We start from the raw sequence: 258,031 nt of genomic DNA on the forward strand, positions 1-258,031 counted from the left end.
CTAAATTTTTGTATTTGTAGATCTGCCCTTTTGGGTTTCTTTATTTTTAAAATCTTCAAGTAAAAACTTAGTGTTTTTTTCATGCATCCGGTTATTTCTTCTATTCTACACGTCCAAGCACCAAAGATCCATAAATAAAAGTTATGTTAGAATGAAGTGAGGATGGAGCGGACTATAAAAGGAGTGAATGAAGTACAAATGGTCCACTTTTGTTTGGAGAGTAAGAAGTTTAGTTTTCACTTTTATTCTCAGACAGAAGGCAAATTTTATTTCTGAAGATTTTCAATGTCGTTTTACAAATAAAGGCTGATCCTTTCAAAATATAGATGGTGGCTTGGCTACCAACAAGCTGTTTATCATAACTAAACCGTGGATGACCCGATTGATTGATATGATTATGGGGTATGATGTAGATGCAATCCAAGTATTTTCATTTTTCTATATAATTTCCTTTTTCAAAATTTCTCTTCCAAGGTGTATCTAGTTTTTTTTTTTCAATTAGATTATACCCAATGCAAAGACCTGATCCACAATACAAAGAAAAACAAATCAACATCATTATCCAAGAAGTAATTGAAAAGAAAATGGTATAATCTAATTGAAAAGGTGATAAATTATAATCAACCTCAAGTAACTGTGTAGATCTTTGAAAAAGCCATGTCTATCATCTTTTGGTGCACATTCGGTATGCAAAATTGCTTGTACATAACAGAACTGAAACTGGTGCTAATTAAAGATGACCTGTTGTTGTTGTTTGTAGATGTACGTACTCCAACATGAATGAGATTGATGTGTTTTAATATTTTGTTTTGGATAAATAGTTTAATTATTTAGATTATGCTGTCTCATAGGTTTATAGTTTTTCAAAAATAGTCCCAAAATCATCATATATTAAAGGAAAATAGGTATTCAAATTTGAAGTAGGCATTTTAACAAACTAGGAGCTTCAATTTATAACATCCTAATTTGCTTTCTCCCAAAAACTTTAGGGTAGATTGATGATCACCTAGTCTTACGTCTAAAATAAGAAAAAGGAAATCATAAATCTTTTATTTGAGCTTAGCTCTTTGAACTTTAGATTGGGATTCTTACAACCAAAAGAAAAAAGCCACGTGTACAATTATATGTAATAAGAGAAAAACTTGGTATAAAAGCTCGCAATCGAATAATATTGATACACTTACCAGTTTCTTTGAATACATTAGTAAAGAAAACATGAATACAACTTGAGGGGATTAGATATCCCCTCAATCACCCTAAAAAATTGATAAAACAAGAAAATAAACATGACTCGAAAATTGGTATCAGATAATTAGTATGGTCCCATAGTTGAAGAAAAACAATGAGGAGATAAAAGTTAAAAGAATTGTAGGTATAGATCAGGTAGGGCCGTGAAGGGGGGAGAGTATGCTATGGTGGTGTGGCAGTGCATGAGGACCATACATGTACAGAAAACGGCACGTATGGCTCATGCACGCATTGATCAAAATAGTAGAAGAGTGAGTTGCAAACTGAATGAGGAGACATTTGGGTGGTGCATGCATGGCTGCAATTGGAGCCTAGATTTGAAGATCAAATTTTTTGAAATAAAAGACAAAAAATCAAGAAAATAAGGAAAAAAATGCTAGTAAGCCAACCAACGGCCAACTATAAGAGAGTGGCTTTAAAAAAGGGCCAAAATCAATACCATACGGGCAGCATGCATGTGGTAATTGTTACATGTGCTGCAAATGGCTTTTGACAAACATGCACAAGCGGAAGACTTCTTTTGGATGGTGGAAGAGGTCGATGAAGAACTGACACTTCATTCGTGGTGTGCAAGTGAGATTGTGGATGAAATACACTGTATCTAAAGAGACAAGCGTCAGTGGAAGAGGGAAGGGCTCTTGGTGGGGGTTTCTTTCCAGGGGGAGGGAGGGATGTTGAACAATCTCATATACCCTCATATTTTGTTCTTGGCATTAAAATTATAACTCCTTGCCCAAACCCACGAAGGAAAAAGGAAACAGTACCTACTTTCAGGTAGGTCAATCTATTGGTGGGATAGACTTCGAAAAACCTTGGCAATTGCTGTTGATTAGTGGTATATAACATACCTTATTTGACCCTATCCAACCTCGACCTTTTGTGGAGTTGGTACATATACTCAAGTAGTAGACGCTTGGGCTTCAGGGAGAGGGTGTGGCTTGATATCTCTACACCGCATGTACGTCAAAAACTATCTTGGTAGCTCTTCCAAAAGGGCTTGGACCACATAAATATGTCCACCTGCACATGGCACACAACGACTATGTTATAGTTTAAGTTAAATGATGGGGTTGAAGCAAAAACAACACGGCTGCAACAAGATAAAAGTAAAAGGAAACTATTCATGCCATTCGATACAAAAGTCAATAAGCCCAAACAGATAATACAAACGTCAACGAAAAAATGAAGTTGAACTGACTTTTGGGTTGTAAATGAAGAAGCCAATTTGTTTGGTGTTGGTCAACCTTGGTCAGTCAATGTTTAATCCATAAAGAGTTAAAAAAAACACGCAAAATTAAGGACCAAGACAGTGGTGCATGGCAACAGCAGTTCATGCGTCAAACACAATTTCAGTGTTCAAACCCACCCTTTAATCCTTTCTTCACTCCATCAATGAATAATTATCTAACTAGGCATTGCAATCAACAATGTGGTTTTGTTGCTTTCTCTCTCCCCATAAAAAAGCTCTTAATTGTCTCTAAAAAAGTCTCCCTCCCAACCTCACGCTACGAGGAATGAAGTACGTCCCAACTTCTCCCTCTTCTTTCCCTCCTTCCTTCCTTTCTCAATGAGATGTTGTGCTTGATCCACATAGTAAGTTAGGGCTTCTTACTTTCCCTCAATGGGGGGAAACTATATGCACATGAGATGTTGTGCTCATATTCTGAACCTTGTCATGAATGAGGGTCTTAAGGAGTGTAATGACGCCATTACAATGGTTAGAAATGCGGTTATATATGTGCACTCCTCCCCTGCAAGGTTAGAGAAGTTTAAGAGATGTGCAGAAAAAGAGAAAATTGATTGTAAAAAAATGTTGTCCCTTGATATGCAAACCCGATGGAATTCAACTTACATAATGTTGGAGGCGGCTGAAAAATTTGAGAAGGCTTTTAGGCGGATGGAGAGTGAGGACCACAATTTTCTCTCTTATTTTAAGGATAGAAACATTGGGCCTCCTAGAGCTAAGAAGTGGGAGACAATGCTGGTATTTGTAAAATTTTTGAAGATGTTTTATGATGTCACTTGTAGATTTTCTGGGTCTTTGTATGTCACGACAAATACCAGTTTTTTGGAGATTTATATGCTTCAAAAAGAGTTGGTTAGGCTGAGTGAGAGTGACAATAATTTTTTGATGAATATGCCAGTAAGCATGAGAATTAAATATGATAAGTATTGGGGTTCATTGGATAGGATGAAGTTGATGTTGATTGCAGTTGTGCTTGATCCATGTAGTAAGTTAAAGCTTCTTACTTTCCACCTAAAAAAAATTCATGATGAGTGTCGGGCTGAAGAGTTGGTGTCAAATGTGAGACAATTATTATCAGATTTGTATGCGGAGTATAATGATGCGTTCGGTTCTAGCTCGACTAACTCGACTGAACATGTTCCCCCTCTACCATCTACATCCATAAAAGTTGGTGAAGACAATCGTGAGTCACAATTTTTTTATGAGTGGTTGCTAGCATTGAGTGCCTCTGGATCTACATCTACCAAAACAGAGATTGACCGGTATTTTTCAGATGGTTGTGAGGCATTCAACCAATCTTTTGACTTGTTGAACTGTGGAAAGTTAATGAGCCTAACTATCCTATACTTGCGAGGATTGCACAAGACTTATTGCCCATGCCTGTTTCCACGGTTGCATTAGAATCAGTATTTAGTACGAGAAGTCGTTTACTTGATCCTTTTTGGAGTTCATTGGCTCCGAGAACTGTTGAGGCACTTATTTGTACTCAGAATTAGTTGCAACGTCCATCAACCCCAATTGATATTCAAGAGGTCAAGGATAATGTTGAAAGTTTTGTGGTAGAATCTGGTAATGTTTTTCTCATTCAATTTCCATATTCATTTACTTTTATAATTTAATTTAAATTCTTTTTCATTATCCTAATTTATTAATATTGATTATTTGATGTTTTTCTATATAGAGTTAGGAGCATCGTGCATCACAACTATTGATGACTGAAGAGTCGATATTGCATTGGACATCTATTTGGAATCTTGGAGACTTGAAGAATGAAGATTTGTGAAATTTTAAGACAATTTGGTTTTATTTGGAATCTATATTTGGAACAATCGTTGCTTATTTGCTTAAGACAATTTGGTTTTGTTTGTAATGTGTATTAAACATTTAGTGGAGTTTTTTATTTATTTGTTTTTATTTAAGTAGTAATTAGTATATAAGACTATAAGTAGTATTAGTAATTATTAGTTACTAGTAGTATAAATGACATTAAAATTAAAATGAAATTGAATATTTAAATTTAATTTTAAAATTTCAGCAAATAAAAGCCAACAAATATTGATGATCTTAACTAATGAATTGAGCCCAAAAAGAGGATGAATTGGGCTTTAAAAAGGCCCAAACTGTATAGAACCGACCAACCGACCGTGAACTGGCCGGCAAGTGGTCCGGCCAATTTTACCCCCCTTGCACGGTCGGTTTCGGCCAGGTTCCATGGCTAGCAAAGGTCGGCCGGTCGGTTTCAAGTTTCCAACAAAACCGAACCGTAATGTCGGTTTTTCACCCCTACCTCAATCTTCTCTCCAATCTAGATCTTCTCATTCCATTTCTCCAATTTTTAAAAAAATTTCCCCTCATCTTCTTCCTTCTTTTGTCTCTATTTTGTTAGGTCTTGGAGGTTAGTTCTACTGCTGTCCGACCATTTCCAACCACCACAAGCAATGTTTTGAATACCGTACCGGATGTCGTACCGGTCAAGGCACTGGAACTAAATATTTCGGTACCAGTACCGTTTCTGGATAGTCGATATATAAATAAATTATATATATAAATATATATAAATTATATTTCAAAATAATAATCTATATATGAATAAATTATACATGAATACATATATATATAAATTGTAAATAGTCTGATATGAATTGGGGGTCAAAAAATGAGATTATAACTTAAAAAAATGAAAAAAAAAAACATAAAGGCCGAAATACCGGCCGGTACAGGCCGAAATACAGGCCGGTACCGGCCGGTACGAAACAGGTACCTTACCTGTACCGGCCTGGTGACCGGTACGGTACGGTACGGTACCAAAAACACTGACCACAAGCCCACCATATATAGAATCCCCACCATTTGATCACCCATAGCCACTGCACTCAAGTACCAAACAACCACACATATTGCCACTCGCCACCAATGACAAGCATCGGTGGCACTCGCCACCCCTCGCCTGCTCTCTTTTCGACAGTTAACTCTTCTTTACTTGCACCTCAAGTTCCTAAAGTGTTTTTCAGTCATTTAATTTCGTTTTCACCTCGATTTTTGGCACCCTGGCACCATTTTGCTGGAAATGTAAACTCTCAATTTGTTTTGGTCAATCCACTTATGACCTCCACATGCCTTATCTTTGATTTGGTTGCTGGCCGATCTACCATCCACCACCACAAGATCAATATTCTGATTGGTGCATGAGGCCCATGTGTCACCTTCCTCAATAGTTTCCTTCCTTTTTTGAGAAACAAACTCTCTTCTTATTTGCTAGAAGCAAACATTTGTTCTTGCTTATTATTCTGAGAATAGGGAAGATGTGAGCATGGGGACTCTCCCAACACTCCAAAGCAGTTAATTATGGTGCAACATTACCACCGTGGCTCTCAGTCACAAGACCACAAGCTCCTAGTTGCATCGCACCAAGAATAACCTTTTATGACAGTTCCCTCAATTTGGCAAAGAAACATGCATCTAGACCCAATTTTTAGCTCCATATGTGCACGTGCCATTATGTACTTACCATGAACATCTCGCATTGGAAGAAACTGTACAATGTCACGTGTAGCAACACAATCTGTAGAGCTCTCTAATCGTTGTCCTTTATCAGCATCAAGGACCTGTTACAAAAACTTAAGTTAGATGACAGATTAACATGAGGGTAAGTTCAAGTTCTAGGAAAACAATGCCATACCTCCATTTGTCCAAAATCTGCACCTCCCACTCCGACTATAAGAATTGATAGTGGAAGATCAGGTGCCTTCACCAAAGAGTCTTTCATTTCTTGAAGGTCTGTAAGGACTCCATCCTAGAAAAGGTGACAATTTATTTGATTACCAAATGATGGATTGAAGGTGGAAAGAGACAACAAATGAAGTTAATTATTCTATTTACTGTAATAATGAGCAAGACAAAGTACTTTTTGTTGTTGTATGAAACAGATTGGCTTGCAATTTGAGCAGTAGTTTTAATCACTTGGCCAAACACGTTAATCCTGCCAAAGTAACATTATGTAGAGCACTTGCATAAGCAGACATGATGCCTTCAACTCCTTCGAACTATTGAAAATTAGAAGCTAAATGCGTTACTTGAGGAGTAGGAACATGTAGTTTTCATTAGGATGATACTAATGCTATGCAACAATCACAAATCACTTGATTTCAATGTCAGTCTTATAATGGTACAGATCATTTTCATTATGTTAACAATTGTACAAGGCAGAAAAAAAGCATTGTACGTAGAGTATAACATATAGCATTATGAAGAGTATTGGGTGATAACTTGATCAATCCATTTGATTTTTGTCGTTTTCATTTACTTAAAAAAAATTTTGAAGGACCATAAAGACTTTCTAAAGCCTATAATTAATTGCCTATCTAAAATGATTGTATATAACAGTTTTGCATGTGTTGTGGTTATCTATACTCGATGTTTTTTCAACTAATGCGTTTACCAACTTCTTACTTAATTGGTTGACGCTGACTATGACACCCAAACAAAGCAAAAAATATAAATATTAAACAAGATAGATAGTCCTGTGGAAATGCTAGTAGATGCAAACCAAAATGTTGCAATGTTGCATCAGAGATGAAGAAACAATAATTATAAAATGGGCTCTTCTCACCTCAAAGCTACCTGCGCTTCCATTCAGGTTGAAGCAATGTGAGATGGTTCCATCAAATGTTTTCCCACCGAAGCCCCAAGCAGGAAAGCGCCTATTAGAATCATAAAATTGAATGACTTCCCCAACCTCCATTATAGCCTGAAACAAATTCAGTTATCAAGCAGATAATAACTTCACCCATCAACAATATTAATTTCTTTAAATACAGGCTAACAGAAGGCCCCCTTAACAAACCAGAACAAATAAACTTGTTTTTTCTCAAAAACTCAAGAAAGCAAATTGGATATTGAAAATAAGCCATTTGATCAAACTGAGTTAAAACAGAAATAAAAGAAAGCAATTTAGAAACATGTTTAGGGACCAAACTTCATAATATATATATATATATGAACCAAATCAAGATAACAACTAATTTCCCAGGTCAGTGTTATATGTGGGGAGGTAAATTTGGGGGTCAATATCATAATGAAAATACAACTCATGAGCTCATATAGGAGAACTAGATATGGAGGAGAGGAAGGACATGCCAATCGATCCAAAGAATTTGCCTATACTAGTTTTGGAGTCAAAATAATACGCTGTTGAAAGCACCAGATCAGGATGCACAGACTCACCTTTTGATAAGAATTTAACTGGCCGGAAGGATCAACGTAGTGTAAAGAATCTGGGTTACGAGGATTTCCATTAGAGGCTAGACCAATTAAAATTGAATATTCAAATTATTAATAAGATATTGGAGTGAAACATCTACAACCAGAAAAGAGAGAACAAAAAATAAAAAAATCAATTATCACGTGTATAAATAGTCTTCTAGAAATTACTTACCTGTAAAGTCAATTGCAACCATAAGTTAAGCTCAAATCCACAAGAAACGTAATCAAGAAAGCTGTATTGTTCCTTCTAATAAAATTGATCCACACAGAGCTCTCCCTTCAAAACCTATATTGATGAATCATTGAACAAATGCAAATTCAAATAAAATGAATAAACCAAAATATTTTAAAAAATTCTACTGCAATTATGAATAAGTACCTTCTTGTGACCATGATGAGATTTTATGGTAAGATTTGCACCACTTCTACCTTCATGAAGTTTTTCCAGGTCAGCCATTGACTTCTGAAGTTTACTGATATGGTAAATTTAAGAACAGTATCTTCTTTAGAACCAGAGACTAAACTCAGATAACAAAGGAAACCAAGCAAAAATGAATCCGCAGATTATCGAAATTCCACTTACCCAATAAGCGAATGTTTGCCATTGCTATTGAAATCAAAGCACTCGATAATCAATGGGTTATCCGGCAACAAGCCAAATGTCATGCACCACATGCATCTTCTTAATCATCCAAATAGCAGAATATCCTGTAATATAGTGTGATCAAATCATCAAGTGACAAGTTTACCTTACTTCCAAACTGCTGCATACTCAGTTAGGCATAGGGATTTCCATTTTGGATTTAAATTGTTGTTCACTACTTCAGTCTTGCATATTGGAATGGAGCCTCCACTCTCAACAATTCTAGATATTCTTAGAAAAGGGTCCTAGAATAAAGTGATGAATTTTAAGGATGAAACAAACAACGAATATACATGCATACATAACATAAAGCTTTGCAAATACATGCACTTTTACAAAAATATGTCCTTGTTATCCACGTAAGAACAATGGAGCATCATCTCAACAACCCTCCTTGAAGCAACTGTTTCCTCTGCATGGATGGTGAGTACCCCTAAGTTCCGCAAACCCACATGCCCAATTTTACTACGAAGATTAACGGTTAAACTTCGATTTTGTTTGGTAAGTACCTGCCATGGAAGAGGGGGGAAGGATTTGATGTTCAGTAAGGTTAAAAATGGCAGCAATTGCAACATGCTCTTCAACTGCATCGATGGTAACCTGATATCTTAATATATCACTTAATTGGAGAAAAAGCTCTCATGATAGTCTTTCTGCTATTGAAGCTTTTAATACAAAAATTCTGAAAATTGATATAATTTTATACTCAATTTGCACCAGCTTAGTGAATATGCATATGCATTCTCAATGAGCTTGATTGATCCCAAGGCAGCATACCTCTGATAGAACACACGTGGCCTCTCCAAGAAAATATTGATCCTTCAATTTCAGTGTCTGAAACACAACAGAAATAGATATATTTATAAGTGCAACAGAAAAATGGTTCATACAAATTTTCTAAAAATTATAGATCATATGGTAATAGTTTAACATTATGTTTTCCTCTGGTGTTTTGTCTCTCATCCAACTCAGATTTTATCTGCACTTCTCCCATAAGTTGGTTTCTTTTCTTACATGACTAAGATTAAAAACAATGACAATCTTAGGTTGACATAAATATGCAGTTGGCATCCAATAGTCATTTATTATTGTTCTCGAATTTTTTTTTTTTTTTTTTTTTTTTTGCCAATTCAATGTGTTTAACCATGTATCAACAAAAATACAACTGAACAGGCTAGTGAAAGTATAATGTCATCTAACCAACACATATTTTCTCAGAAAAACTAGTAAAAGAGTTCTAACCTGCAATTTGCAGTATTTAGCACTTAAAAAGTGTTGGAAGAGATACTACAGACACACTTAGCATGTACACTTTTTCTTGTATAATGTTGGTACAAATTATATTTGGAAAAACACAACGTACAAAGATGTAAAATATTAGATACTCGAGAGCAAAAACTATGATGTACCTTCACAGGTATATTGTGATATTTGGTATCAACATCATATACATGAAATCTAGAGCGAAAATAAAGAAGGGAAGTGCGAGTGAGTCAAAAGCAATCAAATCAAAATAGGAGTTTCTGTAATAAATAAAATAACTATATCTACAAAAAAGATAGGCATTTAAAATGAATTTGTAAAGCTTACACCAATGGCTGTACAATTTCGAACTGGAATGCAACTGTAACTTTTTCTATCCAAATGGGATTTAATCTATTCAGTATAACCTCAGTGCGGCCTAACTCCTCTAGTTTTCCAATATATTCTTCGTATATACCACTGCCATGGGATCACTTTGAACAGAACAATATCTATTTTAGCTCAAACAACAGTAAGACAATCCATACCAAAATATGTACATAAAAAAACTACTGTGTATTGAAAAACTCGAACCTTGAAAGCTAAATAATCACCTTTTTCAAGAAACGGTCAACATGAAGTATTAGTTCAGCTCGCTACCCGTGTAAATACTACTTATGATAAATGTAAACTGAACACTACCAGGATGGGAATCCCATGAAAACTACTTGTAAACTTGAGAAGAAAGAAAAACACCAGAAACTTGGGCTGTTAGCTCAGTTTTTAGCAATTTTGATCAAACAAAGATGGTGTCCAGGATTTAGTCATCCAAAGGTTAAGCTGAAGAGATACAGAAGAAGCAAGAAACTCTTCGACTTTGAAATCATTTCTTGTTTGAGAAACTCCTAATGGAAGACATATATCCTCCTGATCAGTAAACGCAGGACACAAGTACAAACTAATATATTATTAAGAACACCAAAAACAGAACAAACTAAATTATATCACTAATTATATCACTAAGCACTGTAGTTTTTCTACCCAAGTTTTTCATCAGTGTATAGTAACTACCCATACTAACCAAGACAGTTATCGATCTACATAGATAGTAATCCAACTCATTACAAGAGTATGGCTACCAATATCTTATGTAAACAAAATACTGTCAAAATAGTAACTTAACTTTTTTTTATATTGGTAAATAGACATAGTCCAAGTACACAGAACATATAAAAATAGTAGCTTAACATAAAGTAATGATCAGCTTACATGCCCATTTCCCCTCTGTTTTGGTTGTATCTCTTGAAGTGAAAATCACATAGTAAAATGTACTTCAACATAATGAACCAAAATTGTGATAGTTATCTCAAAATTTAGAGCTGATTAATTCATAGAATTATGTTAACTCGAGAAATATTATACCAGAGTTTTGAATTCATACAAATTCAAAGTGTGGTTTGGATCATAATTTCCAGTCCGTGCTAAGCATAGAAAATATATAGGTGATGAAGGTGGACATTAGAGTAGCTAAACAAATGATTCGGCAAAGGAAAGATGCTAGTATAAACCCTCAGTAAACATCACTATCAAACATATGGTTATGTTTAGAGGTATACCTTTGAAATGATGTCACGATCTCGCAAGTGAATTGCTGATAGGGATAACTGCAGCACAGATTAAAATGCATGAATACATTTTGAAAAAGCAAAACAAATGAGTTAACATTACATACATAAATAAAAAGAAACTAAAAACAAAAGAGCCACGCATGCAGATAAAATAACAATTCCAGATTTCAAAATCTCCTATAATACTGATAACCGATCCCATCCCCTGTAAAATCTTTGTTAGGCAATATAATGCTTTGGAGCTTGCCGTTATTCCACCCATTTCTTTCTAGTAAGGGGCAACAGAACCGCACAATTTCCCTCTGTTGGAGATGAAAGAAATGGCAGGTAACCCTTTTCAAGAATATAGGTGGCACTTCAACCTTAGGCACTTAAAAATGAGAAATATTCAACTCCTGCACAATACTAAAAGGCAACATGTCGCTTCATACAACCTCGTTAGTCTCCAATTTACTAATATTCCGTTAAAATATCTAGCTTGACTAAAACATTTACTGCAGTCTTAAATTTAAGAAGTTGGTTACTATGTGGGTTATCAATTTAGTCAATCAAAACATCATCGTTTATCTATACACCAAAACACATGGCACCCCGACCATGCTATCCATTCCTGATTCTGAGAAACTAGTAATAGGCCAAACATTTAAATGATAGAATATCAGAGGCAACATTGCATGCCCCGCATGCTTCATTTATCAAGCAAAACTCATAGCTTTAAGAACGTTAAGTGTTAGAACAAAGCATGCATCCCATACATGCTACGTACAACAACATGCAACCCATGCGCAACCTGCAGCTGTTGCAAATAACTCCAAGCAACACGCATAGCAGCATGCAACGGCAATACAGCAAACACAGCAACATCAGGAGCAGCAGCACTCAACGACAGATAGTACAAGTCACATGCAACGTACACAGCAGCAGCACGAGCCTCTCAGATTACTTTGTACAAATCATCCTTTGTAACAACCAAACATTTCTTAGTTGTAAAGCTGTCCTAGCACTAGAGAATATTCGGTTTTACCTTTGTGTATATATTGAGAGGCTTTGCCTCAGAGTAATGTAAGTAGAGTACGTGAAAGAATTAAATACAGAGGAGTTCTTCTTTCAACATGGTATCAGAGCATACCTAAGGACTCATCGTCCAACTCTTCTTCATACTACATTATGACTGATTCTTCTGCCGCCCACTCCTCTTCCTCCACTCCCACTTCTCTTCCTTCCTTACCTTCACCTACCCTCTCTCACATTCTTTCAGTGAAGCTTACGCCTAAAAATTTCCTACTATGGAAAGTTCAACTTGTACCTTATCTACGAGGCCAACGCCCTTTTAAATATGTTGATGGCTCTTGTCCAGGCCCACCTCATCAACTACCCGATGCCTCATCAAACCCAGAATATGAAACATGGTTTCAACAAGACCAGCTGGTCATGTCGGCTTTGATATCCTCTCTTTCCGAATCCATCATTCCTCAGGTTGTTGGTTGTGTTTCTGCTCGTGAGGTTTGGCTATCCTTAGAATCTGCTTATGCTTCTTCCTCCCAAGCCCGTCTCATTCAAACTCAACTTCAGCTTGCTTCCCTTAAGAAAGGTTCTGATTCAATATCAACCTATTTTCAAAAAGCCAAATCTCTCGCTGACACTATGGCAGCTGCTGGACGCCCTTTACCTTCCCCTGATTTTATACCTTACCTTTTAGCTGGGCTTGGACCAGAATACGATGCCTTAGTCTCATCTGTATCAGCTCGAGTTGACCTTATTTCTACAGAGTCACTCTTGAGTCTTCTTCTAGCTCACAAAGCTAGACTACAACATCACACTGCCAATATTTCACTCTTCTCATCTGAAATATCAGCTAATTTTACCACTCGCTCCCCTGCCTTCAGTCGAGGTCGTGGCCGTAGCCGTCAAAACTATGGTTGAAATCGTGGAGCTCGTTCAGGCAACCGTGGCCGAGGTCCTTCTAGTTTCACAGGTACACACTCTACTGGTTCCTCTACAACTGATTCTAAACCAGTTTGCCAAGTGTGTAACAGGATTGGCCACACGGCTCTTACGTGTGTCTATCGATTCAACCAAGCCTACACATCCGTAGCTCCAGCCTCAGCTCACTACAGCTCATCTAACTGCACTTCAAACGATGCTTGGTACCCCGATATAGCGGCAACAAATCACATTACGAGCGACGTTGCTAACTTGAACCTTCAGTCTGCAGAATACCATGGTTTTGACCAACTTCATGTCGGTGATGGCTCCTCTCAACCAATCTCGCACTTTGGTTTAGCTCTCTTTCCTTCCTCTTCATCTCATTTCCTTTTAAACAAGATGCTTTGTGTTCCTTCTTTTACCAAAAATCTTATCTCTGTCCGACAGTTTTGTTCAGACAATAACGTATTTTTTCAATTTTTCTCTGACCATTTTTGTGTAAAGGACTGCAAAACGGGAACCCTATTGCTCTAAGGGACAACAACACCTAACAGCCTTTATACCTTCGCATCACAGCTTCCTCAAGCTAACTCCAGCTCTCTCTCTTCCATTCCACTTTGGCACTCACGTCTTGGCCGTCACTCCCTCAAGATTGTTTGTTCCATACTCTGCAACAATGACCTTCCTTTTGCTGAAATGTCTTCAACAAATTTTTGTAATGCTTGTGTTATGGCAAAACATCACCACCTATCAGCTACTACCAGAACCACTAAGTCTGTTGAACCATTTAAGCTTGTTTTTAGTGACTTATAGGGACCTTTCCCCCATGTTTCAGTTGAGGGTTTTCGTTTTTACATATCATTTGTAGATGATTATTCTAGACATACATGGTTGTTTCCAATGCAACACAAGTCTCAAGCGCTATCCATTTTTACAAAATTTAAGGCTTATGTTGAATTACAATTCAATACCAAGATTAAACAACTTCAAACAGACTAGGGAGAAGAATTTCGATCTTTTTCTGAAATACTCTCTAAATCTGGAATAATTCACCGTGTTTCGTGTCCTCATGCCCATACCCAAAATGGTATAGTGGAACGAAAGCATAGGCACATTGTAGACTCAAGACTAGCTTTACTGGCTCATGCCTCTGTTCCATTAACTTTTTGGCCCTATGCTTTCCAACATGCCATACGCTTAATAAACATGCTTCCATCCCCTTCTCTTAACAACTTATCTCCTTTTTTTCTTCTCTACAAAACTGACCCTGACTTTACATCCCTACGAGTATTTGGATCGGCTTGTTGGCCTCTAACTCGCCCATTTAATCCTCATAAATTTGACTATAGGGCTTTACAATGTGTTTATTTTGGCTTAAGCCCGGCTCATCGAGGGTCCATTTGCTATCACATTCCATCAAAGAGTGTTTACATATCAAAGGATATAAAACATGATGAAGACAATTTTCCCTTTGCATACATCTCCAAGCTCAACTTACGGTCTGAACCCAAATACGTATCTCTTCCTCTATTTCACTCTGCTCCAGATCAATCTCAGCAAGTCCAATCCATTCTAGGACCAGCCCCTACTTCATCTTCTCCACCAAATCTTCCTCCATCACAGACCATGTAACCTGGTATTCTGCAGCAAACTCGTTCGGTAGTCACTCGCTCGCAAAGTGGTTCATCACGTCCCAGACAGTTTACCAATGGTACCATTCGTTGGCCACCTCCACGTGCTCACATATCTCTTGCTTCCAACATTCCCGAAACTCCCACTTGTTTCTCTGTTGCCCAGAAATATTCAGAATGGAGAGAAGCCATGTCAAATGAATTTAACACACTCTTAGAAAATGATTCATGGACTCTTGTGCCTACTTCTAAAGCTGTTAATATTATCTCATGCAAATGGTTTTACAGAACTAAGCGTCTTGCGGACGGCAACATCGAATGATGGAAAGCAAGGTTGGTCGCTAAGGGATTTCTTCAACAACTAGGTCTTGACTATGATGAGACCTTCAGCCCTGTCATAAAAGCAACAACAATTTGATTTGTTCTAGCCCTTGCTGTGAACAAAGGGTGGTCTGTTCAACAGTATGACGTGCAAAATGTGTTTCTTCAGGGCCACCTGTCCTAAACAGTTTTCATGTCACAACCTCAAGGCTTCATCCACCCTCAGTACCCCACTCATGTGTGCAAGCTACACAAGGCTATTTACGGGCTTAAGCAGTCACCAAGGGCCTGGTACTCTCGATTGAGTGAGAAACTGGTTGATCTCGATTTTACAATATCCACTGCCGACTCCTCTTTATTTGTTTACATAGATAGAACTGCTATCATTTATATTCTAGTCTATGTAGATGATTTAATAATCACAGGTTCAAGCACGGCACTTATCACTACTTTTCTTCAAGCATTACGTTTGGAATTTCCCATCAAAGACCTCGGCAAAATACATTTTTTTCTGGGCATTGAAGCAAACTACACAAGTGATGGACTCCTTCTCACGCAAAGCAAATACATTGCAGACCTGCTAGCTCGAACCAACATGGCCTCTGCTAAGCCTGTTAAAACACCAATGTCAACATCTGAGAAGCTTAGTCTTCATGCTGGAAATTTGTTTGAAGATCCCACATTATACCGCAGCACCGTTGGTTCTCTCCAGTACCTATCATTCACAAGACCGGATTTAGCTTTTGCAGTAGGCAAGGTATGCCAGTACATGCACGCTCCAAGGGTTCCTCACTGGTAGGCAGTAAAAAGGATACTTAGATATTTAAAGCATACCTCTCAACTTGGCCTACTTTTAAGCAAATCCGCCTCCACGAACATAGCTGCATTCTCAGATGCAGATTGGGCAGGGTGCCCTGATGACAGGAAATCAACCAGTGCATATTGCATTTTCTCTGGTGCTAATCTCATCTCATGGTCCTCTAAAAAGCAGCCCACAATAGCCCAATCCTCCACAGAAGCAGAGTTTAAAGCCGTAGCCAACACCACTGCAGAAATAATATGGGTGCAACACTTATGCCATGATCTTGGAGTAAACCTTCCTATTGCTCCAACCTTATTCTGTGATAACTTGGGAACAACGTATCTGTCTTCTAACCCTGTCTTCCATGCTCGAACAAAGCATGTGGAAATAGACTTCCACTTCGTGCGAAACAAAGTTCTTAATAAGTCACTTTCTGTGGCTTTTATTTCAGGAAAAGAGCAACTTGAAGATGCCTTAACCAAACCGCTGTCTGCTACAAGGTTTCAGTCGTTGTGTTCAAGTCTTCGCTTACGTTTACTGCCGCTCAACTTGAAGGGGGCTGTTAGAACAAAGCATGCATCCTATACATGCTTCGTACAACAACATGCAACCCATGCGCAACCTGCAGCTGTTGCAAATAACTCCAAGCAACACGCACAGCAGCATGCAACGGCAATACAGCAAACATAGCAGCATCAGGAGCAGCAGCACTCAACGACAGATAGTACAAGTCACATGCAACGTACACAGCAGCAGCACGAGCCTCTCAGATTCCTTTGTACAAATCATCCTTTGTAACAACCAAACATTTCTTAGCAGTAAAGCTGTCCTAGCACTAGAGAATATTCGGTTTTACCTTTGTGTATATATTGAGAGGCTTTGCCTCAGAGTAATGTAAGCAGAGTACGTGAAAGAATTAAATACAGATGAGTTCTTCTTTCAACATTAAGTATGTAACATTTCAGAACCTTTGAAATACACACAAACCGATCCTCTACCATGCAACGAAAACTACTTCTTTGATAATTTTAAACATATATGTATTGAAAACAAAACAACAACACTAAACATGAATACAAAATGTTACAACTTAGAAAGATGTGAAGTAAAGTTATCGACTGAGAAGAAGAAATTCTGAATTGTATATTATTGTGTATTATCTGAAGTTACAGGTCTGCTTTTATACATGTAAAATACTGAAGGCTATAAAGGTAAACATATCATAACCAACGTAACTAACTAACAGAACTAGTTATCTAATAGTCTCCCTCAAGATGAATTGTATATATTATGCACATTCATCTTGGACAAAAGAGAAAAGAAAGAATTAAAACCCAATGGTTTAGTTAGGATGTCTGCAACTTGATGAGCTGAAGATACATGTAAAGTTCGAATGATGCCAGCTTGTATTTTCTCCCTTATGATGTGACAATCTAACTCAATATGCTTTGTTCTTTCATGAAACACTGGGTTGGCAGCAATATGTAAAGCAGCTTGGTTATCACAGAACAATAGTGAAGACTTGGAAAGTGTTTGATGCAAGTCTGAAAGTAAAGAAGTAATCCAAGTGATTTCACATACTGCACATGCCATGGACCTATATTCGGCTTTAGCAAATGACTTGGACACAGTTTTCTACATCTTTGATTTCCAAGACACAAGTGAATCTCCAATGAACACACAGAAACCAAAAATTGATCTTCTTGTGTTAGGGCAGCTAGCCCAATCTGAGTCAGCAAAGGCTTTTAATTGAATGGAAGAGGATGCTGGAAAAAAAAAAGTCTTTGTCCTAGAGCCTTTTTAATGTATTTCAAAATTCTCATAGCAGCTTGCATGTGTGGCACTTGAGGTTGATCAAGGAACTGGCTGGGATGATGCACAGAAAAGGTAATGCCTGGTCGTGTATTGGTAAGATACAATAATCTTCCAATAAGTTTTCTATAACTTGTGCTATCTTCTATTAATTCCCCATCTTCCTTGTTGAGTTTATAGTGAGTATCCATAGGGAAATTTACTGGTTTGGAACCAAGTAAACCAGCACTATCTATCAACTCTAAAGCATACTTTCTTTGACATATGAAAATGCCTCGTTTACTTTTAGCAATTTCCATACCTAAAAAATACTTAACAGGTCCAAGATCCTTCAATTTAAACTGATCATTAAGAGCAGTTTTAATTGATTCTACAGCTGTCATGTTGCTGCTAGCTAAAAGTATATCATCTACATATATTAATAAAGCAACAAATTCAGTGCCTTTTTGCCTTGTGAATAAGGAGTAGTTTGACTTGGACTGCTGAAAACCAAGTTGAAGTAAGGCTGCTGTGAATTTGGAATTCCACTGTCTAGATGCCTGTTTCAGGCCATAGAGTGACTTCTGCAATTTTTACACACTCTAGTGTCCCCCTTTCGAAGATATCCAGGTGGTAACTTCATGTAAACATCTTCATCTAAATCTCCATATAGAAATGCATTGTTGACATCAAGATGAATAAGATGCCAACCATGTATTGCAGCCAATGATAAGAAACACCTTACTATCACCATTTTTTAAACAGGAGAAAAAGTTTCAAAAAAATCAAGACCCTCTCTTTGAGTATATTCTTTTGCTACTAATCTTAACTTATATCTCTCAATTGAACCATCAGCCTTATATTTAATTTTATAAACCCACTTACAACCAATTGGAATTTTATTTGGTGGGAGTTCAGTGAGTGTCCAGGTGTGATTTGATTCTAGAGCAGCTAGTTCAAGGGACATAGCTTCTCTCCAATGAGGGTGATGGACAACTTGATGATAAAATTCTGGTTCTATTTGAGATGAAATGGATATACTGAAGGCACGATGTGAGGATGACAATTTTGAGTAAGATATAAAATCAGAAATGTTGTAAGGAGTACTTACTTGCTTACGGAGCATACCTTCAGGAGATGTGTTGGAGGTAGAGGTTGCAAGATGACAATGATAATTCTGCAAATATTTAGGAGCTTTATGTTGTCGAGTAGATTTTCTCAAGTGAGGAAATTGAGTTTCATCTTGAATATTGAATTGGTTTGGTATGTTTGAAGAAATAGTATTTGGTAAATCAATGATGGTAGGCTCAAATTGAGATACTGTTTCAAAATGAGGTGTGGGCTGTCTGTTTGTAGTAGATATTGTTTCTGGAATGTACTTGGGTATTACAACTTGAGATGAATCAGAAGAGGATTTAAGATCAGAAAAAAAAATGGAAAAACTGTTTCATGAAACACAACATCTCTAGAAATGAGGAATGTATTTGTCTCAAGATCAAATAATTTGTATCCTTTTGTGCCGAAAGGATATCCTATGAATATACATTTTCTGGCTCTAGAATCAAACTTGAAGCTGTTTTGAGTAAGAGTTGAAGCATAACATAATGAACCAAAAACTTTCAAGTTTGTATATGAAGGAATGTTTCCATATAAAACTTCATGAGGTGACTGATTATTTAGAAGAGGAGAAGGAATCCTATTTATTATATATGTGGCTGTGAGTATACATTCACCCCAGAAATTCAAAGGCACATTTGATTGAAACCTCAAAGCTCTAGCTACATTGAGAAGATGTTGGTGTTTGCGTTCTACTCTGGAATTTTGTTGTGGTGTTTCCACACAAGATTTTTGATGGATAATTCCTTTTGAAGAGAAGAAATCTAACATGCTAAACTCTGAACCATTATCAGTTCTTACACACTGAATTTTTGCTTTAAACTGTGTAAAAACCAAACTATAAAAAGAATTGAAAATATTCCTCACATCTAATTTAGACTTCATGAGATATACCCATGTTGATCTTGAATCATCATCAACTATTGTTAGAAAGTATCTAAATCCATCATGGGTACGAACTGAGAAAGGCCCCCATATATCACAATGCAGTAATTGAAAAGGAGAGCTAGCATTGTAATTATGAGTATGAAATGACAATCTTTTATGTTTTACTAAGGGACATACAGAACAATGATTTGTATGTACCTCTTTATTTGGAAAAGAAACATCTGGAATTGATTTAGAAAGAACTTGCAATCTAGCTAATGATGGGTGGCCAAGCCTACAATGCCAGAGATGGAATTTTGAGTTTATTACTGAGTTGGTATTTGAGAAGGTAGAAAAACTATCAACAACATTAGCTTGTGGTTGTTGCAATAGATATAGACCAGCAACTCTGCTACCCTTCCCAATCATCCTCCATGGGGTAAGGCCCTGAATATAGCAATCATTAGATGTAAAGATAAAACAACATTTCTGATTGGAGGTTAGTTTGCTCACCGAAATCAGATTATATGAGAAAGATGGCACACATAGCACATCTTTTAGAATTAACTGATCAGATATTTGTACACTTCCAATATGTGTAACTGGAACATTTTCACCAATTGGAAGTTGCACAGAAGAATTGAGTTTCTGAGTTATGTTTGTAAATTAATCAATAGAATGAATTATGTGGTCTGTAGCACCTATATCGATGATCCAGGTGTTTGAATATGTATTGCTTGGCATCCTTACATTAAAGACCAAGCTGGAAATAGATTTATGGGATGAATTTATACCTGCTAAAGAGGATAATAGGTTTGGAATGAAGAAGACAATTGCTGCTTGGTGATTATCTTGAGATGGTTGTTTGTTGTGGATTAAAGCAAGTAATTGCTGACATTCTTCTTGAGAGAAAGGCAGTGAATTTTTGTATTCAAAAGAATTACTCGCAGATTAAGCCATGACTTGATTGGCTATGGAAAATTTCCCTTTCTGCTGTCTATAGTTGGGAGGATACCCATGGATCTTGTAGCATTTATCAACCGTATGGTTGGTCATCCCACAGTGAGTACATAGCAATTTTTCTTTTCTTCCTTGCTGCCTCCCAAAATTCTGTCTAGGATTTTCTGTCTTCTTACTAAAGAATGCTACTGTTTCAACATTAGATGAACGTGTTGATCCAACTTCTTGTTGTTTCTCCTCTTGGATAATTAGAGAAAATAATTTGGTAATCGGTGGCAATGGATCTATAAGCAAAATTTGTCCTCTAATGTGAAAGAAATTTTCATTCAATCCCATATAGAATTGAATAACATGCTGTCTATGTTGATATTCTAAAAACAATTTGACAGCACCACAACTGCAAGATTTTAATGCTCCACACGTACAATTGGGAATCTGATTCTAGTTAAGTAGTTCATCCCATAAGCACTTAAATTTTCGATAGTAAGCACTTACAAATAACTGATCTTGTGATAGTGATGCAAGACCCTTCTATAGTTTAAAAATTCTTGGCCCGTTTCCATGAGAAAATTGATTCTTTAATTCTTCCCAAATTTCTTTTGCAGTTGTTGCGTATATAATTGTTCCTGCAATGTCCTTTGAAACAGAGTTCAAAATCCAAGACAGTATCATCTTGTTGCATCGCTCCTACGATTCATACAAAGGATTAGAATCAGCTGGCTATTGTATGACTCCACGGATGAACCCCATCTTGTTCTTTGCCTTCAAGGCAATTTGCATTGATCTACACCATGTGTGGTAATTATCCCCATGAGGACTTGAGAAACCAACACAAAACTAGTCGAATCTCCATTCTGCAGATGATAGGGATCCACTAGTTGATCACGCATGTGAATAGAATTAGAGTTTGCTACAGAACTAGGGACAGAATTAGAGTTTGGCACTACATCAGCCATTGCAGCGAGAAAAAAAATGGAACCCTAGAGTTTCATCACTGATACCAGGTTACAACTTAGAAAGATGTGACGTAAAGTTATCGACCGAGAAGAAGGAATTCTGAATTGTATATTATTGTGTATTATCTGAAGTTACAGCTATGCTTTTATACATGTAAAATACTGAAGGCTATAAAGGTAAACACATCATAACCAACGTAACTAACTAACAGAACTAGTTATCTAATACAAAATATTTATTATTTTATTATTTACTCTTTCTGGATAACCTTTTTTTAATAAAGATTTGTACCTTGCATTTGTATAAGAATAGTATTACAGGGAATGAACCATCAAAATGAGGGGATAAACTCAGTGGCGTATTAGCATTTTCCGTAATATATATATAGGCATTAGAATGACAGTCACTACCTCGACTCGGGTGAAGCGTTGCCGGAGCCCCCGAGACCTATAGAAGAACTCAACGGCATCATTGTGGCCGTCATTGTTGTTGTTGGTAGCTGTGGAGCTATGTTGGACCCCACCCAAGGCTTGCTTTCCTCCTTCCACGTCTGAAAAGCAGTTCCCCATCTATCTCTGTCTCTCTCTCTCAAGCCCAAATGAGATTCCTTTTTTGTTTTTGTTTTCTCTTCTCTATTTAAAACCCTGGATAAATTATTTACTTATCCTCAAAAAAATTTTCAGAGCTCTTCAAACTCAACCTGTCCTTTGTATCAAAACATACAAGAAGGACCATTTTTTTATGTGTTTGGATCGCAACCCACTTTAGAGAAATCATGTGTGTCAAGGATTGTTTTTTTTTTTTTTTTTTTTGAGAAGAGCCGGAAGCCACACACATAGTAGCCCCGTCCCAAATTTATTAAAAAACCCTCACTTGTGGCGGAGGAAAACCGTGGTTACAACCCAAGACCTGGGGGCTACAAAAAGCACCAAAACCCAGACCTAAAAACCAAAAAAATACTCAAATACAAAACATAGGCTCTAGGAAAACAAAACAAAAACCTCAAAACTGAACCTGCAAAAAAAAACAAACCTGCACAAACAAAGATTAAGAAAGAAAATAACGGAGTGCAAAGAGGGACATACCTGGAGATAAAGACAAAGCCAGTAACATCTAGCAACATCTTCGAATTTTCCGAAGATAAGGGAAACCTCCTTTATCCAGCCGGATATTACCTCTAATGTGAGCAGGCAGCTCTAATAAGGAAGACCAAAACACAGTTTAACCATTGGCACCCAGTTTGGCAAAGCCATCCGCGACCGAATTACATTCTCTAAAGCAGTGACCAAGAGAGACATGAAGCCCAGCTAGACGACTTTGAATTTCATCCCAATAATCTTCCATGTACCAAAGGCCACAACGTTTGTTCCTCAACCAGTTAAGGACTAACATGGAATCAAGTTCAATTTCCACTGATACAAAACCCATTAAACCAATGTGACAAAGTCCATGAAGTAAACCCATCAACTCTGCATGATTATTAGAGTTATGCCCTATATCAACTGCAAACCCATAAAGCATGTTACCTTTATCATCCCGAATAATGCCACCTGCACCTGAAGGACCTGGATTACCAAGAGAACACCCATCCACATTCAATTTAACCCAACCCTGCTTAGGAGATTTCCATTTAACCGGAATAACTATCTCATGTCTCATCATATTAATAGACATATTGAAACAATGTAGAACTCCTTCATCTTGCTTTGTGAGAAAATTAACATCCTTAATCTTTAATGAAATCCAGGATACCCAATATTTAATAGAACACCACACTTGTTGAACCGATTCCATCAAACCTTCCATCCTGGCCTTACAACGCCGACCCCATAAACGCCAAGTTATGATGGCTGGAAGAAGACCCAACAATTGACCAGATCGAGTAGAATTTTTTGCCCGCCTATACCAACACTCCACCCGCTGTCTCCAACTCCAATCTTCCCTCCAAGGAATACCAAGAACCACTGAACAAATACGCCAAATTTTTTCAGCAAAATCACCTCTCGCAAGACTATGATTAAGATCTTCATACTCAGATTCTGAACAACAATCGCAACGGGAGGCAATAGGAATACCTATTCTGCGGATTCTGTCATCCACCGGGAGACAGTCATGAATGGCTTTCCACATAGTAATAGACATCTTTTTGGGAAGGGCAGGATGCCAGACCCATTTTGCCTAAGGGAAATCTGGGCCCCTCGTTCGAATACAATTCCAAGCACTTTTGGTAGTGAAAAGCCCATCAGCATTAGGGAGCCAAATCAGAACATCCTTCCCATTATTAACCCGACCCAATTGCAAAATAAGATCCTCAGCTTTTTTATGACCAACCAACCGAGTAAACAGTTCCATATTCCAGCCCAACCCAGATTTGCAATCTTTCAATTTTAGGTTCGGCATATCTGAAATCCGAGTATTAGTACAAAGAGGGCCATCATCAGCCCACTTATCAAGCCAAAAGTGGATTTTACCCTCCCGCACTTTCCATTTAGAGTTAGCTTGCACTAAAGGAATATTCCGTGAAATCATCTTCCAGAAAAATCTTCTATTTATTTCTCTTCGCAGGTTGCTGCTTCCAGACGTCGGGCTCTTCTTCGGTTCAGTGGTTTTATGGAAGGAATTTTTCCTTTTAAATATTTGGGAGTTCCTATTATTTCTGGAAGATTGAAGATTGCTCACTTTGATGATTTAATTGCCAAAGTTCAGACCAGATTGGAGGGTTGGCAAACCAGATTGTTATCTAGCGGGGCGCGGTTGATTCTTATTAAACATGTTCTCCAAAGCATACCTGTACACAGTCTTTCTATCTTAAGGACTCCTAAAGCCGTGATTGAGAAACTGCAAAGAATCATTAGCACCTTTTTCTGGGGTGTCAGAGATGGAAAAGCTAAGAAAAAATGGCGTTCTTGGATGGACATTTGTAAGCCTGTCTCGGAAGGAGGGTTGGGCATTCGTAGTCTCCAAGATGTGCAATCTTCGCTCCACATGAAGTTAGCTTGGAACTTCTTGCAAGGTACTTCTCTTTGGTCCAATTTTTTTCATGCTAAATATGTTGGTGATAAACATATCTCTATGGTGGTGTCAAGGATTGTGATTGTGGATGATTGTCTCTATCTGCTCTGCTCTATTTATTAATGGAGAACAAGTAGTTTCCTCCAAATATGATGGAATGTTTCCTTCCTCCCTTCCTTGCAAGAACCTACGAAATTGTAGCATCTTTTACGAAGTAGGAGGTGTTTTCTTCACAAACATAACAGTTGTTTCTTTCTTAGGACTCAACGAAACGTAGTTTCATTGACAACTTTTTTCCCCTCTTCTAGCAATTTCGCGTTAAAACCAAAATAGAGGAAAACAAAAAGAGGGATGAACCTAGAAGAAATTAAATTGTTTATTTATAAAATCATTATTCATTTGCGTCTTTTCTGCAAACTTGGAAGCAACATTCAGAGTTTTCAAATCGATGAACACTGGACATAGTTTAATGGCAAGAAATAAATAAATAATGATAGAACTTTTAAAAGAACCTTGACTGACTATGGTAGGTTGAATTCAACGTTCCATTGAACTTTTCTGAATTCCAAGAGGTTTGTGGATCAAAGTTTTGAAAACCCGAAGAGGGCATGCTACCTATTTATCATTTGCTGGGCAAGTTGGCACAAAGACATTACGCAACAAGAAGTAATACTACCATTTGTTTAGGGAAGGATAAAATTAACTTATTAAATGCCTATTCATAGGTTTTCTTGCTTATATGTCATTAATCAAAAGTCAAAATAAAATAAAATAAAAAAGTCAAATTAATAATTATTACATTGCTGCGTCACTATTCATACCAAGTTTGTTGAGTCTCTTTCAAAATCGTATAACACTTTCACTTTAGAATATGGGTACGATGTAATTGAATCAGATTGCGTGTTGAATGATTGTGTGCAACTTTTTCTTTGAGAATCAACCAACGGATGCACGTGTTTCTTTCCATCCTGCAAACTCATACGTTAACAAAAAGTAATAAAAATCAACAAGACTCTGATCCTCTCTAATATCTATGTACCTTCCAAGTCATTAATGTAATGGTCCTTTTAATTTTAATTCAATGTGACAAATGAATAGAATATATATTTGAAGCGTTGAATCTTCTTATTTTGAATTTGAGTTATTTCTTTGTTCCCTCCTTTCATAGAATATCGAATTGGTTGCCCAAGAGGGCTTTATTTCCGAGCAAATGTATAGAACGAAGGTAAGACTAAAGAGCACTTGCAAACCAATTTGCACATAAATTCAGCCTCGTTTGTTTTCACTAAACTCTCATTTTATCTCATCTCATCTCATCTTAATCATTACAACTTTTTCAAATTCTCATACAAAATAAAATAAACAATTCAAATTTTTCAAATCTCAATACAACTGTTTCAAATCCCAATACAAAAATAATATATTCTAATAATATTTTATTCAACTTATCTCATCTTATCTCTGAAAACAAATGAGGTCAAGGTCTCTACCTTGTAATTCAGGAGTAGATGTCATACAATGTGCAGTTGGTAGCCTAAGAACATTGACCAATTAATCGACCAAGTTTGAGAGTCCCACATTTTTTATCTGTTTAAAAAGTAAACGCAATTGAAAAATAGACTTCAAGATGAAAAAAAAGGAGTATCACTGCAATCATAAAAAAGAAAGCAAAGAAAATAATAATAAATCAATAAAGAATACTTCCGAGTCCCTGACAAGATAGAAGGTACCCAAAGAATTTTGATGGATACATATGCTCAAGATGCAAATTCAGTCAGCGGTGTAGGAATGATAGACAAGTAAACGAGTATCGAGATGAAACTGGCACAGGCACCGCTTTAGGTTGGGTAGCTTGATAATGATGTGTCTTGTCTCTATGCAGTAAAACATCAGCAGCATATGTGGAGTATAAACTACCCACTTGATCAATTTCTGTTCTGCGTAAATTGGCACTCTCAATTGGGTGAATTCCACCAATAGGATAAGAACCTAATGAAGCACTATAATTTTAACAATGGTATAGATCCTTTGTATAGGGGCTTGAAGTAGTAGCATATGTTGCAGTTGCAAAAGGTACAGTGGATGGCGTTACACGTCTAGTACTGTAAGAAAAGGAGAGGGAAAACAATGGAAGAGAAAAGTCCTATGTGTTCTATTCAATTCAGAATGAATGAATGAAAATGTTTTGTACAAAAGACAACCATATATACAACTACATGACCAGCTGCCTACAGACAGCAACAAAACGTATCACCTATTCCACTACTAACTATAAAATGGCAAAACAAATAGTATTTGTACAGCTCAACAAATAAGACCAAAAAAAAAAACAAAAAAACAAAAAGTGGAAGAGAAAGGAAGGATCAATCTGGTGCGTCTCCATGCACATCATCTAGAGTAGACAAAAGACATGTAGAAACAGAGATATCTTCTAGATCTTCATGATGTTCATGACAGGTAGTTGGAGATAGACAACATGTAGCTTTTGTTCTAGCTTCATGACTTGTAGCAGCAGTATGAGTAGAGTGCTGCAATACCCCCCACAAGATGGAGAATACAAATTTGCTATTCTCATCTTGAGTAAATGAGAGTTGAGAAGAGTAGAATGAAGAGCCTTGGTGAGAAGGTCTGCAAGTTGGAGGTGAGTAGGAATATTAGAAGTAGTAATGGTTCCATCAATAATCTTATCTTGAATTAGATTTTCATCCAATTCGATATGCTTGGTTCACTTGTGAAAAACTGGATTTGCAGTAATGTGTATGGCTACTTGATTATCACAGAAAAGGTGTGCAGCTTGTGGATGGGGAACTTGGAGGTCAGCAAGGAGGAATTTGAGCCAGGTAGTCTCGGCACAGGTTGCAGCCATAGACTTGTACTTGGCCTCTGCTGAGGACCTTGAAACCACTCTTTGCTTTTTAGATTTCCATGAAATTAGTGAGTTGCCAAGCAGAACACGGTAGCTAGTGACTGACCTGCGTGTGTCAGGGCATGAAGCCCAATCCGAATCACAATATGCTACTAACTGGAGTAAGGAATGTGTAGCTAGAAAAAGGCCTTGAGTGTGTGACCAGCAAAACTAAGGTCAAGGCAAGTAATTGTCAAGTATAGAAGCCTTCCAACTAATCTACAATAGATAGAGGGATCCTGTAACTCAATACCCGAGTCCTTGCTAAGCTTGAGGTTTTGATCCATTGGAATTTTGACTGGTTTGGATCCCAAAGTACCAGAATCTGCAAGGATTTCCAATGCATATTTACGTTGAGAAATATGAATTCCATTTGAAGATCTTGCCACCTCAATTCCAAGAAAAAATTTGAGAGGACCAAGGTCCTTAATCTTGAAATTGTCATTGAGGAAAACTTTGAGAGCAAATATGGAATTGAGTGAATGAGTGGCCACCAAAATATCATCAACGTATACTAAAAGAGCTGTAAAGGTGTAGTCAGTAGCTTTAATTAACAAACTATAATCAGCTCTTGATTGGGAAAAACCAAAATTCAACAAGCGGGCAGTGAGTTTTGCATACCAATGCCTTGAAGCTTGTTTTAGGCCATAAATGCTTTTATGAAGTTTGCAAACCTTGTTAGGACCTCCTTTAGTATAGCCTGGTGGTTGGTTCATGAAGATTTCCCTATGGAGGAAGGCATTGTTTACATCAAATTGATGTAAATGCAGCTATGGAGAGAAGACAACGAATAGTTACCATTTTGGAAACTAGTGTGAATGTTTCAATGTAGTCAATTTCCTCTTGTTGAATGTAGCTTTTTGCTACCAATCGTGCCTTTAATCTTTCAACACTACCATCTGAGTTAAGTTTAACTTTGTACACATATCTGCAGTCTATGGGCTGTTTACCGGGAGGAAGGTCTGAAAGAACCCAAGTATTGTTTTGCTCCAAAGCATCTAATTCAGCATCCATTGCTTTGAACCAATCTGGATCCCTAACTGCTTGGGAATAGGAGGTTGGCTCACACATAACATAAAGGGATGAAGAAAAAGGCTTGGAAGGAAGGGGTGAAATGTTCATAAGTGAGATAGTTATGTAAGGGAAATAAACAATCAGAAGAAGAAGAGTTTACCTGAGCCATTGATTGTGATCTTGAAGACAAGGTAGCTTGTTAATAGTGGAAGTCCCTCAGATAAGTAGGTGCAGTCCTAATTCTTACTGACCTTCGAAGACAAGGTGATATAGTGGGAGAAGTTGGGCCTAAAACAGGTGCAGGAGGAATGTAGGTAGGATTGGATGGAGGTGAGGGAGAAGTGTTGGTGATGGATGACTCAACAGGTATGTTGGTTGAAGGTGAGGGAGAAGTGTTGGTGATGGGTGACTCAACAGGTATGTTGATTGAAGGTGAGGGAGAATCAATGGATGTGGAATGTGTATTAGGGAAAGAGAAAGAACTATGGATAGGTTCTGAAGTGGGTTCTGAAAGAGAAAGAGGAAGAACAGATGAAGGTAGAGAAATAGAAGGAGGTTCATCAGGGTGAGAAGCATAAAGACAAGGAAAGGATTCCTCATAAAAAATAACATTTCTAGAAGCAAAGGTGGTGTGTGACTCAAGGTCAAGCAACTTATACCCCTTAACGCCGAAAGGGTAGCCTAGGAAAATGCATTTTCTGCCCTTTGGATCAAACTTCTTACAACCATGGGATAAGGTAGTTTCAAAACATAAGTATCCAATAACTTCTAGATGATGGTATGTAGGTTTAGTTGAAAATAAGAGCTCATATGGAGATTTATTGCCAAGGAGAGGGGTAGGTGTTCTATATATAAGATAGACAGCTGTTAAAATGCAATCATTCTAGAAATGTAAAGAGAGACCTGATTGAAAATGCAGTGCTTTTGCAATATTAAGAATGTGTTGATGTTTTTTCTCAACAATGCCATTTTGTTGAGGTGTTTCAACACAAGAACGTTGGTGTATAATTCCTCTTTGATTAAAAAATTCAATCATTTGAAACTCAACCCCATTATCACTTCTAATGACTTTGATCTTAGTGTTAAACTGAGTTGCTCCCATGTTATAAAAGGATTCAATGCAAGCTCTAGTTTCTGATTTTGCATGCAATAAATAAACCCAAGTAGTTCGTGACAAGTCATCTACAATGGTCAAAAAATACCTAGTTCCATCATAAGTAGGTATGGAACATGGCCCCCAAATGTCTACATGCACCAAATCAAAAATGGAATTTGACTTGTGATGGCTAATAGGAAAGGGAGTTATGTGTTGTTTAGCAATAGGACAAACTGAACAAGGGGAAATTTTACTAACATTGAATTTGTCTCTTACATTTGGATCATCAATTAAAACCATTCTAGCATTTGAAATATGACCAAGGCGACATTGCCAAAGGTTAGAGATATTGCTACTAGTCATGACAAAAGCACTAAGAAACTTAGATTTAAGAGATGAGGCAGATAGGGCCTTGGTGAAAGCATCTAGGGAAACAACCACTGGCAAGAGGTGATACAAGCTACCTTTGACTTTAGCAATCCCATCGTGGTCTAGGTGGAAAGGTCCTGAATGAAGCACTAATTAGATAGAAAAAGCAAACAACAAGTAAGTGCCTAGGTCAACTTCCTAACTGAAATTAAATTAAAACAGAATGGGGGGACACATAAAACATCCTTCAACAGGATGTTATTAGTGACTTGGACACTTCCTAAATGACTAACAGGCATGGAAGTTCCATTTGGAAGTTTGGCTCAATATGCAACTTTGGAAGTAATAAAATAAAAGAATGTGGCGTTGCAGATCATGTGATCTGTTGCAACCGAGTCTATAATCCAAGGTATAGCAGTATCATGAATAGAATGTGTAAAAGAAGAGAGAGCAGAATGAATACTAGAAATTTTGAAGGGTTTTGGCTCAGTCGTGATAGGTTGGTAGACAACCTGAGCATGGTTCACATAGTGTCAAGCAGTCGAGGTATCCTTATTTTGAAGTAAAGCCATAAGCTACTAATACTATGCTTTGGTAAAACTCACTAGGTTTTCATTAGTTTCCTCTTGGTTAGATTCCAAAGACATACTGACCTGATTTACAGAGGACCTAAAATTCTTCCTTTTATGAAATTTATGTCCAGGGGGATATCCATGTAGCTTATAACATCTCTCAGCTACATGACCAGTTTGTTTGCAATGGCTACAGCTAGGGACCTATGCATTTCTTATTTTAAAACAAGTCTCAAAAGTATGACCCTGTATGCGGCAGTGAGTACAATATGGTCTTTATGACCCTGTATGCGGCAGTGAGTACAATATGGTCTTTCTTTCTTTGTGAAAACATGTGATTTGGCATTATTTTTTAAATATGTGTTGGTGACTAAGGCCATGGACTCAAGGTTTGGGAAGGCAGATATAATTTGATGTTGCTGTTTTTGCTGCTGTTTAAGGGAGAAAGCTTTGCTAACAGTGGGAATAGGTTCAAGCAACATAATTTGGTCCCTAACATTGGAGTATTTATCATTTAGTCCCATGAGAAATTGAATAACACTATCTCTTTGATATCTGTCACTCAGAACAGTCAATTGTCCACAAGTGCATGCAGGCATTGGGTCATAAACAGCTAGTTCATCCCACAGGGTTTTGAGCTTACTATAGTATATGCTCACAGGATCTTGCTCTTGTTGAAGGCTCACCAAGCTCCTCTTTAACTGAAAAATTCTAAGGCCATTTTGCTGGGTGAAACGGTCCTTAAGTTAATCCCAAATGTCACGAGCATTTTCCACAAAGGCCACACTTGATTTCACCGTAGCACTGATAGATTTCTGGATCCAAGTGACTACCATATCATTACATCACTCCCATGTATTGAATAGAGGATCTTGTGATGAAGTAGGTCTGCTAAGGGTCTCATTAATGAACCCCAGATTGTTCCTTGCTCTAAGAGCCCGTCATATAGCTCGAGACCATATCACATAATTTTCTAATATGAGAAGATCAGTGACCAGTGTGATAGTGGTATTATCTCCACTATCAACTCAGTATAGGTTGTTTGGATTATTGAAGTTGAGAAAAGGAGAAGCGATTTGGCCAGAGTTGTGGGCTTCCATTGTAGAAAGAGAAGGAAGGAAGAATCAAGAGCAAGAAATGAACCTGTCTTTGATACCATGTAAGAAAAGGAGAGGGATAACAATGGAAGAGAAAAGTCCTTTGTGTTTTATTCAATTCAAAATGAATGAATGAAAATGCTTTTGTACAAAAGACAACCATATATACAGCTACATGACCAGCTGCCTACAGACAGCAACAAAATGTATCACCTGTTCCACTACTAACAATAAAATGGCAGAACAAATAGTATTTGTACAGCTCAACAAATAAGACAAAAAAAAGAAGAAGAAGAAAGAAAGTGGAAGAGAAAGGAAGGATCAATCTGGTGCGTCTCCATGCACATCATCCAGAGTAGACAATAGACATGTAGGAACATAGGTATCTTCTAGATCTTCATAATGTTTACGACAAGTAGTTGGAGGTAGACGACCTGTAGCTTCTGTTTTAGCTTCATGACTTGTAGCTGCAGTACGAGCATAGTGCTGCAATACCAAGACCATAAGCATGGTACTCTCTCTCATTCAAGTATAAAGAATCAGCATGAACACTCTCTCACTATGTGGAGACAAAATTTATATGTAAATGGTCAGCCTGTCTTAGAAGGTGCTCTCCCAGGGGACCATAAGCTCGATAGTCCTTTCCAGTCGGGTAAAAATCCCGAGTCTCCTCTCTTGGTAGAGTTGCCATGTCTCTATATACAAGACGCTGATGATCCCTTTCATAAAATGGCAACTGAAATCTACTAGAATCACCATTCGTATAAGGATCCCTAGCAAGTGTTTCCTTATGATAACGGGTCCACACTTCTCTTACTGTTTCATGAACTTTTTTGTCACCAACTCTAGCAACTTGAGGAGAGCAGATAGGCAAAATAGCTGAATTAACTTCAGCTGGTCGAAAAAACTTTTCAAGATTCCTAGCTGAAAGGGAAAAATTACAAAAATTCTAAATGCTAATATTTCAAAAGAAACAATGACCCCAAACTACCAGAGAAAAAAAAAAGTGAATCTTACTTGCATAACAGTAAGTTATGTTTTCAATTTTTGCTTTTCATTATAATTTTCCTTGATTACATTCTTAAACACATGACCCTCAGGTAGTGGAAGACAATCTTTCTCAATATTGAACCGCATCTAAAAATTGATAATTCAGCAGTATCTAGATCTGCCAAGATAGATGAATAAAATTACAATAATTAGATACAAAACTCAAGCTCCAAGCAAATCTGACCTGAATAGGGAATGCCCCACCGAAAGCTCTTGGCTCAAGTTTCCTGCCACCAAAAGAGGCCGCCCTATAAATCACATAAAGAAGCTTCAAATCAAAATCATAGTGAAATATTTTAATCCCAGGTTTGATACCCATCACAATATCATTTTTACTTGTTGTCACACCCATTACATGATAGCGAAAACAATCTAGCTTGGTTTTTGCATTGCACATGAATATCAAACCGCCAAGTTTTTCTTTACTCTTCTCATTAGGTTGGCTCTTCTTAGCACCATCATGTTTTTCTTTATTCATTCGACTCTCAGTACTACCATCTAACATACAATGCCTTCCTTCGTTGCTCTCTTTTTGTTTGTGCTTTTCCAACTCAATGATCTTCTCCTTGTTATTTTTAGGCTGATGGCTCTTCTCCTTATGCTCTTCATCATTGATGTTCTTCTCATTGCTTTTTGCTCTAGAATTCAGCCTTTTAACCTCTCATCCACCATTGCTGCTTTCTATGTTACCCTTCAATACACGCTTACTATTCTTTCTTTGTTTCCACTGAGCTTGTGGACCACTTTTATCTTCTTTGGAGTTCAAGGATTTACTTCCAAGAGGCTTCTTTGCAATTTTTTATTCAGCCTTTAATGATTTTAGGGTTTTCTTTTTTGATGACTCTAGTCCAGTAGATGCCTCTGTTTCCTTCGTTTTATAATCTGGTTTCATAGGTGCCTCAACAGGAGAGTCTGATTTGTTTTTGTTATCTTCTTTTTCCTTCATGTTAGACTCTGGTTTAGTAGGTGCATCTGCAGGAGTCTTTGCTTCCTCATTTTTTTCCTGTTCCATATTCCATGAACCAAGAGGCTGCCTAATCAAGATGTTTCCCAGCAAGCACATTGCCAATAAAAAGCTTCATCTTTGTTTTCAGTTAACTTTAAGCAAACCAGATTAAACAATTAGGATAGGATGAAACAAAATCGAGAAGAAAATGAGAATAAGAAATTCATAAGTGTTTAAATTAAATTGGTAAAAGTAAAAGTTTAAAAACTTGAAAAAACAAGAATGCATTATGTTTTAGTGTACGGCAAAATTGTTAGTGAAAAGAAATCAGAGAGAGAGAGAGAGAGATCCCCAGAAGCGCCAATTTATGTGCAAGCTTGATAAATTATTAGCCACATCAATCAAAATAAGGTCAACACAATAAAAAAAAGTAAGTTACCATCTTTACAAACTAGCTTCCTCTCATCTATGAAGGCTTGGGTTCTGCAAATTATTATATCAAGAAAAGGGTAAATCAAACTATGTTCATCCACATCAATTGTTATCTAAAACATAATTGTTAGTTGTCATCTTCGTTTTCTCCTCCCACAATCGGGAATGTCCACATAGTGAAAGAGGTGAAGCAAGGGAATTCTAATTTTGAAGGGATCAAACTTCATGGACCAGAGTTCTATAGGAGTCAGAAAGCAGTTGCAAAGTCTAGTCAGAAACACATGATGATGATTTGGTGGTCATGATGCGGTTGATGTAACCCTAAGGCATCCATCCTGCCGCCACCCCTCACCCACCCTCGACCGGCAAGTGACACCTCCCCACCATCACAGATGAGGCCAATGGGCCCCGGCATCCTCATTGAGGGACATCTAGCGTCGGTCCTACTTTCGAAAAACTAGTTTTTTTGCTATTTTTCTTTCTTGGAGGCGTCATCAACTGTCTCCTATGCATGTGCCTCCTTCACGGCCATAGGATTGACCAACATACTCTGGTGACTCCATCGAGGGGCCTTCGACGTCGGTTCTCCTTCAGAGACTGGGAGTTTATTCTTTTTTTCTTTTTCTTTTTTTTTTTGTAAGTGCAGTTTAGGGTACTGCGACTGTCAAACCTGTCTCTCTGCCTCCGCCACTCGATTGAGGGGCTTCAACATCAATCCTCCTCCAGCGATCGATTTTTTTGTTATGTTTTTTCTTAGGCATAGATCTGGTGATTTGGGTGGGATAGAGTCATAAGAAACAAGTTTAAGATAGGCCTAAATCCTTTAAACTCAGATAAAGGAAAATGGAAAATCGAATTCAGCCTTGTCACTGTAACTAAATCCAGGAGAGTGTGGCGGGTCAAAAGGAAATCCTGGTTATTTAAAGTGGGTTCTACATTAGGTATCGGCGTTGAGACATCCGTAATGGAATGCCCTTCACCATAGGTAACACATGAAAGAACGAATAGTCAGTGTTACACCCATGGTTAGTGTTCTCCGGTGTCCATGACCCTACCAATCGAGAGAACCAATAGAGTTGCTAAGGAGGTATGGGATTTGATATGGGTTTTTCGTTGGTGCCTTGTGTGGAGGAATGTCTAGAGTCGGGAGTGCAGTTGGGTATTGTGTCTGGGGACAATGTTGTTTCCTGGTTTCTCTTCTGCCGATAAACAATATAGCGGGTTTACCATTGGATTGAGTTATGCCTAAAGTTAAAGAGATTCAGCATATCCTGGGGATTTCACATTGAGGATGTGAAGACTAATTTAAAGCACTAATCACTGCGATTGAGGCTAGCCATGCGCTTGAAACCAAATCAAGTTTCAAGAAAAGTAGGGAGTTAAAGCGTTTTTCTTGGACAATCAACTACGACGCTATGGGTGGTAGCTCAAGTCGAGGGAAGACTAATAGGAGGGCATTGTGAAGACGCTCTCGTAGAGGGAGTTCCGGGTAGAGTATTAGTTTTTACGGGAAACAAGGGGTTGGGGAGGTGTGTTCCATTTCAATTCTGGAACGGTATATTTTGGATAGTTTTTCACTGGCTTTTTGGGTCATTAGGGGCTCTCTAGTATTTTTACTTTTAAAAAAAAAAGGTTTAGTTGGAATATGGGCTTCTTTCCAGTTTCAATAACAAATGGAATATTTGAAAAGATGGAAAATTTGCTTGAAACCTACTTCATTGGTAAATTTATTTTTGATGCAGGAAGAATGCAACTACAAATTGTTCATTGATAATTTGGAAGAATTGACAAGGGTGCCTTTTGCTGCACGATCATCTCATCTTAAAAATCTATTCAATATATTTAAAGAAAGTACTAGAAGTGGAAACAAAAATCTATTCAACATATTTAAAGAAAGTACTAGAAGTGGAAACATAGAGTGGGAGGCTTTTTTAGTGAAAAGCAATCCAAGAATTCAAGAACTAGAAAGACGTGAAGTACAAGAGAAAGACACCCAACAAGACAAGTGAGAATCTAAGTAATGCATAGGAAACTCTATCATCGACTATAACTCTAAAACCAAAAGGCTTTATGTTTGCTCAGTCAATTTCGATTTGAAAGCAAGCAGCATTTGTACATCTTGACCCATCTATCTATTAAGCCAACTAGGATGATAAATATACCTCATATTAGATCATGGCATGCCCTCCTCCACCTCCATAGTCTGCTTTTCACACAGTGTTTATATTTACTTAGTTCAACTTCTTCCAAAATGGAGAAAATAAATTAACTTTGATCTAACCGTCACCCACAATAAAATAATCTTTGGCAATATCACAGCAGCCCTTTTTTTTCACTTCATTCCTTTTGCTTTTCTTTCCTCATACTTAGGTACTTCATATAAAAAGAAAGCACCAAGAAAGTTATCTTCACAGCTCTAGTATTGGAAACTATGATATTTCTCACCATGAGTAGTCTGGGTGAGCAATACAACAGTTTGAATACTGCCTAACTTAGCCATTACTTTTTAATGAATTTAATAGCATCTAATGTAGTTCAATATTCCTGTAAAAAAATGCAGTTAAAAAACACCAGCACAACTCCTAATATAGTGGGAAAAAAATTCGAGAAAGGAACAATTTCCATAACCTCCGTTGTTTTCCTTTCTTATTCTTATAAGTCTTTCAGTACACCAAAAAAGTACACTCTAACTATAAAAAAAATGACTTTTTCCAACGATCTTATATTTTCTGTAAAAAAATAGTTGCTAATAGTACTTTATTGGAGTCAAGCAAAGTCGCCATAGAAAATTTGACTTTTATTTCATTGTGAACAGTTTTCAAACATTTTGCAGTGATATTTTGATCTTTTGTGACGTTTGTAGTGTATTTTTGGCTAAATTCATTTTCAACGATGGAAATTTCATCACAAAAAGTGAATTTTACTGTAGATAGGCTTTCTTTGTAGCAATAATGAGAAAATGGCGTAATTATGTTTTTTTACGGCGGCAAAAAGTTGCCGCAACAGGACCTCCTTATGGTCGGAAAGTAATAAATAAAACCGCCGCAAAAAAATATATATTATTTTCTGTTTATTATTGTTTTACGGCGATAAACAACCGCTGCAATTAATTTGGACAAGATTTTTTGCAACGAGGATGTAACTATTTGCAGCAACACTAAATCGCGGCAAAACCATCACAATCAGCAACGGCAAGTAGCGAAAAGCGTAATCCCTAGAGTTCAACTTTTTTCATTTCTTCAAAGCCCCCTCTGACCCACCCCCGGGCGTCTCTCTCTCTCTCTCTCCCTGAATCACTGCAGTCCCTCGCCGTCGCCGGTGGCAGCCTTCGTCACACAGGTAAGTCTCCGTCCATCCTTCTGTTTGATTGTGTATTTTGCGAATATTCACTTTTCAGTTTGTAGTGATTTTTCCACCGGCTGTGGCGCACGCGATAGGGAACCTCTTGACCAACATAAGTCTTGGAAAAGTTGTTGTTTCATTCACAGTTGTACTCTCAGCCCATCAAAACACGAGAGTCTAAAGGCATCTGTCAAATTTTTTGTCTTTTTCCATATTAATTTTGACAATTGGAAATCGGAATCACGAGTTTCTTTATTTCACTATTATTTGGTAATCGTATGAAAATCTGTAAATAAAACTAAAGATCCTCTAAATAAAACCAAATATCACTGATATCCTCATTGAATTCAACCAATTTGGTTGTGTAAGTTGATTCAGTCAGTTCTCTCCACAGCTATAGCTACTATTCTTTTCTTCTTGAACATTCTTTTTTAGGAAACATTTGTCATTGTATTGAACTAGTGTTGATCTTTCATGTTTTTTTTTTCAGGAATGATATTGGTCTACCCAGCAAAAGCACTGCAGTTGTTTCTGCTTCAGGGTCATCTGAAAGGTTTTAGCTTCTTTATTTTATTTATGATGGGGATAAACAAAGAATGATTAATTTGACAACCAATCGCTTCAAAGGGATTTATGATTATGATTTAAGAAAAAACAAACAACGGTTTTGGAATATTTTGTTGGGGATAAGCAAAGAGCCATAATTGGGAAAGAGGTATTTCTGTATCTTGGCACACATGCAGTCTATTGTTGAAATGCACATGCATTATGCTTAGATGCACTTTAATACTTGTCATGATATATTTTTCTTCAAATATGCAGTTAGGGAGCATTGGAAATGGAATTGAATTTTAACATTCTGAAGAAACTTTAAATTGCTGCATCTTTTCTTTTACATTTTAACATTCTGCATTTTCATTTCTGTAGGTCTTCAGTGGCCACTTGGGATGGGTGAGATCTATTGCATTTGATCCAAGTAATGTCTAGCATCACGTTAGAATTTCTTGTCTAGTCAGAAATGTCTTGTTTATCCCAATTATCCTGATTAGATGGTTCAGCATTACTTGATGTAAACTTGGAAATGGTTAGGTAACTATTATCTTTACTCTTTAGAAACTGCTCTGGGGAACTTGAGCAGAAAACCTGGCAAAATTGAGCCAATTAAATTAAAAAACTGCTATATTCCAAAGCTCAGTCATTGCGAGGTGGATAAGGAGATAGAGTGTCTCTTATTTCCAAACTGACTCTGGTCATGCAATCTCTTATGTGATTTGAAAACCAAAGATTATGATTTTGCAACTACCCTAATGCCATTCACTTGTGACATTTCTTTGTAAGGAACAACAACTGAGTGTTTTCGTTGTTCTTTTTGCCCAACCAGATATGGGATGTGGAAAGTGGAAGGCTAAAACTCACACTAACAGGACACATTGAACAAATACGAGGTCAGCTTCTAACAAATTATTGATCTTATAGAAATTTTAGTGCCCAATTATGGTATGGTTAATGTTTATATTATTGGGCACAAGATGGGTAAAAAAGCGTGTTTTCTTTTGCAGGCCTTGTTGTCGGCAGCAAACATACTAACATGTTTTCTGCTGGTGCTGACAAACTAGTTAAATGTGGGGACCTTGAGCAGAACAAGTTAGAACCTCCATGAAATAAAAAACTTCAATGCTCTGTTGTATTAGGTAAATTTGGTAAACACTCTGAGTTAATATCCAGTGACACGATTTTCTACTGTAATGGGATCCTTATGGCTACTCGGTCTTATATACCTATCTAATCCAAACAATATTTCCACAATTTTCTTTATTTATCAGAATGGTTGTGCGTCCATAGTTATTCATATTATATCTTATTTATATATCATTAATGTTTTTAATTGCTTTAATATATCAATGGAATTCTTTTCTTATAGTAAAAAGCAGATCATGAGTGTGTTCCAAAATGGTATTGAGGCATTCTGGCTTTTGTTTATAGGTAACAATTAGTGGAGCCATACTATATGTTTCTGCTCACTTAGCATGTAATTTGTCACATAGAGGTAGTGTGAAGCAGCCCGGGTTTGTCACATAGAGGTAGTGTGAACTGACGTGGTATTCATCTCCTCTCTCTTTGCTCTCTTTTTCTTTTTTAATGTTTATATTTTCCAGTCATCTCCTGTAAAACAATAAATTGTTTGAAAATATATTCAACTAAATGTTATATAGCTCATACTTCAGCTAAATTTGCTAGAGGTTCCTACATGTATTCAATCTTTGTTATAGAGCTTCCATCAATACAATTTATACCCTTTGATGAAAAAAAAAAAAAAGACTGTGTCGAAGTTACCGAACAAGAATTTCTCGAAGCAGAATAAAATATAATTGAAATCATTGCTTGAACACTCTTCTCTTTAACTTCTAGAAGAGAAGAGTTTCCATGACTTGAACACTTATACTTTAGATGTCTCAATGATATAAGTGTCTCAATGTCTCCAGCATGACTTGAACACTTATATTTTGGTAAATTTGCTAGAGACATTTAGCTGATACTTCAGCTATCCATGACTTGAACACTTATATCATCGAGACATTGCTTGAACACTCTTCTCTTCAAAAAACCAAAACTACTTCCTTCCTCTATTAAGCCTCTGCAGGTGGTAATTATTTCTTCCCCAGGACTTCCTTTTATTGCTTGTCTGCAACTAAAGTATGGAATAAAATGGTAATTGTCGTTCATTTCCATTGTGTCATTGTCATTTGCTTCTCTTTTCTTTCTTCTCAGTAAATTTAAGTGTTTATGATGCAGCTGTATTTGGTTAACGTGGTTTTTACTTGTTTGTTATGAGTTGATAACTCAATTTACTTGAATTTTAAGTTTTACATAACTCATTTCCATCCTAAAAGAAAAATTGTAAGTATATTATTATCAGTATTCTATTCACAAAATTATAAATATTTTAACATGGAGAAAGGGAAAATTAATCAATTATAAATATTATAAAAAAATTGAAATTCACCATTAAAAGTTGATTTTTTTTTTTTTAATGTAGATTCTAAATTTCTCCAATTTTTTTAAAGAAGTGCGTAGGATCTATATATAAATTAGAACATGCCTTCTTACTTAGCTTTCAAATATTGTCTATTAATCTAACCGAAAACCAACTAACAGTATTTTCAAATCAAAATTTTTTAAAATTATAAGTTCAATTAGGACAATGAATTTGAAGATGGTTAAAGGTTCAAAAAAGTGTATAATATGCATTGATGGGGATAATAATAATAATAATAATAATAATAATAATAATTATAATAATAATCTTGATACATTGTACCATTTAATATTCTATCATTGTTTGATGAAATAGTTCATATAACACAATATCGGTATCCATATCCCAAAGGAAAATACAAACCTTCTAAACAAGTTTATATATTGAACATGCAACATGAGAACGACCAAAAGTCATACTTCAAATTTATATGTTTAGGTAGTGAGATGAGATGAAAATTTTGTAAATAGTTAATAAATAGTTGTAAAATAGTTTGAGTTAAGATATTTTATTAAATTTTGAAAAATGAGAGAAAAAGTTGAATAAAAATATTATAATGTTAAAAAATTGTTTTGATATTATTTTTGTTTTGAAATTTGAACCAATTGTATTGTTTTTTGTGTTTGTTTGGAAGTTTAAGAAAAATATAATTATTAGATAATAATTAAATAAAAATATTGAAAATTTTAAATTAAAAAATATTTTGTATTTCAGTAATGTTTGGAAAGTAAATTATAGGAAGTTTCGAGATACAATTTATCTCATTTTCCAAACATGACCTTAAGTAGTTTGTAAAAAAAATAGACTTACCAACAAACTATATAAATCCTATACAAACCAAAATGGTGAAAAACACATTACTGTTATAAAAAGTGATAATCAAAAGGTAGAGATCAAATGGTCAAATTATAATCAAAAGATTATAATTCAAGTTTATTTGTTGGCAACATCAGAGTTGTTAACTACAGTACTTCATGAGGAGTTATATCAAATCAATACATTGTCAAACTTTTTTTATTTGGCATTCTCTCGTACATATAAGAGAGATTTAAAAATAAAGAAGACATAATAAAACAAGCAAAACATAATTAAACATTAATGGGAATGAAGGGTCCTCTGCCCTGACTGACTTCATCAAAAGAAAGAAATATCACCATTGGATCCACAAAGAATGAAGGGTCCTCTGCCTTTACTAAGTTCAACATTGACTGCTGCATGCACATTATGGATGATCTTCATCTTTTTCAAAATTCTCAACCTTCCCATTGACAGAAAACAACATATTTATAAAGATAAAAGTTTCAAATATCAAATTATCATAAACGAAGCTTTTCATAAAAATAAAGAAAAAAAATCAAAGAAATATCAAAGCCATCACTTGGCTTTCCCCACCTTTTTTTTTTAAATAAATAAATAAATAAAACAAAAACTTTATTTTCTCTATGTTTAATAGTACCTATAACGAATGAGAAATTATTGTGATTTATGAATGTTAAACCACCAATTTTACTTGTTTCAAAAATTTAACCTAATGGAAAAATATATATACTTAATTATCTATTTCAATAAGCATTAAGTGTGCTAAAAACACCAAAGTTTAGATCGAATACTAATATATTTAAAACTCCGTAGAGTGTTAAGTTGGAGAATATATAATCGGTTGCTTCTACTTAACGGATCATTATTGCATTCAAAGATTAAAAAGAAAAAAAATTCATGATTTTGTAAGTTGGGAATATACTTACCCTTTCTCTGAATAACAATCGAGTATCATATTGATTTGACTCCTCCCAAAGACAACGTGTAGTGGTATTAAGGTCATCCTTCCAATGCAAATTCAGCTTAGAACTCCAACGGTTGTCATCATATATTGCTGTTAGCTTTGGTGTACTTAAGACTCCGTGACTGAAAGTCTTCATCTCAAGACAACATCTCACAATTACTTCATCCAAAGATGGGAACCCAAAGGAATAAGGTCCAGAGCAAAAGTGTGTGAGGTTTGGTAAGCCATCAAGTGTTAACCTTGTTAACTTGTTGAAAGTAATCGCCACATTTGCTTCACCATCCTCCATTGCTACAATTTCTGTAATCCTTTTGCAATCAATCACAGTCATTCTTTGGAGTTGCACCAAAGTTTTGGCTGTTGAGGATGTTAATAAATTGATCAATCCGTGACAATGTGATATTTCCAATCCTGTCAAATTGCGAAGAGATACCGATGATGGCACTAAGTTTTTCAATTTGCCGCATCGTGACACATCAAGGTATTGCAGATTATGAAAAAGTTGGCATGGCTGGGTACTGTCTTCTTTCCACAAATGTGTAAGCATACGTAGACGACAGAGCGTTAGTCGTCTTAATCGTATTTCTCGATCAACAAGTTCATAAGGGAATATTTCCTCCCAGACACTATCGTATACGTTAAGTTTCAACAGATTTGGCAGTCTTGTTAGAAGAAAAGATGGATCAGGAAAATCTGAAAATCTGCTGGGACGTATGGTTATTCGACGGAAGACCAATAACAAATGCTCCAAGTTGGGGAACGTACCCTGTAAAGGAATCAAAACGTACATTAAACAAATTAAAGAGATCATAAAGATGAGTTGGTATTGTTCTTCAATTCCTTCATGGTCATGTATAGGTTAACTAATTGCTAGAGTTTATATTGTAAGGGCTACGAAAAATTCTAATTGCTAGGTTAACAAGATTGTGTGAACTTATTGCAAGGGAAAAATTCTATGTATATGAAAATTAAACATTTAGTACTTTGGAGAGAGAGAGAGAGAGAGAGTAGCTGATAGGATAGGATTGTTAACCTTCTCAACGACGAACATGGGTTGTTGAATGCAAGTCTGGAGTTGGTTCTCTTGACTACTACTGCTGCTTGCAAATTTGGAAGCCCAAATCATTTTGTTCACTTGTTCACCACATTTCCCTAGGGATAATTCTTTCAATGAAGGCCATGATTCCAAATTAGTATGCACTCCTTCAAAAATCCACTTGAGTTTTGGCAATGCAATGAGTGACAATCGAGTTAGTATGGGGAACTCAATATGTCTAGCTGTTCCGTCTTCTCTCGCTACACTTTCTTCCGTACCTGAACTTGGAGCCATTAAAACTTGTGGTTCTTTACCATTTTGCCCCTCCATATTTCCAAATATAGTTTCTAATGAACTGCAGTAGCTTATATCTAGATTAGTCAGACTGTGTATCAATGTTGTTGTTGTTGTATGCAAATTAGAATGAAAGACGTGCAACAGCTTTTTACAACAAAAAATCTTCAATTCTTGAATATTGGGAAAAGAAGTCGCGGCAACTTGATCCTGCCATATAATTTCCAACTTATCCATCTTCCAAATATCCAACATCTTCAAGCTCGGAAACGAGAGCTATAAAATATATTAGAACAACAACAGTGGTTAACACATACCCCATCCAACATAACAGAAACTATAAGAAATATATTTCAGCTCGAGTGGAATTAAATATATTTGATGTATTTGTAAAAGTGAGCATCGATACGTCTGCATGCAGTTTGATCATACTAATAATACATCATCTAATTTAATGAAAGAAATATCATATTGTAAAAAACAAATATAATAAGATAAAAACAATTTCCAGTCTTAAATATGAGGTTTCATATGTTTTGTTTGTTGGTAATACTTCAACACCTTTATTTCGTGGGTTTAAAACTTTTAAAATTGAGACCTAAACAGAAACTTTTTCTTATAAAAATATGAATTTAAGCTATTTCAAATTTTAATTAATGCATTAAAAAATAATATAAGTAATTTATTCTGTAGAGATTATAATTTTGTTAATAAATCAGTTGTAATACTTAAAATTCTTTCTGTTTTCATTATTTAATTATTTCTTTATCAACCTGATATACAGAATGATGAGAGATTTGAGTATTTTTTTTAATAATGATTAATACTCTAATTAAATCTATATTTTCGAAAGACTAATTAATTAATTTTATCAACTTTATAAGGAGAGAGATCAAAATGATTTCACAATACAACCTCAGTAGAGGGATGCAATTATAATTTGGGGGCATGCAGGGGAGGCCGTTGGTAGTGTTTATGATTGATACTATATATATTTCGACTATGTATATAGAGTGTATACGTACGGTTGACGCAAAGTGTGTGGTTGCTCCACTTTCTTCTGTCCCTGATGCTGGGGATATTAAAACTTGTGGTTCTTTACCATTTTGCCCCTCCAGCTTTCCAAATATAATTTCTAACGAACAGCAGTCTGTTATTCGTAGATAAGTTAGACTTCGCATTAATATTGCCGTTGGAAAGACGTGAAACAACCCTTCACAATGAGAAATGAGCAGTGTCTTTAAGCTGGGGAATGAGTGCTGCAAAATTCATGAGATAAAAAGTAGTTAGTTAAGACATGATATCCCGTATTAACCCAATGTCATAACAAAACCAGCTATAACCAATTAAAAAAAAATAAAGAAAAAAAAAAAGAGGCTATAACCAATTAAGGAATAACGTACTGACCTTTTGGTTTATATATATATATATATATATGTATGGCTTAACATTAATTGAAGTTATATAATGTGGAACAACTAAGCATTAATATATAAAATCTATTAATTAAAGTTGGCAAGTCATGGAATTCAAGCTATATCTGAATGCATGCAGTTTTCATCTTAGTAACAAACATGTATTAGTTGCATGCGAAAATTCATAATGGAGAGAAATCATATTAAAACACTTTGAAAAAGTCCAAACAAACATGCATTTTTGTAATACATGTATATACGAGTTTATGTTTTTGTCATTTAATTTATACAGAATAATCAAATTTAAGTATTCTTTAATAATGATTAATATTGTAATCAAATATTTCTATATATGCTTAGACTTTGAAAATATGAAAAATTAAAATAGAAGAGTTAAAAGAGTGTAAAATAGCACAAATTTGAGAACAATGGTCCCTTCTGAAATGAGTTTTCTTATTTTTTTATTTTTAATTTCAAAATCCTTTTAGAAAAGGCTCATCTTATTTTTTTCAAATATAACTTACCATTCGCCCCTCCAGCTTTCCAAATATAATTTCTAACGAACAACAGTGTTGTATTTCCAGTGTCTCCAAGCTGGGGAATGAGAGCTGTAAAATTCATGGGATAAAGAGTAGTTAGTTAAGACATGATATCCGGTATTGATCCAACGTCATGACAGAACCAGCTATAACCAAATAAGGAATAACGTACTGATCTTTTGGTTTATATATGTGGCTTTACATTTGAAGTTATATATTGTGGAACAACTAACTAAACATTATTCTTTAGTAATCAAATTTGAGTATTCTTTAATAATGATTAATATTGTAATTAAATTTAAAGTTCGCAAACATCAATTAATTAAATTTATCAACTTAAGGAGGGATCAAAATGATTTTATAATATTGGGATGTAAATGTGAAAATCTTAAGAGAGCCAATTAATTTAGTTTCTTTAATCACCTCATCCACCAAGAAAAGGGGCTGCTTAATGGACATCTCTGACTGCCTCTCTTTAATGGTTTCTTCAAAGCTCACAACTCCTGAAGCAAAAATCTCAACTTCCTCGCATCTTTCAATTTTCAGCTTTTTCACCATCGGCCATTTTGAAACATGCACTGCTTTGTAAAACCACTTGAGTCTTTTTAAATTTCTAAGCTCCAAAGTACTTACTCGAGGGAACTCGAAAGTCCTTATTGCTACTACTTCTCCTCCTTCAACTGCAACAATTTCCTCCACCCCACAATTGGTAATCTCAAGTATTTTCAATTGCTCGAGACCTGTGAAAACTGTTTTGGGTTCTTGTCCACAGCTCCATACGTGCTTTATTTTGGGTAGACCCTCCATACACAGTGTTTGCAAGCTAGGAAGGGAAACCTGTCGGATTATGTTCTTTGTATCAATTAAAGATGCCAAATATATATTTTTTTTGCTTCCATTTTGAAAATATGAAAATTAAATTGGAGAAAGAAAATAAAATAGCACAAATTTGGAAACAATAGTCCCTTAAAAAATCAATGTAGTCCATCTATAAAATTCTCAACAGAGCTCCCAAACAGAGTCATTATGTCATACCATTAATTGTAAATACTCATTTGTGATGCTATAATAGTTTAAAAAAAATATGACAAATCCCATATTTACGCAATGAGCATTTTTATTTGAAAATTGTTTTAAAAAAGTCCCATCTTATTTTCTCATATTTTGCATAATAGAAGTATGACGCTTGATATGAACTGTCTTTGTGTAATGGTTGAACACTTAATTTAAAACGCACAGGCCGCTTGATATATATATATATATATTAATGTATTCTTGTTTCTTATTTAAGATGATTTGTAAAAGCCTTCAAATAGAGTTATTATTAAAGTTTTCATATTCTTATTTTTATTCTTTTAGTTTATTTGCATTTATATTTTCTTAAAGTGTTTTTACTATATATATTTTTTAATCATTTAGAATGCTGAATGTATATATAACATGTATTATTCTATTATATATTCATTATGGTGTGGCTAATTATAGCTACATCGTCGACACATACTGTTTCTAATTTAACAGAATTTTGGTGGACAGGGGGGCAATTTTGGCACTGTAATTTTGGTGAACTTGCGACGACTGATTTTGACAGAAAGAGATTAGAATCTTTTTAAAATCTTTTTAAAACACCAGTACTACTTTGAAAAAGTCCAAACAAACATGCATTAAAAACCATGTAAGTAATTTATTGTAATTTATTCTGTAAAGATTATAATTTTGTTAATCAATCAGTTGTAGTATTTATCGCTTTCTATTTTTGTTGGGGTACGTTTGAGGAGTGAAATGAAATAAAAATTTTATGAATATTAGTAAGATAGTTTGTGAATTACTGTGAGATCATTTGAGTTGGATATTTTTTAGATTTTGAAAAGGAGAGAAAAAGAGTTATATAAAAAAAAATATTCTAAAATTTATTGTTAAAATATAAATTTATAATATTATTATTATAAATTTGTATACTTATGATTGATAATGCGGTGTGCTTGACACATGATTTATATGGACTTGTGCAATGTGTGGATCTGAATAATTTTCCGGTAATTAAGTAGTACTCGTGTAATGTACCTGATCATGATGTAGAAGTGGCAACTGAAGATCATGGTTGCCCTCTGAATTGGTTTCTCTACAATCAGCCATGAATGAATCTTTTGTGCTTAGGAAGCCCACGAGCTTTGGAAGATATTTCAGCACTAAGGTTTGAAGTCGACCGAACAACATCGTATCTCCCTGATCTTCTATTCCGTCTTCTTCTTCTTTCACGAATATTGCACCCATGTTGTTGCATCTTGTTATATTCAATTCTTCAAGTAATGAAAGGCCTCTGGCTATAGATGACGAGAAGATAAATCTTAATTTCTCACAGTTCTCCACCACTAAAACTTTCAAGTTTTTGAAGGATAACAATGGAAGTTTGCCCTGACAAATTTCTTCCAAGCTGAACATATTTTTCAAAAAAAATACCTCCAGGATAGGAAAGGCTACATCCGGTGTCCTCAACTCAGGGATATGCTTAATATTACCATTGTTTTGGATATGGAGATGCTTCAATTGTTGAAAATCTTCTCTATGTAATTCATATAAGACACTCTTACTACTGTTCGACTCGTCTAAATAAAGATATTCTGTCCTTTTCAGTAGCATTTTGATCCCAAAGTCCAATTGAAAGCTCATATTCAATTTGAGTTTTAACATTATTGAGAATGCCTCTTCCTTAAATAATGTTTCCCATGGCCAGGTATCTCCAATGCATATCTTGTATCTCTCAAGCTTTTCAGAAAACAAATTTGCCGGTAGGTTGTTGGCATTCAGAATATCTATCTCTAAGGTGGTCAAGTGTGACAATTTCTTTAGCTCTGCAAGGCTAGCATTTTTTCCTTCATTGCTGGGTCCTTCAACCTCCCATTCGACTTTGATTTTTCGCATATACAACTCTTCTAAGTCGACCAAGCTTGACAAGACATTAGGAGGAATCACTCTAAGTCTGAAACAATAGCTCAAATCCAATAACTGCAAACGAGTCAACGACTCTATTTCTCTTGGGAGATTTGAAATGTCAGAACGAGCAAGACTAAGAATTACTAAAGTCTTGAGTTTTCCTATCCAATGAATATCTCCCAACGTACATCTATCTAGACACAATGTTTGTAGGTTTGTAAGTGGCAAAAGAGATGAAAGTTGTATATTTTTCAAACTCAGAACTTCGAGCTTGTCCATCCCTTGGAAGAAAATGTCTTCGAGCTTGTCCATCCCTTGGAAGGAAGTACTGCTTGGGGGTTTCAAATATGGAGACTGGACATGAAAGTATCTTAATTTAGGACATTCTATTTTATTGGGATATTTATGGATATGATGTGCACCACGAATAGAGAGCGCCTCGCATTTTTTTAGTGCATCCACATATGGCCATGCTGTTTGCCCACCATTGCCTCTCATGACAAACATATTATGATCATTTGACGCAATCATTGTAGCGACATGACGAACAACATCATGCATGTAAAATTCATTGGAGCTATGTGGACTTTGTATTAGCAAACAAGAATCTTGGAGATTACTAACTAATTTTTCTAGTCTGTTGCTTGCTTCTTCCAACGTATCAATGCCATGGAATAAACGCAGACCAAAACTATATCTCAACAAGTCCCGATAGGAGATGACATAACCTTGTTGAGCACAAAGCAAAAAGAGGGATTTTACCTCTTTACCAACAAGATGTTTATAACTCAACTCTATACAAGAATATACGGGTGACCATATTTCTGTGTCATGTTCTGAAGGGGGCCTTCTTAGTTGCACCAGGGCATCCTTCCAGATTCTCAAACTCTTATGATCCTTTAATGCCCTAGAAACTGTTACAAGTGCAATCGGAAGACCTGCACACTCTTTAGCTACCTTAATTGCTTCGTTCTGCAAATCAGGATCATCTTTGAAAGAAACACCCGCCATCTTTTCAAATAAGGTCCATGCTTCTTCTTCCCCTAAAATGTCGAGTTCGATGTTCTTTTCGGTGCCCATATGAGAAGCTAGTACCCGTTGATCTCTGGATGTCAGTAGTAGTTTGCATCCTCTGGAAGGAATTCCTATTGCATTCAAATCAAGTTGCTTCCATATATCATCCAAGATTACAAGTATCTCATTGTCTTTTTTTAACCTCGTCCGTAGACGGTTTGCTCTTCCGATTTCAGTTTCATTTGAATTGAACTGTAGATTTAGCATCTCTGCAATTTCTTCTCGAATTCGACTTAGGTTTGGGCTGTCCGTCACTTTTGCTAGAGCCACCTCATCGAATAACCTTTTTTCCTTGACTTGCCTGCAAATTTCTTCCATCAGTGTACTCTTTCCAACTCCAGCCAACCCCGAGACGCCGATCTTCTTGATATTAGCATCTCCCAATGCCTCCATAATTCTCTTCATAACTGACATCCTAGAACCCAAGGTTATGTAATCCTCGTTTTGCTCAGGTGCCATGTTTTGCGAAGGAGGATGATGGGCAACTCTATCGAATTTTCCATTTTTAAGAAGTTCAGCAATATCACCCGCCATCTTCTTTGCCTCCCGACTTATCTGATGTCGTTGTTGCAAGTTTAGGCAAGCCGCATTAGAGCTCCTCGTACTTGCTTCTTCTTCGCTTTCACAAAGTGTCTTGGTGGCCAATTCTGTAATACGATCTACATCTGTCAACCACTTGCTAACATCAGAATAAATTTCCTCACCATTTCTTAAAGCAGCATCAACCGAATGTCGCACCCTTTCTCGTGCATGTTGCAACTTCTCTAACTGCTTCTTCAGATTCTCTATGTTGTTGTAGTCCATTCCTTCTGAAGGAAGAGTAGGATGCGAAACTTTTTCAAAGTTTCTATTGTTATGAAGTTCAGCAAAAAGTTGGGCAATATTTTCCACGATCTTCTTTGCTTCCTGACTTAATTGATGCCGTTGTTTTATGTTTAGGCATGCCGCATTAGAGCTCCCCGTACCTGCTTCTTCTTCGCTTTCACAAAGTCTCCTGGTGGCCAATTCTATAATACGATCTACATCTATTAACCACTTGCTAATAGCAGGATAAATTTCCTCTTCATTTCTTAAAGCAACATCAACCGAGTGTTGCACCCTGTCTTTAGCATCCCGCAAATTCTTTTCCTGATTCTTCAGATTCTCTATGTTGCTATTGAAGTGAAATGAATAGCATAGCCACCGACCAACAGGTGCAACAGTGTATTCTGCTATTTTTGCAACAACTGAAATAACGATATTCTCCGCCATTTTTGTTCTAGTGTTTTTTTTTTTTGGGGGGGGGTGGGGGGGGGGGGATTTTTTGGATTTTTGTGCAAGTAGAAAAGCAACCAAATAACTATTGTATCAATGAGAGATAAGAAAAAGCAAAGATGGAGGTAAGAGAGAATAGGAAAATGAAGATAGATTGGACTTTGGGAGTGAGAGTACTTCAGAGGCAAAAAGAGTCCAACAAACAGCCTAAGGAGGGGGCGAGGCTTTCATTCCACAAGATGATGAGTGAATATTAGTAGCAAGCAATACACCTTCCGGAAGAACATAGAAATTATGTGGTCACCCAAAGTCGGTGATAGATCCTCCAAGCAGTACATTGTGTGCTGAGCATTCAAATTTGTGTACACATTAGGAGCTAGTAAGATTATAAAAGCCATCACTACAATAAATTTTGAAAACCAAATTGGAAATATGACTGACAGAAAATGGTGGAAAAAGCAAACCTTTACGACCCACCAAATTAAGGTCTTTTTGACAGCAAAACTATTTCAATCTCATTTAATTGTTATAGTTTTTATATATTTGTAAATAAAATATAATACACAATTTCATTTTTTAAAATTTTAAAATAAAAATAATATTAACAAATAAAATTTTATTTAAATTTCATCTCATCTCACAATTAAAATTAAACTAAATTTTTTTTTTTTTTGTCGATCGTTGTAAATTTGAAGAGATTTGTTTGGTTGGCGTCAGATCGTGTAAATGGGTACAATTTGGTTTCTCATTCTATTTATTTGTGATCTGAAACTAAAGAACTTCCTTTGTGTTTTCATCTCTTCATTTATTTTTATATTATTTTTTAAAAATTTGTTGGAGTGTAGAGGAAGTTGTGAACGTGATTGTTGAAGGATTAGTGGATTTTCAGGGAGGATTTCAACATTTCGTACAAGGGCTCCAAGATCCCTCGCCCTATGCGGGCTTGGGCTGAGAGTAAACTAAGATTGGAGTTGTTGAAGGCGCTAGAGAAAGTAGGATACAAGAAACCTTCTTCGATTGGATTTGGTTACCTTTCGTGCATATGGATATGATTGTTCTTGGAGGCGTTTTGTTTGGATCTGTGTTGGTCTCTCTCTCTCTCTCTCTCTCTCTCTCTCTCTCTCTCTCTCTCTCTCTCTCTCTCTCTCTCTATTTATTTCTTACAAATTTTCTTTGTTAATCGTCTTCGTTGCTGTCATATGTATGTCATTACAAATTTGAGCAGATTTTGTTTCTTTTTGTACAAATCCGATTGTAAATTTCTCCAATGGTCTAGGAAATTTTGTTGTTTTCTTTACAGATTGCTTTTAGATTTAATTTCTTTTAGTGTAAATGCGTATAATTTATTTAGTGAGTTTATAGAAATTTGAAGGGGTTTTGTTTTGATCTAATTTGAGGGGAAAGAAAATGCTCCCGAAAGAAGTAGAAGAAAAGAAAATGCAAATATGTCATAAAGGCAGGGGTAGAGAATGAAATATGCTATAAAAGTAGGGGTAAAAAAAGAAAAAAAAAATTGCTCCGAGAAAGAAGTAAAAGAAAATAAAATAAGATGTTATAAACCTAGGGGCAAAAAAGGAAAAATAATTGTTCCAAAAAAGAAGTCGAAAAAGATAAAAATAGACAAAAATTACTATTTATATGCCATTCATGCTTATTTAATAGATACAGAGTAACTGATATATTCTTCTACTCATTTTTGAGATATCAGCCATAAATTCTGCATATATGGGTTGGAAGAATGGATTTAAAAGGATTCGGCTAATTAATTGTGATGGTACTACATAATATATAACATATATAAATCTTGGGATAGATCAAGAAGCAAGCACGTACGTACCTCACTTTTTGTCCTCCTCCATCCCGCATCAAGACTGCAAATTACTCAAAGATGGCCACTGCAATTATCAATTAATTATATGAAAACCAAGATCGATCGGCATTTAGAAGTGAAACATCATTAAGGGTGTCTGGCGAAGTTGGGCATATGACTGACTCTTTATGGTGGTAAGAGTATTGAAACGCTTCGTTTTATAGATCAATCGCGTTCCTCAAATTTGTATTTCATTTGTATCCGCAGACAAAGCGAAAACCTTTTTTCCTCTTTTGTTTTATCTTGGCCATGGCCGTTTCTTTCAAGTCCCTAGCGTCTTTCAATTGAAGAAGAGCCCTGACAACCAGTCTTTTATCCGCTCTCCCTCTCATAGATTTTACTACCTCATCTATTATTATTACTCTTGATAGTTCAATGACATTCCCTTCTATGTTATAGGTATGATTAATTTATTGAATGAAATTGTAGAACTTTTAAGGGTTTTATTTGGAAGCCCGCCCACCGATTGTGCGGAAAAGTGAGGAGGAAAATATGAAGAGACGAAGATGGAAAATTAAACAAACGAGTACAAAACAGAAAGAGCTATAGAATTGTAGAAAGATACTTATAAAAATTAAAAAATTAAAAAAAAAAAAAAAAAGAAAGAAAGAAAAGAAAAGAAAAGAAAAAGTTATTCGGTGGAGAGATAACGGAAAAAAAAAAGGGAATTTCATAGTAAAATCAGGGGCAAAACAGGGAAAAAAATGGACGAAATTTACTGTTCACTTCTCATTCGCGCTTAATAGATTTTAATTTAATAAACTTCTCGCTGACAAATTGTCGACTATTTCACAAAAATTAGGGATTTTTTTTTTTTAAATTAGTGATATTTAAATGCGTTTATGTTATACATAAAACTTTTTTTAAGGTTTACTTTTGTTATTACAATTTTATGAACAGTCAGTAATAAGACTATCAAAATATATGTTATTAAATAATATTTTCATCAACGCACAACCTTAAAAGACAGTTTCATTTTTGGTTTCAGAAGAAAAAATTGTATAAATTTAATTGGTGTCGAAATTTCTGAGAAAAGCTTTTTTTGAAACATTAATAAAAAAAAATGAGCATTTTTTTATTCTAAATTTTTAGCTAATCATATGAAAAATAGTCATAAGTAAAAATAATATAATGTGAAATACTAAAATGTAACAAATAAATTCAGTAATCACAGAATATAAAACTGAAGGGAAAAAAATGCCGCTGAAGATTAATGTTTATTTCTTTAAGACATCACTATTTTTTTTAACAATTTTACAAAGAATTTGTATTTTTTGTAATATTATTTTAAATGAACCAATTTTTAAAGTAGCATTTTTTTTCCCTGATAGCAAGCCCGAAATTAATATTGAAGCCCAAAACCCATCCACATATACGAAGCCTATCCGTGCCTTGTATAGGGAAAACCTGAATGCTTTGTTTGGTTGGCGTCAGACTGTGTAAATGGGTACGATTTGGTTTCTCATTCTATTTGTTTTTGTACAAATCTGGAACTAATTAAAGAACTTCGTTTGTGTTTTCATCTCTTCATTTTATTTTTATTTTCTTTTTTTAAATTTGTTAAGAGTGTAGAGGAAGTTGTGAACGTGATTGTCGAAGGATTGGAGGATTTTTAAGGAGGACTTCAACATTTTGTACGAGGGCTCCAAGATCCCTCGGGCTTGGGCTGAGCGTAAACTGAGTCTAGAGCTATTGAAGGCAGTAGAGAAATTTAGATCTATACTGTATTAGATTTGGTTTTCTTTCGGGTATATGGGCATGATTTATTTATTGAATTTCTACAAATTTTAAAGAATTGTTCTTGGATTTGGTTACCTTTCGTGCATATGGGTATGATTGTCTTGGAGGCATTTTGTTTGGATCTATGTTGGTTTCCTCTCTCTCTCTCTGTCTATTTGTTTCTTACAACTTTTCTTTGTGAATCGTTTTCATTGCTGTCATATGGGTATGAAATCATTCCTGAATCGTTACAAATTTGAACAGATTTTGTTTCTTTTTTATAAATCTGATTGTAAATTTCTCCAATGGTATGAGGAAATTTTGTTATTTTCTTTAGATGTATACGTTTTAGATATTGTTTTTAGATTTAATTTCCTTTAGTGTGCGTATAATTTATTTGGTGAGTTTATAGTAATTTGAAGGGGTTTTGTTTTGATCTAATTTGAAGGGAAAGAAAATGCTCCCAAAAGAAGTAGAAGAGAAGAAAATGCAAATATGTCATAAAGGCAGGGATAGAGAAGGAAATATGCCATAAAAGCAGGGGTAAAAATGAAAAAAACTGCTCCAAGAAAGAAGTACAAGAAAATAAAAATGGGAAGACGCTATAAACCATAAATTCAATGCTACTCTTACCAATATTTAAATTCAACCATAAATTCAATGGATTTAAAAGGATTCGGCTAATTAATTGTGATGGTACTATATATATATATAACATATATAAATCTTGAGATGGATCAAGAAGCAAGCACGTACGTACCTCACTTTTTGTCCTCTTCCATCCCGCATCAAGACTGCAAATTACTCAAAGAAGGTCACTGCAATCAATATCGATCGGCATTTAGAAGTGAAACATGATTAAAAGAGTATGTGGCGAAGTTGGGCATATGACTGACTCTTTATGGTGGGAAGAGTACTGAAACGCTTCGTTTTATAGATCAATCGCGTTCCTCAAATTTGTATTTCATTTGTATCCGCAGACAAAGCGAAAAACTTTTTTTTTCTTTTTAAGTAATATTTTTTTTTTTTTTTTGACAAGAACAATTCTCATTTCATTACTTAAGCAAACTGATTACATAGAGTCACTAAGGACAACACTCTTAATACAATCAGGAATAGACTCAAGATCAAAAATGTCATCTACCACGTTGAGGGCATCCTTGGCTAGCAAATGAGCAGCCATATTAGCATCCCTCTTTGTGTGTTCAATCTTCCAACTTGTAAAAGAATTCAGGATAGATTTAGCCTCTTCGAGAATTAGACTTGCTTGGCTCCAGTCCCTGACTGAGTTTTTCATTTTGAGGACCACCTGCATTGAGTCTCCTTCAAGGACTAGCTCAGAGAAGCCACTATCTTTGCAAAACTGACTAGCCACCAGTAAGGCATAGGCCTCAGCATCAAGGGGTGATAATTTTAGCTTTCTGTTTGCCCTTACTGACCCCAAAACTCTGCCTTGACAATCCCTTACTAAGCCTCCCATACCTATCACTCCCACTGAGGCATTAATAGCAGCATCCCAGTTAAGTTTTAGTTTACCTGCTGGGGGTTTTTTCCACTTCTGCACTAGATTGGGACACACAACAGCACCATTGGACCTCTCCTTGGATTGGACTAGATGAAATAACCTCAGGTCCTCTTTAGCCTTGACTAGAATAGAGTTAGGGTGTCTCGGGTCTTTTCCATGCACACTCTCATTTCTTCTGTTCCATATTAGTCTTGCAATCATACCAGCCATCTGAAGTTCATCTTTTGGAAGCTTTAGAGTTAATTGCTCCCAAATGTCTCTAAATAGGTCACATTGGATAGACATCTTCATTGTTTTAGTACTGGTTTGCCCCCACACATCCTTAGCTGCAGTGCATCCCCAAAGTGCATGGCCTGATGTCTCTCTTTCAACTCCACAGATTGGGCATAGGCTATGTTCTCTCAGTTTTCTCCTCTGCAGATTGTCAAAAGTGGGGAGAACCTCATTACATGCTCTCCAAAGGAAGCTTCTGACCGTGTGAGGGACCTGTAATTTCCACATAGACTTCCAGAACTCACTCTGATCATGTTCACTAGAAGTCCCTTCTTCTTCGAGGGAGAGAATTTGCCTATGTAAGTGGTATGCACTTTTTACTGAGAAGAGACCATTGTTTGTACCACACCAGATCAGCTTGTCCTCTCTGTTTCCCAAACTGATAGGGATGGATTTTATGAGATCCACCTGCTGTGTAGGGAACCATTGGTTGAGTAAGGTCTCATTCCATGTCTTCATCACAGGTTCTATAAGTTCTGATACCCATTCCAATCTGCTATCCCCATTGCTCCTGTTTCCTGTAGATAAAGAGATAGACCTGGGTAACCATCTGTCCTCCCAGATCCTAACACTGTGACCATTTCCAATTCTCCATTGTAGGCCCTCTTTTAAAAACTTTACTCCTGCCAGCATACTTCTCCAGGCCAAAGATGGTCTATAGCTCAGTTTAGCATGCAGTAGGTTTCCCGAGGGGAAGTACTTCTGCTTAAGCACTTGGGCAGAAAGGGAGCTAGGATTGGTGAGGATGTTCCAACCTTGCTTGGCCAGGAGGGCCAGGTTAAAGCTACTGAAGTTTCGAAATCCCAGCCCACCAAGGTCTTTTCTCTTGTTCAGTTTGTTCCACTTTACCCATTGAATCTTGGCATGATCTTCATTTGAGCCCCACCAGAATTTTCTCAACAATTGGTCCAATCTTCTTGTGATGGATTGAGGAAGTAAGAAGATCCCCATTGTGTAAGTAGGTATGGCCTGCAACACTGATTTAATAAGAACCTCTTTGCCAGCTGTTGAGAGGCATTTTGTCTTCCAGTTTGTTATTTTAGCCCAAGTCCTATCAATAAGGCTATGGAATGCAGCAGTTTTGGATCTTCCCACCATTGCAGGAAGCCCCAAGTACTTGTCAAATGAACCAGTTGACTTGACTCCAGCAATACTCAGTATGATGTGCTGATTGTCTAGAAGAGTGTTGCTGCTGAAGAAAATGGAGGATTTCTCCTTGTTAAGTACCTGACCCGAGGCCCTCTCATAGATACTCAGAATTCTCATCAGCCTACTCCACTCAAGAGAATTTGACTTGCAAAAAATCATGCTGTCATCAGCAAAGAACAGGTGGCTTACTCTTTGGGGACCTTTCCCAATGGGAACACTAGATAGACTTCCCACTGCCTCAGCCCTTTGTAACATGCAAGATAGAGCCTCAGCACATATGATAAACAGGTAAGGGGACAAGGGATCCCCTTGCCTTAGCCCTCTAGTTGGTTTGAAAGGGGCTTGAGGTTCACCATTCAGGAGAATGGAGTATGAGACAGTGGAAACACAGTTTAGGATGATAGAGATCCAGACTTGATCAAACCCCATCTTTTTCATCACTGCAGCCAAGAAATCCCACTCCACACGGTCATATGCCTTGCTCATGTCTAGCTTTGTAGCCATGAATCCTGTCCTCCCTTTCATTCTAGTTGTCATTGAGTGGAGTGTTTCGTATGCCACCAATATGTTATCAGTGATAGCTCTGCCTGGTACAAAAGCACTTTGGTTTGAAGATATAAGCAGTGGTAGGACAAGCTTTAGTCTGTTAGAGAGCATTTTAGCAACAATTTTATAAATAACATTGCATAAACTGATTGGTCTAAAGTCTTGGACTCTAGAGGGCTCTTTGATCTTAGGGATGAGAGTAATGTAGGTCTCATTAACTCCCTCCAAAGATTTTCCACAGTTTAGTATGTTAAGTGCAAACCTGCTCACTTCCTTGCCAAGAATATCCCAATGGGATTGATAAAACAATGCTGGGAATCCATCAGGGCCTGGGGACCCCATTCCTTTCATCTGAAACACAGCAGCCCTTACCTCATCTTCAGAGAATTTTTCTAGCAGCTTTTCATTCATAGATGGGGTAAGTTTGTGGGGAAAATCTTCAAGACACAAATCAATATCAGATGGGATTGATGTGGTGAACAAATCAGAGAAGAAAGTTGTAAAAATATCACCAATTTGCTGCTGCTGAGTGATTAGTGAGTTGTTGTGGTCCAGCACCTGAGAAATTTTATTAATCTTTCTTCTTTGAGTGGCATGTAGGTGGTAGAATTTTGTATTTCTGTCCCCATTTTGTAGCCAGTGTTGTTTTGCTCTTTGTTTCCATTTTAATTCCTCTTCACCTAGAGCTTGTTCAATTTCTTTCTGAATTTGGAACACTGCATCTGTGTTGTCCCCTTGATTTGAGTCTTGCAACTCCCCCAGCAGTTTCATCTTCTGTTTTAGATTAATGGGAGCCTGTTTATTGGTTGACAGATTCCACTTCTTTAGAGCTAGGCCACAGTTATGTAGCCTCTTGCTCATAGTAGAGGCAACATCACCCCCCATTGTTACTTTACCCCATCCTTCTCTAATGGGATTCAGAACACTCTCTTTCAGGTTCCAAGCAGCTTCAAATCTGAATATAAAAGGTTTGCTGGGTGGTGTACCATCTTTGCCATTCACTTGGACCAGAAGGGGGGAATGGTCAGACTTCATGGCAGGGAGCACATGACAGCAAGACTCACTAAAGGTTTGTAACCAATTAAGGTTTGCCACGGCTCTATCAAGTTTCTCTTTAGTGAAATTCCCATCCCTTCTGTTGTTGGCCCAAGTAAACTTAGGGCCTTGAGTCTTGATAGGATTCAAAGAGCAATCCATGATTGCCTCTCGAAAACTTTCCAGTTGTCTATAAGGTCTGAGACAACCCCCTGCCTTTTCACTTTGATCAAGAATTTCATTAAAATCTCCACAACACAGCCAGGCCATTGAGGACCCGGGGTTGAGAGTCTTTAACAAATCCCAGCTCCTATTTCTTTTGGCTGTCTCAGGGTGTCCATAGAACCCTGTGAAGAGCCATCTGGGTTTATCTGGACCAGGTTTGACATGAGCACTTATATGCCATCTAGAGTAATTAAAAATGTCCACATCAACTTTGTTGTTCCACATCAAGGCTAGTCCTCCACTGCTTCCTATACTGTCAATTACTAAGCAGGATTCAAACTTCAGTATCTTACTAACTTCTTCAATTTTGTTTTTTGAACATTTTGTTTCCATCAGAAACACCATGTTGGGGGACTTGTCCTTAATCAAAAGATTAAGAATGTTAACTGTCCGAGGGTTCCCAAGCCCTCGGCAGTTCCAGCTTAGGCACCTCATTGGTTTTGGTGGTGCTGCCTAGCAGCCACCACCAACTCTTCAGTTTTCAGTTCCCCACATGGTCCACTAATTCTAAGTTGTTTACTAGCATTTCCCTTAGAGACAGGCAGGAAACCAGGTTCTACTTTCCTCTTATTTCCCCCATTTTTAGAATTTTCTATAAAGAGATGAGAGTCAAGGGGAACAGACCTATCTCGAGCTCGCCTCTTCCACCTTTTGTTTTGTCTGTTCTCAGCCAGTGCCTTTATCTGCTGGTCCATGAAGTTGTCGAGATATCTGATTTGGCTAGCTAGGGAGCAGTCTGCTTGCTTGGGACCACCTTCCTTTTTTGTGTTAAACAGGATTTCCTGTTTCATTCCTGTATCAAGCAGAACTTCCTTTTTTAGCTTTCCCCCCACCTGCTTTTCCACAGGTTCCTTGCAGTTCTCTTGTCCCCTATCATAAACCTGTGCTGAGAAGGTCTCCTCCTGCACCACTGTCCCTCGTTGGTTTTTCACATCACGTGATAGGTTTATTTCCTTACTCAGCTCGACCACCTTTTCTATGCCTGGTTTCTGAGTTTCCTCATTTGTCTTTGTCCCTGAGCTGCCTTCCTGGTGGTTGTGGTGAGCTTTCTGGGTCGTCTCTCCGCCGTAACGTTTAGCAACAAAGACATTTGGCTTTACAGGGATAGCCCTGAGCCAAGGGCCATACTGGCTACTTTCATCCTGTTTGTTGTATCTACTTGTACCAGAGCAAAGGTTGACATGTTTGATTGAGCCGCAGGCGAAGCAGAAAGCAGGGAGGCGTTCGTATTTGAAAGGAATCCATCGCTTAACATTGTCAACGGTTAAGAAACGACCTCGGATCAGTGGTTTGGTAATGTCAACTTCGACTTTTGCTCTCAGGGAACAGCCCCAGCCACAGCCCCCTTCATCTGTTTCCACTTCAAGTATCGCTTCCATACCTGAAAACAGCTCCATTCCCACTTCCTTTGTCATGCATGCCATTGGCATATCATGAGCTTGAACCCAGAAGGGTTCCTTGGTGAAGGCTACTTCATTTAGTGGGACCTGCCCATCAATCTCCTGAAGGCACACTAAGCTTCTATCGAAAGACCATGGCCTCCCTTGCAGGACCTTTGTTTTATCACTTTCATGTTGGAATTCCACCAGCATCCTATTATTTCCTACTTCTTTGAACTGGATCCATCCTTCAGGTCTCCATACCTTTGACATAGTGGTTCTGAGGGCCTCTTTGTTTACCACTCTATCCGCATTGATCATCATAAGGAGGCATCGCTTGCCTTTAGCTACAAGGACCTTTGTCACGTCCTTTTCCACCCTCACTAAGCCCGACTCCTGCTCTGTTAACGTGAATCCCTTCCATAGCTTGTGCAGCTCTTCCTCCATAGTTATTGCTCTCTTCGGACCTAGTCCAAGAGACGTCTCTTTGCAGTGCAAAGACTTCACCTCACCTCAGCGGAGAGAGGACCAGGGAAGAGTCTGACTCTTTGACCACTTTTTAAGTAATATTAAACTTTATTAATGTAAAGAAGGCATAAACCAGGTATACTGGGAGTATATATATGTGAATACACCATTTTAAGAAATAGAAAAAGTTACAAGGAAATCATGGAAGCGAAAAACTTTTTTCCTCTTTTGTTTTATCTTGGCCATGGCCGTTTCTTTCAAGTCCCCAGCTTCTTTCAATTGAAGAAGAGCCCTGACACCCAGTCTTTTATCCGCTCTCCCTCTCATAGATTAGCAGTCTCAAGTACAAGATTCACTCCAATGGCTGCTGTTAGCACTAACCAAACCGTTGGGCTCTCTGAGACTTTCACAAGATTGAGAAAACAAGGCAAGGTAAGCAAGCATTTCACTTTCTGATTCGCTTATTTATATTTCAATTTTCATTCTCATTTTTTTCCACGGGTTATTATCTATTTCAATTGGGTTTCTGGTAGTTTTTTTTATATCTGTTTTTTCTGAGTTAGTGTTTTGGGTGTTTTGACAGTGGACTACTGGTATATTGCCTTGTTTTCTTGTCATTTTAGTACATGCCATTGTTGATCTTGGTCGGTGTGGTAATGGAGCACGATTTAATGATTTTCTAATACAATATGATTTTACTCTCTTCCACTGAAGGACTTCACCAACAGCACACAGAGCATCAAAAGCTAGCCAAGTAAGTAGAAAAGATCGATGATTGGTTTTGTTTGTTAACATGCTGACTACTCCTTCCACTGAAGCAAAATGATTAATGCGCACTATAAAAGCATGTGCGTGGGTACTGAGCGAGAACAACACAGTATGGGTAGCGGCCGACGAGTGATATTGAAAAGCTGTTAACTTGCAAAGTAGTGTTACCTGGTTCGACGCCGAAAAATGGGTAGCGGCCGAGTTCAGTGACTCCGTCCAAAACGCCGATCTGAGAGAGAGGAAGAGAACTGGCAGACGTTGATTCTCAAACCTGAGAGAGAGGAAGAGATCTAAGAACAAAGGGTTCGGCCGTCGAAGATTTTGGACGAAGGGTTCTGCCGTCTGAGAGAAAGGAAGAGAAGAGAGAGGAAAAGGACGTGCTCGGTTCTGGGAAATGCCGTATGCGTTTTCTTCTTCTTCTTCCGTGTTTTATAGTCTTTTAAATATAAGCCACGTCAGCGCCGTGTACCGGGCCTCCACAATCCACGTGCTACGTCTATACGTAGTAGAATTGATAAAATAATAACTTTATTTAAAAAATTTTACATGGAAACCTACGAAAAATTCTATAAAAGAATCACCAAATTACCAGCGCCATTCACATTGGGACTTACGAAATTTAGCTAAAATTTGCTAAAATAATCTTCTTTCTTAATTTTAATTATCCAATTTTGAGAAATACCTTGCTTCCTAGTTTTTATTCTCTCCCTACTCTATTTAAATATTCCGAGCAAATTAGGAAATTCTTCATAAATTATATGAATAATAGTTGGACATCCTACGAGTACGATTCAAGATGAAAATTTGACCTGAAAAATTGGAGAACCGAATCCAATCGATTGGTCCAGTTTTGAATCGGTTAAGTTCAGACCAGTTCTTACATTTTAAAAACCAGATAAACTCGATCCAATTTGGTTCTTGGCTTTCCAAAACCGGACCGGACAGGTTTATAAAATATATTAAAAAATTAATTAATTTTTAATATTATATAAAATATTATATATATATCTTTTATATAAAATATATATAATTATATATGAAATAATATTATATTTTAATTTTTAACGTAAAATTTAATCTTAAATATATATAATTTTTTTATATAATATATATATATATAATTACATTGACACTTATTAAACCGAAAAATCGGACCAAACAAGATTGGAATATGTAAAATCAGAAATACCGATTTAGGAGTGTAACCAGTCTGTGATTAGTTCTTGAAAATGTCAAACTAATGTATACCAGTTCGATTCTAAAATTTATACAAAACCAGACTTTTTAATTGTTGGTTGATTTGATCGGGCTACCCTTTTGTTGCCACAACACTTTTCATGATCTGCGACAACTACACCACCTACCTAAAAATATGAATAATAATTTTATTTATTATTTCCATAGATATTATATATCACATTTCTTTTTATTTTATTTTATTTTTGTTTAAGGATTTGAAAATTTTTAATTTTTAATTTTATTTTATATAAAGATTTTAAAAAATTGTAATAATAAGATAAGTTGAGTTGAAATAGTTTACCAGCCTTAATTTGTTAAGTGGGTAGTATGATTTCAAGCATTTTTCCACTTTACTTTTGGTTTTCGTCTAAAGAACCATTACAAAAGCTGTTAGAAAGAAACTCATAAACGTAATCATTATTTCTAGCTTGCTCGAATAACAATAATCTTGTTAATATATAGTCGCATACTTTAACATATAATGTATTTAGTACGGCTCTGCTTTCTTACGGAAGACTGAAGTATAAAATTTTTGTAGTTCCTTAAGAGTTCTTTTTCTTCCATACTTTACAATAAATTCTGAAGAGATATATAGTGTGCAGATCTAAGTCCTATTTACAAGATTTTATGTGCAAAACTTATCACTTCTTTGGTAGGTCTCATGACACACTTATTGTTGCCATTTGGTAACAAGGTAGAGATACTACATAACTATTTTTGTTTCTTTACTCTTTAAATTTAGATTAGGTATCGTTATAAAATGAGATGAAATATTTTATTAAAATTTGAATAAAATATTATTATTATATAATTTTTTAATATTAATTTTGTTTTAAAATTTAAAAAAGTTGAATTATTTATTATATTTTATGTGAGAATTTGTGAATGTTGTAAAAATGAGATAAGATATTTTAGATAACTAAACATAACTTTCTTGCATAACGTAAAAATCAATGAACGTAATTATATAATTTAATTAAAAATAAATTTAATTTATAAAATTGAGCATTTTTTTATTTTGAATTTTAAAAATACTGTCATTAAAAAAAAAAGTAAGTGTGATATAGATATTGTAAATTATAAAGAGAATATTAAATTTATAATATTTTTTATAATTTTATATTTAAATAGAAGACGACTGACTGATCATGCAGGAAAAATCAAACACTTTACAATGACCAATAAAAAAAGGACGTTGCTACGTCCACAGACAATTTTTACAGAAAAGTTTTACCGATCACTTCAAAATCTTTTTTTTTTTAGTTTTTTTTTCTTTCACCATTTTTTAAAATTATTTAGATATTTTTAAAAATAAAAAAAAAATTATATATTCATTTAAAAATGTTTACTTAATCATTAAGTAAAAATTAAAAATTAAAAAAAAATAAAAACAATTTTCGGTAGAATCTGTGTACATAGTGTTTTCCATAAAAAAAAAAGAAAACACTATGTACACAGATGATTTCTACCGAAATCATCTACCGAAAATTGTTTTTATTTTTTTTTTAATTTTTAATTTTTACTTAATGATTAAGTAAACATTTTTAAATGAATATATAATTTTTTTTTATTTTTAAAAATATCTAAATAATTTTAAAAAATGGTGAAAGAAAAAAAAAACTAAAAAAAAAAAGATTTTGAAGTGATCGGTAAAACTTTTCTGTAAAAATTGTCTGTGGACGTAGCAACGTCCAAAAAAAAAAGTAAGACACGGTTTAAAAGAAAAAGCAAAAGCAAAACTGAAAAAGAAGTATCATGAGTCATGACAGACAGACAGACAGATGATAAATGATTGTACTATCTATTATATTTCTATGACCTATATGAAATCTTTTAGACAGGACCTACATATCTACAGATATACATCGCTGCATAAGTCATTATAGGGTTGAGTGGCTCTACAGCCACCGATTCTTAATTTCGTACCAATTTGATTGATTCCGATAAAATAATTTATTATTTATTATGTATTTTTAAATTATTCTTAAATATATTTTAAAAAAAATTTATAATATCAATAAAAAAATATTTATTTAATCATTAAATACAAAAAAATGCGTCGGATAAATATTGCTCGGAATCTATTACCGAGATTTCAAACATTTCTTTTAAAAGATATACGAAAAATTTATAAATAATAATAAAATAGTTTATAAATAATAATAAAATAATTCTATTAATATATTTTATGAAATTTTTAAAAATAATAAAAAATTAAATATAAATATTATAAAATTAAAATATTATTTTTAATATTATTTTATTTAAAAATTTTAAAAAATTATAATAATTAAATAAAAAAGATGATGATTTAAAATTTAAATATATATATTTAAGTGATGTTAGAATGATAATAGGAGTTGAAATATCTCCACATCGGGACTTAAAGAATTCCAACCGTTTTCCGACTAAAATTAGACAAATGATACCGTATTGTAAATCTTTAAAAAATATATTATTTTACGAGAAATAATAATGTGAATGAATATAAAGTTTTTATTTATAAGAAAGTGTCGATAACACCCAAATTGCTTATTTAGTATAATTTAATTTTTTTTTTAACAGAGCATCAGTATCCTAGTCTGCACAGCGTCACCAGTCGAATCAGGAAAATGATATAATTCTAACTATATTACAGTTGGTTTACAACTGTGTATTAAATAATTATTTATTTATTGTACTTTAAACTGTTGATAGGATAATCATTTTGACTCAAAGTGAAAAATATAATTTTTAAATATAAAATTATAGATAAATAATAAAATAGTTGGTGGTATATCATTGTCCGTCGAATTAATAATAGAGCGGCAAAGTCGAAAATATGATTGACTCATCGTAACGGAGGAAAAAAAAAATAAAGCTAAAACAAAGCACGACAGATCAGAAATGATATTTATAAGGACCTACCGAGAGAATATTACTCATTTAGACTTGTTAGAAGTCTTTATTTTAAATAGAAAAAGGTTTTCCTCTAAATCCGCAGGTTGGAAAAATCTTCTTAAATTAATATGGACAAATTGTCAAGTGTTTTGTGAGCATATAAGATATACATGTCTTTTTTTGTTTTAATTAAGGGGCATGCATATGTCAATTTTAACTTTGATTATTAAAAAAATATATACTAATAAAATGGGTCGAAGAAAATCTGGCCTCCAACATATCTTAATTAAAAAGAAATTATGTTTTTTCAAAAATGCTTGAGTTAGGTTGAGTTAAGCTAAAAATGTTTGCATGTGTCAAAAGTTGGGGATATTAAAAATGACTAAAAAAACATACATATTTGCAAAACAACACCCCTACTATTTCTATATGAGAACATGCAGTTAGTATGAATATGCCAGATCAACTCTATAAATAAATTAATTATTAAGTAAGTATGCAACCCATTTTAGCAAGTTGAATAGAAATATTAATTATTTGTCTACAACTCTTGACTATCCAAATTAAGTAGGCGGTCAATTCGTTGCAGATGAAAAGCATACGAACCTAATAGTGTAATTCATTTTGCAAAATTTGACTCTAAGTGCTCCAAATAAAATTATTAGATCTACATGCTTAAGCACTAAGCTAATTCTGCATGCATGGCGTTACACTTGCCGCTTGGATGGTATCGATCGGTAGAATATATTGTTGCTCTGTTAACAAATTCTAAGAAATAATCAAGAAACTTCTTATTCACATTGGCAATTTTGAATTTAGTCAAAATTTTAAAATTCTTTTTTATATTCAAGTCAACAATAACGGGAAAACATGAATACATGCATTTTAGCTCAACGGGAAAGTTACTTTTTAATTTAATGAAATGATATTCATAAGAAAAATCAGTTTTGAAAATTTCTTGAAAGAAATATAGGATAAAAAGTTATGATAGTGATTTAAAAAATAAATTAAAAAATAATAATTTCAAACATGTGATTCCGGCCCTGATGGCAAAGTAAATCAAAGATGACGATAATGCTGTCAGTGAAAATGGAATCGATAATATCAAAAGAAAAAACAGGTACGTATAGCCAGTTAGAAGAAAATAGTTTACTCTCTTGATTAAAGATGTTATATCTGTATATATATTTATCATTTATATATAGAAGTGTAAAATTCTTTATTGCAGCTTCAATAGAAGTTTCATCATCATTTTGATTCGGCAAAATCTCAATCTTTTTGTTTAAGGATTTTGTTACTCATCATCTTGTCTTAAGTCATATATTACATTTTGTTTTTTAGTTTTGGTCTTTTTAAAATTTGTTGTGTTTTATTTCTATTAAATTAAATAAAATTTTCTATTTATCATTCTTATACTATATAAATAACAAATAAAAAATAAAAAATAATATATAATATGTAATATAAAGATGATAAATAAGAATTAGGCTCAATTTAGAATTTAGACTAAAATGAAATCAACTCAATTTAATTTAATTTTAAGTTGAGTCTAACATTTAAATACTTAACTCTCAAATCACTAAATTCATTTCAACTCAAAATTTATCTACATATGAGACTCACAATTTTTTTCAACTCAATATATCTTTACATGTGGGGCCCATAACCTTTTTTAACTTTTCATAAATATATCTAAACTCATTTTAAGTAAACTTTATAAAATACACTCCATCATTTCAATTCATTACTATGTATAAGAGTACTAGCATTGGTTTCTATATATGCATTTTTAAAATCACATATTTTCAAGATTGATTTTGCATATTAAGAAAAACTCTCATATTAGATTATGTATCTTTGAACTAAATAATAAAACAAATATTATTATTTTTTATCTTTTTGTTTTTTCTTAAATTTATTATTTTTATTTATTTTACAATTAGCACAATGTTCTAAAAAATACCAATTCCATATATCTAAATATTAACAATTTCATACATTAAAATGGCCAATTTTATCAATAAATATTAATATGTATTAAAAAACAATTTGTATCATCAACTTAATACAAATTTCATATATCAAAATCATTTTAATACAAATTCTACAAATTTGACTTTAATGGGTAGGAAAGAGAAAAAATAATAAAATAATATTATTCATAATTATGTAAAATTTTAAATATGTATAATCTAATATAGACAAATTTAAAAAAATATTATATAAATATAAAGATGTATAAATCAATGCCAATACTCTAAATAATTCAATTCATTTTACTTCAGTTCAGCGTTCTAACAAAGTCTTATTAAAAGAAAATATTGCTCAAGCACAGGTTCTATTTGGCACTTCAAAATTTTTATTTTAAATTTAAAATTTTCATCTCATCATTACAATTTTTTTTTAATTTTTATATAAAATATAATAAATAATTCAACTTTATCAAATTTTAAAATAATAATAATATTATAATATAATATTTTAATATTTTATTTTAAAACTCATAATTTTTATCTTACTACCAAATCTAACCTAAATGTATTCTCAATTCTGCATGATGTCCCTGACTCTGTCGGTCGAATGAATAATAAAGTATGGCAGAAGTCGAAAAAATGACTAAAAAATTTTGTAGGTAGGACCTAACCCTGCACATATAGAGTTAGGTTGGGTTAAGCCAAAAAAATTTTGCATGTGCCAAAAGTTGGAAATATTAAAAATGACTAAAAAAACATACATATTTGCAAAACAATACCCCTACTATTTCTATACGAGAATTTGCAATTATTATGAATGTACTAGATCAATTCTATAAATAAATAAATTAATAAGTAAGTATGCAATCCATTTTGACAAGTTGAATAGAAATATTAGCTTATTTGTCTACCACTCTTGGCTATCCAAATTAGGTAAGTGGTCGATTTGTTGCAGAAGACAAGTATTGTGACAACAAAAAAATGTAGTCCGATCAAATCAAACGAAGAATAAAAAACCAATGGAGATTAAATGATTTGGTTAAATTGTGGTATTAAAAATCGTCGGTAGAACAAATTAATTTGATCAAACAAGATAGACATAACATCAGTAAATTAAAGATGACAATAATGCTGTAAAAGGGGTGCATTGAGAAACTCTGAAGAAAAAACATGTACTTATAGCCAATCAATAAAAATGGGCAGAAAAATCAGAAACTAAATGATAAAAATAAATGCATATATTTTTAGTCATAAAGGGAGATTAAAGGATGTGGTTAAATTGTGATATTACAAATTGTCGATGAACAAATTATGAAATCGATCAAACAAGATAGACACTAGAATAGTAAATCAAAGATGACAATAATGTTGTCTGGAAGGGGGTGGATCGAGAATCTCTGAAGAAAAATTAGCACATACTTACAGACAATCAATAAAGATGGACGGAAAAATGAGTAACCAAATGACAACAATAAATACATCATGAGACCCACCAAAAGTATTGCCGTAATTTTAAATTGCACAAGGATCGGGACCAAAGTGTAATCTTGTAAGACTTAGATCTATACATATATCTCTTCACATTTATTGTAGAGTTTGAATAGTGAGTTGAAATTAGATGAGTTGAAATGTAAGTTAAAAAGTTTAATAAAATATTATTTTTAATATTATTTTTATTTTAAAATTTAAAAAATTAAAAAATTAAATTTTTTATTATATTTTATATAAAAAATTATAAAAATTATAATAAGGAGATAACATAAATTAACTGTATATGTTTTATTTCACTAACAACAGGAATGAAAGCTCCCTACCCAAATGACTTCAAAAGAAAGAAAGATACGTGATTATCGGTTCCACAAACTCTACGTTGGAAAGCTATATTCTAGCTGTTGTATATATATTATGGGTGATTTTCTTTCTTCATCAGAATTCTCAACCTTGCTTGAGAGAAAACAACATATATATATATATATATATATTAAAGAAGATTATAAAAGCAATATCAGACATTAATAATGAATCACCACCCAAGTACGCTAGCTAGCCAGCCGGCTTTTCATAAAAGAATTAAAGAAATAAAGTGTATTTCCATATCTAATTTCTAGACCACGAACTAACAATGAGAAGGATTGAAAATGGTTTTCTCGATCTCTTCATTAAGATCAAGACTATATACATATTTATAGTAGCTAGCTACAATTGTTTATTGTAGATATAAAAATAGTTTCACCATCATCGATCATTAATTTTGATTTGGTAATGTCTCTTTTTCTTGCAGCTTGGCCATATGTTTAACTATTTTTTTTTTTTATTGTAGTGAATGAATGATGAGTAAAATAATTTAATTAATTTAATTAAAAAATTAAAAATATAATATATTTAAAATAATAATAATAGGAAAAAGCTCCCTCCCATAATTAACGGAGCTTTATGTAATAGTGTTGGCTTTAGCGCTTAAAAAGCAAAAGGCACTTAATAATTTGTTTGGTGCGTGACAGGTTGATCCTATCGTCAATCGTATAATTTCAATTCAGCTTTATATATTCCGCTTTACTTTTTTTTTATAATCTACGGATTCGATTGATCGATTAGCTGTAAAGCTCTGAGAAAGTGAGAAACGTTAAAACTTAAAAGTACTTTAAAAAGATCAAGAACATGTGGTTCAAATGGTATGAAACCAGTTTTCATAAAAGAGATTCTCGTTTCGATCCTCTTCCTCAAATCTTCCAATAATAATAAAAATAAATAAATAAATAAAAGGGTACTTTAGAAAGAAAAGATAAAAAGGGATTGGAGAAACGTAAAACATAACACTTTATATATTCTGCTTTACTTTTTTATAAGAGTAGTGCTCCTAGCTAGTCTGGTGTAAATTTTGTTTTCACACCCACCAATCATGAATAGCCACGTAAGCATTCCAACAAATTTCAACTAATCTCTCACATTATTCTTTTCACAGAGGGACATCAACTCAGAGAAGGAACCATGGTCTCAGCATTTTCTCTAATCTCTACTCCAAAACTTGATCAATCAAACAGGGGTGGCCCAATATGATGTTGGGCCTAAGGTGAAATTTTTGAGTGAGGTTTTTTTATTTTAAAATAAATAATTTTAAATTTAATTTTTACATTACTTTTTTTATTTAAAAATAATTCCTATCCTTTTGAAAAGTAAATTACTTATTATAATTTTATATCACATTTTCAATTAATAATCGACTTAATTTTTGTTAGAAAATGATAGGTTTAGAGAAAATTTGATCTAATTTAATTTTACAAGACATGCTTTAGACTCTGGTTTGGATTTAGAAATGAGATGAGATGATTTTAGATGAAAAATAAAAGTTGAATAAAATATTGTTAGAATATTATTTTTTAATATTATTATTGTTTTGAAATTTGAAAAAGTTGAATTGAGTTTTGAAAAAAATTGAATTGTTTAATATATTTTGTGCAAAAATTTAAAAAAATTATAATGATGAGATAAGGTGAGATGAAATACTTTTCAAATCTAAACGGGGCCTTACAAGCATTTATAATAATTATTTTCAATAAAGTTTTATAAACAATCTACGCATTTGAAAATTTTTTGGCTCTTACCTCTTTAAAAGATAATATAAAAACATTTTATAAACAGTGCTCAGAAATTGAATTTTCCTATTTATAATTTTTATATTATATATCAAACTAATAATGACAAAATAGAGTGTTTTTTTACAAGGAGAATATGATAGATAATTATTACGTGAATATATTTTTAAAACTAGTAATGACATAATATTTATTTGATATTTTTAATATTTTCTCATTGAGTTAATTTTTTTTTAATTACATCATTTTTTCTTTTTAATTAATTTTACTTAAAATTTATTTTTAGACCTTCTTCGGCTTAGGCAATCACCTAAGTTGCCTAATGGAGCCGGCCCTGCAATCAAACAATGAAATATTATGAGCACTCGACCGACTGTAAGCTTTTCTCTGGTGGGTGTGAAAATAAAACTTACACCGACCGGCTGTAAGGTTCTCTCTTTTTAGAATCTCCAGATCCGATCCATTCGCTGGCAAGCTCTAAGAAACAAACTACTTTGGACAGAAAAGATAATAATCATTTGTTTGTTCATGACTTTTTTAGCTAGGCTCCGTTTGTATAAAACATTATTATTTTTACATATTCTCAAAAATCGATCAAACATAAAATATTTTTTAATTTTTAATTTTTTTATCTAATAATTATTTAATCATTACAATCTTTTTAAATTATCAAATAAAACATAAAACAACAATACAACTTTTTCAAATTTTAAAATAAGAATATTATTAAAAATTATATTCAAACAATATTTTAACTTTAAAATATTTTTATTCAACTTTTTATCTCTCATTTTTCAAAACCCAATAAAATATTTTAATTCAAATTATTTCATTACTATTTATAAACTATTACACTATTATTTACAATATTTTAAAATATTCTTAATATTCAAACAACCCTTAATTCTGAAGTGAGTAATAATATATTATTAATATATAATGAAAAGTGTATTAATTAATTACTAATGCAATAATCTATATCTATCTATTATAATAAGTGTCTATCCCATATGAACAATAATGAATATTAATTTTCTTGTTTTTATTGTGTAGTTACATTTTTACCCTTAAGTTGCTTTTACTTTTAAACCAATAAAAAACTATGCTTTTACTTTTACATTTTTGTCCGTAATCTTCTAATACAACAAGTATTAATTGCTAATTAAAAATTTTTACCCCTTGATCTTCTAATACATAGAATTCCATTTTTTTTTGTGTTTAATCTTAGTTAAATAATTATTATAATTATTTTTAATGTTTCTGAGCTTGAAATTGATTGAACAGTATCCCAAAGTATAGGGATGAGAAATATCTCATAATAGTTAGGTGGGGGTCTAAGTGACACTGATTCCCTCCGACCCCATTGCTTTGAAATTTGGTAGTTTGATTGCATTACTCATTCTTTCTCCCCACCACTTCCAACTCCCAATATTAAACTTCCTCTCCCCCAAAAAAAGTACAGAAATAGGCAGGTTGAGTGACAAAATTCCTACCATTTTTTTTAACTTTTAAAAATATTTCTCAAAGTTTGATTATTTATTTTACAGTAATATTTTTGTACGTGGGTTCTAAATATTTTTTTAAAAAAATATGCAAAATTTACACAATTCAATACTGCAAATATCATTTTTGTTTATTTTATTGTAAGATTTGAGTGTCACAATTCAATACTCAATGTGTTCGACCTGAAAGGAAAAAGAAAATTAATAATACATACATAATATTTTCTATAACTATTTTACAATTTAGTATATGTTAAAAGGTACAGTAAAATTCAAAATTTTAACTAAATAAAAAAATCAAAATTAAATTAAAAAAACTTAATAACTTTTTATGAAATAAAACTATCATGCATATTGATGGATTTCAATTGTGAAATGGGTTGTTGAATAATAGTATACTTTTGTGTAGATCTTTTCTGATAAGTTTGATGTTGTGATTAATTGATTAAGCATATATATAAATATATATATATATATTTATTCTATTATAATAAGTGTCTATACCATATGAACAATAATGAATAGTAATTTTCTTATTTTTATTGTATAGTTACTTTTTTGCCCTGAGTTGCTTTTACTTTTAAACCAATAAAAAACTCTACTTTCACTTTTACGTTTTTGCCCCTTGATCTTCTAATACCAGAAGTATTAATTGCTAATTAAAAGACATGCATGCAAAGCATAAGAATTAATTTATAAGCACAAAAATCGTATGATCAAGATGTGCTAGCTAATATTTTTATTTTTCTATATATATATATTTGTAAAAGGAAAGAAAAAAAAAAAAAGACCAGAGAAAGAAGAAGAGAGGAAAAAAAATAATCCGAATGTATGTTGTACCTACATGTATATATATAATGTTGTATATTTGATTTTAAACTAAAATATAATTTAACTACAAGCGTATATTAACCATTATGACATCTGGCCAGAATATACCTATTGAAATATATTATACTTTACTAACTTATTTTTATCTAAAGATATTTCCTAAAATTTACTTTTTTTTTTTGCATTAAATTATGCATTAATTAATTTTTTTTGTAAAATATTATATATATTTTTTATTAAAAAACTTATCTCACCTAATTTTTTTTTGAAAGGAACAAGTAAGAGCCAAAAAAGCCCCTACATATTTCATTAACAATCAATCAATCATTACAATATTTTTCCTTCAACACAGAATTTTTTATCTGTGGAGGACCCTCCTCAATCCATACAATTTCATCACTACAATCAAGAGCCAATTTGGCTAGCATATGAGCTACATTATTAGCTTCCCTATGAGTAAACTTTACAGACCACCTCCCATTGTTGTTAAGCATTTTCCTAGTATCTTCAATTATAACACTATAATCTGTACTCATTTCATCTTCACCATTGGCAGCCTTAACCACCATCAGGGAATCACCTTCAAAAACAGCATCTGTACAGCCCAACTCTAAGCAAAAAAACATAGCCCTTCTCAAAGCATATGTCTCGGCACAAGCAGGTTTCAACAAGTAATTCACACTTAAACACAGGCAAGCAAGAATTTCCCCATCCGAGTCTCTCACTATAATCCCAACTCCCACCCTCTTCTTAGTAGCATCAATGGCAGCATCCCAATTAAATTTACAGACCAACACATCGGGCTTCTTCCATCTAGCATGACTTCTATTAACCTGAGCAGACTTGGGACCAGAATTTGCTTCACTGAATTCAGCAAAATTCTGTTGAGCAATAGTTAATACTTTCGGACATCCAAACTTCTTTTCAAATATAACAGCATTTCTTCTCAGCCATATTCTCCTCAAAGTGCAGGCCACCAAACCAACCTTCTCTTCCTCCAAACAATGATTCAGCTTCTTCCAGAGTTCCATGAAGTTCACTACTGAACATGCCCATTTCTTGACAGGACTGTCATTATCTGCCCACACATCTGATGCAGATGGGCAACTCCACAAAGCATGTACAGTTGACTCCTCTTCCCTCTCACATATTGGGCACAAGCTACTATCAATTATTTTTCTCTTGACCAAATTCATTCCGGTTGGTAGCAGGTCATGACAGGCCTTCCACAGAAAATGTTTTACCACTCCCTGCACTTTTAACTTCCATATTGATTTCCAACCAAATTCATTTTCAACCACATTTGAACTTTCCCCCTTTTCAGCTATTACCCTCGCATGCTCAAGATGATAAGCACTCCTTACAGAAAACAGACCATTACTTGAGAAGCCCCATTTCATTCTGTCTTCAGATCCCATCCTACTAAGAGGAATGCAGCAGATAGCTTCAGCATCTTCTGCACTGAAAACTTCAGAAATCAACTCTGTCTTCCAATGGCCTGTATTCACATCAATGAGTTGGTTAACACAAGCATCTTCATCTAATAAATTCACTGGAGAGGACACCATATGAGAAGAGGATGATGGAATCCATTTATCCTTCCAAACCTTAATTTTATTGCCCCTCCCAACTTGCCAAATCAGACCAGACTTAATCAAGCCCATAGAGGACCACAAACTCCTCCATATCAATGAAGGACCACGACCCAGTCTAGCTTCCAACAAGTTCTCTCTTTTAAAATATTTCTCCTTCATAACCCTTGCAACCAAAGAAGAGGGATTATTCAACATCCTCCACATTTGTTTAGCCAACATAGCTTTATTAAAGCTCTCAAGTTCCCTAAAACCCAACCCTCCTCTTTTCTTTGAATCTCTCATCCTTGACCAAACCCTCCAATGGATTCTTTTATCATTTTGCATATGTCCCCACCAGAATTTGGCCATAACTACAGCAATTTCTTTACACAATCTCTTTGGAAGCATGAAAACACTCATTGAATACGTTGGGATTGCTTGGACAACAGCTTTCAAGAGTATTTCCTTCCCTGCCTGTGAAAGGAATGTATTCTTCCAGTTATTCACCTTATTCCAAACTCTGTCTTTTAAAATCCTAAAGGTATTATACCTTGATCTGCCTACAATAGAAGGAAGACCAAGGTATTTTTCAAAATTGCCACAGGTAGCAACTCCTGCAACTTGTTGAATCTGTCTCCTCACTGACATTGGTGTGTTGGAGCTAAAGAAAATTGTAGTTTTCTGCCTGTTTAGACTCTGTCCTGAAGCCCTCTCATATATACTGAGTAGATCTTGAATCTTAAACCACTCAGACAACTTAGCCCTCCCAAAAATGACAGAGTCATCAACAAAGAGTAAATGATTTACTCTTATACCTCCTCTGGTTACAGCAACACCACTTATATCACCCCTCCTTTCAACCATGTCAACAAGTGAGCTAAAGCCCTCAGCACAAAGGATGAACAAGTATGGGGAAATAGGGTCTCCTTGGCGTATTCCCCTAGAAGGCTTGATAGTGCAACCTGGCTGCCCATTAACCAACACAGAATATGTTACAGAAGTAACACATACCATCACCAATCTAATCCACCTTTCACCAAAGCCAAGCTTCCTCATTATGGCCTCCAAGAAACCCCACTCAATTCTATCATATGCCTTTGAGATATCCAGCTTCAATGCCATGCTACCAATCCTTCCTTTTTGCCTTGTTTTCATGGTATGCAAAGTCTCATATGCAACCATTACATTGTCTGTAATTAATCTTCCAGGGAGGAATGCATTTTGGTTCTTTGAGATAATCACTGGCAGCACTTTCTTTAACCTATTAGCTAAGACTTTTGACACTAATTTATACAAAACATTACATAGGCTTATAGGCCGAAAGTCACTAGCTATAATAGGTTTTTCAATTTTGGGAATTAAAGCAATATGAGTAAAATTAATGGACCCATCCAACCTAGATTTTTCATTTAAGAAGGATAAAACAGCTTGACATACCTCCTCTCCAACAGTACTCCAGTAATTCTGATAGAAGCATGCTCCAAAGCCATCTGGTCCAGGAGATTTCAAAGGTCCCATATCTTTGAGTGCTGCCTCAACTTCTAGCATGGTGAAATCCTTCTGCAATTCTTCATTCATTAAACCAGATACCTTGCTCTCTATTCCCCACAAACCAGCAGCTATATCATCTGTTGAAGGGTTGGAAGAACAAAACAGATTGCTATAGTACTGGAAAAACACCTCTTCAATTCCCTTCTGATCTCTCACACATCTTCCTTGATCATCTATAACCTCACTGATGCGGTTTCTTTTCCTCCTCTGATTGGCACATTCATGAAAAAACTTGGTATTTTTGTCACCAAGCTTATACCAGGATCTTTTGGCCCTTTGTTTCCATTTTAAATCCTCCTTTTCAAGGAGAAGACCTAACTCCTTTTGCAATTTCCTCACAACAGAAACATTGTGAGAACTCTCATTTGCTTGCTCCATTTTCAACCTCTCAGACAGCCTTAATATCTCCTTTTCTCCATCACTAGCTTTCTGAGAATTCCATCTAAGAAGGTCTCCACTACATGCTTTCAGCTTCCTTTGAACCTTGATCAATAAATTTTTTGTTTCCAAGGTTTTTTCCCATGCATCTTCCACAACCCTTCCACCTTCCTCATCTAAACTCCATTTTGCCTCAAATCTGAATAGTCTCTTTCTATTCCTTATACAAGGTTGGTTTTCAAGCAAGGTGAGTAGAATGGGTTTATGATCCGACTGCCTAGCAATCAAAGTCTCTACCCCCCTTTCTTTAAAGATCTCCAACCATGAAGGATTAGCAACAGCCCTATCAAGCCTTTTTTTGGTAAAAGTGTCATCTGTGTGTTGATTTGATCAGGTATACATCATGGCCTCCCATCCCTGGTCAAAGAGATTGCAGTTCTCTAGGCATTGTCTGAATCCTTCCATCTGCCCTTCAGGCCTCTCCCTCCCCCCAACCTTCTCAGATTGTGTGATTATTTCATTAAAATCACCAATCACACACCACCCTTGCTCCTTTGCAGGTTTCAGGCTAGATAATAGACTCCAAACTGCACTTCTTTTAGAGACCTCTGGATGGCCATAAAATCCAGTCAACATCCATTTCCTTGCACCATCATCATGCATCACCAAGACACTAATATGGTGTTGAGTAAAATTCAGCACCTCAAGATTAACCTCTTGATTCCATAAGAGAGCCAATCCTCCACTATTTCCTCTAGCATCCACTACAAAACAACCAACACATCCCAACTTCTTTTTTACAGCATCAAACTTCTTTGCTAATAGTTTAGTCTCCATGAGAAAAACTATTGTGGGCTTCTTATCCTTTACCAAAAGGTAGAGGTCTTGAATTGTCCGAGGGTTCCCAAGCCCTCGGCAATTCCAACTTAAAATTTTCATAATGATTGGCAGGGCTGTACAACAGCCACTGCCAAAACTTTAGAATCCATTTACTGTCATTCACCCTCCCTTTTTTCACAGGATTTTCATTTGCAGTATCAACCTCATCAACTAACTGCAAATTATGTTTACCAAGCATCATATTTACATCTGAGCAACCTGTATACCTTGCCCTTCTTTTCCACTTCCCTCTACTAACCACTCCCACACCCTCATTCCTTTCAGACTCATTTTGTTTTAACTCTGTCAACTGACTGCTGACCTTCATCACTGATTGTTTCTTCTTTGATTCCCCTGCACTCAGCATACTACTCCTTGTACAAATCTACTTTGGATCTCTCATACATTCAGTGGTAACAATTTCAGGCATTTCCTCAAGCACCTGACTGGCAGAACAAGAATCACATTTTCCAGGGATAACAGATGGCACCTCAGGACTACTAACATTGACTTCTTTCACACCACTCACCTTCAGACCAACCATCTCACCATTACTATTCGATTCCATAGATCCTTCAGCTTGTACAGGATCAATTTGAGCATCTAATCCATCCACCCTCCCTGAATTGTCATCATAAATTTTCCCCTTCCTCTCCTCATGCTCCTCCCTCCCATCAATTGGAATACCACTTCTCTTCCCCATAGAATAATTGGCTCGGAGCCAAGTACCATACTGTTTCCCTGATCCATTACCATTTGCACTAGAACAACCTTTCCCCCCATGGACAATCATACCACAATCAAAGCAAATTCTAGGTAGTTTCTCATATTTTAGAGAGATCAGGTGCTTCTTCCCTAAAACATCCACAGTTCTACCACGAGCAACTGCCTTCTTCAAACTCAACTCTACCTTCACTCTTAGAACACCACCCCATTCAAATCCACCCTCCCTTACATCAACCTCTTGAACCCTCCCTATCGACTCCCCAATTTTCTTCCCAATCTCACTTTTCATACAAACAAAAGGCAAATTATGCATCTGAATCCAGAAATACTCACTATCGAAGTTCATTTTCATCGGATGGATGAATCCATCAAGAGGCTTAAGAACTAGCAGACAGTTACCAAACAACCAAGGCCTCCCTTCTAACACTCGGTTCTTATCCTCCTTACATACAAAGGTAATTACAAACAGGTTTGTACTAACCTCTTGAAACGTGAAAGAGCTATCAACTCTCCAAATCTTGGCCATTGTAGCACGAACAATATCCTTCCCCACTCGCCGATCAGACCATAACTTGCACACTACACACAACTCTCCTTTCTTAGTAACTTCACTTAGATCAACAGAGCCTATCTCAATTACCGAATTCTCCTCCTCCGTAAGACTAAATTGATCCCACTGCATCTCCAAATCCTCCATTTCTTCCCGCCTTAATCTTCAGGTTTTGATTAAGGGGAAGTAACTACCTCAGCCACTCCACGAGCACCAAGACTCACACTCCACCTATTCCCTCTCAGCGAGAGAGTTTTAGAGGAGACTAAGAGATATATTTTTTATCATTTTATCTCACCTAATTAGATAAACGTGCCTTGCACGTTCTTCTGACCTAGTATATATATATATATATATTATATGTAGATACATCGTGTATTGCGCAATTAATATCAACTTAAAAATCAATTTCGCAAATAAGCTGTTATCAATTTCTGATAATTTATGAAGCATTTCCTTTGCTCGGATGGATATTTTATTGTTTCTTTAATTTTATTATTTTACTTATTATTTACATTACTAACTTTTCCACAGCTTGGTCCATTATTATCATTCACCTAGTCATCAACTCTTACACTCTCCCTATTATTTAAATGAGCATTTAATGCATAAAAAACCATTCGATTTTCAATTTCCCGAAAGGTCCTTCATGCAAGTTCCACATTCATCGTAGTTACATTACTACGTACACAAAAACTAGGATTGTTTTTTCTTTTTCTTATCCTATAAAATTTTAGGGCTTTTTTTGACGCTACATACATATATATATATATATATATATATATATATATATATATATATATATGGAATTTAGATTTGGATGGTGAGTTGAGATGAAATAAGATGAGATGATAATTGAAAGTTAAATAAAATATTGTTAGAATGTTATTTTTTATGATTATTGTTTTGGAATTTAGAAATGTAGAATTGTTTATTATATTTTATGTGAAAATTTATAAAAATTATAATGATGAGATGATATAGGTTGAGAGTGTTTTTAAAATCAAACAAGACAGTTAGATTTCAATTGTTTGTGTCTGAAAACCGATCTATATATATAAATTATATATCATATATATAATTTTGAAAATAAGAAAGTTCAATTCATGGAGATTAAAGTTCATTAATCTCCAATTGTGTCGTTTAGTCACCTAATTAACTTTCTAATTTATATTTGCTAAAGTTCATTAATACACCCCTGAATTCAATTTTATGCGGCTGTCTGATCACTATACAAAAGTAATTAGTCGTTTAGCTCTAGTTTTTAGCAAGAACGTGAATGAAGAAAGTAATTAATCTTCACTTATAATTTGAGAAGCCAATGACGTGGCAATGATGACAAGAAATCATCTGTTAGAGTTATTCTATGATCAAGCCGGTGTATAGAGCACATTATCTATATTATTTGAATTGTAAGAATTAATTTGTAAGACTCAAATTTTAAACTTTATTTTTCAAATCAAATTATGATATATATGTATTTTATTAGGTGTGTTCTATATACTAGAATAAAATATATTATGCTATTAATAATTAATTGGAAGCAAGCCGAATCCAAAATAGAAAATAAGTTTTATTTATTTATTTTTTTAAGCTAAAATCTACCTGTATAATTTTTAGATAATTACAATTTTCAAAATTTTAAAATATGGTCATAATATTTAAAAAAAAAATCAAATGATCGTTATTTCTACTACAAATACAAGATGGGGAGTTTCACGGGTGAGGTAGGGAGTTTTCTTTTGATATGCTATGATGCAGTGCAGAAATTTATTATGAGGAAGTCTGATGTGAGGAAGTCTGATGTGTCAAAAAATTATTGCTTTTTGTTAAACCCACAACATAGGAATTTCCGTTCCAAAGATGAACTCATGTTTTATTTCACTAACAACGGGAATGAAAGCTCCCTGCCCAATTGACTTCAAAAGAAAGAAAGAAATGTGATTATTGGTTCCACAAACACTACGTTGGAAAGCGACATTCCAGCTGCTGCATATATATTATGGATGATTTTCTTTCTTCCTCAGAATTCTCAACCTTGCTTGAGAGAAAACAACATATATATTATAGAAGATTATAAAAGCAATATCATACATTAATAATGAATCACCACTCAAGTACGCTAGCTAGCTAGCCGGCTTTTCATAAAAGAATTAAAGAAACAAAGTGTATTTCCATATCTAATTTCTAAACCACGAACTAACAACGAGAAGGATTGAAAATGGTTTTCTCGATCTCTTCATTAAGATCAAGACCATATACATATTTATAGTAGCTAGCTACAATTGTTTATTGTAGATACAATAATAGTTTCAGCATCATCGATCATTAATTTTGATTTGGCAATATCTCTTTATCTTGCAACTTGGCCTTATGTTTAACTATTGAGGAAATCTATTGAGACTAGAGCATTACCATTAGAAGGGCCTCTAGTACAATTGAAATTTCTTTAGTTCAGATATATTTTTCCATGTGTATACATGATGGTTGCTCACCATCACAAATGAGGTTGGATGTCTAGTACTAAAAATAGTTGGACTTTGTTGGTTCATCCTTGGAGGTAGAACCAACAAAGAAGGCCAATAGCTGGGTTTTCACAATAGAAAATTATATTGGGGGGAAACAGTGGGTGAAAGTCTTCAATGATTGTTTTTATGTTGTAAGGAAACTTAACCCCTAGTTTTGATGTTGTAAGGCAACTATTAATGACTTCCAATTTATATTTGAACACCGTTTTCTCTGTGTTGGATTGGACTCCAATCAACAACAGATGTTATTAAATTGGGAATGATGGGTTGGGGGGAAGTTGGCGAATAAATGTTGATAAAGTGGTTTGAATGTACCCCTGACCATGGGATTACCTTAAGTGGAAGGCAGTGGATTGGGTCAACCACATATTTGTATTCCAATAGGAGTAAGAGAAAAACTTATTGTGTGCATATGGATTGGTTCTCATAGCAACGACGCCTAGTTGATGGACTTGCATGATGGACATCTTCTTTGAATTCCCAACTAGGGGGCGAATATTTATTTTTTGTTTGTATTTTTTGTTGATTTGAAAAATTTCCAGTCTTATTTCACATATTAAGAAACCACATTAAATATGAGGTTTGTTGGGCTGTTAGAACTTATTCACAAGATTGGGCACACAAATCATTCTCTAACGTTAAAATGGATTTATAAGCTAATTCTATCCGGCATCTAAACATGCTATTTATTTGCAATTTACTAACGACTCGGTACTAAATTTGTGGGCTCTAATTTGTTCAAGGCCACTTGCAATCACCCCAATAACCTATTCAAGGCCACCCACCAAAGCAAATAAAAGCAGAGGCATAGAGCCCACGAGCCATGAAAGTCCATTGGGGTGCACAAACATCATGGACTAGCTGCCAAATCACTAGAGATCCAAAAGAAAAAAGATAAAGCAAAGCTCAACCATGATGAGGGAACAAAGAAACAAATGCTACACAAGTGCTATACCTTTATTGTTTGGATTTTTTTAAAAATGCAACTTGGATGACCCACCAAAGACAAACAATCAACCTTACAGAAGTGTGCCACTAACACCTGAGGCAACATATTAATATCCATGAGTGTGCATACAAACTAACAGGCAAAAGTAGTTTATTGTGGTGCCAATGACCTGTCAGCACCCTCTGCATTCCCATAGTGGAGCAAACTCCATTTTAGTTCTTTCCTGTTTTGCAGTGGCAGTGTTGCTTAGGCTAATTCCAACTTGGATTTTCCATTCTAATAATTTCCTAGCTCAACCAAACTACAACTCCCCACCTATTAGCCATAATGTATGCATAATCTAAATTTTTTCAACATGCCAATACACTTCAAATAATGTAGAGTTGATTTATAAATAACAACGCCCCATCAGCTCAATGTAAACATCCATAAAATCATATCAAAGTGACAAGAAATTCATTGAAATTGATATCCAACAACCATAAAATTAGATCAATGTAAACTTCCAGAAAATCAAACTCAAACCGAATGTTTGAAGCCCCAGATCAAACACATGCTAGGGCATGTGACGAGTTCCTCTTCTACCGAACCAGAGCCTCCATCCATGGCCAACCATCACACGGAAAACACAAAGAAACCCGCTTGAAGTGGTGCAAAAATGTGTAGGGAAAAAGAAAAATTGGGTCCGAAAATGTGTAGGTTTTTTTTAGAAGGAGACGAAGATGGAGAGAGACCGAAAAATAAGTTTAAGAAACCATATGGGTTTTCTGAGAGGGAGGCGATTGGTTCGTAGAGAGTCAAGATCCAAAAAAGCAACATTTAGAATCCATAGAGAGAAGGGGGGAATTCAGCCATGAAAAGAAATCGAGTGAGGGATATGACTTACAAAAATTGTCGACGGAGAGGATGCACTCGATGGTGGCTGCGTTCCGAGGGAGGGGCGATATGGACGAGGTCACCCAACTGTAGAGAGAGAAGAAGACGCGGGACAACGATGGCTAGGGAATGAAAATAACATTTGAGGATGTACAGTCATTCCCCAAATATGAGAAACTTCTGTAGCACCCGTAAACCTCATTCCCATTTTAGGGATTGGGATGGAATAAGACTTTTGATGAAAACCGGATAACTTTTTCCAAATTATAGGGTTTATTGTTGGATGTAGATGCGGATGAGGATGCTCTAAGTGAAAACATTATATACCAAAATTTAGAATGGTAAAATCTGACTTATTCAATTTTTACATGTTAAAGTGCTAATTATTACCTGTGTGCATGGTGCAGTTCATGGAACGTAAAATGAAGAGTTTGAGAGGCCATCACGGTAGAGCTGGATTTAACGCACAAGGGAAGAGGCGAGATGGGCAAATTAAAGGGCGGGATGGTAAAACCAAAAGTATTTGTTTCAGGCACCAGGGGTCACTTCCAATAGTACCATCAGCAGACCTGGCTTATTTTTAGATCAAATGAGCTGGCGATAGAAGTTTAGATAGTTTGCTGGAGGAAAGTAGAAGCACTTCAAGCCTTCTTTATTACCATCAGAAAACCTGTGGCACTACCTTGCAGCCTTCTTCTCTTTTCTTCATCAGCTTCTCTTTTCTTCCAGCTTGGTAAACAACTATCTGTTGTTAGGTCCTACCTGGGCTCCCTTCCACTGAGAAGAGAAGTTCTCTTGACCTCTGCCACACAACCCAGACGTGACCAGGTACGTGCTTACACCCTCATATCCCAACATTTCCCGTTTAGCTGCATATTACAACATTGGTATAAAATTTATTTCTTTAGTTGCACAAGTTGTAAAACATAGATTTGCCTGGACTAAAACCATTTCTAAAAATCAAATGGCTTTCAAAGCCATAGTGTTAGAAGGGCAACCTCTATAGGCTTGTATTCTGGGTTTCCAAGGAGTACGTCCTGCATGGGGCTAAATAATACCTTTTCCTTCGAGTGTTTTCATGGACCTATGACATTTCAGTAGAGGTTCTTGGCTATTTCAAAGCTAGTTTATAACTTCTGTGAGCTAGTTTATAACTTCTGTAATCAACTTAAACCTAGATGTTAGCTTAAATAGATGTTAGCTAATTTATAACTTAAATAGATTTTAGCTAGTTTATAACTTAGTACAGATTTCTGTTGTGAGTATAACGTGTGTTAAGAAAAAAAAGCTAGATGTTAGGTAGTTTATAACTTAGTGGTAATCTCTTTTGTGAGTATAACTTGTGTAATCACAAAAACGGATAGATGTTAGCTAGTTAGTAACTTAGTACAGATTTCTTTTGTGAGTTTAGCTTGTGTATGAAAAAAAAAACTAGATGTTAGCTAGTTCATAACATAGTAGTAATTTCTTTTGTGAGTTTAATTTGTGTTACGAGTATAACTAGATGTTAGCTAGTTTATAACCATATATAAATTAATGTTGTGAGTTTAAGATGTGTTATGAAAAAAATCGAGATGTGTTATGAAAAAAACTGAGATGTTAGTTAGTTTATAACTTAGAATTAGAAATTATTGTGAGTTTAACTTGTGTTATGAAAAAAAGCTAGATGTTAGGTAGTTGATAACTTAGTACAGATTTCATTTGTGAGTTTAACTTGTGTTATGAAAAAAAGCTAGATCTTGTGAAGTTTATAACTTAGTATTAAATTCTTTTGTGAGTTTAACTTGAGTTATGAGAAATAAGAATGATGTTAGCTAGTTTTTGGCACGAGTATAGATTTCTGTTGTGAGTATAACATGTGTTATGAAAAACCGCTAGATGTTATCTAGTTTATAACTCACTATTAATTTCTTTTGTGAGTTTAACTTTGTGTAATCACAAAAACGGATAGATGTTAGCTAGTTAGTAACTTAGTACAGATTTCTTTTGTGAGTTTAGCTTGTGTATGAAAAAAAACTAGATATTAGCTAGTTCATAACATAGTAGTAATTTCTTTTGTGAGTTTAATTTGTGTTATGAGTATAACTAGATGTTAGCTAGTTTATAACCATATATAAATTAATGTTGTGAGTTTAAGATGTGTTATGAAAAAAATCAAGATGTGTTATGAAAAAAACTGAGATGTTAGTTAGTTTATAACTTAGAATTAGAAATTATTGTGAGTTTAACTTGTGTTATGAAAAAAAGCTAGATTTTAGGTAGTTGATAACTTAGTACAGATTTCTTTTGTGAGTTTAACTTGTGTTATGAAAAAAGCTAGATCTTGTGAAGTTTATAACTTAGTATTAAATTCTTTTGTGAGTTTAACTTGAGTTATGAGAAATAAGAATGATGTTAGCTAGTTTTTGGCACGAGTATAGATTTCTATTGTGAGTATAACATGTGTTATGAAAAAAAGCTAGATGTTAGTTAGTTTATAACTTACTATTAATTTCTTTTGTGAGTTTAACTTGTGTAATCACAAAAACGGATAGATGTTAGCTAGTTAGTAACTTAGTATAGATTTCTTTTGTGAGTTTAGCTTGTGTATGAAAAAAAACTAGATGTTAGCTAGTTCATAACATAGTAGTAATTTCTTTTGTGAGTTTAATTTGTGTTATGAGTACAACTAGATGTTAGCTAGTTTATAACCATCTATAAATTAATGTTGAGTTTAAGATGTGTTATGAAAAAAAGCTAGAAGTTAGGTAGTTTATAACTTAGTATTATTTTCTTTTGTGTGTTTAACTTGTGTTATGAGTATAACTAGATGCTATAGCTAGTTTATAACCATCTAATAATTTCTTTTGTGAGTTTACCTTGTGTTATGAAAAAATCCAAGATGTTAGCTAGTTTATAACTTAGGATTAGAAATTATTGTGAGTTTAACCTGTGTTATGAAAAAGGCTAGATGTTAGGTAGTTGGTAACTTAGTTTACAATATTCCAGCTACATTGATTTGTTGTAAGTTTCCAGTTAGCATAGTGTCTAAATTTAAATGCTACAATATTCTAGCTATACTGATTTGTTGGTTGCATGTCCAAAAGTCCTCTGAATTCTAGTAAAGGCAAGCATGTGGCAATCTGTAAAGGGGGGAAGGAGGGGGTGAGGTGGACACTCAAGAGCACAATCATCTGCACGTAGCAGCCTGGATGCATAAGCATTTCCTTCGAGAAGGAATTTATGGGATGAGGTGGACCCACTTTCAAATGAATTGACTCAAGCAGTAGCCGGTGTGGGAGTACAAGAGTCCATGGGTGTAGAACAGGATGTGATTGAGCTGAAATATTGCATAGTTTAGCTATTTAAAACTAATGTATTTTAAATTCTTCGTGACACTATTATTAGTTTTAGATGGAAAAATGGTTAATAAGCATAAATATGAGTTGTGATTTTTAATTGATTGATATTATGTTTATGCTTAATTTTATAACTATGGTTTAATTGGACAATATTTCCTCACATATATAATCTATTTTTTTTTTATAATCTAGTTTTTTTTTTTAATTTGTATTTGAGTGCTATTTTTATCTCTTATTTTCAGTTTAAATAAAATTAACATGAAGGAAGCGGTGTACTTCAGCAACTAAAAAAGAAGAGACGAAGATTTTTGGTGGAGTGTGAACGTAAGAAGCGGTAGCTTGTTGATGGCTTCTGTTGGTGCAGCTAAAGTGGACTTGATTGAAAGTGCTTAATCCTCCAGTGCTGAAAATGTGGTAGTTAATAGTCAAGCATAATCCAATAAAGTTGATGGCTTCGGTTGGTGCAGGGAGTAGAGTCTCGTTTGGTGTCTTGAGTGAGCTGTGCTTGAATGATTAGAAGAGAGAGTCGGCTGCTTTTGAAGTGTGAAGGTCGGTCATTTGATTTTTTTGGCTGGAGTTTGTTTTCATTGGAAGAAAGAGAGGTGCCGTGATTGAAGGGGAGTAAAGAGTGAAAGTTGTTGGTGATTGTTTATGAGAAGTCGGCTGGAATGAATTGGGATTGGAGGAAGGAGTTTGGCACTGACTAGAGGCAGCTATATATATATATATTGCTGGACGGAGAAGAAAAGGTCAGTTGGTGAGTAGTAAGGGTAGAGAACGTTAGGGAGTGAGAGGTTCCGAGCTTGACTTGGATTGGAGGTCATTGGGAATTATTTTGGTTGAGTAGGTGAGGGAGGAAAGGAGAGTGTCGGCTGAGATTGATTTATTTGGAGGAAGTCATACGATGGAAAGTGTGAACATGAGTGTCGGTTGGTGCAGCTAAAGTGGACAAATTCAGATGATATTTTCACGTTGGCTTACTCTATTTAAGGGAGCCATTTAATTTTATATCAGCAACTTTTTATCTGGTTATAGGGAGGATTTGCAGGAGAAGGTGAGAAGAGACAAGGAGAGGGTGTGTTGAGAGGGGTACGTGGGTGAGTTGAGAGGGGTACGTGGGTGAGTTGAGAGGGAGACGTGCTTGAGTTGGCTTGAATTTTCTGGAGGCAATAGCTGGATTTTATTTTCTTTTTCTGAAGTCGGTAGAGAGAGGGAGAGTTGAGGTTTAAATTGAGTTAAGGGAAGTGAAGGTGGTTTGGAGTCAGTTGTGTGGGTGCATGATTAAATGGGGTTGAGAGAAGTGTCGGTCAGGAGAGGCTGGGGTTTATTTTGCTTGAGAGTTGAGAGACATTAAATAGAGCAGGTTACGTGGGGGATGGTTGGAGGTTGTACGTGGAAGGGGATTTATTTTCTTGGTGGGAGAGAAAGTAAATAGAGCAGGTTACATGGGGGATGTAGGAGAGTTGAGGTGTGTTGGTCGTTGAAAAGAGAGGGACATAGAGTTGGGATGATTGTAGAGGGAAGTAGAGAGGAGAGTCGGTGCTGGATTCATGAAATGAAAGAGAGAGTCGGTGCTGCTTTTGAAGAGAGAAGTCGGTGAAGAGAATGAAGAAAAGTCTGGAGATATTTTGCTGAAGCAGTTTCGTCCATACGGAAATTATTACTTCATTTTGTTTTTGTTCTTTTTTTTTTTTACGTTTTACATTTAGGGAAGTTGGTTTTCGGCTTTCCAAATTTTATTGCCTATAGTTATTTCTTGGTATTTCTTGTGTTTTATTTTTCTAATGAAGAATATTTATGTGATTTCTATAGTCCTTGTAATGAATATGTTTGGCTAAATTTTCATACTAAGATTAGAGGTGAAGTTTAATGATTTAAATATTATTTTTAGATCCACGTAAAATTTATTCTGCGAGCTTGATCGATTGAAGGATTTTATTATTGGATATTTTGATTATCTATATATTTATCTTGATTCATTGTAATTTCTGAATACAGTGAATGCTTGAGGAATCCTTGTGATATTCAAATAGATTTGTGAATATTTTAATCATCAATCGTTCACGCTCAATCATAAGCGATTTTTTTTTTCTTGATCTTAAATGCTAAATCTTCCAATTAAACGGAATCATTATTCTAGTTTAATTGAAGTAAATCAATTGGAAACAATATCATAAATTATTAGATGGATCCTCAAAACCTTAGTCTTTCTCTATATCAATTCATTTTATCATTTTAGTTTGATTCATTTATTTTATAAATCTTCATCTTTATATTCGATTGTACGTTTTTTTTAGTAATTTCGTTTCATTGTCTGAATTTATTTTCTTTATCACAAAAGTCAATCCCTGTGGATTCGATCCTGTAAGATACTACAACACCTATATACTTGCAGGTAAAACTGCACTAAATTTTTGGTTCATTAATTTGAATCAAAGTTTAGGCGCAACAGGGTGTAGAGGGGAATAATCCTACGGGTACGCATGCCATTTCTTATTCCAATATAGAAAATTGATGAAAATTAATATTTTCTTCAAGATTTGGTATATCTATTTCTGTTATTGACTCATTCAAATTGCCTCCTATTTTTTTCCAAGATATAGTTGCATCCATTAAGAAACGAGGCCGAGGGCTTGCGCGGGGCACACAATTTGAATGCCTCTAGAAGGTGGGTATGTTGTGAAAACGATGACAGTAAAGTGAAAGTAAATACAAAAGAGAAAAACAATCACACATGACACATCCACGGGAGCTGCAGAGGATTTTTATTAATTGAGGAATCACAATACAATGGTGGTGGCGATTACTGTTCTCACTGTACTGCGATATGTTATAAAATAACATATTTATAGTCAAATAGCGGAAAAACCCTAAATCTGTATAAAAGCAATGTTCGCTCGAGCGGCGTGTCGAGCGCATGTCGAGCGAACCTCCATCCCACAACTGCCTGAGTTGTCTTTGAGCGGACCTCTCTGACTTGCCTCTGCTCGAGCAACCAATGCCTCTGCTCGAGCGATGTGGAACAGACTCCACAATACTCCACAATTCTCCCACTTGGAGACTGGTACATTCACTGTATCGCCCTATTCCTCAAACATGATATTCTCCACCTCTGCAACTCATTGCCCTTGTCTTCATGCTAGAAGACCAACTGAAGTTACGCACAACTTCAGTTTCTCAAGTGTAACGCCCTTTGTTAACATATTAGCAGGGTTCTTACTTCCACAAATCTTCTTAAGTAACAACTGTCTGTCATCTAACAATGATCGTATGAAGTGATACCTATCTGAATGTGCTTGGTCCTCGAATGAAATGCTGGATTCTTGGCAAGGAATATGACACTCTGACTATCACTATAGAGAGTGCCTTTCTAATTCTTTTTACCCAATTCCTCCAAGAAGCTCTATAGCCATATCATCTCATTTGTAGCCTTTGACACTGCAATATACTCAGCTTCTGTAGTAGACAAAGAAACTGTTTTCTGTAGATTAGAACCCCATGACACTGCAGTACCACTAAGAGTATAAACAAAGCCTGTGGTACTCTTTCTGCTATCAATATCTCCAGCTAAATCAGCATCAACATAGCCCTACACCTCTAAGCTCTCTCCTGAGAAACACAAGCACGTTTCTGAGGAGCCTTTTAGGTACCTCAAAATCCATTTCACTGCTTTCCAATATTGTTTTCCTGGGTTACTCATGTATCTACTCACAACTTCCACTGCATGGGCAATATCCGATCTAGTGCAAACCATAGCATACATAAGTGAACCAATAGCTGAGGCATAAGGAACCTTGCTCATGTAATCTTGTTCCTCCTCTGACTTAGGTGACTAATTCTTGCTGAGATTGCCCAAGGGTGTGCCAACTGGTTTGGCCTTGTCTATATTGAACCTGCTGAGTACCTTTTTCACATACTTAGCCTGCGAGAGTCTCAATGTACCTCTGACTCTATATCTGACAATTCTCATGCCAAGGATTTGCTTTGCAACTCTCAAATCCTTCATTGCAAAGTGCTCTGACATCTGCTTCTTCAGATTATTGATCTCATCAATACTTGCCCCTACAATAAGCATGTCATCCACATACAACAACAGAATAATGTAAGAATTGTCAAGGTGCCTGACGTAGCAACAATGATTTGCTTAACATCTTACGTACCCTGCACTACACATGAAGTTATCAAATTCTTTGTACCACTGTCTAGGAGCTTGCTTCAGGCCATACAAGCTCTTCTTCAGTTTGCAAACTAAACATTCATTTCCCTATACTACTAAACCCTCAGGCTGGTGCATGTAGATGTCTTCTTCAAGGTCTCCATGAAGAAAAGCTGTTTTCACATTTAACTGCTCAAGAAATAAATCTTCAGTAGCAACTATAGACAGTACCATCCTGATCGTTGTGATCTTCACCACAGGAGAAAAGATTTTAGAGTAATCAATACCCTGCTTCTGCTGAAAGCCTTTTACAACAAGTCTGGCCTTGTACCTCTTACTACCATCATACTCAGTTTTCACCCGGTACACCAACTTGTTGTGTAATGCCTTCTTCCCTAATGAAAGTTTTGTCAACGCCCATGTCTGATTCCCCAGGGAATCCATCTCATCTTTCATGGCCAGCTCCCACTTGCTAGAATTTTCATCTTGTAAGGTTTCTTCGTAACTCTGCGGTTCTCCACCATCTGTCAACATAATGTAATTCAAAGGAGGTGAGAAACGCTGTGGAGGACGTATAGTCCTAATTGACCTGTGAACTGCAGCTGTAGGAGTGGACATCTGTGAAACTGATTGCGGAATAATAGGAATGGGTGCATGGACCCACTCTCCCCGTCACTCACATCTCTGCACTGCACTGTAACCTCTGGTAGGTCATCCAATCTTATGAACTCAGACTCCTGAGAAGCTGCTTTAGAAGCTGGTAGGTCATCCAATCTTACGAACTCAGACTCCTGAAAGCTACTTTAGAAGCTGTACTAGACTTGTCCTTGTACACAATCTTCTAATTGAAAATCACATTCCTACTTCTTATGATCTTCCGACCCTGATCATCCTAGAAACGATAACCAAATGCCTCGTCTCCATAGCCAATGAAATAACATTTCTTTGACTTAGTCTTAAGTTTACTACGAGCATCAGAATCAATAAGAACATAAGAAAGACAGCCAAAAGTTTTAAGGTGAGAAAATTTGACCTCTTTCCCTCTCCAAACCTCCTCAAGAAATCCACAATTTAATGGAACTGATGGCCCTCTATTTATCAAGTAGAAGGCAGTGCTGATTGCGTCTGCCCAGAAAGTAGATGGTAATCCAGCGTGCAGCCTCATGCTTCTAGCACGATCATTTATGGTTCTGTTCATATATTCAGCAACTCCATTTTGCTGTGGTGTCACAGGAATGGTCTTCTCCATTTTGATAACTAGAGTTGTACAATACTCCTTGAACCCACCATCAATATACTCACCACTATTATCAGACCTCAAACATTTCAGTTCAAGCCTGTCTCTGTCTTAACCATGGCTTTTCAAATTTTGAACACATTGAATACGTCAGATTTATGCTTAAAAAAATAGACCCATACCTTCCTGCTATGGTCATCAATGAACGTGACATAGTAACAAGAACCTCCAAGAGATGCTACTGGGGAAGATCCCCACACATCTATGTGCACTAGATCTAGTTTTCCTGTCTTAGGCGTTCTGCCACTTTTCAAGAAACTAACCTTTTTTTATTTTCCCATAATGCAACTCTCACACATACTGAGATCAACTGACTTCAGTTATGGTAGCTTGCTTCTGGAGAGAAGTTCTTTCATGCCCTTCTGACTCATATGGCCAAGCCTGCAATGCCACAAATTTGTTGTGCTCTCTACAATGGTAGTAGCAATAGTGTTAATCAAACCAATAGTCATATAGAGAGTACTAGTTTTCTTACCCCGAGCCAGTACCAATGCCCCTTTAGTGACCTTCCAAGTGCTATCTGAGAACACTACTGAATGACCACATTCATCGAGCTGTCCAACAGAAATGAGGTTCTTCTTTAACTTAGGAATGTGTTTGACCTTTTGCAAGGTCCATTTGTTCTTGTTAGGGAGTGCAATGTCAATGTCTCCCATCCCCACTACGTTCACAGCCTCTCCATCAGCCAGAAACACCTTTCCAAAATCACCTGCAACATAGTTCCGCGTTAGCTCCCAATGAGAAGATGTATGAAGGAAGCCCCTGAATCCAGTATACAGTCATCAACTAGACTATGAACTGCAAGCAATAGTGCATCCTGTACTTCTTCAGTTACCACATTAGTACTATTATTCTCGGTCTTCTTAGGATTTTTGCAGTTCTTCTTTATGTGGCTAGCTTTGCCACAATTTCAGCAAGTTGTCTGCTGACCAGGCCTTGACTTGCTCTTATCCTTGTGTTTTGATTTTGATATTCCTCTGTTTGAGTTCCTGTCTTGTGATCTCCCTTGAGAATCAACATTTAGTGCTGAACTCGAACTTGAGGTCTCATCTGAATCTTTCCTGCACACCTCCTCAGCCAAAATCAAATCATGAATATCATCGTATTTCAACTTTGATTTACTGGCAGAATTACTGACAACCATTCTCATGGCTTCTCAGCTATTTGGCAGTGAAGCCAATAATATCAGTGCACGTATCTCATCATCAAATTCAATTTCAACAGATGACAATTGATTTGTGATAGTATTAAAATCATTCAGATGTTGTACAACAGACATACCATTTGCCATCTTTAAATTGAATGACTTTTTCATCAAATGTACCTTGTTATTTGTGACGAATTTTCATACATACCTGACAAAGCCGCCATGAGATCCACAGTCGTCTTCTCCTTGATAACGTTGTGTGCAATGGATCTCGATAGGGTTAGCCGAATAACCCCCAGAACCTGTCGATCCAACAAGTTCCAATCAGCCTTCTCCATTTTTTCCGATCGCTTTCCCAATAGTAGAAGATGAAGTTTCTTCCCATAGAGGTAGTCCTCTATCTACATCCTCCAGTATCCAAAATCCATGCCTCAAACTTCTCGATCTCCGATACCTTCACTTCATCTCCAACCATCATTTTCCCTCAGACCCGAACCTAGCTCTGATACCAATTGTTGTGAAACGATGACAATAAAGTGAAAGTAAGTATGAAAGAGAAAAACTATCACACACGATACAAAGATTTACGTGCTTCGGCAAATTGCCTACGTTCACGGGAGCTGCAGAGGATTTTTATTACTCGAGGAATCACAATACAATGGTGGGGGCGATTACTGTTCTCACTGTACTACCATATATTATAAAATAACATATTTATAGTCAAACAGTGGAAAAAATCCTAAATCTGTGTAAAAGCAATGTTCACTCGAGCGGCATGTCGAGCGAACCTCCTTCCCGCAACTGCTCGAGCTCACTGTCAAGCTGTCTTCGAGCGGACCTCTCTTACTTGCCTCCGCTCAAGCGGCCAATGTCTCCGCTTGAGCGATGTGGACCAGACTCCACAGTACTTAACAGGGTAAGATTCCTTTGCTTATAAAGGAGGGCCATAGAGGCCCATCATGCGAGAATGCCTCAATCTTCACTGGTCGAGTGACATGGATTGTCAAATTATATGCTGAAATGAGGCATGTAAGCTAGAGTTTTATACCTGAGGAGGAGAAGCAAGAGTTAATTGATTATGTTGGGGTAAGGCTTTATTATAAATGCATGTAACAATGTAGTTTATAACTTATTGCTTTTAATGTGCATTTGATTGGTAGATGTTTTAACCTAGATTTTCAACTTGCAGGTGGACTTTGTGTTGGATTGGACAAAAGACAACCATAATGAAATTTTGGTAACGCATCTGTCCGATAAGTACAATGCATATCACTATGAACTACACAAAGCCTACATAAAATATGCATCGCATGAGAAGGCTCTATGTGGTGGGACATCCCTGATGGAGTAACCTGTTTGGTATTGGCTATGTGAAAGGTGGGCTAGCGGAACATTCATGGTATATGGGTATTAGTATTGTAATAAAACTAGTGGCAATTTAGGTTCATTTGTTTTTGTTTATATCTACATTCGGGTGGGATTTATTTTGCTGCCTTTTTAATTTCGAGTAGTAAGATAATATTTTGGGACTTGATATAGCAATAAAATGTGTAACAGGAGAAGTCTCGAAGAAACACTACAAATAGGAAAAAACTAAAGGTGAAACACACTGGCGAAGGGAAATCATTTGTTAGGATTTTTGGAAGAGAAAGTAAGAGCAATTTCTAATTTATAATTCAAGTTATGGAACTGTATCTAATGAGCTATACTGTTAATGATGTGTGGCAGCTGGAGATGGCACCAAATATGATCGCTTTCTAGAAAGAAACACACTAGTCAAGATAGAAGGGCAAATTTATCAATGCCACAACTGAACACAATTATGTGAGCTTTCCCATGTTTGATTTAATTTTTGTTGGACTATATACTGCATTAAAATATCTACACTAATTTTCTTTCATATGATATTCAGAATCTAATGGTGGAGAAATTGGTTGAGAAGGACCCAGAAGAGGATGTTGATGAAGCAGCCTTGGCTGTTTTCAAAGACATATTTGGGTACGCACAAGGGATGGGGCACATGGTCACTCCCGACCCCTCTCCTTCAATGAAGAAGAACAAGGCATTTATGAATTTGGCCGAGGAGAATGAATGAAACAAGACTTGTGCAGAAATGTGCAATAGTAAACTAGACCAAATTATGGGTGATATGGCTGACATGAGGAGAAAGGAATGAACTTTTAGATGTCTGAGTTGGAGGGAAATAAAGAGTCTCATAGAGAGACTTAGGGGAGATGCTTAGGCATCTCTGTTGCTGGAAGTAGGCTGATTTTTTTGTGGATTGTATCAATCCAATGGCCATGGCAGTTTGTAGAGGGGCAAATATTCTGATGTGCAGTGTGGGAAGTTTTCCATAGGGAATCAAATTTTTGGAAGTGGAAGGGAAATGATGATGGTTTCAGCTCATGAATGGGTCTAGTTTTAGGAAGTGTGTATGATCTAACTTTTGGATATGGGGAAGTAATTTCACGACAGTGTATGTATTTCCTTGAATTTTCTTAAAGACTTGTGGTTATACTTTGTGAATCTACTTGGTTTGAATTGTTTGTGTATTATGATGACAGACTTGCAAGGCTTAATTCAATGTCTTTCATTCACTGTAGGATCCACACCAGGCAGTAGCATGAATCTGGGGATCAGGATGACGGGTTCCAGCAATTTGATTAGACAAATCTCATGGAAGGCAACTGTATTGTTGATGGAGATAATGGAGAAGTAGATGTGATACATTATTCATAGCTGAATTCCTTGGACATGAGTAAGTATAATTCTTTTCTTTCATGAGATTATAGTTATTCATGGGTAAAAGTAGTTATGACTTATCCTGATACATATTTGTTTGCACATGGAAGGTGTACATGTTCTTTGCAGTTTGGTTATATATTTTGAATAACTATATATAGATGATGTAGTGGTTGGAATTAGTTTGGATTAGAAACTGATGGTGCACCTTAGATAGATGCAGTAAAAATGTATAACACCCCAAGAAAGTTTCAAGTGTGTATTGTTTTAGGTGGCTTTTGTATCCATTTAAGGGCAGCAAGTATGCAGTACAAAAAATATATATATAGGGAACCCGATAACTACCGTTTTTTGTTGGCTTTGTATGAATTAGAAAGTTGTTAAAATATTTTTTGATTGATTCTCATATATTGTGGTGTAGTATGTTTTATGTGAAAACTGATACTAGAGTTTTAGTTTGAGGTCTGTATATAATCTGGTTCAATGGCTCCGATGGTGAGTCCAAGTAAAAGACATACTTGGGGCTAAGTTTCACATATGTTCACTGAAAACAGTATTTAAATGTCTTTAATTCCACATAAGTCACTGGTGGGATCATGTTACTCATTAAATCTGAGTAATGCACTTGGATCAAAGTGGTTGTTCTATGGGAAAGATTTAATTAGCCATTATAATGTCCTAGATTCATAGTTTGTATCAGCCTTTGATTGATTTGCTAAAGTAATGTCCTTCCAAAAACCACTTGAGTATTGGCAAACAAACAAGTATCATACTAGTAAGATGCTCCAATTGCATGAGATTTTAGCCACTGAGGCTGTTAAAGCATTATGTTGTTCAAATACAGTAGGGGTGTTCAACCGGATCCGGATCCGGGTATCCGGCCATAACCGTGCGGTGTTCAACAGTAGGGGTGTTCAACCAGTTATCCGCCTCGGGTTGACCTGGATTCCAATCCGGGCAGATAACCGGGTCTAATCCGGATATCCAGATTATAACTGGATATCCGGTTTTTTTTTGTAGTTTTTGCCTTAAAATCCGGATATCCGGGTTATAACCGGGTCTAATCCGGGGTTTTTTTTTTTTTTTTTTCCAGACTTTAAAACCCCAAAAAATATATATAGCACTTTAAAAAAAAATATCTGATATATATAAATAAAAATGCAAAAATAGATAAAATTTTTGTTTACATCTCAATGCAAAACATAAATAAATAATAATACAATACAACTAATTAAAAACTAATACAATCCATTACAAAGAACAAAATAAATAATAATACATTACAACTAATTAAACTAATACAATCCATTACAAAGAACAAAATAAATAATAATACATTACAATGCTGCTATTATTTAAAAAAAAAAAATACAATGCTCTTCACATCTTGAAAGTTGAATATAGAATTGAGGAAGCTGCACAAGGGAGGATAACAGTCAAGCATCAACTGCACAAGCATAATCTATATCAAGTCTCTAAATTAATAGCAAGTCTCTAAATCAAGGAGGTAGCATGAGAAAGTACCAGATACAAATAACATAATCTAGAGAGGAAGCCTCAACAAGTAATTAATAAAATGGTCAAAAATCTAATCAGATGAGGCATAGACTGCACATGAAAATAATAAAAAGAACAGTTATTTACCCCTCCTTCAGCGTCAGGATAGATGTATGCACAACATCATCAAGCTCCATATCATTAGTATACCTAAATAGAAAAAGGAAACATGGTCAACCTCATAAGCAACTAATAGTTAAAAGAATGCTCATGCTGAACTGAATTGGGGGACGGGGTGATATATAATAAAGTTGAGGGAAAATATCCAACATTAGATATCAAGAAAATGCAGAATATGGATCCAAGTCAATAGAAATGGAACTTCATAAATGTTTCAAGTATTGCTAACGAATTTATCAAAAAAAAAAAAAGAAAAGTATTGCTAACGACATTAATGAATATGAAAAGAAAACATGGTGAAGCAGTGCGATCAGCACATCCAAAGAGTGTTTAGGAAATAAAATGTGCAATGAGTGTCAGATAAAAACACCAATTCACCACTGCGAGTATCCATACTCACACTAGATGGACCAACAGCAAAATAGTACAGGTCATGATATCTCTATATTCTGGAATGCTATGTTTCTAGATGATGTACTTTATCAAATTTCTCGATTTCAGAATGTATCGAGGCCCTGGGTAGGCACTGCCATTATTTTCTCCTTTATCCAGCAATGCAAAAAAAAAAAACTTAAAACGGTTGAAAAAACAAAGCGGCAACCAAATTCTAATCAAATACCTCTTCTCTAGGAATGTTTTTGCATTTGAGACATTCTTTCCCATTGCTGAGGCTTTCCATGAGAAATATGAACCTGATGGGTCCACCTAGGAAGAATACTGAATAATAATTAATATTTCCAAAATGAACTCTCACATGCCAAAGTAAAAGAAGAAAGGATATAATTTACTTTATAACTGACTTTACATTCATCACAATTAGACTCTCTTTAAAGTTTACTGCTACAACCTGAATGAAAATTTTCACAATTCCAGATTACCAGAATGCAGGATTAGAGAAGAAAATGAAAACACACTATAATTATTTCAATCTAAATTAAAAAAAAAAAGTGAAAAAAAAGTATTTATTAATACTGGCAATCCAACTACAACCAAAGTCAAGCTAAATCAGCCTTATGATAAAATAGACATCAAAAAGATACTTCAAAATTGCATCCAGTCATTAGACAACATTTTAATGCATGTTGGTAAAAAATTACCTGATACAATTGTGGTCCATTGTCATCAAACCCAGCAACCAGTAAAGATACTCCAAAGGGCCTTACGCCACTAACAATAAAAGGAAAGAGTCAACCATATTGAACTTCAAACATTATTGAAAATATTGAAAAACAGAGATATCAACCAGCTTTAACTTCAAAAATTCATGGCTTGAGAGGAATGATACTAGCATGAACTATGAGACATAGATTATTTCAAGAGAACACTGTCAAAAAACAGAGCAAACCCAACAGAGGAAAAAAGAAATTACAAGGATTTCCAAAACAATTGTCCACATCCATTGCTAAATTTGCTATGCTGTTTTTAACCACCAAACCCAAATGCTAGTCACTAGCAAAAACAGAACAAGCGAAAGAGATATATACATATAAATCTGTAAATGATTATAAACCCAAACCCAAACTAGACCAAACGAAAATCAAACACAAACCCAGAAAAATCCAACCAAACCGAGAGAAAACCGAGAGAAAGACAGAGACAAAGAGACCAAAAGCATGAAAAAGTGAAAGAGATATAAACATCAGCTTCACAAAATAATAAACCCAGAAAATCAAACACAAACCCAATAGACCAAGCGAAAATCAAACAAAAACTGAGAGAAAGACAGAGACAGAGAGAGAGAGATTAGCATACCGTCGGTTTCGAGACAGAGATGGATTCGCAATCGGCACGGCACGGCTAGGGTTTTGGATGAGAAGGGAGAACTTGAGAGACGAGAGAGTGAGAAGGACAGCTGAAGAGAGGAAATTTCGTTTGGTTTGAGAACTTGAGAGGAATCCGGATGTAAATGGTGTCGTTTGGCAAGAGAAAAAAACAATCCGAATGTAATATCCGGTTACGGATTACCGGATTAAAAAACCGGATCCGTAACCGGATCCGGTTTTCTCTCAACCGCCCGGGTGTAATCCGGGCGGATAACCACCCGGATTCACCCGGATCCGGATTTCCAGACCGGATTCGGAAAAAATCCGGTCCGAATGCACACCCCTAAAATACAGTAGCTTCCAACGAACCATAGCCAATTATATGTAGGGAAGTTAGACTTTGGAAAGATGTAATTAGGAGATTAGATTGAAAGATGTGCAACAGATCATTTTGACAACCAATGACAATTAATAGATGAATATTGGAAAAGGAACTTGCAGCGACTTGATCGTGCTATATAGTTTCCAACTTGTCCATTTTCACAATATGCAATATCTCTAAGCTCCGAAGTGGCAGCTGTAAAATCCATCGGAACAGACGTTAAGAAATACCCCATCCCATGATAACAAGTACACTAACTAGTTTAACTGGATCTACAAAAAGATGTTACATTCTGACTCATTACATTAAGAAATACCGAATCCCATTATAGCAACATTAGTTTAATTAGGTCTAAAATATTACGTATAATTTATTTTATCAAATCACGTCAGTTTATAAGTCTATTTTTATAATAATTCTTTATAGAACTACCATTTCTCGTAAGGAAAACATGATGACTTCATTTTAGTATACGTATTACATGATTCGGTTGTTCATGGAAATAAATACTAATTTCTTGTACTTGGCCTAAAGGTGACTTTCAGTTAATTTGGGCATGCTATAAACAAAAAAATGAGATTTAAGTATTTTTAATGAGGAACTTACGGGTTTTTTCCGGAGATCACCACAGAATAGTCACAAACGTGTGGTCTTAAATGCTATTTTGTGGTGAAATGATAAAATGATTGCAAATAAGGTATTATTTGCAGTGAAAATCTTAATATATAACTTTAATAAAAAAATTTAAAATTCTTTTACTTGCAGTGATGAAAATTGTAATTAAATATATAATATATAAACACTAATTAATTAAATTTATCAAATCAAAATGATTTCATAATATTGGGATGTAAAAAGCATTCCATTTGAAAATGTTCTACATCTTCTACATCCTTAATGTGGAAATTAAAGCTTGAGAGAGCTAATTAAATTAATCGCGTACCTCATCCACCAAGAAAAGGGGTTGTTTAATGCACATCTTAGGCGGGCTTTCTTTAACTGTTTCTCGAAAGCTCTTAAGTCCAGATGCCAATATCTCAACTTTCTCACATCCAATGACCGACAATGTTTCCAGCATTGGCCATTTTGAAATATGCATTCCATGGTAAAACCACTTGAGTCTCGATAATTGTATAAGATGCAGAGAAGTTAATCGAGGAAACACCAACAACCTTTCTACTGCTGCTTCTCCTCTTTCAGCTACAACAATTTCCTCCATCCCACAGTCAACAATTACAATTTCCTTCAATTGCTCGAGATATGATCTAACGATAGAGGCTAGAAATAAATTTTTCAAACTCTCGCATCTCCAAGAATTTACTACTTGTAAATTTTGAAACATGAAACTTATTTGGGGGTCTTTACTCCATACATGCTTTATTTTGGGTAGACCATCTAGACGCAGTATTCTCATATAAGGGAAGGCAACCTGTAGGATTAATGTCATGTATCAATCAACGACGCCAAAGATTTCTTTGCTTAGAATTTGAAAACAAGCAAGATTAAATAGGGGAATGAGTACGAAAATAGCACTAATTATCTGGGAACTATGGTCCATTCAAGTACTAATGTTGGCTTATGATTCGTATGCTCTTCTTTTCCTATGTTGAAATGAGTACATCCAGAAATATTCATTATTTATTCTTTGAGAAGTTCCATATTATTTTTTCAAATTTAACTTTTATGTCTGGCCTAGAGCCACAACCTTAATTAGTAGAGGTGCATGCAATTATAGTTTTGGGCCTCAAACTAAAGCAACTATCGTGTCATGTGTGAGTTCGAAGCTAACTGACTAATGTACCTGATCATGTAGAAGTGGCAAGCCAGTATCATGGTTGCCCTCCAAAATGGTTTCTCCGCCATCCCTCATAAATAAAGTTTTTTTGCTCAAGAAGCTCACAAGCTTTGGAACGTCCTCTAGCACCAAGGTTTGGGGTCGACGAAACAAGATTATATCTCCATCTTCAATTCCCTGCTCTTCTTCTTTCACGACTATATCACTCATGTTGTTGCATTTCCTTACCACCAATCCTTCAAGTAATGGAAGGCCCCTGGACATAGATGAAGAGAAGACATATCTTAATTTCTCACAGCTTATCACACCTTTAAAACTCTCAAGTTTTTAAAGGATGTCAAGGGTAGTTTGCCATGACAAATTTCTTCCAAACCGATCATATTTTCGAGAACAAATGTCTCCAATGTAGAAAACGCTATAACTTATGTCCTCAAGTTAAGGATATGCTTAAGCTTAGCACAATTTTGGATATGAAGATTCTTCATTTGTTGAAATCCTTCTTGTCTATTTCGGGTATGACACTCTCAACAATGTTCAGCTCATCTAAATGAAGATCTTCCGTTATCTTCAATAGCATTTTGATCCAAAACTCGGATTGAAAGCTTGAATTCAACTTGTGAAATTACTACTTGTCCCAAAAACTTAAGCTAATGGGAAGATGTAGATTTTATTATTTATTTTATATCTTAACATTCCCCTCACGTGTGGCCAGATTCTCCCTCAATAGGTGGCCCAACACGTGGAATATTTAATTCAATGGGATACAGTGTAGAGTCAGGGTTCGAACTTAAGACTTTTGCTCTGATATTATGTGAAATCACCACTTGCCAAAAGTTTAAGCTGATGGGAATAGGTATATTTTATTATTTATTTTATATCTTAACACCAATTAACCTCCACCCAGGTAGGAGGAGCTTCCCAATGTAGCGCAATAGGTTGTGGACTATTTCTAGCCATAGGCATGTGGTGCATTGCCTCCCTAAACTACACCTTTCACTCAAGAGTGAAGGCAGGAGAATTCCTCCTCACTTCCAAAACATGACCTCAGGTAGTTTGTAAAAGAGATAGACTTAACAACAAACTATATTATATCCTGTACAAACTAAAATGGTGAAAAACATAGTACTGTTATAAAACTCATAATCAAAAGGCCGAGATCAAATGGTCAAATTATAATTAGAAGATTATAATTCAAACGAATACAATGTCAATCCTTTTTTTTTTTTTTTGGCATTCTCTCGTACATAGAAGAGAGATTTGAAAGCAAAGAAGACATAATACAACAGGCAACCATAATTAAACTATTTTTATTTCACTAACATTAATGGGATTGAAGGGTCCTCTGCCCCCATTGACTTCAAACTATTGGATCCACCAATTTTGCATTGACGTATATATTAACCATCCGAAAGTTTAAATTTTTACGTTTGAACAATAACCCAATAATGTGTGAATGAAACATTCAAACGTAAAAATACAACGGTCAAATGAAAAATATCGAATTGTCTTTATGCAAAATAGAGGAAAATTGTCTTTGCAATCTTGGATGAGTCTAGCTGCAAATTGGCGAAGATTCACAAAAAGAAGAAACAATGAGGCCCATGCTACACAGTCGAAATGAAACTAGGCCCATAAGAGAAGAACCCAACTCTGCTACAAGAGCAGCAGCTCAAAATGCAGGCACCACATATAAAGCTGCTAGACTAGACAAAAGCACCTCAAAGTAATGAGTGGTCTGCAATTTGGTTTTAGCACTAGGCTGGTTGTGTTACTGCATTGTCCTCTTGTGTAAAGTGTATATGCATATTTGTGTGTATATGTCAAATATTGTTTTGTTTCCTTTTTGGTCCTTTTCGTATTCTTTCTAGTCAAGTAGAGTATATAAGAACAATGTATCCTTTCTGTAATAAATCAGTATAAGAAACAGATAGCATTTTTCACTCCTCAAGTTGTCACTCGAATTTCTCACATTCTGTTTCATCATTTCCGTCATTTCATATTCCTTCTTCAACTTCAAGTCTTATTTCTAACATGGTATCAGAGCAGGTTTGATAAACCTTGCTCCTTTCTCTTCTGTCATCAATCACTTCCCTATTCTTACTCATTCACTCTATGTTTGTTTCCATGGCTGAGGAGAACCCACAGCACCCCCATCATCCAAATCTATCTCCATCTGAAGACTCTAATAGCCCCTTTTATCCACACCACAGTGACAATGCTAACACTATGGTGGTCACACCTCACCTCACGGGTCCCAACTATTTGTCTTGGCACCATTCATTCACCTTGGCCATCTAAATAAAAAACAAGCTTGGATTCCTAGATGGCACCATTGAAACACCTCATCCTTCCAATACCCTCTATATCCCTTGGCTCCGCTGCAATAACTTGATCATCTCATGGATCCTCAACTCAATCTCAAAGAAAATAGCCTCTAATGTTCTGTATGTCAACTCAGCTAAAGAAGTTTGGGAAAAACTTAAGGCAAGATTTTCACAACTTGACAATGTCCATATTTATCAACTACAACAACAACTTGGATCCATCACTCAAGGGCCACAATCAGTGAGTGACTATTTCACTCAGCTCAATGCAGTGTAGAACACCCTCTACACTTGCAATCACCTTAGACGTGATGATTCAACTATTTCCTATGTAGAACACTTTCTACACGCACAAGGGTTATACACACCCTTTTACTTATACAAGAGCTGATAGTGGGTAGGTTATCAGAAAACACTCCTCAATGAGTGAAATAAGAACAATACAGCGCAAACTATATCTCTCTTAAAATGAACAAGGATTAAGGCTCAATGCTTAGAGAAGAGAGAATGAAAGCTTTGAATGAATGTTGTATGCTCTTGATGTTGTAAATGTGAACTCTCAAATGATCTATTTATAGGCATATGAGACTTTATATTCAAATTTAAAAAGATTCACATGTCAAAGACAACATCATTCACTTTTTCAAAAAATTCAAATAAAAGGTTCTTCTTTTTCCATTGCCAAAGACAACATCATTCATTTTTCAAAAACTTCAAACCTAATCTTTTACTTTTGGCATATGATAAAAGGAGCACACTTTACTTTTCAAAAAATTCAAACCTTATCTTTTTACTTTTTGCATATGACAAAAGGAGCACACTTTACTGTTCAAAAAATTCAAACCTAATCTTTTTAGTTTTTGCATATGACAAAAGGAGCACACTTTACTTTTCAAAATTTTCAAACAAAAACATCTACCTTTTGCATAAGTCAAAAAAAGTATCAATCACTTTTGAAAATATTCAAATAAAACATGCACATGTGAAAGATGACAATCAATCATCTTTAATATTTTCAAAGTTCAAACCTTTAGTCATATAATGCACATGTGAAAGATGACAATCAATCATCTTTCAAAATTTTCAAATTTAATTTTCAAAATATTCATGCACACGTAGAAAATGTATTTTAATGCTTTATGATAAAATATTAATTTTGAGCCTTAATCCTAATTTCGAATTTTTAAGAGATTTACAACATTACTCTATGACTTTAATGTAAACTTGTTCCCTTCTTGCTCATGCTTGTTTCCTTAATGTGCTTGACTCCATTGTGTAGACAACTTGAGCTTAAGACTCCTTTATTCTTTGAATTCATTTGTTATTATCAAAATCCATGTGTAAATATATAATTACACAAAGATTGAAATCTTGGGTTCAACACAAACTGATTCAGTTTTCAAGTTCTTTATGGGGCTTAATGACACATACGACAACATAAGAGGACAAATCATCCTCGTGAGCCCTATGCCATCACTGGACAGAATATTCTCCCTTGTTTTACAAGAGGAAAGGCAGAGGCAGGCTAGGACTCTCATGTTGCCTACCAATGAATCATCAGTATTGGTTGCTTACCACAACCAACCCAAAAGAAAAGAGAAAACAGAGTCACCTGTTATCATTGTGGCAAAATGGGACACATAAAGGAAAGATGCTATTGTTTGGTTGGCTTCCCACCAAATTTCAAGTTTACCAAGTCTAAACCTTGATACTCAACTGGTGCAGCTAACCCTCACTCAGTCAACCAAGTCACTGCTGAGAACCAAGAGGAGATCCCCTTGAATCCTTTATTGTCCTTAACTGAAGCTCAAGTTTAGCAAATTGCAGCCTTTATCAATGCTCAATCCTCTCAACTCAACCCAAAGAATGGAAGCCTGCCAACTAGCCAGCCTAACATTCAACCCCCTGTAGCCACAGATGCCAAAGTTTTCAATCACCATTCATCCAACAAGGCAGGTATGAACACTTCAATTCCCACTGAGTCTAGCTTACAAGCACTCTCTAAATTTTCTGCAAACAATAGTCAAAATGCACATTTCCCCACTAAACACAAAACTGTTGAATCACAAACTCCCACATGGATCCTTGACACTGGAGCCACAGACCATATGGTCTGCTCCACCTCATTCCTAACCACCATAACTTGTGAAAAACAGACCCAAGTGCATCTCCCAAATAGAACATATGCTCAAGTAACACTTATAGGTACTGTTAAAATTTTAGATAGACTTACCCTCACAAATGTCCTATGTGTGCCTATCTTCCTTTAATCTCATATCTGCCAGCAAGCTCACCCAAAACTCTTCTCTTTGCCTCATATTTCTTAAAATTTTTTGCTTCATATAGGTCCTATCTTCATGGATGACGACTGGTCTTGTTGAAGTCTTCAATGGCCTCTACTACCTCAAAGCTCATCTCCCATCCTACCATGCTGTCAAAGGTCCTTCATCAGTTAAAGATAGCCCCAGTCAGTTCACTCAACCAGCAAACAATCAAGACTCAAGCTCAAGCCAATCACAAAATCTTAATTTATGGCATTTTAGATTAGGTCATGTACCTCATTAGAGGATGAACATCATTAAATCTCAAGTTCCTGATGTAAAATGTGACACTGAAATACAATGCACAGTTTACCATTTGCTTAAGCAAAAGAGAAGGCCATTCCATTTAAGCTCGATTTCCATTATGCAAGCTTTTGAGTTGATTCATTGTGATATATGGGGACCATTGTGGATGACAAAACTCGAGTCATATGGGTTTACTTAATGAAATTCAAATCTAAGACAAGGACCATTTTACAAATTTTCATTAATATGGTCAAGAACCAATTTGATGCCAAAATAAAGCAAGTAAGGTCTGACAATGGGCTTGAGTTTCAAATGATAGATTTTTACAACTCTTGCGGTATCTTACATCAAAAGTCTTGCATCTACACCCATCAACAAAATGGGGTGGTGGAGAGAAAACACCAACACCTTCTCTCCACTGCTAGAGCACTCCTTTTTCAGGCCTCCCTTCCACTAAAATTCTGGGGTGATGCTGTGCTAACAGAAGGTCACCTTATCAATAGAGTTCCAACCCCTGTCCTCCAAAATAAATCTCCACACAAGGCCCTCTTCTCATCCATTCCTTCTAACTCTCACTTAAGGGTGTCTGGTTGCTTATGCTTTGCTTCCACTCTCCAAAATAACCGAAACAAGCTAAGTCCTCTAGCTACAAAGTGTATTTTTATAGGTTATCCTCTGGTGTGAAAGGATATAAGGTCTATGACCTTGAGGATCATTCATGTTTTGTGTCTCGAGATGTGATTTTCTATGAATCTTCTTCCCCCTCTCAAAAACCAACTTTTGCTCCTACTTCTTACACTGATTCTCACAATCTAGTTCTCCCCATGGTTGTATCAGACTCCATCCCTTCTATTCCTACAAATCACACTGTCCCTCCCTCAAGTCCAACTAATGTCCAGGAAGACAGTGCACTCACCCCACTCCATCCACAAGACAATGACCACAACAACACTTTCAAATCTTCCATTGAAAACAACAATTCTATGGAAGATCTAGTAGAACTTCCAAAATCACCTCCCTCTCCCCTCACCAACAATTCACCTATCATCCTTAGAAGATCTACTAGAACTAGACAGGCACCGAGTTACCTACATGATTACCACTGCCAAATAGCCCACACAACTCCAAATTCACATTTGCCTCAGATCCACACTGCTCACCCTCTCCATCAATACCTCAATCAGCTCAAAGCTCAATTCAATAAACTATTAAGAATTTCATACACTAGTGGTATATTATGCTTTGCATTTCACTTATAGTTCTAGTTTTTTCAATTTCTTGTTTTCCATATATATACTAGTTTTCAGAGCCACATTTTATGGAAACAATTCTGTTTATCATTTTTCTTTCGAAAATGTTGGGGATGTTTTTTGCATTTCAAGCAATGCCTATGTCAAGAAATAGATTGTTTCCATGGAGAAAACAATCCTCTAAAAGTTAGAATGGTTATGGATAGTCACAATCACATTAGTAAGGTTAACGCACTGATAGTAGATAGTCGATTAATGAAAATTGGATTCTCTCCTATACCAACTTGTCCACTACATAGAGATCCTTTGCCCTTTCACTCTCCATGCTTTGAGAACCCCAAACTTACCAAGAAGCTATTAAATCCAAGCATTGGAAAGATGCAATGTGTGTTGAACTGAAAGCTTTAGAGGACAATGGAACTTGGACAGTTACTGTCTTACCTCCAAACAAAAATGCAGTAGGCTGCAAGTATGTCTACAAAATTAAACTCAAATCTGATGGCACAGTAGAGAGGCCTAAGGCCAGATTAGTAGCAAAAGGCTATACACAAAGGGAAGGGTTTGATTATCAAGAGACTTTCAGCCCTGTTGCTAAGCTCACAACTGTCAGAGTTTTCCTTGCACTTGCTGCCATCTTTAATTGGTACCTCTATCAACTAGATGTGCACAATGCTTTCTTCCATGGAGAGTTGGATGAAGAAATTTATATGGAGTTACCTCCAAGTTATCACATTCAAGGGGAGTCCTTTGTCCAAAAGGGAAAACTTGTTTGCAAGCTCAACAAGTCACTCTATGGACTCAAACATGCCTCTAGACAATGGCACTCAAAGTTTTCTGAATCCCTCATTTCCATTGGTTTCCAACACTCAAAAACAGATTTCTCCCTCTTCACCAAAAATGATGAGAATGGCTTCATAGCCTTGCTTGTCTATGTTGATGACATAGTCATAGGCAGCTCTAGTATTGAGGCAATTAACAAAGTCAAATGTCACTTGCACTCTCAAATTCTTTTTGGGTCTAGAGATTGCAAGATCAGCTATTGGACTCCACTTATGCCAAAGGAAATATAGCCTTGAAATCTTAGAAGATGCAGGACTTCTTGGATGTAAACCAGCTAGCACACCTATGGAGATGAACCACAAGCTCTCACATTCCTCACTAGATTTGTTGAAAGATCATACCAGCTATAGAAGGCTCATAGGTAGGCTGATCTACCTCACTATAACTCGACCTGACATCACTTATGTAGTTAGCATACTTAGTCAGTTCATGGATAGGCCAAGTGAAGTTCATGTGCAAGTTGCCCATCGAGTGTTGAGGTATATAAAAGGCTCAATAGGCCAAGGCATATTCTTCTCTTCCCACTCTGCTATACATATCAAGGCCTTCAGTGACTCAGATTGGGCAGGCTGCCTAGAAACAAGGAGGTCTGTGACAGGGTTCTGTGTGTTTATTGGAGATTCCCTGGTTAGTTGGAAATCCAAGAAACAAATAACTATTTCATGCTTCTCTGCAGAGGCGGAATATAGGGCCCTAGCACACACCAATTGTGAAGTAGTTTGGTTGATCCACTACTAAAGGACTTCAACATAATGCACTCTAAACCTGCTAACTTGTACTATGACAACCAGTCTGCACTACACATCACTAGGAACCCAGTTTTCCATGAAAGGACCAAACACATTGAGCTAGAATGTCATTTTGTTAGAAAGAAAGTGCTGGCCAAGATCATTACTCCTATACGTGTAGCATCAAAATTTCACTAAGGCATTGAGCACTGTTAGCTTCCAGTTTCTATTATCCAAGATGGGCATTTTAAATATCTATGCTCATCTTGAGAGGGAGTCACAAAAAGAAGAAACAATGAGGCCCATGCTACATAGTCCAAATGCAACTAGGCCCATAAGAGAAGAACCCAACTTTGCTGCAAAGCTCAAGATGCAGGCACCACACATAAAGCTGCAAGACTAGACAAAAGCACACCAAAGCAATGAGTGGTCTGCAATTTGGTTTTAGCACTAGGCTGGTTGTGTTACTGCATTGTCCTCTTGTGTAAAGTGTATATGCATATTTGTGTGTATATGTCAGATATTGTTTTGTTTCCTTTTTGTATTCTTTCTAGTCAAGTAGGGTATATAAGAACAATGTATCCTTTCTGTAATAAATCGGTATAAGAAACATATAGCATTTTTCACTCCTCAAGTTGTCACTCGAATTTCTCACATTCTGTTTCATCATCTCCCTCGTTTCATATTCCTTCTTCAACTTCAACTTCAAGTCTTATTTCTAACAAAGATGTAGTCTGATTTATGATTCAGAAATAGAATTGTAATTCATTGTTTTACAATTTTATGTATCTGCATATCGCTAGTAGATAGTTGTTCTCCCTGTATACTTGTCCAAAGTTGATAAAGATTGGTTCTTCACCATACAAGGGAGTCAATGATGCAGGTGCCCCAAAGACTTTATTCCTTGGATGAATTGAGGCTGAATGAATCGAAGCATTGCCTCTTTTGTCACTGGTGGATGCAACACTTGGTTCAATAGAAAAAAAAAAACCTACAACTTGCTGCTGCTCTGGGAGGGCTTGCTGCCTGGAATGTGCTTGGCTTTAGCCCACAACAAGTTCTATATTTTTCTTTGGGGCTACTGTTTCTATGGACATTGGATTAAGTAATTCCACTCTCTCTCTCTCTCTCTCTCTCTCTCTCTCTCTCTCTCTCTCTCTCTCTCTCTCTCTCTCTCTCTCTCTCTCTCTCTCTCTCTCTCTCTCCGAAACCCTAGCATCCTTAAAATCAATCCTTTGCTGCTAGTGACGAGCAGTGGCCGTCGTCTATTAATGTCAATTTCTTCTCTCGATTTTTTCTTGCTACTTGGTACATTCCTCTCTCTCTCTCTCTCTCTCTCTCTCTCTCTCTCTCTCCCCCCGAAACCCTAGCATCCTTAAAATCAATCCTTTGCCACTAGTGACGAGCAGTGGCCGTTGTCTATTAATGTCAATTTCTTCTCTCGATTTTTTCTTGCTACTTGGTACATACTCTCTCTCTCTCTCTCTCTCTCTCTCTCTCTCTCTCTCTCTCTCTCTCTCTCTCTCTCTCTCACAGTTTGTATATCACTTTCCTCTCTCATTGTCCACTTTGGCTAGATTTGAGTTTCTATGTTTGTATATCACTTTCCTCTCTCGTTGGTCATTGTCCACTTTGGCTATATCTGAGTTTTTGTAATTGTAGATATGAGTATATGTGTTTGTAGATCTAATTTTCTATGTTTGTAGACCTGAGTTCCTATATTTGTAGATCTGTCTTTTTGGATTTCTTTATTTTTAAAATATTCAAGTAAAAACTTAGTGTTTTTTTTTTCATGTTCTACACGTCCAAGCACCAAACATCCTTAAATAAAAGGTATGTTAGAATGAAGTGAGGATGAAGTTGACTATAAAAGGAGTGAAGGAAGTACAATTGGTAGGGCCGTGAAGGGGAGAGTACGTTGTAGTGGTGTGACGGTACATGAGGACCATGCATGTACAGACAATGGCATATATGGCTCATACGCACATTGATCAAAATAGTAGAAGAGTGAGTCGTAAACTGAATGAGGAGACATTTGGGTGGTGCATGCATGGCTGCAATTAAAGCCTAGATTTGAAGTTCAAAGTTCTTGAAATAAAAGACTAAAAAATCAAGAAAATAAGGAAAAAAATGCTAGTAAGCCAACCAGCGGCCAATTAGAAGAGAGTAGCTTTAAAATAAGGCCAAAATCAATACCATATGGGCAGCATGCATGTGGTGATTGTTACATGTGCAGCAAATGGCTTTTGACAACCACGCAAATGCGGAAGACTTCTTTTGTATGGTGGAAGAGGTTGATGAAGAATTGACGTTTCCATTGGTGGCGTGCAAGTGAGATTGTGGAATGGATGAAATACAATGTATCTGGCCTTTAATGGCTTGAGCGGATTTAAAAAAAAAAAATTGGAGCAAAAGAAGAGGCTCTCGGTGGGGGTTTCTTTCGAGGGGGGAGAGAGGGACATTGAACAATCTCATATACCCTCCTATTTCGTTCTTGGCATTAAAACTGTAACTCATTGCCCACACCCACGAAGGAAAAAGGAAACAGTACCTTCTTTCAGGTAGGTCAATCTAACGGTGGGACAGCCTTTAGAAAACCTTGGCAATTGTTGTTGATCAACGGTATATATCATACCTTATCCAACCTGTGTGTCGTCGATATATATCGACCTTTTGTGGAATTGGTACTTATACTCAAGGACTAGACACTTGGGCTTCATGGAGAGGGCGTGGCTTGATATCTCTGCATCGCATGTACGTCAAGAACTATTCTGGTAGCTCTTCCAAAAGAGCCTGGACCATAGAAATTTGCCCACCTGCACATACCACACAACAAGTATGTTATAGTTGAAGTTATAAGATGAGGTTGAAGCAAAAACAAAACAGCTGCAACAAGATAAAAGTAAAAGGAAACTGTTCATGTCATTTGATACAAAAGTCAATAGGCCCAAACAGATGATACAAACGTCAACTGAAAAGTGAAGTAGAACTGACTTTTGGGTTGTAAATGAAGGAGCCAAGCTGTTTGGTGTTGGTCAACCTTGGTTGGTCAATGTTTAATCCATAAAGAGTTACAAAAAAAGACGGAAAATAAAGGACAAGGATAATGGTGCATGGCAACAGCAGTTCATGCAACATCTCCGTCAGACACAATTTCAGTGTTCAAACCCACCCTTTAATCCTTTCTTCACTCCATCATTGAATAATTATCTAGCAAGGCATTACAATCAACAATGTGGTTTTGTTGCTTTCTCTCTTCCCACAAAAAAGCTCTTAACTGTCTCTAAAAAACTCTCCCTCCCAACCTCACGCTGTGAGGAACGAAGTACCTCCCAACTTCTCCCTCCCCTTTATCTCATTCCTTCCTCAATCTTCTCCCCATTCTAGATCTTCTCATTCCATTTCTCCAGTTTTTTTAAAAAAATTTCCCTCATCTTCTTCCTTCTTTTGTCTCTATTTTGTTAAGTCTTGGAGGTTAGTTCTACTGCTATCTAATCGGTTCCAACCACCACTAGCCCACCATATATAGAATCCCCACCATTTGATCACTCACAACCACCGCACTCAAGTACCAAACAACCACACATACTGCCACTTGCCATCAACGATAGGCATCAGCGGCACTCGCCACCCCCCACCTGCTCTCTTTTCGGCAATTAACTCTCCTTTACTTGCACCTCAAGTCCCTAAAGTGTTTTCCAGTCATTTCATTTCGTTTTCACCTCCATTTTCCTTACCCTGACACCATTTTGCTGGAAGTGTAAACTCTCAATTTGTTTTTTTCAATCCACTTATGATCACCACGTGCCTTATCTTTGATTTGGCTGCTTGTCGATCTACGATCCACCACCACAAGATCAATATTTTGATTGGTGCATGAGGCCCATGCGTCCCCTTCCTCAACAGTTTCCATCCTTTTTCGAGAAAACAGACTGTCTTCTTTTTTGCTAGAAGCAAACATTTGTTCTTGCTTATTATTTTGAGAATAGGGAAGATGTGAGCATGGGACTCTCCCAACACTCCAAAGCAGTTAATTATGGTGTATCATTACCACCGTGGCTCTGAGTCACAAGACCACAATCTCTTAGTTGAATTGTACCAAAAGAGACATTTTATTATAGTTCTTTCGGTTTGGTAAAGACACATGCATCTAGACCCAATTTTTAGCTCCATACGTGCACGTGCCATTATGTACTTACCATGAACATCTCGCATTGGAACAAACTGTACAATGTCACGTGTAGCAACACGATCTGTAGAGCTCTCTAATTGTTGTCCTTTATCAGCATCAAGGTCCTGTCATAAAAACTAAGTTAGATGACAGAATAACATATGAGGGTAAGTTCAAGTTCTAGAAAAACAATGCCATACCTCCATCTGTCCAAAATCTACACCTCCCACTCCCACTATAAGAATTGATAGTGGAAGATCAGATGCCTTCACCAAAGCGTCTTTCGTTTCTTGAAGGTCTGTAATGACTCCATCCTAGAAAAGGTGACAATTTATTTGATTACCAAATGAAGGATTGAAGGTGGAAAGAGGCATCAAATTATGAAGTCAACTATTCTATTTACCGTAATAATGAGCAAGATGAAGTACTTTTTGCTGTTGTATGAAACGGATTGGCTTGAAATTTGGGCAGCTGTTTTAATCACTTGGCCAAACAACATTGGTCCAGCCAGAGTAACATTATGTAAAGCACTTGCATAAGTAGACATGATGCCTTCAACTCCTTCGACCTATTGAAAATTAGAAGCTAAATGCATTACTTGAGGAGTATGAACATGTAGTTTTCATAAGGATGATACGTATGCTATGCAACAATGAAAAATCACTTGATTTCAATGAGTCTTATACGGTACATATCATTTTCATTATGTTAACAACTGTACAAGGAAGAAAAAAAGCACCGTAGAGTGTAACACATAATATTATGAAGAGTATTGGGTGATAACCCGATCCATTTGATTTTCAAAGTTTTCATTTACTTACAAAAAATTTTGAAGGACCATAAAGACTTTCTAAAGCCTATTAATTGCATATCTAAAATTATTGTATATGACAGTTTTGCATGTGTTGTGGTTAATCTATACTCGGTGTTTTTTCAACTAATGCTTGTACCAACTTCTTACTTATTTGGTTGAAGCTGACTATGACACTATTCATAACTAGAAGTGGTAGAGGAAGAAAAAAAAGCAAACAAAGAAAAAAGGATAAATATTAAATTTTTTAAGAACAAACAATGATGAGATAAACAGGTTGGAACAAACGAAAATCAGGGATTAACTAAAGTATTGCAGGAGGGCAAACAAGATGGCGATAGTTATGTGGAAATGCCAGTACATGCAAACCAAAATGTTGCATCAAAGACGAAGAAACAATAATTATAAAATGGGCTTCTCTCACCTCAAAGCTACCTGCGCTTCCATTCAGGTTGAAGCAATGTGAGATGGTTCCATCAAATGTTTTCCCACCGAAGCCCCAAGCAGGAAAGCGCCTATCAGAATCATAAAATTGAATGACCTCCCCAACCTCCATTATAGCCTGAAACAAATTCAGTTATCAAGTAGATAATAACTTCACCCATCAACAATAATTTCTTTCAATACAGGCTAACAGAAGGCCCACTTAACAAACCAGAACAAATAAACTTGTTTTTCTCAAAAGCTCAAGAAAGCAAATTGGATATTAAAAACGAGCCACTTGATCAAATTGAGTTATAAAATAAATAAAAGAAAGCAATTTAGAAACATGTTTATGGACCAAACTTCATAAAATATATATATATATATATATATATATGAACCAAATCAAGATAACAACAAATTTCTCAGGTCAGTGTTATATGTGGGGAGGTAAATTTGAGCATCAATATCATAATGAAAATATAACTCATGAGCTCATATAGGAGAACTTGATATGGAGGAGAGTAAGGACATGCCAATCGATCCAAAGAATTTGCCTATACTAGTTTTGGAGTCAAAATAATACGTTGTTGAAAGCACCAGATCAGGATGCACAGACTCACCTTTTGATAAGAATTCAACTGGCCGGAAGGATCAATGTAGTGTAAAGAATCTGGGTTTTGAGGATTTCCATTTGAGGCTGGACAAATTAAAATTGACTACTCAAATTATGAATAAGAAATTCGGGCAAAACATTTACAACCAGAAAAAAGAGAACAAAAAATTAAAAAAAAAAATCAATTATCACGTGTATAAATAGTCCTCCAGAAATTACTTACCTGTAAAGTCAACTGCAACCATAAAGTTAAGCTCAAATCCACAAGAAACGTAAGCAAGAAAGCTGTATTGTTCCTTCTCAAAAAATTGATCCACAAAGAGCTCTCCCTTCAAAACCTATATTGATGAATCATTGAACAAATGCAAATTCAAATAAAACGAATAAACTGAAATATTTTAATAAATTCTACTGCAATTATGAATAAGTACCGTCTTGTGACCATGATGAGATGTTATAGTAAGATTTTCACCACTTCTACCTTCTTGAAGTTTTTCCAAGTCGGCCACTGACTTCTGAAGTTTTACTGATATGGTAAATTTAAGAACAGTATCTTCTTTAGAACTAGAGACTAAACTCAGATAACAAGGGAAACCAAGCAAAAATGAATCCGCAGATTAACTAAATTCCACTTACCCAATAAGCGAATGTTTGCCACTGCTATTGAAATTAAAGCACTCGATAATCAATGGGTTATCCTGCAACAAGTCAAATTTCATGCACCACATGCATCTTCCTAATCGTCCAAATAGCAGAATATCCTATAATATAGTGTGACCAAATCATAAGGTGACAAGTTTACCTTACTTCCAAACTGCTGCATACTCAGGCATAGGGGTTTCCATTTTGGATTTAAATTGTTGTTCACTACTTCAGTCTTGCATATTGGAATGGAGCCTCCACTCTCCACAATTCTAGATATTCTTAGAAAAGGGTCCTAGAATAAAGTGATGAATTTTAAGGATGAAACAAACAACAAATATACATGCATATGTAACATAAAGCTTTGCAAATACATACACTTTTAGAAAATATGTCCTTGTTATCCAAGTAAGAACAATGGAGCATCATCTCAACAACCCTCCTTGAAGCAACTGTTTCCTCTGCATGGATGGTGAGTACCCCTAAGTTCCTCAAACCCACATGCCCAATTTTACTACGAAGATTAAGGGTTAAACTCCGATTTTGTTTGGTAAGTACCTGCCATGGAAGTGGGGGGAAGGATTTGATGTTCAGTAAGGTTAAAAATGGCAGCAATTGCAACATGCTCTTCAACTGCATCGATGGTAACCTAATATCTTAATATATCACGTAATTGGGGAAGAAGCTCTCACAATAGTCTTTCTGCTATTGAAGTTTTTAATACAAAAATTCTGAAAATTGATATAATTTTATACTCAATTTGCAACAACTTAGTGAAAATGCATATGCATTCTCAATGAGCCTGATTGATCCCAAGACAGCATACCTCTGATAGAACACACGTGGCCTCTCCAAGAAAATCATGATCCTTCAATTTTAGTGTCTGAAACACAACAGAATAGATATATTTATTAAGTGCAATAGAAAAATGGTTCTTACAAATTTTCTAAAAATTACAAATCATATGGTAATAGTTTAACATTATGTTTTCCTCTGGCGTTTTGTCTCTGATCCAACTCAGATTTTATCTGCACTTCTCCCATAAGTTAGTTTCTTTTCTCACATGACTATGAATCTATGATTAAAAACAGTGACAATCTTTTGAAAGTACTCATTCATTAATCACAATTGAGGTAGTTGACCCCCTCCACACACATAGATGTACAAAATATGTGACCGAATTAAGCAAGCAAACTGCTGCACACCATTCAGTGAGTACTTTCCCATGTCGGTCTTACAAGTTATACAGTTATACGATGCATGGCTGCATCTATATATATTGTCCAAATAACTTAGGCTGACATGAACATACAGTTGGCATCCAAAAGTCGTTTATTATTGCTCTCGAATTAATGTTTTTTGCCAATTCAATGTGTTTAACCATGTATCAACAAAAATACAACTGAACAGGCTAGTGAAAGTATAATGTCATCTAACTAACACATATTTTCTCAGAAAAACCAGTACCCAGCTTTTATTCCCCAGTGTAAAAGAGTTCTAACTTGCAAATTGCGGTATTCAGCACTTAAAAGTATTGGAAGAGATACTACAGAAACACTTAGCATGTACACTTTTTCTTGTATATCGTTGGTACAAATTATAATTGGAAAAACATAACGTACAAAGATTTAAAACATTAGATACTTGAGAGCAGAAACTATAATGTACCTTCACAGGTATATTGTGAAATTTGGTATCAACATCATATACATGAAATCTGGAGCGAAAATAAAGAAGGGAAACGCGAGTGAGTCAAAAGCAGTCAAATCAAAACAGGAATTTCCGTAATAAGAAAGAAGTATATCTACAAAAAAGATGAACTTCAAATGAATTTGTAAAGTTTACACCAATGGCTGTACAATCTCGAACTAGAATGCAACTGTAACTTTTTCTATCCACGTGGGATTCAAGCTATTCAGTATAACCTCAGTGCGGCCTAACTCCTCTAGTTTTCCATCTATATTCTTCGCATATACCACTACCATGGGATCACTCTGAACATAACAATATCTTTTTTAGCTAAAACAACAGTAAGACAATCCTGACCAAAATACACACATAAACAAACTACTGTGTATTGAAAAACTCAAACCTTGAAAGCTAAATAAACACCTTTTTTCCAGAAACAGTCAACATGAAGTATTAGTTTAGCTCGCTACCCATGTAAATACTACTTATGGTAAATGTAAACCGAACACTACCAGGATGGGAATCCCATGAAAACTATTCATAAACTTGAGAAGAAAGAAAAACTCCAGAAACTTGGGGTGTTAACTCATTTTCTAGCAATTTTGAGCAAACAAAGATGGTGTCCAGGATTTAGTCATCCAAACGTTAAGCTGAAGAGATACAGAAGAAGCAAGAAACTCTTCAAATTTGAAATCCATTTCTTGTTTGAGAAAGTCCTAATGGAAGACATATATCCTCCTGATCAGTAAACACAAGACACAAGTACAAACTAATATATCATTAAGAACACCAAAAACAGATCAAACTAAATTATATCACTAATTATATCACTGAGCACTGTAGTTTTCTTACCCAGGTTTTTCATCAGTGTATAGTAACTACCCATACTAACCAAGACAGTTATCAATCCACATACATAGTAATCCAGCTCATTACAAGAGTATGGCTACAAATATCTTATGTAAACAAAATACTGTCAAAATAGTAACATAAACTTTTTTTTATAGGTAAATAGACATAGCCCAAGTACACAGAACGAATAAAAATAGTAGCTTAACATAAAGTAATGATTAGCTCACATGCCCATATCCCCTCTGTTTTGGTTGTATCTTGAAGTGAAACTCACATAGTAAAATGTACTTCAACATAATGAACCAAAAGTGTGATAGTTATCACAAAATTTAGAACTGATTAATTCATAGAATTATGTTAACTCGAGAAATATTATACCAGAGTCTTGAATTCATAAAAATTCTAAGTGTGGTTTGGATCATAATTTCCAGTCCGTGCTAAGCATAGAAAATATATAGGTGATGAAGGTGGACATTAGAGCAGTTAAACAAATGATTCGGCAAAGGAAAGACGATAGTATAAACCCTCAGTAAACATCACTATCAAACATATGGTTATGTTTAGAGGAATACCTTTGAAATGATGTCACGATCTCGCAAGTTAATTGCTGATAGGGATAACTGCAGCACAGATTAAAATACATGAATACATTTTGAAAAGGCAAAAAAAATGAGTTACCAGTACAGACATAAATAAAAAGAAACTAAAAACAAAAGAGCCACGCATGCAGATAAAAGAACAATTCCAGATGTCGAAATCTCTTATAATACTGATAACCAATCCCATCCCCTGTAAAATTTTTGTCAGGCAATATACTGTTTTGGAGCTTGCCGTTATTCCACCCATTTCTTTCTAGTAGGGGGCAACAGAATTGCACAATTTCCATCTGTTGGAGATGAAAGAAATGGCAGGTAACCCTTTCCAAGAATATAGGTGGCACTTCAACCTTTGGCACTTAAAAATGAGAAATTTTCAACTCCTGCACAATACAAAAAGGCAACATGTTGCTTCATACAACCTCATTAGTCTCCAATTTACTAATATTCCGTTAAAATATTTAGCTCGTTTTACTGCAGTCTTAAATTTAAGAAGTTGGTTACAATGTGGGGTATCAATTTAGTCAATCAAAACATCATCCTTCATCTAAGCGCCAAAACACAGGCACCCCGACCATGCTATCCATTCCTGATTCTGAGAAACTAGTAATAGGCCAAACATTTAAATGACAGAATATCAGAGGCAACATTGCGCTGTATGCCCCTCATGCTTCATTTATCAAGCGAAACTCATAGCTTGAAGAGCGTTAAGGATGTAACATTTCAGCACCTTTGAAATACACACAAACCGATCCTCTACCATGCAACGAAAACGACTTCTTTGATAATTTTAAACATATATGTATTGTAAACAAAACCATAACACTAACATGAATACAAAATTTTTATTATTTACTCTTTCTGGATAACCTTTTTTCAATCAAGTTTTGAACCTTGCATTTCTATAAGAATAGTATTGCAGGGGAGAAACTTTACTGGAGAAGAAAAAAGTAATCACAATTTTAAAAAAATAATAATCGTATTCATATTATTCTTGTTCTCATTGTATTTTATGGGCAATGGCCAACGTAATAATCAAGTAAAATGAGAATAGTAAGAACCTAAGCCAATCTGGGATAGAAAATAAATAACGATACGAATTTCAGCCAACGTGGGGATAAACAGAGTAAAGAATATCAAGAGTCTGAGCCAATGTGGGGTAGATAATAGAGAGCAGCACAGCTAATACAAATGCATAATACAGTTCTGTGTGCGTGTAATATATATATATATATATATATATAGATAGGCGTTAGAATGGCAGTCACTACCTCGACTCGGGTGAAGCGTTGATGGAGACCCCGAGACCTGTAGAAGAACTCAACGGCGTCGTTGTGGCCGGCATTGTTGTTGTTGGTAGCTGTGGGGCTCTGTTGGACCCCACCCACGGCTTGCTTTCCTCCTTCCACGTCCGAATAGCAGTTCCCCATCTGTCTCTCTCTCTCAAGCCCAAATGAGATTCCTTTTTTGTTTTTGTTTTCTCTTCTCTATTTAAAACCCTGGATTGTGATTGTGGAGGATTGCCTATCTCTGCTCTGCTGTATTTATTAGGGGAGAACAAGCAGTTTCCTACGTATACGATGGAGTGTTTCCTTCCTTCTTTCCTTGCAGGAACCTACGAAATTGTAGCATCTTTTACGAAGTAGGAGGTGTTTTCTTCACAACCACAACAGTTGTTTCTTTTTGACCACTTTTTTTTCCCCTTTGAGCAATTATGCGGTCAAACCAAAACAGAGGAAAATCGAAAAAAGGAAAATGATGGATGCAGGGGACTTGCGCAGGAAGTTGCGCACGAAAAACTGACGGAATCCATGTGGAAAATGATACGGTGCGTTTCATTGGGTTTGCTACACGGTGCGTTTCGCATTCTACATTCGGATTCCCTCCATCTCCGAAGCTTCCCGAGACCCGATATGGGTTTTTGAACCCTAACCTTCGCATCTCCCTCCATTGTCACTTGTCACTCTTTTCAAGTACAACACTCGCCACTCAGTTTGATGGCCAATATAAGCACATGGAATGATTCCAGCCCATGAAACAGGTTGGGAATTCACTAGCTAAAAACATCTGAAATGCATGGGTGCCATCATAAAGGGAAAAAAGATAAGCGTTGACTATAAATGAGAAAGAAAGCGTAATCTCCATAAACAAAAGGAAACGGAAGGGAAGAGATGATTCCAAATCGCTGATTTGTTGGGAGGCCAAATTATACAGAACACCTACGGTCTTACCATTACAGAAAATCCAATCATAAGACAGAAGAAGAAGAAGAAGAAGAAGAAGAAGAGAAGTGGAAACCCAGCTGCCACTGTCGTCCACCACTCACGACAGGATCTTTAAGGTAATATATTATCGAGCATAAGTCATGTTGAAAATGGCCTTTCATAGAAGGGAGAAATAGCATAGATGACGCTGACAATTGGTGAAGGTGAAGTGTTTTTTTTTTTTTTTTTTTTTTTTGAAATGAAAGTTTGATTCATTTAACCTGTCATTACATAACTATGTAGGTCCGATACAATGGCCGGAAGGACCTCACTTGGTACCTCCTCCACCCACACACCTTCAGTATCTAAGGATAGAGCCAACCTAGCAGCTGCGTGTGCTGCACCATTGCCCTCTCTCCTTACAAAAGCTACAGACCAACCAGGTTGCTCCTGCATCGCTGCCTTGATGTCCTCTATCACCTGTCCATCCCAAGATGAGTTAAAGGGTCTGGAGTTGATTGCTTCCACTACCACTTTTGCATCACCCTCCAACTGCACCCGAGTGAGTCCCAGTTCAGTGCACAAAAGAATTGCTCTAAGCATGGCCTGACTCTCTGCTGCACTAGCATTCCTTGTTAGTTGTTTAGGGGCAGCAACTATCACATGCACCTCTCCTCTGAAGTCCCTCACTACTACGCCAATTCCCACCTTTCCTCTTTTAGAATCCACTGCTGCGTCTACATTCACCTTCAGAAAGTCTTGGCTTGGAGGTTTCCATACGGTTCTCACTGTCTCTACTGGCCTTGTTTGATCCTCTCTTTGTTTTTCATGAGCCGATGTAACTGCCTCTGCATCTCTCACTGCCTGTTGGAACAACACGCATGGCCCCTTGAATTTCCCTTCGAAAACCATAGCATTCCTTCTCCTCCACAGGCCATAGAACACCTCGGCTACTATGTGGAGTTGTCCTTCCTCTAAATTAGACTGGAGCTCAGACCACAATGACGTGAAGTCCCCAAAGCTCCTTCTCCACTTTCTGACTGGACTGCAGTCCTCGCCCCAAACATCAACTGCTGCAGGGCAGTCCCATAGCACATGTATGTCAGTTTCTTCTTCTCTGCTGCATATGGGGCAAGTTGAGTTGTCAGTAACCCTTCTCTTGAAGAGAGTACTCCTCGTGGGAAGTATGCCATTGAGAGCCTTCCATAGGAATATTTTCACCTTGCCCGAGCTTGTTAATCTCCACAGCCTCCCCCACAGCCCTTTGCTTTGATCTCCACTAGAAGTTTCTCCCATATTTTGGTTCTTGATCCCCAAGTCTGCATGATAGGCACTCTTTACTGTAAATGTCCCTTTTTCTGATAGTCCCCATATCATTTTGTCATCCATCCCTTTTACACTAATAGGAATGCTGCAAATTCTCTTGGCTTCCTCTTGACTGAAGATTGCTTGTACCAATTCTTTTTTCCAGGTTTTGCTTTCATCTTCAATGAGCTCACTGACAGTTGCGTTATAGTCCAGTATCTTGTTTGGTGTTTGAATTTTAAATGTAGAAGATATAGGCACCCACTTGTCTTTCCATATTTTAATGCTTCTTCCATTGCCAACTCTCCACATTAGACCTGTCTTTATCAGATCCTTTACTGACATTAAGCTCCTCCATATTTGTGATGGGCAGTAGCCTACTCGAGCCTCCATTAGGTTGCCTGTCTTGAAGTATTTCTCTTTGAAGACTTGAGCCAGCAGTGATGCAGGTTCTTGTATAATTCTCCATCCTTGCTTAGCTAAGAGAGCTCTGTTGAAGCAGTTAAGGTCTCGGAAGCCCAACCCCCCCTTATTCTTTGCTGTTCCAAGTTTGCTCCAGCTTTTCCAGTAAATACCCCTACCTTCCTTTCTATGGTTCCACCAGAATTTGGCAATCATTGACTCTATTTCTTTAAGAAGTACACTTGGCATCTTGAATACACTCATTGTGTATGCTGGTATGGCTTGTAAAACACTCTTGATCATGACTTCCTTTCCTGCAGAAGACAGAAAGGTAGTCTTCCAGCTGTTAATCCTTTTCCATATCTTTTCTTTCAGGCCCCTGAATGTGTTATACTTAGATCTTCCTACCGTGGTAGGCAATCCAAGATACTTATTGTAATTCCCACATACTACACCCTCAGCTTGTTGAAGGATGCATGTTCTTGCCTCAGGCCTTGTATTTGAGCTGAAAAGAATGGAGGTTTTCTGTCTGTTCAAGGTTTGCCCTGATGCTTCCTCATAGATTTTTAGCAAATGAGCTAAGACTGACCATTCTTCTAACTTGGATCTGCAGAACATCACGCAATCATCAGCAAACAGAAGGTGATTTATTCTTTTGCCCCCCCTTGCAACTGCTACTCCTTTAATGAGACCCCTTACTTCAGCATTCTTTAAGAGAGAGCTTAGTCCTTCTGCACAAAGCAGGAAAAGGTAAGGGGAAAGAGGATCCCCTTGCCTTAATCCTCTTGTAGGCCGAAATACAGCTCCAGGTGTTCCATTCACCACTACTGAGTAAGAGACAGTTTCCACACACACCATAATCAGCTTCCTCCACTTGTCACTGAAACCCAATTTAGATAGCATTGATTGAAGAAAGCCCCACTCCACCCTGTCATATGCCTTAGACATGTCTAGCTTGATGGCCATGCTGCCTTCTTTGCCTTTTTGCCTAGCTTGCATGGTGTGTAAGAGTTTGTAAGCAACCATTATGTTGTCAGTGATCAGCCTACCAGGTAGAAATGCACTCTGGTTCCAAGAAATGATATCTTGTAGCACAGATTTCAGCCTGTTGGCCAAGACTTTCGAAATTAATTTGTACCACACATTACACAAGCCGATGGGCCTGTATTCATTTACTGATCTAGGTGTACTTGTCTTGAGAATAAAGGCTATAAGAGTATGGTTTAGACCTGTAGGCATTTCAGCTGTTCTAAAAAAATTCAGTACTGCCTGCATCACTTCAGAGCCCACTATATCCCAGTGGTCTTGAAAAAAACCTGCACTGAACCCATCTGGCCCTGGTGACTTGAAAGGGGACATTTGTTTAAGGGCTACCAGAACTTCTTCTGATGTAAACTCTCTGTCCATATGCTCCCTCTTATGTTGTGAAATTCTATGTCTTACACCACTCAAGCATTGTTGTATGGTTCTTTCAGATGGATTAGCTGATTGGTACACCTGTTTGAAATGGAGCCAGAACCCTATTGCCACCTCTTCCTTTGAACTCAACATTCTCCCCTCACCATCCTCTATCTGCTTTATGTTGTTCTTTTTCCTTCTTTGGTTGACACATGCATGGTAGAACTTTGTATTTCTATCCCCTTTTGTAAGCCAATGAACTTTGGCTCTTTGTTTCCATCTTGCATCTTCCTGGTCTAGCAAAAAACCAATCTCAGATTGTAGTCTCTTGAGGTCACTCATGTTATCTGCTCTTTCTTCCTCTTGCAACTGATTTATTTCTTCTGTTTTCTGTTTTATGGTTGCTAGTCTGTTCCTTCTTAGATCCTTGCTCCACTTCTGAAGCTTCCTGCTGCACAGCTCTAGTTTATTTTGCAGCCTGCTATTCTGCCTTTGATGTTGAACTTCTCTCTGCCAAGCCTCGGCTACTGTTTCTTTGCAACCATCTTCTTTTGCCCAATTCATCTTGTATTTAAACTGGTAATGGAAATGAGATCCCTGGCCCCTGCCACTAGTACCCTCAAGAAGGATTGGTCTATGATCTGAACATAGTGCCACCAATGTGTTGACTCTAGCATCTGGAAACATCTCTATCCACTTTTTGTTTGCCATACCTCGATCTAATCTCTCCTTAGTGAAGGTTTCACTCTCATGTCTGTTACACCAAGTGTACTTTGCCCCCCTCCACCCTAGATCAAACAGACTACATTCTTCAACCACTTCTCTGAATGCTCTCATTTGACTTTCAGCTCTAATCCTTCCACCTACTTTTTCATCATGAGACAAAATTTCATTAAAGTCACCTATTACTCCCCACCCCATGTTCCTGGGATTAAAGGACTGCAACAGCTCCCACGTTTCCTTCCTTCTATTTGTTTCTGGGTGGTCGTAAAAGCATGTCAATAGCCAACTAGAATTATCCTCATCACTTTTCACGATTACATTAATGTGTCTTTGGGAGTAATTGACTAATTCCACCTTCATTATTTGTTTCCACATGAGCATCAATCCTCCACCCCTTCCCATTGCATCTACTGCTACACAGCACTCATATCGAGCTTTCCTGGCCACCTTAATGGCTCTTGCTTGAGACAGCTTGGTTTCCATCAGGAAGACCAAATCGGGAGCTTTCTCCTTTGTTTGAAAACAAAGGCTTTGAACTGTTCGGGGGTTCCCAAGCCCCCGACAGTTCCAACTTAGTATTTTCATAACATTCGGTGGGGCTGGTCACCAGCCTCCACCGATTCAGTCGAGATAAAGCCATTATTTTTTAGACCAGGATTCTTACCTCTTTTCTTTTTCAAAGGTGCAGTTGGGGTCTCCTCCTTTGTCTCTGCTGGCCTTTTAACTCCCGGTCGTAATCCTCCTTCCACAGGAGAGGATCCATGTCCTCTTGCTTGACGCTTCCATCTGCGGCTTCCTTGATTTGGGCATGTGACGCCATCTGCTTGTTCACTTGGAATAAGCTGGTTGTTGAAGTTAGTTAATTCCCGCGTAGGCATCCTTTCTTCGTCATGGGTCTTGACCGTTGTCTGGTTGATGGGCCTGTTATTTCTATTGGGCTTATCCAACGGACCCATAGCTAACAAGGCCTTATTTCTTTCGAGTATTTCCCGCCCAGCTTGAATTTCATCCTCCTGCATTCTTCCTTCGCTGTGCTGGTTCTCACCTACTCTTTGAGTTGCCCCATGCCATGTCCCATCGTCCTCGGCCCCTGCGTCAAGCTTGCTACCTCTTCCCGCCAAATTTCTCTGTCGTACATCTGCGGACACCATTCTCTCTCTGGAGTCGTAGGTCTCGCTGCCGGCGTTATGCTCTGTGTTTTGCTTCTGGCCGAGGACCTCTGGCTGTCTTCTACTTGCGGTACTTCTGATAGACCCCTCTGTTTCACCAAGTTCTGCTTCCTTAGTAGGGTCTTGTCGTCCCTCCTCTCTTCCGTTTGAGTTACCATTTGAGGGAATGAAAGTAGGGCGTCGTCTATAGCTATCTTCTGCTCGTAACCACGAGCCGAACTGGGAAGAGGAATCTTGGTTGTTTCCTCCTGTCTTCACACAACCATTTTCATTGTGTAGAATCCATCCACAACTGAGACAGATTTTGGGAAGCTTCTCGTACTTAAAATTAAGCCACACCTTCTTCCCGTTTACCATGACAGTTCTCCCTCTGGCTATAGGTATCTGTAAATCTATTTCGACCTTCACCCTTAAGCATTTACCCCATCCCACTCCATCCTCGTCAGCATCTATATCTAGAACCTTCCCTACTGATTTTCCTATACGCCTTCCCCAATCTTCCGTCATGAATCCTAATGGCATATTATGTATTTGTAACCAAAAAGCTTCTTTATCTGCTTTCATCTTCCCTGGTTGTAAGCTTCCATCGTAGGCCGTAATCAAGAAGAGTACGTTCGCAAAGAGCCACGGTTTGCCGTCCAGAATCCTCTGTCTATCAGCATGGTTTGCAAACGTAATAATGAAAACGTTTCTCCCTACCTCTTGGAACACAGCACGTTTACTTATTCTCCAGATTTTCCCCATAGCACTTGCTATGACCTCTTTTCCCACTATACGATCTGAGCATATTTTTCCCATTAAGCTTCTTTCTCCTTTCTGATATATTTCCTCTTCACTTCCCTGGGAAAGCTCAATGACTTCTTCTTCTTCCTCCGTGAGCTTCAAGTTACTCCAGCGATCTTCAATGTCTTCCATAGATCTTGACTTAGGACTCTCCCTATCGAGGACTGGACTCTCCCTAACGAGGACTTTTTCTCTCTCAACATTTTTGAGGTGAAGGTGAAGTGTTAATAGCTTGTAAACGTTCAGATTTTTCGAATCGATGAAGACTGGGCATAGTTTAATTACAATAAATAAATAAATAATGATAGCACTTGTAAAAGAACTGAGGGGCTCGACCAATGATACATCACCCACTATTTTATAATTTATCTACAATTTTATATTAAAAAATTATTTTTTTTTGCTTTAATTATTTAACACATAGTTGTAAACCAATTGTAATATAATTCCAAATTTAACCTTCCATCGAATTTTCCGAATTCCAAGGAATTTGTGCATCAAAGTTTTGAAAAGCCGAATAGGGAATGCTACCTATTTATCGTTTGCTTGGCAAGTTGGCACAAAGACTCTGCATTATTTACATTATTGATAAAATACACTATTTATATTATTGATAGTATGTTAATTTATAAGATTTAAATTTATTTAAAAAAAATTATAAATTTAAATCTTATTATAGAATTTTTTTTTCTTTTTAGTTTGGAGTAAAAAGATAAAGGAGCATAATTAGATTTAGAGCGGCTTCTCTGTTAATACATGTTAAATTTTATATGGGAGTAACCTAAAGGTTATTGATATGAAAATAAAATAAAATCTATTTACCCACCAAATTGTTGAGGGAAGGATAAAATTTACTTATTAAATGCCTATTCATAGGTTTTCTTGCTTAAAAAGTCAAATTAATATTTATTACATTCCTGCATCACCATTCACACAAGTTTGTTGAGTCTTTTTCTGAAGTAAAATTTGTAATCCATTTACCATTTCCTATATCTCAAAATCGTATAACACTTTCACTTTAGAATATCGTTATGATGTAATTTAATCAAATTACGTGTTGAACGATTGTGTGCAACTTTTTCTTGGAGAATCCGCCAATGGATGCGCGTGATCCTCTCTAATCTCTTTGTACCTTCCAAGTCATTAATGTAATGGTCATTTTCATTTTAATTCGATGTGACAAATGAATAGAATAAATATTTAAAGGGTTTGAATTTGAATTCTTTCTTTCTTCTCTCCTTCCATGGAATATCCAATTGGTTGTCCAAGAGGGCTTTACTTATGAGCAAATGTATAGGATGAAGTTAAGAGCACTCACAAACCAATTTACAAATAAATCAAGGTTTCTAGCTACCTTGAAATTCAAGAATAGATGTCATACAATGTGTAGTTGGTAGCCCAAGAACATTGACCAACTAATCGACCAGGTTTGATTGTCCCACATTTTTTATCTGTTTCAAAAGTAATCGCAATTGACAAATAGAGTTCAAGAAGATTTAAAAAAAAAAAAAAAAAAAGGAGTATCAATGTGATCATAAAAAGGAAAGAAAAGAAAATAATAATATATCAATAAAGAGCACTTCTGAGTCTTTGACAAGATAAAAGGTATCCAAAGAATTTTGATGGGTATCAAAATGCCGCTTACACTCAGTTTTGTACAAATTTGGAGCCCATGTTCCCTCATCCATACATTATGCAACTGAAGATTGCCTCATATGCACATCAGGAGCCAATAAACAGGAGTCCAAATACAAATGGATACATATGTTCAAGATGCAAATTCAGTCAGAGGTGTAGGAATGATAGACCAGCAAAAGAGTATCGAAACTGGCACAAGCACCGCTTCAGCTGGGCGGGCAGCCTGATAATGACGTGTCTTGTCTTTGTGCAGTAAAGCATCAGCAGCATATGTAGAGTATAAACTACCCACTTGATCAATTTATGTCCGATGTAAATTGGCACTCTCAATTGGGTGTGTTCCACCAATAGGATAAGAACCTGATGAAACACCATAATGATAACCATGGTATGGATCCTTTGTATAGGGGCCTAAACCAATAGCAAATGTTGCAGTTGCAAAATGTACAATGGACGGCATTTCACGTCTAGCACCAAGACCATAAGCATGGTACTCTCTCTCATTCAAGTAGAGAGAATCTGCATAGTCTCTCTTTGTGTGGAGACAGCATTTATATGTAAAAGGCCAGGTTATCTTGGAAGTGCTCTCCCACAGGACCATAAGCTCAATAGTCCTTTCCAACCAAGTAAAAGTCCCAAGGAGTCTCCTCTCTTGGTAGAGTTTCCATGTCTCTGTATACAAGACACTGATGATCCTTTTCATAAGATGGCAACTGAAATATGCTAGAATCACCATTTGTATAAGGATCCCTAGCAAGTGTTTCCTTATGATAACGGGGCCACACTTCTCTTACTCTTTCATGAACTTTCCTGTCACCAACTCTAGCGACTTAAGGAGAGTAGATAGGCAACACATGAGTTGAATGAACTTTAGCCAATCAAAAAAGTTTTTTAAGATTCCTAGCCTTAAGGGAAAAATTACAAAAATTCTGAATGCTGATATTTCAAAAGAAACAATGACCCAAACTACTTTCGGAGTGTGTAAAATAGAAAGGCTATGGATAGGAATGCTTTGCAAAATATGCTTTAACAGCAACAGCCGAGAGCCATTTGAAAGCAATTGGGCCTTCCAAACCATCTATGCGATCTCTAACTTTCTTAATCAAGCCTTCAAAATGTGCCAACAGAAGTCTTCCCGAAACAATGGAAACACCCAAATAATTAAATGGAAATCATCTTTCAATAAATCCGATAATTCTTAAAATCATTCAACGCCGAGATAGAGACATTTTTTTTTAACATCAAACCGCTGAGTTTTTCTTTATTCTTCTCATCATGTTGGCTCTTCTGAGAGGATGTTTGGAAATAAAATAAGATGAAAATTTTGTAAATCAGTGCCATCATGTTTTTGTTTGTTCTTTTTGACTCTCAGTACTACCGTCTGACATTCGAGGCCTCCTTGTTTCTCTCTTTTTGATTGTGGTTTTCCAACTCAATCATATTCTCTTGGTTATTATCAAGCTAATGGCTCTTCTCCATATGCTCTTCATTAATGACGTTCTTCTCATTGCTTTCTTTAGAATTCAGTTCTTTAACCTCTTCTCCACTATTACAGCTTTCTATGTTGCCCTTCAATTCACGCTTATTATTCTCTTTTCATTTCCATTGAGTCTGTGGACAACCATTATCTTTTCTGGAGTTTAAGAGGCTTCTTTGCAATTTTTGATTCGGCCTTTAATGATTTCAAAGTTTTCTTTTTTGGTGACTCAGGCCCAGTAGATGCCTCTGTTTCCTTCCTTTTATAATCTGGTTTCATAGGTGCCTCGACAGGTGAGTCTGATCTATTTTCGTTATCTTCTTATTTCTTCGTGTTAGATTCTGATTCAGTGGGTGCTTCTGTAGGAGTCTCTGCTTCCTTGTTTCTTTCATGTTCCATATTACACGATCTTACTTATCAAAAAAAATATTCCACAAACCAAGATACTGCCTAATCAAGATGTTTCCCAGCAAGCACGTTGCCAATGAAAAGATTTTTCTTCGTTATTGTTGGGGACTGGTCGAAGGCAGAGATGAACCTAAACAAAATGAGAGATGAAATTTAACGTGGTTCGGCAATTGCCTATGTTCACAGCTGCTGTGATTTCACTATGAAATAATCTTTACAAAAAAAAAAACTCTCTCTGTTTCTCTTTCTGCTCACCCTTTTTCTTCCTCTGTTTTTCTTCCGCACACTCACTATATTCTGCACAATTAAGCTCTCCTATTTATAGGAGAGCAATCCGTAATTGGTGCAGCAATTTGCTGCATCAATTATGGAAGTGGGTTGATAATAAACTAGAGGATAATGGTGGGTGGGTTGCATAACCCACTAACCCACTAATTGTTGTCTCCACTCATTGTTGTCTCCACTCATAACAATCTCCCACTTGGAGACAAATTAGTCTACATATCTTCATAGCAACTATCACAGCAACTTCAAGTCATGCCTTTAAGTACGGAGGCCAACTGAAGCTACACACAGCTTCAGTTTGTCAGCAGTAACTACTTTTGTGAGCATGTCTGCTGGGTTCTCCGATCCTCGAATCTTCTCAAGTATCAGTTGTCCACTATCGAGAAGAGATCGGATAAAATGGTATCGCAACTGTATGTGTTTCGTTCTGGAATGAAAGGCTGGATTCTTTGCAAGAAAAATAGCACTCTGACTATCACTGTGCAGAATACCTTTTTCATTCTTCTTTCCCAATTCTTCCAAAAATGACTGCAACCAAACCATTTCCTTCCCTGCTTCAGTTTTAGCAACGTATTTCACTTCTGTAGTTGAGAGAGCAACGATCTTCTGTAACTTAGAAGCCCACGATACAACTGTACCACCCAGCGTATACACAAATCCAGTAGTACTTTTTCTGCTGTCAACGTCACCTGCTAAATCAGCATCTACATATCCCTGTAGCTTTAAACCTGCTTTCGTAAAGCATAGTGATGTATCTGAAGAGCCTTGTAGATATCTCAAAATTCACTTGACTGCTTCCCAATGCTGCTTTCCTAGATTACTCATGTATTTGCTCACAGCTCCCACTGCTTGTGCAATATCTGGCCTTGTACAGACCATGGCGTACATAAGACTACCAATAGCAGATGCATAGGGAATTCTGTTCATGCATTCTTGCTCTTCCTCCGTCTTTGGCGACTGATCCTTAGTTAGTCAAAAGTGACTAGCTAAGGGTGTGCTCACTGGTTTCGCCTTGTCCACGTTAAACCTTCTGAGCACCTTCTTCACATACTCCTCCTGCGAGAGCCTAAGAGTATCATTAGCCCTGTCTCTAATAATTCTCATACCAAGGATTTGTTTTGCAGCACCCAAATCCTTCATCTCAAACTGCTTTGACAACTACTTCTTCAGTTTATTGATCTCCTCGATGCTTGATCCTGCAACGAGCATATCATCCACATACAACAGTAGGATAATATAAGAGTTGTCAAAATTCTTCATATAGCAACAATGGTCAGCCTGTAGTCTTGTAAATCCATTACTGCACATGAAGTTGTCAAACTTTCGGTACCATTGTCGCGGAGCTTGTTTTAGGCCATACAAGCTCTTCTTCAGTTTGCAAACTAGATTCTCTTTTCCCTTCACTGAGAATCCTTGTGGCTAGTGCATATAGATGTCTTCCTCCAAATCACCATGAAGGAATGCAGTCTTCACATCTAACTGCTCAAGATGTAGATTCTCTGCAGCCACAATTGCCAACACTAGCCTGATCGTGGTCAATTTTACAACTGGGGAGAAAATGTCTGTGTAGTCTACACCTTCCTTTTGTTGAAACCCCTTCACGACCATTCTGGCTTTGTAGCGCTTGCTACCATTGTGCTCTTCCTTAATTCTGTACACCCATTTGTTGTGCAAAGCCTTCTTGCCTTTTGGAAGCTTAGTTAGCTCCCATGTCTGATTTGACATCAGTGACTCCATCTCTTCTTTCATGGCTTTCTCCCACTTGATCGAATCTTCAATTCGTAGAGCTTCATCATAACTTTCCGGTTCACCACTATCTATTAGCAGGATGTAGTGTAGAGATGGTGAGAACCGTTGTGGTGGCCTGATCGTCCTTGAAGATCTTCGAATAACAGTGAGTGGTGTACGTTGTTCGATCTGTGTATCATCATTCTCTTGATCCTCGTTCTGATCAGTGTTGACTCGAGTAACATCAAAGTCAACAACCTCAGGTTTCTTTGGCTGCTCCTCAGGTTCAGCTTGTGACCTAGCTTTGTACAGAATCTCCTCCTTGAAAATCACATTTCTACTTCTGATAATTTTGCGATTTTTATCATCCCAAAATCGATAGCCAAATTCTTCATCACCATAACCAATGAAAAAACATTTTCTAGATTTGGCTTCTAACTTGTTACGATCAGTAGAATCTATGTGAACATATGATACACAGCCAAAAACTTTCAAATGGGAAAGATTTACCTTCTTTCCACTCCAGACTTCCTCTGGTAGATCGAACTTTAAGGGAACTGAAGGTCCCCGGTTAATCAAATAGGCTGCAGTGTTAACTGCATCAGCCCAAAAACATTCAAGCAATCCTGAATTCAGCCTCATGCTTCTGGCACGCTCGTTGAGAGTTCTGTTCATGCGTTCAGCTACGCCATTCTGCTGCGGTGTCCCGGGAATAGTCTTCTCAAATCTAATCCCATTTGCAGCATAGAATTCTTTGAACCCTCCGTCTATGTACTCTCCGCCATTGTCTGACCTTAGACATTTCAACTTCAAGCCTGTTTCATTTTCAACCATGGCTCTCCACTTATTAAAAGTGTCAAATGTGTCAGATTTATTTTTCAAAAAATAAACCCATACTTTCCTGCTTGAGTCATCAATAAAGGAAACATAGTACCGTGATCCTCCAAGAGAAGCGACTGGGGATGGCCCCCACAAATCTGTGTGCACCAACTCCAACTTTGTAGACTTTGGAGTTCTGCCATTTTTCAAGAAACTAACTTTTTTCTGCTTCCCAAAAATGCAACCTTCACACATGTCGAAATCAGTTGATTCCAACTTTGGTAACTTCCCCTTGGATAATAGTACTTTCATTCCTTTCTCACTCATGTGACCAAGCCTTTGATGCCATAGGTTGGCATTTGCGTCAGCAATTGCAACAGTATCTCTAATGCTTGAAGTCATGTATAGAGTACCTGTTTTTGTGCCTCGAGCTACTACCATAGCTCCTTTTGTTATCTTCCACGTGCCACTGGTAAATAGCACCGAATGCCCATCAGCATCAAGTTGTCCTACAGAAATCAGGTCTCATGAGCTTGGGAACATGTCGCACTTTCTGTAGCAACCATGCACTTCCATTGGGCAGATCGATTCGTACATCTCCCATGCCTTCGATTTCCAATGCTTCACCATCTGCTAAGTACACCTTCCCGAAATCACCAGTGACATAATTCTGCATGATTTCTCAGTGTGCTGTAGTGTGGAATGAGGCTCCTGAATCTAACACCCAAGATTCAATTTGGGTGTCGACTGAAAGGAGTAAGGCATCTTGGAGATCTTCTGTTGTGGCATTAGCAGAGTCATGCTCATTCTTCTTCTTTGCTTCCTTGCAATTATTTCTGAAGTGGCCAATCTTGCCACAATTCCAGCACTGTACTTGTTTTCCAGACCTAGATTTACTTCTACCTCTTCGGGACTTTGACCTACCCCGATTTGAACTTCTACTAGCTCCTCTACCTCTCATCTCGAGGTTTAAGGCAGAACTGGAAGTTGATGCTTCTCCTGTATCTCTTCTGCGAACTTCCTCGCTAAGAATATGGTCCCGGATATCTTGATACTTCATCTTTGTTTTGCCATAAGAATTGCTAACAGCTGTTCTCATGGCCTCCCAGCTTTTTGGCAATTGAGCCAAAGCAATCAGTGCACATACTTCATCATCAAATTCAATCCCTACTGAAGCTAATTGATTGATGATGGTGTTGAACTCATTCAGATGCTGAATAACTGGAGTTCCTTATGCCATTCTCAAGTAGAATAGCTTGTACATCATATGCACTTTGTTATTGGCTGATGGCTGCTCGTACATGTTTGATAGAGCTTTCATCAAATCTGTTGTGGTCTTTTCCTTCCCCACATTGTGTGCAACTGATCTTGACAGTGTTAGTCGAATGACTCCCAACACTTGTCTATCAAGAAAACTCCAATCTTCATTGCTCATGTCATCTAGCTTTCTTCCTAGGAGTGGAAGATGTAGTTTCTTCTCATAGAGATAATCCTCTATCTGCATTCTCCAGTAGACATAGTCTGTGCCGTCAAATTTCTCGATACCAGCACCTTTAACTTCTTCTCCAGCCATAACTTTACAAATGAGTTCAAATTTGAACAAACAAAGATCACCGTTGCATCCGAAACACTCGAATTAGTTGAAAACGAGTCCGGAATCGTCAAAATTGGATCAAAATTGAGTTTAAATAGGCCAAAACAGTTTCGGCCAACCAGAGTGCGACAAGTGGCAGGATGACGTCGGCTCGGCTCAGTCAAACGGCTCGGCTCCAGTCTCGGCTAGGCTCGGCTCCAGTCACGGCTTGGCTCAACTCCCGTCACGGCTCAGCTCGGCTCGGCTCCAGTAACGGCTCGGCGCAGGCAAACGGCTCGGCTCCAGTCGTCTTCAACCTTGGGTGCGCGTGGGGAAGCGTGAGTTGCAGTATATGCACGCGCCGATCTTCTTGGGGCGCGTGTGGGCTTCTCCGACCTCCGTTTTCGATTCCGTTTGCGGCAACGGATTCGTTTCAACGCGAGGAACACTCTAGAGTTGTCCAAAATTGATTTGGACCAACTTGAATTTTCGGACAGCTCGAACCAGAGCTCTGATACCAGTTGTTGGGGACTGGTCGAAGGCAGAGATGAACCTAAACAAAATGAGAGATGAAATTTAACGTGGTTCGGCAATTGCCTACGTCCACAGCTGTTGTGATTTCACTATGAAATAATCTTTACAAAGAAAAAACTCTCTCTGTTTCTCTCTCTGCTCACCCTTTTTCTTCCTCTGTTTTTCTTCCGCACACTCACTATATTCTTCACAATTAAGCTCTCCTATTTATAGGAGAGCAATCCGTAATTGGTGCAGCAATTTGCTGCATCAATTACGGAAGTGGGTTGATAATAAACTAGAGGATAATGGTGGGTGGGTTGCATAACCCACTAACCCACTAATTGTTGTCTCCACTCATTGTTGTCTCCACTCATAACAGTTATCTGCTAACCAGAAGCAAACCGGATTAAACAATTAGGATAGGAGAAACAAAAAGAGAAGAAAATGAGAATAAGAAAGTCAAATGCTTTTAGTTAACTGGTCATTTTTATCAAGGCTTCATGGACTTGTATTTAATTCTTCAGACATTCGGATTCAATTAAATTGGTAAAAAAAAAAAAAAAAGTTCAAAAACTTGAAAAAACAAGAATGCATTATGTGTTATTGTACATGTGTTCTGCCAAGATTCCCAGTGAAAAGAAATTAGAGTGTTCTGCCAAGATTCTCGCAATGGATCATTTACATCAATAAATACATGCACAAAATAACGAAAATGCATCTACCTAAAAAACCAGAATTCAGTTCTTACCCTAATAGTAATACCACAATGGGTGGAGACTATCACTTTAGCGAGATTAAAAACTCTACAATACCAAGAACCATAAAATCCATTTTATTTTCTAATTTCTACCTTCCCTACCTTTTCTTTTAAACAAACCCAGTTAATAATTTCCATGAAATTAAAAGATAAAAAACAAAGAAAAAAGAAGTTCCAATTAAAACCTTAAGACAGAGAGGATAGGAAGAGAGTACCTGGCGAAGCAGAGAGAGAGAGAGGGCGACGGCAAAGAACAAGAGGAATGATAAAGAGAACCGCACAGTAGATCTTTCTTTCTTTCTTTCTTTTTTCTTTTTTTTTTTTGGTAATGGTACAATAGATCTGGTAAAGAAGAAGAAGTGTTAATTAACATATAGTCACTTTTGCGTATTTTTTGTGCACTACACTGATATGATTGGTTGAATTAATTTTTTTTTAATATACAACTAATCATATCACTAAAGTGCACAAAAGAGTACACAAAAATGATTGCACATAAAATTTTTGATATATATATATATATGTTTTTTTATGCAATATTATTTTATTTATGAAATGAATATATTGACATCCTCTATATCCATGGTGTCTTTTCTTTTTGTTTTTGAAAAATTAAATGATTAAAATATTATTTTTTTGTTAATAGAATACTGATAATAATATACTTACAATTTTTTTTTTTTAATCATCGTGGAAAAGAGTTAGGTAAAACTTAAAACTCAAGTAAATTATTTTTTGATATTTTTTTATTAGTAACAAACTTTTTTTTATATATTTTTTAACAATACTAGATATAGTTATAAGATATATAAGTCTGGCGCATATTGTTTTTTTAAAAAAAAGTGAAATTCAATGTTAAAAAAAGTTGAATTTTTATATGGATCATATATTTCTTAAACTTTTTAAAAAAAGAGTGCATAGGACTTATAAATTTTAAGATTGCATAAATCATTTCTATTATAAAAAATAGAACAGACCTTGTTACTTAGCTTTCAATTGTCGTTTAATCTAACCGAAAAATCAACTTACAATATTTTTCAAATAGAAGTTTTGAAAATTATAAGTTCAATTAGGACAATGAATTTGAAGATGCTTAAAAGTTTAAAAAAGTGTATCAAACGAATTGATGGGGATAATAATAATAATAATTCTTGATACATTGTACCATTTACTCTGTTTGTTTGATAAAATCTCATTCAATTTTAACCGTCGAGATAGTTGAAGAATAAAATAAAATAAAATAAAATCGGTAGCCATGTCCCAAAGGAAAATACAATGTGTCATTGACTCATTTTCACTTAATTTTCAACTTCTAAAGGTCCCAAAATACATCTTTTAAAGTAAGAATAGCACTTGGTTTTACACAAACCTTCTAAACAAATTTATTTATTATACATTCAGCAGGAGGACGACCAAAAGTCACACTTCAAAAGACTTGCATGTTTAGGTAATCGGTTAAGATGAAAATTTTGTGAATAATAATGAAATAGTTTGTAAATAGTAGTGAAATGATTTAAATTAAGATGTTTTATTGGATTTTGAAAAAGGAAAGAGGAAAACTTGAATAAAAATATTATAAAGTAATTTTTTAATATTATTTTTATTTTAAAAATTTGAACAAATTATATTGTGTTTTGTGTTTTGTTTAAAAGGGGGAGAGTATTTGTCTTCACATGCTGAATTATCCAATGAAATCTAACATGAAGAGTTTATGTCTGAGCTCAAGCAGTTTAGCTTCCCTGCCTTGCCCCCTCCATCTATGAAGCTGCCTTGGACCACTTGAATAGAATCACCTTCAAATATTAACTAGTCTAAGCCAAGATCTTGACAAAATAAAACAACAGTGATTAAGCCCCAAGCTTCAGCAATTGTAGGATCTACACAATAACATATAGGCTTCATCAAACTCGCTAAAACAGAACCTAAACAATCCCTTAGCACCACTTCAACTCCGATGCAGGGGATTGAAAACAGCCTTCATGCAGAAAAATATTCCTTCTAAGCAACAGCAGACAACAGTTTTTGCACAAAAACAGCCTGGCCAATGGCAAGAAAACTACACCTTCCACACAAGAGTGAAGGCAGGAGAATTCCTCCTCACTTCCCAAACATGATCTCAAGTAGATGTAAAAGAAATAGACTTAACAACAAACTATATTATATCCTGTAGGAACCAAAATGGTGAAAAACACAGTACTATTATATAACTCATAATCAAAAGGCCGAGATCAAATGGTCGAATTATAATCAGAAGATTATAATTCAAATCAATACAATGTCAATCCTTTTTTTTTTTTTTTTTGGCATTCTCTCGTACATAGAAGAGAGATTTGAATGTAAAGAAGGCATAATACAACGAGCAACCATAATTAAACTATGTTTTATTTCACTAACATTAATGGGAATGAAGGGTCCTCTGCCCCCACTGACTTCAAACCATTGGATCTACCAATTCTGCATTGACGTATAAATTAACCATCCAAAAGGTTAATTTTTTATGTTCTAACAATTACCCAATAATGTGCGAATGAAACATTCAAACGTCAACTCACAAGCGTTCACGTTTGAACGTAAAAATAAAACGTTCAAATGAAAAATATCAAATTGTCTTGATGCAAAATAGAGGAAAATTGTTTTTGCAATCTTGGATGAGTCTAGCTGCAAATTGGCGAAGATGTAGTCTGATTTATGATTCGGAAATAGAATTGTAATAATTCATTGTTATAGAGTTTTATGTATCTGCATATCGCTAGTAGATAGTTGTTCTCCCTGTGTACTTGTCCAAAGTTGATAAAGATTGGTTCTTCACCATACAAGGGAGTCAATGATGCAGGTGCCTCAAAGACTTTATTCCATGGATGAATTGAGGCTGAATGGAATCGAAGCATCGTCTCTTTTGTCACCAGTGGATGCAACACTTGGTTCAATAGAAAGAAACCTGCAACTTGCTGCTGCTCTAGGAGGGCCTGCTGCCTGGAATGTGCTTGGCTTTAGCCCACAAGAAGTTCTATATTTTTCTCTGGGGCTGCTGTTTCTATGGACACTGGATTCAGTAATTCTGTTCTCTCTCTCTCTCTCTCTCTCTACACCCAAGACCCTTTTCTGAAACTATGTTCCAAGGACTTGTTTTATTATGAAATTGTGTGTTTTTGGTTGAGTACCAATATGTTGTGTTATTCTTGGAGGCACTTAAAATTATTTCATTGGCCAACTCACCCACTCACGTGTCGCTTAAATCACTAACAGTGGAGACAAGGTCGAATTGTCTTTACCATACTAATACTAGAATCTTACAATATTGGTTGTTTCTAGGTCTCTTTTGATGGAGGTGTTGGTAGCTTGGTTCTTGATACAATTGGGCACACATTTAGTCAGAAGTACCACAATAGGGTTGTTCAAGTAAGATACCTCTCTCTCGTTGTGTGGCAGTGCATTGCATTTGTTCATTCTGTTTTTATAGGAATAACTGTCCAATAACACTATGCTGAGACCATTCTACATTTATTTGGTGATGACATTCATGCTATGTTCTTGTTTCAAAGGCCATAACATGTTCAGGGCCACTTTGTTCTGTAAGATTATCGTGTTGTATGTTCATTACGGTATTACCTATCTTCTGATAAGTTTTAGAACTGTTGGCTATGTCAATATGGACCTCATGTGCAGCATGAAGCTGGCCATTTCTTAATCGCTTACTTAGTGGGCATTCTTCCCAAAGGATACACACTAACTAGTTTGGAAGCTTTGAAGAAGGAAGGATCTCTAAATGTTCAAGCTGGGACCGCTTTTGTGGATTTTGAATTTGTTGAAGAAGTGAGTTTGTTTTCTTTAATCTGATTTTAATTACATAATTTCTTATGTTCCTATTCTATTTTCTGTCTCGCTGTTGTTTTTGGTTCTATTAAGTTACATACTTATTTTATGGAAGGTCAGGTTTCATTTCATGTTCCTTCACAACTAAAGGCACCTGATGATGCCATGGCTCTGCAGCTTTTATCCAGAACCAATTGCTATGAATCGGATCTGACTTTGTAGCAGAGCTCAAAGCTCTTTTGGGTCTTGTCACAAGTTGACTTGAGGGAGTTATTGTCTATTGTCTTTGTTGTCACGGGTTAAACCTGTGGCAACTGTCAGCAGGTCGAGCCTGCTACTCAACTCGTTAACTTTGTCGACACAAAGTTATATGATAACATCCAGTCTTTCCATTTCGGCAATTTGATTTATAATTTATCATTCATGGGCGTTGATAAGATCTTGTAGCCATCGAGGTAATGGAGTTGTGTCCCTTACCCAATTGTTGGTATACCTAAAAGTAATAAGTATATTGGATGCTGTCATGGTATCATTGATAAAACAATAAATAATAGAACTTTAGATATAGAGATTATTGTGGCATTTTTTCTGGAATAAATTATTTGGGCTTGGTCTGATCTATTGACTTGATGCATAGGACCTGGTGATGCTTAGATTTAATCAAGCATGGCTAAACAATAGCAGCTTAACCTCTGATAAGGGAAGTGGTCTATGGAATTCAAAAGGTTTCATTGGAGGGGGTTCGGTTAGTTCTAATGGGCAAGCTGAATGAAGAATTCAAGCTCCATTAACATTTTTTTCCTTCTAATTTTCTCTTAGGTGGTGAATTTGAAAAGGGTAGAACAAGTGAAAGATTTGTGATACAAGAAGAAGGCAGTAACTCAATGCACGAATTTATTTGAAATTTTTTATGTTCTGAAGGACCATGTGTCCAATTACCAAACTCAAACTCAAATATGCATCAATTCATCGTTTCTGAAGGGATAAATATACATTTTATATCTTAAAAAAGGCACCTAAAAATTTTTGACCCTTTTTTGGCTCTTAATTCAATCCGACCCGCTAATTAGTGCTTACTATATATTATATTAAACATTGTACAATTGTCACACTGTATCTTTTTATTATCATTTGAATAAAATTTTTTGTTGTTCCATAGATGTGGACGTAAATATATTGTCTAATTACGTAAACTTTTTGTTGTGTGATTGATTCTAATTTTTTTTCTCTACTCTTTTTTTTTTTTAATTTTTTTTATTGTTCCCAAAAAGGCACACTAGGTAGAAAATCAAGTTTGATCGACTTTTTTTCTTTTGGGTAAGCAAGTTTGATCAACTTATTAACACGAAAGCCCACCAAACCTAATATATATATGAAAAAATCTTCACAACCTTCCAACACTCCACACTCCACATTTTTTTTAATTTTTATTATTTTATCTTTTATCAAATATTTAATATATATAAATAATGAATAAAAGAATTAAATTAATTTAAAAAGAATAAATTCAAAAACAATATTAAAAAAATATTAAAAAATTAAAAAAAAGTGGAGTGTGGAGTGTTGGAAAGTTGTGTAGCATTCCTCTATATATATAAATACAACTCGTACTCCAAAACTGGTTCGTAATTTGATTGTGCAAATCGAGACATTGCACAATGCCACAATCAAATAAATATAAAGTTAAACGATGCAACATCTTTTAATATATGAGAATCAAGACTATCTTGCACTACAAATTGAATAAGAGCTGTTAGTCGAATATGGGGGAAGACTTGTTAATTTCCGAAGTCGACAAAGATAAGGGTGTGCTACACACGTACAGTCTTTGCAGGTTGGCTTTGTTCTTCTTTCATTTGGAATATTATGCCATGCCAATACAGATGTAAAAACCCTCTCCATTCCTATTCTACTTAGGCCATGTCCTCCCCCTGTCTACAAAAGCCTTGTCTCTCCGGCAAATCTCTTTCATTCTCTTTTTCTCCTCCCATGCGACTGGATGGTGTCCCTCCATCTCCTGATCCTTCACTCTCGTGAACATTTTTTTCCCATCTAGAACCAAATAGCTTCAATCTAATGCTTATATATACCTCAAACTCACACATATCCTATAGTGAAATTTCTTGGTTGTTGATAAGGTTGCAAATCTGGATAGGCATTTTTTTTCTTCTTTTTCTGGAAATTTGGCGGGTATTCGCTCGAATTGGACCCGAGCAAGTAGATTATTATTCTATGTGCTGGATATTGGTTATTGACCCATATATCCATAACCGACTTTAACTTAAATGAATTTTAAGTAGGCAATTAGGCATATGCGACCGTAGCTCGAGGTTGTTTAATCCCCTTCCCCAAATGTCAGAGAAAACAAAATGAATTTCCTCTCAGACTCAATTTATCACTCTCTCTCTCTCTCTCTCTCTCTCTCTCTCTCTCTCTCTCTCTCTCTCTGAAACCTTAGCATCCTTAAAATCAATTCATCACCACCGATAACTAGGGCTGCCGTCTATTAACGTCACTCACTCTCTCTCTCTCTCTCTCTCTCTCTCTCTCTCTCTCTCTCTCTCTCTCTCTCTCTCGTCCACTTTGGCTAGATATGAGTTTCTATGTTTGTATATCACTTTCCTCTCTCGTTGGTCATTGCCCACTTTGGCTATATTTGAGTTTTTGTATTTGTAGATATGAGTATATGTGTTTGTAGATCTAATTTTCTATGTTTGTAGACCTAAATTTCTGTATTTGTAGATCTGCCTTTTTGGGTTTCTTTATTTTTAAAATCTTCAAGTAAAAACTTAGTGTTTTTTTCATGCATCCAGTTATTTCTTCTATTCTACGCGTCCAAGCATCAAAGATCCATAAATAAAAGTTATGTTAGAATGAAGTGAGGATGGAGAGGACTATTAAAGGAGTGAAGGAAGTACAAATGGTCCACTTTTGTTTGGAGAGTAAGAAGTTTAGTTTTCATTTTTGTTCTTAGACAAAAGACAAATTTTATTTCTTAAGATTTTCAGTGTTCGTTTTACAAATAAAGGCTGATCCTTTCAAAATATAGATGGTGGCTTGACTACCAACAAGCTGTTTATCATAACTAAACCTTGGATGACCCCATTGATTGATATGATTATGGGGTATGATGCGGATGCAAGCCAAGTATTTTTTGTTTTTCTATATAATTTCCTTCTTCAAAATTTCTCTTCCAAGGTGTTTCTAGTTTTTTTCCCCCTAATGAATTCTTGCGTGTTTTTTTCAATTAGATTATACCCAATGCAAAGACCTGATCCACAATACAAAGAAAAACAAATCAACATCATTATCCAAGAAGTAATTGAAAAGATAAGGGTATAATCTAATTGAAAAGGTGATAAATTATAATCAACCTCAAGTACTTGTTTAGATCTTTGAAGAAGCCATGTCTGTCATCTTTTGGTGTGCATTCAGCACGCAAAATTGCTTGCACCTAGCAGAACTGAATCTAGTGCTAATTAAAGATGACCTATTGCTGTTGTTTTTTATGTACCTACTCAACATGGATGAGATTGATGTGTTTTAATATTTTGCTTTGGATGAATAGTTTAATTATTTAGATTATGCTGTCTCGTAGGTTTATAGTTTTTAAAAATAGAGTCCCAAAATCATCATTTATTAAAGGAAAATAGGTATTCCAATTTCAAGTAGGCACTTTAACAAACTAGGACCTTTAATTTATAACATCCTAATTTGCTTTCTCCCAAAAACTTTAGGGTAGATTGATGATCAACTAGTCTTACGTCTAAAATAAGAAAAAGGAAATCATAAATCTTTTATTTGAGCTTAGCTCTTTGAACTCTAGATTGGGATTCTTGCAACCAAAAGGAAAAAGCCATGTGTACAATTATATGTAATAAGAGAAAAACTTGGTGTAAAAGCTCGCAGTCGAATAATATTGATACACTTACCAGTTTCTTTGAATATATGCTCCCTTTTTCAGGAAGAAATGATTACATTAGTAAAGAAAACATGAATACAACTTGAGGGGATGGGATATCCCCTCAATCACCCTAAAAAAACTGATAAAACAAGAAAATAAACACAACTCGAAAATTGGTATCAAATAATTAGTCCGGTCCCATAGTTGAAGAAAACCAATGAGGAGATAAAAGTTAAAGAATTGTAGGTATAGATCAGGTAGGGCCGTGAAGGGGAGAGTATGCTGTGTTGGTGTGGCGGTACATGAGGACCATGCATGTACAGACAACGGCACGTATGGCTCATGTGCGCATTGATCAAAACAGTAGAAGAGTGAGTCGTAAACTAAATGAGGAGACATTTGGGTGGTGCATGCATGGCTGCAATTGGAGCCTAGATTTGAAGATCAAACTTTTTGAAATAAAAGAAAAACAATTAAGAAAATAAGGAAAAAAATGCTAGTAAGCCAACCAGCGGCCAACTATAAGAGAGTGGCTTGACAAAAGGGCCAAAATCAATACCATAAGGGCAGCATGCATGTGGTAATTGTTACATGTGCTGCAAATGGCTTTTGACAACCACGCATAGGCGGAAGACTTCTTTTGGATGGTGGAAGAGGTCGATGAAGAACTGATGCTTCCATTGGTGGTGTGCAAGTGAGATTGTGGAATGGATGAAATACACTGTATCTAGCCTTTAATGGCTCACGTGGATTAAAAATAAAAACTTGGAGCAAAAGAAGAGACAAGCGTCAGTGGAAGAGGGAAGGGCTCTCGGTGGGGGTTTCTTTCCAGGGGGAGAGAGGGATGTTGAACAATCTCATATAACCTCCTATTTTGTTCTTGGCATTAAAACTATAACTCCTTGCCCACACCCACGAAGGAAAAAGGAAACAGTACCTACTTTCAGGTAGGTCAATCTATCGGTGGGATAGACTTTGAAAAACCTTGGCAGTTTATGTTGATCAATGGTATATATCATAATACCTTATTTGACCCTATCCAACCTTTGTGTGTGTCAACCTTTTGTGGAGTTGGTACTTATACTCAACTACTAGACGCTTGGGCTTCATAGAGAGGGTGTGGCTTGATATCTCTACACCGCATGCACGTCAAAAACTGTCTTGGTAGATCTTCCAAAAGGGCCTGGACCACAAAAATATGCCCACCTACACATGGCACACAATGACTATGTTATAGTTGAAGTTAAATGATGGGGGTTGAAGCAAAAACAAAACAGCTGCAACAAGATAAAAGTAGAAGGAAACTGTTCATGCCATTTGATACAAAAGTCAATAGGCCCAAATAGATGATACAAACGTCAACGAAAAAATGAAGTTGAACTGACTTTTGGGTTGTAAATGAAGGAGCCAAGCTGTTTGGTGTTGGTCAACCTTGGTCGGTCAATGTTTAATCCATAAAGAGTTAAAAAAAAAACATGCAAAATGAAGGACCAAGACAGTGGTGCATGGCAACAGGAGTTCTTGCGTCAGACACAATTTCAGTGTTCAAACCCACCCTTTAATCCTTTCTTCACTCCAATGAATAATTATCTAACTAGGCATTGTAATCAACGATGTGGTTTTGTTGCTTTCTCTCTCCCACAAAAAAGCTCTTAATTGTCTCTAAAAAACTCTCCCTCCCAATCTCACGTTGCGAGGAACGAAGTGCGTCCCAACTTCTCCCTACCCTTTCCCTCCTTCCTTCCTTCCTCAATCTTCTCTCCAATCTAGATCTTCTCATTCCATTTCTCCAATTTTTAAAAAAATTTCCCCTCATCTTCTTCCTTCTTTTGTCTCTATTTTGTTAGGTCTTGGAGGTTAGTTCTACTGCTGTCCGATCGTTTCCAACCACCACAAGCCCACCATATATAGAATCCCCACCATTTGATCACCCATAGCCACCGCACTCAGGTACCAAACAACCACACATATTGCCACTCACCACCAACTACAAGCATCGGTGGCACTCGCCACCCCTCGCCTGCTCTCTTTTCGGCAATTAACTCTTCTTTACTTGCATCTAAAGTCCCTAAAGTGTTTTCCAGTCATTTAATTTCGTTTTCACCTCCATTTTTCGCACCCTGGCACCATTTTGCTAGAAATCTAAACTCTTAATTTGTTTTTGTCAATCCACTTATGACCTCCACATGCCTTATCTTTGATTTGGCTACTGGCCGATCTACCATCCACCACCACAAGATCAATATTCTGATTGGTGCATGAGGCCCATGTGTCACCTTCCTCAACAGTTTCCTTCCTTTTTCGGGAAACAAACATTTGTTCTTGCTTATTATTCTGAGAATAGGGAAGATGTGAGCATGGGGACTCTCCCAACACTCCAAAGCAGTTAATTATGGTGCATCATTACCACCGTGGCTCTCAGTCACAAGACCACAAGCTCTTAGTTGAATTGCACCAAGAACAACCTTTTATGACAGTTTCCTCAATTTGGCAAAGAAACATGCATCTCGACCCAATTTTAGCTCCATATGTGCACGTGCCATTATGTACTTACCATGAACATCTTGCATTGGAACAAACTGTACAATGTCACGTGTAGCAACAAGATCTGTAGAGCTCTCTAATCGTTGTCCTTTATCAGCATCAAGGACCTGTTACAAAAACTTAAGTTAGATGACAGATTAACACGAGGGTAAGTTCAAGTTCTAGGAAAACAATGCCATACGTCCATTTGTCCAAAATCTGCACCTCCCACTCCCACTATAAGAATTGATAGTGGAAGATCAGATGCCTTCACCAAAGCGTCTTTCATTTCTTGAAGGTCTGTAAGGACTCCATCCTAGAAAAGGTGACAATTTATTTGATTACCAAATGAAGGACTGAAGGTGGAAAGAGACAACAAATGAAGTTAATTATTCTATTTACCGTAATAATGAGCAAGACAAAGTACTTTTTGCTGTTGTATGAAACAGATTGGCTTGCAATTTGAGCAGCTGTTTTAATCACTTGGCCAAACAACGTTGGTCCTGCCAAAGTAACATAATGTAGAGCACTTGCATAAGCATACATGATGCCTTCAACTCCTTCGACCTATTGAAAATTAGAAGCTAAATGCGTTACTTGAGGAGTAGGAACATGTAGTTTTCATTAGGATGATACTAATGCTATGCAACAATCACAAATCACTTGATTTCAATGTGAGTCTTATAACGGTAGGTATCATTTTTATTATGTTAACAATTGTACAAGGAAGAAAAAAAGCACCGTACATAGAGTGTAACATATAGCATTATGAAGAGTATTGGGTGATAACTCTGATAACTCGATCGATCCATTTGATTTTTGTCATTTTCATTTACTTCAAAAAAAATTTGAAGGACCATAAAGACTTTCTAAAATGATTGTATATATATAACAGTTTTGCATGTGTCATGGTTATCAACTAATGCTTTTACCAACTTCTTACTTAATTGGCTGACTATGACACTATTCATAACCAGAAGTGGTAGAGGAAGAAAAAAATCAAACAAAGCAAAAAAGATAAATATTAAATTTGTTAAGAACAGACAATGATGAGATACACAGGTTGAAACAAAAAAAAATAGGGATTAACTACAGTATTGCAGGAGGGCAAACAAGATGGCGATAGTTCTGTGGAAACGCCAGTCGATGCAAACCAAAATGTTGCAATGTTGCATCAGAGACGAAGAAACAATAATTATAAAATGGGCTCCTCTCACCTCAAAGCTTCCTGCGATTCCATTCAGGTTGAAGCAATGTGAGATGGTTCCATCAAATGTTTTCCCACCGAAGCCCCAAGCAGGAAAGCGCCTATCAGAATCATAAAATTGAACAACCTCCCCAACCTCCATTATAGCCTGAAAAAAATTCGGTTATCAATCAGATAACAACTTCGCCCATCAACAATAATTTCCTTAAATACAGGCTAACAGAAGGCCCCCTTAACAAACCAGAACAAATAAACTTGTTTTTCTCAAACACTCAAGAAAGCAAATTGGATATTGAAAACATGCCACTTGATCAAACTGAGTTAAAGCAGAAATAAAAGAAAGCAATTTAGAAACATGTTTAGGGACCAAACTTCATAAATATATATATATATATATATATATATATATGAACTAAATCAAGATAACAACTAATTTCCCAGGTCAGTGTTATATGTGGGGAGGTAAATTTGAGGGTCAATTTCATAATGAAAATACAACTCATGAGCTCATATAGGATAACTCGATATGGAGGAGAGGAAGGACATGCCAATCAATCCAAAGAATTTGCCTATACTAGTTTTGGAGTCAAAATAATACGCTGTCGAAAGCACCAGATCAGGATGCACAGACTCACCTTTTGATAAGAATTCAACTGGCCGGAAGGATCAATGTAGTGTAAAGAATCTGGGTTCCAAGGATTTCCATTAGAGGCTGGACCAATTAAAATTGAATATTCAAATTATGAAAAAGACATTCGAGTGAAACATTTACAACCAGAAAAAAGAGAACAAAAAATAAAAAAAATCAATTATCACATTTATAAATAGTCCTCTAGAAATTACTTACCTGTAAAGTCAACCGCAACCATAAAGTTAAGCTCAAATCCACAAGAAACGTAATCAAGAAAGCTGTATTGTTCCTTCTCACAAAATTGATCCACATAGAGCTCTCCCTTCAAAACCTATATTGATGAATCATTGAACAAATGCAAATTCAAATAAAATGAATAAACCGAAATATTTTAAAAAATTCTACTGCAATTATGAATAAGTACCTTCTTGTGACCATGATGAGATGTTATAGTAAGATTTGCACCACTTCTACCTTTATGAATTTTTCCAGGTCAGCCACTGACTTCTGAAGTTTACTGATATGGTAAATTTAAGAACAGTATCTTCTTTAAAACCAGAGACTAAACTCAGATAACAAGGGAAACCAAGCAAAAATGAATCCGCAGATTATCAAAATTCCACTAACCCAATAAGCAAATGTTTGCCACTGCTATTGAAATCAAAGCACTCGATAGTCAATGGGTTATCCTGCAACGAGCCAAATTTCATGCACCACATGCATCTTCTTAATCGTCCAAATAGCAGAATATCCTATAATATAGTGTGACCAAATCATAAGGTGACAAGTTTACCTTACTTCCAAACTGCTGCATACTCAGGCATAGGGATTTCCATTTTGGATTTAAATTGTTGTTCACTACTTCAGCCTTGCATATTGGAATGGAGCCTCCACTCTCAACAACTCTAGATATTCTTAGAAAAGGGTCCTAGAATAAAGTGATGAATTTTAAGGATGAAACAAACAACGAATATACATACATATGTAACATAAAGCTTTGCAAATACATACACTTTTAGAAAATATGTCCTTGTTATCCAAGTAAGAACAATGGAGCATCATCTCAACAACCCTCCTTGAAGCAATTGTTTCCTCTGCATGGATGGTGAGTACACCTAAGTTCCTCAAACCCACATGCCCAATTTTACTACAAAGATTAAGGGTTAAACTCCGATGTTTTTTGGTAAGTACCTGCCATGGAAGAGGGGGGAAGGATTTGATATTCAGTAAGGTTAAAAATGGTAGCAATTGCAACATGCTCTTCAACTACATCGATGGGAACCTAACATCTTAATATATCACTTAATTGGGGAAAAAGCTCTCACGATAGTCTTTCTGCTATTGAAGCTTTTAATACAAAAATTCTGAAAATTGATATAAATGTATACTCAATTTGCACCAGCTTAGTCAATATGCATATGCATTCTCAATGAGCTTGATTGATCCCAAGGCAGCATACCTCTGATAGAACACACGTGGCCTCTCTAAGAAAATCTTGATCCTTCAATTCCAGCGTCTGAAACACAACAAAATAGATATATTTATAAGTGCAACAGAAAAATGGTTCATACAAATTTTCTTAAAATCACAGATCATATGGTAATAGTTTAACATTATGTTTTCCTCTGGTGTTTTGTCTCTGATCCAACTTAGATTTTATCTGCACTTCTCCCATAAGTTGGTTTCTTTTCTCACATGACTAAGATTAAAAACAGTGACAATCTTAGGCTGACATAAACATACAGTTGGCATCCAATAGTCATTTATTATTGTTCTCGAATTAATTTTTTTTGCCAATTCAATGCATATAACCATGTATAAACAAAAATACAACTGAATAGGCTAGTGAAAGTATAATGTCATCTAACCAACACGTATTTTCTCAGAAAAACCAGTAAAAGAGTTCTAACTTGCAAATTGCAGTATTCAGCACTTAAAAAGTATTGGAAGAGATACTACAGAAACACTTAGCATGTACACTTTTTCTTGTATAATGTTGGTATAAATTATACCAACATTTAAAATATTAGATACTCGAGAGCAGAAACTATAAAAGCAACTAAGCATAATTTCCAGTCCATGCTAAGCATAGAAAATAGATAGGTGATGAAGGTGGACATTAGAGCAGCTAAACAAATGATTCGGCAAAGGAAAGACGCTAGTATAAACCCTCAATAAACATCACTATCAAACATATGGTTATGTTTAAAGGAATACCTTTGAAATGATGTCATGATCTCGCAAATTAATTGCTGATAGGGATAACTGCAGCCCAGATTAAAATACATGAATACATTTTGAAAAAGCAAAACAAATGAGTTAATAGTACATACATAAATAAAAACAAACTAAAAACAAAAGAGCCACGCATGCAAATAAAATAACAATTCCAGATTTTGAAATATCCTGTAATACTGATAACCGATCCCATCCCCTGTAAAATTTTTGTTAGGCAATATACTGCTTTGGAGCTTGCCGTTATTCCACTCATTTGTTTCTAGTAAGGGGCAACAGAACTAGGGGTGGCAATATGTTACACGACTCGTTAACCCAATACAAACACAACACGATAATAGCGGGTTAGGGTTTAGTCTTAACGGGTTCGGGTCAAAAAGGGTTGACCCGTTAAGACACGATTGCTTAACGGGTTGATAACAGGTCAACCCGTTATGACACGTTAAGAAAGTTAAAGTTACAATTATACCCTTCTACCCAAAAGTAAAATCGTTAGAATTTTAATTTTGATATTTTTATTGTTTAGATTGTAATTTTGGACTTGTAATTAGTTTTATAATTTTTATAGATATTGTGATTTTAACATTTATAGAAAATTATGTTAAATTTAATCAAGTCAAACAGATTAATTTCAGGCATATTCAACCCATTTATATAAACAGTTTGAAACGGGTCGTATTGTTTCGTGTCAACCTATTTAGTAATATTCACTAATGGGTTAAAACGAGTTGACACGACACAACACGTTATGTTAATGGGTCGTGATAGGGTTTGAGATCTTGACACGATAAGCTTAAAGGGTCGGGTTAGGGTTTACCTATATAGTATAATATATATGCTTTGACACGATACGAACACGACCCGTTAACACGATTTGACACCCCTAAACAGAACTACACAATTTCCATCTGTTGGAGATGAAAGAAATGGCAGGTAACCCTTTTCAGGAATATAGGTGGCACTTCAACCTTTGGCACTTAAAAATGAGAAATATTCAACTCCTAAACAATACTAAAAGGCAACATGTCGCTTCATACAACCTCATTAGTCTCCAATTTACTAATATTCCGTTAAAATATCTAGCTTGACTAAAACGTTCACTGCAGTCTTAAATTTAAGAAGTTGGTTACTATGTGGGGTATCAATTTAGTGAATCAAAACATCATCGTTTATCTATACGCCAAAACACATGGCACCCCGACCATGCTATCCATTCCTGATTCTGAGAAACTAGTAATAGGCCAAACATTTAAATGATAGAATATCAGAGGCAACATTGCCCTGCATGCCCCACATGCTTCATTTATCAAGCGAAACTCATAGCTTTAAGAGCGTTAAGGATGTAACATTTCAAAACCTTTGAAATACACACAAACCGATCCTCTACCATGCAACGAAAACTACTTCTTTGATAATTTTAAACATATATGTATTGAAAACAAAACAACAACACTAAACACGAATACAAAATATTTATTATTTTATTATTCACTCTTTCTGTATAACCTTTTTTTAATCAAGTTTTGTACCTTGCATTTGTATAAGAATAGTATTACAGGGAATGAACAGTCACTACCTCGACTCGGGTGAAGCGTTGCTGGAGCCCCCAAGACCTATAGAAGAATTCAACAGCGTCGTTGTGGCCGGCATTGTTGTTGTTGGTAGCTATGGAGCTATGTTGGACCCCACCCACGGCTTGCTTTCTTCCTTCCACATCCAAAAAGCAGTTCCCTATCTATCTCTGTCTCTCTCTCTCAAGCCAAAATGAGATTCCTTTTTTGTTTTTGTTTTGTCTTCTCTATTTAAAACCCTGGATAAATTATTTACTTATCCTCAACCTGTCCTTTGTATCAAACTCAACCTGTCCTTTGTATCAAAACATACAGAAAGGAATATTTTTTGTGTTTGGATCGCAACCCACTTTAGAGAAATCGTGTGTGTCGAGGATTGTGATTGTGGAGGATTGTCTCTATCTGCTCTGCTTTATTTATTATTAATGGAGACCAAGCAGTTTCCTACGAATACGATGGCATGTTTCCTTCCTCCCTTCCTTGCAGGAACCTATGAAATTGCAGCATCTTTTACAAAGTATGAGGTGTTTTCTTCACAAACACAACAGTTGTTTCTTTCTTAGGACTCAACGAAACGCGGTTTCCTTGACAACTTTTCCCCCCTTCTAGCAATTTCGCTTTAAAACCAAAACAGAGAAAACAAAACGAAGGACGAACCCAAAAGAAGAGTTCTGCTTTGGAACGGTCCGGCTAGTTTTGAGCGTTTAACAGCCCTCAATCAAAGGGCAACACGTCAGTAAGTTTACACTAAAGAAGATAAAATCAAAGCACTCGATAATTCCTTATTTCACTATCTTTGTTCATCCTCCATCGCCCATTCATCAAATCAACTAAAAGAAATTGGATTTTCACACAAAGCAACTCAAATCACAGACCCAAACATGCATCAAATAATCACAAAACCAATTAAAATCACCATTTGTTTTGAACAAAAAACCAGAGCATCAAAACAGCGATGCAACCTCACTGGAGTCTGAAGCCATTCAAGAACAACCACAACATCACTACTTCTCTCTCTCTCTCTCTCTCTCTCTCTCTCTCTCTCTCTCTCTCTCTCTCTCTCTCTCTCTCTCTCTCTCTCTCTCTCTCTCTCTCTCTCTCTCTCTCTCTCTCTCTCTCTCTCTCTCTCTCTCTCTCTCTCTCTCTCTCTCTCTCTCTCTCACCTCGAATCGATTTTGTCTGGGATTTTTTGAACATGACGCTACATCCCATTGCTCGGCACCACCAGTGGCAAGCCGCGGTTCACCACTTTGCACGGAACCCTCCAATTTTTTAAAGCAAACTAAGAGTCAATTCAATACAAATTGTGTATGAAAATTTGATACAAATATGATCAATAAAATCATTAGAAGATATCAGAACAAAACTCGGTGAGAAAAATGCGATTGAAAACCGACATCTTCAGAATCAAAAGGCTGCTCTTCGTGTAATTGTAGAATCATTTTTGTGGTGTGGTGGGATATGTATAACCGGAGATGGTGGCTGACAGAACTGTTGGCACCAAAACTAGTGGCTGACGGAACTGGCGGCGACGGATCTGAAATTTGTGAGAGGTCGTTCGACTGGGTTGAGTTTCTGAAAGAGATCTACTTCGCAGGGTGCGATCGACTGGAGTGCCATCGATGGGCTTAGCTCCACATGCATCACCTACCTCAATTTTTCAGTCGACACCGGGGTTGCGAAAGGGGAGAGGTTTGAGGAGCAGATTATGCTGGAAGAGGGGCTGGTGGGATGGGTTTGCCTCAGGGAGGTTCTGTGGGTGAGGGGTTCCAAGAGAGGGTGGGGGCAAGGCTCGACGCCAGTGTGAGGTGATGGAGGGAGGGCCCGACGCTAGTGCTGGGTGGTTGCGAGAGGGGGTGGAGGCGGAGAAGCATTTCGCCTGGAGAAGGGAAGAAGATTTCTAATGGGATAAAATTAGTATGTGGTGCGGTTACAATGTTGATAAAATGGGACTCATACGTGTCATTTTTTCATTGAAGGGCTATTTTTTAAAGAAAAATAGATGGATCGGTTCAAAATTTTTCTCATTGTTTATTCATAAACTCATTATTCATTTGCATCTTTTCTGCCGACTTGGAAGCAACGTTCAGAGTTTTCGAATCGATGAACACTAGACATAGTTTAATGGCAGGAAATAAATAAATAATGATAGAACTTTTAAAAGAAACTTGACTGACTATGGTAGGTTGAATTCAACGTTCTATTGAACTTTCTGAATTTCAAGGGGTTGAATTCAAAGTTTTGAAGATCGGAAGAGGGATCATACCTATGAAAAAGGGAAATGATTTGGCCACCGCTGGACATTTTTATTTTATCTTTTTCTTTAATGATTAAGAAAAAATTTCTTAATATTATTATAAATTTTTTATATTTTTTTAAAATATTAAAAAATAATTAAAAAAAATTCAGCCTAGCGGTGGCTATACCAGGATGCTAGAATGCACGAAGGGTAGAGACACGAAAAGCACAAAAGTCTGAAAACTCTATTTTACCCTTCATAAAAGAATCCCTTTGCACACTAATTAAAAGCTAGGAAAGTTGGTGTGAAGCTTTTGTCTCCAACTATATGTTGTTGATAATAACGCATATCATTTTCTTGTTTTGTCTTCCTGTGCGCATGCGTGACTTTTATTCAATGGTGTAAATCTTTAAGAAAAATTTGAGGGTGTATATAAAAATGATTTATTTAAGGTAAAAAAAAAAACACTGCAAATCTTAACCATGTCTGCAGCCAAATTTTTTTAAATTGTAGAAGGCTAAAGTATACTTATACAAATGAAGATAAAGTGGATGCTATCAATTTAGTTAAAAATCACTAAGTAAACATACAAATCAAGATAAAATGCAAAGAGTGATTTCTCCAAAGTCAATCAGTTACCAAATGGAAAAAAGTGCGAAGAGAACCTAAAGAAAGGGCTAGAGAAGGTACTGAGGATATTGGCAGCTACCGAAGCTGAAGAAATAGGAACCCATAACTGCAAAGGAAAGACCTTAAATGTGAAGAAAGCTAGTTCACATGATTTTGAGAAGTTCGTGAAAGACGAAAGTTCAAGGCGGTTGAAAAGGCTTTCAACTCCGCTATGTTCAGCGCATCAAATGGGGAGCTGCAGGGTGGGGGTTGACCCAAAGAAGTCAGTAGTGAACCAGATGGGGGAGACATGGGAGGTAGAGGGGCTTTTCGTAGGAGATACAAGTGTCTTTCCAGCATCTTTAGTGTGAAAGAGATTTGACCTTTTATTGTTTGTTTTTTTTTTTTTTACTTTATTTTCCTTGTACTTATCCACTTGGCACAATTCATGCTGTTTTGTGCTATACAGGGGGCTTCCCTGTAGCAGCTCTCTGCTATGTATTTATCGTTTGTTTGGCAAGTTGGCACAAAGACATTGCGCAACAAGAAGTAATACTGCCTTTTGTTTAGGGAAGGATAAAATTAACTTATTAAATGCCTATTCATAGGTTTTCTTGCTTATATGTCATTAATCAAAAGTCAAAATAATATAAAATAAAAAATTCAAATTAATAATTATTACATTGCTGCGTTACTATTCATATCAAGTTTTTTTTTTTCAAAATCGTATAACACTTTCACTTTAGAATACGGGTACGATGTAATTGAATCAGATTGTGTGTTGAACGATTGTGTGCAACTTTTTCTTTGAGAATCAAAACAACGGATGCGCGTGTTTCTTTCCCTCCTGCAAACTCATACATTAACAAAAAGTAATAAAAATCAACAAGACTTGCTCCTCTCTAATATCTATGTACCTTCCAAGTCATTAATGTAATGGTCCTTTTAATTTTAATTCGATGCGACAAATGAATAGAATTTATATTTGAAGGGTTGAATCTTCTTATTTTGAATCTGAATTCTTTCTTTGTTGCCTCCTTTCATAGAATATTGAATTGGTTGCCCAAGAGGGGTTTACTTCCAAGCAAATGTATAGGACAAAAGTAAGACTAAAGAGCACTTGCAAACCAATTTGCAAATAAATTTACGGTCTCTACCTTGTAATTCAGGAGTAGATGTCATACAATGTGCAGTTGGTAGCCCAAGAACATTGACCAACTAATCAACCAAGTTTGAGAGTCCCACATTTTTTATCTATTTAAAAAGTAATCGCAATTGACAAATAGAGTTCAAGATGAAAAAAAAGGAGTATCACTGTGATCATAAAAAAGAAAGAAATAAAATAATAATAATAAATCAATAAAGAATACTTCTGAGTCCCTGACAAGATAGAAGGTACCCAAAGAATGTTGATGGATACATATGTTCAAGATGCAAATTTAGTTAGCGGTGTAGGAATGATAGACAAGTAAACGAGTACCGAGATGAAATTGGCACAGGCACCGCTTTAGGCTAGGTAGCTTGATAATGATGTGTCTTGTCTCTATGAAGTAAAGCATCAGCAACATATGTGGAGTATAAACTACCCACTCGATCAATTTCTGTTTTGCGTAAATTGGCACTCTCAATTGGGTGCATTCCACCAATACGATAAGAACCTGATGAAGCACTATAATGATAACAATGGTATAGATCCTTTGTATAGGGGCTTGAAGTAGTAGCATATGTTGCAATTGCAAAAGGTACAGTGGATGGCGTTACACATCTAGCACTGTAAGAAAAAGGAGAGGGAAAACAATGGAAGATGAAATTCCCAATGTACCCCTGTAAAACCACGAAATTGTCTACCAATTTCCTTGAACAAATACGTTAGATCTCAATTGTAAAGATTATGAAATGAATCAAATACTTTAAAATAAATAATCAAACTTGCAAGACACAACGATTAGTTACGAAGAGAAACCCTTTAAAGAACTCTTTAAAGGTAAAACCCTACGGGGCAGCCAAACCCAGGAAAGTCAATCTCATTATTTGAAGAATAATTACAAGTAATAATCAATTACAAAACCTTTGCAATTCGACTCTCTTACTTGCCTAGACAAACGACCCGTTTGTCTTCTACCACAGTAGCAGCCAGAACCTCTGGCGATCTTCAAATGTTGACCTCCCTTCTGGAACTCCAAAGGCTGAAACCCAATCGATGTTGCTTCGCACTCAAAGCACGATCACACTCAAGAAGATATGAAAATTCCCATGAAAATTCTCAAGAGAATTTTCTCTCATAAACTCACAGAATCTCCTCTGTAAAATTCGTGACTTGAAGTCCTTAAAGAGATACAAAACCGAATCCCCTTTAAATAAAAGATCTGAAAAGAGTTCTGGTTGCATTAGGACTCTGCTGACGGTTAGCAACAGACGCGAAAACGCGTCCCGACGGACTGCTAACATTTCGTGATAACTTCTTCTGATATAGACTAAACTCTGATCAGATTTCTTCTGGATAAGTGTAATGCTATCAGAACTCGATTTTGACTTCAGGGACTTATCTAAACAACTCCTAATATTTCTAGATAGACTCAACATTGTTTAGATATAAATCAATAATTATTTTTACATTCATCCAACAATAATAAATAATATGATAAGATAAGCCTTATCATTCACTCATCTAATCCTAGCCAACTTTTTTGCCTTTACAGAAGAGAAAAGTCCTATGTGTTCTATTCAATTCAGAATGAATGAATGAAAATGTTTTGTACAAAAGACAACCATATATACAGCTACATGACCAGCTGCCTATAGACAGCAACAAAACATATCACCTGTTCCACTGCTAACAATAAAATGGCAAAACAAATAGTATTTGTACAGCTCAACAAATAAGACAAAAAAAAAAAGTGGAAGAGAAAGGAAGGATTAATCCAGTGCGTCTCCATGCACATCATCCAGAGTAGACAAAAAACATGTAGGAACAAATATATCTTCTAGATCTTCATGATGTTCAAGACAGGTAGTTGGAGGTAGACAGCCTGTAGCTTCTGTTCTAGCTTCATGACTTGTAGCAGCAGTATGAGCAGAGTGCTGCAATACCCCCCACAAGAGGGACAATACAAATTTGCTATTCTCATCTTGAGTAAATGAGAGTTGAGAAGAGTAGAAGGAAGAGCCTTGGTGAGAAGGTCTGCAAGTTGGAGGTGAGTAGGAACATGAGAAGTAGTAATGGTTCCATCAATAATCTTATCTCGAATTAGATGACAATCTAATTCGATATGCTTGGTTCACTTATGAAAAACTGATTTGCAACAATGTGTATGGCTACTTGATTATCACAGAAAAGGTGTGTAGCTTGTGGATGGGGAACTTGGAGGTCAGCAAGGAGGAATTTGAGCCAAGTAATCTCAGCATAGGTTCTGCCATAGACTTGTACTTGGCCTTTGCTGAGGACCTTGAAACTACTCCTTGCTTTTTAGATTTCCATGTAGCTAAAAGAAGGCCTTGACCAAGAGATGCTTTAAGGTACCTTAAAACTTTGTGAGTAGCTGACATGTTGGCTTGGACATGAATTGACTAAGTGTGTGGATAGCAAAACTGAGATCAGGGCAAGTAATTGTCAAGTATAGAAGCCTTCCAACTAATCTACAATAGATAGAGGGATCCTGTAACTCAATACCTGAGTCCTTGCTAAGCTTGAGGTTTTGATCCATTGGAATTTTGACTGGTTTGGATCCCAAAGTACCAGAATCTACAAGGATTTTCAATGCATATTTACGTTGAGAAATATGAATTCCCTTTGAAGATCTTGCCACCTCAATTCCAAGAAAAAATCTGAGAGATCCAGGGTCCTTAATCTTGAAATTGTCATTGAGGAAAACTTTGAGAGCAGCTATGGAATTGAGTGAATCAATGGCAACCAAAATATCATTGATGTATACTAAAAGAGCTGTAAAGGAGTAGTCAGTAGCTTGAATGAACAAACTATAATCAGCTCTTGATTGGGAAAAACCAAAATTCAACAACCAGGCAGTGAGTTTTGCATACCAATGCCTTGAAGCTTGTTTTAGGCCATAAATGATTTTCTGAAGTTTGCAAACCTTGTTAGGTCCTCCTTTAGTATAGCCTGGTGGTTTGTTCATGAAGATTTCCCTATGGAGGAAGGCATTGTTTACATCAAATTGATGTAAATGCCACCCTTGAATTGCAGCTATGGAGAGAAGACAATGAATAGTTACCATTTCGGAAACTGGTGAGAATGTTTCAGTATAGTTAATTTCCTCTTGTTGAATGTAGCCTTTTGCTACCAATTGTGCCTTTAATCTTTCAACACCACCATCTGAGTTAAGTTTAACTTTGTGCACATATCTGCAGTCTATGGGCTGTTTACTGAGAGGAAGGTCTAAAAGAACCCAAGTATTGTTTTGCTCCAAAGCATCTAATTCATCATCCATGGCTTTGCACCAATCTGGATCCCTAACTGCTTGGGAATAGGAGGTTGGCTCACACATAACATAAAGGGATGAAGAAAAAGGCTTGGAAGGAAGGGGTGAAATGTTCATAAGTGAGATAGTTATGTAAGGGAAATAAACAATAAGAAGAAGAAGAGTTTACCTGAGCCATTGATTGTGATCTTGAAGACAAGGCAGCCTGTTGACAGTGGAAGTCCCTCAGATAGGTAGGTGCAATCCTAATTCTTACTAACCTTTGAAGACAAGGTGATGTAGTGGGAGAAGCTAAGCCTAAAACAGGTGCAGGAGGAATGTAGGTAGGATTGGATGGAGGTGAGGGAGAAGTGTTGGTGATGGATGACTCAACAGGTATGTTGGTTGAAGGTGAGGGAGAAGTGTTGGTGATGGGTGACTCAACATGTATGTTGATTGAAGGTGAGGGAGAATCAAAGGATGGGGAATGTGTAGCAGGGAAAGAGGAAGAACTATGGATAGGTTTTGAAGTGGGTTCTGAAAGAGAAAAAGGAAGAATAGATGAAGGTTGAGAAATAGAGGGAGGTTCATCAGGGTGAGAAGCATAAAGACAAGGAAAGGATTCCTCATAAAAAATAACATTTCTAGAAACAAAGGTGGTGTGTGACTCAAGGTCAAGCAACTTATACCCCTTAACGCCGAAAGGATAGCCTAGGAAAATGCATTTTCTGTCCCTTGGATCAAACTTCTTACGACCATGGGATAAGGTAGTTGCAAAACATAAGCATCCAAAAACTTTTAGATGATGGTATGTAGGTTTAGTTGAAAATAAGAGCTCATATGGAGTTTTATTGCCAAGGAGAGGGGTAGGTGTTCTATTTATAAGATAGACAGCTGTTAAAATGCAATCATTCCAGAAATGTAAAGGGAGACCTGATTGAAAACGCAGTGCTTTTGCAATATTAAGAATGTGTTGATTTTTCTCTCAACAATGTCATTTTGTTGAGGTGTTTCAGAACAAGAACGTTGGTGTATAATTCCTCTTTGATTAAAAAATTCAATCATTTGAAACTCAACCCCATTATCACTTCTAATGACTTTGATCTTAATGTTAAACTGAGTTGCTCCCATGTTATAAAAGGATTCAATACAAGCTCTAGTTTCTGATTTTGCATGCAATAAATAAACCCAAGTAGCCCGTGACAAGTCATCTACAATGGTCAAAAAATACCTAATTCCATCATAAGTAGGTATGGAACATGGCCCAAATGTCTACATGCACCAAATCAAAAATGGAATTTGACTTGTGATGGCTAATAGGAAAGGGAGTTCTGTGTTGTTTAGCAATAGGACAAACTAAACAAGGGGAAATTTTACTAACATTGAAGCCGTCTCTTACATTTGGATCATCAATTAAAACCATTTTAGCATTTGAAATATGACAAAGCCGACAATGCCAAAGGTTAGAGTTATTGCTGCTGATCATGACAGAAGCACTAAGAAACTTAGATTTAAGAGATGAGGCAGAGAGGGCCTTGGTGAAAGCATCTAGGGAAACAACCACTGGCAAGAGGTGAAACAACCAAATGCCTTCCTTCTTTGCTCTCTTTTTGTTTGTGCTTTTCCAACTCAATGATCTTCTCTTGGTTATTTTCAGGCTGATGGCTCTTCTCCTTATGCTCTTCATCATTGACGTTCTTCTCATTGCCTTCTACTCTAGAATTCAGCCTTTTAACCTCTCCTCCACCATTGTTGATTTCTATGTTACCCTTCAATACATGCTTATTATTCTTTCTTTGTTTCCACTGAGCCTGTGGACCACTTTTATCTTCTTTGGAGTTCAAGGATTTACTTCCAAGAGGCTTCTTTGCAATTTTTGATTCAGCCTTTAATGATTTCAGGGTTTTTTTTTTTTTTGATGACTCTGGTCCAGTAGATGCCTCTATTTCCTTCTTTTTATAATCTGGTTTCATAGGTGCCTCAACAAGAGAGTCTGATTCGTTTTTGTTATCTTCTTTTTCCTTCATGTTAGACTTTAGTTCAGTAGGTGCCTCTGCAAGAGTCTTTGCTTCGTCATTTTTTTCCTATTCCATATTCCATTAACCAAGAGGCTGCCTGATCAAGATGTTTCCCAGCAAGCACGTTGCCAATAAAAAGCTTTGTCTTTGTTTTCAGTTAACTTTAAGCAAACTAGATTAAACAATTAGGATAGGATGAAACAAAAATGAGAAGAAAATGAGAATAAGAAATTCACAAGTGTTTAAATTAAATTGGTAAAAATAAAAGTTTAAAAACTTGAAAAAACAAGAATGCATTATGTATTAGTGTACGGAAAAATTGTTAGCGAAAAGAAATCAGAGAGAGAGAGAGAGAGAGAGAGAGAGAGAGATCCCCAGAAGCATCAATTTATGTGCAAGCTCGATAAATTATTAGCCACATCAATCAAAATAAGGTCAACACAATAAATAAAAAAGTAAGTTACCATCTTTACATACTAGCTTCCTCTCATCTGTGAAGGCTTGGGTTCTGCAAATTATTATATCAAGAAAAGGGTAAATCAAACTATGTCCATCCACATCAATTGTTATCTAAAACATAATTGTTAGTTGTCATCTTCGTTTTCTACTCCCACAATCGGGAATTGCCACATAGTGAAAGAGGTGAAGTAAGGGAATTCTAATTTCGAAGGGATCAAAGACTTCACGGACCAGAGATCCATAGGAGTCAGAAAGCAGTTGCAAAGTCTAGTTGGAAACACATGATGATGGTCTGGTGGTCATGATGTGGTTGATGTAACCCTAAGGCATCCATCCTGCCGCCACCCCTCACCCACCCTCGACCGGCGAGTGACACCTCACCACCATCACAAACAAGGCTGATGGGCCCCGGCATCCTCGTTGAGGGACATCTGGCATCGGTCCTTCTTTTGAAAAATTGGTTTTTTTGCTATTTTTCTTTCTTGGAGGCGTCATCAACCGTCACCTGTGCATGTGCTTCCTTCATCGCCATAGGCTTGACCAACATACTCCGGTGACTCCATCGAGGCCTTCGACGTCGGTCCTCCTTCGAAGACTGGGAGTTTGTTCTTTTTTTTTCCCCTTCAGTGCAGTTTAGGGTACTGCGACTGTCAAACCTATCTCTCTACCTCCGCCACCACCACAGACTAGACCAACAAACTCCGACGACTCGATTAAGGGGCTCCAACATCAATCCTCCTTCGGCGATCGGGTTTTTTGTTCTATTTTTTCGTAGGCACAGATCTGGTGATTTGGGTGGGATAGAGTCATAAGAAGCAAGTTTAAGATAGGCCTGAATCCTTTAAACTCAAATAAAGGAAAATGGAAAATCGGATTCAACTATTGAGCCAATTAAACTAAAAAACTGCTCTATTCCAAAGCTCAGTTATTGCGAGGTGGATAAGGAGATAGAGTGTCTCTTATTTCCAAACTGACTCTGGTCATACAATCTCTTCTGTGATTTGAAAACCAAAGATTATGATTATGCAACTACCCTAATGCCATTCACTTGTGACATTTCTTTGTAAGGAACAACAACTGAGTGTTTTCGTTGTTATTTTTGCCCAACCAGATATGGGATGTGGGAAGTGGAAGGCTAAAACTCACACTAACAGGACACATTGAACAAATACGAGCTCAGCTCCTAACAAATTATTGATGTTATAGAAACTTTAGTGCCCAATTATGGTATGGTTAATGGCTATATTATTGGGCACAAGATGGGTAAAATGTGTGTTTTCTTTTGCAGGCCTTGCTGTCAGCAGCAAGCATACTTACATGTTTTTTGCTAGTGATGACAAACTAGTTAAACGTGGGGACCTTGAGCAGAGCAAGTTTAGAACCTCCATGAAATAAAAAACTTCAAAAACTCCAGTGACACGATTTTCTACTGTAATGGGATCCTTATGGCTACTCAGTCTTATCTACCTATCTAATCCAAACAATATTTCCATGATTTTCTTTATTTATCAGAATGGTTGTGCGTCCATAGTTATTCATATCATATCTTATTTATATATCATTAATGTTTTTAATTGCTTTAATATATCAATGGAATTATTTTCTTATAGTAAAAAGCAGATCATGAGTGTGTTCCAAAATGGTATTGAGGCATTTTGGCTTTTGTTTATAGGTAACAATTAGTGGAGCCATACTATATGTTTCTGCTCACTTAGCATGTAATTTGTCACATAGAGGTAGTGTGAACTGACGTGGTATTCATCTCCTCTCTCTTTGCTCTCTTTTTCTTTTTTAATGTTTATATTTTCCAGTCATCTCCTGTAAAACAATAAAATCGTTTGAAAATATATTCAATTAAATGTTATATAACTCATACTTAAGCTAAATTTGCTAGAGGTTGCTACATGTATTCAGTCTTTGTTATAGAGCTTCCATCAATACAATTTATACTCTTTGATGAAAAGAAAAAACAAACTGTGTCAAACTTACCAAACAAGAATTTCTCGAAGCAGAATAAAATATAATTGAAATTATTGCTTGAACACTCTTCTCTTCAACTTTTAGAAGAGAAGAGTTTATCCATGACTTGAACACTTGCACTTTAGATGTCTCAATGATATAAGTGTCTCAATGTCTCTAGCATGACTTGAACACTTATATTTTGGTAAATTTGCTAGAGACATTTAGCTCATACTTTAGCTATCCATGACTTGAACACTTATATCATTGAGACATTGCTTGAACACTCTTCCCTTCAAAAAACCAAAACTACTTCCTTCCTCTATTAAGCCTCTGCAGGTGGTAATTATTTTTTTCCCAGGACTTCCTTTTATTGCTTGTCCGCAACTAAAGTATGGAATAAAATGGTTATTGTTGTTCATTTCCTTTGTGTCATTGTCATTTGCTTCTCTTTTCTATCTTCTCAGTAAATATAAGTGTTTATGATGCAGCTGTATTTGGTTAACGTGGTTTTTACTTGTTTGTTATGAGTTGATAACTCAATTTACTTGAATTTTAAGTTTTACATAACTCATTTCCATTGTAAAAGAAAAATTGTAAGTATATTATTATCAGTATTTTATTCACAAAATTATAAATATTTTAACATGGAGAAAGGGAAAATTAATCAATTAATTTTTCAAAAAGAAGAAAAGACACCATGGATATAGAGGATGCCAATGTATTCAATTCATATATGATATAATCTTAATTAACACTTCTTGTCATTTCCTTCACTTTTCTTTCTTCTTAGTAAATATAAGTGTTTTTGAAAAATTAATTGATTAATTTTCCCTTTCTCCATGTTAAAATATTTATATTTTGTGAATAGAATACTGATAGTAATATACTTACAATTTTTCTTTTACGATGGAAAGGAGATACGTAAAACTTAAAATTCAAGTAAATTTTTTTAAATATTTTTATTAGTAACACACTTCTTTATTTATATTTTTTGAACAATGCTAGATATAGTTATAGGACGTATAAAGCTCGTGGACTTTTTTTTTTTAAATAAAAAAATTGAAATTCACCATAAAAGGTTGATTTTTTTTTTTAAATGTAGATTATAAATTTCTCCAATTTTTTTTCAAAGAAGTGCGTAGGGTCTATATATTTTAAGATTGTAGAAATTATTTCTATTTTTTATTTAAAAAAGATACAAGGAAAATTAGAACATGCCTTCTTACTTAGCTTTCAAATATTGTCTATTAATCTAACCGAAAACCAACTAACAGTATTTTCAAATCAGAATTTTTTAAAATTATAAGTTCAATTAGGACAATGAATTTGAAGATGGTTAAAGGTTCAAAAAAGCGCATCATATGAATTGATAGGGATAATAATAACAAAAAAAAAAAATCTTGATACATTGTACCATTTAATATTCTATCATTGTTTGATGAAATAGTTCATATTTCACAAAATCGGTATCCATATCCCAAAGGAAAATACAAACCTTCTAAACAAGTTTATATATTGAACATGCAGCATGAGGACGACCAAAAGTCATACTTCAAATTTACATGTTTAGGTAATGAGATGAGATGAAAATTTTGTAAATAATAATGAAATAGTTCATAAATAGTAGTAAAATAGTTTGAGTTAAGATATTTTGAAAAATGAGAGATAAAAAGTTAAATAAATATATTATAATGTTTTGATATTATTTTTGTTCTGAAATTTGAACCAATTGTATTATTTTTTGTGTTTGTTTGGAAGTTTAAGAAAATTATAATTATTAGATAATAATTAAATAAAAATATTGAAAAATTTAAATTAAAAAATATTTTGTATTTCAGTAATATTTGGAAAATAAATAATAGGAAGTTTTGAGATACAATATATCTCATTTCCCAAACATGACCTTAAGTAGTTCGTAAAAGAAATAGACTTATCTTGTACAAACCAAAATGGTGAAAAGTACAGTACTGATATAAAAAGTGATAATCAAAAGGCAGAGATCAAATGGTCAAATTAAGATTATAGTTCAAGTTTATTTGTTGGCAACATCGGAGTTGTTAACTACAGTACTTCATGAGGAGTTATATCAAATCAATACATTGTCAAACTTTTTTTATTTGGCATTCTCTCTTACATATAAGAGAGATTTAAAAATAAAGAAGACATAATAAAACAAGCAAACCATAATTAAACATTAATGGGAATGAAGGGTCCTCTGCTCGCACTAACCTCATCAAAAGAAAGAAACATCACCATTCTTCAGTAGTCTCAAAATGATCTTCATCTTCTGAAGGATGATCTTCATCTTCTTCAGAATTCTCAGAATGATCTTCATCTTCTGAAGGATGATCTTCATCTTCTTCAAAATTCTCAGAATGATCTTCATCTTCTGAAGGATGATCTTCATCTTCTTCAGAATTCTCAACCTTCCCATTGACAGAAAACAACATATTTATAAAGATAAAAGTTTCAAATATCAAATTATCATAAACGAAGCTTTTCATAAAAAAAAAAATCAAAGAAATATCAAAGCCATCCCGCCATTCACTTGGCTTTCCCCACCTTTTTTTTTTTTTTAAATAAATAAAAGAAAAACTTTGTTTTCTCTATGTTTAATGGTACCTATAACGAATGAGAAATTATTGTGATTTATGAATGTTAAACCACCAATTTTACTTGTTTCAAAAATTTAACCTAATGGAAAAATATATATACTAAATTATCTATTTCAATAAGCATTAAGTGTGCTAAAAACACCAAAGATTAAAAAAAAAAAAAAATCATGACTTTGTAAGTTGGGAATATACTTACCCTTTCTCTGAATAACAATCGAGTATCATATTGATTTGACTCCTCCCAAAGACAACGTGTGGTGGTATTCAGGTCATCCTCCCAATACAAATTCCGTTTCGAAAACCAACTGTAATCATCAGATACTCCTTTCAGCTTTGGTGTACTTAAGACTCCGTGACTGAAAGTCTTCATCTCAGGACAACATCTCACAATTACCTCATCCAAAGATGGGAACCCAAAGGAATAATGTCCAGAGCAAAAGTGTGTGAGGTTTGGTAAGCCACGAAGTTCTAAGCGTCTTAACTTGTTGAAAGTAATTGCCACATTTGCTTCACCATCCTCCATTGCTACAATTTCTGTAATCCTTTTGCAATCAATCACAGTCATTCTTTCGAGTTGCACCAAAGTTTTGGCAGTTGAGGATGTTAATAAATTGATCAATCCGTGACAATCTGATATTTCCAATCTTGTCAAATTGCGAAGAGATACAGATGATGGCACTATGTTTCTCAATTTGCCGCATCGTAACACATGAAGGTATTCCAGATTATGAAAAAGTGGGCATGGCTGGGTATTGTCTTCTTTCCACAAATGTGTAAGCATACATAGACGACAGAGCCTTAGCATTCTTAATCGTATTTCTCGATCAACAAGTTCATAAGGGAATATTTCCTCCCAGACACGATCGTATACGTTAAGATTCAACAGATTTGGCAGTCCTGTTAGAAGAGAAGATGGATCGGGAAAATCTGAAAATCTGCTGGGACATTTAGTTCTTTCACGGAAGCAAAATGACAAATACTCCAAGTTGGGGAACGTACCCTGTAAAAGAATCAAAACGTACATTAAACAAATTAAAGAGATCATAAAGATGAGTTGGTATTGTTCTTCAATTCCTTCATGATCATGTATAGGTTAACTAATTGCTAGAGTTTATATTGTAAGGGCTACGAAAAATTCTAATTGCTAGGTTAACAAGATTGTGTGAACTTATTGCAAGGGAAAAATTCTCTGTATATGAAAATTAAACATTTAGTACTTTGGAGAGAGAGAGAGAGAGAGAGAGAGAGTAGAGTAGTTGATAGGATAGGATTGTTAACCTCCTCAACGACGAACATGGGTTGTTGAATGCAAGTCGGGAGTTGGTTCTCTTGACTGCTACTGCTGCTTGCAAATTTTGAAGCCCACATCATTTTGTTCACTTGTTCACTACATTCCCACAGGCATAATCTTTTCAATGAAGGCCATGATTCCAAATTAGTATGCACTCCTTCAAAAATCCACTTGAGTTTTGGCAATTCAAATAGTAACAATTCAGTTAGTATGGGGAACTCAATATGTCCGGCTATTCCGTCTTCTGTACCTGAACTTGGAGCTATTAAAACTTGTGGTTCTTTACCATTTTGCCCCTCCATATTTCCAAATACAGTTTCTAATGAACTGCAGTAGCTTATATTTAGAACAGTCAGACTTTGTATTAATGTTGTCGTTGTATGCAACTTAGATTGAAAGACGTGCAACAACTTGTCACAATTATGAATGTCCAATTCTTGAATATTGGGAAAAGAAGTCGCGGTGACTTGATCCTGCCATATAATTTCCAACTTACGCATCCACCGAATGTGCAACTTCTTCAAGCTCGGAAACGAGAGCTATAAAATAAATTAGAACAGCAACAGTGGTTAACACATACCCCATCCAACATAACAGAAACTATAAGAAATATATTTCAGCTCGAGTGGAATTAAATTTATTTGATGTATTTGTAAAAGTGAGCATCGATCTGTCTGCATGCAGTTTGATCATACTAATAATACATCATTTAATTTAATGAAAGAAATATCATATTGTAAAAAACAAATATAATAAGATAAAAACAATTTCCAGTCTTAAATATGAGGTTTCATATGTTTTGTTTGTTGGTAATACTTCAACACCTTTATTTAATGTTTCCAGCAACGAGCCTCTAATTCGTGGGTTTAAAACTTTTAAAATTGAGACCTAAACAGAAACTTTTTCTTATAAAAATATGAATTTAAGTTATTTCAAATTTTAATTAATGCATTAAAAAATCATATAAGTAATTTATTCCGTAGAGATTATAATTTTGTTAATAAATCAGTTCTAATACTTAATTAAAATTCTTTCTGTTTTCATTATTTAATTATTTCTTTATCAACCTGATGTACAAAATGATGAGATTCGAGTATTTTTTTTTAATAATGATTAATACTGTAATTAAGTCTATATTTTTGGAAGACTAATTAATTAATTTTATCAACTTTATAAGGGGAGAGATCAAAATGATTTCACAATACAACCTCAATAGAGGGATGCAATTATAATTTGGGGGCATGCAGGGGAGGCCGTTGGGAGTGTTTATGATTGATACCATATATATTTCGACTATGTATATAGAGTGTATACGTACGGTTGACACAAAGTGTGTGGTTGCTCCACTTTCTTCTGTCCCTGATGCTGGGAATATTGAAACTTGTGGTTCTTTACCGTTTTGCCCCTCCAACTTTCCAAATATAATTTCTAACGAATCCATGTTCGAAAATTCCAGTGTCTCCAAGCTGGGGAATGAGTGCTGTAAAATTCATGGGATAAAGAGTAATTAGTTAAGACATGATATCCCATATTAACCGAACGTCATAACAAAATCAACTATAACCAATTAAGGAATAACGTATGGCTTAACATTAATTGAAGTTCGCAAGTCATGGAATTCAAGTTATATCTGAATGCATGCAGTTTTCATCTTAGTAACAACACAAGAATTTAATCCCCCCACTTAAAACTAGTAAAGAATTTAATCTTTTAGAATGTTGAATGTATATATAACTGCATGTATTATTCTATTATTGATTATGGTGGAAAGAGTGGCATTTTGGCACTGTAATTTTGATGAACTTGCGATGACTACTTTCAAATCTTTCTTTTTTTTTTTTAAATTAAAACATATATACGAGTGTTTTTGTCATTTAATTTATACAGAATAATCAATTAAATTTAAGTATTCTTTAATAATGATTAATATTGTAATTAAATTTATAGTTCCTAAAGATTAATTAATTAAATTTATGAACTTAAGGAGGGATCAAAATGATTTTATAATATTGGGATGTTTATGTGGAAATCTTAAGAAAGCCAATAAATTTAATTTCTTTAATTACCTCATCCACCGAAAAAAGGGATTGTTTAATGGACATCTCAGACTGCCTCTGATCTTCAACTATTTTTTCAAAGCTCCCAACTTCTGAAGCAAAAACCTCAACTTTCTCGCAGCTATAAATTTTCATCTCTTTCAGCATCGGCCATTTTGAAACATGCACTCTTTTGTAAAACCACTTGAGTCTCGGTAAATTTCTAAACTTCAACTTAGTTACTTGAGGGAACACCAAAGTCCTAATTGCTACTACTTCTCCTCCTCCTCTTTCAACTGCAACAATTTCCTCCACCCCACAATCCTCAATCTCAAGTACTTGCAATTGTTCGAGACATCTGATAACTGTTTTGGGTTCTTGACCACAGCTCCATACGTACTTTATTTTGGGTAGACCCTCCATACGTAGTGTTTGCAGGCTTGGAAAGGAAACCTGTCGGATTATGTTCTTTGTATCAATTAAAGATGCTAAATATGTAGTTTTATGCATCGATTTTGAAAATATGTAAATTAAATTGGAGAAAGAAAATAAAATAGCACAAATTTGGAAACAATAGTCCCTTAAAAAATCAATGTAGTCCACCTATAAAATTCTAAATAGAGCTCCCAAGGATACAAGGTCATCATATCATACCATTAATTGTAAATACTCGTTTGTGATGCTATAATAGTTAACAAAAATATGACAAATCCCATATTTACGCAATGAGCTTTTTTATTTGAAAATTGTTTTAAAAAAGTCCAATCTTATTTTCTCATATTTTGCATAATAGAAGTATGACGCTTGATATAAATATATATATATATATATATATATATATATTAATGTATTCTTGTTTCTTATTTAAGATGATTTGTAAAAGCCTTCAAATAGAGTTATTATTAAAGTTTTCATATTTTTATTCTTTTAGTTTATTTGCATTTATATTTTCTTAAAGTGTTTTTACTATAAATATTTTTGGGGCAGGGGATGCCAATTGGTTCGCAAGCCACTAGCATTGGGAATGTTTATGATTTATAGTGCGGTATATATGCTTTGACACATTTATACGGACTCGTGTCGATGTATGAAATCTTGTTTTGGTAATTAGTGTCTCTTGTACCTGATGTAGAAGTGGCATGTGAAGATTGTGGTTGCCCTCTGCAATGATCTGCCCACAGTCAGTCATGAATGAACTTTTTGTGCTTAAGAAGCTCACGAGCTCTGGAAGGTCCTCTAGCACCAAGGTTTGCAGTTGATGGAACAATATTACATCTCCATCTTCTATTCCGTATTTTTCTTCTGTCACAACTATTGCACCCATGTTGTTGCATCTTTTTATTTTCAATTTTTCAAGTAGTGAAAGGCCTCTGGCTATGGATGATGAGAAGAGAAATCTTAATTTCTGATAGTTCTCCACCTCTAAAACTTTCAAGTTTTTGAAGTATATCAATGGAAGTTTGCCCTGACAGAGTACAAATTTGGAAACAATGATGCCTTAAAAAATCAATATAGTCCATCTAAAAAATTCTCAATAGAGTTCCCAAGGATACAAAGTCATTATATCATGCCATTATAAATACTCAATTTGACATGCTATAAAAGTTAACAAAAATATGCCAAATTCCATATTTACGTACGCAATGAGCATTTTTATTTGAAAATTGTTTTAGAAAACAATTTCCAGTCTTAAATATGAGGTTTCATACGTTTTGTTTGTTGGTAATAGTTCAACACCTTTACTTTATTTCATGTTTCCCGCAACGAGCCTCTAATTCGTGGATTTAAAACTTTTAAAAATGGGACCTAAACAGTAACTTTTTCTTATAAAAATATGAATTTAAGTTATTTCAAATTTTAATTAATGCATTAAAAATCATATAAGTAATTTATTATGTAGAGATTATAATTTTGTTAATAAACCAGTTGTAATACTTATAATTCTTTCTGTTTTCGTTATTTAATTATTTCTTTATGGACTTGATATACAGAATAATGAGATTTGTGTATTCTTTAATAATGATTAATACTGTAATTAAATCTGTATTTTAGAAAGACTAATTAATTAATTTTATCAACTTTATAATGAGAGATATCAAAATAATTTCACAATACAACCTCAGTAGAGGGATGTAATTATAATTTGGGGGCATGCAGGAGAGGCCGTTGGGAGTGTTTATGATTGATACTATATATATTTCGACTATGTATATAGAGTGTATACGTACAGTTGACACAAAGTGTGTGGTTGCTCCACTTTCTTCTGTCCCTGACGCTGGGGATATTAAAACTTGTGATTCTTTACCATTTTGCCCCTCCAGCTTTCCAAATATAATTTCTACCGAATCCATGTTCGAAATGAACAGTATCTCCAAGCTGGGGATTGAGTGCTGTAAAATTCATGGGATAAAGAGTAATTAGTTAAGACATGATATCCCGTATTAAACCAACGTCATAACAGAGCCAGCTATAACCAATTAAAAAAAAAAGCTATAACCAATTAAGGAAGAACGTACTGATCTTTTGGTTTATACATTAATTGAAGTTATATATTGTGGAACAACTAAGCATTAATATATACTGCAAAAAAAAAAAAAAAAAAAAAACTAAGCATTAATATATAAAATCTATTAATTTAAGTTCGCAAGTCATGGAATTCAAGTTATATCTGAATGCATGCAGTTTTCATCTTAGTGAGAACACATCAATTTAATTCCCCCACTTAAAAGTAGTAAAGCAAAATTTCACCATTTTACAATTATATTTTTAATATATATATATATTAATCTTTTAGAATGTTGAATGTATATATAACTGCATGTATTATTCTATTATTGATTATGGTGGAAAGAGTAGCATTTTTGGCACTGTAATTTTGATGAACTTGCGATGACTATTTTGACAGAAAAAGATTCAAATCTATTTGTTTTTTTTTTTTAAATTTAAACACGGCCGTTACCACTTTGAAAAAGTCCAAACAATGGGACTTTAACATGCACTTTTATAAATGCATTAAAAAACATATATAAGAGTGTTTTTGTCCTTTAATTTATACAGAATAATCAAATAAATTTATGTATTCTTTAATAATGATTAATAGTGTAATTAAATTTATAGTTCCTAAAGATTAATTAATTAAATTTATGAACTTAAGGAGGGATCAAAATGATTTTATAATATTGGGATGCAAATGTGAAAATCTTAAGAGAGCCAATAAATTTAGTTTCTTTAATTACCTCATTCACCGAGAAAATGGGTTGTTTAATGGACATCTCAAACTGCCTTTGATCTTTAATTGCTTTTTCAAAGCTCACAACTTCTGAAGCAAAAATCTCAACTTTCTCGCATCTTTTAATTTTCATCTCTTTCAACATCGGCCATTTTGAAACATGCACTCCTTTGTAAAACCACTTGAGTCTCGGTAAATTTCTAAACTTCAACTTAGTTACTTGAGGGAACACCAAAGTCCTAATTGCTACTGCTTCTCCTCCTCTTTCAACTGCAACAATTTCCTCCACCCCACAATCCTCAATCTCAAGTACTTGCAATTGCTCGAGACATCTGATGACTGTTTTGGATTCTTGACCACAACTCCATACGTACTTTATTTTGGGTAGACCCTTCATACGTAGCGTTTGCAAGCTTGGAAAGGAAACCTGTTGGATTATGTTCTTTGTATCAATTAAAGATGCTAAATATGTAGTTTTATGCATCGATTTTGAAAATATGTAAATTAAATTGGAGAAAGCTAGAAAGTAAAATAGCACAAATTTGGAAACAATGATCCCTTAAAAAATCAATGTAGTCCATCTATAAAATACTCAATAGAGCTCCCAAGGATACAAAGTCATCATATCATACCATTAATTGTAAATACTCATTTGTGATGCTATAATAGTTAACAAAAATATGACAAATCCCATATTTACGCAATGAGCTTTTTTATTTGAAAATTATTTTAAAAAAGTCCCATCTTATTTCTCATATTTTGCAGAATAGAAGTATGACGCTTGATATGATCTGTCTTTGGGTAATGGTTGAACACCTAATTTAAAACGCACGGGCCACTTGATATAAATATATATATATATATATATATATTAATGTATTCTTTAATAATGATTAATATTATAATTAAATTTAAAGTTCGTAAAGATCAATTAATTAAATTTATGAACTTAAGGAGGGATCAAAATGATTTTACAATATTGGGATGTAAATGTGAAAATCTTAAGAGAGCCAATTAATTTAGTTTATTTAATTACCTCATCCACCAAGAAAAGGGGCTGTTTAATGGACATCTCTGACTGCCTCTCTTTAATGGTTTCTTCAAAGCTCACAACTCCTGAAGCAAAAATCTCAACTTCCTCGCATCTTTCAATTTTCAGCTTTTTCAGCATCGGCCATTTTGAAACATGCACTGCTTTGTAAAACCACTTGAGTCTTTTTAAATTTCTAAGCTCCAAAGTACTTACTCGAGGGAACTCGAAAGTCCTTATTGCTACTACTTCTCCTCCTCCTTCAACTGCAACAATTTCTTCCACCCCACAATTGGTAATCTCAAGTATTTTCAATTGCTCGAGACCTGTGAAAACTGTTTTGGGTTCTTGTCCACAGCTCCATACGTGCTTTATTTTGGGTAGACCCTCCATACGCAGTGTTTGCAAGCTAGGAAGGGAAACCTGTCGGATTATTTTCTTTGTATCAATTAACGATGCCAAATATATATTTTTATGCTTCCATTTTGAAAATATGAAAATTAAATTGGAGAAAGAAAATAAATTTGGAAACAATGGTCTCTTAAAAAATCAATGTAGTCCATCTATAAAATTCTCAACAGAGCTCCCAAGGATACAAAGTCATTATATCATACCATTAATTGTAAATACTCATTTGTGATGCTATAATAGTTAACAAAAATATGACAAATCCCATATTTATGAAATGAGCATTTTTATTTGAAAATTGTTTTAAAAAAGTCCCATCTTATTTTCTCATATTTTGCATAATAGAAGTATGACGCTTGATATGTTCTGTCTTTGGGTAATGGTTGAACACTTAATTTAAAACGCACAAGCCGCTTGATATAAAGATATATATATATATATATATAAATTAATGTATTCTTGTTTCTTATTTAAGATGATTTGTAAAAGCCTTCAAATAGAGTTATTATTAAAGTTTTCATATTCTTATTTTTATTCTTTTAGTTTATTTGCATTTATATTTTCTTAAAGTGTTTTTAATATATATATTTTTTAATCATTTAGAATGCTGAACGTATATATAACATGTATTATTCTATTACTCATTATGGTGTGGCAAACTATAGTTACATCGTCGACACTTTCTATTTCTAATTTAACAGAATTTTGGTGGACAGGGGGGCAATTTTGGCACTGTAATTTTGGTGAACTTGCGACGACTGATTTTGACAGAGAGATTAGAATCTTTTTAAAACACCAGTACCACTTTGGAAAAGTCCAAACAAACATGCATTAAAAACCTAGTAAGTAATTTATTGTAATTTATTTTGTAAAGATTATAATTTTGTTAATCAATCAGTTGTAATATTTATCGCTTTCTATTTTTGTTGGGGTTCGTTTGAGGGGTGAAATGAAATAAAAATTTTATGAATATTAGCAAGATAGTTTGTGAATTACTGTGAGATCGTTCGAGTTGGGTATTTTTTAGTTTTTGAAAAGAAGAGAGAAAGACTTATATAAAAAAATATATATATTATAAAATTTATTGTTAAAATATAATTTTATAATATTATTATTATAAATTTGTATACTTATGATTGATAATGCGGTGTGCTTGACACATGATTTATATGGACTTGTGCAATGTGTGGATCTGAATACTTTTCCGGTAATTAAGTAGTACTCGTGTAATGTACCTGATCATGATGTAGAAGTGGCAACTGAAGATCATGGCTGCCCTCTGAATTGGTTTCTCTACAATCAGCCATGAATGAATCTTTTGAGCTTAGGAAGCCTACGAGCTTTGGAAGATCCTGTAGCACCAAGGTTTGAAGTCGACCGAACAACATCATATCTCCCTGATCTTCTATTCCGTCTTCTTCTTCTTTCACGAATACTGCAACCATGTTGTTGCATCCTGTTATATTCAATTCTTCAAGTAGTGAAAGGCCTCTGGCTATCGATGATGAGAAGATAAATATTAATTTTTCACAGTTATCCACCTTTAAAACTTTCAAGTTTTTGAAGGATTCCAATGGAAGGTTACCCTGACAAATTTCTACCAAGCTTATCATATTTTTCAAAACAAATGTCTCCAGTATAGGAAAGGCAACAACCGATGTCCCCGACTCAAGGATATGATTAATATTATCATTATTTTGGATATGGAGATGCTTCAATTGTTGAAAATCTTCTCTATCTACTTCATATAAGACACTCTTAGAACTGTTCTCCTCGTCTAAATAAAGATATTCCGTTCTCTTCATTAGCATTTTGATCCCAACGTCCAATTGAAAGCTCAAATTCAATTTGAGTTTTAAAACTCTTGAGAAGGCTACCTCCCTCATAAAATTTTCATAGTAGCTATGAACTCCAATGCATATCCTGTATCTCTCAAGCTTTTCAGAAAAGAAATTTGCCGGTAGATTGTTGGCATTCGGAATATTGGGAATAGAAGTCGCGGTGACTTGATCCTGCCATACAATTTCCAACTTATCCATGCCCGAAATATCCAACTTCTTCAAGCTCGGAAACGAGAGCTATAAAATATATTAGAACAGCAACAGTGGTTAACACATACCCCATCCAACATAACAGAAACTATAAGAAATATATTTCAGCTCGAGTGGAATTAAATATATTTGATGTATTTGTAAAAGCGAGCATCGATATGTCTGCATGCAGTTTGATCATACTAATAATACATCATCTAATTTAATGAAAGAAATATCATATTGTAAAAAACAAATATAATAAGATAAAAACAATTTCCAGTCTTAAATATGATGTTTCATATGTTTTGTTTGTTGGTAATACTTCAACACCTTTATTTAATGTTTCCAGCAACGAGACTCTAATTCGTGGATTTAAAACTTTTGATGAACTTGTGATGACTATTTTGACGCAAAAAGATTCGAATATATTTAAAAATTTAAGTACCACTTTGAAAAAGTCCAAACAATGGGACTTTAACATGCACTTTTATAAATGCATTAAAAAACATATATACGAGTGTTTTAGTCATTTAATTTATACAGAATAATCAATTAAATTTAAGTATTCTTTAATAATGATTAATATTGTAATTAAATTTATAGTTCCTAAAGATTAATTAATTAAATTTATGAACTTAAGGAGGGATCAAAATGATTTTATAATATTGGGATGTATAAGTGGAAATCTTAAGAGAGCCAATAAATTTAGTTTCTTTAATTACCTCATTCACCAAGAAAAGGGGTTGTTTAATGGACATCTCAGACTGCCTCTGATCTTCAACTGTTTTTTCAAAGCTCACAACTTCTGAAGCAAAAATCTCAACTTTCTCGCATCTTTCAATTTCCATCTCTTTTAGCATTGGCCATTTTGAAACATGCACTCCTTTGTAAAACCCCTTGAGTCTCGATAAATTTCTAAACTTCAACTCAGTTACTTGAGGGAACATCAAGGTCCTAATTGCTATTGCTTCTCCTCCTCTTTCAAATGCAACAATTTCCTCCACCCCACAATCCTCAATCTCAAGTACTTGCAAATGCTCGAGACATCTGATGACTGTTTTGGGTTCTTGACCACAGCTCCATACGTACTTTATTTTGGGTAGACCCTTCATACGTAGTGTTTGCAAGCTTGGAAAGGAAACCTGTCGGATTATGTTCTATGTATCAATTAAAGATGCTAAATATGTAGTTTTATGCATCGATTTTGAAAATATGTAAATTAAATTGGAGAAAGAAGATAAAATAGCACAAATTTGGAAACAATGATCCCTTCAAAAATCAATGTAGTCCATCTATAAAATTCTCAATAGAGCTCCCAAGGATACAAAGTCATCATATCATACCATTAATTGTAAATACTCATTTGTGATGCTATAATAGTTAACAAAAATATGACAAATTATGACAAATTCCATATATACGCAATGAGCTTTTTTATTTGAAAACTGTTTCAGAAAAATCCCATCTTATTTTCTCATTTTTTCCATAATAAAAGTATGACGCTTGATATGTTGTGTCTTTTGGTAATGGTTGAACACTTAATTTAAAACGCACAGGCCGCTTGATATAAATATATATATATATATATATAAATATTAATGTATTATTGTTTCTTATTTAAGATGATTTGTAAAAGCCTTCAAATAGAGTTATTATTAAAGTTTTCACATTCTTATTTTTATTCTTTTAGTTTATTTGCATTTATATTTTCTTAAAGTGTTTTTACTATATATATTTTTTAATCATTTGAATGTTGAATGTGTATATAACATATATTATTCTGTTATTCATTATGGTGTGGCAAATTATAGCTACATGGTCGACACTTTCTATTTCTAATTTAACAGAATTTTGGTGGACAGGGGGGCAATTTTGGCACTGTAATTTTGATGAACTCGCGACGACTGATTTTAACGGAAAGAGATTAGCATCTATTTAAAATCTGTTTATAACACCAGTACCACTTTGAAAAAGTCCAAACAAACATGCATTAAAAACCATGTAAGTAATTTATTGTAATTTATTCTCTCTAAAGATTATAATTTTGTTAATTAATCCGTTGTAATATTTATCGCTTTCTATTTTTGTTGGGGTTAGTTTGAGGGGTGAAATGAAATAAAAAATCTTATGAATATTAAATATGCCAAAATTCATTTTTATGGAATTAGCTTTTTTATTTCAAAATTATTTTAGACAAGTCGTCCCATCTTATTTTTGTTTTCAAATTTAAGTACTTTTATGCCCCAAGACTAAGCTGTAGGCGTGCCACAACCTAATAGAAGCGCATGCAATTATACTTCAGGCACAATGAATGCCAACTATAAATGTTTATGCTTGTGTAATGTGTGGAATATTTTTTGGGTAATAATTACGTATTGTGTAATGTACCTGATGATGTAGAAGCGGCAACTGAAAATCATGCAGGTTGCCCTCTGAATTGGTTTCTCTTGTGCTTAGGAAGCCCACGAGCTTTGGAAGATCCTTTAGCACTAAGGTTTGAAGTCGACCGAACAACATCATATCTCCCTGATCTTCTATTTCGTCTTCTTCTTCTTTCACGAATATTGCACCCATGTTGTTGCATCTTGTTATGTTCAATTCTTCAAGTAGTGAAAGGCCTCTAGCTATAGATGATGAGAAGATAAATCTTAATGTCTCACAGTTTTCCACCTTTAAAACTTTCAAGTTTTTGAAGGCCGATGTCCTCAACTCAGGGATATGCTTAATATTACCATTATTTTCGATACAGAGATGTTTCAGTTGTTGAAAATCTTCTCTATCTAATTGATATAAGACACTCTTCGTAATGTTCGACTCGTCTAAATGAAGATATTCTGTCCTCTTCAGTAGCATTTTGATCCCAAAGTCTAATTGGAAGCTCATATTCAGTTTGAGTTTTAACATTCTTGAGAAGGCCAACTCCTCCTTAAAAAAGAGATGCCAGGTACCTCCAATGCATATCTTGTATCTCTTAAGCTTTTCAGTAAACGAATCTTTCGGTAGATTGTTGGCATCCGGAATATCAATCTCTAAGGTGATCAAGTTTGACAATTTCTTCAGCTCTGCAAGGCTAGCATTTTTTCCTTCATTGCTGGGTCCTTCAACCTCCCATTGGACAGTGATTTTTCGCATATACAACTCTTCTAAGTTGACCAAGCTTGACAAGACATTAGGAGGAATCACTTTAAGTTCGTAACAACTGCTCAAATCCAATAACTGCAAACGAGTCAACAACCCTATTTCTGTTGGCAGATTTGAAATGTCAGAACGAGCAAGACTAAGAATAACTAAATTCTTGAGTTCTCCAATCCCATGAATATCTCCCAACTTACATTCATCTAGACACAATGTTTGTAGGTTTCTAAGTGACAAAAGTGATGAAAGTTGTATATTTGTCAAACTTAGAACTTCGAGCTTGTCCATCCCCTGGAAGAAAATGTCTTCGAGCTTGTTCATCCCTTGGAAGGAAGTACTGCTTGGGGTTGCCAAATATCGATTTTTACACCGGACATGAAAGTATCTTAAATTAGGACATTCTATTTTATTGGGATATTTATGGATATGATCTCCACCATGGATAGAGAGTGCCTCGCATATTTTTAGTGCATCCACATCTGGCCATGCTTTTTGCCCACCATCGCCTCTCATGACAAACATATTATGATCATTTGATGCAATTATCGTAGCGACATGACGAACAACATCATGCATGTAAAATTCCTCGGAGCTATGTGGACTTTGTAGTAGCAAACAAGAATCTCGGAGATTATTAACTAAAGTCTCTAGCCTGTTTCTTGCTTCTTCCAATGTATAGATGCGATCGAATAAACGCAGACCGAAACCATATCTCAACAAATCCCGGTAGGAAATGTAGTAACCTTGTCGAGCACAAAGCAAAAAGAGGGATTTGACCTCTCTACCATCAAGATGTCTATAGCTTAGCTCTATACAAGAATATACGGGTGACCATATTTTTGTGTCATGTTTTGGAGGGGGTCTTGTTAGTTGCACCAGGGCATCCTTCCAGGTACTCAAATTCTTATTCTTTAATGCCCTAGAAACTGTTACAAGTGCAATAGGAAGACCTTCACACGCTTTAGCTACCTTAATTGCTTCATTTTGCAAATCATGATCATCTTTGATAGAATCACCCGCCATCTTTTCAAATAATTTCCATGCTTCTTGTTCTCCTAAAATGTCGAGTTTAAAGCTGTTCTTTTCGGTGCGCATCTCATCTGCTAGTACCTGCCGATCTCTGGATGTGAGTAGTACTTTGCATCTTTCGGAAGGAGTAATTCCTATTTCCTCCAAATCAAGTTGTTTCCATACATCATCCAAGATAACAAGTATCTTCTTCTCATTGTCTTTTTCTAACCTCGCCCGTAGACGGCCTGCTCTTACTGTTACAATTTTATCAGGATCAAGCTCTAGATCTAGCATCTCTGCAATTTCTCCTTGTATTCGAATTACGTCTGGGGTGTCCGTCACATTTGCTAGAGCCACCTCATGGAATAAACTTTCCTCCTTGGCTTTCTGGAAAATTTCTTTCATAAGTGTACTCTTTCCAACTCCAGGTGACCCCCACACGCCGATCCTGTTGATATTAGCATCTCCCAATGCCTCCATAATTCTCTCCATAATTGATATCCTTGAATCCAAGCTCATGTAATCACTGTTTATTGGATTCACCATTTCTTGCGCAGCGGGACGAAAACCGACTTTGCTGAAGTTTCCATTTTTAAGAAGTTCGGCAATATTTTCCACGATCTTCTTTGCTTCCCGACTTAATTGATGTCGATGTTTCAAGTTTAGGCATGCCGCATTAGAGCTCCTCGTACCTGCTTCTGCTTCACCTCCACCAAGTATTTCGGTGGCCAATTGATGTAAAATACCATCCACCTTTGCCAACCACGTTTGAACATCATCTTCAATTTCCTCGCCTTTTCTTGAAGCAGCCTCAATCGAGTGTAGCACCCTTTTCTTAAAATCCCGCAAATTCTTTTCCTGATTCCTCAAATTCTCCATGTTGCTATTGTAGTGGCATGAATAGCATAGCCACTGTCCAACAGGTGCAACCGTGTACTCTGCTATTTTCGCTACAATTGAAATAACTAACTCCATTCTTTTTTCTTTTTTCTTTTTCTGGTTTATTGGTTTTTTGGATTCTGTGCAAGTAGAAAAGCAACGAAATAACTATTGTACCAACGAGAGATAAGAAAAGCAAAGATGGAGAGAGAGAATAGGAAAATCAAGTTAGATCAAACTTTGGCAGTGAGAGTACTTCAGAGGCAAAATGAGTCCAACAGCCTAAGGAGGGGCAAAGGCTATTCTCCACAAGATGATGAGCGAATATTAGTAGCAAGCAATACACACCTACAGGAAGAACAAAGAAATGATGTGGTCACCCAAAGTCAGTGACAGATCCTCCACGCAGCAAGTTGTGTGCTGAGCATTCAAATTTGTGTACACATGAGGAGCTGGTTAGATTATAAAAGCGGTCAGTACAATAAATTTTGAAAACCAAATTGGATATATGACTGACAGATAATGGTGGAAAAAGCAAACCTTTACAACCAATAAATAAAATGAGACAAAGAAAGAAAAGAAAAATGAGTTTTGATTTGATTTTTCACTGTCACAAGTCGTTGGTGTCCATCGGTGGCATCGTTGTTCCCTTGTGGGTGCGTGTCATGCTATTTGATTTAGAAAAATTCTATTTATTATTTTCACATCTTATATTATATTTATATATATTTTCTCTTATTGAATATATGATATATATATATATATATGTGTGTGTGTGATGTATGGATACGAGTAACTCTCCTTAGGACATTGATGGACTGGATGCTGGAGCAAAGAGTCAATAGGATGAAGTTGGAAAGCAAACCTAGGCAGGCGGGGCTCTGATTCCACAATATGGATACCAGACTAGAAACAGAATTGGGAGTGGTATATTGAGTAAAAATGGATCAATAATAAAATGAATCATTGAAGTAGAACGACAGCCCAAGAACGAAACGAGAAAGCATTTCACCAAAAACTAGAAAAAAGAAATGAAAAGTGTTAGAAATACTAGATCAAAGTACACAGCGGAAGTAATATTGGCTCATCGAAAATATCTCGAATCTAGTGTAGTTGTTCCACAGATTTTCCAACGTCGTTATTTATCCAAAATCCTCCCGGCGATGGTGGAGTGTACTAGGTGGTAATACCGGAGCAACACTCATGAATTCCACAGTCTGGATGCTGGGACTAAAGATAACCATTTGAGAAAGAGATCGTTTGTGATTTCTACACACACACATATCCAAAGGGGGGAGGGGCTATGTAAATAGCCTCTCTAAACATAACTCCCGGCTGGCCTGGCCAACCATTAAAGCTCATGAAATGGCTCTTAAGCTACTTCATAACCCTCAAGAGAAGGTAAAGGGGTGCCCACTATGGGTGTCCCTTTCTTACAAAAAGAAATGGCAATTATCAAAATGCCAAAAGGCAGGAACAGAGAAAGGATGGTCAGCCACTCTGGGTTACCCTTTCACAAATGCATCACTTTCTTCGTCACACCCTCCAGTCACGCCCTGTGCTGAAAGGTCGTTTTTTTTAACATAATTACAAGTGTTAAAATGTAAATATTATGGAAGAAATATCACACAGATATTTGTTTGTGGGGTCACAGCCAGTCATTCGTGTGAAAACAGGATCGGTATTTGTCACGAAATATTATATAATTTCTCTAGTCCGAGTCTCGAACAATTGAAAAAAGAACTAGATCATCATATATAGCATCTAAACTAATTAATGAACTGTGCAAAAATTGCTAAAACAAACAATGTGGAAAAATAAAACAAAATAATTTCCATTTGTTTATGTATATTACGAACACAATGGATGAATAATTCCGATGGAACATCTAAAGTATAATATATCTGAAAGAATTTAATCAAAACTGATGGCTCATAAATTCATACTTTTGATCTGGAAAATCATGATCGTGATTTCGACTCCGGAGAACTCGATCGAGAGTTTCAACACGTTGATGCTCAATAGATTGAGAAAGATAACTTGCCCAATAGAAGAATGAAAAGCAACTATATATGAAAACACAATGAGGTAGCCTTGAGAAATTCTTGTGCCATGAAAGAAAGTTGGAAGTTTTCCAATGAAGCTTGATCAGAGCTAGTAATTTGTGAAATGGGAAAGGACAAGTTAAATTTTTCCGTTTGGATATTGAGCTGAGTTGAGCTCTTTAGGAATATTAGGGAGTTGAAATGGTAGAGTGCGTTTTGTAGGGCTCACGTAAGATGAGTTTAGATGTGTTTAAATGTTAGGACGAGTTTTGATATATTTTTGAAAAATTGAAAAATGATTTTTTTAAAAAATATTTATTAATCTAATCCATTTCTCAAAGACACTATAAGAAATAATAAAAAAGCAAAACATTAATTGATTTACATTCTCCCACTTTGAAAGTAAAATATTAATAATAACGTATTATATTTTAAAATTATTACGAAATTATATTATAATTCCTTATGAAAATTTTTAATTATACTACCTCATCTATTATTATTACTCTTAATAGTTCAATGACATTCCCTTTTATGTTATAGGTATGATTTATTTATTGAAATTGTAGAAATTTTAGGGGATTGTATTTGGAAGCCCACCGAAAGGATTGTATGGAAAAGTGAGGAGGAAAAAATGAAGAGACGAAGTAGAAGATAAAGGAACCGGCTTCTGGAAAATTAAACAAACGAGTACAAAACAGATAGAGCTATAGAATTTGTAAGAAAAATTTGTTTAAATTTAATTGGTATTTTGAAACATTAATAAAAAAAATGAGCATTTTTTTATTCTAAATTTGTAACTAATCATATGTAAGATAGTCAGAAGTAAAAATAATATAATTTTTTTTTTTTTTATGTCGGGGAACCTCTCCAAGGCAAAGCCCTTTGGAGTAAAAATAATATAATGTGAAATACTTAAATGTAACAAATAAATTCAATAATCACAGAATATAAAATTGAAGGCAAAAAAATGCGGCTGAAGATTAATGTTTATTTCTTTAAGACATCAGTATTTTTTATAACAATTTTACAAAGAGTTTGTATTTTTTCTAATATTACTTTAAATGAACCGATTTTTAAAGTAGCATTTTTTTTTTTCTGATAGCAAGCCCGAAATTAATATAGAAGCCCAAAACCCGTGCACATATACGAAGCCCATCCATGCCTTGTATAGGGAAAATCCTAGGTTCTGCTTGGCCACTGAGAATTCTCAGATAAGAATTTTGAGTTTTAAGATTAAATATTAAAATATTATATTTTAATATTATTATTGTATTGGGATTTGAAAAAGTTAAGAAAAAAGTTAAATTGTTTATTATATTTTGTATGGGGATTTGAAAAAGTTGTAATGATGAGATGAGAATTTTATGTTTGAGATGAAAATTTTGAAGAGCCAAGCAGAACCTTAATGCTTTGTTTGGTTGGTGTCAGATTGTGTAAATGGGTACGATTTGGTTTCTCGTTCTATTTGTTTTTGAACAAATCTGGAACTAAAGAACTTCGTTTGTGTTTTCATCTCTTCATTTTATTTTTATTTTCTTTTTTTAAATTTGTTAAGAGTGTAGAGGAAGTTGTGAAAGTGATTGTCGAAGGATTGGAGGATTTTTAAGGAGGACTTCAACATTTTGTACGAGGGCTCCAAGATCCCTCGGGCTTGGGCTGAGCGTAAACTGAGTCTAGAGCTATTGAAGGCAGTAGAGAAATTTAGATCTATACTGTATTAGATTTGGTTTTCTTTCGGGTATATGGGCATGATTTATTTATTGAATTTCTACAAATTTTAAAGAATTGTTCTTGGATTTGGTTACCTTTCGTGCATATGGGTATGAATGTCTTGGAGGCATTTTGTTTGGATCTATGTTGGTTTCCTCTCTCTCTCTCTGTCTTTTTGTTTCTTACAACTTTTCTTTGTGAATCGTTTTCATTGCTGTCATATGGGTATGAAATCATTTCTGAATCGTTACAAATTTGAACAGATTTTGTTTCTTTTTTATAAATCTGATTGTAAAGTTCTCCAATGGTATGAGGAAATTTTGTTATTTTCTTTAGATGTATACGTTTTAGATATTGTTTTTAGATTTAATTTCCTTTAGTGTGCGTATAATTTATTTGGTGAGTTTATAGTAATTTGAAGGGGTTTTGTTTTGATCTAATTTGAAGAGAAAGAAAATGCTCCCAAAAGCAGTAAAAGAAAAGAAAATGCAAATATGTCATAAAGGCATGGATAGAGAAGGAAATATGCCATAAAAGCAGGGGTAAAAATGAAAAAAATTGCTCCAAGAAAGAAGTACAAGAAAATAAAATGGGAAGACGCTATGAACCATAAATTCAATGCTACTCTTACCAATATTTAAATTCAACCATAAATTCAATGGATTTAAAAGGATTCGGCTAATTAATTGTGATGGTAATATATATATATATATAACATATATAAATCTTGGGATAGATCAAGAAGCAAGCACGTACGTACCTCACTTTTTGTCCTCCTCCATCCCGCATCAAGACTGCAAATTACTCAAAGAAGGTCACTGCAATCAATATCGATCGGCATTTAGAAGTGAAACATGATTAAAAGAGTATGTGGCGAAGTTGGGCATATGACTGACTCTTTATGGTGGGAAGAGTACTGAAACGCTTCGTTTTATAGATCAATCGCGTTCCTCAAATTTGTATTTCATTTGTATCCGCAGACAAAGCGAAAAACTTTATTTTTTTTTTTATAAGTAATATTAAACTTTATTAATGTAAAGAAGGCATAAGCCAGGTACTGGGAGTATACATGTAATACACCGTTTTAAGAAGTGGAAAAAGTTACAAGGAAATCATGGAAGCGAAAAACTTTTTTCCTCTTTTGTTTTATCTTGGCCATGGCCGTTTCTTTCAACTCCCCAGCTTCTTTCAATTGAAGAAGAGCCCTGACACCCAGTCTTTTATCCGCTCTCCCTCTCATAGATTAGCAGTCTCAAGTACAAGATTCACTCCAATGGCTGCTGTTAGCACTAACCAAACCGTTGGGCTCTCTGAGACTTTCACAAGATTGAGAAAACAAGGCAAGGTAAGCAAGCATTTCACTTTCTGATTCGCTTATTTATATTTCAATTTTCATTCTCATTTTTTTCCACGGGTTATTATCCATTTCAATTGGGTTTCTGGTAGTTTTTTTTTATATCTGTTTTTTCTGAGTTAGTGTTTTGGGTGTTTTGACAGTGGACTACTGGTATATTGCCTTGTTTTCTTGTCATTTTAGTACATGCCTTTGTTGATCTTGGTCGGTGTGGTAATGGAGCACGATTTAATGATTTTCTAATACAATATGATTTTACTCTTCCACTGAAGGACTTCACCAACAGCACACAGAGCATCAAAAGCTAGCCAAGTAAGTAGAAAAGATCGATGTTTGGTTTTGTTTGTTAACATACTGACTACTCCTTCCACTGAAGCAAAATGATTAATGCGCACTATAAAAGCATGTGCGTGGGTACTGAGCGAGAACAACACAGTATGGGTAGCGGCCGACGATTGATATTGAAAATCTGTTAACTTGCAAAGTAGTATTACCTGGTTCGACGCCGAAAAGTGGGTAGCGGCCGAGCTCAGTGACTCCGTCCGAAACGCCGATCTGAGAGAGAGGAAGAGAACTGGCAGACGGTGATTCTCAAATCTGAGAGAGAGGAAGAGATCTAAGAACGAAGGGTTCGGCCGTCGAAGATTTTGGACGAAGGGTTCTGCCGTCTGAGAGAAAGGAAGAGGAGAGGGGAAAAGAATGTGCTTGGATCTGGGAAGAGGAAGTGCTTGGTTCTTGAAGAGGCCGTAGGTTCTCTTCTCCTCCCAATATAAGCCATCAGCGCCGTGTAGGTTCCACATGCTACGTCGACACGGAATTGATAAAATAATAAAAAGAAAATCTTTTTACAAGCGAGTTGCACGTTAATGTTTAATGTTAAGACAAATTTTATTTGTAGTTTGAGAATTGTATGTGCAGATTTTTATTAAAGAGAAAAAAATTATTTTAAGTGAGATATATTAATAATTTTGAAATAATTTAAAGATAAAATTATCTATAGATCTAAATAGAGACTGTATATAATATTACTATAATATTAATACGTAAGTTATCCATTTAATAAAATAGTGTAAAGTGAAAATAAAATAAAAAAATTATAAGATAGAGGACTTTTTTATTTTAAGTTATCGATTTGGTGTGTCAAAATTGCTTCTACCCAACCAGACTCAAATAATAATTTTATTTAAAAAATTTTACATGGAACTTACGAAAAGATTAATTCTATAAAAGAATTACCAAATTACCAGTGCCATTCACATTGGTACTTACGAAATTTTGCTGAAATTTACTAAAATAACCTTCTTTTTTAATTTTAATTATCCAATTTTAAGAAACACCTTACTTTCTATTTTCTATTATCTCCTTGCTCTATTTAAATATTTCGAGTAAAATAGGAAATCCTTCGTAAATTATATGAATAATAGTTGGACATTCTATGTATGGTTAGGGGTGAAAATTCGAACCAAAAAATTGGAGAATTGACACGAACTAGACCCAATCGGTTGGTCTAGTTTTAAGTCAATTCAGTTTGGAACTAGTTCCTATATTTTAAAAATAGATAAACACAGTCTAGTTTTAGTTCTTGATTTTTCAAAACTAGACCAGACCGATTTATAAAATATATATAAAAATAATAATTTTTAATATTATATAAAATATTATATATATATATAGCTTTTCTATATAATTATATAAGAAATAATTTTATATTATAATTTTTAATATAAAATTTTAATCTTAAATATATATAATTTTTATATATAATATATAACTACATTAGCACTTGATTAAAATCAAAAAATAGAACTAATTAGAACTGGAATCAATAAAATTGAAAATATCAGTTTAGAAAGATAACCAGTCTGAAATCAGTTCTTGAAAATATAAAACTAGTATATATTAATTGGATTATAAAATTTGTATAAAATCAGACTTTATAAATTAGTTTTGGCTTTAGCATTACATATGAGAAGTGATAATAAGGGATCCACCAAACTAAGTGCGATTTGATTTGACAAATGAAAATGTTGAGAGCCCGCTGGTAGCTCGGCGTTGCTACTGAATTTTTTTTTTTTAATAATTAAGTAAGTATTTTTTTAATAATATTATAATTTTAAAAAAAATTAAAATGTTACAAAATATATGTTAAAAAAAAACACACATACACAAAATCAACTAATGATAGCTCTTAGGAACTACCAACTGTGGCTGTTGAGTCACCCTTCTACAAATATTACTTATTGTACAACAAAGTATTCACATTGGAATTTATGAACTTTAGCTAAAATTAGTTAAAATAATCTTCTTTCTTATTTCAATTGTCCAAATTTTACAAAATACATTGCAATCTATTCAATATTCTCCTTTTTTTTAAAGAGGTTAGGATTGCTTATCTGGACTAATTAGAAGTTTTTGTTTCAAAAAAGATAAGGTTTTCCTCTAAATTTGGGTGATAAAATCTCTTTAAATTAAGAATAACGATACACACAAAATACATTTTCACATTATATTTCATAATAACGTGATAAGATATGGGTATTTTTGTATAATGATGTTATTATCATAAGATGTTTTAATTTACAAAAATATCTCTCATTTTGAACATAGTTATTTAAAGTAATGAGAAAAAATTGTCATGCTTCTTTTGAGAATATAAGAAATACATGTTTATTTTAGCTTTAATTATTAAAAAAAAAAATGATTTGTCACTTGATTAATAGGCTTTTGTCATTTCTAAAAATGGGAGGAGAAAATCCACCAACTTAATTTGTGAAAAAATATTACTATTCAAAAAATGTGGAGTTAGGTCAGGTTAAGCCAAAATTTTTTGTGTGTGCAAAAAGTTAAGTATGGATTACAGTTTGGGCTAACTCTAGTAGACTTCAGAATCTGTGATGGTACGTGAAGACAATATACTTGTCTTTTTTTAACTACAAAAGTCAAATCTGAAAGATCTTATAATGGCGACTCTAATGATCCAGCGTGTGTGGCGATTAAAGCTACTAAAATGGGTGATATATGAGCACCACACGCAGTTGTTTGAGGCGCGTGAGTACTATGCACGGTAATTTTCGTAAAATTGTCACTATCATTCGAATGATTTGCAGCTTTGAAGTTTTCTTATACTGCTCGTGTTTCTCAAGAATTGCAAAATAAAATTGAAGATTTGTCATTTTTGCCCTTTTTTTACAAAATAAACTAAGAAGATAACTACCTTGACAGAGAAAGTGGATAGATAAAGAAATAAGAGAAGAAGAGTGGCAAAAATAAGATCCGGAAGCTTTTTATGAACAATTTCATTTTACATATATAAACTTTAAAAATGATTAAAAAAAATGAACGATTAAAAAAGTTTACTTCTTAAAAACTTATTAAGCAAATGTGTTAGAAGTATTTTATAATTTATTTCTTATTAATGATTTTTAATAAGATTAATTTTTATCATGATCAATATAACATGCGTACATTGTGTTTTTTTTTTATATTTTTTATAAGAATTTGTAGCGAAATTTGTAAATTTGTATTTTTTCTTAAATTTATTATTTTTATTTATTTTACAATTAACATAATGTGCTCAATAATACAAATTTCATAAATTTGACTTTAATGGGTAGAGAGAGAAAAAATAATAAAATAATATTTTAAAAAATATTATTTATAATTATATAAAATTTTGAAGATGCATATTACAAATTTAAATGAATGTTTTTTTTTTTTTTTGAAATGGACTTCAATTCATTACTGAATGAAGGAAGTTACAGCTGTGACTAATAATTACGAGTAACAAGCCTCGATTACAAGCCAACTAACCCTCGGTTGTACGCTCCCCCGTACACAATTTTCATTGCGCCGGGCTATGTCTAAAAACTTCTAAACTCTCCAATGACGACACCATACTGAGATGCTAGACTCTGATAAACAGAAGTGTTCATCCCGGCTCGTCCGCGAGAAAAAAACAACACAAACCATCCTCACCCTCTAAAAGAGGAGAGGAACTATTCAACCTTCACCCTCTATAAGAGGAGAGGACTCACAACCCCATCCTCAAAAGAGGAGAGGACTCATAACCCCCATCCTCAAAAGAGGAGAGGTATTACCCATTTCAAATTATTTATTCAGATCTAAAACAAAGCAAATTAAAATAACACTGAAAAAGCAACATATCAGACACTGAAAAAGCTAATTAAAAAAACACTACGCCGTACGCCAAATGGCCTTTCGCCCAACTTTCTGCCCAAACGGTTTCTGTCAGCACCCATCACGCACATAGCCACTTCCTGCACCACGCTAGCTTGCACCACTCAAATCTTGCACAATGGTTTATGACAACAAACCAATCAAAACAGAGCCCTTCGGTTTCCTCCCCGTCACCGTCGCCAGCCCACAACCACCATCCACTTCGGCTAGACTAAACGGAACCAGAATCGAAAACCAAGACCAAAAAACAGGGACGAGCCGAGGCTTATTCCAGACACCCATCCAAAAAAACAGATCAGCACCCTGACTCCATCTAACCTACCAAAACGAAAACAGAGAAGGACTGAGCCAAACACCCGGTTTCCGCCACCAACCAAAGGAGTGACCACCATGAGTTGCTTCCGGACTCCCCCCCAAAACCCTTCAAAACTCCATGCAGCTCGGCTTGCAACCCGAAAAAACCTCTGTTTTCCATGGCCAAACCAGAGGACATTTACCCCGCGGGAGGCACCCCAAACCCACATGCAAAAAACGTCATTCCCAGGAGCAAGCAACCCGAATCAACTCACACCGAACCCTTTGAGAAAGCCCACAGAAGACTACATCAAAGCAGTCAGGAATCTCTCCCAAAGCGAACCGAGAACCTCTACCCCTAAAATGAAAACCTCTCCGCCCAGCTGGGTGTAAAAAGAAATAAAGGTCTCGGGACACAGCTTCTGATGGAAGCCTCTGGACACCGGACTTATTTTCAGAAGAAAAGCAGTGAAAAATGGTGAAAAAACAGAAGAAGAAAGGGTGGGGGAGGGAGGGAGGAGCCGAAGCTCCACCTCCCTCGACGGTTTTCTCTTTTCTCTTTAACCTAGAGAGAAGATAGAGCTTCTCTCACTACAATTATCAGAGGGGTCTTAACAGTAATTTAAATGAATGTTATACAAATATAAAGATGCATATATCCTCGCCAATACAAATAATTCATTTTACTTCACTTCAGCGTTCATACAAAGTCTTGTTAAAAGAAAATACTGCGCAAGCCCTAAATTTAGTCTGCATGGTGTCTCTGTCGGGCGAGTGAATGATAAAGCGTGGCAGAAGTCGGAAAAAAGTAAGATACAGTAAAAAATGTAAAAACAAAAGCTGAAAAAAAAAAGGACAGATGATGATAAATGATAGAGGACCCATCAAATTGAAAAACTACTTTCTAATTTGATTTTTCACTGTCACAGTCCGTACGTGATTGTCCGTTGTGACTTGTGAGTGTGTTATTTGACAAAAATTTTTTATTAAAAATAAAGTAAGTGATTATAAGATATTAAATTTAATAGGATGAGAGCTTCCTATAATAATTTTAAATAGGATGAGAGCTTCCTATAATAATTTTAAAATAAATAAATGCAATATGAGAGAAGGAAAATGATAAAAAAAACAACTGTATTACAATTTGTTTACAACTAACTATAAAAAAAAATTTTGATGGGTTACTTTCCCAATTATGGAATCTATTGGATTCCTCTCTCTGCCCTAGAGTAGAGGCTCGTTCCTTCTCGTCGGCGTACGAGTATTCCATAGTCTGAACCAGATGGCTGAGGGATTGGATTCCCTGTACGCCTCGCTGTCTCTCACGGAGAAAGAAAATGAAGAAGTGGTGGTGGAGGCTAGTATGGTGGAAGAGGTTCTCGATAGGGGGAAACATTGCTTGATTATGTGTCTCCTCACTAGGAAACACTATAATCACGAAGCGTTCAAGGCTACCATGAAGAAAGTGTGGAGACCAGTTTTTGGGATAAAGTTTCGGGATCTGAATACTGTTTTCACTCTGGTGGAGTTCGAAAATGAGGGGGATAGATCAAAAGTGGAGAGGGATGGTCCATGGCATTTCGACAAACAACTGATACTCCTGAAACCGTTCAAAGGAAAACTACAACTCAGTTCAATGGAAATCAAATATGCTGCATTTTGGGTGCGTATCCATGACCTCCCTTTAATGGCTCGGAACTATTATGTGGGGAAAAGGGTGGGAAGCATGCTGGGCGAGTTTGTGGAACTGGATTTGGAAAAAGTGGAAGTAGAATGGGGTGAATACATGAGAGTTAGGGTAATGGTGGATATTACCCAACCGCTCCAAAGGAGGAAACGACTGAAAATAGGAGACGATGAGTCCTGCTGGGTTCGGTTTTCGTACGAACGATTACCGGACCTATGCTATTTCTGTGGAGTGGTCGGGCACACAATGAGAGAGTGCGAAAAAGCTCCGATGGAGGCTTCTCCCGAGCAGGTTCAATACGGCGATTGGTTGAGGGCTTCCCATGGGTCGAATCGAAGAGAGGGGAAATGGGAGCAAAGGCCGCGGCGTGGGTTTCATCAAACAGGGGATCAGGGGACTCCATCGGATTCACCGGTAAAGGAAACAGAGGAACCAAATCCCCCGAATCCACCTCAAGTTTCACCGAACCTCAACCAGCCTGCAGTGGTGTCCTCGACAGAGGGGTCTTCTCCCAAAGCCCTTTCGAAAACGAACTCGGTTGCCTTCGTAGAGGTAGCGTCCGAGGATAGATCTCCCCCGTTTGAAAGAGTATCTCCAAATGGTGGTTCCGATGATGGATATCCTTTGGTGGTGGCGTCGACGATCTCGGAAGAGATTTCATAGGCTCTGGTGGAGGTTCCGATTGTGGGTTGTATGGACTTGGATCCGGGTGGTGCTGGGTTGGAGGTGGGCCCTCAGCCTTTTGGGTTTTCCAGCCCAAGTGTATTGCCTTTGAGGAACCAATGTAACCCGAAGGTCTCAGCTATTTCTAGGAAGGCCTGCTCCAAAGGTCGGCCTCTTCAAAAAGTGATCAACCTTGGCAGAGAGCAGACTATCAAGCAGAAACAAAGCTCAGCCAGAACCAGTTGCTTAAGTGGCCGAAAGAGAAAAGGAAAAGAAGTTGCTGAAGAAGAAGTGGTCACTAGGAAGAAACACCATGGGATTGAACCCCTTAATTCCGAGATATTGGCGGCGGCTGAGGATCAGCCCCGCCAAATGCAATGAAGTTTTTAAGCTGGAATCCCCGTGGGCTTGGGAACCCATGGGGTGTCCGAACGCTTCGTGACCTGCTTACGAAGGAAGATCCCGACGTGGTATTCTTGCAAGAAACTCGCCTGACAGCATCTCAATGGGTTTTCTGTAAGTATACTCTTGGCTTTAAAAATTGTTTTGTCGTAGATCCTGTGGGTCGTAGTGGTGGTTTAGCTTTGTTATGGAAAGATGATTGTGATTTGCTTGTTATTAATTACTCTAAGCACCATATACATGCCTTTATTAAGAACTCCATGTTTGAGGGGGGGATGGGTTTAATTACGGGTATTTATGGCCATCCGCAAACAGAAAGGAGGGAGGAGGTGTGGAACTTGATCAAATCTTTAGGGCAGGGAGTAATTAGTCAATGGTTGGTATTTGGAGACTTTAATGAAATCCTCAACCAATCCGAGAAAAATGGGGGGGTGTATAGAAGTGAGAGACAGATTGAGGGGTTTAAATCTGTTTTAAATGAAAGGGGCCTTAGGGACTTAGGTTTTTCAGGTAAGCCTTTTACGTGGAGTAACAGGAGGGAGGGAAATGTAATAAGTGAGAGATTAGATCGTTTTCTAGGGAATACAAAGTGGTGTGAGGCATTTTCTTTTGGGCAAGTACAACACGGGATGGCAGCATATTCGGATCATAGTCCGATATGGCTGGATACAAATGGGGGGCTGATAAGAAAAAGGGGCAAGAGGCTTTTCAGATTCGAAGCAATGTGGGTAGGCAATAAGGATTGCTCAAGTATAGTGGAGAGGATTTGGGGAGAGGGAGAAAATTCTGCTCAACATAACCACCTTATGGAAAATATTTCTAAATGTGGGGATGAATTGTCACAATGGAATAAAAGGTCCTTTGGTAATGTCCAAAAAGAATTGGCTTCGGCCAAAGACAAACTAAAAGGGATAGAGGAAATGGACCCAAATTTCCAACATATTTCTCTACACAAAGAAGCCAGGGAGGAGGTTCAGAAATGGTTGGAAAGGGATGAACTGATGTGGAAACAAAGGTCTAGAGTGCAGTGGTTAAAAGAAGGGGATAGGAATTCGCGGTTCTTTCACCATAAAGCAAATGCTAGGAGGAAAAAGAATGGATTCCATCAATTGCAAGATGAATGTGGGAATTGGAAAAGGGGAGATCAGATGGGGGACTTAGTTGTGGATTTTTTCAAGAATTTATTTTCTTCAGATTCTCAACCAGAATTTCCAGAATGCTTTTTAGAAGTGGGAGTGAGGGTGTCTCCTCAAATGAATGAAGAGTTACTTCTTCCGTATGTAGTGGAAGAAGTTGAGGCGGCTATTCAACAAATGCATCCCTCGACAGCCCCTGGCCCGGACGGTATGTCTCCTGTTTTTTACCAAAAATACTGGAGTAAGGTGGGAAAGTCAGTTACTGTTTTTGTCTTAACTGCATTAAATAATGGGGCTTTTCCTAAGGAGCTAAACCATACTTTCATTTCTCTGATTCCTAAGAAAAACAATCCTTCCAAAGTGTCTGATTTTAGGCCCATTAACCTTTGCAATGTCCTTTATAAGATAATATCAAAAGTAATTGCAAACATGCTCAAAAAAATTCTGCCTATGATTATTTCTGATACTCAGTGTGCTTTTGTACCCGGGAGACAAATTACGGATAATGTGCTAGTGGCATATGAGACACTACACTATATTCGCAGTAAAAGAGTGGGGCGGAAAGGGTATATGTCCCTCAAATTAGATATGAGCAAAGCGTATGATAGAGTTGAATGGGGTTTCTTGAGGGGGATGATGAAGACTCTTGGTTTTGCCCATCAATGGATTGAGCTAGTTATGTTTTGCGTGTCTACAGTTTCCTTTTCTATACTGGTTAATAGCAGTCCAAAAGGCCCGGTTTATCCATCTAGAGGTATTAGGCAAGGGGATCCCTTATCCCCTTACCTTTTCCTTCTATGCACAGAAGGGCTGATTAGCTTATTGAAAAGGAATGCTATTGAGGGAATGGTGGAAGGGGTGAGAATTTGTAGAGGGGCTCCGCGAGTGAACCACCTATTATTTGCTGATGACAGTGTAATTTTTTGCCAAGCGGATGTATCTACTAATGCTAATATTCTATCTCTGCTGGAACTGTATGAAAGAGCATCAGGGCAATGCATTAATAAAGAAAAGACTTCGATGGTCTTTAGTAAAAATGTTGATGAGGTTGTGAGAGCAAACATTATGGCAATGTGGGGTGGGAGTAACACTCAGCAATTTGAGAAATACTTGGGCTTGCCCCCCATGGTAGGGAGATCAAAACAAAGAGCCTTTGCTGATATTAAGCAAAAATTGTGGCAAAAAATTCAGATGTGGAAAGGAAATTTGCTATCTCAAGGGGTAAAGAGATCCTATTAAAAGCAGTAGCTATGTCCATCCCGACATATGCTATGAGTTGCTTTTTACTCCCTAAAACCTTATGTCATGAGATGGAAATGATGATGGCCAGATTTTGGTGGGGTAATCAAGCTCAGGAGAGGAAAATTCATTGGGTAGGGTGGCAGAAAATGAGTGCATCTAAATTTAGAGGAGGGCTGGGGTTCAAAAACCTATATGATTTCAATTTGTCCCTCTTAGCTAAACAGGGGTGGAGGCTTCTTACTAACTGCGATTCACTTCTCTATAAGATCTTCAAAGCAAGGTATTTTCCAAAGAGCTCTCTGTTTGAAGCAAAGATTGGTTTCAATTCATCATACGTGTGGAAAGGTATTCATAGTGCCTTACCTCTATTGAAAGCTGGATGTATCAAAAGAGTGGGGAATGGGGTGGAAACAAAGGTTTTTAAAGACAATTGGATTCCTGGTATTCAACCATCAGTTTTGCTAGGTGAAACGATAGGTCCTCCACAAGAGAATTTGCAAGTGCGGGAGTTAATGGATAGTAGCTCGGGTTGGTGGAAGGTTGATGCATTAAGAGCTCTCTTCAATCCAAGAATAGTATCTCAGATTTTAAAAGTTAATGTGTCTCCCAACCATGAGGATTCCTGGTATTGGCTGGATGAAAAAAGTGGAATCTTTTCAGTTAGAAGTGGGTACAGAAATATTCAAAAATCCTATGCTCTAATAGAGGGGGAAGGATCTCGAGTTCAACTTCTAGCCCCCTTTTGGAAGGATATGTGGAATCTGAAAATACCCTTAAAGATGAAGATGTTTGTATGGAAAGGTTTTTTAGAAATTCTACCTACATATCAAAATCTTGTGAGGAGAAAAATTCTGGAGAGTGATGTTTGTTCGTTTTGCAATCAATGTAGAGAGGATGCAGCACATGCCTTATTTTACTGTAGTTCCATCAACTCCTTATGTATCCAATTTCAACCTCTGTTGGGGGCGATAGGGTGTGGGAAATCCTTTGGGAAAATTGTGCTGGAAGTAAAGGAAAGAGGCAACGAGGAAGAGGTTTTGAAATTTATAGCAATGGCTTGGGGACTTTGATATAGAAGAAATAAATCTATCTATGATAACTCTTTTCTTCAGTTTTCATCTGTTGTTTCTACAGGCCTTTCTATGCAATCTGATTTCAAAAAAGCTCAGATTCTGGACAGTAGAAGCCGAGACCCCCCAAGGGTCCTAATCTGGAAACCTCCTCCACAAGGTAGCTTGAAGATGAATGTCGATGGTGCCACCTTCGGTGAGATCGATAAAGCTGGAATTGGTCTGGTTTTACGAGATCATGAAGGCAATGTTTTAATGGCTTGCAGCAAGATAGAGCATGCGGTTGCAAACTCTGAATTTATTGAAGCCACAGCAGTGTTGCGGGGCCTCCAATTCGGAATGCAGTGGGGCGTTAATAAGTTGGTGATGGAATCTGATTGTTTGTTTCTAATTAATGTCCTAAATTCCTCCTCTGAATGTCTATCTGATTTTGCCTATGTAATAGATGAGATAAGAAGAATTAGATCTTATTTCCAGGAAATCTCCTTTGTGCATGTATGTAGGCAAGGTAACAATGTGGCACACGGTTTAGCAAGATTTGCTAGGAATGTTGATGATGTAGGTGTCTGGCGTGATGGTTGTCCTTCATGTGTTTCTCAAGCAGCATGGCTTGATAGGCAGGTTGTTGTAAGGACTTGATGTTAATGAGATGAGATTATCAAAAAAAAAAAAAAACTATAAAAAAAATTATTACTTTATATACTTTGAACTGTTGCAAGTACAAAAATTTTGAATTAAAGTAGAAAATATTAATATTTTAATCTATAGTAGTAATTAAATTGTAATATAATTGGTAGTGTATCATTATTCATAAGAGAAATATAAAATAAAAAATTTTACTTCTACTCATTTTTTAGTAAAGAGAAATTGCTTCAAACAGTTTTTATATAATCTGATAAATAAATTATTAAACTATAACTAAAAGTTGCAGTGTATTATTGTGTGTTATATTTTGCTAATTTGAATTTGTTGAATGAGGTTTTTACAATCACTTTATCTTGATTCTTGAATAATAATAAAAATAAAGAAATAACAATCGATATGCCGGTATATTCTACAAAGTAACTAAAATAATCAATCTTCTCACTTATTTCAATTTTCCAAATTTTGCATAATACCTTGCATTCTAACACTATTCTCCTCTGCTCCATTTAAGGTTAGTTAGGTTTGGATAGTGAAGTGATTTTACTTTATTATTATTATTATTATTATTTAATATTTTATTATTATTTTTTTTATGAATTTTTGTTATTATTTATAAATTATCTGAGATCATATCACTATCTAAACATACTAGTGTTTTATTTCATTACATCTCATTATTATAACATTATCAAATTTTCATATAAAATATAATAAATTATTCAAATTTTTAAAATTCTATCTTCCTTAGTTTTTATTTTAAATAGAATATTCCCTTAAAACTGTGGTATTACAAATGCTGGTGAAATAAATTATGAAAGTCCATCAATAGGCACAAAAACAATAAATCAAATATAACAATAATGCCCGTCCGTAAAAAGGATGGATCCAGGAAGAAAAGACTTACAAACTCGGTCAATAAAGTAGGGCGACATAATGTGAACAAATGACCAAAATAAATGTGTCAGACCCACCATAGAAATGTGTTCATTTTTGCACATGGATCACGACTCATATGAAATTTTGTAAGTAGAACCTACATCTACAAATATAGAGTTAGGTTAGGTTAAGCCAAAAAAATGTTGCATGTTCGAAAAGTTGGGAATATTGAAAATGACTAAAAAAACGTACATATTTGTAAAATAGCATCCCTACTATTTCTATATGAGAATATGCAGTTATTATGAATGTACCATATTAACTCTATAAATAATTTAATTAATAAGTAAGTATGCAATCCATTTTGGCAAGTTGAACAGAAATATTAACTTATTTGGCAAGATGAATAAAAAACTAACAGAAATTAAAGAATTTGGTTAAATTGTGGTATTAAAAATCGTCAGTAGAACAAATTAATTTGATTAAACAAGATAGACACAAGATCAATAAATTAAATATGACAATAATGTTGTACAAAAAGTCAATTACAAATTATAATGCTTTTAGTGTATGTTACGGATTGCAATGAAATATATAACTTATAATTTTAAAGTTTGTAATTTATAACTTAAATAATAAGTTTTAATATTAAAAAGTATTTACATATATTTAAAAAATACTTTTAAATATGTTATCTTTGTTTAAAATTAAATTTAAAAAAATAATTTCAAACACGCGATTCCGGCCTTGAGTGCAAAGCAAATCAAAGATGACGGTAACGCTATCAGTAAAAAGGGGATCGATAATATTACAAGAAAAAGTAGGTACGTACAGCCAGTCGAAGTATAATAAAATAGTTTACTCTCTTGATTAAAGATGTTATATATATATTTATCATTTATATATAAAAATTTAAAATTACTTATTGTAGTTACAATAGAAGTTTTATCGTCATTTTGATTCGGCAAAATCTCGATCTTTATGTGTGAGAGTAGTATACTGACCTTTTTGTTTAAGAGTTTTGTTACTCTTCATCTTAAGTCATATATTATATTTTGTTTTAATTTTTTTTTTTGTCATTTTAAAATTTTTTATGTTTTATTTCTATTAAATTAAATAAAATTTTCTATTTATCATACGCATAGTTTATAAATAAAAAAATAAAAAATTATATATAACATGTAATATAAAGATGATGAATAAGAATTAGGCCCAGTTTAGAATTTAGACTGAAATGAGGTCAACTCAATTCAATTTAATTTTAAGCCGAGTATAATATTTAAATACCTAACTCTCAAATCACAAAATTCATATCAACTCAAAACTTCTTTATATGTAAGACTCACAATCTTTTTCAATTCAATATATATTTACATACAGGGCTCATAACATTTTTTAATTTTTCATAAATACATCTAAACTCATTTTAAATGAGCTTCATAAAATACACTTCATCATTTCAATTCATTATTATGTATATGAGTACTAGCATTGGTTTCTATATATGCATTTTCAAAATCACATCTTTTCAAAATTGATTTTGCATATCAAGAAAAACTCCCATATTAGATTATGTATCTTTGAACTAAATAAAAAAAAATTATTAATTTTTATTTTTTTCTTAAATTTATTATTTTTATTTATTTTACAATTAGCACAATGTGCTAAAAAATACTAATTACATATATCTAAATATTACAAATTTCATACATTAAAATGATCAATTTTGTTAATAAATATTAATATGCACTAAAAAATAATTTGTACCGTTAACTTAATACAAATTCTACAAATTTGACTTTAATGGGTAGAGAGAGAAATAATAATAAAATAATATTATTCATAATTATGTAAAATTTTAAAGATGTATAATCTAATGTAGATAAATTTTAAAAAATACCATATAAATATAAATATGTATAAATCATTACCAATACGCTAAATAATTCAATTCATTTTACTTCAGTTCAACGTTCAAACAAAGTCTTATTAAAAGAAAATACTGCTGAAGCCTTAAGCGTAATATGCATTGTGTCCCTGGCTCCCTGACGGTCGAATGAATAGTAGAGCGTGGCAGAAGTCGAAAACATGACTAGCTCAGAAGATTAGCATTGGCTTCATCAAAAGTCAATACATTTTTAAATTTTGATGAATTTACTTAAAATGAATCTATATTGGATTCATCAAAAGGATATTTGGGAAGTTTTGAATTATAATAATTGTTGCTCTTCATTCAAATTTGAAGGTCAACTATTCCATATTTAAATTAATATTTTATTCTAATTTTAATCAGCAATAGTTTTATTTTATTTTATTCAAATTAGTTGTGAATCAATTATTTAAGTACTAAATTAAACTATTAATATCTATATGGTTAGTATAATTACAAAATATGAAGAAAAAAATTAAAAATATTATTATTAAAAAAATAATATTATATTATTATTTTGATGAATCTAATAGTTAATTTAATGTAAAATTATAGATGTGAAGGTTTTAAATTTATGAAAAATTTATAACATTTTAAAGATGAATTTGATGAGTCGGGCTCTTATAACGGAAGAAAGAGCAAACACTTTCAACGACCAATCGAAAAAAAGTTAGGCACAGTAAAAAAGATAAAAACAAAAGCTAAAAAAGAAGCTCAAAACTGTTATAAAACTATCGAAAATGAAAGAGAGAGATAGATTTATTATAAAACTTTCTAAAAGGAGAGAGAGATAGAGCTCAGAGAAGTTATGAAACTTATAAATTTCTTAAAAAATTCAACGATATATATAGGCGTACAAAGAGAACTATGCTAGCTTACTATGCAGTACTATGCTGGCACTGTGCATATGTCGGCCATTCACTATGCTAATTACTATGCAGTACTATGTTGGTACTATGCACTGTGCTATGTCAGCCATTCACTATGCCAGTTACTATGCAATACTATGCTGGCACTATGCACTGTGCTATGTCGGCCATTTACTATGCCAGTTACTATGTAGTACTATACTGGCACTATGCTAACACTATGCACTTAACGACTAGATAAATGTGGCCATACAATTCAAGATAGTTTATAACACTTCCCCTTTGGATGACCATATTTAAAGAATATGCCTCGTTAAAACCTTGCCAAGGAAAAACCCTGTGGGAAAAAACCAATGGCGAAGGAAAAAGAGTATAGTATTCATGTGTATCGCCGAGTGCTTTAGGATTGCCTCATTAAAACCTTGCAAAGGAAAACCCAGTGGGATAAAACCTTAGCGAAGGAAAATGAGTACAATCAGCACAAGTCTTCAAGACATTACTTCCCCTGAAAAGTGCATGATAACAGGTCTTCAAACCTCCGCATTCCAATGTTCTGCATAATCTTCTTAAATGTTGAGTTGGTAGTGCATGATAATAGGTCTTCAAACCTCCGCATTCCAATGTTCTGCATAATCTTCTTAAATGTTGAAGTTGGTAATGCTTTAGTGAATAAATCTGCCAGATTTTTACTTGACCGTACCTTATTGATATCAATTTCAACTTTCTTCTCATGAATTGCAATGATCTTCTTGTGTGTATCTGAAAAATAACTCGCATCTGTACATCCAACTAACTGTGGAATCCATGTTGATAAAATAATCTCAACTGGATCTTTCTGCTCATCACTACTCTTCTGGAGTTGTACTCTATGGAGTTCTTGTCAATAACACAGTTAGTGGAGAATTCATCAACATTAAACCGCTAACCTCATTTTTTAATAAAAACGGTGGCCAGCCTTTTAAGATCAGACAAGCACCGCGGATTTTCAACTCCTCTGTAGGTGTCAGGCATGCTGTCAGGCACCGCAGCTGTCAGGCGCTGCAGAACTACGAAGCTATATTCCATCTCTTTTCTCTTGCTTCACGAGAGATGCTGTATCATAATTTTTTCTATAAAAGAGATATTCAGCTCATCTTCATTCGCATCTCATCTTCTTCACTTTTCTGTAATCATACTGCATTTTTACTCTGCAATTTCTTTCTGTATTGTTATCCTGCAATCTCTCTCTGCAATGGCTCAGCAATCTTCTCAGGGTCAATATATGAGGTATTCGGCACCTCATTCATCAGTTGTTCCTGCTTCTACCACAGGTGATATCATGCAATATAATGATTTGACTCGTAGGGCAGATAATGAAGCTATCTATGAGCTTATAAGTCTCGGTACCCGATACTCATCATCCATTGTCGCATTTTCTCAGCGACTGCAATCCAGAACTTATGGAGTTGACGATCTCCACGAGAATATTACTATACTTCAGCGACTTCTTCTGGAGTCCAACATGAAGATAGAATCAATAAAGAAAGAGAATAGGAATTTAAAATCCTTGCTTAAATCTTCTTTTCGATTGCCCACCCCTTTAGATAGGGATGCTATGCAGATTCTTGAAGAACAAGAGCGTTTGAAGAATGAGGCAAAGTGTCTCAAATTTTTGTAATTCTTGCTTCAAGATAATAAAATAATATTTCACAAATATTCATATTTGTGTTTCTATCTTTTAGTAGATGTTCTGTGTGCTCTCTTTTATTTCTTCTTTAATAATGCACACTTCATATCAAACCCATAATATGAATCTGAAATACTAATTGTATTAAAAGATGGTATTTCATGACTAATAACATCATCCATCTTCCCCTTGAAGCCGTAAGGGTTTCAGATTTATATTTCAAATATGTGCAGTTTTTATGAGCTCTTCTGGAGCCTCAATGACATTTAAATCATATATATAAACTGCAATAATAGCTTGTTTTCATTTGCGTTTGGATTGCTTTAGATTATATAAGCATCTTTGAAACTTGATAGAATACATATTTCCAGATGTATTCATATTAGAAGTTTCAGACATTTTCTATCCTTCAGGGATTTTCATATATATATCATGATCCAATGATCCATATAAATATGCAGTTAATCATGCATATCCAAACTCTCGATAACTTTCAAGCTAATAAAAATCTTAATATGATTTCAACCACTTTAAAATCATATCAATATTGTTTCTTCGAGAAACTAACTTGTGATTTCTATATCACATTTTCATATTAAAAGTTTCAGGCTTTTTATATCATGTATATAAATATCCACTGATATTTAACAAAAATCACATCTTTAGGTGTTTGGACTTCAAGTCCATATTTATCACATTTTACTTAGTGATATCAATTCTGCAGGAATTGAGAAACTGACTCGTGATTTATATATCACATTTTTATTTCCTTTCCATAAATATCCATTGACATTCAACAAGCATCACCTACTATAAGTCCCGATGCATCATATTTTACTAGTGAATCAATTCTGCAGGAATTGTTTCTTTCAAATATTGGCCAATATTTTACGTCGGTATTCTTCGACGGTTCTTGATTCACTTTCTCCATTACTTCTGGTAATGTCAATTGCCATCTCATATGGAAATACGTTGTCGACAACGATTTTATTTCTATCCATAATTTTTCCATTATTCATGAAATGTAACGAGATCTCGTTATTTTCAGGTACCTGTCTCTCTTCAAGGGAAGACATTTTCATGAAAAACCTCTTCAGGAGGCACTCTTCAAGAGTTTATATAGGAGAATTTTATACAAAGAATTTGGATGGACTTTATTGCTTGTTTTGTGGGTATGGCCTCTTCAGGAGCACCAAATTATTTGTGCCTTTCTCTTTTGAGATACTCTATCTTTTGTATCGATAAGTCTCACATGTCTTTATACATGTTTTTAGACTGCTGAATTTCTTAATTGTCCTACAGGGACTTCAATCCTCGCTGGGATTTTAGCAGCTAGAATATGAGACATTTTTATCTTATTGCATCCAAAATTTAATTATCATCTGAACTTCTATTTCACATATGATAATCAAGATAACGTTGAATAATTTCATCTTATTTGCTTTAATCAAATTTTTCTTTCCATTTCTGGTGGTAAGACTTTATAGTAAAAGAATCTTCTGGTTCTTTTATGGACGTCCATATGAAAATCATTCGACTTATCGTAATTGATTTTGGATGATCAAGATAACCATGAAAAGATATAAATATTTTGAATCATATCACCTTTTGATGCATCATAATATTTGATTCAATAATTTGTATAATATCATCTCAAAAAGAAAGCTTACAGCTTTTCCAATACGAGCTTCTGGCCCGAAAAGATATTCATTATCACGTCCAATCTCTTAATTTCTTTGAATGAAACGCATTATTCTTTTCACTTCAGGGAATAGAATGATATAAATTCATTATTATTCACTTCAGGGAATTATGTAGATCTAGTAAGACGTGAATAATGATTCTTATTAAAAGCTCATTATTTTGTTCAGTCACTGAAAGACCTGATACAAATTTATAATATATTGTGAACGTTTACATTTTATATTATTATTTCAGGAGCATACTCGATATTGCTACTTCAGGAGCACATTCGAGACGTTCATTCAAATATATATTCTTTCCACAATTTCAATTATGCAACTTCAGGTGCATAAATCATAATGAGTTTTTGGTACAAGTATCACTCATATGAGATACTCAATAAAATTATTGATTTAGGGCGATCCTTCAGGGATGCTCCATTTCCATTCTCAGATAAATCATATCATCAATAATTTATAACAGGTATAAATAAATAAAACTTTCATTACTACAAAACATTGTAGAATATAAAAATATAAGATAAAGGAAATACATTAATTAAAAAGGAACACTTTCATGATCAACTCTACCACTAGAATCCTCAAAGAAATCAGAAACATCAAGACTTGTAATATCTTCTCCATCTATAGAATCTAAAGCATATGATGGTTCAGTAAAATTTGTTTCAAAATTCTTTGTTTTTTCTTTTATAGAAGATTGATATAAGTCAACCAAGTGCTTATCTGTACGACAGATACGAGCCCAATGTACAGTCATACCACATCTATGGCATCCATCTTCATCTTTCTTTAAAAATTGGTTTTGGGGACCTTTGCCCTTCTCTGAGTTGAACCACTTCTGGTGGTACGGTGTATATCTATTATTGTCCCTTTTAGTGTGGTCACTTCTAGGACCTCCACTTCCATAGTTTTTCCTACCACGTCCACGCCCTCGTTTTTTTTGAAAAAATGCACCATTCGCTTCTGGGAATGATATAAATCTAGTACCATTCACTTCAGGAAATGATATAGAACCAATAGGACGTGACTGGTGATTTCTTAACAAAAGCTCATTATTTTGCTCAGCTAATAGAAGACAAGATATAAGTTCAGAATATTTTTTTTTTGAACTTTCGCTCTCGATACTGCTGCTGCAGGAGCACATTCGAGGCATGAAAAGTAGTATATGTCTTCTCTAACAAGTCATCATTAGTGACTTTTTCACCACATAATATAGTGAGCTAATTTTAAAGAGTGCAGGGTTATACTCACTAACACTCTTGAAGTCTTGCAACCTCAGGTGCATCCAATCATGACGAGCTTTTGGGAGGATTACAGTTTTCTGGTGTTCATATCTCTCCCTTAAATCATTCCACAAAATAAGTGGATCTTTCACCGTTAGATACTCAGTTTTTAATTCTTCATGAAGATGGTGCCGAAGGAAAATCATTGTCTTAGCACGGTCCTGCAGGGACCCTTGATTTCCTTCTTTAATTGTATCTCCCAGGTTCATCGCATTTAGATGGATCTCAGCATCAAGAATCCAAGATAAATAATTTTTTCCAGAAATGTCAAGAGCAACGAATTCCAATTTTGTAAGATTTGACATTTTTTACATATATAAATCAAGAATATAAAAATATATTGAAAAACTTACTTGAAGTAGAGGACTATTAGCTTCAAGATCGTCAGAACTTTCGTGCTGATAACGTGTTATAAAACTATCGAAAAGGAAAGAGAGAGATAGATTTATTATAAAATTTTCTAAAAGGAGAGAGAGATAGAGTTCAGAGAAGTTATGAAACTTATAAATTTCTTAAAGAATTCAACGATATATATAGGCGTACAAAGGGAACTATGCTAGCTTACTATGCAGTACTATGCTGTCACTGTGCATATCTCGGCCATTCACTATGCTAGTTACTATGCAATACTATGCTGGTACTATGCATTGTGCTATGTCGGCCATTCACTATGCCAGTTACTATGCAGTACTATGCTGGCACTATGCACTGTGCTATGTCGGCCATTTACTATGCCAGTTACTATGTAGTACTATGCTGGCACTATGCTAACACTATGCACTTGACGACTAGATAAATGTGGTCATACAATTCAAGATAGTTTATAACAAAAACTACATTTTGATTTGATTTTTCACTGTCACAGTCCGTCTGTGATTGTCCGTTGTGGGTGCGTTATTTGACAAAATTTTTTTATTTAAAATAAACGAAGTGATTATAAGATATTAAAATACTGTTTGGGCATCAAAAATTTTCATCTAAAACATAAAATTTGTATCTCATCATTATAATTTTTTCAAATTTTCATATAAAATATAATAAATAATTTAATTTTTTCTTAACTTTTTCAAATTCTAAAATAATAATAATATTAAAATATAATATCCAAAAAATTTTACAAGAAATTTTAAGTAATATATTAAAAGAAATTTTATATCCAAGATGTTAAGAAATTTATCTTAACATCTAAATATATTTAAATTTATCTTGAATAGATTTCATAAATTTTACTCTATTATTTTAATTTTTTATTATTATTTATAAATAATTTAATTTACCTCAACTCAATTTAAGATCTAAACAGGAAGATATTCTTAAAAAAAAAATACTGCTTATGCCCTCAATGTAATCTGCATGGCATCCCTGTTGGTGGAATGAATAATAGAGCGCGGTAGAAGTCGGAAATACGACTGGCTTATAGTCAGGGGTGAGTTCGGTCCGGTCCGGGGAGGTTTTGTGGACCGGACCGGACCTATTCGGTCCAGGGTTTTCCCACCCTGGACCGGACCGAACTCCATCAGGACCGGTCCGGTCCGGTCCGGTCGGTCCATTCGGTCCAAGGTTGACTTTTTTTTTTTTTTTTTGTTTTTATCTAATGACATTTTTTTTAATATTTATGTAATTATATTGTAATATATTTAATATATATACATATAGTATTATATATATATTAGTAATATGCTAATACTATTAGTCTATTAGTAATAATACTATAACTAATAACTATATGTAATAATAGTAATAGTGATAACTATATATTTATATAATATGCTAATATTTAATGACATTTTTTTTTAATATTTATATAATTATATTGTAATATATTTAATATATATACATATAGTATACTATTATATATATATTAGTAATATGCTAATACTATTATATAAATAATATATATAAATAATATTTATTTTTTTTTATTTCTATTCGGTCCGGTCTGGTCCGGAGTGAAAAACTCCTAGACCGGGACCGGACCGAATCTTTTCGGTCCCTTAAAAATGGGACCGGACCGGACCGGACCCAATTCGATCCGATCCGGTCCGGTCCAAACAGTGTCGGTCCGGTCGATTTTGCCGGTCCGGACCGGCCGATGCTCACCCCTACTTATAGTGGAAGAAAAAGTAAATCGTACAACGGCCTATCGAAAGCAAGTAAGACATAATGAAAAAGAAAAAAACAAAAGCTGGAAAAGAAGCATTATGACAGATGATGATAAATGATAAAGGACCACCAAACTGAAAAGCTGCATTATGATAGCGTTATTTATTTTTATAAAAAATTTTATCTCATTTTATTTAATAATTATAATTTTTTAAAATTTTTATATATAATAAAATAAATAATTTAAGTTTTTAAATTATAAAATAAAAATAATATTAAAAAATACATTTTAAAAATCAAAAAACCGTATTTTGATTTAATTTTTGACTGTCAAAATTCGTTTGTAGGTGTCCAGCATTCTACATTATAACAGATGATGATAATTAAATGATAAAAGAACCCACCAAGCTGAAAAATCGCATTTTGATTTTAGTTAGGAGAGATGAGAATTTTAATTTTAAGTTAAATAAAGTATTATTTTTTAATATTATTATTATTTTAAAATTTTAAAAAAATAAATTAAGATTTAAAAAATTAAATTATTTATTATATTTTATTTAAAAATTTTAAAAAAACTATAATATTAAAATAAAGTAAGATAAAAATGTTATATTTCACGTTTACTGCCAAATCTTAAATTTTCACTGCCACAATCCGTACGGGATTGTCTAGCATTGACAGATAATGATAAATGAGAAAGGACCCACCAACTGAAAAACTGCGTTTTGATTTAAGTTTTCACTAGCACAATCCGTATGTATACGTGTCCAGCCTTGTGTATTATGACAGATGCTGATAAACGATATAGAGTTTTGTTATATATAAGAACAGTCGCGTATTAATTTATGTATTAATATTTATTTATTTATATTTAAAATTTAAATTAACATTATTTTTAATAAAATTTATTTTTTAACCAATCACATCATATTGATACACAGATTAATATATAATTGTAATTGTAACTATATTTTTTCAACCATAAAAGATCCCAAACTGAAAAATCGCGTTTTTATTGGCTTAGTTTGTTTTTAGAGATGAGATGAGATGAGATAAGATGAGTTGAGATAAGTTAAATAAAATATTATTAGAATAAATAAAATATTATTAGAATATATTATTTTTATAATAGAATTTGAAAAGTTGTATTGGGATTTGAAAAAATTATATTGAGATTTGAAAAAGTTGTATTGAAATTTTATTTTGTATAGAGATTTGAAAATATTGTAATGATTAAGATGAGATGAGATGAGATGAAAGTTTTGTGAAAACAAATAAGGGAGAAATGATACAATGCCAACGCTCAAGTGTCCTGTTTAACAGTTTAATTTTTTTTTAAAATTTTTAATTTAATAATTAAAAAAAGTAATTTTTAATACATTAATATTTTTTATTTTAAAAAATATTTAAAATATTAAATAAAAATAAAAAATATTTTACACGATTGTTATTTGGGTTTTGCTACACAACCTTCCAACATTCTAACATCTCACCTTTTTTCAAATTTTTAATATTTTTTTTTGAATTTATTCTTTTTAAATTAATTTAATTATTTTATTTATTATTTATATATTAAATATTTGATAAAAAATAAAATAATAAAAATTAAAAAAAATGTGAGATGTTGGGATGTTGGGAGGTTGTGTAGATTTTTTATTGTTATTTATCCAGCTGCTAACGGCATAATAGTGGTACTCTTTGATTTAATGTTTCACTATCACAATCCGTACGTAGGTGTTCTGAATTTTGCATTATGAATTTATGATGATAAATGATAAAGGACCACCAAACTGAAAACCCCGCATTTTGATTTAATTTTTCACTGTCACAATTTGTACGTAGGTGCCTACCATTGTGCATTATGACCGATGGTGATAAATGATAACGCGACCCACCAAACTAATATCGACAAATTGTCACGTGTTTTGTGATCATATAAAAAATGTCTTTTTTATTTTTAATAAAGGGTAGATACATGTCAATTTTAACTTTAATTATTAAAAAATATAAACTAATTTCATGCTTAATAGACCTTTGTCATTTCTAAATTAAAATGAGTCAAACAAATTATGAAATTTGGTCGTAGATACAAGAATAAGCCAAATAAAAAATAATATTATCAAAATATGAAAAAATTGAATAAAAAATATTTCTAATATATTTGCATAAAAAGTCAATACTTAAGTCAATACTTCAAATGTTAATCAAATGTTAATCTATAAAAAGTGCGTAATAAATTAAAAGGAAGAAATAGTCATTTCTAATTTGCTATCAAGAATAAGATATGAGAATTTTTAATTTTAGATCAAGTTATAAATTAAATAAAATATTATTTTTTAATATAATTATTATTTTAAAATTAAAAAAATAATTAAAAAATTAAAATATTTATTATATTTTATTTAAAAATTATAATATAAAAATATAAAAATAATTTTATATTTCACCTTAACTGCCAAATCTTAAATTTTCACTGCCACAATCCGTACGTGAGTGTCTGGGATTGACAGATGATGATAAATGGTAAAGGACCCACCAACTCAAAAACTGCGTTTTGATTTAGAGAAATGATTCAATGCCGCCGCTCAAGTATCCTGTTTATCATTTTAATTTTTTTAAAAAACATTTTAATCTAATAATTAAAAAAGTAATTTTTAATGTATTAATATTTTTTATTTTTTAATCTAAAAAATTAAATAAAATTTTAAAAAATTAAATAAAAATAAAAAATATTTTACACTAGTGTTATTTATCCAGCTGCTAACGGCATAATAGCGGTACTATTTGATTTAATTTTTCACTATCACAATCCTTACGTAAGTGTTTAGTACTGTGCATTGTGGCAGATGATGATACATAATAAAGGACCCACCAAACTGAAAACCCCCGTTGATTTAATTTTTCACTGTCACAATCTGTACGTAGGTGTCTAGCATTGTGCATTGTGGCAGATGATGATAAATGATAATAGGCCCACCAAACTGAGAAACCGCGTTTTGAGAAATGATATTAAGGGATGCACCAAACTAAGTGCAGTTTGATTTGACATACGAAGATGTTGGGAGCCCGCAGGTAGCTCTGGGTTACCACATTTTTTTTTTTTTTTTTTAAGAATTTGGTATTTTTTTAATAATGTTATGATTTTTTTAAAACAATATATACGAAGATTGTTTTGTGTGTTTTTTTTTTAAAGAACTTTTAGGGAAGTTTTGTACAGAAAATTGATATATCGTAACATTTTCCTCATTAATTTGGGAGTCAATGTATTTCCCCTTTATTTCGTTCCACCGGCCAGAGTATTCAATTGGAGCGATAATCCGGTAGCCCCCACCGCCCCCAGTTAACTGAATGCAAGTGACAAGTAATGAGACACCAAAAAAAAATCTGAAGCCTCGAAAGATGAATAATTGAAACTTCAGAAATGCTCCATTTATTTTACAAAAGAAAAAATAATAATAATTGAATGTACGTTCTGGCATCAACCCGCCATATATAGTACTTTGATTTCAAGTTTTTCAACAATTAAATTTCTAAATCCACTGGTTGGGAAAATCTTCTTAAATTAATATGGAGAAATGGTCACGTCTCTTGTGAGCATATAAGAAATATATGTCTTTTTTATTTTTAATCAAGAGATAGGCACGTGTCAATTTTAACTTTGATTATTAAAAAAATATATACTAATTACGTGCTTAATATGATAGACTTTTATCATTTCTAAATTATGTTCTTTCAATATAGTTTGGAAAAAAATTATGTTGTTTCAAAAATTTTTGCAAGTGCCAAAAGTTGGGAATAATAAAAATGACTAAAAAGACATACATATTTGCAAATCAGCACCCCTATGTATTCGTATCCATAAAAAAAGACACATGAGAAAAGTAATATCTAATTTATTTTTTTATAATTTTTCATATATAAAGATATATTTATATATATAGTGCTTTTTGGCTGATTTTTTACAAGGAAGAATTTTTAAGAATCCAACATTTCTCGCAGAGAAATGCAGTTGTTATGAATTGTCAGATCTAGTCTATAAATAAATAAATTAATATGTAATTAATATGCAACCCATTTTAGTAAATTGAATATAAATATTAAATTATTTGTCTACAACTCTTGGCTATCCAAATTAGATAGGTGGTCAATTCGTTCAAATAAATACTCTGCACGGCCCACAACAAGAAACTCTTATCTTCCACACAAAAGCTACAATGAGTTCTGAAGAGATATATCGTGTGCAGATCTAAAACCTATATTCAAGATTTTATATTGATCATGATGTGCAAACTTTATGACTACTTCGGTGGGTCTCATGATAGATTTATTTTTGTCATGGAGAGATTTACAGCTGGTCAGGTATCATGCGGTCTTTTACACCACCAAATAAACAGTTGTAATGTATGACTTTAAGTAACATTAAATATATACCTACATCCACCATATCACAATTTAATTTTATGAGTTCAGTGCATGATCTCTCGATCCTTCTCCCAACCCTAACGCCCTCCTCCTCAGTCTCTTTGTGTGAAAAAAATATTCCCTTCAAAACATTATCTCCCCACCCTTGTCAACCTTCATCGTCCCTTTGAGATCGTCCATTCGAAGCCTTTCGTTGGCTTCCATCAATTGAAGAATAATTGTAGTTCTCTGATATTAGAAACTAAGTCTTTAATTGATAATTAGATAAACTAAATCTCATCTAAAAATATCTTATGTTTTCGACTGTATATGATATTATTTGTTCTAATTTAGTGGAGGCATAATTACAAAGCTACATAAAAAATTAGTTGTAAGGGTAAGAAAAATTATCTAGATTTTTAAATGTATATTTTCTTTTCATGCATGTGTGTAAAAATTGTACAGCACTTGCAAAATATGTTTGATAAAAAAAAGTTCTTCAGATCTTTCTGATTAAGAGAAAACATCTTATAATTTTTTTTTTAATTTCTTTTTTGTTGGTGTTGGTTAAACTGGAACTTCTTGCTCATGTTTTTCTTTTGTCACGAGATTGAATAGTTCTTTTGAGATGAATTTTGTTTATTCAATGTGGAGCTTAGAAACTAGTGGATAGAAAATAGAAAATAAAAGAGGGTTGAAGCTCCGTCCGTACTTAGGAAACCCTTTTGATATATATATATGTATGTATGTGTATAGAGAGTCAGAGGCAACAATTTAATCATGTGGTACAATATTTAAAGGTGGTAGGTGTCTATGTCTGTATCTTCGTGAGGTTCAAAAATTTAATTAAATAATAGAGAAAGATGTGCTAGTTCTCACTCGCCTTAACATTTTACAGTGTCACCGTCAGTCGCATTAATAATATAGCTGCAAAGTCAGATATGTGACTGACTCATCATAATCGAGAAAAAAAGTAAATACTTACGACCAACAACAATAACAATAATAATAATAATAAAAATAATAATAATAAAAAAAGAAAAAGACAGGAGACCAGAAAAAGTTAAAACGAAGCAGGACAGATGAGAAATGATATTTATAAGGACCCGATCAAACTATTTGTGGGTGTGTTATTTGACAAATGTTACCATCTTGTACAAATATTTACATTGGAATTTATGAACTTTATTTGAAATTAGGTAAAATAATCTTCTTTCTTCTTTTAAGTGTCGATTGCATTCCATTCAATATTGCTGATTTGGACTTATTTGAAGTTTTTATTTTAAATAGTAAAAGATTTTCCTCTAAATATGTGGATTGGGAAAATCTTCTTAAAACTAATATGGACAAATTGTCACATATCTTATCATCATATAAGAATTAACATGTCCTTTTTTTTAATTAAGGGGCAAGTGCATGTTAATTTTAGCTTTGATTATTAAAAAATATATAAACTAATTATGTGCTTAATAGACTTTTGTAATTTTTAAATTAAAATGGGTCAAACAAAATATGAAATTCGATCATAGATACAAGAATAGTAAATTTATTTAAAATTTTATATCCGAGTAAAGAAAAGAAATTTAAAACAAGAATGAAAGCCAATCGAGAAAGCTAATTGTAATACTTTTCATACACGTTTGAGATTGTAGTAAGAAATATAATTTACAGTAATAAGCTTTAGTATTAAAAATTTATTTATTATTTAGTAATTATATATTTAAAACACTATTAACTATATTATATTTATTTAAAATTAAATTTAAAAAAGTATTTTCAAACATGTACGCCTCATAATAAAGTAAATCAAAGATGACGATAATCCTATCCATAAAATAAAAAGGGGATCCATAATATTGGAAGAAAAAGCAGGTACATATAGCCAGCCGAAGTAAAATAAAATAGTTTACTCTCTTGATTAATGTAGTATATATGTATATTTATTATTTATATATAGAAGTGTAAAATTCTTTATTGTAGATACAATAGAAGTTTCATCTTCATTTTGATTTGGCAAAATCTCGATCTTTATGTGCGAGAGTATTATACTGACCTTTTGTTTAAGGGTTTTATTACACATCATCTTAAGTAATATATTACATTTTGTTTTAATTTTTTTATAACTTTTTAAAATTTTTGTGTTTCATTTCTATTAAATTAAATAAAATTTTCTATTTATCATTCTTACACTATATGTAAAAATTAAAAAATTAAAAAAATTATGTATAATATGTAATATAAAGATGATGAATAAATTAGATTCATTTAGAATTTGAACTGGACTAAAATCAACTCAATTCACTTTAATTTTTAGCTGACTCAAATATCTAAATACCAAATTATAAAATCACTAAATTCATCTAAACTCAAAATCTCTTTACAAGTAAGATCTATAATTTTTTTAATTCAATATCTTTTTAGATGTGAGATTCATAATTTTTTTTAATTTTTTATAAATATATTTAAATTTATCTTAATATCTAAATTTATTTTAAATATATTTCATAAAACTTACTTCATTATCTTAATTTATTATTATTATTTATAAATAATTTAATTTACCTTAGCTCAATTTAACATCTAAGTAGCTTTGACATCTAAACAGGAAGTTATTCTTTTTGACATCTAAAAAGAAAATACTGCTTATGCCCTCAATGTAAACTACATGGCATCCCTATCGGTCGAATGAATAATAGAGCGCGGCAGAAGTCGGAAATAGGATTGGCTTATAATGGAAGAAAAAGCAAACCTTACAACGGCCGATAGAAAAAAAGTAAGACATAGTGAAAAAGCATTACGACAGATGATGATAAATGATAAGGGTTTTGTTATGTATAAATATAATCACCTATAAATCTGTATATTAATATTAATTTTTTTATATTTAAAGTTTAAATTAATATTATTTTTAATAAAATATATTTTTTAATTAATTATATTAGATTGATACACATATTAATATATAATTATACTGACTTTTCCAAATGATAAAAGGACCGCCAAACTGATAAGCGATGGCATTATTTATTTTCATAAAATTTTTTACCACATTTTATTTAATAATTATAATTTTAAATTTTTTTTAAATAAAATAAAATAAATAATTTAATTTTTTAATATTATAAAATAAAAATAATATTAAAAAATATATTTTAATAATATTTTATTTAATTTTTATTTTATTTTATTTTTAAAAATAAGTATTTTTTACTGTTACAATTCGTACGTAGGTGTCCAGATTATGACACATGATGATAATTAAATGATAAAGGATCCACTAAGCTGAAAAAACGCGTTTTGATTTAATTTTTTACTGTTACAATCTGTACGTAGGTGATATTATGACAGATGATGATAAATGATAAACGACCCATCAAATTGAAAACGCGACAGATGATGTAAATGATGAACGACCCATGTAATTGAAAAACCGGGTTTTGATTTTGGTGTGACGGATATGAGAATTTTTAATTTAAAATCAATTTATAAATTAAATAAAATATTATTTTTTAATATAATTATTATTTTAAAATTTTAAAAAATAATTTAAGAATTAAAAAATCAAATTATTTATTATATTTTATTTAAAATTTTTTAAAAATTATAATATTAAAATATAAAAATAAAATAATAATTTTATATTTCACCTTAACTGCCAAATCTTAATTTTTCACTGCCACAATCCGTACGTGAGTGTCTACCATTGACAGATGATGATAAATGGTAAAGGACCCACCAACTCAAAAACTGCGCTTTGATTTAATTTTTCACTATCACAATCCGTATGTATAGGTGTCCAGCCTCATGTATTATGATAGATGACGATAAATGATAAAAGACCAACCAAACTGAAAAACCGCGTTTTCAGTTAGAGAAATGATTCAATGCTTCCGCTCAAGTGTCCTGTTTATCATTTTAATTTTTTTAAAAAATATTTTAATTTAATAATTAAAAAAATTAATTTTTAATTTATTAATAATTTTTTAATTTTAAAAAATAATTAAAAAAGTAAATAAAAATAAAAATATTTTACACTAGTGTTATTTGTCCAGCTGCTAACGGCATAATAGCGGTATCCTTTGATTTAATTTTTCACTATCACAATCCTCACGTGAGTGTTTAGTACTGTGCATTGTGACAGATAATGATAAATGATAAAGGACCCACCAAACTGAAAACCCGCGTTTTGATTTAATTTTTCACTGTCACAATTTGTACGTAGGTGCCTAGCATTTTGCATTATGACCGATGATGATAAATGATAACGGGACCCACCAAACTGAGAAACCGCGTTTTGAAATAACTTAAAATAAATTAATTTTAAGTTATTTTATTTTATTTAAAATAAATTAAGTATTTATAAGATATTAGATTTAATGAGACGAGAATATCTGATAATTATTCTAAAATAAATAAAAAATATAACTTCTACCTATTTTTTTATTAAAAAAAAGCTGCTTAAAAAGATTTTTAAATAATCTGATAAATAAATTATTGTGTACTGCATTTTACTAGCTTATAGTGTTGAAGAAGACTTTTATAGTCATTCTATCTTGATTCTTGATTAAAAAAATAGAAAAATATAAAACAGTAACAATCGAAAGATTGGTAATACACCGGTATATTTTACAAATTAACTAAAATAATTAATCTTCTTTCTTATTTTAATTTTCCAAATTTTACAAAGAGTAATATTATATATAGTTATTTTTATGTATTTTTTATGCACTCTATTGATATGATTAGTTAGATTAAATTTTTTAATTACAATTAATCACATCAGTAGAATACATGAAATAACTGTATATAAAATTTTTGTTTTACAAAATACCTTGCATTCTATTTACTATTCCCTTCTGCTTCATTTAAGTTTGGGTTTGGATAGTGAAATGATTTCATTATTATTTTTATTACTTTTTATTTATTTTTAATTACTATTTATCTATTAATATTTTATCATTATTTTTAAAAAATTTTTAATTATTATTTACAAGTTATCTGAAATCATCTTATTACTCAAATAAGTTATTATTTCATTTCATCTTATTTTATTATTATAATTTTTCTAGATAATATTTATAAGGACCACCAAAGTAATTGCGTTTTGATTTGATTTTTCATTGTCACAATTCGTACGGAATGTCCATCGTTGTGGGTGTGTTATTTGACAAATATCACTACCTTGTACAAAGTTCTCACAACGGAATTTATGAACTTTAGAAGAAATTAGCTAAAATAATATTTTTTTTTTCTTATTTTAATTGTCCATTTCATTCCTCAATGTTGCTCATCTATATTAGAAGCTTTTGTTTTAAATAGGAAAAGGTTTTCCTCTTAATATGCGAGTTGGGAAAATCTTCTTAAACTAATATGGACAAATTGTTACGTGTCTTGTGATCATATAAGAAATATGTCTTTTTGTATTTTTAATTAAGGGGTAGGTACATGTCAATTTAAGCTTAGATTATTAAAAAATATATAAACTAATTTCGAACTTAATAGACTTTTGTCATTTCTAAATTAAAATGAGTCGAACAAATTATGAAATTCGATCGTAGACACAATAGTAAATCAAAGATAACAATAAGAATAAATCTTCCCAACACCCCATCCTTTTTTTATTTTTTTTTATTTTTTAATATTTTTTTGAATTTATTTTTTAATTAATTTAATTATTTTATTTATTATTTATATATTAAATATTTGATAAAAAATAAAATAATAAAAATTAAAAAAAGGGTGGGGTGTTGGGGTGTTGTGTAGCATAACCCTAACAATAATGCTATTTGAAATGGGGTGGATCGAAAATTTCGGAAGAAAAAGCACATACTTATAGCCAATCAATACATATGGGTGGAAAAATCAATAACAAACAATAAAAATTAGTGCGTCATGAGACCTGTTGCCCAGATGACTAACACAAGAGAGGGGGGTGAATTGAGTTGTATTAAAAAAAATAACACTTATAAATCAAATATATAATATAAAATATAAACAAAATATGAAATAACAATAAATATAAAGAGTAAGGGTAAGAGAGAAGTAAACTCAGTATGTTAACGAGGTTCGGCCCCACTGCCTACGTCCTCGCCTCAAGCTACCCCTTGAGGATTCCCGAATTCACTATTCAATCTCCTTCAGGTGGAGATAGAAACCTATTACACCTTTGAACAATACCGCTACAAAGGATCCGTGTAGAACACCCTCTACACTTGCAATCACCTTACACGTGGTGATTCAACTATTCCCCGTGTAGAATACTTTCTACACGCACAAGGGTTATACTAACCCTTTTCTGATACAAGAGCTGATAGTGGGTAGGTTATCAGAAAACACTCCTCAATGAGTGAAATAAGAACAATACAGCGCAAACTATATCTCTCAAAATGAACAAGAATTAAGGCTCAATGCTTAGAGAAGAGAGAATGAAAGCTTTGAATGAATGTTGTATGCTCTAAATGTTGTGAATGTGAAGCTCTCAAATGATCTATTTATAGGTATATGAGATTTCATATTCAAATTTAAAAAGATTCACATGTCAAAGACAACATCATTCACTTTTTCAAAAAATTCAAATAAAAGGTTCTTCCTTTTCAATTGTCAAAGACAACATCATTCATTTTTCAAAAATTTCAAACCTAATTTTTTACTTTTGACATATGACAAAAGGAGCATACTTTCCTTTTTCAAAAAATCAAACCTAATCTTTTACTTTTTGCATATGACAAAAAGAGCACACTTTATTTTTCAAAATTTTCAAACAAAATCATCTACCTTTTGTATAAGTCTAAAAAAGGATCAATTACTTTTGAAAATATTCAAATAAAACATGCACATGTGAAAGATGACAATCAATCATTTTTAATATTTTCAAAGTTCAACCCTTTAATCAAGGTATGCACATGTGAAAGATGACAATCAATCATCTTTTAAAATTTTCAAATTTAATTTTCAAAATATTCTTGCACATGTGGAAAATGTATTTTAATGCTTTATAATAAAATATTAATTTTTGAGCCTTAACCCTAATTTCGAATTTAAGATATTTACAACATTACTCTATGACTTTAATCTGAATTTGTTTCCTTCTTGCTCATGCTTATTTCCTTGATGTGCTTGACTCCATTGTGTAGACAACTTGAGCTTGAGACTCCTTTATTCTTTGAATTCATTTGTTATCATCAAAATCCATGTGTAGATATATAATTACACAAAACTTGAAACCTTGGATTCAACAATCTCCTCCTTTTTGATGATGATAAATACTTGATAGAACCTGAAGCCTGTATTAATACTTAAGCTCCCCCTGAGAATGTGCGTTAGTTTTTCAAGAAAAAATATAAAAATATAATTACAAGCATATATAACAAGTTTAACAATTTAAACAATGTTAATGTTCTAGTCTAAAACTTCTCCCCCTTTTGGCATCATTAAAAAGGATCGGCAGCAAATAAATGGACTGAAGAAAACGATGCGTTAATAGACACTGTAGATAGTTGAAAAATGGAGTCGTCCGTGACCCGACAAGTGCTGCAAAGCCTCGAGGCCTAACTCTATGAATTTAGTGCGGCTAAAGATTTAAACAATCGCCTGATGTTGTTGACAAACAGGATTGAAGGCTCTAAGTTTCTAAAAAAAAAAAAAATGATCATTTTCACCTATCGGATACAAAAAAAAAATACATCGCTTCTTGACCTGAGTTCTGTTTTTCCATAACGATAGAATGGCCGAACAATTCTCTTCCACTAATGTTCCAGACTTGAATCAGGAACCCTTGACGCATCAACCATCAATCTTCTCTCCTGAGGCCGTCAATACCATGATAGGAGCAGAGAACTATTTTTCTAGTAGTACTGATTCTGAGATTATTGCAGAATCAAGAATGCTCAGTAGTCAATATGCTGCCTCTGTTACGATCATGTCTCGGAGGTTAATGGCGAGGATGAGTGAGATTGATCATCTTAACATCCAAATATCTGAGTTACAACAGAAGCTTGCTAATAAGGATAGAGAGAATAAAAGGCTAAAGCAAGAAAACAAAGAGTTGAAAAAAAATTTACAGATTGGTATGCTCATGATCTGCAACCACTAATAGAGGAGCTGGAACGAGAAAGGGTTCAGATACAAGGTCAACATCGGCAGATAACAGCAGAGGTTCATCGTTTACTAGAAAAATAGGGATAATCTACTGTTAATCTCGCTGGCTTAGTAAGAAAACTTTTGACAATGTGTATCCAGCATATCTTGTATTTCTTTTGACTAAATAAGATTTGAAGAGACAATTGTTTGTCTTGTTCTTTATGCTATCTCTATAAAATCAGTCTTAAAGTTTATCCGATTTGTATCAAATCTTATTCTCATCTCTATAACTCATCTGCATTCCTTCAACATTCTCGCTTTAAGTTTTCAATTCTTTTCTCAATGGCTCATTCTTCTAACATTCCTTTAGATTCATCCATGAGGTATTCAGCACCTCAACCTCCTGTCCTTTCTGCAGCTACCATTGGTGCCATGTTGCAGCAAGAGAATAATAGTTTGGCTAATAAGTCAGACTCCGATGCTATCTACGACTTGGTGAGTCTTGGGACTCGCTACTCATCCTCTATTGTTGCTTTTTCCCAGCGAGTACAAGCCAAAAACCATGAGGTTGAAAGGCTTAAAGAACAAATTGTTGTACTTTAACGAATTGTTCAAGAGTCTCACACAAGGGAAGGAATCATTCGGCAGAAGAATAAACAGTTGAAATCTCTATTAGATTCTTCATTCCGGTTGCCAGTTCCCATGGATAGGAATGACATGATATTGTATGAAGAGAATGAGCGTCTCAAACATGAGGCTAAGAACCTCAAGTTTATGTAAAAGTATTTAAAAAATATCTTTATATTTTTATGAACTCTGATCTATCTTTTAAGAGATATTCATAACATGCATCATACCTATTTCTCTTCTAATCATACATAATCTATCTTCTGGTAAAGGTTTTGTGAATATATCTGCTAACTGATCGTGTGTGTTTGTGAACTCTAGTACTATATCGCCTTTCTGCACATGATCTCGAAGAAAATGATATCTTATTTCAATATGCTTAGTTCTAGAATGTTGTATTGGGTTCTTCGAAAGATTTATAGCACATGTATTATCACATTTGATTGGAATGTGATTATACAGGAGTTTAAAATCTTCAAGTTGTTGCTTCATGTAAAGAACTTGAGCACAACAACTACCCGCAGGAACATATTCTGCCTCAGCAGTAGATAGTGCAACAGAATTTTGTTTTTTACTAAACCAGAAAACTAGTGCATGACCTAAGAAATGACATGCTCCACTAGTACTTTTTCGATCTATTTTACAGCCAGCATAATCTGCATCTGTGTAGCTGATTAGATCGAAAGATGTGTGCTTAGGGTACTATAACCCTAAGTTAATTGTACCACTAAGATATCTAAGAATGCGCTTAACTGCAATTAAATGTGATTCTTTTGGAGATGATTGAAAGCGTGTACATAAGCACACACTAAACATAACATCTGGTCTACTGGCTGTTAAATATAATAAGTTACCAATCATACCTCGATATATTTTCGAGTCAACTGGCTTACCGAATTCATCTTTATCAAGTTTAGTTGATGGGCTCATTGGTGTTCCAATTTCCTTAGCACTTTCCATCCAAAACTTCTTCAGTAATTCCTTAATATATTTTGATTGATTGATGAATGTCTCACTTTTTGCTTGCTTAATTTGCAATCTGAGAAAGAATGTAAGTTCTCCCATCATGCTCATCTCAAATTCTTCCTGCATAGTCTTAGCAAAAACTTGATACATATTTTCATTAGTAGCACCGAATATTATATCATCAACATAAATCTGAATAAAAAGAATATCATTAGTTTCATATTTAATGAAAAGAGTTGTGTCAATTTTTCCTCTTGAAAAACCTTTTTCAATCAAGAAATCACTGAGTCTCTCGTACAAAGCTCTAGGAGCTTGTTTGAGTCCATACAGTGCTTTTGTGAGTTTGAAAACATGATTTGGGGAAATATGATTTTCAAAACCTGGAGGTTACTCAATATATACCTCTTCATTGATAAAACCATTTAAGAAAGCACTTTTAACATCCATTTGAAAAAGTTTGAAATGTTTATAACAAGCATATGCAAGTAGCATTCGAATAGCTTCTAATCTTGCGACTGATGCATATGTCTCATCATAATCGATTCATTCTTCTTGATTAAAACCTTGGACTACAAGTCGAGCCTTATTTCTAGTAATGATTCCGGACTCATCTTTCTTGTTTCTAAAAACCCATTTTGTTCCAATGATAGTATGATTTTTGGGTCTAGGAATAAGTGTCCAAACATCATTTCTTTCAAATTGATTCAACTCTTCTTGCATAGCTAGAATCCAAGATTCATCAAGAAGTGCTTCATCAATATTTTTGGATTCAATCTGAGATAGAAAAGCAGTATGATTGCAAATATTTTTAAGAGATGATCGAGTACTTACACCTCGTGAAGGTTCTCCCAAAATTTGTTCCACTGGATGATCTTTCATAAATTTCCACTGTTTGGTTGCATCTTGTATTAAATTTTGATGATCTTTCCTGATGGCTCCATGTTGAACTTCCTCTATTGTGTTCTCTTTGTTGAGATTGAGACTTTCCGTGTTATTTATACCTCCTGTTTCTTCATCAATAGATTTCTTGGAGAGTGTAGAATTAGATTCATCAAATACTACATGCATAGATTTTTGTACAGTCAAAGTCTTTTTATTGAATACTCTATAAGCTTTACTATTAGTAGAATACCCGAGAAAGATACCTTCATCAGATTTTGCATCAAACTTGCCTAAATTATCCTTGTCATTCAAAATAAAACATTTGCATCCAAATACATGAAAGTAACCAATGTTGAGCTTTTTCTCATTCCAAAACTCATAGGGGGTTTTATCTAACTTAGACCTTAGCATAACTCTATTTATAACATAACATGCAGTACTTACCGCTTCGGCCCAAAAATAACTAGGCAAGTTGTTCTCATTGAGCATTGTTCTTGCCATCTCTTGAAGATATCTATTTTTCCTCTCTACTACCCCATTTTGTTGAGTAGTTCGAGGAGCAGAAAAATTATGCACAAAACCATTTTTATCACAAAATGTTTCAATATTTTTATTAACAAACTCTTTTCCTCTATCACTTCGGATACTTGAAATAGTATAACCATTTTCATTTTGAATTCTCTTACATAACTTGATAAATGTATTATGTGCCTCATCTTTATGAGCAAGAAAGATGACCCAAGTATATCTAGAGAAATCATCAACAATAACAAATGCATAATATTTTCCTCCTAGACTTGCAACTCTATTTGGTCCAAAAAGATCCATGTGTATCAGTTGCAATGGTCTAGTAGTGGAAATATATTTCTTGGTTTTAAAAGAAGTTTTTGTTTGTTTACCAAATTGGCATGCATCACAAATTTTATCTTTAAGAAAAAACGTTTTTGGTAAACCTCTCACAAGATCATTTTTTGAAAGTTTGGAAATAAGTTCCATGTTGGCATGACCTAATCTTCTATGCCATAGCCAACTAGTTTCATTTTGAGCTGAAAAGCAAATAATATCCTGTGAGGTAATTTCTTCAAAATCGATTGTATAAACATTATTGTTTCTAAAAGCAATAAAACAAATATTACAATCATGATCATTCAAAATAATGCACTTATCCATTTTGAAAGTAACTGTAAATCCTTTATCACATAATTGACTTATGCTCAAAAGATCATGTTTTAGACTTTCAACAAGTAGAACATCTTCAATTATGAGAGAAGATTCATTACCAATTTTACCTATTCCCATGATCTTTCCTTTCGAGTTGTCTCCAAATGTCACGTGTCCTTCTTCTTTAGATCTAAGATCAAAGAACTTAGTCTTGTCTCCCGTCATGTGTCTTGAACATCCACTATCTAAAAACCACTTGTTTTTGCTTGTGGATGACTTCATGCATACCTATAAAAACAATTAAAATGATTTTTCTTGGTACCCAAGTTCTTTGGGTCCTTTATTTATTAGTATTAGAAGAAACAAGATTTTTAGGTACCCATATGGCCCTAATAGTCATTGTATGATTTCTTCTAATAGGACAAGTATGATAATTATGACCATTTCTATTACAGAAATTGCAAATAGCATGTGACATATATGAAGAACTTGAATGATTATAATAATATCTTTTTTTGACAAAATTATTTTTATGAAAGGAATTTTGAATATTGGTCTTTGATGTAGAAGGATTATCAAAGAAATTTTTATAAGGTTTGTATTTTTGTTTTGGCATATATCCCAAACCTGCCTTGTCAAAAACACATCTTTGACTACTAAGAAGTTTTTCAAAATTTCTTTTTCCATTCGTAAAGTTTTCAACAATATTTTTTAAATCGGTTTTCTTCTTATTCAACTCAAGATTTTCATCTTTCAAAATGATACTTTCTTTTCTTAAAATATCAATTTCGTTTGTTAAAGAAGAATTTTTCTTTTTCAAAGCAGTATATTTGATACCCAATTTTTCAAATTTCTCATAAACCTCTTCTAAAACATTTTGTAATTCTTCATATGAAGGATATTCAATATTATCAAGATTTGTTACCTCAATGTCATCTTTAGCCATAAGACAAAGATTTGCTGATTCTCCATTGCTTGCTTCACTATCTGAGCTACTTGAATCATCATCCCATGTAGCTTTCATTGCTTTCTTGCCCTTGTTTCGATCTTTTTTTAGCAGAGGACAATCTGGCTTGATATGACCAGGCTTATTGCATTTATAACAAATTAAAGTGTCATTTTTACCTGAATCTTTCTTGAAAAACTTTTTGAAGGATTCCTCAGAGGAGTTTTATTTTTCTTTAAAAACTTCTGAATTCTTCTTGTTATCATCGCAACTTCTTCATCTTTGTCTTCATTTTCCTCATCGTCATCGCTTTCACTTTTATGAGGAACAGTTTTAAGTGCCAAGCTCTTCTTTGACTTTTCTTCTTTTTCTCCTCTTTTCAATGTGTACTCATGGGTGATAAGTGACCCAATGAGTTCATTCACTTCGAGTTTCTTGAGATCTCTAACTTCAAGAATCGCTGTCACTTTTGATTCTCAACGTTTTGGTAGAGAGTTGAGAATTTTTCTTACTATCTCCACCTTGGAATAAACTTTGCCAAGAGCTGTCAAGCTGTTTATGATGTTAGTAAAACGAGTGTGCATACTAGAAATAGATTCATCATCATTCATCTTAAACATTTCATATTCATGAGTAAGAATATAAATTTTTGATTCCTTGACTTGCGAAGTTCCTTCATAAGTAACTTCCAAGTTATCCCAAATTTTTTTTGCTGTAGCACAAGTCATTATTCTATTAAACTCATTTCCATTAAGAGCATTAAATAATAAATTCATAGCAGTTAAATTCAAAGTATAAAGTCTATCGTCTTCACGATCAAACTCTCCTTCTTCCTTTTTGACTTTTACTCCATCAACCACTTTTGTTGGAATATAAGGTCCATTTACAATACATTTCCAAATTTCTCGACCTTGAGCCTGAGGAAATATTCCCATTCTAACTTTCCAGAATGAATAATTATCTCCACAAAAGAGTGGAGGCCGACTGCTAGATTGACTTTCACCAAATGAAGCTGAAATGTTAGCCATAAGATCTTAACTCAAAAGATAGTTAATCCTATAATAGAGCTCTTAGCTCTGATACCAATTGTTACTGATCATAGGCCGCACCTATGTCACCTAACAATTATACCTACCAGACTAGCCGGCCACCGTCTCTACCGGTGCACCGTCACTCATGGTCGGAGAGTCTTGCTTCGGTGACACAGTCACAAGCGAGAGTTCCCATGAGTGATCTGCCTGTATGAACAGTACAGGTCAACTAGCTCTGATACCAATTGTTGCCCAGATGACTAACACAAGAGGGGGGGTGAATTGAGTTGTATTAAAAAAAAAATAACACTTATAAATCAAATATATAATATAAAATATAAATAAAATATGAAATAACAATAAATATAAAGAGTAAGGGTAAGAGAGAAGCAAACTCAGTATGTTCACGAGGTTCGGCCCCCCTGCCTACGTCCTCGCCTCAAGCTACCCCTTGAGGATTCCCGAATTCACTATTCAATCTCCTTCAGGTGGAGATAGAAACCTATTACACTTTTGAACAATACCGCTACAAAGGATCCGTGTAGAACACCCTCTACACTTGCAATCACCTTACACGTGGCGATTCAACTATTCTCCGTGTAGAATACTTTCTACACGCATAAGGGTTATACACACCATTTTTCTGATACAAGAGCTGATAGTGGGTAGGTTATCAGAAAATATTCCTCAATGAGTGAAATAAGAACAATACATCGCAAACTATATCTCTCAAAATGAACAAGAATTAAGGCTCAATGTTTAGAGAAGAGAGAATGAAAGCTTTGAATGAATGTTGTATGCTCTGGATGTTGTGAATGTGAAGCTCTCAAATGATCTATTTATAGGCATATGAGATTTCATATTCAAATTTAAAAGGATTCACATGTCAAAGACAATATCATTCACTTTTTCAAAAAATTCAAATAAAAGGTTCTTCCTTTTCAATTGTCAAAGACAACATCATTCATTTTTCAAAAATTTCAAACCTAATTTTTTACTTTTGGCATATGACAAAAGGAGCACACTTTCCTTTTTCAAAAAATCAAACCTAATCTTTTACCTTTTGCATATGACAGAAGGAGCACACTTTACTTTTCAAAATTTTCAAACAAAATCATCTACCTTTTGTATAAGTCTAAAAAAGGATCAATCACTTTTGAAAATATTCAAATAAAACATGCACATGTGAAAGATGACAATCAATCATTTTTAATATTTTCAAAGTTCAACCCTTTAATCAAGGTATGCACATGTGAAAGATGACAATCAATCATCTTTTAAAATTTTTAAATTTAATTTTCAAAATATTCATGCACATGTGGAAAATGTATTTTAATGCTTTATGATAAAATATTAATTTTTGAGCCTTAACCCTAATTTCGAATTTAAGAGATTTACAACATTACTCTATGACTTTAATGTGAACTTGTTCCCTTCTTACTCATGCTTATTTTCTTGATGTGCTTGACTCCATTGTGTAGACAACTTGAGCTTGGGATTCCTTTATTCTTTGAATTCATTTGTTATCATCAAAATCCATGTGTAGATATATAATTACACAAAACTTGAAACCTTGGATTCAACAAGACCCACTAAAAGTAGTGCATTAATTTTAACTTGTACATGGATCACGACAAAGTGTAATCTTGTTGGACCTAACACTGCATATATATCTCTTCAAATTTAGATTCAACTTAGGTGGCATTATTACATTACTTGATTTTTCTTTCATTCCTTCATATTTTTATCTCATTATTCTTCTTAGTATCATGTATCCTACACTTTTCACCAAACGTGCCTATGATTTGGACAATCTACAAAGCAATTTGACAATAGATTGAAATGGGTGCCACATCGAGTGTTACTATTCACTTCACAAAATGCAAAAGTAAACATTACACCATAAAATAATAAATAATCATACGAACCTAATGGTACAATTCATTTAACAAAATTTGACTCCTAAGTATTCCAAATAAAATTAGAACATCTTCATGCTTAAGCACTAAGCTAATTTTGCATGCACAACGTTAAACTTGCCACTTGGATGGTGTCGATCGGTGGAATATATCGTTGCTACTGTTTACAAATTAAACTCCTTATTCACATTGGCAATTTTGACTTTAGCTAAATTTTTAAAATTCCTCTTTAAATTCGGGTCAATAATGATGGAAAAAGATGAGTACATACATTTTAGCGTAATGAGAAGTAACTTTTTAATTTAATGAAATGATATTCATAAGAAAAATCAGTTTTGAAAATTTCTTAAAAGAAATATAGGATAAACAGTTAGGATAGCGATACAATTACTCTCTATATATGTTTATTTAAAAAAATAAAAACTGCTCTATAAAGTTTATTACTTGGAAAATGATATTCCCACCGAGGAAAGCCACAGAAAATATTCATTGATTATATATATTTTTTACTTAATAGTTAAATAAGTATGTTTTAATAAGTTTGTGAATTTTCTTTTAAAAATGTTTAAGAGGTTTCAAAACAATTTGCATGTTTGGCATGAACTTTCAATAACTTTCCTCGGTGGGGATAGTATTACCCTTATTATAATTTAATTATATTCTTATTTAAAATTTCAAATTTGAGTAAAGAATTTTTTTTTAAAAAAAATGAAAACCAATTAAGAAAGTCAATCGTAATGCTTTTAGTATATGTTTGAGATTATGGTAAAAAATATGTGAGGATTAATTAATAAAGTGTTTGAGACGCTGCCCTCATTTTGACCAAAAAGAAAAAATAGAGAGGAAAAAAAGCGAATATATTACTTTAGCGAGGCACGAATAATTTTCCTTTTTATTAGCTGCGGCTTCCCACACCGACTGCTTAGCCCAGCATTAGATCATTAGAAAAACTACACGCATCTCTTATAAGTTCTTGATTTTTCCAAGGAACATGAGCAGTACGGATCATTAATTGATTTAACTTTTCATCCACTCCTCATGTATCAATTGTAAAGCGATTTGTTTTGAGCACCTAATTCTCTCTTTTCGCTTATTTATTTTATTTTTGGCCTCCTCTCTTCTCCTAATTATTATTAAGGGCTTTGCTACATGCAGTCAGGAAATACAGTCGGCGTGCAGTCAGCTGTACGGAATGAATAAAAAAAAATTATAAAAAAATTGTTTTATATTCAGGGAGACCTACATGAATTATAAAAAGTTATAAAAATAATTTTTTTTTCATATAGATTCCGTATTAATTTTTTTTTACAGCCGACTGCATGCCGACTGCATTTTCCGACTGCACAAATCATTTCTGTATTATTAATGTTGTTATTGAAGTTAATTTTTTCTCATCATTTCTCTGCCATCTCATATTGTTTTGAAGAGAAGGAGATGTGTGCAAAAACGACGATGCAAATGATCACCTTTGTTTTTTTTTTCCAAAAAAGGACACCACCTCTGTAATCTTATCAATTCCTCTCATTTGTGCAGCGAAATAGTGTGGAAAGAATATATAAAGGAAGATTTAATTATTTATATTTGTCCAAATCTGGTGCTGTAGATGACCTGTTGTAGATCTACATACTCCAACATGGATGAGATTGATGTGTTTAATTTTTTGTTTCGGATAAATAGTTTAATTTAGATTATGCTGTCTCATATATAGGTTTATAGTTTTTATAGAGATTGAAATGAGGACTTGATTCCTGAACATCCTCCTTCTTCTTTTTCTTATTTTTTTTTCTCCCTTTTCCTTTTAAACTCAGTCCCTCCTGAACATCCTTCTTGAGAGAGGGAACAAATGCTAACATGCCATCGGACAGTAGGGCCTATGACATAGTACTACAAGCATGTTTAAGTAAAGTCCCAAAACCATCATATATTAAAGGAAAATAGGTATTCAAATTTCAACTAGGCACTTTAACAAACTAGGACCTTTAATTTATAACATCCTAATTTGCTTTCCCCCAAAAACTTTAGGGTAGATTGATGATCAACGTCTAAGTCTTACATCAAATTATTGTATATAATAGTTTTGCATGTGTTATGGTTATCTATACTTGGTGTTTTTTCAACTAATGCTTTTACCAACTTCTTACTTGGTTGACGCTGACTATGACACTCTATTCAAGACCAATATAACTAAAAGTGGTAGAGGAAGAAAAAAATCAAATAAAGCAAAAAAAAAAAAAAAAAAAAAAAATTTTAAGAACAAACAATGATGAGATACACAGGTTGAAACAAAAATATAAAATAAAAATCAAGGATTAACTACATTATTGCAGGAGGGTAAACAAGATGGCCAAAGTTTTCGGGAAATGCCAGTACATCAAACCAAAATGTTGCATCAGAGACGAAGCAGCAAAGCAATAATTATAAAATGGGCTCCTCTCACCTCAAAGCTACCTGCGCTTCCATTCAGGTTGAAGCAATGTGATATGGTTCTATTAAATGTTTTTCCACCAAAAACCCATGCAGAAAAGCGCCTATCAGAATCATAAAACTGAATGACCTCCCCAACCTCCATTATAGCCTGAAACAAATTCAGTTATCAAGCAGATAATAACTTCACCCATCAACAATCATTTCTTTAAATACAGGCTAACAGAAGGCCCACTTAACAAACCAGAACAAATAAACTTGTTTTTCTCAAAAGCTCAAGCAAGCAAATTGGATATTGAAAACGAGCCACTTGATCAAATTGAGTTATAACAGAAATAAAAGAAAGCAATTTAGAAACATGTTTATGGACCAAACTTCATAGAATATATATATATATATATATATGAACCAAATCAAGATAACAACAAATTTCTCAGGTCAGTGTTATATGTGGGGAGGTAAATTTGAGCGTCAATATCATAATGAAAATACAACTCATGAGCTCGTATAGGAGAACTCGATATGGAGGAGAAGAAGGACATGCCAATCGATCCAAAGGAGAGGATGCACAGACTCACCTTCTGATAAGAATTCAACTGGCCAGAAGGATCAATGTAGCGTAAAGAATCTGGGTTTCGAGGATTTCCATTTGAGGTTGGACAAATTAAAATTGAAATTTCAAAGTATGAATAAGAGTCTTATTCAGGTGAAACATTTACAACCAGAAAAAAAAGAGAAAAAAAAATCAATTATCACGCATATACTAAATAGTCCTCTAGAAATTACTTACCTGTAAAGTCAACCGCAACCATAAAGTTGAGCTCAAATCCACGAGAAACGTAATCAAGAAAGCAATATTGTTCCTTCTCACAAAATAGATCTACAAACAGCTCTCCCTTCAAAACCTATATTGATGAATCATTGAACAAATGCATATCCAAATAAAAAGAATAAACTAAAATATTTTAATAAATTCTACCGCAAGTATTAATAAGTACCTTCTTGTGACCATGATGAGATGTTATAGTAAGATTTGCACCACTTCTACCTTCATGAAGTTTTTTCAGGTCGACCACTGACTTCTGAAGTTTACTAATGAGGTAAATTTAAGAACAGTATCTTCTTTAGAGCCAGAGACTAAACTCGGATAGCAAGGGAAAACGAGCAAAAATGAATCCACAGACTAACTAAATTCCCACTTACCCAATAAGCGAATGTTTGCCACTGCTATTGAAATCAAAGCACTCGATAATCAATGGGTTATCCTGCAACAAGTCAAATTTCATGCACCACATGCATCTTCTTAGTCATCCAAACAGCAGAATATCCTATAATATATGTGATAAAATCTTAAGGTGACAAGTTTACCTTACTTCCAAACTGCTGCATACTCAGGCATAGGGGTTTCCATGTTGGATTTAAATTGTTGTTCACCACTTCAGTCTTGCATATTGGAATTGAGCTTCCACTCTCAACAATTCTAGATATTCTTAGAAAAGGGTCCTAGAATAGAGAGATGAATTTTAAGGATGAAAGAAACAACGAATATACATGCATACATAACATAAGGCTTGAAGGTATCTGCTTTGCAAATACATACACTTTTAGAAAATATGTCCTTGTTATTCAAGTAAGAACAATGGAGTATCATCTCAACAACCCTCCTTGAAGCAACTGTTTCCTCTGCATGGATGGTGAGTACCCCTAAGTTCCTCAAACCCACATGCCCAATTTTACCATGAAGATTAAGGGTTCAACTCCGATTTCGTTTGGTAAGTACCTGCCATGGAAGAGGGGGGAAGGATTTGATGTTTAGTAAGATTAAAAATGGCAGCAATTGCAACATGCTTTTCAACTGCATCGAAGGTAACCTAATATCTTAATATTATAATATATATCACTTAATTAGGGAAGTAGCTCTCACAGTAGTCTTTCCATATTGAATTTTTTAATACAAAAATTTTGAAAATTGATATAATTTTATACTTAATTTGCACTAGCTTAGTGAATAAGCATATGTGCATTCTCAATGAGCCTAATTGATCCCAAGGCAGCATACCTCTGCAAGAAAATCTTGATCCTCCAATTTCAGCGTCTGAAACACAACAGAAAAATGGATCATACAGATTTTCTAAAAATTATAGACCAACGGTAATAGTTTAACATGATTCATTAATCACAATTGAAGTAGTTGCCCACCCTCCCCCCCCCCCCCCCCCCCCCTCCCTCCCTCCCTCTTCTTCCACACACATTGATGTACAAAATATGTGCAGAATTGAGTAAGCAAACTGATGCACACCCTTCAGTGAGTACTTTGCCACGTCAGTCTTACGTTATACAGTTATACGATGTATCTATTGTCCAAATAACTTACGCTGACATAATAGTTGGCATCTAATAGTCATTTATTATTGTTCTCGAGTTTTTTTTTTTTTTTTTTTTTGCCAATTCAATGTGTTTAACCATGTATCAACAAAAATCAACCGAACAGGCTAGTGAAAGTATAATGTCATCTAACTAACACATATTTTCTCAGAAAAACCAGTGCCCAGCTCTTAGTCCCTAATGTAAAAGAGTTCTAACTTGCAAATCATGTACACTTTTTCTTGTCTATAGTTGGTACAAATTATAATTGGAAAAACATAACCTACAAAGACTATAACATTAGATACTTGAGAGCAGAAACTATAATGTACCTTCACAGGTATATTGTGATATTTGGTATCAACATCATACACATGAAATCTGGAGCGAAAATAAAGAAGGGAAACGCAACTGTAACTTTTTCTATCCACGTGGGATTTAAGCTATTTAGTATAACCTCAGTGCGGCCTAACTCCTCTAGTTTTCCATCTATTTTCTTCGCATATACCACTGCCATGGGATCACTCTGAACAGAAAAATATCTATTTTAGTTCAAACAACAGTAAGACAATCCTGATCAAAACATGAATGCATCTCATATGAGCACATAAACAAACTACTGTGTATTGAAAAACTCAAACGTTGAAAGCTATAAACACCTTTTTCCAGAAAGGGTCAACATGAAGTATTAGTTCAGCTCGCTACATGTGTAAATACTACTTATGGTAAATGTAAACTGAACACTACCAGCGCTGGCCGGTTTGGGTGTTGAGACATTCTCAACACTCTCCACTACTATTCATTACTTTATTATTACTTTTCACCTACTTTTTACTACTATTCAATATTTTATTATTACTTTTTCACTACCATTCACAAAATATCTTAACACTTCTCAACACCCAAACACTTAAACTTGAGAAGAAAGAAAAACACCAGAAACTTGGGGTGTTAGCGCAGTTTCTAGCAATTTTAAGCAAACAAAGATGGTGTCCAGGGTTTAGTCATCCAAAGGTTAAGCTGAAGAGATACAGAAGAAGCAAGAAACTCTCTAAATTTGGAATCCATTTCTTGTTTGAGAAAGTCCTAATGGAAGGCATACATCCTCCTAATCAGTTAACACAAGATACTAGTACTGTAGTTTTCTTTCCTACCAAAAACAGAACAAACTAAATTATATCACTAAGCACTGTAGTTTTCTTACCCAGGTTTTAATTACCCAAACTAACTAAGACAGTCATCGATCCACATACATCGTAATCTAGCTCATTACAAGAGTATGACTACAAGTATCTTATGCAAACAAATACTGTCAAAATAGTAACTAACTTTTTATTTTTATTTTATTTTATAGGTAAATAGACATAGCCCAAGTACACAGAACGTATAAAAATAGTAGCTTAACATAAAGTAATGATCATCTCATGTGCCCTTTTAAACCCTGACAAACCGCCTTCTCATGCAATCTCCCCTCTGTTTTGGTTGTATCTTGAAGTGAAACTCACACAGTAAAATGTACTTCAACATAATGAACCGAAATTGTGATAGTTTTCTCAAAATTTAGAACTGATTAATTCATCGAATTATGTTAACTCAAGAAATATTATACCACAGTCATGAATTAATACAAATGGGAAGTGTGGTTTGGATCATAATTTCAAGTCTGTGCTAAGCATAGAAAATATATAGGTGATGAAGGTGGACAATAGAGCACCTAAACAAAAGATTTGGCAAAGGAAAGATCTAGTATAAACCCTCAGTAAACATCACCTATCAAACATATGGTCATTTTTAGAGAGGGATACCTTTGAAATGATGTCACGATCTCCCTAGTTAAATGCTGATAGGGATAACTGCAGCACAGATTAAAATATACATGAATACATTTTGAAAAAGAAAAACAAATGAGTTAACAGTACAGAAATAGATAAAAAGACGAATTAAAAGCAAAAGAGCCACACAGGCAGATAGAATAACAATCTCCTATAATACAGTTAATTGATCCCATCCCATGTAAAGTTTTTGTCAGGCAATATACTGCTTTGGAGCTTGCCGTTATTCCCCCCATTTCTTTCTAGTAAGGGGCAACAAAAATGCACAATTTCTATCTGTTGGAGACTAAAGAAATGGCAGGTAACCCTTTCCAAGAATATAGGTGGCACTTCAACCTTTGGCACTTAAAAATGAGAAATATTCAACTCCTGCACAATACTATAAGGCAGCATGTCGCTTCAAACAACCTCATCAGTCTCCAATTTACTAATATTCCGTTAACATATTTAGCTTGACTAAAATGTTTGACTGCAGTCTTAAATTTATGAAGTTGGTTACCATGTGGGGTATCAATTTAGTCAATTCACACTTTTGGCCCGTTTGATGCTTGGTTTATAGTTTAAGAAGAGTATGAGTTTCAAAACCTTAAATTTCATGGCTTTTAACTGTTATTTCTGAAAAAACGAGGGAAGCGAAACAGGGAACAGAACAATAAGTGGTCTATATCAGTAAGAAAAGTAAAACGAAAGCATGTAGTGGTCCTGATACGAGCAATAACGAAATACATTTTTCTATTGAAAAAACAGAATTTGGAATCAATGGCCTCGTCTGACACTCCAAAGTTGAATTGACATCCACAAAATGGAAATCTTACAAAGTTTACTCTTAAGAGGAGAATTTGGCAGTGCAACTTAGGAAGTGAGGTGGGCTCATAAATGGATCCATGGTAGCAACTAAACCATACAAAGAACAAGCAGATATGGCCTATGGCCATAGTTTTGAATCAAGTACAATGTATGGGGAAGATATCCATCCTTTCACGGTATAAGCAAAACATCATCGTGTAGCGGTAAAGCCACTTTTATGGACTTTTATGGGTCAAAAATGGTGGCTAGTTGACAACCTACATCAGGCTTGCGTTCACATTTGCTTCCGCCATCTTCCACCGCCAAAGCCACCTTTATGGGTCAAAAATGGTGGCTAGTTGACAACCTATATCAAGCTTGCTTTCACATTTGCTTCCGCCATCTTCCACCGCCAAAGCCACCTTTATGGGTCAAAAATGGTGGCTAGTTGACAACCTACATCAAGCTTGCGTTCACATTTGCTTCCGCCATCTTCCACCGCCAAAGCCACCTTTATGGGTAAAAAATGGTGGCTAGTTGACAACCTATATTAAGCTTGCGTTCACATTTCCAAGCCGCCATCTTCCACCTCCTTTAACTCCTATAAATACATGTTTTTACTCTTAAAAACCTATCCCATTTTGAAAGAAAAATTTAGAGAAAGAGAGAGAGTTTTAGAGAGAAAAATAGTGAGGTTTCTCCTATATATTGTCTTTCCTTTTATAAGTAAGAGTGAGTTTTCTCCTTTTATAAGAGAGGGTATTGTCAATTGTGCTCTCCTTATTCAAGAGAGAAATTCTTGTAATCCTTTTGCTATAAGTGAAATTCTTTTACAATTGGAGTTCCTTATTATTATTTTTATTCTTTCTCATTTCTACTTCAGTTGTAATTGTATGCCCCGTACCACAACGTCCTAACAGTGGTATCAGAGCATCAGGTTTATAGTCAGTTTTCGTGCTACAGTTAGATCCAGTTAGTGGAAAGGAGGCATCTTCAATAATGGCGACGAAGTACGAAATAGAGAAGTTCAATGTGAGTAATTTCTCATTGTGGAAAATGAGAATAAAAGCAATTTTGAGGAAAGATAATTGCTTGACGGCAATTGGAGATATGCCCGATGAGATCACTGACGACGGCAAGTGGAACGAGATGGATGGCAATGCTATTGCTAATCTGCACCTAGCACTAGCTGATGGAGTATTGTCAAGTGTGGCGGAGAAAAAGACAGCAAAAGAGATATGGGATACTCTGACAAAATTGTACGAGGCCAAATCACTACACAACAAAATTTTCTTGAGAAGAAAACTCTACACCCTTCGGATGATGGAGTCAACTATGGTGACAGACCACATCAACACCCTTAACACTTTATTTTCACAGCTCACAGCAATGGGGCATAACATAGAGATGGGTGAACGTGCTGAAATTCTACTTCAAAGTCTACCTGATTCGTATGATCAACTCATCATCAACTTAACCAACAACATTGAAGTTCTAGTCTTCGATGATATTGTAGCTGCGGTTCTTGAAGAAGAAAGTTGGCGCAAAAGCAAAGAAGATAGACCAGGAGGTTCACAGCAAGCCGAAGCTTTGGTAATGACGAGAGGGAGATCAACGGAACGTGGCCCCAGTGGGAGTCAAAATCAGAGTAGATCAAAATCCAAAAGTAAGAAGAATGTCAAGTGTCATCACTGTGGCAAGAAAGGACACTACAAAAGGGAGTGTTGGCATCTCAAGAAGAACGAAGAAGCCAAAGGCATAGGCCTTGAGTTGTCAAAAGCTCAGGGTTGTGTTGCAAGTACCTCAGATGATGGTGAAATTTTATACAGTGAGGCAACAACAGTTACTGAAGGTAGAAGAAGATTTGCTAATGTCTGGCTTATTGACTCAGGAGTAACATGGCATATGACTCCCCGGAGAGAATGGTTCCATCAATATGAACCTATCTCAGGAGGATCTGTGTTCATGGGAGACGATCATGCCTTGGAGATTGCTGGTATTGGTACCATCAAATTGAAGATGTGTGACGGTACAGTTCGCACCATTCAGGAGGTACGACATGTGAAAGGCCTGAAGAAAAATCTATTGTCTTTAGGACAATTAGATAATAGTGGGTGTAAAACCCATATTCAAGATGGGATCATGAAAATAGTTAAAGGCGCGCTTGTAATGATGAAAGCAGAAAAGATAGCTGCAAATTTGTACATGCTTAAAGGAGAAACACAACAAGAAGGAGAAGCATCCATTGCGTTGGCAAGTTCTGCAGAAGAATTAACAATGATGTGGCACCGTAAGCTTGGCCACATGTCGGAACGAGGTTTGAAGATTCTTGCTGAACAAAAGCTTCTTCCAGGGCTCAAAAAGGTTTCATTACCCTTTTGTGAGCATTGTGTTACTAGTAAGCAGCACAGATTGAAATTCAGTAGTTCCTCTGCTAGAAGTAAAGCTATCTTAGAACTAATCCATTCTGATGTTTGGTAAGCACCAGTTTTGTCCCTAGGAGGAGCAAAATACTTTGTGTCATTTATTGACGATTACTCCAGGAGATGTTGGGTGTCTCCAATAAAAAATAAAGCAAATGTATTTCCAGTTTTCAAAATATTCAAAGCGCGGGTTGAGCTTGAATCTGAAAAGAAGATCAAGTGTTTAAGGACAGACAATGGAGGAGAATATACTGGTAGTAAATTTGATAGCTTCTGTCAACAAGAAGGTATCAAAAGGTAGCTCACGGTGGCATACACTCCACAACAAAATGGAGTAGCAGAGCGGATGAACAGAACCTTGTTAGAACGAACAAGAGCGATGTTGAGAACTGCGGAAATGGCCAAGTCATTTTGGGCAGAAGCAGTCAAGACTGCCTGTTATGTGATCAATCGGTCACCATCAACCGCAATTGATCTGAAAACGCCGATGGAGATGTGGACTGAAAAGCCAGCTGATTATTCTCACTTACATACATTTGGAAGTCCTGTTTATGTTATGTACAACGCCCAAGAAACATCAAAGCTAGATCCAAAATCTAGAAAATGTATTTTCTTAGGGTATGGTGATGGAGTCAAGGGGTATCGCCTGTGGGATCCCATTGCTCGCAAGGTGCTAATCAGCAGGGATGTTGTATTTGTAAAAGATAAGGTACAAGAAAAAGAAAATGATAGCGCTTCAAAAGAGAAACCAGAGACTACTATAGTTCAAGTTGAAGAAAGACAAGAATTAGAAGTTCCAGATTCTTCTGAATCAATATCAGAGCACGAAGAACAAGAACAAGCTGAGTGTGCAATTCCACAAGTTCGACGGTCAACTCGGGAGAGAAGAGAACCAGCTTGGCACTCAGAGTACATCATGGAGGGAAATGTTGCATACTGTCTACTAACAGAAGATGGAGAACCGTCAAATTTCCATGAGGCTACAAATAGCCAAGAAGCTTCTCTGTGGATGGTTGCAATGCAAGAAGAAATTGAAACTCTCCATAAAAACAAAACATGAGATCTTGTACCATTACCACAAGGAAGGAAGGCCATAAAAAACAAATGGGTTTACAAGATCAAACGAAATGACAATGATCAAGTGGAGTGGTATCGTGCTAGATTGGTGGTGAAAGGATTCGCTCAGAAAGAAGGTATAGACTTCAACGAAATATTCTCTCCTGTTGTTCGACTCTCAACGGTTTGAGCAGTCCTTGCGATGTGTGCTACATTTGACTTGTACTTAGAACAACTGGACGTGAAAACTGCATTTCTTCATGGAGAAATTGAAGAAGAAATTTACATGCTCCAACCAGAAGGTTTTGAAGAAAAAGAAAAAGAGAACTTGGTTTGTAGATTGAACAAATCTCTATATGGTCTCAAACAGGCGCCGAGATGTTGGTATAAGAGATTTGATTCCTTTATCATGAGCCTTGGATACAACAGACATAGTTCAGATCCTTGTGTTTACTACAAGAGATTTGGTGATGGTAATTTCATTATTCTGTTGTTGTATGTTGACGACATGTTGGTAACAGGCCCCAACAAAAATCGTATTACAGACTTAAAGGCACAGTTGGCTAGGGAGTTTGAAATGAAGGACTTGGGACCAGCAAACAAGATTCTAGGGATGCAAATTTACCGAGACAGAAATAATAGGAAGATATGGCTTTCTCAGAAAAATTATTTGAAGAAAATCTTGCGACGCTTCAACATGCAAGATTGTAAGCCAATTTCTACCCCTCTTCCAATTAATTTCAAGTTATCCTCAAGTATGAGTCCTAGCAATGAAGTAGAGAGGATGTAAATGTCTCGAGTACCGTATGCATCAGCAGTGGGTAGCTTAATGTTCGCTATGGTTTGTACAAGACCAGACATTGCACAATCAGTGGGAGTGGTTAGTCGATACATGGCGAATCCTGGTAAAGAGCATTGGAGTGCTGTAAAGAGGATCCTGAGATATGTCAAGAGTACCTCAAATGTCGCATTATGTTATGAAGGATCAGACTTTACTGTCAGAGGCTATGTTGATTCAGATTATGCAGGTGATCTTGACAAGAGCAAGTCCACCTCAGGTTATGTGTTTACTCTTGCTGGAGGAGCTGTAAGCTGGGTTTCAAAATTGCAGTCTATCGTGGCTACTTCTACAACGGAGGCAGAATATGTCGCAGCTACACAAGCTAGCAAAGAGGCAATATGGTTGCAAATGCTACTAGAAGAGCTCGGACACGTACAAGAGAAGGTTGATTTATTTTGTGATAGTCAGAGCGCTTTGCATTTGGCAAAGAATCCAGCATTTCATTCAAGGACAAAGCACATACGAGTTCATTATCACTTTATTCGTGAGAAGGTGGAAGAAGGAAGTGTGGATATACAAAAAATCCATACAAAAGATAACCTAGCAGATATATTAATAAAGCCAATTAATAATGACAAGTTTATTTGGTGTCGATCCTCCTTAGGCCTAGCAGATATGTAAGCGGCATGGAGATAGAAAGTGTAGAAAAGATAGAAGGATTACAAAAGTGACTTTAAGTGAGAGATATGTAGCGGTAAAACCACTTTTATGGGTCAAAAATGGTGGCTAGTTGACAACCTACATCAAGCTTGCGTTCATATTTGCTTTCGCCATATTCCACCGCCAAAGCCACCTTTATGGGTCAAAAATGGTGGCTAGTTGACAACCTACATCAAGTTTGCGTTCACATTTGCTTCCGCCATCTTCCACAGCCAAAGCCACCTTTATGGGTAAAAAATGGTGGCTAGTTGACAACCTATATCAAGCTTGCGTTCACATTTCCAAGCCGCCATCTTCCACCTCCTTTAACTCCTATAAATACATGTTTTTACTCTTAAAAACCTATCCCATTTTGAAAGAAAAATTTAGAGAAAGAGAGAGAGTTTTAGAGAGAAAAATAATGAGGTTTCTCCTATATATTGTCTTTCCTTTTATAAGTAAAAATGAGTTTTCTCCTTTTATAAGAGAGGGAGGGTATTGTCAATTGTGCTCTCCTTATTCAAGAGAGAAATTCTTGTAATCCTTTTGCTATAAGTGAAATTCTTCTACAATTGGAGTTCCTTATTATTATTTTTATTCTCTCATTTCTACTTCAGTTGTAATTGTATGCCCCGTACCACAACGTCATTACACATCGTTTATCTAAGCACGAAAACACATGGAACCCCGACCATGCTATCCATTCTCGATCATGGGAAACTAGTAATAAGCCAAACATTTAAATGACAGATTCTGAGCCACCGTGGGGTAGATAACAGAGAGCAGCACAGCTCATATAAATATATATTAAAACTTGAAATAATATTAGTAAAAATTTAACATTTTTCTTTGTACAAATTATATATACAGGCGTTAGAATGGCTGTCACTACCTCGACTTGGGTGAAGAGTTGCTGGAGTCCCGAGACCTGTAGAAGAACTCAACGGCGTCGTTGTGGCCGCCATTGTTGTTGTTGGTAGCTGTGGTGCTCTGTTGGACCCCACCCACAGCTTGCTTTCCTCGCACATTCGAAAAGCAGTTCCCCATCTCTCTCTCTCTCAACCCCAATTTTGTTTTTTTGTTTTTTCTTCTCTCTATTTAAAACCCTGGATAAATTATTTACTTATCCACTAAAAAATTTTCAGAGCTCTCCAAACTCAACGTGTCCTTTGTATCAAAACATACAAAGAGGAAGATTTTTTACGTGTTTGGTCGCAACCTATTTCGGAGAAAACGTGTGCTGAGGATTGTGATTGCGGAGGATTGTCTAGCTCTGCTCTATATATTAATGGAGAAAAGCTGTTTTCCTACGTAGACGATGAAATGTTTCCTTTCTTCCTTCTGTGCAAGAACCTACGAAATTGTAGCATCATTACGATGTAGCAGTGCTTTCTTCACGAACACAACAGTTGTTTTCTTTTCTTAGGAATCAACGAACGCGTGATTTCCTCTTCCCTTTAAGCAATTTCGCGTCAAAACCGAAAGCAAAAATGGGCATTGACGAACCCGGAAGGTGATTTTCTTATGCATAGTAACGTCTAGACTCTTCGAATGGATAAACACTGGACGTAGTTGAATGAAAGGAAATAAATAAGAGGCGTTTGTACTGAGACAGTATGAATTGAGATTAAGATTAAAAATTAGATAAAAGATTTTTAAAATATTATTTTTTAATAATATTATTATTAATTTAAAATTTAAAAAATTTAATTATTTATTATAATTTAAATTATAAAAAATTGTAATACTAAGATGAAATATTTTTTTATCTCTAAACAGAGCCAGTAGCTTGACCGACAATGGCAGGTTGAATTCAACGTCGCATTGAACTTTCCGAATTCCAGAGAGTTTGTGCAACATGTCTCAAGAGAAGGTAACCGAGCTGCACATCAAATGGCAAAATTAACTCTCTCTTGTGAAGAAGAGGCAGTTTGGATAGAAGAGGGTCCTCAACTAGTTATGCCTTGTATTCTTTTGGAGAAACAGTGTAATGATTCTTTTAATGAAAAGAAAGGTTTTGATTTTAGAAAAAAAAAAAAAGGTCCATAAAAAAAGCTATAAAAAAAATTGTAACGGTGTTAAATCCGTGAAAATGCTTAATAGCTTGAGAATGGGCACCACCTTTCGCAGGACCGGGGTGCTTATCGCAGCCCGATTAAAGCGAATGTTTGGAGAATGGGATAGGATGGAACTTTTGTAAATAGTATGAAGATTATTTATGAATAGTAATAATATAGTTTGAATTAAATATTTATTAAATTTTAAAAAATAAGAGAGAAAAAGTTGAATAAAGAATATGATAAAGTTAAAATATTGTTAGAATATAATTTTTTAATATTATTTTTTGTTGAGATTTGAAAAAGTTGAATTATTTTTTTGTTTATAAATTTGAAAAAATTGTAATGATTTGTTTATATATTTGGATACAAGAAGCCTCTCAATTCATCTCATCTTATCATTATGATTTTTCTAAATTTTCAAACAAAATACAATAAACAATTTAACTTTTTTAAATTTTAAAACAAAAATAATATTCTAATAGTATTTTATTCAACTTCATTTCATCTCAACTTACTATCCAAACCTCCGGCCTCTAAAAGCATTTGTATTTGAATGATGTTTGTGAAGAAAATGAAATGAAATGAAATGAGATAGAAATTGTTTTCAAATATCCCTTAAATCCGCTTGAGGAATGAAATGAGATGATAAATCTGTGAATAATAGTAAAACGGTTTGTGAAAAGTAGTGAAAATATTTAAGTTATAATGTTTTATGAGATTTTGGGAAAGAAGAGATAAGAAGTTAAATAAAAATATTATGAAATTAAAATATTGTTAGAATATTATTTTTGTTTTCGGATTTAAAAAATTTGAATTATTTTTTATGTTTTGTTTGAAAGTTTGAGAAAGTTGTAATGATTATGTAATGATTAAATGAAAAAAATTAAAGATTTAAAATTAAAAAATGTTTGTGTTTAAACGATATTTGAAAAAGAAATGAATGAAATAAAATGAAATGAGATGAAACCATCCATTCTTCCAAACAAGCTCTAAAACAATATTTTCTCAATAGACAATGCTAGGGGATTGAGAATGGTGCTCCGCATTGTATCAATAAGTCTAAATGCATTTTTTATTTTTATTGTTTTTGTTTTCCTTTTGACCACTTTTTAAACATCCATAAATATTTTTAAAAAATAAAAAAAATATCAATTTACTAATAATCACTTCTTTTAAAAAAAATATAGTCAATAGATTTTTTTCATAAGCTTCCGGAATCTAAGGGTAGAGAAGAAGTGTTAATTAATATTATATATATATATATACTAGTAAAGGAGCAACTTGCTACGCACGTTTGCTTAGTTAGGTCAATTGGGTATTTTAGAAAAAAAAATAATATTTTTGATAAAAAATTGATCCTAATAAAAAATTTAACATTGGGAAAAAAATCTAATAATTCAAGTGGAGTATAGCATTTACATTGAGCTTAACACCCTCAACCTGTAAGAATACCACGGGTACCACTCAACAGCAGAGCACAGCACAATCGAGTACAAGTTCTAAAAGCTAACAGTAGACAAATTTGTTATTGATGTCTACGGTGATTTGTAACCAACTCAATTGTTTTTATTCATTTACATCATGTATAAATACCAACAGCTGTAGACAAACAAATACATTGAAAAACAGAGAGTTTTCAGCAACATATTCTATTTTTTCAACAGTACACACATACCAAGTTAATTAATCCTAAAAGGGGAAAAAAAATACAATGTTTTGACAGCGGTGAACAAATCACATAAACTTCTCAACAATTAAAATTATAAACTCAATTTCCTTTCTCCTATAAGTAATCCTTTTTTTGCTTTAGAAGGCTACAAAAGCAACATGTCTTTTGTCTAGTTAACACTCAATTTCCTTTGCTGCTCTTTCACTTCTTTTCCAGTCCAACGAGAGTCCAAACTTCCAGATTTCTTCATGGTTTTCTTCTTTTCTTTTCCATGGAAGCTGCAAGTCAGAGAAGCCACACAAACAATGGGCAACAGAAATCTAAAATAGAACAGAAAATTGAAACAGACCAGCAAAAACTGTAACAGACAGCAGCAAGTTCTTTCCCTCTCTAGTTCTTCAAGTTTTCAACCATTTTCCCTTGATTTCTTAATAAATTATAGCTATAAAACATCCATAAATGATTGCTAATAGATGTAGCAATATCAAGTATTTGGAGTGTTGGAGTAGCTATCATTACTTCAAACCTAATAAACCAACTATACTCAAGCATGCCTTTAAGAGAAACGAACAAAATCAAGTACTGGTAGAACCATTCACAAGTAAAAGTTACATTGATGATTGTCCAGCTAAGGGCAGACATACAAAAGATTATCCAGGACTAAAGGTAATAGCCTATGGCAACGGTTGGATATATGAAAGTTAGGAAAATAATAGACATTCGACATTTTTACAACCATTCATACAACTATGTTTTAAATTGAAAGCATTTTTGTAAAGTAACTTATATAACGATGTGTGTATAAGCCAAACTTGCAGAATTTATTAAAGGATACCAACAGGCAGATGGGAATCCCACAAAAGAGAAAAACTGGTCCTTTATAAAATAAAGAAAAAATTTAATTTCCCAAAACTCATCTTAAAGCCATATGTACCAAAAAATAAAAATAAAAACAACATTTAAGAACAAACAAATTCTATAAAAAATCACATTTGTTATTTCTGTCTAGTTTTTGCAAAGCACCACCACCAGAACCATGTACAAGGCCCTGTGCTGTCTTCGATCATTAAAATAGGATCCTTTTTTTTTTTTTTTTTCCCTTCATGAGCTTCAATTAACAAGTAGATAATTTTAGTGGATACAAACAAAAAAATAGTAACTAGTGTTACTGTCTAAGTTACGTGTACCAAGTAAAAGAAGTTTTTGGATATGCTTTTCAGCTTTTGTTTGTTCCTCAATTCTCCTTTCAATTTCTGCATCCTGCAAGCCACACATTGAAAAGAAAAATAAAGCTATATGCCACATAAAGTTGCTCTACAATTATTTCATACATGGGCATAACCAAGGATGTGTTTTACCAAACATAAAAAATCAAATAAAAAAAATAAAAAAAGAGAGAACTTACGTGTGTGCCTTCTCTTCAGCCTCTACTCCTCTGAAATGACAATTTCTGCTGCAGAGTAGGCCCATATTTTTAATTTCAATTGAACACATTGAAGATGTACCAGTCAAGCTCCGCCAGAAATCAAAGGAGACTTTATTCCTTAACGTAATTTCTCTAGGTTAGCCCCTATATGCAACCAGTGACGGGTATCTACTGCAATGGAGATCAACTGAGGGTTTTCTTCACGTCCCACTTGTAGACACCCCGAAAATTAAAATTAAAAGAAACCAAGAAATGAGGGTCTTAGAAGGAAATATGTGTAAAAATAAACCCAATGATGCAGAAAACCATGACATGCAAAGAAACAAAAATTTAAACCCATTTATTAAACTGCTCTCCTCATGCTCTTAACCCAGATTCAACACCATAGAACTAATTGAAGTAAACACCCAAAACCTAAATAAAAGGATACATAAGCATGGTTTGCTCCAAATACCAACTTGTCACCTGAGTTCAAGACAGCTGCAACCACAACATGAACAGCTGCAACCACAGCATGAACAACTGCAACCCATCACTTGATCATGTCCACAAACAATTAATTACATTGCATGCAAATGTACACTGCATGTACATGTACATGTTTCTTGAACAAAAGTACTATACAGAATTCTCCATTAAAAGAATAAACATTCTCCATATAAAAGAATAGAATCATTCCTAATATTATTAACCAAGTAAAACAATAAAACCTATATCTGAAATCACATCTATGAAGAATGTTAGCTCAGCTAAAGCTGCTTATCTAACTAGTTCTCTGAAATGGGCCCGAGGCTAGACTCAAAAGAAAATCAACAAAAAGTTTGCTTTGTGTGACTATTTATAATTAAGAACACTGACTTCAGTTTTGATTCTTTTATGAAGGTGCTCAAAAGGGAGATTGTCCCAGTGAGTATGAAAATGAGAAATAAGATACATACACAAAAAATTGCATCTCAAACCAGAAGTAGCAAGGATCGCCCCCATAGTTTTTGTTTTTTCATTTTTTTTTTTTTGCTTTGACAAGTAGTTCCTTGTCAGCAACTGCAGGCCACAAGTTACCAAGGTAGCAATATTCACCAGAATCAACCCAGAAATATTATCACTGCCTTGGTAGACCAAAGACAAGAATATGACCTCAAATTGTTACTTCTGAGATGACCAGAAAACTTCCTACCTTCTACGCCAAAATAGTAAAAATTGGTTGTCAAACTGAATAGGTAGTGTGGCAAGACACACACACCCACAACCTCAAAGACCATTCTTCCAATTAAAAAACAATGCTCTCCACAGCAGGCTTTTCTTTAAGTTCTTCAAAAGCAAGAAATGAAAAAAAAAAAAAAACAACGCCCCTCCATAGCAGCAATAATGAAAGACAGTATAACCATTATTACCGAAGCTGTTTTGGAACTTGGCTGCTCCCTCATGACCATTTTACATTTTAGAGCATCTCATTCCAGATTATTAGCTAAAAATGCACAGAAGAGTTGTAGTTCGCCACCCAAAAAAAAAAAAAATCATCTTTTATCATAGCAAAAATCAAAGCTACTTTCGCTTTGGATAGTAGAGTGTTTATAATCCACACACAGACAATGTTACCATTTAATTGAACTCCGTGAAATAGCTAGCTACAAATTATTTACAATTAGAAGTTCAAAAAATATCTTCAATCGGCGAAACCACGCCAAAAGTCATAAGAATTTAATTATTGCAAAATAAAGCAACAAGATTGTATACAAAACCTACAAAAGGAAACTAAAAATCAAATGATCACTCATTTCGATTAAACAAGCCCGCGCAAATAATCAAGCATTTACAGATCCATGGCCACGAAACTTTGATCAGGAGAAGTATAATTATCTTACCCAAAGATAGGTACCATTCCTGGGAGGTAATCAGAACCATCAAGTGCCCTGGACCATTGCTTGTTCTTGTCAAGTTGTTCAACTTGTTCCCTAGTAAACCTGCATATATGGTAGCTGGAAAAAGTAATAAAAAATGAAATCAATTAGATATAGATAATAGAATGTGACTGAAAACTTAACATATCCTTCTCGTTTTTAATTAGTTTCTTTTTGGCATTAGCATTTTCTTCCTTCGGCAAGTAATTGAGTAAGAGAGAGGGAGAGAGATATATAGAAATTTCCTACCACTTTAGAACCCATATATATACCATCCACCACATAACAATTCACCTCCACAACACAAACTTATATATCTACTATATATATAAATGGGAATGTTACAAATGGTAAAAGCTGTACTTGACGGAAACTGAATAAATCATGGAAGATCCAACAGAACCTCCACCCCAAAGTGAAAAATTTATATTCCAAACGAAATAGAAAGTTTTCTGCATACAAAATAAAGCTTCTACAAAGGTTCATCTACAACATACACAAACTCCACGAAACAAACAAATTGTTATAAGAATAGAACTACTCATCTGAATCACCAAGTCTTGCAAAAGGTGTTGATTTGTAAACCAAGGGAAAGTCCTTATGTGAGATAGAGAGAGAGAGAGAGAGAGAGAGAGAGAGAGAGAGAGAGAGAGAGAGAGAGAGAGAGAGAGAGAGAGAGAGAGAGAGAGAGAGAGAGAGAGAGAGAGAGAGAGGGAGGTCAGTTATGAGAGACTAATGATTATTTATGCAGTTAAATTCAGGTCCATGTATTGGTGTGCTCATATTCCAGCTTTTAGTATAAATAAATTGTTATATTACATTGCACGTTACCACAACAGTTGTTTATTTAAAAAAATTAGAATCCTTGTTCTGCCATTTTCCAATAAAATAGAACCAATTTTGAGCCAAAAAGTAAAGAGCAAGAAGATAAAATTAGTAGTTGAATCACACTAATTGATATCTACGATGCTTATTGTATCAATTCCAAACAAAATATCTGAAACACGTACAAACCTAAAAGCACCATCAACTCCAAACAAAAAACTGCAGATTACCTACCAAAAAGTGCAAATTCCTGGTCAAGAAACAAACAAAAAAATCAGATTAACTAAAGGAAAAAAAAAAAACGATGACATGCAAAACAAAAAAAAAAAAGGCCTCAAAGCATCATCAACCCAAACCATATAGTGCAAGTTACTTTTGTGCTGTATTTTCTTAAAAATACTTTACAGAATTCTCCATTAAAAGAACTTTTCAGTTTTTTTCATAAAATAAAATAACAAAATAACAATAGCAAAATACTTAACTTTTTTTCTTTTATTATTCCAGTTTACTAATTTGATACTGTCCACAAGAGTAAAATTTCTAACAAAAAAATTTTAACCTCAACATAATTTAACCGGGAAAAATCTGAAAGACATACAAACCTCAAAGGACCATCAACTCCAAACCAAAAAGTGCATATTCCCTACCAAAAAGTGCAGATTTCCTGCAGGAAACAGACCAATAAATCAGATTAATTAAAGGAAAAAAAAATGATGACATGCCAAAAAAAAAAACTCAAAGCATCATCAACCCCAAACCATACAGTGGAAACTACTTTTGTTCTGTATTTTCTTTAACAAAAGTACCATATAGAATTCTCAATAAAAGAACCTTTCAATTTTTGGACAAAATAAAAATAGCAAAATATTTAACTTTTTTCCTCTTCTTATTGCATTTTAATACTTTCATGCTGTTCAAGAGAATAAAATTTCTTAAAAAAAAATTTAACCTCAACATAATTTAACCCATTGCTAAACTATTTCAATAGGTTTCATCTTCAGAAGTCTTCTCATCCCTAAAGAGAACACAATATATTCTCTCTATTTGTTGCTATTGCATGAAGATCCCTGAAGCACCTGAAACAGAAATCAGAAAGTGAATAAGATGATTCCAATGGATTATATATATTTGATCCAATTAAATAGATGTTTGATTTATTAATTTATGGAAGAGCACTCCAATCTTATTTATGAAGTTAGCCCACTTGTGAAATCCTGCACTTGAATAAATTATTTAAAATCAGTTTTTTAAATAATTAATTTTAAAGAATCTGTGTGATCACTGTGATGAAGTAGCTTACATCCTAATCTAGTATTTTTAAAGAAACTGTGTGATGAAGTGGCCTTGTGATCTCAAGTAGTACTAAGTTTTTACAGCTATATACTTTCTACATCTGCACTCAATCATGGTATGGATGAGTTTATTTGGAGATGAAGATGTCTGCCAGTTTGTAATTAAGAGACATCCTTGAACAGTACTCTTCTAAAAATTATGAGAGGCACTTAATCAATCATTCCCAAACAAGGGTATGAAAAGCATCCTCCTTGTCCGTGAGTTTCAACCAGGAAATCCTCCTTGCACTCAATCTCTTCACTCCATTGTATCCTAGATGGTTGTTTATGGTAGTTAAAATGTGTGATTAAGAACCATCATATAAGATCTATATATAAAGGTGAAGACTAATCATTCTGGACAAAGCCAAAACATTTGAGAAACATATTCTACAAACATCAATAAAACCCATAGGAACAAAAGCTAAACCTACCCACAGTGCACTGCCATTGACTCTTTTATATCAAAAGGCTCATTCCTCTGCTTTAGACCCAAACGAAAAACAAAAAAGCCTATAAAAAGCTAAGCTACCCATGCGTATGAATGGGATTGAGTAGACCCTAGGTAAACTACTTTCAGTAATTGATTAGAACTAATTGAAGTAAACACCCGAGTTCAACACAGCTGCAACCACAGCATGAACTAATTGAAGCTTTACTGACTAATTCAAGTAGATAGTATAGTTAATAAGCACTTAAAAACCAGAAGAAAAAAAAAACCTGAGCAGACTGTGAGAGAATCATCCACCACAGTATCGAGGTCTTGAAGGTCGTCATCGGGTTGTTACGCTTCTGGTATACACTCCACGAAGAGAATGAACTCCTCTGCTTATCGACCATCACAACCGACGTAGCCCCTTCAAAACCAAAAGGAAATCTCAAAAATTCTAAAATTTTTAATATTTAACAAAAATCACAATTCAAAATACACAAACAGAGAAAAAAGCTTCAAAATACACAGCTCTATATTACATACTTTCCTTTAAAGATACGTTTTGTAGAATTCTTGAGAAGAATAACTCTTTAAAATTTTGTCCCAATCAGGCTATATAAAGAGTCAAGTCAACACAACACAGCACAACACGGGATAAATAATCCTGAATTTAAAAACCAGTCTCCCAGAGCCTTTTGTAGTTGTACCCAAATTCCGCACGAACCGTTGGATCACAGACTTGGAATTGTACCCAAATTCCGGATTAGAGTCTCCATAGATCTTACAATTTAGTAATGCTATATAAGCAGTGGGATCATTATTATTTTTTTCATATGTGTTTAAGATTTATTCATTTAATATATATATATATATATATATATAAATCACATCTTCAAAAAGCTGGAAATTTCACATTTTTTTTTCGGTAGATATCATTTTTTGGAGTTTATATATCTCTATCTACAAAACAAATAGGAGAAAGGGAATGGAGGAATAACTACAAAACCCACCCCCTTCCACGGTCCCCACTCAACTCTCTCTCTCTCTCTCTCTCTCTCTCTCTCTCTCTCTCTCTCTCTCTCTCTCTCTCTCTCTCTCTCTCTCTCTCAGGCTCATTTTCCTTAACTTTCTCTCCCAGTTTCCCCCTGATCAAACATAGCCCTATAACCACCTCTCTCCCTGTCTCTGAAATTTGAGAGAGAAGCGTTTAGAAAAATAGAAATTTATTTAATTTTCCAAAAAAATGAAGAGGTTGAAGAGCTATTACATGAACATAAGGCATCCACATACCATAGAGAGGAAATGGATTTTCCCCTTGGCGATAGGCTCCATTGTTTCTCTCTTCCTTATCTTCATCACGATGCTAACCTCACCCATTGGTACGGCCTTCGTCCCGCTCTACCGCTCCATCACCTCCGGCTACGTCTTCGTTGAGTCCAAGCTCCACGTCATCCCGACCTCAACCCTTCCCCCACATACGAAGCCGAGAATGAACGAAATCGCAGGTGTTGGGGCTGGGTCTCACGGTTTTGGTGATTTGGGTTTCAGTAAGATGAAGAAAAATCGAGGGTCGTGAGGTACAATGATAGAATAGAGAATGGGTCTGAGTAGAAAGAGAGAGAGAGAGCTCGGGAGTAATCCGAGAATGAAAAAGTTCTGTGGTCTAAATTCTTCTGAAAAAATATCTGACACAATCTCAGTAAAGATCAAAACATCTTCATAGAAACCGATTTAAAGGAAGAACAAAAGGTTAAATAAGTAAATAACACGGAAGTAAAAAACGAGTGAAAAAATTACTGTTTCTAACAAAGTAACTCATTACCGTTCTTAATACTGTTCTTAATATTATAGCACGCCGATTCCCACTTTTTATTATAGTAGAGATTTATGCAATATTATTTTATTTATGAAATGAATATATTTCCATGCTCTATATCCATGGTGTCTTTTCTTCTTTTCGAAAAATAAAGGATTAAAATATTTATTTATTTTTGTTAATAGAATACTGATAATAATATAATTACAATTTTTCTATTTATCATGAAAAGGAGTTAGATAAAACTTAAAACTCAAGTAAATTATTTTTTGATATTTTTTTATTAGTAACACACTTTTTTGTTTATATTTTTTTAATGATATTAAATATAATTATAAGATATATAAGTCTTGCGCACGTTTTTTTTTTTTAAGTGAAATTCAATGTAAAAAAAAAATTGAATTTTTATATGGATCATATATTTCTTAAACTTTTTTAAAAAAGAGTGCATAAGACTTATAAATTTTAAGACGACATAAATCATTTCTATTTTTTATTTATAAAAAAGATATAAGGAAAATTAGAACAGACCTTTTTACTTAGCTTTCAATTATCGTTTAATCTAACTAAAAAACCAACTTACAGTATTTTTCAAATAGAAGTTTTGAAAATTATAAGTTCAATTAGAACAATGAATTTGAAGATGCTTAAAGGTTTAAAAAAGTATATCATATGAATTCTTGATACATTGTACCATTTATACTCTGTTTGTTTGATAAAATCTCATTCAATTTTAACTGTCAAGATAGATTAAGAATAAAATAAAATAAAATTGGTAGCCATATCCCAAAGGAAAATACAGTTTGTCATTGACTCATTTTCACTTAATTTTCAACTTCTAAATACATCTTCGATAGTAAGAATAGCACTTGGTTTTACACAAACCTTCTAAACAAAATTATTTCTTGTACATGCAGCAGGAGGACGACCAAAAGTCACACTTCAAAAGACTTGCATGTTTAGGTAATCAGTTAATATGAAAGTTTTGTGAATAATAATGAAATAGTTCGTAAATAATAGTGAAATGGTTTGAATTAAAATGTTTTATTGGATTTTGAAAAAGGAAAGAGAAAATTTTGAATAAAAATATTATAAAGTCATTTTTTAATATTATTTTTGTTTTAAAAATTTGAACAAATTGTATTGTCTTTTGTGTTTTGTTTCGAAATGTGTGAAAATTATAATCATTAGGTAATATTAGATAAAAAAAAGTTAAACATTTTAAATTGAAAAGTGTTTTATATTTGAGTGATGTTCAGAAAGTAAATCTTAAGAAGTTATTTTTTTTTTAACCAGAAGTTGTAAACTTGATATTAATCACAATGTTGTTTTCAGCCATTACAAGAGATTGAATACAATCAACCACACAGTCTCCGTCTATCAATTCTTGTTCCAATTGCACAACTTTCCTTGCTAGTTGTTTGGCAACGCCATTTAACTCCCTTTTCACATGCTGAATTATCCAATGAAATCTAACAAGAAGAGTATTGATGTCTGAGCTCAAGCAGTTTAGCTTCCCTGCCCTGCCCCCTCCATCGATGAAGCTGCCTTGGACCACTTGACTAGAATCACCTTCAAATATTAACTAGTCTAAGCCAAGATCTTGACAAAATAAAACAACAGCGATTAAACCCCTAGCTTCAGCAATTGTAGGATCTACACAATAACACATAGGCTTCATCAAACTCACTAAAACAGAACCTAAACGATTCTTAGCACCACTCCAATTCCAATTGTATTATAGTCATCATTGATGGCCATATCCCAATTAACCTCCACCCAGGTAGGAGGAGCTTCCCAATGTAGTGCAACAGGTTGTGGACTATTTCTAGCCATAGGTTTGTGGTGCATTGCCTCCCTAAACTACACCTTCCACTCAAGAGTGAAGGCAGGAGAATTCCTCCTCACTTCTCAAACATGACCTCAGGTAGTTTGTAAAAGAAATAGACTTAACAACAAACTATATTATATCCTGTAAAAACCAAAATGGTGAAAAACATAGTACTGTTATAAAACTCATAATCAAAAGGTCGAGATCAAATGGTCAAATTATAATCAAAAGATTATAATTCAGACCAATACAATGTCAATCCTTTTTTTTTTTTTGGCATTCTCTCATACATAGAAGAGAGATTTGAAAGTAAAGAAGACATAATACAACAAGCAACCATAATTATACTACGTTTTATTTCACTAACATTAATGGGAATGAAGGGTCCTCTGCCCCCACGACTTCAAACCATTGGATCCACCAATTCTGCATTGATGTATATATTAACCATATGAAAGTTTAATTTTTTAGGTTCGAACAATTACCCAATAACATGCAAATGAAACATTCAAACATCAAATCACAAACCTTCAGGTTCAAATGTAAAAATAAAACATTCAAATGAAAAATATCGAATTGTCTTGATGCAAAATAAAGGAAAATTGTCTTTACAATCTTGGATGAGTCTAGCTGCAAATTGGCGAAGATGTAGTCTGATTAATGATTCGAAAATAGAATTGTAATTCATTGTTTTAGAACTAAAGGCACTTGATGATGCCATGGCTCTGCTACTTTTATCCAAAACCAATTGCGATGAATCGGATCTGACTTCGTAGCAGAGCTCAAAGCTCTTTTGGGTCTTGTCACAAGTCGACTTGAGGAGTTATTGTCTATTGTCTTTGTTGTCACAGGTTAAACCTGTGGCAACTGTCAGCAGGTCGAGTCTGCTACTCAACTCATTAACTTTGTCGACACAAAGTTATATGATAACATCCAGTCTTTCCATTTCGGCAATTTGATATATAATTTATCATTCATGGGCGTTGGTAAGATCTTGTAGCCATCGAGGTAATGGAGTTGTATCCCTTACCCAATTGGTATACCTAAAAGTAACAAGTATGTTGGATACTGTCATGGTATCATTGATCAAACAATAAATAATAGAACTTTAGATACAGAGATTTTGGCATTTTTTCTAGAATAAATTCTTTGGGATTGGACTGATCCATTGACTTGATGCGTAGGACCTGGTGATGCTTAGATTTAATCAAGCATGTCTAAACAATAGCAACTTAACCTTTGATAAGGGAAGTGGTCTATTTAAAAGTGGAATTCAAAAGGTTTCATTGGAGGGGGTTCAGTTAGTTCTAATGAGCAAGTTGAATGCTAATATATACAAACTTATAACTTGATAGGCTCTATATTCTTAAAAAATATATAAAAAATAAATCTTTATTACCAATATAAACAGTGTTTTGCCTTCTTGTTACTGAATGTTACCTTCCCTTCCATGTCATTCAGGTTAATGCAGGAAAAGTATCTGCTACAAGATGTCACAGCATTCTTACAGCTTAATGTTACTCTTAAAAAATATTTAGTCTTTTTAATTGAAAATAATGAGTTTTATCTCCCTGGAAACAAATCCTTTGTTTGTCAGACACTGAACAGATTCTCATGCATAGCACTGGCGGGTGTGGCAGCTGAGTATCTTTTATATGGAATTGCTGAGGGAGGCCTTGCTGACATTAACAAGGTTTGTACTAGTTCTTACTTATTTGACATAGTAAGCAAAATATACATATTATTAATTGAACTTGATCGTCAATGATGGAACAGTTGGACATGCTACTCAAAAGCTTGGCCTTCACACAGAAGAAAGCGGATTCCCAAGTTAGATGGTTTGTACTGAATACAGTCCTACTTTTGAGGCGCCATGAATTAGCACGAGCTAAGCTTGCAAAGGCCATGTCCATGGGAAAGTCTGTAGGAACTTGCATTGGCATTATAGAGGAGACCATAGACGATTCCGACATCCAGCTTCAACTGGGTAAGTGGAGGTTGAGGAATTCAAGCTCCATTTACATTTTTTTCCTTCTAATTTTCTCTTAGGTAGTGAATTTGAAAAGGGTAGAACAAGTGAAAGATTTGTGATACAAGAAGAAGGCAGTAACTCAATGCACGAATTTCTTTGAAATTTTTTATGTTGTGAAGGACCATGTGTCCAATTACCAAACTCAAACTCAAATATGCATCAATTCATCGTTTCTGAAGGGATAAATATACATTTTATATCTTAAAAAAGGCACCTAAAATTTTTTGACCCTTTTTTGGCTCTTAATTCAATCCAACCCGCTAATTAAGGCTTACTATATATTATATTAAACATTGTACAATCATTACACTGTATTTTTTTATTATCATCTAAATAAATTTTTTTTCAGTTTTGTAGATGTGGATATAAGTATATTGTCGAACCACGTAAACTTTATGTCGTGTAATTAATTCTAATTTTTTTGCTCTACCTTTTTTTTTTTTTTTTTTTTTTTCTTTTTCAGTAAGCAAGTTTGATCAACTTATTAACACGAAAAGCCCACCAAACCTAATATATATATATATTTATTTATATATATAAAACATAACTTGTACTCCAAAACTGGTTCGTAATTTGATTGTGCAAATCGAGACATTGCACAATGCCACAATCAAATAAATATAAAGTTAAACGATGCAACATCGTTGAATATATGCTCCCTTTTTCGGGAAGAAATTATTACATTAGTAAAGAAAACATGAATACAACTTGAGGGGATGAGATATCCCCTGAATCACCCTAAAAAAGACTTATAAAACAAGAAAATAAACACAACTCGAAAATTGGTATAAGATAATTAGTCTGGTCCCATAGTTGAAGAAAACCAATGAGGAGATAAAAGTTAAAGAATTGTAGGTATAGATCAGGTAGGGCTGTGAAGGGGAGAGTATGCTGTGGTGGTACATGAGCACCATGCAAGTACAGACAATGGCACGTATGGCTCATACGTGCATTGATCAAAACAATAGAAGAGTGAGTCGTAAACTGAATGAGGAGACATTTTGGTGGTGCATGCATGGCTGCAATTGGAGCCTAGATTTGAAGATCAAAGTTTTTGAAATAAAAGAAAAAAAATCAAGAAAATAAGGAAAAAAAATGCTAGTAAGCCAACTAGTGGCCAACTATAAGAGAGTGGCTTTAAAAAAGGGCCAAAATCAATACCATACGGGTAGCATGCATGTGGTAATTGTTACATGTGCTGCAAATGGCTTTTGACAACCACACATAGGCGGAAGACTTCTTTTGGATGGTGGAAGAGGTTGATGAAGAACTGACACTTCCATTGGTGGTGTGCAAGTGAGATTGTGGAATGGATGAAATACACTGTATCTAGCCTTTAATGGCTCACGCAGATTAAAAATAAAAACATGGAGCAAAAGAA

At 34.8% G+C, this 258,031-nt stretch overlaps 3 protein-coding genes, 4 long non-coding RNA genes and 3 pseudogenes across 34 annotated transcripts; 3 read left to right on the forward strand and 7 right to left on the reverse strand.

Moving 5' to 3' along the window:
- Positions 1-1,125: 1,125 nt before the first annotated feature.
- Positions 1,126-22,337, reverse strand: LOC122318062 (annotated as a pseudogene).
- Positions 22,338-37,316: 14,979 nt separating this feature from the next.
- Positions 37,317-39,705, forward strand: LOC122318226. Of its 2 annotated transcripts, XR_006244763.1 has the most exons (6): positions 37,317-37,472; positions 37,966-38,028; positions 38,403-38,451; positions 38,857-38,920; positions 39,035-39,166; positions 39,459-39,705. It is a non-coding gene; the product is annotated as an uncharacterized LOC122318226 (long non-coding RNA). The 2 variants fall into 2 exon arrangements; XR_006244762.1 differs by lacking the exon at positions 39,459-39,705 and having other exon boundaries at positions 37,318-37,472; positions 39,035-39,281.
- Positions 39,706-41,410: 1,705 nt separating this feature from the next.
- Positions 41,411-50,861, reverse strand: LOC122318331 (disease resistance protein At4g27190-like). Of its 5 annotated transcripts, none has more exons than XM_043135580.1 (7): positions 47,644-50,861; positions 46,003-46,416; positions 45,565-45,648; positions 44,651-44,884; positions 43,329-43,835; positions 42,258-43,061; positions 41,411-41,770 (listed from the first exon to the last, which is right to left on the reverse strand). In XM_043135580.1, the coding sequence occupies exons 1-7, from the start codon at positions 50,836-50,838 to the stop codon at positions 41,735-41,737; spliced, it is 5,274 nt and encodes a 1,757-aa protein (XP_042991514.1). In that variant the 5' UTR covers positions 50,839-50,861; the 3' UTR covers positions 41,411-41,734. The 5 variants fall into 5 exon arrangements, with proteins under 5 accessions (XP_042991514.1, XP_042991513.1, XP_042991516.1 ...); XM_043135579.1 differs by having other exon boundaries at positions 43,329-43,901; XM_043135582.1 differs by lacking the exon at positions 45,565-45,648 and having other exon boundaries at positions 43,329-43,901.
- A 47,062-nt stretch (positions 50,862-97,923) lies between these two features.
- LOC122318307 lies at positions 97,924-104,832 on the reverse strand. Of its 2 annotated transcripts, XR_006244794.1 has the most exons (5): positions 102,134-104,832; positions 99,940-101,761; positions 99,285-99,354; positions 98,807-98,892; positions 97,924-98,217 (listed from the first exon to the last, which is right to left on the reverse strand). It is a non-coding gene; the product is annotated as an uncharacterized LOC122318307 (long non-coding RNA). The 2 variants fall into 2 exon arrangements; XR_006244793.1 differs by having other exon boundaries at positions 98,145-98,217; positions 99,940-104,832.
- Positions 104,833-110,959: 6,127 nt separating this feature from the next.
- On the reverse strand, positions 110,960-121,788 carry LOC122318009 (annotated as a pseudogene).
- A 17,882-nt stretch (positions 121,789-139,670) lies between these two features.
- On the forward strand, positions 139,671-140,856 carry LOC122274710. The gene is made up of 4 exons (XM_043083722.1): positions 139,671-139,873; positions 140,134-140,220; positions 140,473-140,634; positions 140,755-140,856. The coding sequence occupies exons 1-4, from the start codon at positions 139,676-139,678 to the stop codon at positions 140,854-140,856; spliced, it is 549 nt and encodes a 182-aa protein (XP_042939656.1). The 5' UTR covers positions 139,671-139,675.
- A 4,766-nt stretch (positions 140,857-145,622) lies between these two features.
- LOC122274711 lies at positions 145,623-242,787 on the reverse strand (annotated as a pseudogene).
- Positions 166,404-187,946, reverse strand: LOC122318126. Of its 19 annotated transcripts, none has more exons than XM_043135279.1 (15): positions 187,681-187,945; positions 186,593-186,650; positions 182,331-182,422; positions 179,438-182,214; positions 177,772-178,191; positions 176,252-177,094; positions 174,615-175,031; positions 173,586-174,005; positions 172,578-172,739; positions 171,473-171,814; positions 170,380-170,802; positions 169,632-169,793; positions 168,301-168,852; positions 167,219-168,022; positions 166,404-166,833 (listed from the first exon to the last, which is right to left on the reverse strand). In XM_043135279.1, exons 4-15 carry the CDS (start codon positions 182,168-182,170, stop codon positions 166,657-166,659), a joined length of 7,455 nt encoding a protein of 2,484 aa, XP_042991213.1. In that variant the 5' UTR covers positions 182,171-182,214; positions 182,331-182,422; positions 186,593-186,650; positions 187,681-187,945; the 3' UTR covers positions 166,404-166,656. The 19 variants fall into 19 exon arrangements, with proteins under 19 accessions (XP_042991213.1, XP_042991212.1, XP_042991210.1 ...); XM_043135278.1 differs by lacking the exon at positions 182,331-182,422 and adding an exon at positions 182,423-182,526; XM_043135276.1 differs by lacking the exon at positions 182,331-182,422 and adding an exon at positions 182,423-182,494 and having other exon boundaries at positions 187,681-187,944.
- Positions 242,788-246,157: 3,370 nt separating the features above from the next.
- LOC122317804 lies at positions 246,158-252,585 on the reverse strand. 4 transcript variants are annotated; one of them, XR_006244651.1, is made up of 6 exons: positions 252,262-252,585; positions 250,157-250,283; positions 249,810-249,871; positions 249,397-249,457; positions 248,347-248,445; positions 246,158-246,985 (listed from the first exon to the last, which is right to left on the reverse strand). It is a non-coding gene; the product is annotated as an uncharacterized LOC122317804 (long non-coding RNA). The 4 variants fall into 4 exon arrangements; XR_006244650.1 differs by lacking the exon at positions 252,262-252,585 and adding an exon at positions 251,259-251,416; XR_006244653.1 differs by lacking the exon at positions 252,262-252,585 and adding an exon at positions 251,259-251,416 and having other exon boundaries at positions 246,158-247,006.
- A 3,563-nt stretch (positions 252,586-256,148) lies between these two features.
- On the forward strand, positions 256,149-256,759 carry LOC122317931. The gene is made up of 2 exons (XR_006244683.1): positions 256,149-256,311; positions 256,395-256,759. It is a non-coding gene; the product is annotated as an uncharacterized LOC122317931 (long non-coding RNA).
- Positions 256,760-258,031: the final 1,272 nt, after the last annotated feature.

The sequence above is a fragment of the Carya illinoinensis genome, chromosome 8 (assembly GCF_018687715.1).
Source record: "Carya illinoinensis cultivar Pawnee chromosome 8, C.illinoinensisPawnee_v1, whole genome shotgun sequence".
Classification (NCBI taxonomy): domain Eukaryota; kingdom Viridiplantae; phylum Streptophyta; class Magnoliopsida; order Fagales; family Juglandaceae; genus Carya; species Carya illinoinensis.

Bases quoted from the DNA above. Each gene is read 5' to 3' on its own strand.
- LOC122318126 (XM_043135285.1), bottom strand. From the start codon at position 182,170: ATGGAGTTAGTTATTTCAATTGTAGCGAAAATAGCAGAGTACACGGTT. The intron at 178,192-179,437 runs GTACATTACACA...ATAATCCGACAG, and splicing joins TGCCGCTTCTACATCATCAG to GTTTCCTTTCCAAGCTTGCA. The intron at 168,023-168,300 runs GTTAACAATCCT...ATTCTTTTACAG, and splicing joins CCATGTTCGTCGTTGAGGAG to GGTACGTTCCCCAACTTGGA.
- LOC122318331 (XM_043135579.1), bottom strand. From the start codon at position 50,838: ATGGCGGAGAATATCGTTATTTCAGTTGTTGCAAAAATAGCAGAATAC. The intron at 46,417-47,643 runs GTACATTACACG...ATAATCCGACAG, and splicing joins CACTTCTACATCATGATCAG to GTTTCCCTTCCTAGCTTGCA. The intron at 45,649-46,002 runs GTGATTAAAGAA...TGAATTTTACAG, and splicing joins CCCTTTTCTTGGTGGATGAG to CTCTCATTCCCCAGCTTGGA.
- LOC122274710 (XM_043083722.1), top strand. From the start codon at position 139,676: ATGGATGAATTGAGGCTGAATGGAATCGAAGCATCGTCTCTTTTGTCA. The intron at 139,874-140,133 runs GTAATTCTGTTC...GGTTGTTTCTAG, and splicing joins TTCTATGGACACTGGATTCA to GTCTCTTTTGATGGAGGTGT. The intron at 140,221-140,472 runs GTAAGATACCTC...CTATGTCAATAT, and splicing joins ACCACAATAGGGTTGTTCAA to GGACCTCATGTGCAGCATGA.